General features: G+C 44.8%; 2 protein-coding genes across 2 annotated transcripts; one reads left to right on the top strand and one right to left on the bottom strand.

Moving 5' to 3' along the window:
* Positions 1–11,457: 11,457 nt before the first annotated feature.
* irx3a (iroquois homeobox 3a) lies at positions 11,458–14,852 on the top strand. The gene is made up of 4 exons (XM_071531164.1): positions 11,458–11,864; positions 12,553–13,612; positions 14,189–14,255; positions 14,617–14,852. The coding sequence occupies exons 1-4, from the start codon at positions 11,646–11,648 to the stop codon at positions 14,669–14,671; spliced, it is 1,401 nt and encodes a 466-aa protein (XP_071387265.1). The 5' UTR covers positions 11,458–11,645; the 3' UTR covers positions 14,672–14,852.
* Positions 14,853–65,169: 50,317 nt separating this feature from the next.
* On the bottom strand, positions 65,170–191,117 carry fto (FTO alpha-ketoglutarate dependent dioxygenase). The gene is made up of 10 exons (XM_071531162.1): positions 191,040–191,117; positions 168,286–168,363; positions 165,310–166,348; positions 162,070–162,195; positions 157,633–157,712; positions 157,171–157,314; positions 150,421–150,540; positions 132,052–132,176; positions 67,635–67,775; positions 65,170–66,846 (listed from the first exon to the last, which is right to left on the bottom strand). Exons 1-10 carry the CDS (start codon positions 191,115–191,117, stop codon positions 66,840–66,842), a joined length of 1,938 nt encoding a protein of 645 aa, XP_071387263.1. The 3' UTR covers positions 65,170–66,839.
* Between the last annotated feature and the right edge of the window lie 52,489 nt (positions 191,118–243,606).

Genomic DNA, 243,606 nt, shown 5'->3' with positions numbered 1-243,606 from the left:
ATATTTCAATATACTTCATTACTGAGACCAGACTATAAAATATTCACTTAGGGAAAGTAGTAAGTATCAGGAATGCACAACATCAGTGGGAACATTGAAAGCAAGCTGAATAAGAATTGGGTGACATGGGGAGGGGAGAGTTAATGATTGTGCTTTTATCTCCAAGAGGGGACTTTTAATCCACACTCTTCTCCTACATGGAGTCTAATAGGATTATTGATATCATTATCTTTTTTTCTTTGAATGTTTTCAAGAAATAAACTAGGCTTCATCAACCAGGGTCACACTACACTGCATATATTACAAACAATGTCTCATCCCTTATGGCAAAAATACACAATTATCTACAAAATTATATCTTGGGAAATATTTTCCTGGCAGCACGCACCACGCTGTCCAATAAGCTTGTGGCATGTAAATCGAAGTGCAAAGGCACATGTGTGCTGTCGACATGACACAAAGTTGATTTTTGTTTCTGCTCTGGTGGTTCCTAACAATTTATTCCTGCGACTCAGCCACCATTTAGCATTAACCCAGCTGGGGCTACAAAACGGAGCACAATCGATGGCAGATCAATGCAGAAGGCGAATCAATCACAGGGTTTTCTTCTCCAAATATTTAATTAAACATGGTGGCAAATAACTTCAGGATTTATTGTTTGATGCTAAGAGCATTAGTGATTTTCCTCTTCCGCCTTGCCACACGGGGCCTGACTGCTTTGCCGGTCAGGAGGCTTAAAGGGACCTGGGGAATAGCATGCAGACACTTTTCCGATATATAATCATGTGTATATATACATGAATATACACTCTCTTGCCTCTGTTCCTAATCCACTGCTGCTCTGGGGCGCTCATTTCATTAGGCATGGGAAGGCAAGGCTGACAGGCTGGAGGGCCTCTTTAATATATGCTCTGATGGCTACCGTTTAACGTTTCAATCCCACCAAATGATGCCGATGAGCGATGTGCATATTGTTTAAGTCTGCTAATGCGCCTGCCTGGGAAGAAGTGGAGGGGGTGGGTGGGGTTGTGATGTGTGCTGAACTCAATGTCCTTTTAGCCTCCAAGCCAAGGATTAAAACAAGAAGACAGGGAGAACTTGAACGCAACTCTCTTTATGATTTACGCCAGCTTAACTGTGAGGGAGCATCGTTTGAAGAGCGGACTGCTCTTTTCCGCCTTATAAAATCTGCGGCCCATATGTATTGATTGGTATATAATCTGCCAGCGCCAGAAGGGGTGGAATCATTCTGGGTCTGGGGAGAGAGTGTCGGGCCAGTGGTGCTCATTGGGAAAATCTGACAGATACACAAAGATTAGCAGACACACACACACACACACACACAGAGCTATGGAGGGGTCTGGAGGGCCCTCAGAGGGCTGATAAGAGTGGGCGTGGGCGATGATGAGGCCCACTCATGGATGCATTGTTCTCCTAAAAGGGGCGGATCTCCCCTGCGTTGGTGGTTATGAAGCAGGAATTGAGGAGCTGGGAGAGGGTAATCATTATTGGTTGTGACGGCGGTGACCTGACAGCTGGGTCCAGTCTTGCTCCAGTGCTTGTTGTACAACAGACAGGCTCAGACGCACACGCACACACACACACACACACACATATGTGCACACGAGCAATCATACACAAACACATGGGCGCACACACATACACACACACAATACCCGAACAAAACCATGCACACGTGCATACACATCTGCGCACACAGAAAAAAAAACACACATTTGCACATCCATCTACACACACACACACAGACAGAAAGAAAGAAAGAGTCAACGTTTGCTCTTTTTCACATGTCAACTGCAGCATTCTGAATCTACAAACAATTACTGTTGGATGCAAATAAAAAGAAAGCAGCGCAGCCCAAACCGGCAGGTTAGAAAAGCTGAGTTGGCCAATCTGCTGGAGTGTCACTGAGGCTTTGTTTCCATGTTTTTGATTAAACAGAGATAGCTTTGCCAACTTAGCTTTGTTTATACTGGTAACACGTATGTACTGTGCGTGGCCTGAGTGGTAATTTGTCACCATCATTCTCATACTCAAAAATCTGTTTCACCCTCAATATGCCTATTAGTTGTTGCTCTGAGTATAATGGACTAATAATGACATAATTTGTTTCAAGTGCATGTACGCACACACACACATACATACACACACACACACAGGAATATCCTCACAGGTATTCATGGTGTCACTCGCTGCTTGGCACCATCTTCATTAATAAGTACAATGTTTAGGCGAGTAAATCCTTATCAAAGCTGCCCTGCTGAGGTTTAAGTGTTTGCTTGTTAAGTCTCCTCTGACCTCAGTCCATTGGCATGCTGAGCCACTCAATAGGGCTGATTACAAAAGCAAGGCCCACACCCACCCACCACCATAACACAGACTAGCATCACAGGATCTGGTCTCATCGCTCCCGATGCCACTCATGAAAAATAGAGTGCTAGATAGAGCAATACAAGGTGACAGAGATGCCAGTGAGAAGGCGCAAGGTATTTTCTCATGATGCTATGGTTAATGCATGCTCAGAGATCACACAATACTATGTTTCCAGGAAGTGCTTTCCCATTTTTGCCACCTGTCCCAACAGCTTTCTCTTAAACGTGTAGAAATGTTAATTATAAAACCAAGACATTTAAGTTAGCAGTTTTCATTAGGGTAAAAACCACAACACAAGTGCATATATAGAGAGTTCACTTCACTCAAAGATGGCAGCTTATGGCCCCACTGACAAACGTTTCCAACTTGAAGATGCTGAAAGGTGTACATTTATTCTGAAAGTTTTACAATGTTTGAGGATGGTAATTGCATGTTTCAATCTCTGTGTCGGTGAACAAGTCATAAAATAATGATGATTTCACTTTAGGGAGAGAAAAAAAGAATAGGGAGAGAATATTAGGTAAAATCAAAAGCAAAGTTGTTATTAGTAGAAAAGAAAATAGCATGATCGATTTTAATTTAATTAAACCATCAAAGTATTGCAAAATGTAGTTATACTAGCTGAACTACTGTATTTCCTAATACAGGGTAGCATTAGGCAAATACAAGAATATAGTGTACAGTAGATTAAGTCAAGTCAAGTTTATTTGTAAAGCCCTTAATCACAGTTACAGTCTCAAAGGACTTCACCACTCCCACATTATGAAGCAATAAATGAAAAAGTTAAATGAAAACGACACCCCCCCAACCTTAGACCATCAATGAGAACAAGGAAAAACTCCCACGAAAACCTCATTAGGAAAAAAAAAACCGAAACCTTGGGAAGGGCCTCAGGGATCCCCCTACCAGGCCGGTTAGGCGTACAACGGGTGCCGAGAGTAGGCAAACAAAGATTAAATGTTGATAACAAAATGAAACATAAACAAAATACACAGAATAAACACAATAATCTGTCATGGGGCATCAACACCAACCTGGTCACCATCGTCATTGTTGTCATCAAGGTCATCATAGGAACGAGGGACGTCAGTGCCATGGACAGCAACATTAGTGCAGTGCATTTGGAATGGAGAATATCTGTTGCCTAGACTGATGTGTACACATGTCTGAATGTTTTTATGTAGTTACAAGTCATTTGACCACATGGATAAATTTTAAGAATGAAAAATTAATGTGTGGAACCACATGGAAAACAACCTCGGGTGAACTCATACTGTATGCTACAAATGAATGGCCAAAAACACTTCCTGGAACTGCGGTGATGTAATATGGGGCGGGTGCTCCGAACTCTTATCTTATATCAAGGCTTGCTTACGGCTGACCAGCCATCCGTGTCGGTGATGGCATCGCTCCAATGTAAGCATGGCTGCTACTTGCTACATTCAACCTTTCCAGAAGTGCAATGCAACCAAACAGTCGCGCCTACATCTGCAACTATCCACGTTTGATTATGCACGGTGACTACCGCATTATGGAAACAGCCACTTTTGTATCGGCCTATTGTCCAAATTCTGAATCCTTCCTTGGCTGCATCCCCCTGCCACCCACTATCTAACCCCACCGCCCCCCGCAGAGTCCGGGACACCAGGCAGATGAGGAGGCTCCCGTCTACCATGTTGGTACAGCTGCCTCTCCTCCGGCCTCAAACCAGCAGCAGCAACAGCTGGAAAGAGTGAGGCTTTGTCTGGCTCAGAAGGCCGAAAGCACTGGGAAACTGATATTTGTCTGGCCGCGGTGCCGAGCTGTGGGGCCACGAAAGGGCACCACTGGCCGCCACTGGACTAAGACGTTATAGAGAAACAGAGCATGGGTTGTGATCTGTATGTAGGCCTTTTGATCGATGACAGTGTGGTAAACAGGCATTCACAAGCAGGAGGTTGCAGCAGCATGTGAGCGGAAGGCTGACGGTTTGACTCAGTGGACTGGTGCTGCATCTGGGTGAGCAAAGTGACTGAGTAATGCTCTATCATCAAGATGTCTATAAGCAAGGCAGTACCCCTCACTTCTCCAGTGGAGCTTCCCAGTAGAACAATGTGGTTGCACTGGGCAACTCCTAGGTAATGTGTAAAACAAAAAAAAAGTATGCAAAGAGTATGCATGTTCTTTAAAATTGTCCCAAGAATATAAAGAAAAAAATAGATTTATATTCAAACTATAGGTCTGAGGATAGGAGATGCTAGAGGCATCTCATTAGGTTAATTTCTTTATCTGGACACGTCACTTCATTCATCCATGTCATCAGCCCACCAGGACTCTGGGACTCATGGCATATTTCCACAGGATGTCCACTGGTGAGTGATCCCTTTCAAATGTTTGCCTCCAGGAAAATAAATGCGGCCTGCAAATCACTTCAAATTCAGTCAATTCGAAATGTAAAGTGAAACTGGTATTAATCGATTAACAATATAACATTCATTCTCCATTATTTTGAGACAGAATACAGAGGGAAAAAAATTAAGTTAAAAAGCAGTTTTCACTTTCTAGATTTCAACGGAAAATCTGAATTGTCTGAATTGTAAATGACTTGACTCCAACCCTGCTACAGCAACATACAGTAAGTGTGGGATGTTCATATGTTTGTATGGGCGTGGGAGTGACCATAGGCAATATTTAGGGAATATATACCAAATATCATGGCACAAGTTGAAGTTGCATTATCTTTGAATATAAGGCAGCTGCAACCTCAATAGTTAATATCACATGTTACTGTTGTCTTTTTTTTTTTTTTTCAAATGTAAAGTTAGCTATTCCTTGGACACCATCACCACCATCATCATCACCATCAGCATCATCATCATCATCATCATCATCATCATCATCATCATCATACACAGCATATAGGAAATATAGGGATATAGGCATATAGGGGACTCTCTTTAGCCACTCCCATTCTTTTGTGTGTGTCTCTCTCTCTCTCTCTCTCTCTCTCTCTCTCTCTCTCTCTCCTGCTGTCACCTCTCACAGAGCCTGGCAGCATCAAGCCAGCTTGCATTTTAATTTGGCCCCGAAGTTACTTATTTCATTATCGATCATCCGTAATGCTGAATCAATGTTCATCTTGTTACGTGGGCCATACCCGTGTAATACAGTGATAGTGGGGCCCAGAGTTACTCATTCCCTTTACAAAGTGACTTTACCGTAAAATCAATGCCTTGTGTTACTGATACAGGGGAAACTGCTGCGGATGGAGGGAGAGTGAGTGGGCAGGGAGGAGGGAAAAAAAACAACTCACCTTCAATGCAGCGTTGTTAAAGGGACTCACAAAGGCCTGCAAACATGTTACTGTAGAGTATTTTTAGCCCGGTATCTTCACCAACATCACTATGAAAAGTCATGCATATTCATATTCCAGCATGTGTGTTGAATTTGATGGTTTGGTTTATGGATCATTTTGTGGATGTGTGGAATTTAAGGATATATAGCTACAGTCTTGTTATGAAACTGTGTAGCTTGGCCTGTCACTGGGAAAAAGCAGCCTGTAAAATGATGACATTCTGCATGTTTTACACAGGCCTGGATAATTTTATACTGACCCCTTGACCCCGCCTATGGGCATGATGCGAAAAGGAATAATTCAGCACAAGTTTAAATTCCCATTGTAGGATAGGTTCCATGGAATGGCTGAAGACATGTTTGTTGCCTAAATAATGGCAGTATTAAATGACCCTGGGCTACTAATAAAACATGTGAATCCCTCAGGGCAGTATGCATAATATTTAGGTCTATACCAAAGCACTAAGAGTAAGACTGCCCTAAGAAGGGCATTAGACACTACGATGCTGTGACCTTCCCAATCAATTTCAGCCTGTGGCTAAAATAGAATGTAGTCCCAAATTCATTCTTTATGGGCTTTGTTTTTTTTTTATTTCAAACTCTGCTTCTTCTCTCCTCGTCTGACCTTACAAAAACAACTGTAGTAATCCTGTAATAGCATCACAGTAAAACTATAAACTAGGCCTATATATATAATATCCTGTGGGACTATTAAAGGAATATTTTAGTAGGAGATTAAAAAACATAATAGAGTGGGATAAGGTCAGTAAAAACTCACTATTGAATACCACAGACATACTTTTAGTCCCTGTAGGATTATTATAGCAATATTATTTTTCGTCAGGGTGATGGGGCAGGTGGGAGAAACTCATTAGAGCATATTATATATTGCCAGGCTATAGCAGACACACATAGACATTGGAGCTAGATGGATACAGTATTTTGGAGAAGGTGCAGTCCAGGAGATGTAATATCCATGTTCTGGCTTTGCCTTTGTAGTTGATACAAGAAATCATAGACATTCCAGGTAGGCCTATAAGATATTTTATTTAATATGACATGGCAGATTATCCACAATCTACAACCTACTGATCGGCTAAACAAGCTCTGTTCAAGGCCTGCAGGGACTGGACTTCAAATCTCCCACTCAACCTATGCGCAGTCTGAATGGTCGAGTATTTAGATTTTGAGTAGTAGCCTACAGCCTGTAGCTAACGAGTTAATGTAAAACACTTGTAAGGTAATGCGTTAATTCACGCTTTGATCTGCTGTCATAACACAGTTTAATAAGTTGCAGTCCATTGACTATTAATTTGTTTCCAAATGATGTGAGCAGGAGGAACGGCTCCAAAATGCTTTACTTTGGCAGTAATGCAAATCGAAGTTAGGCCTATCTATTTAATATGCATGATTGGTTAGTGTAATGTAATTAAAATCATACTATTTAAATTATCCCAACAGTAAAAAAATTAAACTTTAAATCTATTTTCAAAGTACACTTGCTTCTGCTGCTAAGAACAATTAATTTTAGAAACTATTTCATTTATTGGATTAAGCCCCACTGTTCTTTAAACACCGCGAGATTTATTGGCCCTTTATTTCACCCTAATGGGACATGAGTTTGAAAGAGCATATTTGGAGATCAAATACGTTGCACAGTTAGTTTGTAGGTTACTCGCCGAGTTAAGTTTGAACCCACGGAGGAATGTTTCTGATTAATAAAACCACATATATTTCCAACAGCTATAACAACAATATCTGTGTAATAAGGTAGGCTCATAATAAGAGACATTTTATGAATTGCACGGGGAATTGTTCCTCTGTGTTTCATCATTTTGTTTCCTCATTCTGATGTATTCTAGCCTATAAAATCATTCAACTGACCAATAACTTTTCTTGATCAAAAATATAGGTTATATAGTAAAAGTAAGTAATAGTTATAAATGAGGTCAGGCCGCCCCGTATATAATCTTTACAACAGTTTCTGTTCATAAAACCTAAGATGCGAAAGTCCGGGTAGGCTAAACAATCTGCAAGCTGCTGGGTTTTTACTAAGGTCTCCCTTCAAGAAATAGCCTAACAATATGAAAGCTTGTTTGTCAAGCCAGTCCAGGAATCTCTCTCTCTCTCTCTCTCTCTCTCTCTCCCTCTCTCTCTCTCTCTCGCTCTCTCTCTCTCTCTCTCTCTCTCTCTCACACACACACACACACACACACTCTGCAAACCACAAACATCCAAGGGTCATTAATTGCGTTTTCTTTTCAAATCCTCATTCGTCACCGTAATTAACCGATGTTGATCAGAGAGGGCTCCTTTAAAAGTGATTCCATGTGTGATAAGAAATGTGTTCGGTTGTTTTCTGTCGCCTGGGCGTTATGGAAAAGATCCAAATGTGTAATTTGAAGTGCCTCTGTTTGAAGCCTTTGATCTCGCCTGTTTTGCAGAGCCTCGGTTCATCATTTGCGACGTGTCGCTGGTGCCCTGTGTATTGCATAAGGAACTACTGTTGAGCGATAGGCCGTGTATGTTTGCTTATGAGAATGTGAAATTGTGTCATCTGCATAATTACCGTCAAAGAGCTCTCTACAAAACAGCCCACAAGTCACTCGTGTATGATTGCCCTCTTTTTACAGCACCTACACATTAAATTGGCTCCAGCGCGCTTCCAGCACTCTTTCACAGGAATTAAAAAGTAATTTAATCTATAAAGATGTATTATTAGTAGTAGTATTAGTCCTAGTATCAATGCTATTTGTATAAAAATAATAATGGGGATAATAACAACAATAATAATATTAATAATAATAGGCCTAATAATACTACTAATAATAATAATAATATTAGCATAATAACAATAATAATAATAATAATAATAATAATAATAATAGCCGAATAATGACAGCATTATTAACTGTGCTTTTATGCTACAGTGCCCTTAGGGTGTGCTGTGTTGGATTCATATTTCCGTGTGTGTGTGTGTGTGTGTGTGTGTGTGTGTGTGTGTGTGTACGAGCGGCTTGCCTATGCGGAAGTCAAGCAGAGGGCAGTTTACGGAGACTCTATAGGAGAGAGAGCAGAGGTGTCTTAATGCTTTTATGGCTGTGCCAGTTTTTCCCGGGTCGCTGTGAAAGTGTTAAGTTAGTGCGTGGTGTGTTTGATTGAGGCAATAAATCAGAGGCAATCCACGGGATGGGAGGTGGGGGGGGGGCAGGTCTGAAGTGGTCCCGGGGAGGAGACACGTGTCAATCCGGACTCGGAGCGCTGCTGAGCGGACACGACCAGGCAGACACCTCGCTGGACTCCCAGATTTATATTCACACTTCCAACTTGAGCGTTTATTACGGCCCAGCCACGTCGTCTCTCTCTCTCTCTCTCTCTCTCTCTCTCTCTTCTCTGTTTCTGCAGCGTGGGTCTGTTTGGTTTAGCGTTTGGAAAGGGTGATTGTGATTTTTTTTTTTTTACTCAACAGGGTTCAATACTTTAACTTCTCTTTTTTTGTCAGTAGCCCCAACACTTATTATGCTGCTCTGTATCCAAATGTCAAATTCCATCCACTTATCTCCCAACCACCCCCACTTGACTGTCTGGACCCCCTGTTCAGTTTGCAGGTCGGTGTGTGTGTGTGTGTGTGTGTGTGTTGGAGTCAGAGAGAGCGAGCGAGCGAGCGAGCGAGAGAGAGAGAGAGAGAGAGAGAGAGAGAGAGAGAGAGAGAGCGTACGTGTGTGTGCGTGCGTGCGTGCGTTTGTGTGTGTATGTGTGTGTGTGTGTATGTGTGTGTGTTAAGTGTGAGCGTGCTATTGACTGCTATGTAGTGATTACCATTCCGGTCGGATGGCATCAGCAAGCCGCTGTAATTAATAACCCCATAATCCGGGTTGGGGTGGATGTCGGTGGAGAACACACACAGATTCAGGACAGAGTTTTACAGAAACAAGGCGTATCCTTATGGGTCGGTCTATATGAGAAATTATAGCTGCTATTATCCCTCCCAGACAATGATAACTATCAGCTCCAAAAGAAGATTAAAGGTTTATACAAGTTCATAGTTCTTGGAAACCCGGATCGCATCATCAAAACTAAACTGAGATTGATGAGATTTCATCTCGTTGTCAATATTGCGTTAAGACTTATACCATATTCAAATAAAGTGCGTGAAATAAATAATTCAACCCCTGCAGTTGTTTTGCAAACGATTAACAAAACAGATGATGGTACAAAGTCGGGTTGTAATGCGATTATGGATGTCCCGTACACATTTTTATATATTGATTCATGGAATTTCAATTCTGACTCCCTTGCTTTGTTTTTAAGCCGTATTATTTACAAGAAACATCAGGTTAAATCAAAATTCATCAGATGGATTTCTTAAAGGTGCCCCAGTCTGACCGGATGATAGTTTATCATGTTTTTCTGGAATAAAAGCCTTTATTTTAAAAAATAGAAAATCAGTTGTTGACACTTCTATTTTATGCTTTATAGCGGACAATTTGTTTATTTCGCAAAGAGGCATTATTATTATTATTATTATTATCATTAGACTATTATTATTATTATTGTTATATGTTGTGTGTTGTTGATGATAATGTTGACATTGATGTTTTTTTTTACTCTTGCTACGTATTGGAATCTTAATTTTACCCTCAGAGTGTTGTTCCCCAGAATAAACATATTTCCAGCCCAATCCACTCTAATGTTTATTACTTATCGCTGTCATTGTTAGTACTTTACACTTTGAATTCATTAACAGTGAGGGCGCTTATCATCAGCTCCCTCTTTGATGTCAAGTGGCTACATGCGACCCGTTTGATGTCTCCAATTAAAGAATGAATTGACTCCGATTCGCCTGCCACCAAGACCCATAACACCTCAAAACCGGTGTAAGAAAAGACAGCTTGCACCCAGTGAAGTAGTGGTAAAAACAAACAAACTATAACCTGCAGTCGGGGATCATTAGAAGGCAACATAACCACCAATAGAAACAAAAAAATAATTTACATTTTCAGAAAAACATAGGCTACATTTTTGCTTTTGATGTAGGCTACATCAGTTAAAATCTTTGCGGTGAATTTATGTTATTAAGATTTATGCCAACTTCCAAACTCTGCTCCGTAAATAAAAAGGAGGGTAAACTGACTTTAATTCGGTTTTCCCTCAGTTTCTACCCCCCAATTTATTTTATTTACTTTTTTTAACCGATGTCCCGTTTAATACGGGGCCATGTAGGCGAGACTCCAAGTTTTGTTCAACAAAGACAACTTTCCTCAGTATTTGTGTATTTAAAAAAAACTGCAGACGCAAAGTTAATCAGTCAACGACACTGAAATATTTACTGTTTGTGCAAATGACCACAAATTGTGAATTAGCGTTAAAAATGGGGGGTAGGGCTGAGGCGAACAAATAACAAATGAAATGATTGGCGAGCCATAAAATGAGATTTGAAACCCCATTCAAATAAGAGCTCGCAACGTCAGTGCACTTATCCAAGAGAGGGAGAGAGACACAGAGAGAGAGAGAGAGAGAGAGAGAGAGAGAGAGAGAGAGAGAGAGAGAGAGAGAGAGAGAGAGAGAGAGAGAGAGCGCTGTGGTGTGTGTGGTGTGTGTGAGAGGGGTGAGATTTGAGAAATAGGAGGGGCTTCTAAACGACTAGAAATGTCAATCTGAGCAAGGGAGTCCCAATAATCTAAGGCAATCTGTAAGGACCTGACCTTAGTCCATCCAGATCAATAGGGAAGTGAGGGTGGAAAGAAGAAGAAGAAGAAGAAATAAGGGGCGCAACCGGATCGTTTACACTGGCTGTTCCCGAGGAAATATAGACTTCCCTTGCTTGCACCTTTTGTTGCGCACACTGTAAAAGTGGATATCGAGGCGATTCCCTTGCTTTGTGTGACTGCAGCAGACTTTTTTTCCCTTTTCCTACAACCATGTCTTTCCCTCAGCTGGGATATCAGTACATCCGACCGATATACCCGCCGGAGCGCCAGGGGATCGCCGCCAATGCCCGGGCCGGGACAGAGCTGAGTCCGTCCGGCGCACTCTCCAATGTGCTCTCCACTATGTATGGATCTCCTTTCGCCGCAGCAGCACAGGGCTATGGAGCATTTCTGCCCTACTCAAACGATATATCAATTTTCAATCAATTGGTGAGTGCCTTTGCTGTCTCTTATAACTCATATGTTGAAGTTAAAAAAAAAAGAAAAGAAAAGAAAGAAGCGATATGGCTGTATAGGTGGGACACGGAACTCCATTTCTGTCTAAACTTCGAGAGCGCACTGGTGAACTTTGTCGTTCATTCTTTTGTGGAAAATTAGTTAAAAGTGGACAAAAAGTAACAGAAGAACAAAATGTAGCCTAGTTTAGGCTTATTGTTAGCCCTCTAAAAATGTATACATTGAAAACACGGCGGTTAATAAAGTAATAAAGTGATGCAATGTGCTGTAGGAGGTTTAGACGCACAGTCAGGTGGGTTAAGTGTACAAAAAAAAAGAGAAAACAACCTGTTTTGCAATCCTGTGATCTACATTGTAATTGTTTCGATTGAAGAAAAATGTAAAGATTTCCATTTTTCACTCGGTGGTGATGCTCACAGGACAAAAATATCGATTTACCTTATAATAATAATAACTTTCTTATTTTATTATTGTGTTTACGTCAGGCTATAATAATAATCTCATTGTTGTATGGTTGCACTATACTGCATATCACATTTCATATTGTGGGGATACTATTATATTTATTATTCAGTCGAATTCCCCTTGCAAAAGTATCCTCCACCATGAATATTTCACCATGTCTAACATATCCCTCTCTCTCCATTCTTTGTCCTTTCAGGGTGCTCAGTATGAGCTGAAAGACAGTCCCGGTGTCCAGCACCCGGGGTTCGCCCACCATCACCCTGCTTTTTACCCATATGGCCAGTATCAGTTCGGTGACCCGTCCAGACCCAAAAACGCCACCAGGGAGAGTACCAGCACCCTGAAGGCCTGGCTCAGCGAGCACCGCAAGAACCCCTACCCCACCAAGGGCGAGAAGATCATGCTGGCCATCATCACCAAAATGACCCTCACCCAAGTGTCCACCTGGTTCGCCAACGCCAGGAGGAGGCTAAAGAAGGAGAACAAGATGACCTGGACCCCCCGGAGCCGCACCGACGAGGAGGGAAATGTTTACACCAGCGATCACGAGGGGGACGAGGGGGACAAGAGGGAGGACGAGGAGGAGATCGACTTGGAGAACATCGACACGGAGAATATCGAGAACAAGGACGACTTGGACGACCAGGACGACCTGCATTCAGACATGAAACTAGACGGGAGGAGTGACTCTGAGATTTCTGACGGCTATGAGGATTTACAAGGGCCCGACCAGAGGTTTCTAAAGGCGGTGGGGAAAGAGGGCAAAGACATGGAGAGAGGAGGCGAGCACTTCCACAGCCACCACCACCACCACCACCATCACAGCCACCACCATCACTCCTCTTTAGAAATTAAAGCGTCCCAGGCCAACGGGGAGCAGCTGAAGCTGAACCCCGTGTCCGCTGGCTCTCCGCCCTCAGAAAACAACCCTGCCCCGGCCCAAAAGCCAAAGATCTGGTCTTTGGCAGAGACAGCCACGGCTCCTGACAATCCGCGCAAATCTCCACAAATGAACGGCGGCAACTCCGCAGGGCCGGCCGCCCAGACCATCATCACCCCGCACAGACTCATCTCTTCTTGTCCCGTTGGGAAAATCCAGAACTGGACGAACCGAGCCTTTTCGGCCCATCAGCTGGCTTTACTGAACTCCAACCATTACCTGGGACTGGCAAACCAGGCCACTGCCACCGGCCTGGCCCTCTACAGCAGCAGGCAAACGGAGGACAAGAGTCATAGTTCAGAGACACCAGTCACAGGTACATGTCCCCGACACTGAGACGCGCATGTATAAATAACAAACAAAAAAAAGGAAAGAAAGAAACTATAGTCCATTGCCCACCATTCATTTTGATAATTTCAGATTTTCTTTGCCCTTTTTGCCTGTTCATGGACGTATACTTTTTGAGGCCACACAGATGAACATATAGTGCGTTTCAGTGTTATAGGTGTGTGTATGTGTGTGTGAGTGTGTGTGTGCGTGTGCGTGTGCGTGTGAGTGTGAGTGTGTGAAAAATGCTTTGAAATGAGCCGGGTCCGACAGAGGTTTTTGGAAATAAGTGCTGACCAGAGTGCGTTTAAAAAAAAAATGTTGTTGGACTGGGTGAAAACTGTTCTTGAATTTTGTGATAGCCTACTCTCCCCCCTTTCATTTGGTATTGTTACACCTTTTGATATTGAAGGCCCATGTGCTTGTATTTGCCTACTGGCTTACACTGAGCTCTCAAACCAACCTATTTTCAACACCAAAACTCACTGAAATCCACGATGTGTTCTCATAATTAGGCAGTTAAATTAATGTCCTTTTTTATTGTTTTTCGTTGCCACTATTTCAGAGAGATCTAGTGCCTTGGAAGCAGAGAAAAAGTTGTTAAAAACAGCTTTCCACCCAGTTCAAAGACGGTAAGAGGCTGTCATTTTATGCCATTTGGGAATTTTCTTTTTGATGCCATATCACATTTTATTTTTGAAACGCGATATTTATCCAAATTAGCATTTATTTCTGCGTTTAAGACGTGATTTTTTGGGATCCCTGTGTGCGTTTGTGTTATTTCGTCAAGGCCTATGCTATTTACATGTTTAGTCATGCAAATGAGCTCAGTCAGTCAAATTCACCACAGGCTCGTTTTATGAAAGGCAATCGTCACTTTTATATCACTTTGTGTTTTAGCTCTTCATGAGGCTATTATTAGTTGTTTTTTTTGTTTTGTTTTTTTAGATTATACTACATTTTTCTTATTTCTTTATCATCCGTGTGTTTCAGGCCTCAGAACCAACTAGAAGCAGGGGTGGCTCCTTCGGCTCTCTCCTCTTCATAGCCCCCTCCCTCCCCCCTTTTTTCTTATTATTTCATTTGAATATGTTGTATGGAATGTAAAATAAGAATAATACATCTCTGTATACTTACATTGTAAGCATGTCCTGTGTAAAACTGCTAATGTAATAATGTATGAACCTGTAGTCTGTGAGGTTTTTTTCTTTTCTTTTTTGTAAGTTCTGTGAGGATTTGATGTTCAAATGTTTTGTATATAAAGTTAAGAAAATGTACATACTTGTGAACCAAATTGTACAAGAAAGTCTATATTTTGGCTAATAAATGAACTGCTGCAACTTTAAGAAATTGGTGATTTTTGGCCGAGGTATTTTGAGAACTGCTTTACTCATGGAGAATAATGATGGTGCTTGTTATTGTGCACTGCAGCTTGAATTGCATTGCTTTGGTTTTTGTCTGTGTGTTAGTGGACGGCCTAAGGCACAGACTTCATTCTACGTGGCAGCGATAAGTAAATATTCGAGAGGGATTTAGCGTACTTTTATAGTGGAGGGACTTAGGGCTAATTAGCCAGTATAGCGGCGTACATTTGGATATTAATGTTGTGGGATTATCATAACAGAGGCGTAGCAGTCGCATTAAAATGAATAATTCTTTCATTAATTTTCCTCTGAAATTGTACGGTACCTATATAAAGAGAATTTAGGTAATGAATTACTGTCGGAGGATCGCTGGTGCTCGGTCAGAGTGGTTGAGTGTATCTGAAGGATGGATTTTGGGTGTGCAGTGCAGCCCCCTGATCTCACCATGGGCTATTTGCAATGCTTTTGGTCTTCACATGTATCATACATTTTGCTCAGGTAACGCTGCCATTTGCTTTAATTGTAATACATCGCTGCCGCATTTCGAAATAGCCCAATACCATTTATTTTGTTTGTCTGTGATGTGATCATTTGCATGTGCAGGAGCTCTTATCAGAGGAAGTTTATGTAAACTTAGTGTTGGAGCTCCCTCTACAGTCACTTCGAGTCGGCCATGTTCTGGTGCCAACACACACAGATTATTCTAATGCAGTTTGGGTTTTTTGGCCCATTCCTAATGTATCCATCATTTGTAATATAAAATTCGATCACAACATTTTGCCTCATAAATCTGTCATAATATCATGCGTATTCAAACATTTTTTCAACATAAATTAAGGCTTTATCTGGTAATTTCATGGCGTACACACGCGGCACACACTTCAAAGTGAATCAGTAAATGTGGTTTTTTTTAGGTGTAAAAAATGTTTTGCTTATCAAATACAAGCATTAAAATTCTTAATTAGTCTACACTTTCAGAAACATTTAATGGTGAATTCGCGTTTTCAACTGAGATCACATGGGAAAAACCTGGAATAAACCTAAACAAAATATTTACAAAAACGACACAAAAAAACAAAATTGATTGGAACAATCAATCCTCTTGTCTTTTGGTCTGTAGCTGAAGTATTTGAAATATCTATTATAGCTAGACTTGAAGATCACATTGCAGGACTTCTAAATCTCCCTTGAAAACGCCTTCAGTCATTTTACTTCTATGTTTGAAATTAGATGAGACAAAATAAAACCTCCCTAAATTTAAAAATAAAAAAAAAAAACAGCAAAGGAAAAATGCAGTCAAAAATCCTATCAAATTTCATCGACATCACAAAACATCTCCACGCTTTGAAAGAGCCATAGAAGACATGGATTTGTTAGTAATGCAAATTAAATTTTTTCGTCTCATTTGAAATGTGACAAAAATCCATTTGAGGAGACAAACTTTGATTGTCTAACTAAAAAAAACAAAAAAAATAATAATAAAATAAATAAAAATAAAAATCATTCAATAGGCCTTCATTTTCGTTTATATGTAATATTTTTAAATCATTAATTATTAATTTCGTGTTTTTATTTTAATTTTTTTTTTTTATCTTTTTTTTCAAGGCCTTGGATTTATGTGATTGCCTCTTTCATTTTCAAGAAACACAATCTGTCACTCATCCCACGAGTAGACTGTTGGTCAACGAGGATAATATCTTTTAATGTCTCAGATTCAGGGCCGCAAAGCAGATGAAAAGCGTTGTTTCTCTCAAGCCGTATTCTCTCTAGGTTTAGGATCTGCTTTAAAGAGAGCCAGCCCAGCCGAGGGAAACACTGCGGAGCCTTTTGGAGCTCCTCTCACCATGTTGCCTTCCTGTCTAATCAATTATCCTCCTTGAGAGCCTTCTATCTAACTGCGCAATGCATATTCATAAGTGGCAGCGGCCAGTCGTGACACTGATTGATGTCATCGTTTTTTTTTTCAGGTTTGTGCCCACTTCCTTTTGGCGGAGGAAGTAGTATTTTTGAATGACCAACATTCCGCTACACTAACACCGATGACCCATAATTATACAGTACAAAAGAAAACGAGCGGTCCATATCAAAATGTTACAAAATGTTACAAAGCAAGCCAAGGAACAGAAACAAATATACAAAAACTGGCTCCGGAATCAAAACAGAAAAAGATCCTCCATATGTCTCATTTTTAATATGTAATGCTTTTTGAAAGCTTACAATCAATGATGTAATGGTAAATAAAAAGGTGGGTAAACTCTGAGCTCCAGTCAGTGATCATTTGAAAGGGCAAACAACCACCAATATAAATAAAAGTCAATTATATTTCCAGAAAAGCATTAATTTATGCTTTCCCCCCTTAAAAGACTATCCAACCTCATAATACCTACATCAGTTTGATACTTTCTATGGAGCATATTATGAGTACATGTTATAAAGTTTTATGCCAGGCTGAAAAGGTGACAAACTCTATTCCACAAATTTATAAAAAAAAAAAAGTGGGTACACTGAGTTTAGGTGGTTTTACCCTCCATTGCATCCCTGCTTACAATTTAAACCTAATTTTGCTACAGCCAGGATGGCATAGCTGCATGTGCGCACGCCCAACCTTATCATAAATATTGATGCTTATTTCCTCACTGTTCACAGGATGTTTGTTCCTGAGGGGCCCAGAACAACCCCCTCTTGATCATGAGGATTCAATTGAAATGCTACTGAAGGGATAGTGATCGCGTCTAGAGCTCAGGGCCTCTCCTCTGATCAGTGCATGAAATTAGGGATTAAAATGCCTCGGCAGAAACAAAGTAATCACGCCTGCTTATGTCGCCATACGTGTCCAACCTGCTCCCGGTTGCAAAGAGCAAATGGAATGCATTAGCTAACATTTCGCTCTGAGCTACACAGGGACCATTTCCAGCGGGGCATGGTGTGTCACTCATTTCCTCGCACGTTAAGTGGATGTTCTCCTGGCTAATGAGCAATAATCAACATTGACTCCTCTTCTTATTTCTGAGGTCCAGGCTGTGTTAAACGCTGAGAGTCTGCGGGGCATACTGTAGTGCTGTAGTACTCAAGTGCCTAAATAACACAGGGACAAATGCTCGACAATAGACTGCAAGAAAATAAAATAAGATAAAACAGGGAGCTAAGAGTATTAGGCGCATGCTTTCTAGAGGCTTAGCAGAAAAAAGGCTACAAAATAAGCAAGATCTGACATCATGGATTTATCAGATTCAGATATACCACATTAAAGCAATATATTCTCAGTAATAGTGCTCAGACTCTCTTGTAATTATTCACAAATTAATGGGTAGTTCTGCAGCCTTAAGGGTGTGGGAAACACACATCCCTTTGACACAGTGCAAATAAATGGCATTTCAGTCTCCTGCTAATCACATTGCTTATGTTGTCATGAGCGCCGCTGACTGCCGTTCACTTCCCCCGTCAATACGCTGCAACAGAAGAGCATAGCAAAAAGAGGAAGGCACTGTTAAATAGCCATTCGGAAGGGGGAAACATCAGAGAAAGATGGAATCATTAAAAGGAAATCTAATCTGTCTTTCGAGGCGCTCATTGATCCGGGAGGAGGTGGACGGCGGTGCCAGGCGGCTGGAAGGGTCTGGCCAATGGAGCCATCAGAGGCCCGTGTGAATGGGGAGAAACCGTGGAGTAAATAAACACTAGAGCGGCCCATTGGAGGGGGCCAGAGGTGCCCAGTGAAAGAGGAGGCCGCTCCAAATAAAGAGGGTCAGCCTTGTGTTTTCACCTCATCCACCCCTTCTGTCATTGTAGCCCCACCACCACCACCACCTCCACCGCTGCCACCTCCACCTCCCCGCCCCCGGCCCGCACCGCTCCGACACACCCCCTCCTGCCACCGAGACAGACAAATGTCACCTCCTTTGTGGACCTAGTCAGGCTTTGAAGCGGCCCACTGTCTTTGTGCGGCGGGCTAATCCTTTTATGAGCCACTGTCGACCGTGCCCCCACCCAGCGCTCGCCTGGGCCAGGAGAGGGGCTGCCCTTTTTTTGCGAGCGCTCGGCCTGCGTGTTCGCTGACCGCAGGAGGAGCGGGGATCTGCTCTCAGGAACACATGTCCCACACACTACATACCTCCATACACAGGCTTACAGGCCACAGCACTCCACTGCTACTTGTTACAGCGGTTACACTCCGGAGCTGAAAAGAGAGAAAGGGGGGCAGGGGGGCGGTGTGGGCTCCATTTTACCCCTGCCAAAGATATGCGACTTCTGTGTCTCCTGCATGTTTTATGGCGCATTCATTATTGAGAATGTAAGTGAAAGTGCAGCAACATGTTAAAGAATAGCCAGGGAGCGGGGAGAGTGAGAGAGGGGTTGTTGTGTTTCCCTGGGCTGAGCAAAGGACAAAAGGCCCAGAAGGAGTGACATTCTCTGGGGCCGAAGCGGGAGAGAGGGAGGGCACTGATTTCATGCCTATTGTTGATGGAGGTTAGAGAGAGGAATTCTTTCACTGAATCCGAAAGGCAACAAGTGGGGAAGGGGGCGACAGGCGGACAGAGGGAGAGGCGTTGGGGCTTTTGCCGTTCACCCAGCTGAAAGATTGTGCTTTTCTCAGCCCCCTTCAGATTCATCCCTCAGACAGGCCCGAGTTACAGGGCAATTATGGAAATGCAGCTTTGAAGCCGAGCACAGCTCTCTTTCAGTTCTTCCTCAGGACAAAGCAGAGGCAATAAGGGCTTTTTATGCGCCCTCCCCTATAAAACATGGTTCGGCCCCATTATATGTGTATGTTCCTCACTTTTCTTCTTTTCCTCGCACAATATAGTAAATATTCATTTAAAATGAGTGTAAAAGAAAATTACAGGAACTTTACGTTTTTTAACTAGTTTCTGGGGCAGAGCCGCATTCCCTCGTTCCTTTGCCGTGTCAGTCAGTGCCTATAAAGCGTTTGGCTGAGGAGATGAGCAGAGGGTGGGTTTGTAAAATGGCTGGCCTCATAGCTGCTTCGAACAGCTGCACGATTTTACCAGCCTGACGTCCCCTCTCCGCACCCTCTCCGCTCCCACGTCACTAACAGAGGCCCAGCAAACCATCCGCCCTGCGCTTTCTCAGCTTTGTACATTAGTCAGCGGTGTAGCACAGAATTTCACCGCCGCGTGTGAACTAATAAGACACATTTTCTCCTGCTTTTGAGAGGATCGCAGGAGAGTGATGTCTCTACATCACCCGACACAGCAGAGGCCTTGTACAACAGTGCCTTTACACTCCGAGCACATCTGACAAATGCCAATACTCCGGCTTTCACTCATCGCTGTTAATGAGAGGACATATTTTGGACGTTTCCAATATTTGTACAGACTTCATACATTATGAAGGCCCTTTTATTCACAGCGCCCGGCAGAGAGGACAAGGGTGGGGTTGGGCGGGGGTGTATTCGTGACTCTTCAGGATTGGCTGGCTGGTGAAGGGGACTTAATAAATTCTTCCTCCTTGGAACACTGTCAAACAAGTCCTTTCTTACATCTCCCATGAATACATTACCGGCGTGCTTGATTGATTAGAGACCCTCGCGAGAGGGTGAACCGATGAACCGACTCCCCCGGTGTGATTAATAGACTTTATTAAGAGAGTCCTCTCCTTTTTAATAATGGTAATGTAAAGGAGGGCGGAGTGGGGGTGTGGGGTGTGTGTGTGCAGGAAGTCTAACGATGATCACTGGTGCTCTCCCTCTCTTTGATCCACATCCCCTTTAGTTTGAGTTCATTTTCACAACCTCCAACTGGCTATATCCATCACCTCCCTATCAGCGCAGCACACCGGAGATAAGAGGTTTCTTTTATTTTTTTTTTATATACGGCCTTTGAATAAAATGTGAGCTATTTTTGCTTTTGTGCCCGCATACTGCCAATATGAAACTCTTTAAAAAGTCTATTGTCTTCAACTCACTGAGGTCTCTCCTGGGTAATTTGGGAGGCAGGATTGATTTGGAGTCCTACTCAGAGTTTACAGCTAAATGAAAATGACTCAATACCCATGAAACATTTTTAATAGGCCATATATCAGAAACTAAGTGATGATTATATGGCTCTGCACCTGTTGTCTTGCATTGTGATGCAGCACAGAGTGAGTGTGTCTGTCTATCTCTGTGCTCGCTTATACGTCTGTGAGCATGTGTGCGTCCACATGCGTATCGGCATGTAAATGTGAATGTTAAAAAACTCCTCCACCTCTTTCCTAGCACTTCTCTGTCTTACATAAACTTTGTACAGTCAAAGGGTACTTTGCCCCGTGACCTCCTTACTCTTGGTTGCTTGTAATGTTATTGATCTAGGAATTTAACCTTACACAACTGCTGTACTCATTGTAAGTTGCCACGGATAAGGCTTTCGAAAATGTGAAATATACAAAAAATGTACATATGCATTCCTGTGTGCACGTGTGTCTACCGGTCAGTGGTATGTGTGTGCATGTGTGTTTGGGTACATGAGGCCGAGCTTCCATGCGGCAGGTATGTGTGTCCAAAAAGCTCACTGGCTAATCATTGTTCTTAAGAACTGGCACGGTGTTAGGTATAGAGGTAAACTGTGTACCAGGAAATTGTTTAGCCACCCAGCGCTGAGCCCGCTTATCAGCACGACACAGAAACAACAGAGACTTTACCAGCGCTGGACACGGCAGCTCCAACTTATCACCGTGCTGTATTTTGCAATACACCACCGCAAGTGATTTATTCAAACACGGATACCACAGATAGGGCTATTCACGTCCCACCGCATTACCGCGTGACCCAGACAGGTTCTGTTTGCTTTGCCAGAGCAACCCAGACATACACACATACACACTCACTCACACACACACAACCGTAGATGACATCACCAGACAAGCCAAGTGTTGCTCGCCGCTGCTGTAAACCTGAGAGGGAGGTCGATAACGGCAGGTGAGAGGCCTTCGCTGTGTAATGATGATGCCTACCAGCGTCTAAGTTGTAAACCCGGCTATTGATTCTCTTCAATTCAGCCAAGAGACTCCACACTTTGCCATGCCTGAAAGTCTGCAGTAATGTGTCTGCATAAAATCCAATATCCCCTGCCATTAATGAATACTGACAAGCAGTCCAACCTTTGTATTTTTACTTTTATTTAATCAGGTTAGTCCCGCTGAGAACACGGATCTCGTTTCCAGGGGAGACCTGGCCAAGACAGCGGCAGCACATTTAGTTACAGTAATTTACAGTGGATTTAGTAAAAATAAACACATTTCATAATAAGTAATAGATAGTGTAAGAAAAAGGGAAAGAAAGCAAAGGTGAGTTAGAGACAGAGAGCAAGAGAAAGAAAGATAGAGAGAGAGAAACAGAGGCACAGTCCTAAAACAGTCAATATATGTTTATACAAAGTGTTTACCAGGGGTTTTATTAGGGGTATAAATAATGGATTTGCCAGTCTATCATGCAGGATGTGGCTGGGTGTCATGCTCCCTAGTAGTCCACAGGGAGTTTAAAAGTATGTATGCTAAAGCCAGAGGAAGAGAGGAGGCAGAGAAAGTACTCCATTCTTCCCAACTTTTCTTTGTGCTTAGATAAACTTGTTGTCAGGCACATTGTCAGCCACTCCAGCGTGACACCTCACAGCCAGATAATGGCATTGCCATGCAAATGAGCAAGGGTGAGAGCTATGCAACCAACATTGTGCGTGTGCGTGTGCATGGGTGTGTGTGTGCGTGCGTGCATGTGTGTGCATTCATGCATGCATCTGTTTTGTTAGTGTTTATTGGAGAATGAAAGGGTGGGCGACAGAGTGATTCAACAGTGGCATAAGGACAGATTGGTGCCTTGTGTATAATGAGCAAACTCAAAGCATGCTGAAGGAGGATTGTTGAGCCAAATTCTATTCTCAGTAAACTTTCTCTCCTCTACTCCTAGGAAATTTCCGTCATCCAGTCACGACAAGCTGTCATAAGTCATCACTGTGCACATTTGGAGATGATAGTTCAGATTCAGAACCAGCATCAACTTTGCAAAGTACATGAATTTGTTCTGGTGACATTGCCAGATTTTAGAGTACATACTGTCACACATGGTACAAGGAAAACAGGACCTCACATACAGTATAAAGGGACAGTGCAAGACATACTATGGACAGTAGACAATATGTTGATCTGGACGGGATTAAAATTACCCTCTGAGGTACTGTAACTCAAAATAGAGTAGTAATTTCAGCCAACATTTTTACTGGGGGTAGCAATCACCAGACCTCCCATGGTAATCCTAATGCCATCTAGACAGGCCTTTTCACTCTAGATAATATACAGTCACACCTTCTGCTTGTCTCTTGTCAAGGACGGGACAGGAAGTAGGAAGTGGGTTCTTGTGGGATGTAGGGCATAGAAGTGCATGGGCGAGCCGAACGCTCAGCGTGAATGCTCCCTGCCACCTCCAGCTGAGTAGGCTTTCTGGGTTTTGTCTCTCGGAGGCGACTGGGCACAATGAAGTGGCGCTCTCACAAACAGAGAGGGGTGGGCACTGTGTCACTGTCTCCCTGCGCGGAGGGGGCAGTACAAGCCGCCCCTTTCTGTTGTCATGCTAAGACAGCAGCGCTCACTGGAACTGTACCCCTATTCACACACTCCCACGTAACACTCACACACACTGGGACAAACATGGCAGCCGCATTCAGTTTCCTCCTACTAATGTCCATGCTTCCTCTCAAAGACAAAAAAGCTTGTGCATTTCTTAAAGAAATTAGCTTTGCTCCCTGAGATCTGTGAATACGCTCGGTTAGCTGATGACTTGAGGGCAAGCAGTTTGGACCCCGAGCTCCCGTGGGACCCTCATCACCGAGTAGCTCAGCCTTCATCTGTGAAAGACCATGAGAACAGGCATGTCTAATGTCATTTTACAGGTAGATAGAGCGGGAGATTGGGGAGTAATTGCAAGTAATAACAGATAGCTCTCTTTGAATCCCACAGGACTTCTCTCCTCCTCTCTACGCCCCCAAATTCCCAGAAGGCTCCTCGGCATATTTGCCGCATGCTAACGAAATATACAGCGGATGAACTGTGACCTTTGCTCTCCTTCGCTGAAGGTCACCGGTCCACTTTACATACACAGATGAGGTCCTCCTTTCCGGAAATGATAAGACAAACAGCAGAGAAGAGGTAAGGTCAGCAAGTTAAACCAACAGCTGGAATGACAGTTAATTGGCCGGAGGGCGGTGTAACTGTCATCCATTTCCCCCGGGCTGACTTGGGAAGACTCCCCCCCCCCCCCCTCTCTCCAGAGACCTCCACTCCGTACAAGCCCTCTCACTTATCAGCTGTCTCCCACAGGTTCAACCAGTGGACATTGGCGCAGGGGGGAAAACAAAATGATTATATTGCCTCCGATTTGATTATTACTTCATCATTATTGTTTATATTGTGGTAATACACAATAAAGCCTGTGACAAGTGAGGAGACGAAATGTCAGAGTGAATTACAGGCATATGCAAAAGCTGGCTGCAAATCAGCTGGCAGAGCTAAAAGGTCTTTCTTGCTAATTGCTCATATCCTACCAGCAGTGAGAGGCGTCCAACCGCTGTGCAATAGGCAGGCTGACTGAGAGCAGACAGATAAGACTGCGTGTATGGATCATCCAACCCATGCTCTAATGACTTGTTTAGTTCTGTGTGTGTCAGAGGCAGTGACACATAGAGGATGGCATGGAAGCGCTCGGGCCTTCTGTGCATCTGTGTGTGTGTGTGTGAAGGTGGGGGCAGAGAAAGGAAAAGAGCTTGTGTGTGTGTGTGTAGATGTGAGTGGGTGTGTGCAAGGTGGAGGGGGGGCACGCGCATGTATAAGGAGGAGTGATGGTTTTTGCAGAATCTGTCTGCCTGATTTCGCAGGGCCGGGGTTCGGGGTGTGAAAGGCGAGAGAGAGGGTGTGTGCGTGTGTGAGATAATGGGCCTTTCTCCACGCCACTCAACGTTCCGCTGGCACACAGCTGGCACACAGCTGGCCGTCCAACCAGGCCCTCGCAGCCCCTCTCTCCCCCTCCGCACCCTCCTCCACCACCACCACCACCACCACCTCCGCTACCACCAAGCCGCCTAGAGAATGCCAGACACGCAGGGTAAGAGAATACAGGGGAAGAGGGTTAAGACAGAAAAAACATTAGCGTTAATGGGGAGGAGGGTGGGGGCAGGAGGAAGGAGGAAGTTATGGTGGGGCCCAGCGCTCCCAAGACCCATCTGGGGCTTGGCAGGAGGGGATCCGTCAGTGACAGACAGGTGTTCCTCAGCAGCCACACTAATCCCCCTCCAGCCCCTCTGCTCTGCTCTGGGGCCTGTAGGGACCCTCCCCATGCTCCCTCACTGCTCCCCCTACTGTAGCAGATACCCCTTCTGCCCCCTCGCAGAGTCACAGTCACTTTAACTGCCAGGTATAATAAGTAAGTATACTAAATAAGTATAGTAAATGTTTTCCTGGTGGCATGCATACAGAGACATATTGGCATATCTATATTACTTAAAGTACATTAACCTATCTCACTCACCTCTCTAGGTGAGATATGCATTTAGTTCAATTTAAATACATTTAGATTACTTATTAATATTTTTTTCTTTATTTTATTTTATTTTATTGTGTTTTATTTTATTTTATTTTATTGCCATTGAGATCAAGGGTCTCTTTTACAAAGGAGACCTGGCAGCAACATTTTTCATATAGGACATTTTATTCTGCCCTGACACTGTCATCCTCTTTTTCAACAAGAAAACCCTGGAGATCAGGCCTTAAACTGAATAAACTGAGCAAACGTAATCTTACCTTGGGACCCAGACTAAAAGACAACAAAAAAATACTAGTGGTCTACTCCTATCATGTGAGGACACGCCAGAATCTGCGCTGTGACCGAATATGGGTTCTGACCCATAGTTTAAGAAACACTGCTGGAGACGACAGCTGACAGACCAGGCCAGGCTCAGGAACAGAGTGACAGCTCCAACACAGCAGGTGATCGCAGCTTGAATTGGGGCCAGTAGGCCTATCCTGTATCTGCTATTGTCAAAGTAATAATCCACAACATTTTCACATTAATGTATGTTTTGCCACTCTCTATTGCCAGTTGATAAAACAAAATAGTGATTCAAGTTACTCAGTCGCTAAAAGCTTTTACATTTTCTGTTCTAGGTCGTTCCTGGAAAAATCCTGTGGCATGCAGGGAGAGGGAGTGATGTGTTTCATGTTTCCGGCAGCAGCAACAGCAGTTTGTTTAGAATAAATAGAGGAGGAACTGGGTAGTTGGCATGAGCAGCTTTAGCCACCATGGCTGAACAGACAACAAAGGACCGGTATCTACAGAAACTCACCAACATCAACTTCATCTGTTTGATGTACAGTGCAGAAACACCATAGCAATGAGCGCTTAGCACCAAAGATGTCCTAAAAAAACAAAAACAAAAACGGGGGTCTTCAGGATTACAACTTTAAGCGTCTAGATTTACAGCAGCAGATGTTTTTTGTTTTTTTGGGGGTTTTTTTAGTTATGACTGCAAGATCACTGGAAGATCAAATCCCAAAACTGGGTGGCAAAATCTGGATGGGAAAGTGAATGAGTAACACCTCCCTTCACTCAACAACAACTGGGTACAAGTGTATGAATGCAAAGCAGGGAATTGGTGAAAAAGAGCATGCGTGCTCAGCAAAGCTTGCCTGTATAAAGGTTCAAAATGTAGGGAGGGAGAAGGAGCAAACTGTGAGAATAGAGAGAGAAAGAGAAGCTCTAACTGTAATAATGCCTTAGACATGGGTGGATTTTTCCAAGGCCTTCAGTATCGTTATCGTTATATCCCAAAATTACAGTGCCTGACATCAGGATGTTCCAGGACATGTTCTGTGGAGGACAGAGCCAGGTTGTCTAACTTCACTGTTTCCATTTCACAGATGTGTGAAAGCCTCATGAAATCTGCAGCAGGTTTCAAGCACCCAGGGTGGGAAATTAACACCAGCCATCAGCCAAATGGCAGTAAATTTTGGCTGAGGCTGGCGACTTTGTCTACTCTACCAGCCACACTGGCAGGTAACCAGCCATCACTTGGAGGTGTTGCTCAGTTCTAACGATCATGTTGGCTGGTAAAATAGTGATTGGCGGATTTGGGGATTTACCATGTACTGTGACCTGAATCTCCTTGACTGTCTGCTTTTTCTGTGTCTTTTAAATACTGAAGTTAAAATTGTTTATATTTTGGAAAAAAAAGATTACCTGAATTTTATCATTCAATGTCCCGTAAATAGCCATGATCCAGTCAGTAAAAGTCAACCAATGACTTAAGTTACCTACTATCCTTTAAAAAGTACCATTATTTGTTTTCATTTTTTGTTTTCATTTAGTAAGAGTAGGTGTCCCTTTTTTTCAAACGGTGGATATGTCATTTGGGAACAAATCTCTTCACTTACGCAGGTGGAGACATCTGAGAGGGCACAGGCCGGAGTGTGTGGAAAAAAGAAACTGGAGAAGATTCCCAGGTGTCCCCCTCTCATCACTCAACTGGTCTTTCATGGCACAAACAAGAAGTCAACACAGCAGTTTGTCCGTCTGCTGTAGGTTACAGCTATCGCAAGGCCAAACGGACACCAGAGAAATGCAAAACAGTAAATATCTGGTTGAATCTGATATTGAGAAACAGCAGGTTTATGTAAGGTGAAAATCAAATCAAATCAAAGTATAAAGTCTTTTTTTTTTACAAAGCATCTTGTTTGCATCTTTCACAAAGTGCTTCACAAGATAACTAGGACATAAACAAATTCAAGACAAGAAGAACACAAATAAATCATGAGGCCAGTGTGTGCATACATGTCCATGTGCATGCGTGTGTGTGTGTGTGTGTGTGTGTGTGTGTGTGTGTGTGTGTGCATGCGCACCAATGCTTCAGGCTGTCTCACTAATAACACACTGGCCGTTGAGCTCTCATGGATATTAGTGCCTGTTTTGATCATTAGCTGACAGACAATTGAGGAATCCAAGGTCAGAGGTCAGAGAAAGAGTTTTTGCATGGATGTACATCCACGTGTGTTAGCAACAGTATGCAAAAGATTTGGAAATTCACAGCTCTGCATTTGCATACAAATGACCCACATGCCGTTTTTTTTAATCATTGGGCAAAGTAGACAAACCACATGATCGTGAGTTTGTGGGTTGGGAGTGATGTAGATAAGGAGTGTACTCTGTTGAGGACAGCAAAGCACATCCAGATGACTGGGACACAACGCTGTTACACAATATTACCCTGAGAGACGCGAGCAGCACAGTTTACAGAGGGCTATAATCTAAAATGAGATGACTCCATGCAGAGCTACAAATTAAATAAAGCAGCAATCTGGATTCCATTATCATTTTTCCCAATGCCTACATTTTTGCAGCATTTAAATGACAAAATAAATATGAACGTTGCAGTATCAAACAAGGCTCTAACCAGTATTTGTTTTGTGGGAACGCTTGGTGAAATGAAAAGCTAGCACGGTAAACACAGCTTTTTCTGCCTTAAATTTGTGAGTGGCACCAAATGTTTCTGGGTGTAGTAATTGCTGGCAGATTTGTAGGAGATGTGTGTTTTAATTAGCCCCGACAGGCTGCTGATGGCATTACACAAGTTGTTCCCGTCAAACAGGCCCCGGAGATGGAAAACCACCAGGGATCAACCAGCGGACAAGCAGCAGCGACTCGGAAACCCCGACTTACTGCTAATAGCCAAGACCTATAGGTGAGTGACCACACACCCAAAAACAGTTCTTCATGAGCTGGTATGCTTCTGCCTCAAACTTCTTTCGTCTGGAGAGAGCGAGCTCAGAGGGGGACTCTTACGAATAACAATAAAAGGTTATAATCTAAAAGTAACACTTCTGTATTTCTTTTTTTTTAAGTTGCCACAAGTTCAAGCTTGAGCTAAAACAAACGCTTGAATTGTTTTTTTCCCCAACTTTTTAACTTTATACATCATAAGTGTCTTGGATCTCTCTTGTCTGAAACGATAGCACTTTGTCATCTCCACATGCCTTTGAAGATTTGGGTCATAATAGACCTCTGTTATCTGAACGCCAAGAGCTGCCTGCCTTACACAGACACACACACACACACATTCAACATTAGAGTTATCAGTCTCTAAGATCCACAGGCAGTTTTAGGCCTTGAATCCTCCCACTGACTCCCCTTGCACCTCATCTACCCCGTGCTAACACAAACCTCCTCTTATGTGGCTTCCCCTTTCCCCAGCGCGGGATCCACATCACTGAGACGGCACCCACCATGGAGGGCCTTTTTCCACATCTCCAGCCAGGTTCGGCCAAAGATTTATTAGACGCTTCAACCAAAATGTAATTTTCACCATGTTGGTTTTTGAGAGTGAGGGGGAATTGGGGAGAGGTTTTGGTGCTTTGAGAGTCATGTCTACTCAGCTGGGATGGTGGGACAGTTCGCTCCAACACCAATACCCCAAACCCACAGAGACAGCTAAGTGATTTATTGGCCTCTTTTATTGAGAGGGCGAGAGAGAGAATGAGAGAGAAACATAAGTAAGAATAACAGTGTAATTGAGCCTGTCTGCAGTGTTGCGCAGCACAAAAGTAACACAGGTGGGGGCTTTTAAATGGGTTTAGGTTTTATGGCGAATTAGGAAAGAGCTTCTTTTTTTTACTAACTGTGTTTCCTGTAGCTTATCAAAACATGTTCTTTAATTTCTGTCATAGAGTTATTCACTTGGTCGTTATGCCTCCATTAAACCTCTTTTAAACCATTTACTATAAATCATAAAAGAATGTTGTTTCATAATGGATTCCTCTGCAACTTTGTGCTACTGGCATACCTGAGGTACATATTGGAAAAGGTCAGCACAACGCTGTTGTTCTATCATGATGTTGTAACTCACACAACACTGGAGGGGATTTTGACTTTAAGATTAATCCAAGTTTCAAAATGTTACCCAGGGACAAACTTTGTAGCCTAATCTTGGCACGTTCCCACACCAGATAATGGTTTCCATGAACAGGGCCGTGGTGTAAGAGACATACTCTGAACTTGACTGTAGAAAAGAACAGGCTACACCATTGTAGGGTGAGTAAATGTACCTTATAAAACCCAGGAAATTACATGTAATAGAAGTGATGTACCATTCTGTGGTCGCGCTCAGGAGACACACAGACTTCAAGGAGACAGCTCAGAGAGATCACAGCCAGTGAATCATAACATTTCAAAGAAAGGCAGAATAGACAGAGGCAGAAAGAAAGACAGACCGAGAAAGAGACAGTGAGAAAGAGAGAGAATGACAGAGAGACAAAGGCAAATTAGACAGAGAGAGAGAGAGGGGAGAGAGACAGCGAGAGGGCCAAGATAAAAATCACACTTTGAATCCCATTCTCTTAGCCAACACAGATGTCTATATTGACTAAATGATGAGAGATGACAGTTTCACAACATCACGTTAGTTTCCCAGTTCTAAACCGGGCCTCTGACTGCTCCGACCCATTCTCTGGCTATGACTCAGGCCGCCCTCTGCCCCAGGGGAACCTTCCAGACCCGTCACTTCACGTCTCTGTGAAAATCAAGCCCGAAGGACAGGCCTGGCAAACACATGGGGATGTGTGACACTCGGTGGCCGAGTTAAGCGTGTCACACCACTTTGAGAAGTTACGTCCCTCCCTCATGACTGACCAGGCTAAATATACACTCTTAAGCACTTACACACCGTTTCCTCCCTTGGCTAGCATCAACTTTATGTTCCTGGATCTTGAAGTAATAGTAAGCACTGTGTAGCTAAGCTCAGTTTAGCTTGGCGTAGTTTAGCATAGCCTTGTGTAGGAAAGTAAGGTTTTGTACTAGGCACCAATGTCATGCCCATTCAAAGTGAATGGGTACACTCCCACTCAGATATTTGGTATCCACCATCTCACAACTATGAAACAGACACTTTTGTTGCTTCTCATTAGGAGCATTTAGTCATTATTATAATTGTTTCACAGATTATACCCAAACAACCTTTTGTATCCTTATATTTTTGTTTCTTTCCACAAGATAATTGTATTTAACATGTTTAAAATGATAGTTGTATTTATGTTCCTTGGCAAGTGGACATTCAATTCAGCCTTGGTAGCAGGTATAATACCGCTTCCAAGTTAAGAGGGCCAGAGGTCCTGACACTATATTTTTTGGTGCCCCTTGAAATGACAGCTTTTTCATTTTTGTGATTATTATGTAATTAGATAACAAAATACATTATGAACATTTATACTCAGAAGTTACTGACACTGGGAGAAAGAATGGGACGTGCAAGGTTTTGTCTACAGTTTGCCATTTTCAATATGTAAGCAAATCCACGAAGGGCGAAGGGCAGGTGAATGGCAAGCCAACATTGTCCAATACATGTGTTACTGTTCCATTGTGCTGTCATTACAAGTAAAGGTAGATGTAAAAGCATTATCATATATTTTCATTCATTTGAGAGCATCCGAGCCGGATCCAAAGAGGAATGAAGTAGAATAGCAATGCCTTGAGATCACCGTGCTGCTGTCAACACCACTTCAACAAAATTCAGTAGTGTAATTGTGACTGAGTGGGAGCATTTAGGTTACTATAAGTGTGCTCTACATCCCTAAAAAGTTACTGGAAAGATTCAAAGACCTGCTCCTGTGCAATATACCTCAAAGAAAGGGTAAAGGAACTTGAAAGCCGACACACACACACACACACACACACACACACACAAATGCACACGCAAACACAATTACACTCACACACACAAGCACACAGACTGCTCTCCTTGCTCCTATTTGTGCAAACTCAATCAAATGATTTTTCGAATAGCAATAAAGCAGTCTTTATTTTGCTTGGCTGGGCGTCCACCCCCCCACCCCCCACCCCCCCACCCTGGCCCTCCAACCCCACCACAGCAGGATCAGCTTTCCCCCCAGAATCCCACTGAAGCGCTGCCATGTCGGCTGGAGACAATCAGCTGAAACGCTCCTTAGATATTCCTGCTCCTTTTCAAAAGCCCCAAATTCAATTTATGGACACATTTATTACCATGTCTGTCAGTGACTAAAAGGGAGTTTCATAATCAGGAGCACACATCTGATCTGGTCACAGCAGGCCGCCTCGCTTGGCCAATATGCGCTCTATTACACGGTCAGGGCCAGCCGATCCACAGAGGAAAAGGAAAACATGAGCAAACAAAAGACTAGTAGTTAGACATGGGATGGGGGCCCTTAGATGTAGCATTTAAAAAAAAAGAACTGATCTGATTTAGGAGCGGGGCCGTAGGGAGAAAATCTGTTAACTCAGGACCAGAGCAGGGGCCTTGACCACGTGATGAGGGATCACGTAGCGTTGTCCCGAAACTACATAGTAATCCCCATGCACACTTCCCCTTTCTGATGTTATCAAAAACATAAATGGGATGTTTTTGTTGTCTAATGATGTTTCTGCCCGTCTCTAAGTAGCAGAGGGCTTGAAAGCTTAAAGGGCTTCTTTGAAAGATTGAACAAGTTTTTATCGTGTTGCGGTCACGTCTCTTACACCAATAGTTTCCATTGTTTTGTCATATTTTTTCAAAGTCGCCAAAAACTACATGAAATCCACTTTTAAACTCCAATAAAGTAGACAGAGAGCGGCCTGTTAGGGCCAGCTATAATAACACCGAGGCCTGAACGATTTACTATCCCTACTCTGCTTGTGAAACATAGATTCTAATGAGAGCTGTGCAGGCAGCGCGTCACTCAACTCTGGAACATGGGGGCATGGACTGGACCAAGACCCAGTGATTGAGGGCTTTGGTCTGCGGTGTGTGTGTGTGTGTGTGTGTGTGTGTGTGTGTGTGTGTGTGTACATGTGTGTGCTTTTGGATGTAGTAGTATGTTCCTGAGCGTACGTGGTTGCACACACATACTCACACACACAGACACACACACACCGCAGACCACAGACTCCAATCAGTGGTTCTTGGTCCAGTGGTTGGACAGAGTGTCAGTGATGTCTGAGAGCCACTGTTCACACACTCGTGTCCAGGCAGGCCGAATACCCCAGGAGAGATGCACACCTCGGTCCCCGGCCATAAATCAATACTCTCTTACAAAGGCTCACCTAAACTCTTGCCAGTGCCCGCTGCAGTAAAAACAAGAAAAAAAGTGGGCTGAGAAAGCTCCCCCTAGAGGCCAAACTAGAGGGTGATTCAGTTTAGGAAACGAAGCGTGTCCTTCATTAACCGAAAGATCACATTTTACCGCGGGAGCGACACATTTAGTAGCGCAGAGGGCTCTGTGAAATCTCAACGAGAAAGATTCTCTGTTTGCCTTCCAGGGTAATTAGGGAGGCTATCACCTGACACAGGTAATGTTCTGGACCGGAGCCAGAACCAAATTTCATCATGGTCAGCCCGACTGCAGCAGCCTTGGAAAATATGCGCAGAAACTGAAAACCGCATTTCCAAAATTGCCTGCTTGTCCACTGTGTTGGTTTTGGATGAGGTCTCTGGGCTGGAGCTTAGGGGTTCCTGGAGCCCGTGCCAGGATCCTTAAAAACTAGTAACTGATATCTCCTTTTCCCCCCACACGGCCTGAAATGTTCTGTTATTAAAATGGGAGCAAATCCCACCGGAATGTTTTACACGTTTACTAGGTGTACGTCAAGGTGAGAGACAACACTAGTGAATTATGGGTCGGATTTGGACCTGGGGAATTGGGGCTAGGGGCAGGCTGTAGTGAAAGAGAGAGAGAGAGAGAGAGACGGAGAGAGAGGGACAGGGAGAGAGAGGAAAGGAGAGGAGGGGAGAGATATTATGAGTGGGTGACAGTTCTGACTGCCAGGATATAAATCTACCCTCCCACCCCCACCCCCAGCATGTTGCGCAGAAACCACAGTGCCCCCTACAGTTAAAACCCACACATGTCAAACTTTATTGGCCTTAATAGTAAATGCCAGAATGATAAATAAAACAGTATCAAGAGTCCTGCTGTGAGGAGTTTAGTATGAAAGATCAATGAGTGGCTGTCTATGGGGAGCAGGCTAAAAGCATCCGTGCCATCTGCGGAAGCAGTGGGTTGACATGGCACACTAATCTCTTCTGGTTTGTGTGTTTGGGGTCCAGGACATCCAACGGGCTCAGTGACAGCTGTGCGTAGAAGCAAATCTGAGCCATGCTCGCGAACAGAGCAACTGCAAACTGATGACAAACGCTTTGTTTGGGGAAAAGATTTTTTTCTTCTCTTGCCTGTTTTTGGTGGGATCACAAGTCTGGATGTACTAATGGGAGAAAAGAGCACCAATTAGGGATGCAGACCGCGCTGGCCCCAGTCATTTCCAAACCACTTTAAATGTGTAATAAATGATCAAATGAGACAACTCCTTTTTAAGCTCACAGTCGGATTTTCTTTTCCTCAAAAGCACATTGGCTCTAATAACAGAGCGGGCCTTTGATTCAACTTGCGGAAGCAGGCAAGCGGGCTGCGGACAGAAAACTTTCTGCTGCTTTTCTAGTGGTTAATCAGAGAGTGAGTGGCATGTGGGTGGATCCCCCTCCCTGTGCTGAGGCTGCTAAGGAGGGTGGTGGCAGCGGCTGGTAGACAGGTCACACTGCCCGGAGCACCGAAACAGCTCACTTTCAGGGGTAGTCTCCCAAACTGGTGTCATGACATGATTCAAGTTCGCTTTGCCTGTGGCTGTGAGAACTAAAGTGGAGGTCACCAAGTAGATGGTATGTAAAGCCTCTCATCCATCACTGTAGCGGGTTTGTATGCGTGTGGCTATGGCCAACTCCCAGAATCCACCGCAGCCACCGAGGGCCTCCCACAGAAAAGTGTGGAGAGGAGAGGGGATAAGAAAACATGTGTCCTACCTCAAGGCTTGAGCCAAATCTCTGTGTATTAGGATCAAAAACACTGTCTACTCCTTTCCCTATGTCTTTACATAATTTGGTAACATGATCACAGCAAGGCATGGAAAGTAGACCACTTTGATTATCCCATAGCATTATAACTGAAGTAAAAAAAAAAATCCTTCATGTGTCTGTACTATGTTGTGCTCTGATAACGGCTCACCCAGCAGGACCTGCTCCCACCTCTCCCATTCCCTCATGGATCCACCATCGGTTCCACTCCTGACTTTCAAATGCTATGACCGATGCACCACAGCAACAGAGGGCCTCCTGCAGAAAGGTCTGGAGAGCAGGAGGGATAAGAGGTAAAAAGGGATAAGAAGGTATAAGCGGAAAGACTGGAAGAGAAGAGAGAGGCCAACATTGCCAGCAGTCCAGGCCAGAAAGCGTGAGATGCATGCAGGGTCCAACAAGGGCTCAAGCTCGGTCCCTTTGCTGTGCAACTCACAAAGTACCCAGCTAGAAGAAAATCCCTTCTATCCCTCTCCTTAGCTCTTATTTCATCTCTTTTCCTAGAACTCGGCTCTTACACGCTGGTCCTGTGGTCACAGAAAGATTGTAAGGGCACTAAGGTCCTGACCTTTGCTTGTCATTTTTAGTGATCTAGGAATTTAAGCTGAACTTAAAGCTGCACTGTGCAACTTTGCATGCTGGTGGCTCCAAATGACAGAGAGGTAACTGTTTGAACTTCAATACCCAGAAATCATATAACATAATGTTAGTAAACTGCACACAGCACATTCATATTTACCAACCTGGCTGGTCTGTGATTACTTAAATACCAAAGGACACCAAAGAGACAAGAGAGACAAAATATCTAATGCTGGTGAGTCCAGCTTTCTCTGGACAGCATGCTCGCTCAATGCTGTTTAGAGGACAGTTTCAGATGTATTTTTTGAATCAATGCGTTCGTTCACTCAGCATCTTCAATACTTTCTATACAAAACAAGACAGGATATCTATATATAAGAAATTTACCCTTTCCCTACATGAAACCCCAACATGATTTTAGGTGCAGGTGTGTCATTTTTGGCGGTCCTGCACATCTCACTGAGTAGAGCATGGCACTAACACTGCAAGGGTAAAGGCCACTATTCCCACTAGGGCAGGCAATGCTAAAAATGTATGCGTTCATGGGGTACTGTAAGGCGCTTTAGATAAAAGCATCCACCAAATGGCATAGGTTATGTTTTTTGCCTTAAGCACTTCCCTTCTAAAGTGTCTTTGCATGGTCCTGGTGAGACGGGCTGGGCCATCCTTCAGGAACAGCCCCCTCATCCCTGCAACCCACCCCCACTCCTCAGTCCCCATGGCATCCATCCTGAGGACAAGCACATGGTTCTACTTTCCCCCCATCTAGATCAGCCAATTCATGTACGGGTTTCCAAATAGAAGACGTCACCGCCACAGATCACTTTACAGGGATCACAGGGACATCTGTTAGGAAAATGGAATAACAAAACTGAACCAGGTTTTTACATGTTTGCTGGAATTCAATTAAAATGTGATTAGTTGGAGTATTAGGGGGACGGCGGGGTCCACCCTTGCGTGTTGGGGTGTCACTATCCCCCGGCCTGGTCAGGTTACCATGGGGATTACCCCTAACAGGATGACCTCTGACCTCTAGACAGGTGCCTGTGGGAAGGATGGGTGAGCGTACATGTCATCATACCAAGCGGGATTCATGGGCCCCATGGCTGACAGGGGTCTCCCCATGCCATTCCAGAGGGCATTCCCACTTTCTAGACACACATGCAGGCATGCACATTCTCCAAGTCATGAGTAATGGATCGCCTGTAATGGGATCACAGTCATTTGAAAATAATGGTAATCTCTTACTGGTTCTTTGAAAATAATGGCAGATGCTGGCTATAGATGACAACACTATTCAAAATCAAATCTGTAAACTAGAATGAATCATCGGTTTAACAGCATATTAAAACAGCAGGTAGTTTAAGATAAGCATCTGATTGGTCAAATAATTCCCATAAAGCTTGGCTAGCCAAACTTTATTGCTATGCCATTTTTTGTGGTAATCAGTTAAGGAACTTTGTTGTTTTACACAAAATTAAAATTACCGTTTTTTTGTTATTTATTTTATTGATTTCAATTTTACAGATGTAATCACTAATCTGTAACAGATTACATTTTGAAAACAACCATTCCAGCCCTGCGCATACTGTACATACACTTATCAGAAAAAATGCCACCTCTGGTACATGACAATATGTTCTATGCCCTATATACTAATTTTATTAGCCATAACATGTAGGAACCCTGGCCTGTACACGTTTACAAGAAAATATTCCCTTCAAATTGATAGGGAATAAATAGTCCAACAGATTTTACACCTATCGTTAAGATCAAGATAGAATTGTGATTATATCGTCATACTATGTCAAGTCAAGTCAGATTTTATTTATATTCAACATGAATCTCAATGTGCTCTACACAATGAGGCTAAAATGAAAAACAGATTAGATACACAGCACCGTTGAGACAGTTATACACAACAGTATGAAAGAAATATGTATTGTGATCATAATGTTCTGCATCACCAGAATGAAAGCAGCCCAGCCTGAGCCTGCTTGCTCATCACCACAAACCCATCATAATTTCCCGATCCAGAGAGACGGAGAGCAGAAACAGGAGCGTTGGAAAAAAAAAAGAAAAACATAAAAACAAAAACCCCAGCTGCTTCCATTCTGCACTGTTTACCAAGGTTTTCCAAGCCAGACTAAATAGGCCTGTGTTTGTCATCACCACGCGCTACACAGCCACTCCAACCCCAAGACCTCTACTTAGCCAGCAAGTGGAATAAACAGCTTTCCTCTGAGGGCCTGCGAGGGGAACCGGTGGTGGATTCGTGAGGGGATGGGAGAGGTGAACGGAGGTCTTACTGGATGAGCTGTTATCGCAGTCCAACACAGCACACACACAGGAACACTCCTGAACCCTTCTGGCTATTTCTTTTTTTTATTCCAGTCACAACATTAGGGGATAATCAAAGCGGTCCACTTTCCATGCCTGGCTGTGATCACATTACCAAATTATGTAAAGACATAGGGAAAGGAGTAGACAGTGTTTTTGATCCTAATACACAGAGATTTGGCTCAAGCCTTGGGGAAGGACACACGTGGAAGCATCAGCACCACTAGTTCTTAGCCGGGGCCATTCGCTGTGGAAAGCTGCTTCTCTGGAACACATTGGTGACAGAGGGAGTTGCAGAAATGTAGAAAAACAAAGTCAATCTGTACTTTCCAGCAGTTTGGAAATGCTTCTGAAGGACGGTAAATACACCAAGGCAAATACAGTGGAGTGAAATTCCCTCATTTAGGGATCATGACCTGTTCTCACAAGTGCATTATCTCTGGAAGAAAGCCTCTGTGCTGCAGAATCAATTAAAAACGACTAGACAGAATGGAAGGATTAAAAAACAACTGCAAGTGCACAGCTGATAAGAGTGTTTGGAATCCTCATTTATCAGATAAAATGATTATCCTAGAAAATAGTTGATGTAGCCATTAAAAAGAATGGAGCCAGATTATGGGTGTCTTTTAAAGTTTAAATGCCAAACCGAATCGATCACTGCCTATTTGAAGACCATGTATTTCTTATGCTAAATGGAAACATACTGAGGGGTGTTTTTACGCCTGATGAAATTCACTTTTTGTTGTTAACATTGTTTTGGTTTTTTCACATGCATCTGCCGCTAAAAACTGCAGCATTTACTTATCAAGAACAAATGTAGACCAGATGATTTAAATGAGTGAAAAAACAAACAAACAAACAACTGTGAAGCAACCGTCTACACTCCTCTCCAAGGAGGTGCACTATCCACATAATAAGAGGCAGATTATGTTCTATTCTTTATCAACACAAACAGACACACAAAGGCTCACACAAAAAATCTATATGCTTTGTACTGTACACAGTTTGATATCCCTGCCATCATGTCCCTTTGAATCCATTAATCACACACTGACAAGGCAGCTAATGTAACTCCACTCCGAAAGAGGCATCACAGATAAAGTCTCATCAATCAGACTTTTTCAGTGTGGCAGCAGATCACAGCTGAAAAGCATCACACTTACAAAGTCTTGACGCATGAGCAGGTTCTGTGAGATCAACGCGTCACATGATGTTTTCATTTGGTAGACAATCATATCATCAATGTTCAGTGATACAGTAAAATTGCATCGGATCATTCTCCACAGCCACTCAGACATTACAGTGACCCTCAGCTTGGATTAGAGCTAGAGAGAGGCTGACTAACAGGAAGGTGTATTCCAGCCGTGATCTGCCAATCAGAAGAAGTGGGCTGGTATCACATCTATGGTGCTCACCATCACTGCCGTAACACCCTAGAGCAAGGTGCTGAACCCCTAACTGCTCCCCGGACGCTGCGTTCTGTGAACCTGCGTCCTGACTTTTCACTAGATTAAATATGTCATAGGCTTTGTATCAGAAAAGGATCCACAGGAAGAAAAACTCTGATTATGGTGTATCAATTGGCCAATAAAATAATACAATTCTGTGGAAATTATAATTTTACAACCACCAAGTCTCTTCCCCTCCCCTCTCTTGTGTATAAACAACCAAGGGAGAAAAGCTAGCTAGCTAGCAAGCAAAGCTAGCTAGCAAAGTTGACTACAACTAGTATAGTGTGATTCTAATCTGGAGGTATATATATAGTATACATTTTGCCTAGTAGGCAAAATGTATACTACTAGTTTACAAAATGTAAACTAGTCTACTAGACTAGTTTGGTAGATAGTAGACTACGAAGAGTCTTTTCAAGCATATAAAACCGATATTAATACTATTTGAATTTAAATACTATTTAATACTATTTGAATTTAAACTCACCTATTGGGCATTTGGCTCAGCCCAGGTTGTAATTTAGTGTACCCACTTTCCCTCAACATGCTTTGTCTAATTCTACTTCAGTTAGTGATTTCCTACATTTCCCAAAATGCCTTTCGACAACCCACAGAGAACGTGCCTGGACTTGTTGCATCAAGCTGTGGGTTGTAGGTGGATTGAGCAATAGTGATAGAGATAGTAAGAGCAAAAAAAAAAAAAACAACCGTCAAAAAAAAAACAGTTGCGCCCCTTACTCATAATGTAACATATCTTGAGGCTGCATTGCATTTCTGTTAGCATTGCATTACTATGGAGGTTATGCTGTTGGTGGCAAAATTGTTTTTGCTGCCTCTTCTACGATGGTTTTACTTCTTGCATGATTGTTGAATGTCGGGGCAAAATGGTGACTCTAGAAAGAAGCCCTTTCTTTTTGATTCTGAGGGACTGACACCAAAATCTGACATACTGTTGATGAAAAATGTTCTGCTATTAAACTTCATTGTAGCTTTGTTGCAAACATGACATCACGTTGTCTACGTTTAGCCAGTTGTCCACAGGAATAAGAACAATACACCACCAAACAACAAAATGGGCCCAGGAATCCGAGGTACGTTGCCAATAGCTGTGTAAATAACTGTGTTAAAGTGTTTTGGGATGCATTTTTCTTTTTAACATTTATGAGTCATCTTAAGACATTGCTTATAAAAAAATGTCAGAATCATTGATGTTTTTGACATATTGATTGATCAACTTCAGCAAGCAACATTTTTCCCTACTGGATATATAGCATTTTGAAATGAGACCCTTCATATATCTAGGCCTATATATTTTTTATATTGGTGGTTGTTGGCATTGTGATCATCTGGTGTTCATCCTAGTTTACACACCTTTTGATTTACCACTGCATCACTGGCCGACAGGGAGCTGCTGTGGGCCAGAGAGGTGAGGAGCTGCTTTGTTCTGAGGCGAGGCTGACAGTCTCTTTATCTCCTCCTGTCAGACAGAATACTGTTTGATCTGCAGCTCCTCCATGTCTTCTATCTCTGGTCAAACTGACCTCAGCCCACTAGCAGCTAGACTGCCTTAACAGCCCCACCACTCCTAGTATTGCTCAAAGTGTGATAGTGTTCATACATCCATGTGGTTTGCTTGGCTTAGAGTCAGTGTTTAATTTGTGCTGGATCCTGCCAGAACGGGATCCAGCACCTCGCAGTTTTGGACTACCTGCATTCCGGTACTTATTTGTGTGGACCCGGCACCTGGTGGCATGGAAGTTTGTTTTTTTTGGGGGTTTTTTTTGTCTGCCATGTAATAATCCCAGTAGCTGACTCTTCTTTCCCCTCCATTGTAAAAACCGAATTGGCTCATGACAAGGTGATTACCCTATTAGAAAGTAGCAGCAAGCCATAGTAATCATGTCACATGAGTGAGCTGCAGAGTGTGTTATGGTAAACTTCAAACATCGTCATGGCTAAAAGACGGTTGAGTTTGCTGTCCATATATCTGCTGTGTGGACTATTTTTGTAAAATTAGACAAGGTAAGAATGTTTTTTTGTTTTTGTAAACGTGTTACAGTTCTCTGCTGGGACAATAACATCTAAATTCATATTTGCATAGATGAAAACAGAAATTATTTGGAGTGCGGACCTGTAAGTCCCACAGTTAAATATGTTGGCAATTGCGCATGTTATGTTGAGTGTCCAGAAATAATTGGTAATATAATTGGTTGACGTGAAGGGCTGTAAGCCACATCAATGTGGGCATTTCAAAACCAGCGCGGTCCAGCTGAGTTTCGCATTTAGGCCGACTTCTAGCTGCATGGCATAACAATGACACGTTTTATTTCTGTTATTTCATATTTGCTGACATTGTTTCCTACGTTTAGAATAGATATCCTATGAAAGTATTTGTGTTGAATATTAATGCGTAACTACTCGAGCCAGAATTTGTCTGGTAAATGGTTGAAGCCGTTGCAGTTTCCTTGATGTGTTTATGTATGATTAGGATATCTCACAGCCCAGTATGTGGGCATTTTTATGTTGTGCACAGCGCAGTTATGCAGTTATGACAGGTTTGTAAAAACCCATCGGTTTGGACAAAATGAGCATTATGTAGCCTATACAATAATCAAATATTGTTATAGGTCCCCAGTAGTCGGAGCTCTAAGGTCATATAGTCGGTCATTTAGTAATGTTTAGGCTGTTAGGTCTACAGTAAGCTATATGGCTGTACTGAGCACCACCGTGCCTCCAATGCGCTTGTTGTCTTGATATGTTCTGGAACCTTTTCCCTCCAGACCGACTCGCGGGAACACCGACCCCTTGGTGTTCCGGGACCTCATCATTTACAAATTAAACACTGCTTAGAGTATATGTTTTGGTCCACCATGCATGTGCGCGTGCATACACATGCACACACACACACACATTTTGTCTTGCTTTGCTTGCATGTGCTATATATGTTCACATGGACAAAGAAATGCATCACATCTGATTCTGGTTAACGCCGCTATGTTGCCCCTGCAACATTTGCTTTAAAACGTCCAAAATCCAATATTTCAGGCCCGGGTGGAGAGGCCAGAATACTACATTGGTACATTGAGGGGGGAACTTTGTGCCACTATTGATGCTAAAATAGACAGAATTTCCCTAACTTTCCACAACAAGCTTGCCAACTTTCATGAAGAGACTCTAACTAATATTAATTTGCTTAAGGCATCTACGGAGTCACCTGGCAAAAGTCTCAAGGAATTGGGTGACGCAGCTTCTTGAATGTTTAACAAGGTTCAGCAAGGATAAGCCACTATTTTCCCTTTATTTTATTCATAGATATTCAAGGGAAATTGCACTGGATCAACCTTAGGTTCATGTAATTGTAAAATGACCTCTTACAGGATGCATGCTTGTATCTCTTCTCTGTAAGTCTGACTTACAACTTAGCTGAGGTCAGCAACAGGCTGTTGCTTCACATGGATTACTCGCATAACAGTAGAATGACCTCTATCAGGATGTATGCTTGCATCCTCATGTAGGCTTGTCTGGTGCCACTACTTGAGGTCTGCAGCAAGCATGTTGCATGTTGCTTTGCATTGATCTTTCTATTAGTGATCAGCTGGTAACTTACTAAGAATCGGCTGCACCAGTTATGTTTGGCATATGGTTCTGTGGTTTGGGGGATTTGCATGGCGCCCCTGCTATACCTTCAGCATGCTTGCTGGGTAAGCAGGAAGCTGCTAGAGCAGGGCCATAATCGCCGAACATAACTGTATTAACATTTGTTTTTATAAGTGGTTTTATCTTGTGACTAAAGTGTTCCTGACTGAATTGTCTAACTGTTGTCTTTTCTGTGTCTTCAGCTGTTTAACGATGGAAATGTTTTAGTTTACAGTGGTCTCTCTGTATTTTTTGTGTCCTGTACTATGTGCTCAATACACTCAAATAAACTCAATAAGAATCTACAAGAAAATAAATGCATCACATCTATGCAAGCACAAACTGCACACCGTTTCAACCATGAACTCATGAAATGACATGTATATGTGCATGTACTGCACATGCATGCACACATACACTCAGACACTGCGCTTGAAGTTTGGCCTTGGCCCCAGCTATACAACTAGCTAGTGCTGTAGAAGTTAATATATTTCACTGCCTCTTTCTCTCTCCATCTCATTCTCCTTCTCTTTTACAGGATGGGTGTCTTTCAGCAGCTCACATCACAGAGTACTACAAATGGCAATTAAAGCGGATGTGCTACACTGGCTCTGTATGGAGAGAGAGAGAGAGGGAGAGAGAGAGGGAGCGAGAGAGAGAGAGGACATGAGATAGGGAGAGAGAAAGAAAGAGAGGAAGTATGCGAGGGAGAATGTAAAGCACCACCTCTCCTTCAAAACCACGACTGATATTGTGTCTATTGATCTTTATTACAATAGCAGCAAGCTGTAAAATGTTTGATGGTTTTGTACAGATCTTAGTCCCCCTCATTCATAATTACCGCTACACATGTAGAACCAAGGGCAACTTCAGAAGGGGCGCGGTTTGAAAAGCTGCTGCCAGACTGAAGGGATGATGGGAAGTCTCGGCGGGGCCTCGCGGTAGCGCCGAGCCCTAAGGCTATCATTCCTTCTGCCGAACACCTGCAGCAACTTAAGTTTTACAAAGATCAAATTATGGAGCTGATTTTAAATAAGAAATGACACCATCCACAAAGTAACTCTGCTTTATTATGATTGCCGACTTTGGCGCTGATGGTTTTTGAGAAAAGTCAGCGGCGCTCATTTTGCAGAACAAAATTCACCACCCGGTATTCCGTGTAAAGTGACCTCAAATCCCTCAAGTCTGAGTCGATATTAGCATGAAACTGCATTACAAATGCAACTCTAAGTCTGTGTGTGTGTGTGTGTGCACATGTGCGCACGCTCCCTCCAATTCACTGTGCAACACTGCACTCAAAACTGCAACAAGAAGAAGTTACAGAGTTGAATGCTGTAACTTCTCTGACTCCCAGTGTCCTGGGCCTGGAGAGACACAGTGCCACTCTAGCCTAACACAAACAAGCAACCCAGAGTCTTCACAACTTATCATCCCACGCTCTGTTTTCTGGGACAAGCATATGCAGCAGTACACCAGGACCCGCAGGCTGGCCCCGGCTCTCCCTCTCCCCTCTCTGCTCAAAGTTTAATGGCTTCTCTGAGTGGGAGCCAAGGGGAGATATAGAAGAGAGAGAGAGGAGACAACAGACCCAGGACACAAGCAAATATGTTTGGATCTGTTCCTCCACTCCAGTGACTGTTCACATCGGCGAGAGACAGAAAGGCTAAATAATAGGACAGTGGCAGTTTGAATTGAGAGAGGTAGATAGAGAAAGTGTATGTGTGTGCGGGGGGGGGGTAAGAAGTAGGGGGACCCAGCAAGCATTTTACGGACAGCCATGTGCAAGAGGTGGCCAAACAAAGTAGTAAAATAGTAAAACAAAGATACTTACGATGCAGGCAGCAGCTATGGACAGCAGCTCAACTTTTATTTTGGCTCTACATTTACATGGGTTTTCAGTGTTAGTGCAGGCCATCAGGTAAACATGTATTCAAAATGTTTGCTGGGGATGTAGGAGAGTGATGGGGAGGAACGTAAAATAGAAGAGATGGGAAAAGAGAAAGCAAAAGGGAAAGAGGAAACACCGTATGCGTATAAGGCAGAGAGAGCTGAAGTGAGAGATGGCAGGAGGCTGATAGATAAAGACGAAGGATGAACAATAGCCACGATGCGAGGGAGGCAGAGGGAGACAGAGAGACAGAGACAACAGACAGAAAAAGGAGAGGACAGAGAGATACAGACAGAGAACAGTGTCCCGGCGAGATGATTGCTGCTTCCAGCCGTCATGAACAGGAAGAACAGTCTTTAGCCTGGCACACCCTGAATAATGCATCAACCCCTCTGTAGCAGGGCAGATATATGGGCGAGGGGAGCACTGATTTGTGCCCCCTGGCATTGTTGGAGATATGAATAATGGATGGGTTAAACGCTGGAGTTAAGAGTAAATTAGGATGGGGGCTGTTCGATTGCTGGATTTATGTACTGATTTTGTTTGGACTCTACAAGGGGGAAAAGGAGAGAGTATACACAGTGAGTGAGGGGCAGTGTAACATTAAGATGTACATTCTAGTTAGTACTGATCTCACAGTAGCCCTTGTACATCCACCGCAGCCCGGTGTCATCCTGGGCCTGATCCGGAGTGAGCTGAACTGCAGTATCCCAGAAGCTGGAGCCTCTCCTGTCACCCCGCTGCCTGCCATTGATTAACATTTAACAACCAGGGAATACTTTGTCAATGAAAAGAAAAGCAAACTTTGAGCTCTTGAAAGCGATGGCAGAGAGAAAGAGAGAGAGAGCGAGAGGGAGGGAGGGAGGGAGGGGGTTAAAGAAGAAGAGAAAAAAAAGCATGATACACACAGTACACAGGAAGCATTTTCACATAGCACGTCATGTATAAGTCATGAAGTCCTGACAGAGCAGCGCACACATTCCCCATTCCCTTTGGCTGTCTCCGGCTGGCAGTCCGCACAAGCCAGGATGAACAAGTTGTTCCGGTCTTTCTCTCTTTCTCTCTCCCTCTCTCTCCCCGGGTTTCCAGCGCTTCTCCCCCAGCCTGGAGGGTACCATGGTGGGATCGGGGGCCGGATGGGAGGCAGGCGGCCTGGGCCGGGGCCAGGGCCGGGGTTGGGGTTGGGGTTGAGGTGAGCCGCCCCGCTGTTCCTGCTGGTGTAGCTGGCTGCCTGCTCGGTGCCCGCTGCTGCAGAGCTGTGCATTACAGTAGGCCCTGTGTTTAGACAGTCTGACAGATCTCAACCTGAACACCCCGAGAACCCGGGGAATCAGCACTCCACGCATACATCACCCCCAGCCAACATCCACATCCTCTCTCTCCCTCTCCTTTTCTCTGTCTAGCTCTCTAACTCCTTCCCTCTCTGTGTCTCTCTCTTCTCCTTTCTCTCTGTCGACTCGCCTGTTTTTGCGAAGCTATCTCGCTTTGTGTCTCTCCTTCCCTCCCCGCTCGGAATCTCTCGCCCGACTTTTCCCTCTGTTTCACTCTCTCTCCTCCCTCTTTTCTCCCTCAGTCCCCCTTCAACTCTGCTCTCTCTTATTCTCTCATGTTTCTCTCTCTGTCTCTCCCTCCCTCTCCTTTTGAGATTCAATAAGAGCCCTGGAGGCAGGAGAGAGAAAACGGGGGGTGTAAAAACATCTATGGCTTTATTTACAAAGGGCCCAGGTATTGCCTGGCGTTAAATCCGGGGGAAATGATTTATTTTCTGCCCATGTGTGGCACCAATCCCCGAGGCGTAACTCAGCAGTGGACCGGCCTCGCGCTTGCAATTTACGGTGGCTGCAGAGGCTCATAAAGGAAGAATGGATTAATCTGGAACACGGCATAAACAATATGACTCTGACAGCCCTATTAAAACTTGTGCTACTCAGCATCAATTCTCTTTCACTCTCTCTCTGTCTCTCTGTCTCCACAGCCACAGCCTGTTGGTGGCTCCGACTGGGAGCTCTGGAAAACTGACCGGAGCGTACGTCCCTGTTATTGTGCTTCCCAGAGTATCGTATTCAGGACGGGGGGGCGTTGCACATCTACATATAGCAGCCGGACCTTTTAACTGTTTAACCTTTGGATATCATCGGGGGTATCGGATGTACCGGGTCCAGAGTGGAGACTCCCACAGTGCTCGTTAGGGCCGGGCCGAGAAGGCTTCCTGTCCCAGCGCCGGTGGCCTCTTCATTTTCCATGAGCTGGGCTTCTTTTGGGAATGTGCTGCGCTCACTTCTGTTGGCATGGGCCTCCATCTTTGGTTGGATGCACAAATTTGTAGGGAAAACATGTTGTGGATGTGATACATGATATGGATAAGTAGTCAATGCACATGTGCACATGGACGAGCACACACACATGCATACACATACACAAACGGTCTTCAGCTGCTCCCTGACCCCCTTGGGAAGAGGTCACTCAGCATCTTCAGTCACCCCCAGTAACCCCTCACACACACGCACGCACATACACACACACACACACACACACATACACACACGCAAAACCACACACACTTCCTGTCATTTCTTTAGCTCCATCTCTGTCAGAGACAGGTGTACGCTAAGCTACTCAAGAAAAACCCACACAGAAACAGCATCCATCTAACCACAGAAGCTTTTAACACATTTAAAAACAGCATTTCCAAGATAGCACAGCACAACCTGTGTCTTAAAGAGAGAGAGGGAGAGATGAGGGGGAAAAAAAAGAAAAAAGTCCATGAACAAGAGACAGAGTTACTAATTTATGTTCAGCAATGGATGAAAGCTCCAGAAGCATCAGGCAGGGAGAGAACAGCCCCGAAAATTGAAATCAATAAGTTCATTAGACTGCAGAGCCTGTTCCTGCTGCACCCCTCCACTTCCCCTGCAGACAAACACAACAACACAAGAAAAAAACAGCGGCGAAACAAGGCTTGACCTATGTCCACTAGCCAAGCATTCCATTTATTTAGCCCTTATCGCAGGCCTGATCTGAAGAGGCAGCTACACGCTGATAACGCCCCAGGATAATAGCAAGACCAGGCAGGGTCTGACCAAAGAAAGACAGCCGAAAGAAAAGAGAAAGCGAAAGAAAGAATAATGCATTTGGGATCCTTCTGACATTCGCTCTCTTTTTTCTTTGTGTACACACAGACAATGCTGATATACGAGGGACTCTAAGGAAACTTTTACAAGAGTTGTTTTTTTTCTCCCGCCTCTCTTGTTTGGGCCTGTAATTTAGTGGATCCCCATCAATAAGTGAGCGAATAGCTTTGTGGATGCTTCGCCTGACAGCTAACAAGGCCCAGGCCCTATCTGCAACAAACAGACAGAATACCAAACGCCGTTGTCTGCGTGCGCGCATTGAACAAACCGTGAATACAGCTCATCATTCATGCAGCATACAGTATTGTCAAGGCTTCCAGTGAGCGTACTGTACAGAGGCGAGCGTGTGCGGTACAGGCCTGCTGACGAGAAGTTTCTCGCCGTCTGAGTGACCTGAATGGTGTTTTTTCTTGTTCGGCAGTAATCTCCAGAGCCCTGCAGGGTAGTAAAGATCAGTGCGGCTGATGTCTTCCTCCACCTGAAACAGGGCCCATTATAGCTGCAGTCCATATCAGCAGGGCCCCCACAGCCTGTGTCACACCACTTCCTATTGCTGATTTATGGCCACACGGCTCATGGGTGTTAGCACAGCGCATATGCACACAGTGACACATACACACTCATGCACACGCAAAATCCACGAGGCACAAATTGTCCATGACCTGAGCTGAACTTCCCGCAACAGAGGTAGCCAAACCTGTCTTCAAGGGCACCTTTATCACGCTCACAATCCCCTTTTCACCTGCAGATTAGTGCAGAAGGCTAAATGGCCTGGCCAGACCAAGACCATATCTCCATTCACACAAATGAAATACAAATGGACTTATTATATCTCTGCAAAAAAAAAAAAAAGCTTTCCTTCAATCCCTCTTATCCTAATACCAATGGGTACAACTCTGTAAGACATTTCTCTCATCTCTCTCTTTTTTTTTTTTTGCTTTTCCAGTCAAAGAAAGGGACTGTCCGCCCTCCATCCGGAAGCTCAGGGGGTCACCGTTCCCAGGGGGTTTCTGGGAACGCAAACACACTGCCGTGGTTGGCAAGCCACTGCTCGCTAAAGAGTTCAACAGAAGCCAAAACATTTGTTACGGACTCATTTCATTTCCTGGTCGAGATGTCCCAACACTGCAAAGCAAATGTGAGAACACGCGTTTACATAGCAAAGCTCAAAGGAAACCGAGCGTCAAGCTTTTCCCTCAACAGAAACAAGAGCAGCTTTGGCGCTTTGGGCCGGCTAATGATGCTGGAATGCGAAGGAAAGCACAGCATACGGTGGCAGGGAGTGCTGCTGGTTAGACTGACTGCCCTGTAAACAAAGGTTCACAGGTTCAACCCCCTCAGCAAGACAATGTATCCATCAACAGCCGTGCGTCCTGTGGAAGTGACAGAAGCAAGACACTCACACTCACTCTGGATACAAACATCAAATAAGTGAAGTGAAAAAAAAATGTAAAGCATATCTCACCTAATATGCCCCAATACACACTCAATCAACTAATAGCCTTGCATTTCCCTAGATGGCATAAAGATATTTCCTACTCGAGGACTTTCGCCTGAGTGTACAGCTGAGCTTTATTCAACATTATACTGACTACATAGGAGTGTGTCCAGAGGCGTTTCACAGCTTATCCATATTTAAGGCCTGGAACATACTGGCAGGGCTTAGCCCCGGGCACACAAACAACCCAGCCATATATATACAGGAGACAGGCCAGTCGGAGAGGCCGCTGTTGACCATTTATTTATGAAGTCAAAGCTCTGTGGCAGCAAGCTAGCCACTCTGAAACAACTTAAAGCGCTTATATCCAAACTGAATATTTCATCTCCCTATCGCCTGCCCCTTTTGAGTCCTTTTCAAGGGAAAGGGAGAGAGAGAGAGAGAAAGAAAGAGAGAGGACACTGCAGGTGATGCAAGACCCCTCTCTCACCCAGTCAAAGTAAACAGGTGGGGCTGGGAAAGCAAGAGGAGGAGGAAGGGAAGGGAGGGAGGGAGAGAGGGTGCTGCTCACAGGCCTCTTCAAGGTCAGGGGAAGGAGAAGCTTAGTATTCTCTCTCTCTCTCTCTCTCTCTCTTTTGCTCTCGCTTGCTCATTCTTTTCCCTTCCCTCTTTCTCTCTCTCCCTCGTTTGCCGGCACAACAGTCTCGGAGCCTGAACCTTTCATGTGCCGAGTGAAAAAAAAAAATGCTTGGGGGGAAAAAAAAGGGCCTCAGAAAACAAAACGTTGTTGGGCACAGATTTGACAACATCCAGGGAATCTTTCCGCCTTTTGAAAGGACTCTGTCTGTTATGAAGCCGGGATATAGAGAGGAGAGCCCCGGTTCACTGAGAATGTAAATGCACACTAGGCAGGCAGGAGAGAGCAGACTCCTTCTCTCTCTCTCTCCCTCTCTCTCACTCTCATTCCTCCTCCTCCTCCTCCTTCACCTCGCTCTCTTTCATTTTGATCTGTCTATCCATGGCCTGTGTGTGAGAGGAGAGGAGGCTGGCAGGTGGCTGTGTGCAAAGGTATTGAGGCCTATGAAATATTTACCAAAGCAATAATGACTCCCTGGACAGAGTGAGTGGAGGAAGACGGCAAGGAGGAGGGAGGAAGAGAAAAAAAAAAAAAGAGAGAGAAGAGAGAAATAGGAGAGTGAAGAGGGCTTGTCGTCTTTTTTTTGTCAGAAGCGAGGATGAACAAAGACGATTGAAGCGGATCCCAGACTTTCAAACTTTGCTTGTTCTCTGAATAAAGAATGCTGATGGCACATGATCATTCTTAAAAATATCAAAGTCCAGTTGGCAATGGTGATGAATTCAAAATACACTGCAACTGTGACATTTGTTGTATTTCTGTGACCTTTTACAAAAAAACAAAAGTAGTCACACGCTGGGTTTGGGGGATTCCAGTGCAAAAGAACCAGCAACAGTATGCTCCAAAACATTCATTTGTTCAGCAGCCTTCATCAGATTCCTAAAGTGAAAGGTTATTTTGATTTGGATGCTAAGCGCTCATTGCTGTGGTGTTTCTGCGCTGTACTTCCCAGATATCACCTGTCAATCAAACAGTGTGTCCAGTATTGTGACGTCTTCTTCCTTGGATTTTCTGTTGATGGAGTCTGAGTTTGAGTAGGTGGCGCTCTTTTCTCTGTCTGTTCAGCCATGGTGGCTATCATTGCTCATGCTAACTACCCAGTTCCTCTAATATTTATTCCAAACAAACAAAGCTGCTGCCAGAAACATGAAATGCATCTCTTCCTGTGCACCAGAGGATTTTTCCCACGAAACACCTACCCAACAGCGCTTGTTTAGATGTTTTCATGAACTATGTATAAGCTGAATCACTTTTATTTGTTATATCAACTGGCAATAGAGAGCAGCAAATCAGACAAATGCACAACGAATTAAATAAAAGGTGTTTTGGAGCATAGTGTTCTTGCACAGGGTTCTTTCATAAAAGAGACTTGAGAAATTAAAACAGGCCGAAACATAGGTGCCTACATGTGAACACACAGCACATACACTCATGTACACACACATGGAATTACACACGCAAACACAGATACACACTCTTAAGTCTTGTAATATTAGCCTCCCCAGGGCTGTTGGAGAGCGATACTTCTTGGACGGGTGCCCCTGTGGCGACTCTTTAATGCACGGCCCTGCTCTTGTTTACCTCTGCGCAGACAGGACTCGGCAACACACTGCGGGCCGGTTTGATCCGGACAGCCAGCAGCGCCCGCTTCAGAAGAGACAGGGGAAGGAAGCTCCACTACGGCGCTGCTGTTTTCTCAGCGCCTTCATACCGCTACCAGGATGCTGGGGTGGCTCAGAACAACAGTGAGCCCTCCAAATGAAGACTCGGGGTTTAGGATGGAAGGAAGGGCTGCTTCAGTGCGGCACTGGTAGGGGGTCCGTTTGGATGTGTCTACAATGGGAGTGAACCCGTGGGTAGGGAGCAAGGGTTGGGACAAACAAACATGAACCTTCGCTCCGTTCGACTCGGTATGAGACCGCTGCAGAGGGGGAAGAAGTACTGAAATACTTTAAGTAGAAGCGCTGTTACTTTAGTTGAGTTTTATTCAAGTTGGAGTGAGAGTACTTATAGAAAACTACCCAAGTAGAAGTAAAAGAGAAGTTTGCTAAAAACCATTCAAGTTATTGGTTAGTAACATGTTAAAACCTAACCCTAGCAGTATTACTACTACACTCTCTCCACTGAGCTACATGGGACCAATGGGTAACACTAAAAAAGTAGTACTTCAAAAGTCTACTCTACTACAGTAACTAAATTAGTTACCTTCCACCACACTGACTTTGCAGGCAACTCCACTGCATGTAAGCATGGAAGATTTATGTCAGAGAGCGAGTATGTGTCCAAAACATGGCACTCCCTTTGTACTCCCCGAAGCGAGAGGCTACACTTCCTGATCAGCAAGCCTGACACACTGGACAGCTGACCTTTGACCTCTCATCTCACCTGAGTCGCAGAGCGGCCCCGCGGCCCGCTCTCTGGCTCCTGCAGGGTCAGCGGGGTCACAGTTGACACAGCAGTACTGTGTTATGCTGAGCTCTGAGAGCCTCCACACATCAGCACCACCCCTTCCCTCAGGAAGTCAATGTCAAACCAAATGGACTATACGGCTGAGTGTGTGTGTGTGTGTGTGTGTGTGTGTGTGTGTGTGTGTGAGTGAGTGTGTGTGCAGGCATGTGCATATATATATATATAAAACAGTGTCATCTTTCAAATCTCTGCTTAAGACTTGTTTTTTATAGACTGGCTTGTATGTAATGACATACTGTATCTTCATTTGTCTTTTATTCATTCTGTTTATTTTAATCTTTTTTTAATTTTTCCCTTGATTTTATTATTATTATTATTATTATTATTAACATTATTATTATTATTAGGATGTGTGCATTTGTGTGTGTAGTCATGTGTATGCATGTGTATGTGTGTTCATGTGTGCATGTAGCCATGTGTGTGTATGTATCTGTGTGTATGTCTCGCCCTCACATGAGGAATTTCCTCCCCTCTGGATATCGATTTTTCCTCCCCCCCATGCATCTACATTAATACAAACATTAATTTCTCCCTATGTAGATATTGCAAAACTAAGAGGAACGGGAGGAGGGGAGCGGAGAGAAAAGATTGAGCGGCTTTTAGAATAAATGCGGCGTGGGGGCCGTTCCAAACGAGCCCATCTATATGATCCATAATTGATCAGGATGACAGAGTGCGGTGCGGCAGCGCTCGTGGGCCGCATCTGACAAACGACCAGACACGACCTTAAGAGCTGACCTACACACAACGAGGAAAGGGAAAAAAAAAACACAGACACACAGAATGAACATACCAGCAAGCCTAGGAGAAAAATCTATGCGGCTGAAGTGAAACCGCCTTTCGTCTGATGAGCGATGTTAAACAACAACTGGACCGGCAGGCAATTACCGTGATTGGAGTGCTGTGCCTTGTGAGAGCCATATAGAGAGAGAGAAAGAGAGACAGAGTAGAGAGATAGAGTAACCCCTCCCTCCCCTCCCATCCTCCCCCATTGGCCACAGGGGCCCACTGCTCATTAGCATGCATGCTTTTACAGGCCTGGCCAAACTCGTCAATGCTCTCCACTTTATTTATTAGTAAATAGAGACAGATGGCGATGAGGAGGTGGTATCGACTACCCATAGCCTTTTAAACAGGAATCAATGGCAGGGGTGGAGCACTGAGACAGGGGCATTAACTCTGTAATATGGCCTTATGAAATGACTGGTCACAATCAGTGTTGTGGCTTCTGAGGCTCTTTTCTAAGCGAGCTAGGCCCATATACAGTATGACTACATGGCTTTTTGTTTTGTCAGGACAGGGGGGAAATGAACGGCGACTTGGCCGGTGACTTACAGAGCTGTACTGCTGTCAACGGATTTATAAGCGGAGGCAATACGGCATCGATCCCATTGATTAGCCGCACAGGCGTGTTGGCGGTTTTATTTTAGTGGCAGAAAAGCGTTAGCAGGTAGCGGGGCTTACGGACCCTGCTGGAGTGGTAGCTTGGATCTCGGATCGAAGCGGGCATGTGTTGTGGTTGTATGTGACAAGATGGTCCTGTAGCTGATTGTGATTAATGTGTGTGTGTGTGTGTTTGGGGGGGTGACTGATTTTTGGAAGGAGGTGGTGGTGTGTGTGGGAGGGGATAGGGGGAGGAATGGAACAAGAAAGAGACTGAAAGAAGGAAAGCGAAGGGGATAGATAGATAGATACATAGATAGATAGAGCTGCAAAAGCAGAAAGACAGAGGTGTGGAGCAGACATGGATCATGGCTCGTCTCCGGCATGCGGCGGAGTCTCGCTGTAGCACCGCTGTCAGAGGTCATCTCCATCATCTATATTAATAAGTCTTTATCGTCTCCGAGCACTGTCTGCCTGCACGCCCAGCCGCAATCCAACACAGAACAACTCATCCCCCCAATAACCCTGCAGCCCCCTGCACAGGGACCAGCTGAGCTGCGGTGAGCCGGCGCCTTAAACCACCCACTGCCGAGGCAATTAAGAGTTTAACCTGGATGCAGCCCGGGGAATCCAGAGAGAGACTCTCCACTCGACTCCAGTCAAATAGAGCAAGGCTCTGCAGAAAGAGAGGGAGGGAGAGCGGGAGGGAGGGAGGGAAGGAGGGAGAGCGGGAGGGAGGGAGGGAGAGGTATGCTGGGAGTTAGAGGAAGAGAGAGAGATCAGGAGAAGAGAGGAGAGGAGAGAGGCAGGAATGAAAAAGGAGAGAGAGACAAACTAGAGAGGGAAGTGAGAAAGGGATGGGGCAAGAAATAGAATAGAAAAGTGGATGAAACCGAGGGGGAGAGGAAGATGGAGAGAAAGGTGAGAGAAGAGAAGAGAAAAGAAAAGAAGAGGAGGGAAAGTGACAGGAATAAACAAAAATGGATGACAGAGATGGAAAGGGAGAGGAGGGTGACGGATGGAGAGAGAGAGGGATGCTGGAAGAGGAGTGGGGGGGCAAGAAAGGGGTGAGGAACGGAGATGCACAGTGAATGGGAAGGGAAAGATCGAGGGGGAAAGAGAGACAAAGAAAGAGAGAGAAAGAGGAAATACCATACAACTGTACGATACAGAGAGAGATAGACTGAGATATCACAGGAGGCTGACAGAGACTGACAAAGGAGAAAAAGTCACAAAAAAAAACCATGAAGCAGGTAGGTTGATGGAGGCGGAGAGAGGAAGCACAGTGTACACAGCCTTCTCCTCCATGAGAAGAAGGTCACAGGCTCTCTCTGAGGACTCCCTTAAATAAGTCCCCTATCCTGCACTTTCCTGGGCAAACAACCTCCTCTGCTCTTTATTAACTAAATATGAGGGGTCTTTGACCGGGGGACAAAAATTCAATATTTCCCCCCCCCACCAAATATTTAAACCAAGCAAATAAACAGACAAATAAATAGATCTCCTCTGCCAGGGGAGAGGGGGCCAGTCGGTCCCCTGGATGTAATTTGACGGCCCACTTACTTGGAGGGCCAGAGCCCAGTGCTACTCAGACACTCATTTGAAGAGCTGTCAATCAAGGGGCAACGGCTTTGGTGCTGGGAATATGTGTGTGTGTGTGTATGTGTGTGTGTATGTGTGGTCGGCCAGCAATTCATCCTCAAGGTTGGAGCAGATAAGGTGATCGTCTCTCCTGATGAATACATCACACCTCCCTCCTCTCCTCTCCTCCATTCCTCCCTCCCTTCATCCATCCCTCTGTCCATCCCTTCCCCTCTTCCACGCTGTCTATCAAGCCATCTTAACGCCGGCCTAATAGCCAGAGTTTCATCTCGTCTGTCTCCAGGAGATGCATTAAACATGACGGCGGTGTGGGAGTAGAGAGATGCGGCTGCTTGTCTCTGCTAATTCTACGCAGCTGATTAAGTTTTAAGCCGCCGTGCGAAGGCCCGCGTGCATCTCGCTCGGGGAGAAGGAGCACTGGTTTCAGGTCCTCTTCTTTTTCTTCATTTTTCTCTTGTTGCACGCCACCACTTCTTTTATTCCTCTTGATCTTATGCTTTGTCTCTTTTTTTGTTCTCCACAGTGAAGTCTGGGAGAGGACGAAGGATCAGTCTCCTGTTTGTTCGTTTGTCCATTCCTCACATATCAATATCAATATCAATATCAATATCAATATCAATATCAATATCAATATCAATATATCAATATCTCAGACACTGCTGGAAAATGATACTTCTCACAATGCGCTCCAGCATTTTCAAAATGACACTGATTGTCCCAAGTGGGGGGGGGGGGCGCTTCAGTTAAAGGTCAAAGCAAAGCAAGGTGGCATGTTTGTCTCTGATTGTCCCGAGGGGGTAATGCAGCACTTGAGGGGAACGACATGTTTACTGTTGTCTTGTTCTACTTCCTCTCATCTTTCTTATTATTCTCTTGTGCTATCATTCAAAAAGGAGTGACGCTAAACTTCTTCCTCTTTATTCCTCTTCATTCTCTTGTTCTTCCTCTCACCCTTCTTCTCCCTCCCTTATCTCTTATTCTATTCTTCTAAAAGTACATTAGTAGTGCTCACTACTAATGTTATGTGGTCCTTTTCTTCTTTTGCTTACTATCCTCTTGTTCTATCATAGTAAAAGTAGTGATGCTCACCTTCATCCTCCTCCACTTGTTCTACCCTTCTAAAAAGCAGTGTTGCTGGCCTAAGCTTTTTCCCTCTCCTGCTGGGTATGGGGGTGAGAGGCCGGCGATATCAAAAAGGCCTTTCATCCATATTAGATGAGATGCAGATGACTCAATTATGCCTGGCCTGACATCAAGACCACTTGGCGGAGAAGCTGCTAACGCTAGAAAACGATCTGTTTAATCCCACTGATATGAATGGCAGGGCACTAACTGGGCTTGCAACGCTAAGGAAGTGAGACAGGTATGAGCAGAAATGCTTCAGTGCTACTCAGGGGAAACAGGGAAACAGAGTGTATGGAGTGGAAACGAGTGATGGGGGAGATGAGGCATCGTAGCTAAACTGAGAGGAAAAGGAGATGGACAGAGGAGGTGAGTGGAGTTAAAGATGCTACATGCAGCATTTTGTGTGTGTTTCTCAAAAGACCACATATCCTGACCCCCTTCCATAGTGTCTAGATAAAGGCTGGAAATCTTTTCAGCAATGGTCTCGCTTGTTTACAGTGTTAATTCATCATAATGAGTAAAATTAATGTGGTAATGATTTATTTATGTTAAAATGATACATGTAGCACCTTTAAGGCAGTTGTTTTAGACTGGGCTGTGTTGGAGCTTTGGGGTAGAGAACTGGACCTGAGGTGTACAAAAGAGATAGCCGAAGAGTGGATGAGAGAAATGGGTCAGCTACTGGAGAGAGAGAGAGAGAGAGAGAGAGAGAGAGAGGGAGAGGGAGAGAGAGAGAGGTCCTGTAGGACAGACAGAAGATATAGGGGCTGGCCACCAGAGCCAGGGCCACAGCGACGACCCACAAACATGCTCTACATTCGATCAGGCTACTGTTTGATCTGCAACCCCTCCCTCCCTCAAGACCCCCCCTCACCCACCCCTCAACACACACACACACACACACACACACACACACACACTACCCCTCCCCTCCCCTCCCCTCCACAGCTCATCAGAGCCATTCAACTGCAGGGATTCCGGCAACATCAACATCAGCAACAAGACTTCACCATCACTTCTCATCACTTTCTTTTTGGAAAACCGTCTCTATTCCACCAATACTAATACTAAGTGAAACGGAGGCCAGTCAATCTGTCAGTGGTGATCCGGCCCCTCACAGACAGGAGGGATAGTTTGTAGGATGAGATGCTTCATCTGTTAGAAACCAGCCTTAGCAGCTCCTCTGACCCTGGGTTTGGTCTGCCTGCCTGATACATGGGTAGCGTGCAGGGATGTGGAGGGTAAACCCACCCAAACTCTGTTTACCCAGCTTTTTATTTGCAGAAGGGAGTTTACCCACCTTTTTAGGTAGACATAAATCATTATGATCTGAATTCATAGTGTACATCATAGTAGCATCAAACTGCCTTAAGTTATATGAGGATAAGGGGAAAGAGACACCTTTTTATTAACCACTACATCATTGGTAGTGTGAGTGTGTGCCTGTTATTTCTTTAATTTCCGGTGCAAAGTGCAGATAGTGCACACAGTAAGTTCTTCGTACTGTTGCTGGAGCATAATACCACTTGTGTGTATAATATGTTTGTGGTTGTGTATGCATGCATTGCATATGTACATGCAAGCATGTCCATACGTGCGTGTGTGTGTTCATACTTGCCCACATGGGTGCATGGCAAGCACCTGGAGTCAGCCCTGCTCCTGGCCGACAAAAACAGCAGATGAATGTTGTGTTCATCCAATGTGCAGAAGTCCTGTCTCTGCCTCCCTGTGGCTTGGACAGACCGGGAGCCGCTGTCACACACTATCACCCACACATCAGTCAGCACAGGCCTAACCAGAGGAGAGGAGAGGAGAGGAGAGGAGAGGAGAGGAGAGGAGAGGAGAGGAGAGGAGAGAGTTGGGAATAAGAAAAGAGGGAAGAGAAGAGGATAGGAAAGGAGAGGAAGGAAAATAAAGGTTGTTTTCCTCACTTTTACATTTGAAGCATTTGGTTGATGTTCTGATCCAGACATGATCACAAGAGTGCAAGGGTCAGAGTGTCATGACAATAAATCTAACAAACTAATCCTGTGACCATATGGAGTGATTAAGACAGAGAAGTGCCACAAAATCAAATAAGAGAAAGACTAACAGTTGAGGATATATCATCATAAATCTAATAAAATGGAAGACTTATTATTTATTTGTCTCTCTGTCTTGGTTATAAAAACCAAGACAGAGAGACAAAGTCTGTCTTTATTATATATAATTTATCTGTTACCATTACACAATTGTCACTTCTTACCACATAAGAAACTATGCCCAAACTGAATGTCCATACGCACAAGTCAAATAGGGGAAAAATGTTTTTGCATAAAGACGTTTTGTAAAAGAAAACCACTATCTTTCAGGTTTCTTGTGACCTCAACGTTTTGATGATCTTTAGTGTAACTAACAGTTACAGATCAGTTAGCGTATGTGTTGCCTCATCTTTACTATGAGGTGAAACTGCACTCTTTGCATTTCAGGTTTTCAGCGATCTTTTTTCGTGACCTTTGGTGCAATTAACAGTTGCAAAACATTAGGGCTGGTGTTGCTTTGCATGTAGTCAATCAAGCCAATGTTTTGTCAGTGCTGAGTGGTGTTTGTCTGAGTCGGTGACAAATGAGCACGGCCCATCCCACTGCTGACAGCCGCCCCAGAGCTGCGATGCTATCTTCAGCCTGCTTCTTCAATTACTACTGCCTTACTGGCCCCAGGCCACCTGCACTGGCTGGAACCTGGAACATACACACACACACACACACACACACACACAAATCCATTCATGCACAAAAACACACACACTTACATTTTTACACTCGTATTCATGCACGTACACATTAAACACACATAGTATATACGTACACAGAAAGCAAAGGCAGACCCAAATACACATACATTGCTCTCCAAACAAAAATCTTCATCTATCTTCATCTATATAACACACTATACATTGTGGTCGGGGTCAGCATCTCTTCAGATTTCCTTAATTCTAAATATAAAACAAAATTGCCATTCATATGACAATGATAGCAATAATTCTCTATAATATGGCAATCATTCTTGGCAATTTCCTTACAGATTGGAAATAAAAAATATTTTTTACTTTGGAAGGGAATCTATATCCTGATTTAACTGAACTCAAACACAATCAAACCCAACCTTGCCACACTTGCCCCATACACACTCCCTCTCTCATAGCCACACAGCGACACATTTGACTGGGATATGACCCCAAACTGATACCTTTCCCCACCACACACCTGGTTATTTTATCTCTCCCTGTGCCTATTGTTGGCCTAATTGAGGGTGGGTTGGCTGACTGGCTGGCGGCTGACCCCGGCCAGGACAATGCATACCTGTGGCTCTCACCAGCGCTATGTAATTGTCTCTTCAAGTGGGGCCCTTTTCCACTCGCCCCCCGAGGGGAGAGCGCTCCACACTCATCCATCACTCAGTCACTCAGCCACTATAGGAAGTAGTTAACATGGGCGACCTCTGGGATGGCGGACCAGGCTGGGGTGGGGGAGGGGTTTGGGGGACACAGAGAACAATAGTCCCCTCTTCATCATTGGTGCTGACATCAATCAATCAATCAACCAACCAATCAATCAATCAATCAGCTGTAGAAGCCGTTTGCTCTGCTAATCCAGCCAGTTCATTTGAGGATCAGAGAAAGAGAGAGAAGGGGTGATTATGAAGCTCCTTTTTTGTTTTACATATAGCAATGTGAAGTCTGCTGAAGAGCTAGCCGAACAGCCTTGAGATGTTGCTGTCATTCATTCTCTAACTCTCCTTTGGCCTCCTGGCCTTTTATTTTAACTGTCTTCTCTTTTTCCCCCTCAACATGTTCTATTCTCTGTTTTATTCATTGTTATTGTCTGTAAAGCATCTTTGAGTATCTAGAAAAGCGCTCAACAAATATAATGTATTATTATTATTATTATTATTTGCCTTTACTCGCATCTTGAGTCTGAACGCGATCCATTCAAAACCTACGAGGAAATCTTGGCCACATACTGTGCGTCAAGAAGCAACTGGTCAAAAAACTGATGTAATGGCTTCCTCCTTGTGTATATAATGTACAAAGTTTTGTTGTTAAAATCCACTTTAAATGTCGCAGAAACGAAAACTCCATGTCCAAGTCCACAAACTATTCTCTGCTTCCATGTGGCATCCAACATTGCCTCTAGATACCAAGACCAAATTTCAAACTAAGAATGATACACAGACTAAACGAACCCAACAAACCCAAGAAATAGCCTTGTATGATGCAGCATTGTGGCATTGTATATTATGATTTGAATGTTTGGTCCGCATATTACTTTTATTTTGAAATTTGCAGTGCTGGTGACAACATGGACGCAGAGAACAGAGCTTGGACTTGGACCTGGGGTTTTTCATTTAAAAGTGGATTAAACTTTTGAGTGTTTATTTTTTCAGATATATATCCTCCAAGAATTTGAATGGGTCGTGTTCAAACTCAAGATGCAAGTAAATACAATTGAATTGCAGTGGCATCTTGCGGTCGTTCAGGCTAGCGAAGAACAAGATGTTAATTTGATGTGCTTCTACCTATGCAGATTTGAAAGGTTTTGGAGAGCAGCATCATGCTAATCAGACCTGGGATAACTATTTCCAAATATTTCTTTACATTTGTTTTAACTTCCTTGGAGAACCCAGTGAGGTTGGCCACATGGGACGACAGTCAGTTTTGGATACTATTCTGTAACAACAACTGGAATTTTCCACTGTCCAGATGCAGTAAAACCCAATGATCTGGCACTTCAAGCAGCTTAAAACCAATATTAAGAATTATTTGTAAGTACTATTTGGCCCTGGACTGGTGTGGATACAATTGGACTAATTTGTGTGCCAGTGAGGCTAACTTCAGTAAATAAGGGGTCTTTGTTCAGATACCAGACGTTCCATCCCATTTATCTGGAGGCAGAGATATTGAGGAGAGGGTCGCCCAGAGCACAGTAACTCACATCCACCTGACAAATGAGTGGGAATTCACTGCTCAATTACAGACTGGAAGAGTTAGGAGACACATAAGTGGTTGCATGGGCTGGCTGCTAAGGTTGGGGTCAGCTCATTTAAGAAATATTACAAGAAGGTATTTTTTGCTATAATTACTGACTCAATAACACCTTGTTCCTGACCACATCACTAAAGTGTAAATCTTAACTTTAACAAGAGTGCCCTTAGTGTATTGTTGTCATTGCACGTATAATAATATAAATAATGGTAAAAACACTTCCTGGATGCGCAGTGGAGGTGGGACCTCTGTGCTTAATGCTTATTTAAAAAATATTTGTAATGGCTATTTAACCAATCAGATTGCATGGATGGAATAACCAATTGCACAGTAGATCACAGGGTCCTGCCCCTATTGTGGAATCACAAAGTACTAATAAAATAACAATACTGTAGTTACCGGGTAACACAACAAGAAGTCCAGGAATTAAGGGGTAACAATTTTGTAATTATGAGAGATTTATAAAGTTGGTGTAACTGTTTTTGTAATTACTGAATACTTACTTACGTAATAATTACAGGGTACAATAACGTAATTAGGGGGGACTAAATACATGCTATCAGTGCTTAAAGGTTCATGCACTGGAAAAAGGCCATTGTAAAGTGCTGCCCATGTTTCTATTAACTACATGGGTTGATGCACAGGTTGTTCTGGAAAAAATAAATTCTACACCTGAAAAGCTGAATTGAAGATGAATAACTTTTCTTTTTATTTTCCTAAAGCATCCCCTCAGCAGGTAGTAGTAATAGGTAATAGTAATAGTAGTAGGGAGTAGTAAGATTAGAGTGAGCTAACTTGTGGCTTAAAACAGTGAAAGTGCAATAGGCATTAGCAATTAGATAGTTTTCAGTTTTCCGCATAAAAAATACGGTATCTTAATACAAATTCCAAATATTCAGTTATGTGTTTTTTAATCATGTGTAGTTTATAAACCATGTACGAAGTGAGACATCTCTGTCATCAAAGTCTACTGGGGCCTGAGCTTCATCTGATGAGTCATAATGCAGTTGGACAGAATGCAGCAGAGTTCATAGAATTTAGAATGTCAGAGTCATAAAGGCAGATTGACCTGAACACACATGCAAACTCACAGTTTCATCTCTGATCGGTGTTCACATGCACATTGAGACAGAAAACTCACATTGCATTTATTTGAAGAAACAATATCTACCTTTTAGAAAGGAAAACATGGAGAGTGATTTCCATCTTGGTAAGCCACATGTATTTAGAATTGTATTATTTAATAGGAAAAGATTAGTACAGAGGATTTTGCTGAACAGACAAACAAGAGACAGACAGTCCGGATAGTCCTGTTGTTTGTGTTGAAGGATTTTCATTTGTGTCCAGTTCTTCCTCAGTTTGATTTACATTCACAGTTAGATTTGTTGTTGAAACAAAACTATGATGAAAGGCATAAGATGAAGCTACGATGAAGTATGTTGACCTTGAATGAAGCTACATCATATTTGATTATTAAGATGTTGCCATTGCATTTGTTTCAGCATCCATGCAAATGGTCGCTCGACTCAATGCCCTTAATGACGATCGCCATGAAAACCTCAACTGCATGTTTGCGAAAGTCCAGAATAAGGAGCAGTACCTTTATGCTGAAGCCTCTAGTTTCTCTCGAGTGACTGCTGAGCTCGACTGTGACCTTTCACCTCAGTCTGCTGTTGGTCTCGGCTCCAAACCTGCTTGTGGATTTGACAGCCTCAATATATGGGAACCAATAGTCAGCACAGCTTCATCAGCATACAGACGTCTCTTGGATATGGACAAAGGAGACCTTCCTCCCACAGAGAAAGAGTCTCCTCTCATGACTGAAGACACAGTGTTAGGTGCTGGAGCATCCATCCACCCAGCTCTGCATGTTGAGGCTCAGTCCAACCTGCTCCGCCTTGTTGAGGCTCCATCCCATGAGGCTCCAGTGACTGATGACTTCAAACTCATTGAGAGATTGAGGCTGCTTCAGCACTCTCCCTTTGGTTTTGATGATGACTACCACCTGGAGGCAGTTGGAAAGAGATACCTCTATGCTCCCCCAGGTGACACATCTGGATTTGTGGCTGACTGCTGCTCACACTGTGGATCCACTCTAGGCTGCCTGGATGAGTGGGAGCCACTGGTCAAATCCCATTTTGGCTTGGAGAAGAAGGGATTTGGTGAGGAGCTCTTCTACGCTTCATCACATCTCTCTAGATTTGCAGTTGACTGCTCCCCACAGCATGGGCCGACTCTGGACCAGCTTGACAAATGGGAACCTGTTGTCAGCAGCACTGATTCTCACCTGATGCAGTTTCTCTCAGTCCTCCTGGAGGAGGTGGAACTTAGTGAAAAGCACATTGCTGTTTCCTCAACAGTGAGTTCTACATTTACGGCTGCCTGCGCTGCACACCATGCTCCTACTCAAGATCATCTTGATGAATGGGAGCCAATCATCAAAGCTGATTCTAAACTGATGCTGTTCCTCCAGGACTTGGAGAAGGAGGAAGAACAATGTCCTTTTATCATCAAGACGGAAATGGTCAACTCTTGTACACAGACTGAGGCCACTGCTGAAAGCTCTGTCACCGTCCTCCATCAACCTGAATGTTGTGAGGGAACAAAAGTCACTGTCCTCTCTGCTGGACCTGACAATAGCTCCACCTCAGAGGAGGCTCTCCCCGTCTCTCTTGCTGAATACAGCCTGATTGAAGGATCAACCAACCTGCTTCAGGAGTCCCAGGCTCCAGCTATCCAGGTTGAGGTCAAAGCTCCACCAAGCCTTGTGGTTGAAACTGTAAAGGACACCAAGGATCTGTCCTGTCTGACCCTGGAAAAGATACTTCCACCCGTCCAACTGGTCAAACCTACAGGACCTCAGAGTTCCAGTGCCAAAGAAAGTCTGTCGACAAAACCAAAGAAGAAGCGTGGCTTCTTTTCTTGGCTATCCCGCATATTCCGGCGGAAGAACAAGAAATCTGGTGACAACATGGCTGCAACAGCAGAGACGCCGCTCCAACAGACCTGCCAAACAGAAGCAGATGAGCCAAAGCCCTGCTTGACTGTCCTCTCACCTGCAGTCCACTTCTGAACTCCTGAACAACTGAATCATTTTATTTGAATACATTTATTTGCACACTACTGTTATAGTGTCTTTGTGCATTTTTTCAAAACACACCTTTATTCCTGCAGTTATGGGTAACCTGTAGCAGTGGGTGTAATGGAATTAGTAAATACATGTTTGTCATTAACATTTTCTATACTTCTATTACTAACAATATAATCAATATTTATTCTAAAAGTGGCTGTTTTTTCCACTGAGAGTCCATTTTGCTTTTAATATACCACTTGTTTTCTGTAAAAACCATAACTACCTTATAAATCTCTCATAATTACAAAATTGTTACCCCTTAATTCCCGGACCCTGTAACTACAGCATTGTTATTTTATTAGTACTCCATAATTACAAACTAGTTACACCGTAATTAGCGGGCTGTAAAATAAAGCGTTACTGAAGAAAATATTGTACACTCCACGGGTGTTATGCAGCAGAAATGAAAGAAATAACGGACACAAACACACACACAGCACAGAGGGACACAGGTCGTTGGATAAAACATTTTTTTTTATTTACTGCCATTCCTATTGCTTCAGACAGACAAGCTGTGGCGCAGGGAGCACAGAGTGGTTCAAACAATTCAACGCTACTGCCGATCTACAAACAAATCTCTCTGACAACAACATCCAAAAGAGACACAGCAAAAGAAGAAGCAAGAAGAACAACGTTTGGCAACCATTAACATCTTGAAAAAACTTCAGAAGTAAAAAAAGGAGTGCATTCTGCATTTTTAATAGTAAACAGCATCTCTACTTCATCATGAACTAGATAGAGAAAGAAATCAAACGAGGAGGGCTGCTACGCTGCTTTGACGTCGGCCCCCTTTTCCACCCTTTATTTTGCTTTTTTGAAAGTGGATTTTGTCAGAAGCGGCGGATCTTTCTCTCGCTCTCTCGGATGGCCTGCAGCGTTACAGGGGAACGTGGTGCTCTACACGCTTTAAGAGTAATTAAAAGCGATTGAACAGCTGTAATTATGAGAAACGGCGGTTGTGTTCCGGGTCATTCTATCAGTGCTGCCTTTCATCAGAGCAGAGGCAGAGAGGCCCCGCTGCTAGTCTCTGTTTCTCCATATGCACATCTTACAGCACAAACAACTCCCAGCCTGGCTACAGGCTCACACACTCTATCACACTCATGCACACACGCCTTCACGTACACATGCGGGTGGGAGCACGTGCACGCACACAGATACACGCACACACAAACACCCAATACACCCAATCTATCACATGTATATACACACGGCTAAATGTACACATACAAACACACACACATACACACCTTCATGTAGTCATACGCAAGTGTATGAAAGCACGAGCATACACGCTGGCACTTTATGCGCGCACACAAAAACACACACACACACACACACACACACACTCACTCAAATATTGCACAAGCACGCCATCATACTGTAAACACAAAACAACACATTCTTCATGTTCTACATTGGGTGACATTCATAACTTTCATATCACTATCTTTCTTTGGTCTCTTCAGGCTTATTTCACTGTTGAACACAAAAAAGGGGATTACACTATACAGTTAAAGTGAAGAATGCAATAGAAAGTGAGCAAAGTGAGCAAAGTTTTTTTTAACCATTCTATACTGTAGGATAACACTGTATGACGAGTAGAAAGCATACATGTATGTACTGTACTGTGACTACTGAGGAATGAGTCAATCCATTGACAAAAGCATGTCTGGGTTACATGAGATTAAGTAACAGAGTACACTGAAATAATAAATAGCTACACGATGAATGCTAACACTGAAATGCAGGCTCCACTTATGTTTCGTTAGACCATTGTGAGACTAATAGCTTGGTGCTAAGCTTGCTTTGTTAGCGTGTTACTGAAGCACTACTCTGGTTCTATGGTGGTGGTCTGGTTGGGTAGCCAGTATCCTTCCAGCCAAAACCAAGCTGGGGTAGGTGAGATGCCAGGGGTCAGGGGTCAGTGGGGGTGGGGTGGGGGGGTATTGGAGGGTGGGGTTGGGGGGGCTGTGGACGCCCCAATCAAAAGGAAATCAATCTTGGTGTGATCACAACTGAGCTTCTGTCTTCTGTGGTCCGTTCCCTTAGCTGATGTGGGGAGCCATTCAGAAAAGCTGGTGGGTTTCTTTCTCTCTCTCTCCTCTCTCTCTCTCTCACTTCTCTCCGCCCTTCACATCCTGAAATGGAAACAAAACGGCCAAGTCAAGGTCAAAAATGATAATATCTTTGAAAACCCATGATCCCAAAAGTTATTTTTTCATCTCTATTTAATGTTAGGGCTGGGCCTCCTGTGAGGTTAAAGCTACAGTGTAATATTAAGCTTTATATTGGTAAAAGCTGATTCCAGTTTTGCAGCTTGGCCAGACAGTAACGTTCCTCCATTCACAGCCTTGATATGTGACAACAAGTGGTTGAGATGCCTCTGTGCAGGCAGGGGTCCAGGAGGGGCCCAGGCTACACAATGTAATGATGATTGGCTACAATGAAGAGAGCCAGAGTTGGTTGTAATATGACAGGGCGAGCTTAATAAAGAGTAATGCACTGGCCAGTCCGAACGCCAACTCCACTGGATCATTACAGCGTATGTATGAGTCTGTGATAGGACTTGCCCGGGGTTTTGGGAGAGTGTGAGTTTGTGTGTCTGTATGTGCATACAGTTTGGGCATATGCAAATGAGTGCTGGTTATTTGTGTCTCTTTGCTTGAATTTATGTGGGAATAAATAAATCATTCACCTGTATGTACGTACTGTATGTGTGTGTATGTAACCAAATAAAACGGTTTGTTTTCAAAAACACCCTTAAAGCATGGGTCATCAATAAATATATTAATTAATGAATAAATCAAGATCAACTCATCAGTCATAATGAAACTTTGTATTTATGTATATGTACATAAGTAAATTTATAGCTTTCCATGTATCAACTTTAAGCGTAAGGAGATCTTTCCCCACATCTCGGGCCCACCTCCAGAGGAGTGACTCCACCCTGTTGATGATGTCAGCCAGGTCAAAGGGCAGCGGCATGTTGGGGTCATCCACGCCCCAGAAGGGCCGGTCCACTGGGGCCTCCTCAGGGGGTAATGTCTGGGCCAGACTGGAGTGGCACCTGAGGCGACAGGACACAGGAAACAAACGCACCCATCAGCTCCTCCCTCTCATCGAAACCAACTGGTAGACACTCATCAGCAGTAGGACAAGCGGTTAAAGGGAAGGTTTCAGGGTTTTTAGGATCCTGTTCTATCGATCACCAATGAAGCTCTTAGGACTTTCACAAAGCTTTCATACAAGAGCTTTTGCTTTTGAGAAGTTGTCAATGGGGTATGAAACTAATACTTTCAAGTCCTGTCACTTAACCTTACTATAGCTGCAGCGGTGGAAGGCTTCGAAAAATCCAAAACCTTCCTTTGAAGGTCTACACACAATAACCAGTGCTGGTTGACAACTGAGGGATTGTAGGTGGTGATAAACATAGATCTTTCTATCTGGTCTTTGTGTATTGACTGATGGGGAATTTGAAGAGGTCAGTCACAGAAATGTCAAGTACTTGTTTGGTCAGTGTACTGAGTGTGTGTGTGTGTGTGTGTGTGTGTGTGTGTGTGTGTCTATTTGTCCCTAAACACACAGGGTGGGTATTATGTGTTTGACCAGGAGGCAGTCGGCTTGTGTGTTTCCTCTCCCTTTTATGACTCCTAATAATACTGGGCCCAATTAGACCCTGCAGGGTGTAAGAGTGTGACTGTAAATGTTTGAGTGTGTCTGTGTGACGTGTGTGCATATGCATGTGATGTGGTTTGCGGAAAGGAGGCAAAGGATAATGGAGGGAGAGAGAGAGAGAGAGAGAGAGAGAGAGAGAGAGATAATAGTGATGAGTCAGGAAAGTGTTTCTAAAACCATAAATGGGCATGACAGTATCTGGCTGATGAGAAAGCACCATATCACATATTATGATTAATGCCCCTTTCATCTTACACCCACACACGCACACACCCACACACCCACACACCCACACACACACTTGCGCAGCCAGATGCTTTCACTAGGACATCACTCTATTGTTGCAGTCATGGGGAGAGCGGTGAGAAAAACAGCCTTTTGATGCCGTTGCATTATGTTTATATGATTAATAATCTGGAGTTACTCTGTGCTGTCTACAGTGTTTGGAACCAAACTGAATTCCCCCGCGGCCGTCACGGACGTGCGCCACGTCTTTTGTCGGAGCAGTGTAAATATTTGCTGAGGTGACTCGGCGGTACTCGGCGCTGTCATTGTAAATCTGCTCCCTGCCTCTGACAGACGAGGCTGACCTCTGACCTGGAAGTGCAGGAGGGAGGGGTGGAGGACGGTATTTTCCTGTGTGTGTGTGTGTGTGTGTGTGTGTCTGTGTGTGTGTGTGTTTTCAGACGTGCATGAGTATGGGCACATGGTGGCCCCCTTAATTTCCCTCTATAGCCACAAGGCCACTGACACTCCCCACTCAGTCATTATTTAAAAGAGGCTGGTGTCTGTCCTGTCATATCCCTCTCCATCGACTCTACCCCATCCCCACCCTCAAAACCTCAACCCCCACCTCAGGAACACCCCCTCTCCCCTTCTCCCCTTCCTCCCCTCCACACACACACACACACTTCTCTGTGGCCCCTGACTGCAGGAGGGGATGGAGAGAACAGGGAGAGACGAAGAGAAGGATGGGGGGGTTGGTTATGGATGGGATGAGGGGATGTTAAAGTGGTCAGGGGACGGCCAGGGGCTGCCACAATTTGCGGTTATATATTTTCGCCGGGGCCACTTAATGTTCAAGTGGCTCTCGGACTAAGTGCTGCATTTTGGTGCGGTTAGCCCTTTAAAGAGCTGCCGCATTACGGTGGTGAGGAGCGGCATTAACATCCACTGTTCCAATATATCTTCTGCGCTCCGGATCAGGGCCTGATAATAGCATCTGTTAACATGCACTAAGTACCATTATGTAGCACATCACTTCATAAATAATACGATTAGGCGACCTTGGGGCTTTGCGACGAGCCGTGTGTTTAAATGTTCTCATCATTTATTTAGGGTGCGAATTAAAGGAAGCGCCACTTCAGAGGAGGAGGAGGAGGAGGAGGAGGAGGACATGGCTGGCATACATATCTACTGAGTGGGCGAGATAGAGGGAGAGAGAGCGAGAGAGAGAGCTGCAAACTGACCCAGACAACACGCACACAGACACACACACACACACTCACAGACACAGACACACATAGTTAGGTTCTGCTGACATCAGCTTGAGGACACCATAGGCCATGGGAACCCAGGCCTTTGATTTGGTCTGATTAAGTATTCATGCAGCGGGGCTATGAGAGAAAACACTAGCCTCTTTTCTGTTGCCCTGACTTAGAACGAGAGGCTACACACCGTAAATATCTGACCAGCCGCATTCAACGGAGCTGCTCCATTTATCTGACAAGGGATCTTGCAACATTAGCTTGCAAATAGAAGGCTCCTGGTTTACCAGAGATACACAAGATATCAAGACTGGAGTCCTATCAAAGATAATATAGTGTAGGTGATTCAGCACACACTTTTACACCATCTACCACTGTTCACAGAGTGCTGTCCCTTGACTACTAAAATGGAACCAAACAAAAAGTCAATATCAAGCGAGGTGCCTTAAGCTCTCCAGGGCTCTTGCTAGAAATTCAGTGTAAGCCGCAGTGGCGTACAAACAAGGCTCACCAAACCACTTTCCCATGGCAGAACAGCCCACCTTAAAGATAAGGTCAAAGACAAAGAGGTGTGAGGGGGGTGTGGAGAGGGAGAGAGTGTGTTTGTGAGTCCAGGCTGTTCCAATGGATTAACCCCAGACAGATATGGGCCTAACTATCCCATCTGGCGCTCGGTCAAGAGAGATTGGCAATACAATCACTCATTTCAATTTGCCCTGAAACCCTATAGCCTGGCAGGCCCCCGCTCAAATGGTATGCTAATGTGAAAGGTATCTGGGATTCTATCGCCTCTATTCCACAGAGGCCTTTCCCTCCATGCAGCACAGTGCACTTGAACTGCGGCTGGGGTGGGAGCTCCACGGCCCTCGCTGCAATAAGGGCCGGAGCCCCCTTTGCGCTCAAACTAACCACTTTAGCTAAAGTGAGTGTTAATTATGGACAGGCAAAGCAGTCAATAAAAGGTTAATGTAAAAGTCAAAGGATAAATTCCTTTAAGCATTGCATCATTCCACCATCTCCGCGACCAACACGCTGCTCGCAGGTCTCCTAATCAATACGTTTTACTGTAATGCGCTCCCCATCGATTTCCTCCCCCCTCTTCCACACCCAGGCTCCATTGCTTGGTCAAAGAAAGGAAAGGGAGAGGGAGAGAGGGGTAGGGGAGAGAAAAGAAAACGAGTAAATAAAATGATTAACCTCGGTTTCACTTTGTTGTTTCACTCTCCGTCTCCCTCTGAAAGGCTTGTTAGAAGAGTGCAGGGTGGTGCAATATCATCACGGCCATCACCACCGCAACCATCACTATCATCAGTATCAGCATCATCAGTCCACTCAATCTCTGGCCGCTGTGTAATTGTGTAGCAGTACACTCACGCTGGGCCATACATTAAAAGGCCCTCTGCTCTTAACAGGATGGAAATCCGCCTAATAGACAACATCAGTGCTTCCGACTCATGCAATTACACTGATAAATGCACAATTGTGTCAAGCCAAGTGAAAAAGGACCCAGAGAACGTAGATAGGAGACAACACTTATTGCATTATTGCTCCAGGAGGTCATCTGTAACCACATGGGACAAGACAGCCTGGGCTGGCTGATTCAGGACGTCGTCTATGGATATGGGTGGAGTCGCACTGCACTGATGGAAAGCTTTTTGGAAGGGATACAACAGTGGCTCGGGTGTCTGTTCTGAACTTGTTTGTGGCTCAGCTGCTTTATGAGAGGGTCCAGCAAATCAGCTTCCGGTAGCTGCAACAATGTGGAAAATGTCTTTTCAATCATCTGTGTGAATTATGACCAAAGTGCCTTACAGTACCATAAGAACATACATTTTAAACATGGGCAGGTCACTGGGAATTGAACCCTTTCAACCTGCAACGTATGTGCCATGCTCTACTTATTAGCAATACCAGACCAAAACAAGCCCTCGTAAAAGTGCGGTGACGCGGAACATCAATCAATCATCCGTGTGAATTCTGAGCTCTATTGTATATGCCTGTACTGATCAAGGGAAGCAAAATGCCTCTGATCACCTGCTTCCTCATACTCTGTCTGTGTTACACCCAACTCTCCAGCAGTCCTGTGCAGGTGTGAGTTTTTATGGTCTTGGCAACCCGAGCGCCCCGATAACTGAGAATGCAATCAAACAAGTCATGAAAAAACAGGCATGTGTCTCATAAATCAGGCTGCCCCTGAAGGGAAGGCACGCAATCACGTCCCAAGGAGAGAGAGAGAGAGAGAGAGAGAGAGAGAGAGACATCTGTCTTCTTATATGTGTTTATACAGTGTTATGTAATAGGTAAGTGTGAGAGACAAAGACAGAGAGACCACATCTATCTATGTACGCATCTTTCTACTGTTGTGCAAGATGGGGATCTTAGGGAAGTCATGTAGAGGGCAGTACAACAGTGAGACTAGAGAGATTCGGAGCAAGGCCAAACCTACAAGGTGTGTGGGGCTTTGGATCCATACCTACACCACCCAGATCACTCCCTCTGAACTCTCACGGCTGTCCTCATTACTGCCTGTGAGCAGTGGCTCAAACCCCGATCCCCATTATCCCAATCACTGCCACATACAGCGCCTCCACCCCTCAGCATTAAATGTAAACTGGTGCAGAAAGTGAGCCAGCCAGCCAGCCAGCCAGCCAGCCAGCCAGCCAGCCAGCGAGAAAGCGTGGGCAGGGCCGCGTCTTAACCGTTTCCTCAGGATCAATCGACTGCTATTGTGTCTGCAGACAGCTGCTGACTGTACACTTTGTGAATGTGTGAGGTGGGCGATTGTGGCGAGCGAGAGAAGGAGAGAGGAGGGGGGGGCGACATCAAATGCGTGACATATGTTCCTTTCATTTTGATTCCCTCTAAAGAGCCCAGGCTAATAAAACTAACATCTGATGCACTCTTTTTCCCTTTAATTAATGGTTGTGGAAAACACGCAAAAATGCATTAGCAAGGGGAGGGTGGGTGCTAGTGGGTGCTTTCCTCCCTCCCCCCCACGTGCCACCACAGCTCGGCTGCTGCTGCTGGGAACAATGATTCTGCCAGGGAGCGAGGGGTACCTTTGGGTGGGGCAGCTCCCTGCCATGGCCACCCCCTCAGACTCTGTGAGGTCTCCCTCTCGCCAGCTGCAGTCTGGACTGCTCATTAAACCACATGAAACAAATAAGGCTCATTATTGGCGCCTCCAGGAGCCAGTTGGGAACGCAGGGAGTGCACGTTGGGTCAGCGCAGTTAGATTTAGAGCGAGTCTGGGGCAGAGACAGAGCGGGCTCATCGTCCTCGCGCAGCCCCTGCCTGCTTCACACCCTGGGTGTTTGATGTGGGCTGGCTGGCTGCCGCGTCTAGAGTGGGGCGAACCAGATGTAACAGAAAAACACACATGCAGCCAGGTAGCCTCCAAATAGCCTTCATAATTGGAGGCAATAAAACACTATTGCAGTCTGGAAGTGCAAAGGAGGCAAGCCCCCTGAACTGCAGCTACCGCTCTCAAAAACCAGGTGGACGTCCATTAGGTGCTTAACAGCGTAACAAATTACCCAACACCCTGGCCCGCTCGCTTTCCTCCTCAGGCTATGGGATGGAATGTGGCCTAATGTCAACACAGGCGCAAAATTTACGAGCAGACAACTTTTGTTCAAATGCAATCAGGTTCTAATAAAAAAGAGGCAGGAAGAGGACAAACAGATAGGCCCTCCTGGCCGTTTGCTCTTCCGACAAGGGGCGGAGAGACGGATCATCCCCTAAGGCTCTGGATCAGTTTGTGTGTAATGTGTGTGTGTGTGTGTGTGAGAGAGAGAGAGAGAGATAGAGAGAGAGAGAGAGAGAGAGAGAGAGAGAGAGAGAGAGAGAGAGAGAGGGAGAGAGTTTGTATGTCTTTGTGTGTGTGTGTGCTCCAGGCTGATTGGGGAGGGATGAGGGCGGCTGAGGCTGCTGGCCTACTAGCCACCTGTGCCAGGCTACAGGCTAGCTCACTGAAGCAGCTGGCTCGAAGGAAAAGTAAAAACAAACGTTTACTCTGGGCCCTGCCAGTGACACCCTGAGGACAACGCTAAGCAGGGACCAACGCCCAGCTCAACACAACAACCCTCTCCGTCATCATCCAAAACGAGCCACATGTGGCCAAATACCAGAGTGAAACATTTTGATATATGCAGGCAAAACTAATTAGACTCGGTCTTAAAGAGACATCAGAGTTTTTCCTGATGACGCTGTTTATTTATACAGCCCGGGAGAGAAAATGGAGCAATAAGAGGACTTGATGGCGAGGGTACAGAGGTTACGAGCCTGCGAGTGTTTGCGCTTTTTCACAGCCCAGCTTTTGGAGGCTGTAAATCCTCCGTTAGGGAATCAGGAAGAGGGTTACTGCGGGGCTGGGAACACTAACTCTTAGTCGTCCGGAGCAATGGCATGCTGTTGCTGTGAAAACTTGTTGTTCTGTGAGGGTTCCTGTAAAACGATCATTTTACCCCCCACCCCCCCCACCCCCTCCCTCCCTCCCTCCTGGCCCACTGTTACTGCCTTGTGGGCATCATCTGAATGGTGCAATAATGCTGGTGATGGATGAGGCTTGCCTCAACAGCTATACAGCCGAGCAACTGGCTGACACCTGACCCCAGTCACATGATAAGGTCGATCCAACATGGGCACAATTCCCACCTGTCTTCAGGTGACAATGGCAGGGTCAAGCTGGCCCGGCTAATTATAGTCTATTGTACCTCCGATTGCCTGGTTACAAGTCATCCCTCTAGCTCCAGGGGATGCGGTGTTAAATTCTGAAACCTTTATGTGAAGCTAAACTGTGAGACAGAAGCTTTAAACTGTTGCACAACAGATATTGGGTTTCATAAAGGTGTATATTAAACTGTTTTACAAGAGAAAAAAGGGAGAGGAGAGACTGAATTTGCTGTTCCCTTAAATGAGCAATGAAAACAAACATGAAACTCTTTAGACGCGGGAAACAAAGCAGTGCTCTACTATCATTTGAATATGAGATTTTGTAAAAATTGCATACAAAAAAGTCACCTCCACGGTTTTTAAGGATGACATCACATGATGAGCTCAGCAAGCCAGCGCCTTTGAAAGTCAACACACCTCTCAGACAAGGAGCCATAAATCTTAAACACCATAAATCGGACAGGCCTAGGCGTAAAATGTGGCTATCAAACTCGACTACTAAACATATACACACCTTGTTGTAGGATCCTGGCATTCAAACAAAGATTTAGTTTACTTTTACCTGATCAGGTATAAGCCATGGAAATTTTATCATTTTAATAAACTGGATGAATAGAGAACAAGAGTTGTGTTTTAGAAATGTGTGAATCAAAGTTTTAAAAAAGCCCTCAGTGTGCAATAGCTGGACAAAAGATGTAGGACAAACGTTTAGCACTGACCCTGCTGTTTGAATACTTTCAATTACAAGATAGACCCATTAATATTTCAACAATATGTTTAACTTCAATTCCAAAATACTATATTTTGGGGTAGAAAATACCTTAAGTTTATCATTCAGTATTTCTTTTTTTTTTTTTTTTCTTATTCATTTTTATTTGCATTTGCATTGTTTTTTTTTATCTTTTTGTTCATATGCTTTATTACCTTTCTTCTCCAACCTACACCTCTATTATACCTCTACCTCTATTGTAGCTGAGGGATCAATAAAGTTAATCTGATCTGATCTGATCTCTCAATAATACATCCAGTGTTATCATTTTGTCAAGCAAGTTATCCTGCTATCCTAAATTACCAGCTTTTGTTTTTTTTAATCCTATCAATCATTTTATAAGAGCAGCCATCATTTTTTTTTTCCTAAAGCAGAATGTCTGTCTAACCATGGAATGAAATCCTTCACCTATTTAAGCAAAAACACATTAACATTTATTTAAGCACTTACAGCCTCGCCACTGGCAATGGAAAACATGACCAGCAACACTGACATTAATCATAAGCCCATCATTTAAGATTTTTAATTGACTACAGTAGAAGCAGGCCTTGGGGAAAAACACTCAGTTGAAACCACACAGTTCTCTGGAGACTATGTCATATGAGTCAGAACAATAATGATGGGTAATCTACTGTAACTGCATTGAATGACAGATTTGTGAGGGAGGACGCAAATGATAAAACAGAAAAATAGACTATCATATTGAGTCATCTCTGATTTTTTCTCAATTAACCTCTGAATGAAGCAGTATACTAAGGAGTGGCACAAAGTAGGAGAAGATGTTCATGTTCCCTCAGGGTATCTGCCATACGGCAAACGACCAAAACCACTATTACTCGTTCTATCAACAGTACCCGATGAACTCATTCTGAAAATGCCTGGGTGGTTTTAACTTACAAGTAGCATTTTCCCAGAGGCATTACTGTTTTTTTTTTTGGCAAACAAACAGACACAAGAAAAAGTCCCACACTCAGTGACGCTTTCCCCAAGTCTGAGAAAGACCTGTGTGAGTATGTGATTGTGTGTGTGTGTGTGTGTGTGTGTGGGTGTGGGTGTGTGCATTCATGCATGCATATGTGTGTGCTGCATGTGTGTGCGTGTGTGCTTGTGCGTCCATGCCAGAGGAGTGCTATCCGCCAGGTGTTTGAACTTCTGCATCACCTGGTGCTCCTGCTGCGTGAACACGAGTTTTGTTTCACCCTATTAAGTAAATAGTGTAATTAAAGGGCCTCGGCATTTAAAACGCTGTGAACAGCCAGCAATTTGTTTGGAAGAGCAGCCAGGCCAGGCCCTGAGGCACAGCACCAAAACAGGATGCAAAGAGTGCACACAGCGAGCCAGGGAACGCAGTAGAATGGAGTGTGTGTGTGTGTGTGTGTGTGTGTGCGTGCGCGCTACTCTATGTGTGCACGCCCGTACACATGTGTGTGCGTGTGTGTGCTTAGGTGTGTGTGTCAAGTCATTGTAAATCACTTCAAAGTTGGGTAAGAGTGCCAAAGAAAAAACAAGGTGTTTGTGGTCTAACAGGTACTTAACACTGTTCTATTTGTAGTGACAATATCACTGCTCCACGCCATAACCTTATCCAAGAAAGAGAGTATTGTGTTTCACAGGATCCAACCCTTTGTCTACAGTGACAGAGGCATTGTTCACATTGATACTGTTGTTTAGTCTGCCAGTAAGTAAAATAAAGGGCGGTATGAATTGTATATTTGAACATCAATGTAAAAGGTGTGAAGAAGCACAGGCTTAACTGGTTTGCCATACAGGACAATGCTTAGACAAAAGCCACAAGACAAACAGAATAAGGACAGAGGGATTACAACCGATGCAGTAATGGGAAGCAACTCTCTCATTAGTTTCCTCTGTGGATGATTCCTCCACTCCACCTCCAGCCACTGCTCCATGCTCCCTATCCCAGAGAGGACGCTCCTTACTAAATTCTCCGCCGTTAGCGCTGATCCGGGGTCAGCTGTGGGGAGTAGGAGAGGGATCACCTCATCCTGAGCCCTACGGAAGCCCAGATGGCTGTGTGGAAACTCTGATCCCGAACCAGCTTACAACTTCAGTCGCTGTGGCCGCATCCCCCAAGTCCGTAGTTTAACCCCCCCCCCCCACACACACACACACACACACACACCCCACCCCCTGACGTTAGCCAAGGTCACGGACGCACACTTGAGAGGCAAGAAGAGTCAGCGGTCAAGTGCTGCCAGAGTACAGGGAATTAGATCTGGGCTGAGTGGCCCTCATCCGGCTAAGCCTGGTAAGTAGCAAGACTAACAGGCTGAGGCATGGTGGTTTGGCCATGCAGGCACACACACACACACACACACACATACGCACACACACACATACACATGCTTGTAGACTTGTACACACACATATATACATGTATATAAAGGAGTGTGTATAAAGACATGCACATAAAGAAGTAGACAGACACACACAGACACAGACACAGACACAGACACACACACATACACACACACACACACACACGAAAGGAAGGACTCCGAGGGCTACAGATGGTGTGCCCTGGGCCCGGTGGCTGGGGCTCTGAGTGAGCTAGTTTTGGCTCCAGTGTGGAAGCTGCCTCGGCACTCAGGGCTGAGGGGTTGGGGGCGGAAGACAAAGAGCAGCGGAAGCAGAGGATGAGGGGAAGAGAGGAGGAAGAGGAGGAGGAACAGGAGGAGGAGAAGAAGAAGAAGAAGAAGAAGAAGGAGGAGGAGGCGGGGTCCCTTCCCTGCATGGGGGCTCCTAACATTTTTAGTACAACATCAACATGTCACCGTCCATTCACCCCCTTGCCCACCTCCTATCCCCCACCTTCCCCCGCAACAACACACATATTAGCGCGAGCACACACACACACACGCGCCACAAACGCACAAACGCATAACACAGCCTGGGAGCCAGCGGCCACTTCAGCCTTAATTCCGCCTGACTTCCGCTGTCCGCCTGGCAGGAGACAGGGAGGCAGAGGACAACAAGCTGTGAATACGGGAAGAGACAGAAAATCATTGAGAACCTTGCCTTTATGAATCTTTGATGAGAGAGAGTGGGGGTTGGCGGGGGCTTTGCCTCTGGTTAAATCAGAGCATAGCGTGTGTGGTGTGTGTATGACTGCCAACAGAGGTTGAGATAAACAGGGCCTGGACCGGGCCCAGACAACTGCAAACCCCGGAGTCGGGAACATTTGTCCCTGCAATTAGTCCCTGTCCTCTCCGCTCATGTCGCAGGTAAGTGGTATTGGGAGCTAGCAAGGCAGCTATAGCTATGAGTGCCTGGGCGCCCGGCGAGGGGTTGAAGGTTGAAATGTATCCCGTAATTCTCTGTGTGCATGCGGAAGGTGTCCTCTTTATTTAACTATGCGCCTGACACATAGTTTACCCCAGAACCGATCAATCTATCTATCTATGCAGGACAAGAGTCACAGTCAGAAAGAATGAACTGATGAATCAACTACCTGATCTCATGACAAATAAAAAATTAATACAAAAAAAAAAGTAATACAGAAAAATTTCCAGCCACTTTGACACTTGATTTCTCAACTACTATTACTAATTCCCAATATTAATCTCCCACATCAGAGAATTCCACCGGTCCCAAAAATGAGTTTACTTTCAAAAGCATTCGCTGTTGTGATGCTGCTTGGTCACTGCTCCTGGCATGGAATTAAAGTGGATGGAAAGGGGGCTTCTTGACACACTATGGTAATCTCCTGCGGTACACTTAAGATGGCTGCTGCCGAATGTTTGAGATGTTGTGGAAATTAGCAGCGTTCCATTTTCTGGACAGCGCATGACACTCAGAAAGTTGTAATGTTCAACAGCTGAAACATTGGCTGTAAAATGACGCCTTTGCCATTGCACTGTAAACAGAGCTCATTTTCCTCATAGCATGATCAAACATTCTATGGCAGCCAGCTTGTGTACCAGCCAAATGACCATTCAAGAATATTGATTTCTACAGGGATGGCCATTCTATCCATTCAAGCGCTGCGGCTCCTAGGCTAGCCATCAGCCTGGAAGCCATTTTGTTTCTTATGGCTGCTGCTGCTGGTAATAGCCTCCATTTTTCATCTGGGAAAGGACCAGTTTTACATACAGTAACAGCTCTGGCTCTCGGCCATGATAAACGACATGCAGCTATGTGCAAGCCGAAAAACAAACAATATGGCGACCTGGTATTATGCTGTCCTACTCTGCGGTTTTATAATTAACAGTGATAAAGTATGTTACGACGCCTTGTAAGGACATACCGGCTAGCAATTAAAGCGTGGGAAGTTGTATTACATCCACACCCTTGTGTTTTTCCCTCTTTTTCTGTTGTCTTTGTTTTACCTTCACACCTGCTCTGACTTCGGAGACATAAAAACCCTCGCGATGACTCAACTGGGGTTGTTTTAATTAAAAATACAGGACGTGTTACAACAATCCTCTCTTGCATCTCTGGAACTGATTTTTAATAGATAGCGAGCAGGTGCCAATTTTCCTCTTAACATTGCCTGGGTTATGTTACGAAACAAGCAGAGCAGCATAGTAGCTTTATCTTATCTGCCACCTGTGACAGCTCAGAACTCAAGAGTCATCCAGGAAGCTCTGCTCATGTTAATGTGTCACCGATGAGGCTTTTTGAACGCTCGCTTCATCCGTCTGTCAGCGAGTGCAGAGGCACTGCCAACTGACTTCCGATCACATAAGGGCTCAGCGAGGATATGAACTGTCTTAAGCTGATCAAGAGTTGCCTTGGCTTCCATCTATATCTGTCAGGTTCAAACTTTACACTTCCCTACACACGTTGATCACATGCAGCAACCTACAGGGACAATCTCAGACTGCTGGCTGGATTAATCTACTTTAGGCTTGAATTAACACAGATGTGCTCGCTTGCTGGGTTCCTGCGATGAAGGCGGCGGATTGATTGACGCCTCCAGTGCCTTTTCTCACAGCTTGTAGACCTGTCATATGGTAAAAATGTTCAAGACTAGCAGAGTTGTGACTTATGCCTTCCTATAGCCTCGGGAGAAGACAATGGAGCACTGTGCCAAGGTTGGGTTGGGTTGGGTGAGCCTGAGTCTAACAGTGCCCCCTGATGGTTCATACCTGCCTTATGCCAGGGAGGGAGCGTGGGTAGTGGGGTGAGGAAAGGCAATGCCAAGGAAACGACGTCACCTGACATCATATGGAGCCTGTCGGGCCTTTGTCAACTCGATCCAAGCCTCCTTGCACACACACACACATGCACACAAGCTGGTTGCAGGCAGAGAGAGGTGAAAAGAGCACTATTTACTAGAGCAGCTAACCTGTGGTCTTATCTGCTGGACAAATCAATAGCACTGTCTGAGAGCAGAGCAGACTGTGCTGGGGGGGAGCTGCAGGGGTTACCCCTGGCCCTGCCCCACGGGCCCCTCCTGGGGGGTACCGGCCTGTCTCCTCTCCCCCCATCTCTTCTGCCTCAGCGCTCCCTTCCTGCCCCTACACACACACACACATATAGTCTGATAAAGGCGTCCCCTAATGTCTCCGGAACCATCTACTCTATGTAGAGCAACACAGAACCCACACTATCTAAAATGTTCGACTACAGGTGCAGACGCATGAAAGGCACATGAGAACATATACCGAGACACATGCATGTAGGCACACACACACACAGACACATATGGACACACACACATACACACACACACACGCACAATCACGTCCCCTGATACCTTATAGTACATCCAGCACAATGAGTGGATGAGCTACAAATGGCTTCTCCATGTAGTGGTCCCCCACACTGGGGGCCTCGGGTACCGAGACCTGGTGCAGAGCAGCACTCACCCGCCCCCCGCCCCGACTCCACCAACCCTCACCTGACCTGGGAGCGCTGAAAGACAAGACAGGCCCTGGACACCAGTAGCAGCGAAAGCAGCACTCCTCCAACTCCCAGGAATTCAATTTTTTAAAAAGCAGATGCCCTTCCCCTTGTCTCTCTCCTCTCCTCGCTGCTGCCTACTTACCTTCAATCACAGTTAACATCACAGGACAAGAGGTAGAGGGGCGGGAGGAGGGGAAACACAAGCCTCCTGCACAATGCACTTGTCTGGCAGCTGCTTGCTCTGACATTTGAGGCCATGGGGACCTTGTTGAAAGAGCAGATGCTCACAGACGTACAGGCACAGGAACATGGCGACTACACAAGTGGCTGAACCAGAAAACACACACACACATACATACACACACACACACACACATTTACATGCACATGCACACACAGAGAAGGAAACTCAGGTACCACGCAAACAATGGAATGGGTGGTAAATGATCAGAAATACACACACAATCAAATGCACACACACAAAACAGGACAGACACACACACAGGAATATGGAAATTACACATGCAATGGAATGAAGACATGCACACACACACACACACACATACACTCACACACAGAATCAAATACACACTTACACTTACACACACATACACCTAGCATGACCCCTGGGCTTCCACTACGTATCTCTAAGGACAGGTAAAGAACAGGCTGTCCCAACCTCCTCACACATTAAAATAGAAACACGCAAACCAACAAACTCTAGCTGACCTATATACTGAGTGCACCTTGTAGGCGCTACCAAGGGATACCTTGTCTTTATGCCCAAGACCTCATCCAACTTGCAACCCCTAGAGAGACAACATGTTCCTGGCATACTGGCAACAATCACTGATGAAATGATTTGAATTAGCAGGGCAGGAGGGAACTCAAGGGTTAGGGTCGCGTGAGAGCCAAAAACACAGGGAAGATGGAGATGGAGAAAGAAAAAGAAAGAGAGAGAACAAGGGGTGTTGGGAAGACGAGATGGGAAGCAAACAGATGGAAACAAAAGAGAGAGAAAAAACGAGACAGAGAAAACGGAGCGAGAGAGAGGTGCCGAGCAGGCGGCATCGTGGTGCATCTCCGGGAGAGAGGAATTGGTTTCCGCAGAGGACCGCGGGCAGCGTTATGGAAATGGGTGGCTGGCAGCTTCCTTGGCTGACTGTAAACAGGATCTTGGTAAGGCATATAGCCTCTGGTGTGGCCCACAGAGCCTGGCATCGTCGCAGTGTTACGTCGCGCTGCAACACTCCTACGTTCCCTCCCTCTATCTGTCTTGTTCCCTTGCTCCAACCTGCCCAAACTCCACTCGTTAGTAATTTATGAAGAGGGTAGGGGGGGGGAGCGGAAGCGGTACGCGTATATCCTGACACCAAATACATGACATGTTCCACATGTCTTCCCACGAAACTACAAAGAGCCCTTTTGTCTCTACAAAGTAAAAGAAACATTAAAAAGTAGTTGGGGCGTTCAGGATGCTTGCATCACTTTGTGAACTGCTGTGAACCAGGTAGATAATGGTGTCCCTGGTTGTGAGACGAATCCAGAATTAGAATAGCTCTCAGTGCTATTAGTCAGCTAAAGTCCTAATTAAATTGTTCAAGTCATGAAGATGAAATCTTCTGGCAGCATTGACTTCCGGTTGTGCCAAGGTACAGAAAGGATGCATTGCCAGAGGAGGTTGGAGAGAAGCTGGCCAAAAGACTAGCCAGGAGCCAAGTGACCTTGGCCACAACAAGGAGCAGGATCAATGCACTCAGAAACCTTGTTCCAATATCAATACGGCCCCAGGACTCTGCAAATTACTTTAGTAGTGTTCAAGCAGGAGATCCAACAAAGTTCCTTTGCAGCTGTTCTCTTCCTAATTTCCCCGTCTCTTAGCTCATTCCCTTTGGATCTATCCCTTTATGAAAATCACTCTCCAAGTGTCATGTGCGTGCGCGCGCGCGCGTGTGTGTGTGTGTGTGTGTGTGTTGTATACAGGCATGTATGCGTCTACTTGCCTGCTCTATTGCCTCTCCACATAAGTTGGCGCAGGCTTCTCTCTTTCGTCTTCCAAACAGCTGTAGCTGGCACAATTAGGCCTGCATTATCTTTGCCACGCTGCGAAACAAAGTGCGGTGGCGTAATGCGAGGCCTTACACAAAAGTAAACAACTTCATCTTGTGTCTGAAATATGTGTCACTGCGATTGTGCTAAGCTGCCCATCGACACAGCCGTGTCGGGTTGAAGGAGCGTCTCCTAATTAACGAGAGAAAGGGAGAGAGAGAGAGCAACTATCTCCTCCACAGCTCTCCTTCAAACAAACACTTCCTACGGGACCCCATTGTTTGGACTGAGGCATCATGGGTAGCCTTATTTACAGATTTTAATTGCTCTGGTGATCTGTGGGTAAAACACCCCTGTCGTAATCACCCCACAATAGAATTGTTACTCTTTCTGACAATTGTAATAAAATGCTCTACAGCATCCGGGGGAAAATAAGGGAGAAGGAAACAGCGAGGGACAGAAAGAAAGAGATAGAGAGAGAAAAAGAGAGGAGAGGAGATAAAAAAAACAGTAGGGAAAGTAGAGAAAAAAATAAATAAGGAGGCAATATTTTGGATGCAAATCGTCAGAGTGTTGCTCCCATTTTCTTGGCGAGAGGAACTAATCCGAGCGGGCGGGAAGCAGGGATGAGGATGGGGACTGTTGTCCCCGGAAACGACTGCTCTCCCACCTCAAAGTGACAACCGTGAGGAGCTCACCGTTCCTGGACCTCCGGAGCGGAACCGCCGAGGAGACATGCGCTGCGACCATCACACAACATGCACACACACACACACATACACACACACACACACACACACACACACACAAACACAGACTGGGAGTACGGAGGTAGGTCACCTACAGGCAGAGATTAGCGTCACCAAGGCTGAGGTATGAACATGGCACTGTCAACTCCAGACTGCAGCTGTCAGCGGCACAACTAGCACTCATGTACACTCACACTGCTTTAATACAGATGATAAGACACAATTTATAGTGCATGTAAATTTGAATCCAGAGCATTCGCTATTTATAAATGAAAGAGACAATGCATAGTGCACGAGTGAAGAGTTTCAATCCAAAATTAGACAGCCACCTTCGACAAATGTGGCACCATTTATATTTTAGAGCTGAATGATAAAATTCTGGTATTTTTTCTACTATCCCTAAAACAGATATATAGCACTTTGGAACCAAACTTTTCAAATACAACAATAATCGACAATAGGCAGATTCTGGCCTCTCACTGCATTCTATTCTCTTCTTTCTTAGAGGAGTAGCAGCTCCTCTATTCGGGGAAAAAGCCTGTCATACTTAAGTGTGTCAAACGCTATCCCATTATTATGCCCGCTGATAAAGGTAATACAAACACCCTGTGCATCAAAGGTCCATGAAAAATTAAACAGCCAATCAGCTGGCAATTATTCTCTTTAATCTCCTGGAGGCAGCCAATGGGGCTGTGCCTCCGGTGATGGTGGCCTGGAAGGGATTCATGCCTTCGGTTCTGCACATTCCACAATCCAAACACTTACTTTGCATTATGCTCAGCTCAGGCTAAAATAAAGTACAGGCAAACTTTCTAAACTGCTTTATTTTTTTATTTGGGAAAATACAGCATCTCGAGTATTGATACATTAAAGCCAGATAAGTCCATTGGTCTTTGTCTCTCCTGGGCTATTGATCGTTTAATGGCATTCCAACTGGACATGGAGACACCGTGTTCATGTTCCAAGGGAGCTGATCAATTGCTCATTTAAAGCAACAGGATGCGGTGGCATGGTGTTTAGAGGAGGTAATGAATGTTTTATTATGACCAGAGGTTAAGACTTTGAATACGTGCAGTTGATCTCCACTTGTCAACACCGACTGTTCAATGCTATTACGAAATGATTCCAAGGTATTGAATAGTTCGTTATGGATTACAACTATTAGTTACACATCAGCAACTAAGACAGTGACAATATGGAATAGGAATTTGATGATCTTAGGATGGTGGATGGTGGCCTGGTGCTTGAGAGACAATCCTGGAAGGTCACAGGCTATGTATTTGCAAAAGCCAATGTGTCCATCCTTGCAGAACTGTCCTTGAGCAAGAAATAAATTCCTCATTAAGATGCAGATTCCATTATTAATACGCCAATTAAGGTGCTCTAAAAAAAAGACACTGGAGGTTCAGTGGCCATGTTACTTGGCCCAGCGTCCTTGCGGCCGTGGCTCGACCCACCAGTTTGATTCCTGTCACTCCTGTCCACGCCAGCCTCGCAAACACCAACTCCCTCCCCGCTCCGATCGATGGGCGCGTGGAGCCGCTCAATGCCAATGATTCTCCCCTGTTCTTAATTAGAGAAACACATCAGATACAAATGACATCTCAAATCAATCGACAAGTACTGAACGAGGGGACTGGGGTCACGCACAGAGACAACTTTCAGTCTCTTTCTTTTTATTGCCTTTTTCCCGACATGAAGAAAAAACAAATCCTCACTGCAATATATTTTCAGAGTGCGACCAAAATAGCTTTGAGGCCTCATACGCAACATGCGTTAATCAGTCCCATGTTGAGCTCCTCTCTGGATCGCAAATTAGTCAGAAACTTGGGTGATATAATTACCAAACAGAAGGCCTAAACGCGCTGATGAAAAATAGATGGAGAGAGCTTCTATCCAGTGCTTCTCCATCTCTTCTATCCTCTACATCCTTTCTTCTTCTCCTTTTTCCTATCCATCTCATTTCTTGTCTGTGCAGGTAGGTGGATGGATGGATGGTGGCATGTAGGCAGAAACAGGCTGACAGGCTCCTTAGCCGCATGGCTGAGTGTATAACTAGCGGCATTAGTGAACGCCTACACCCAAGGAGCCCATCAAAGACAAAGGTAATTAGTATGTTGTCTAGGGAAACACACACACGCGTGCGCAAACCTGTGCGCCACACACCGGTACACACGTGTTCATTTTATTGGCACATATGTGCTCATTGACGTGGCCGATATGTAAGCATGTATGTGCACATGCTCACGAACAGACACGCATGCAAAGGCACACGTAAGTACACACTCACACACACAGACACACACACACACACACCAGTAGGGGAGTCAATAGTGCTGATTTTCCTTGTCAGCTCCTAGGCAGGCACTGGTTTAAAGAGACATCAATCTGTGATGTCAGCACTTACCTAATGAACCCTCTCAGATCGATGGAGGCACTGGTCCGCTACACAGCCTGCCTCCACTGCCTGGTCTGCTTTTATGTATACTCTGACTCTATTGGGATCTATGCTGGGGCGGGCCACGACATGTGTCCAAGTGTGTGTGTGTCCCTGTGTGTGTGTGTGTGTGTGTGTGTGTGTGACCTAGATAAAAGTGTGTTGATGTACCCATTTATACTGCATGCGTGTCTGTGCCTTTAAACAGCTAGATGTGAGTGTACATGTGCCCTGATATACCTGACCAAATGTTGGGGTGTGTGTGTCTGTGTGTGTGTGTGTGTGTGCGTGCGTGCTTGTGTGTGTTTGTGTGGATATGTGCGTGTGTGTACAGCTGTGTAAACCTAAATAACAGTATGATTATGTGCACATGCAGTGTGTGTGTGTTTGTGTATAACTAAATGTAGGCCAAAATGTGAGTGTGTTCACTTGCCCCATTATAAGTGTTTGTGTGTGTGTGTGTGTGTGTGTGTGTGTGTGTGTGTATACAGCTAAATGTAGGCTAAATGTGGTTGCGGATGCAGGCCCAAGTGTTTGTATATGTGTGCACGTCCATGTTTGTATATGTCTGTGTAGGCCTAAATATGAATGGGTTTATGTGTATGTGCAGAATGTATACAGTAAGCGTAGCTTTGTGTGTGTGTGTGTGTGCGTGTGTGCATGGTTACAGTGAAATGAAGGCCTAAATGCCAGTATGAATATGTGACTAGGTACACATGTCCATGTCTTTGTGTGTGTGTATACAGTATATATTGTACAGTATGTACGTGTACATACACAACCAATTCTACTGTACTTGCATGCCTTTATGCATACACCTACAGTATGCCTGTATAACAAAAGCATCACCTGGCCATCTCTGTACCTGCAGCCCCATACAGATGTCCCCTGTTGCCTCCCACAATGCATCAGCTTGTAGGCTGACTAGCGGTGGCTATGGTTATGGAGGTGGCAGCGGCGCAAGATGCTGCACAATTAGATTAGTTCCATACCCTTTGATCGTCCGCCCCCCCCCGTCCCATCTCACATGTGACACTTCAAATGCAGGAGGCTCCTGCGGCATCTAATTGACCAGAATAAACATATTATATTGCGATAAGTGTCGCGATTGTAACAAATTGTACGGCATGACTGACACAAATCATGGCATTAGCTTTGCCTCTCTTATCGGCGGCCTCCTCCTGCCTTTTCAATAAACAATCTAGGAGACAGAGAGAGAGAGAGAGAGAGAGAGAGAGGCAGAGAGAGGGAGGGAGGGAAGGAAGGAGAGAGGGAGGGATTGATGGAGGGCAAGTCGAGTGGGAGCACTGCAGCCGTGATCTAACGTTTACCCACTTAACCATTCAAAAAGTCATCTTCCTCCATCAGCGCCTCACTCGGCGCTGCATGAGAAACATTATCTTTCCACAGGAGCTATCATTCACAGATGGCTTCCCCCTTCTCAGCGGCCTGCCACCGTGCATTTCCACCACTGGTGTGTATGTGTGTGTGTGTGTGTGTGTGTGTATTTTTGCGTGTGTATAAATACGTCTGTTTGCATGGGTGTGTGCATTGGTGTGGGGAGTTTGGAAGGAGAGAAGAAAGGGATGAAAAGGAAGGAGGGAGGACTGGCGGGAGGAATATGCATTTTTATGCGTGTGTGTGTATTCATATTTGTGTGTGTGTATGGGTGTAGGGGTTTGGAGGGAGGGAAGGAAGGCATGAAGAGAACGGCGGGAGGGATGGAGGTGGGGGGAGGAGGATGTGGGGGCGGCTGACGTGTTAATCAGTGAATCAGCGTCCATCCACTAATGTCTGCCAGTGTAAATAAGGCCCTCATCTCCTGCCGTCACATACGCTGGCTTTCCAGCCCATTAGGCCCGAGCTGGCTGGCTGAGGCGGCCCACCACTCGCTGGAGACTCATTTACGTGTCTATAGGCATCTGTGGCTGGTGATAGGGAGCCCACGTGAAATTAATGGGACTATGGGTGCTGCCAGCCAGCCAGCTCTCTTGCATACACACACACACACGCACACACATACACACACACGTACGCACGCTTGGGCACATGAGCTCGCACACACCCACGACCCCACACACAGACACAGACAGATGTACGTGTACACATAAACACATACACACACACACACACACACATGTGCGCAGACACACACACACATGCAGTGGTTTTTATGCACGTGGGGTAAACTAACCTTTGCAGTAAAGATTTAGCAGCTTTATTAGTTTAGGAAATGGCTGTAATTAAGGATAATTCATAATGGCTGCTTCTCCCCTCTCTGCGGTATTAAAAAGGGGCCGGCCTAATTTAGCCTGCTTGCGTTTGTGCACTAAGGCAGTAAAATGGGTGTGTGTGGGGGGGGGGGGGGGGGGTACACAGAAACAGAGAGAGAGAGAAAGAGAGACAGGCTTCTGCAAGGCTCAGATACACCGACTGGTCGACAGGCCAGCTGATGAGTTATTACCCAATGGTCATTACACATCCTTATAAAATGCAAAATGTCATACTTAGTCAATTTCCAATACTCACACGCCTAGGGAACATACTCATGCACATAAATGAATCTGGACATGCACACAAAAAAGGCAGTTTGCCAGTGAATAGAATTGCATTTCAATATGAATATCTCCAAAAGGAGAACCTTTCAATAATTAAGATGGACATTAGATCCTTTACTAACAGAAAAAACATGAAAATCGCCAAAACTGGAGTTATGAGGTTTTTAACACAACAGCAGTGTTAGAAAACAGATCTTGTATAATCAAAGATGTTATGACACTCCAATCAATCTCTAAACCATGGCAGCACACAGCACTCCCGTCCAAAACAATGAGACACGATAATCTCCCAGTGACAGGTGGCCAGCCAGCCAGGGCGGAGGATCCAGGGGCTGGGCCTGTTCCCTCACCACCAGAACGAGGTACTGTGTCTGGATTGAGCCCACCTTCGTCTCCCCCCACCTCGCTCTCTCCTCCACGATCCCCGTAGACCCCCCACTGGAGGCGAAGCACGGAAACCAGAGGATTGGATCGATAAGTCCACAGATGCTGCCAGCTCCTCTCACTCATTACCACTGATGAATAATAGAGGATGGCCCCCATACCTCCTCCACGTCCTTGTCCTCTCTGAATGTACACATGCATGCATACACACACACATGAAAACACACAGGAGGCTGTCGGGGCCATAAGAAACCTCTGAACATGTATTGTGCCAGAGTAGGTAGAGACAAAAGACAGAAAAGAAAAGACACCAAGTTTTAAACTATATCTCAGATATCAAGGTGCAGCTGAGGTCTAGAGAGTGTCCAGTTCAGTGACTGTTTGCAAATGATGTCATCCTTCTGGCTTCATCGGACAGTAATCTCCGATGTGCACTGGAGCGGTTTGCAGCTGAGTGTGATGCAGTCGGGATGAGGATCAGCACCTCTAAGTCTGAGGCCATGTTTCTGTCATGGAAAAATGTGGCTTGCCCATTCATCAGGTGAGGGGGGAGCAGCTGCCTCAAGTGGAGGACTTCAGGTATCACAACGTCTTATTCATGAGTGAGGGTAAGAAGGATCGTGAGATTGACCACCGGCTAGGTGCATTGGCTGCAGTAATGCAGGCGTTGTGTCAGACCATGGTGGTGAACAGAGAGCTGAGCTGCAAGGCAAAGCTTTCAATTTACCAGTCAGTCTTCATTCTGACTCTCATCTATGGTCACAAGCTTTGGGTAATGACCAAAAGAATGAGATTGCGGATAAAAGCGGTCATGGTGAGATTCCTCCACAGGGTGGCTGGCCTCACTCTCCATGACAGGGTGAGGAGCTCAGTGATTCGAGAGGACCTCAGTATCGAGCCGCTGCTCCTCCACATTGAGAGGAGCCAGTTGAGATGGCTCAAGCACCAGGTTCGACCTTAAACTCAGGACATGCTGGAGGGATTGCATCTCCCAGGGCGCTTGGGGATCCCCCAGCAAGAGCCGGAGGACGCTGCAGGGGAAAGGGCCATCTGAGATGCTCTGCTCACTCTGTTGCCACCACAACCCTGACCTGGATAAGGGGCTAGAAAATATATGGATGGATGGATGGATGGATGGATGGATGGATGGATGGATTGATCTCAAGAATCCAGAGGAATATAGGTTCACATTTTAATATATTTGGCCCATTATCGCTAACTACCAGAGTCTAGCCTAGGCAGCTAGTAGCTTACTAACTTCCCTGCTAAATTCAAGCAGTTGTGGTTGTTGTTCCCGAGATTGCTAGCTAATTTGACAACTGTTAGATCTATCTGAAGTCCTCACTTATGAAGTTGGAGCAATACTAGTTTTATATACTGTATATGCCAATCTTCCGGGTAGAATTTCCAACCCAAGTTCAAAATGGCCACCATGTGAATAAGGTCAATCTAATTTCAAAATCTATTTTGTATTTTTGTCAGCCTGTCATGGTGTTAGCTATGTCTTCTTTTACATGTTTGGATGTTTATTTGCAGGGTTAACAGGCATAAAGACAAAGTGGTAGCACTTTCTCATAGGGGGTTGGCTGTACCCTGCAAGGGCCCCGATGATTTGTGAGTATTTGTGGCAAAATTGCAGATGAAATCATATACACTAATCACTGCATTTAAAGGTTATAGTTTCAACCTTGTGAGTCAGCAAAGCAGGCCTAACAACATCTCCTATACATTTGTACCAATAGCCACGTTAACTGTCAGCAGCACTGAGACGCTGCCCTGTTAGTCTGCAAGTTCCAAAAAAAACCCAACAGCTTAATGCTAAACCCAATCAATTACAGAATGGCAACATGTCCGAAATGTGATTTCCACACCGTCCGCCGCATCTTTCACACCATCATCGATTACCTTCGCTTGTAACGTTTTCTGTTAATTCTGTTCACCCACACAAAATCTATATGTGTGCATTTCAAAGCAGGCATCTGAGCTGTGTGGAGGTTGCCTCAGCTCTGCAGGCCAGACAATCACTGTCAATCTACCTAATGACCAAGTGTCTGCTGATGCATGCTAGTGGAGGGGGGAGAGTCCCCGGGTGCAACATGAAGCAGAATGGAGAGCATCCCCAGCCTCTCAAAGTGTTGAAAGGGCATGTAAACCCCCCTGCCAGAGCTTTCCCAATGCTTCTCACTTTCCTCTGTAACTTTAGTTAGATCAAAGAGAATGGGGCCCTTAAGTAGAAGTAGTACAGATCAACTAGGGTTGAGGGAAGTCACATAAGGATGCAGAGGGAAAGTTGGAATGATAGAGTATTCTGTCAGAGTACGATTCCTCGGCTAACGAAAGTGTGTTTTAACAATGTATGGCACAAGAAAATCCTCCCTGTAGGTTCGGGTTCTGTGAGGAAAGAGCAAAGGATGAGCGAAGAGCAGAAAGTTGCAAGACACAAGGGCCTGATGTTCCTGCTGTATAACCCTGCCCCTTCTTTACTCCTGCGAGCGCTATCACAGGCGGCGGCTCTGTCCGGTACATCAGCCTCAGGATGTAGGAGATTGAATCAGACCTGCCGGTCCGCCGGGCGTTTCAGCACCAAAATAAATGACAAGGCGAGTGCTGGGGGAGAGAGAGAGAGGGCAGCCCAAAGGTGTGACCCCACTGATGAGATGAGAGGCAGTCCAGACCTGCCAGACACACTATTAGAATCTGAGAGAGAGATGGGAGATCGAGAGAGAGAGAGAGAGAGAGAGACAGTGGGGGCCCGGTGTCACTTTATCAAATTCCTCCCTGGCACACGGTAACAGAGGTCAGGGGAAGAAAAGCATGGGGGCAGAGTGTAAAGCTGAGTGAAAACACAGCGTCGCTCTAATACCTTTCATAAAGAGAAAAGCCTCCTCATCCGCCAGCCATGATTAAATATAACCTGAGTGCCGAAAAAGTAGCCCCCACTACTCCACCCTGCCCTAAGTTTGTGTGTGTGTGTCTGTGTGTGTGTGTACTCATGGGGTGAGGAGGGTAAAAGCAATTTGTGGAGAACTTGTTGGGTGAGTAAAGTGGTGTGTGAGAGCGGGTGTGTGTGTAGCAGGGGTGTGAGGTGGGGGGGTCTGAAACTGGCTGTGCACACTATACCTTGGCCTGTAGCTCACTGACACCAGCCGATGCAATAGTTAATGTGCTAGACTGCTGCCCAGCTGAAATTAATGCTGTCATCAGCAGCTGAACAAGGAGAGTTAAAGGCTGGGAGCAAAGTGGCCTTGTGGCATGGCAGAGCCGGTTGATTTAATCTCAGAAACCTGTTTTGGGGTGCTACACAGGGCATGGATGGCAGTGTGGTGACCTGGTGGTTACAGAGACTGTCCCACCACTCGACAATGACAGGTTCATCCCCGCCAAAGCCAGTGTCCATCCCTGACACAGTGAAAACAGTAAAACCCTACCTGCTCCTGGCTGCCCCCTGCACGCTGACCCCTCTAATGAAATGCACACATTAATGTTTGTGAAAAATGTTGTGAAAAATAAATAAATTCCTCATTACACTCATGTGTAATATGCCAAAGGAAGAGCTCTAAAATTCCAAAAAAGGAAGAGAGCACCAATGACACTCGGGTTGTGAGGAGCTGATGTATACAGTAACCTTATTATATATATATGCCTATCTGGTCCACAGAGAAGGAGAGAAAGTGGACCATCAGTGTCACTCAGAGCCCCAGTGTGGAGGCTTGTTTTCCTGATCTAATAGAGGGTAATGACACAGAGAGCGGGGCTAGGCTCCCTCTACCACTGAGCGGGCCTCGGGGGGCTACTCCACCCCTGACAGCGGCAGTGGTCGTGGCAGTGCAATAAGAATAAACACATGCAGGCGGGGAGTCTATTTGGCTGAGAGTGATGGCTAGCTTGTTGCTTATCCCAGCCCAATAAATCTCCATACAGGGCAGAGAGATGAGCGCCGCTTATCTCATCAGCCTCGCGACTGATGCCTCCGACCGAGCGCCGCCGCTCAGACCCCTGATTTATCATGACCAGGGGAGGGGAGAAGTTCTTCACCGGAATAAAACTAAAATAGAGAGAGAGGGGGAGAGGGATATAGAGGGAGACAGGGAGAAAGGGAGGGAGGGAGAAAATGAAATAAAAGGGGGAGAAAAAGACATATTGAAAAGCAGAGGGCAAAGGCAGATAATGCAGAAATATAGAGAGCAAACAGAAAGGTTTTCAAAGGAAAACATGGAGGCTTTGGCGTGAGGCGACGCAATAAACTAAAAATAAAAACTGCCAAACCTGGGGAGGGGGAGTGCGGGGAGGGGGGTGGGGGGTGGGGGTTGGGGTAAATGTCACCCTCTCCATGTCAGGGGGTGGTGGTGAGGGGAATTGCACTTGACGGTTGGATTCTGTGGGATTCAGCAGTTTTTCCACGGCAGGGAAAGAGAGAGAGGGACACCAGGCTGATGTGTTTGAAAGGAACCAAATGCACACTGTCTTTTAGCAAAACACGGGCTATGTAGCCCTTTTCCAGTCTGATACTAGTAGAATAAAATTTCACTGACACACATAACATACTATATAAACTGTTTCTGGCTACTAGTTTACTGCCCCTTGTATGTCTAGCACTGTCCCTTTTGCACTTTATGTGAGGTTTCATTGTCCTCGCATCAACTGTATCAGCATGTACTGTGACACAAACTGCAGACGTCTTCAAATCGGTCAACAGCCATTCTAATGCACATTTTATTTTAGCCATCATAATAAATATTTCATTAGCATCACAAAGATGCTCAATCTCTAATTTCATTTAGTTTACAGTACATTTGTTTACAGTTTTATTTAGAGTTATTACGTCATTTATTTAAAGTTTTTAGTTTCATTTTTACTCTTTGTTGTCCAACCAATACCTCTATTCTTTGCAGCTGTAAGGAATTAACTTTACTTCTAGGATCAATAAAGTTCCAATCTTATCTAAGGTGTTAGAATGTCTCGGAGGCAATATCACCCAGACAAATTCCCTTACATATATAGTACTTAGTTAATACAGTAATATTCTGACTCTAAATATTGCCCTCCACTCAGTACCATTGCTCTGGTGTGTCAGGGTGAAAGAGCCAGACCAGTGCTTACCGAGGATGAACCAACCATATGCAAGGCATGATGGGAAACAGCCAACAGCGGGATGTAATTATTACATCTAATAACATCTGAGCGGGGTGCTGGTTGCGCAGCAATCCAGATATAATGCCGTCTTATTGCGCGGTGTGTTTACACTGGGTTTGAGATCCACAAACCAGCACACCAACATGCAACGAGGAAATATAAGATTGGACTATTCATATAATGTAGCTCAAAAAACAAGTCTTCATGTTGCCGGTAGTTGGATTTTTGAAAGTATAAAAAAGAATCTAAAAGAAAAAAAAAAAGTTATGATTATATACATAGATACATTAAGCCTACTGTATACACTGTATAGAGAAAAGTTAATGCTCATTGGGGTGTGAGAACTCGCCTCCACATGCTTGGGCTCCACCACCACCAAACTTCAGCATTAGAGATGGGAGTATAACCAGCGCTGTGACCCCCTCCACCTCAGCCCTCCATCGTGATGAATAGCTAGGCCCGGTAACACAGGCAGATTACCCCCATAAGAGGTTTTTAGAAGGGTGAGAGGCGAGGGACAGGGGATGAAGTGGGGGGGTGGGGGGGTGGGGGGTTGACTGATAAATGACAGATTTATCTACTGCTTTCTCCCGAGAGTCACTGAGGAAGGGGGGGGGACAATAAAGGGGACCAGAGAGGGAGATGACTGGGAGAATTATGTCAGTGTGATTGTCAATCATGGGTGGCGGGCAGACGGCGAGAGTCAAAGGCGACAAGCTAGAGTGGCGGCCTGTGTACTGCTCTCTCACTCTCTTTCTACCTCTCTCTCTCACTCCCTCTCTCTCTCCCCATCGCACGGCCATCTGAGTTAGCGCGGTGAGAGGAGAGGGTGAAGGAGGGTGTGGGAGGGGAGGAGGAGAAGGGGGAGTGACGGGAAACAGACGGGTATAATATTCTCATCACTCTTCGCTCGGCACTCGTTGGTGAGGAGCGTGGCCCAGGGCGCTCGGCGGCCCAGCCAGCCGCCTCGCAGACCCAGCAAATATTCCTAAACCTCAATTTTTCATATTTCCCTGTATGCATAAGGAGATGAAAAATCATCCGATCATTTGTATTGTCTGACTGAGGTTATACACAAATATTAGTTTATCTACCGCACCTAAGATTGCCTCCCTAAGCAAGACGGATTGGTCTTTGGGAGGGGGCAATATTCCCCGGGAACATATTCAGTCCATCTTTTATGTGCTGCAATTCACCGAGCAGCAGGTATGAGCTCCATCTCCAGACAGGCTCGATAAAGCTAAACACCCAATAGAGACACCGCTTATTATCCACAATACGCTTTAATTGCCAGACAATTTGCAGCCGGGTAAAATTTATAGTTTTCAAAACCGATCTCATGCAAAGAGGCTTGACATCTAATCTTCATATTCATTCTCCGCGCATTTATTGAACACTTACGTAAAATGAATATTAAAGCAAAACAAGCAAAGGAATCAATTTGAGTTGAGAGGGGGGAAAAAGAAACAAATAACTCTCCAAATAACGGTCTGCATTGATTTCCGTTACCTCTTCTGTGCGCTACTGAGTGTCTGGTCCTCTCATCCAAGAGAGTGAGAAAGGGAGAAAGTGAGAAAAAGGGAAGGAGGAGGGGGCGAGAAGGAGAGTTCTGGGTCAGAAATCACTGGGTGATTATTCACCACCCAGCCATGTGTAAAACTCATTAGACAATGCATAATGCCTTTAATCAAATCAATGGCAGAAGCAACTCCAAACTGATAGCTCCCATCAAAACTTACATAAAGCATGGCAAATTTCTCATTTACTTATAAAAATAAGTGAAGACGGAGGAATTATCTCCAAAATGGGCCTAATTGCTCTGTGGCTTCGAATCAATATCATGGTGGGAAAATAAATAAATAACTAAAAAAGTAAAGTGTGAGAACAATGTGGAGAAACACAGAGAGAGAGAGAGGGAGAGAGAGAGAGAGAGAGAGAGAGAGAAACTAAAAAGAGCGCCTCCTTAAATCAATATGCTCTAAATAGTAAGAAATAACATTTGGGGGAACGGTGAAAGAAGTGCAATGTAAAAACAAGAGGTAATACATACAAAAGCGTTGACTTTACAATGTGCACAGTGCAGCAGAATATTATAACGACCCACCTCGAGAGGCGGGAAAAATAAAAGTAAACCGTAAGAACTGACGCTGTATCGTAACACAGTACACCGAAGACCAGCGAGGAGTAACACTCTTCCCTCTTCTCACCTCCTCCTCTTCCTTCTCCTCTCCGGTGAGCATTGAGGTGCTGACAGACTGGGAAGCGGTTGGGCAGGGGTGCTGTGGGTAATTAGGCGGGTGGAGGTACAGATGTTGAGCTGTGGAGGACCCTTACCGGGACACTGGGAAGCACTGGAGCACAAATAACCCCGCATCTGCCTCCCTCTCCCGGCTCTAAGTACCCTTCTTTGTTAGGGTATGGGTCTTCATTTTTTACTGTTGACAGGCAACGTTATTTGAGTTATTTTGTGGCATCTGGTTAGGCTGGGTGGGAGAGAAAGGGAGTGAGAAAAAAAAACTGCAAACACACACACACACACACACACACACACACACACACACACACACACACGACGCACTTTAATTAATTGTGGGGAGATTACATGGTCTTCCAACCGTGTAGTTTGTCATCAGAGCCCATTACACACTTCTATTAGATGTTTCTCCACAGTGTCAAGTGTAATTTGAAGGGGAGTCTTGGTGGAGGATCTCTAAGTAAAGTGAAAGCCCTAATCGGGGAGACTTGGGTTCATCTCAACAGAGGCAAAAATAACAAACACCGCCACACCGCGATTAGCAGGAAGTAATGTGTAAACAAATGAGTCCTATTGGAGCGGCGCCCATTTCATGGTGTGTCACTCACTCATGTCGGTGACACAGGGCCGCGGCTGTCCCCAGGCTGGGCGCTGGTCTGTCTCTGTTGCCCCGATGCCATTGCTCTTCATTTGAGAGGGAGAAGCTTTATTTTCATTGCCAAGCAATGAAGTGTCTTTGTATGACTGCGGAGCACACCACAATCAATCTTATACCAGCGGAGTTAACAGGACAGAAACCAATGCAGCCGCTACTCGGCACAGAACATTACCAGTGTATGGCCTCATTATTCATCAGAGGCTCCATTAGACACCACTCACTACATTGCCACACTGGATATGAGACAGACAGCCAGCGCAGTCAACGCCGTGTCGCATACAATACTGCCCCCGCTGAAACAACACAGTAGTGGAACCATGTCACAGGATACTGTATATTGCAGCTGCAACATTGAAAATCTCCTAATTCATACGCTTGTTTGTTTCTGACTGTTTTCGTGAATTGAAGGTTTACACCGTCCTGAGTAAGTTTCATGATTCTGGGGCCTATAAAACCCATTCAACAACGCATATTTTCAAAAACCCCAGGTAGTTAATTTTTAAGTAAGATTGATTTTCTCAGTTTTTATTAGATGGCAACAATATAATGTGGTTCCTGATTTACACTACTAAAAGTCTCCACAATACTGTCACTGTTCTGCAGGAACATTCTCATGGCATGGGAGAAATGTGTATGACAGACTGTGTACCTTCCTGTGCCACCACCACAGTTGGTAAAGTAGCTAATGACACAGCAGTTAATGGGCGACATTAGGGAAGAAGGAATAATAGACTATAATCCATACATAGCCTCATAACCCCAGCTCTAATTGGCCACACATACTGTATAAACTGGGAGGGCCCAGAGGAAAGCGCTTGACTTTGGTCACGATGTCCCGTACAAAATTTTACAACATCAGACAGCAGTTAAAAGTGGTGGGGAGAGAGAGCGGGAGAGCTGGCTGCTGAGCGGAGCCAGGGTGGCAGCACACAGCACATGAGCCAACACGGTGTCCCTTATAAGCTGTCTGCCTCTTCCTCCTACTCACTGTCACCACCGCAACCATCACCGTCCCCTGCCGTCACTGCCAACGGGCCCTGGGACAGCTGCTCACCAGATCACCCCTAACACACACACACACACAGACACACACACGCACACATAGCCCAGCCAACCACCAGGCACTGGGACCCGTGGTAATTGGGCCTTTCTCGCTCCACCAGCCAGCAACTAGCAATGGCACATTCCTGTCTTGCCACAATGGTAATTAAAAAAAACGGCATCATAAAAGACAGCGCAAACAAACATCCCAGAGGGCCCCGGCTGCAACATTCAGATGGTTGCAAACCAGGCGATAAACGCCACGCCGGGAACAGAGGACCAGACCGTGGCCGGGAAAACAGGAAGCACTCCCGCACACAGGAAGTGACACGGGGCCTCTCATCTCGATCCTCCAGCTCATTAACGTGTGGGGAGAGTCAAAAGAAAAGCTAATGAGAACAGCCAAGACATAGGCTGTTTACAAGTGTCTGCCTTCAATTTTGGAGGCAACTGGAATGAAATTGAGGACAAACAATCAATGCCTCATTATAATCTCACATCGTGTGCGCAGGCTTGTTTTTCTACCCCTGTCAGTTTATTGTGAGAGACTAATTTTGGCTTGTGTTTGTTATGCTACCGCTATTACAGACTGATGTGTCCTCATTCTTAATTTCTGTCCCAGTTACTTTTTTTGCTTTCTTGTTTATCTTTTAGTCAAATGTTTCCCTTCGTACTTTTAGTCTACTTTGCCTCTTCCGCTGGATCCGTCTGAGTCCCCCAACAGTGGAAAGAGTTAAGTGGATGACATACCTCTCTCATGCTTTATCTGTAACATTATCTTTTTATTCTCATTTTCTTCCCAAGGCGGGGGAGTACTGATGTCTGCTAACTCAACTCCTGCTCTCAGTCAAACCTGCAATTACTGCCGTGTCTATCTCTACCTTAAACATTGCTTAACAAGAAAAATATGCCAATATGCCGCAAACGCTTTCATTTGGGCTCTGAAATTAAACAAGCTGCTTGGAGCCATGTTGTAAATTACCCTGAGGAATGTGCAACTGGGCGCACACACAAAGAGCAAATCACACAGACCTTCTCAATGGCTTAGCACTTATAATTTGTAACATTTTAGAGATATTTATTATTGTTCAACCTGTTCTTTTGTCCCGGTGGCCTTCTCTGGCCCCGGGGCTGAGCTCTTATCTGATCACTAAGTCATGTCAGAGATTTGTCACAAAGCCATAACATACACTTTGCTTTGACTCTTGCTTTGCCAGAGGAGCAGAGGTGCCTCCCTGGCAAGTGAAGACATGGCCACATATGGCCGTTGATGTGTAGAGAAGCTCACCTGTGTTGTGTCTCTGTGTTGTTCCTGTCTGCAGTGACACTGTACGTTGACACCGCTGACAGTGCTCAGGTCACAGATGTGTGCCTGTGTGTGTGTGTGTGTGTGAACACGTCGGTGTGTGTTTCAGTGTGTGCACATGAATGTGTGCACATGACCACTAGCACCTAAGGGCAGGACTGGGCCCTAAACAGGCCTTAATGCCTGGCTCAGTGTCCCGCCCGAGGCTGCTGTCAGCGCATGACGGATCAGACACACCTGACGGCTCTATCTCTAACAAGCATCTCTGAATCCTAATCAGAGCACTTATTGAATCGTGATTAATTCCCTCCAACACTGCTGACAGACAAGTTGCTTCATCTGTCGCTGTTCACTTGCCTGGCTGGGCCCCGAGCAAAAACAGACAGGCAGAGATGGAGCGAGAGACAGACAGGGAGAGAGAGAAAGAAGGTGTAGTGCAGTTTAGCTGCTGGTAAAACAAACAGTATTGTGAGCAGTGTGCTGTAAAGGAGAAAGAACAAAGAGTGTGAGTGATCCATTGGCAAACCTTTCATTTAACAAAGGGAGTACTGTGAGAATGGCGGAAGAGAGAGAAAGACGAAGCCAGAGAGAGAGGCTGAGAGAAAGAAAGATAGAGAGGTAAAGAAGAGTGACAAGAACAGAGCAGGAGGCAAAATAAAGAAAATGGCAGGCGAAGCACAAAGGGATTAACGGGGAGACATGACGAGACAGGGAGATGTTCGTTATGCGGTGAGCGGGGGAGACAAAGACGATCGGCTTCTGACACCTTTACACTTTAATTGCCAAAATAAGAAATTAGTGCAGGCTCTTTGTGCTTCCTCTGGAGAGAGAGGGGCGGCAGACAATGAGCAAATCACAGGCAAAGACACACGTGTCAGCAGGAAGACACGCGACAGGATGTCAAAGTGGAAGCCTCTATCTCAGAGGGCCTTGTGTACCATATGCACAGAGGAAATGTGAGCGTATGTATGTGTAGCGAGACAGAGAGCACTCGAGCAGCGTGCACTCCTTCAAACCCTATCTCCTTGCAAGCTGTCAGAAGCCATAAAAACAAGCCCACGATCCCTCCATAAGGTTTTGTATCAACAGTGTTTGAAACTGCAGTTCAAACATAAGTGATGCGCCAAACAGACCGTGGCATTATAAAAGGCGGAGGGAGAGGGAAGCACTAAGGAATAAAAAAAAAAGAGAGATGAAGAAGAATCTCTACCCCAGGCATGGGTTATCAACCCTCTCCACTTAATCTGCATGGATTTCAAATAGCACTTCACACTGCCTTAAATATCTGGATCAACTCTCTCGGGTAGTTAGCATATTAGCGGGCGTACCGGGTTAGCGCTCGCTAATCGTTTCCAGGTAGTGACGCGTGCGTTGTGCTCAGACGATTACCAGGGAGAGAGATTGGGAGTATCCGGTGCTTTGGTGGTCGGTCTCTAAGGCTGAAATGGAGTAAAGCCGAATCAATGCTAGCTGCTTTCCCCCTGTCATCGCTGATATCATAAGAAAGTGCTAATTAACTTACTGCAACCTCTGGAACAGCTCTGACCAGAGGGCTAATGTAGCCTAATCGCGTGTGGGGCCCTGCGCTCACCTCCCCAGGACTTTCTCCCCTCCCAGTCGGAGTTAATCGATTGTAAACTGCAGCTGGGGTCACGGCAGCCCACAACTTCCCCTGCTGACCCCTCCACACCCCCGGGCAGGACCTTAATGGAGCTGTGCTCCCCAGAAATCAATACTCAAACTGGGCATGGATCACTATATGAGCCCCCTCCTGATGGGATCTGACAATGGGGCCGAGCATGGAAGGCCTAAATAAAAGAAGCAGTCGCTACACTTCATAGGTTAGTACTTCAGGTTTTCTTTTTTTTTTAAATCCACTTCCCTCATTATGGACTTGTGTAAAGCTATTCCAGACAAACTCCCTCCTTTAAATGGCATGTCTTCTGCTCTGATTCGATTTGCTCTTTTTTTTCAATCCAGGAACTTCCTCCAACTCATGTCTCGACATGGCGAGTGCTGGAGAACACATGTTAGCTACGGGCCAATCTAGTCTACGGAGACGCCCAAGCCCGAGCGCTGAGGGGGGAACGACCTAAAAAGGCAAGAACGACAATAACCAATCAGGCGACCGCATTAATTCCTCCTCACCTTGGGAGGACCTGTTCGAGTGGCTGTGTCCCATTAAGATTAATTCCCGCCTAATACTAATTGGTCCTTAGGCTGGGAGGGCCTCGGGGGACCGGCTCCCTTTGGTCCACTCTCGCTTGGGCTCGCCACCATTGGAGGGGTGCTGATGAGCTGGCGTTTTTATCAGCCGCAACATTCCGCCAGAGTTCCCCTGGGGCTCTGCACAAGCTATAATTAAGTCTCACACAATCCATAATTGCCGTGTTTACAATTACTGTAGAAGAGGAACACAGAGGCAAAGGAAGAAGAAGAAGAAGAAGAAGATAGGAGAGGGGCTGCGAGAGAAACAGAATGAAAGAGAAACAGAAAGAGAAAAAGGAAGAAAGAGAGAAAAGAACTGGTCTAGCCATACATTAAAAGGTGCAAAATTCATATTAAAACCCCTTTTTCTGCCACCCCATCTCCCTTCACTTTGCCTTAATAAGCTCTCAGGGCTCTTTGGCAGGGGTAAAGCCCATCACTTATTTATTTTTCCCAGATAGCCCTATTAATTTTCCCCCGGCCTGGAGTGCTCCGGCAGACAGAGATGTGGACTGGATCCGCCGTCCCCCGGGTGCTCCTCGAGGAAGAGCCGTAAATGACCCAAATAAAGGGTACTTTTGAAGGCTGCGGAGAGGCGCCGGCACCATTAAAACTAAATGAAGTGTTTATTAGCCGTGCCGACAGCGCTCTAAACTCTGCCAGATCAAGGGCCGTTACAGTTAATGTGTCTCTCCGATGCATTCGCTGTTTGTTTAGCCCTGCCAGTGGGCCTGAAAGAACCAAAGGACGGATTTTTTTCACGCTTTCTCTCTTTATTTCTCTCTCCCACTCGCCCCTTTCCTCATGCCTGGTTTTCTGTCTTCTTCTTTCTCTATCTCTCACTTTGCTTCTTTCTAGCTATGTGTACCCCCACTCCCACCCCCCCCTTCCCCACCTCCTTTCCTGTCTTTCCAGGGGGAGAAAGCCCATATACTGTGGTTTCCTGCTGGATCTGGAAGCCACAGAGCGAGGTTAATGTAAGGGAGGTGTGACAGCAGGGAAAGCACAGCCATAGAAGGTAGAATATAAAAAAAACAGTCAGATGTCGTGTGTCTCCTGTCTTTTGGCCTGGCTGCGGAGAGAGGAGGGGGCCCCTGTACACTCTGTGTACCGACACTGTCTGTGGCTGGGCAGGAGACTCTCTGATGGGGGACCAAAAAGCTGCTTTTAAGGCTCTGATTGCTCGGCATTCTGAAATTCCCCTTAAAAGTTTCCCTTCCCTCTAATTACATTCTTCGTTTCATTTCGGCTTTTAGACAAACTGCCAGCGAAGCTTTTGGAGAAGGCAAAAAAGAGAGAAGCTGGGCTCAATTTGACTTTATTTTTTTTTTATAAGGTTTGAGTTCTTAATGAAAAAAATGTGCCAAAATTGGATAAAATGGGGAATAAACTGTCCATTTATCTTCTTTATATTTTCCCTCTAATAGGCGAGTTATTACGCTCATGACATAAAACAGACATTTACATTTACAGAGCCACATTTTATGGCAAATATTGTACCTGAGACTACTCTATGGCAGTTTTGATGATGCCTAAAAATTACTTGGTGAGTGTTATTTTCTCATTAACTCATACTTAAAATTTTAACGTGATATTTATTCCAAGTTTTCTTCTACTTCCCTCCCCAGTAATACCATACGTGAGTGAGAATAATGACACTCATTTAGAGCCGAATTAAAAGGAGTTCACACAATGAAAGCCGTGAAAACTTTCATATGCCACCTCAAAACACATAGTTGTTTTTTTTTCCACACAGATCTCTAATTATTTTTCATAACCTCAAGCAGTGTACAGTAATATCACAGCTTCCTGTTCTAACTTGCCTGTCTATGGCTGACACCGTTTAAAGCAATCCCTCCACCCCTTCCTGCCCCCACTTCTCCTTAACACTCCACTTCTCTTAAAAATGAGTTGAGTTGCAGACTCAACTGCGGCCACAAATGAAGTTTTCCTCCAAATTGCAGGGTTTCGTATGAAGATTGATGTTGGACACAGTACACTTCTGAAGTCGGAGGCTGCAATTACAATCCAGTGTGATTATCCTTGCCCATTAATAGCAGCAGATAGCATGTCACAATCAGGGCTGTGCATAATTAATCACTGGTTACTCTCTTTCCCCCCTCCTCTCCCCCCTCTTCCTCTGGGCTATTTTCAATGTAAAACAGGGTTACGGACAATTCCCAGCAGTGTAACTAAATGCACCGCCCAAAGCTTACAAGACGACGTGAGAAGTCCTCCTATTGACGACACATCACTGAGCGGTAATGAACATAGTGATTGCTCTAACCAATTCCCAACCCCTTACTTTATCATTCCTATACACTGTCACAAACAAACACCTCCACATAAGATCTGGTAACATTAGCAAAATATATCTACATTCACCACATCCACTTAAACCCGTTTCCAAACACACGCTATCTCTGTTCTCTTCCTTTGTTGACGTTTGTGTGCCCGTTAATCAGAACGCCCTGGTTTTGTAATCTAGTGTTACTTTTTTCCCTTTCCTTTTTGATATCACAATAAAGCCCTTCAGGCAAGGCAAGAGATAGGGAAGAAATTCACACAAATTCGGCTCCCTTTTATATTTTTTTATATCTTCACCTGTCCTGTTGGAACACACTGTTTGTAGATCACTATCAAAGCCTTCCTCTCTCTTTGTTTGACCTTCCTCCCCAGAAGAAAACCTCAGGCTGATTCCCTTCACAACAAAACAACACTGTAAAACCTAAAGCCTGCTGACTTTCAAACTTTCCCTCAGCATACACAAGACTTTCTGCTCACCAGTCCTCTGGAGTACCGGGCCTTCCATCAATGCCAAACCCAAGCTGTGGAGCTGAGGCTCAGTCACTGTGATTTATATAAGTTATTATAGCCCATTACAGAACAAAAACAGGACACAAACCCACTTCACAACAGAAGCCGGGCCAAACAATGGGACCACAGAGGAGAGCGCTGGCGTACAGGCGGATGAAGTCCGGCACATCCCGCGCCGCCGCTCGCCACACATTGTCTTTAATCTAATTCTACACATGGTTTCGTTTCAATCCGAATCAAAAGCTCTCATGTTAACAAACCATAACAGATCTCCCCTAATCCGCCTGGCAACAAAAGATGGATGCAAGCGACACTCCGCCTCTCCGTCCCTGAAATCACAGCTCATTTGCATACAAAACACTTGCTGGAGGTAAGGGCATATATTAAAGCCATTATTTTGTGTTGTTCTCATAAAAAAAAAAAAAAAGTTTGCATAATTGTGTTTAGCATTATGCGGGATGGAGGCTCAGCTTTCCAAGAGCAACTTAGCAAATCCTTCATCTGTTGCTGCTGGCCATCCAAACTCCTGCATTCTCCTGATAATGCAGGAGCATACGAATAGGGACATGTCTCCCTCGCAACAACCAAAATGGAGACACCACTGCTTCAAAGGCTTGCAGGCTGCAATGTAACTATTCATGACCTTCTGAAGTGTGTCCTCCATAAAACTGCTGTAACAGCTACAGCGATGTCTTGCAACGGCTGTGCCTCACGTGACACACTTTCTGCAGAATTGGAGCACACAGATAGGATTGACAAAAAATACAATGTGACGTATTACTGTGGAAACCTCTGTTGAAAGAGAAATTGCTCAATGGATACACAAATAACCACCAAATATGCCACACATTAATCAGCAGTCAGCTGTCAAGATGGTCATTGAAACATGTCCACTGATTTGTGAAAAGGTACATTGTTTGCTTTGATGATACTGTACATGGATGACATCATCAGGATGACAGGTCTCTACACAGCTCACATAAACATCAATAAGCACAGACAGGTGTCAACTTCGTTCTCATGCAAAAACATGGTAGTCAATCCTGTGATTGATAGATGGGAAAGGGCATGCGCCCAATCAGATTGATCCCTTCTAAGAAAAACGGGAGGGGTGGGGGGAATCAAAGACTTAACATAACTTTCATAATCACAGTGTGATAGCAGGCCTCAGGAACGTGTGCCGTTTCCAAACACACAGCCAAGGGAATTAGTCAGCGCTAATGTGGCCTCTTTGCTAGATCAAACAGTGGAGAGGTTAGTCACTAACAACAGGACTGGGTAATAAGCATCCAACGGCATGTCGGTGCAGGAGGTCTGATTTGCACAATCTTCATACTCCGACGCAAACCGTAATGATGGGAACCTGACTTGTACATCTGTTCATGACAGCCACCTCAGGCAAAATATGCAAGGGCTAAATCAAAACATAATTCATTAGATGTTTTTTTTTTTTTTTTTTTTCCTTTACCTTTCCCCCCCAATCCTTCTTCTTTCAGGTGAGTTCGTGTTGATCTCTATCTCTGGGAGACGCAGTAACTCACCCAGCCTGACTTGCCGGGGCCCTGTTCTGCCCTGGTTGCCTCCAGGGGTTTTACCGCACACCTGTGTGTGTCAGAGAGGACTTGAACTGTCCTGAGCTGCAGTTGTCAACGGCGTCCCTGCCTCCTGGTGGCTGGGAGTGGCAGTACTAAGCATGAACGCGTGAAAAAACATAAGCCTTAGCTCTATTCAAGTGCCTACATGAAGGCCTTGGTGGATGCTTTTATCATGTTGCACATTAGCCCGGCCCCATTCGTACATGTGAGTGCATTCCCTCAAAGGTGTGCTCATATCATACGTGTGCAGCCCTGTCATCTGCACATAAGCACACACACACACACATTAGCATGTTGTCATGGGTGTGTGAGCGGCGGCTGGGTGTAAATTGCACACAGTCTAGCGTAATGAGGACTGATGGCTTATGCCTGCTGTATATTCCAGGAGGGTGTCTTCTGACAGCTTTGGGAGCCGATAAAGTAATAACTAATAATGTGCAGATAGTGGCGCCACTGTGTGACAACTGTGCTAACGCTGGGAGAGTGTGAGGTTGTGTGTGTTTTAGTGTTAGTGTGTGTGTGTGTGTGTGTGTGTGTGTGTGAGTGAGAGAAAGAGAGAGAGAGAGAGAGAGAGAGAGAGGGAGAGAGAGAGAGAGTGAGAGAGAGAGGGGTGGGGGGGCTGAGCAAGAAGGAGGGGGCATGTGCTAAGGGGGCTTCCTTTCAAGTTTCAAACACAACCTGCGGTGATGGTTTCAAACCTAATTCACTACCTCCAATAAACACACAGGCAGAAAGAGAATATATAAACTGTTTAACAATCACTCACTTTGAAAAAAGGAGAAGAGAACAGAGGGGGAAAGAGAAGGTATCCATCCGGCATTTCTTTTTTATAATCCGTCAAAACTATAAACAGAAATTGAAATAAGGAGAGCGAAGATAGGTGTGTAAGAGAAGCACCAGGGACAGAGGAGAGTGCTCTCTCCCCCTCTCTTTCTGCAGAAGCGAGTGATCCTGCTCAGGTTCTTACAACATGGAGACTCCTCCATAAATCATAGTCCCCCACTGCTGGAAGACTGAAGAGTGTCTAGCGGTGACAGAAGACTCTGTACACACTGCTCTCTCTCTCTCTCTCTCTCTCTCTCTCTCTCCCTCCCTCCCTCTCCTTCACCACCACAGCGTTGCAGGAGTCAAAGCCACCGTCTAGCTGACAGGGACTTGTGACTCAGGAGTGCAGAACAGACAATCTCCACAGAACAGAGACAGAAGATCTCTGTGTACATTGGAGGAAGAGTTGTAGAGAGCTACAGGGTTGGCAGAAGTTAGAGCAGGAACTAGGGCCATAGCTGCCATAGGACTCGGGGGCGGTGCTCAGATCATACCCTGACACAAAGAAGTCATCACAATCAGAGCCACTTTAATTGCCAAGTACCATGACCACACACTCTTTTGGCTTGTTGACATTGGGTACATACTGACACAAATAAAAGTTTACAGGATGTCATCTACAGTGCAAAGGGACAGCCCAAGACAACCTCATCATAGCAAAGACAGAAAGGAAATATTATGACCTGAAATGTGTTCTTGTGGTATAAAAAAATCCAAGTCCAAGTTAAAAAGCCTTTAATATGAGAGGGAGAGGACATTAAAAAAAAAAAACCTTCGGCCTATGCCTTCATCAGAGTGTAGGACACAGAATGTTTATGGTAAGAGGACACACTGGTGGTCATAATATTCCCTCTTTGTCTTTCCAGTACAATTCCTGGTAGTCTGGGGATACCTGAGGCACACCTAGGGTCTTCCCCCATTGACATCCTTGGCATAATTGGCAATGGACTACACATATCACTCTACACATATTCTACCTTCATTCCTTATGCCAGTCCACCCAGCCAATGCTCTGTTGCAGACACCGTTAGTGAGTTACACTCACCGCCACTGGCTGGAGATGAAAATCTCTCCACCCGTATGAGATGAAACTAAGCATTCCAGAGACATGCATGCAACCCACGCGAGCTGTCAGCCCAAATCTTGGCCCTGGTGTTAATCTATTTATTTACAGATCTGTGCGGAACGGTGCAGCTGCACAATCAAGGTTGATCAAGTTTGGTTGTAAAAGAGGAGAGTCATGACAGGAGGTGGAGGGAAAGACAGAGTGGGAGAAAAAGAAAAAGGGAAAAAGAGAGAATGAAGGAGAGTGCGGTTGTGTTTCAAGAGGTAAACCACAGGTTGGGTCTGGTGTAGCAGGACTGATCCGTCTTTTCCCTCTGTGTGATTGGGTCTCTCATTAGGAGCCAGGCCCTGAAACCGGAGCCCGGCCTAATGCCTTGCCGTGTTTAGAGAAGCACAGAAACCATTTGGCTATAATAGCAACCTTTTCAAAAACAAACCCCCAAAATGAAAGGCGGCCAGACTTGCAAAAGCCGGCAGCCGATTATTTTGAAAAGGAGGAGGGGGAGACATGACCATGAAAAATCGTAAACTGCAATTGAAAATAAACCCAGGCGTGCTGTGTGCACCACCCACTCCCCTCCAACTGCCATCTTCCCCATTTTCCTCTCCTCCTCCTCCCTTCTTTCCACGGTTGTTCTTCTGTGAGTTCTCTGTTTCGCTCACCTTCGCCCCTACCATGAGATGTGTCAAAGGGTTCAACTCACACAAACCAGGCCTTCATTCCACACTGATGCTGTCACATGATAAGCTGCTCTCTCTGTCACTTATCAGTAATTTACTGCTACTCCTTTTTCCCCTTCTTTTTCTCTCTCTCGCACACAAAATTAACTTGTTTCCCCTGAAGCCGTTCCACCTCCGTGGAAGACAAGCACACATCCCCAACTCTCATTTGACACAAAGTTTACTGACATCAGCAAGCGTTACCTGGGAATTTTCCACACGTATGAACACAGTGAGGACAAAGACTCAAAAACACTGATGTCTTCTTGCTCCAACTTGCACCAATCACCTTAACGAGCATGTATCCGTGTAGCCTGTGTGTTTTCATGTTAATCACACAAGGATGCCGACAGCGGACAGGCCTGTTCCCGTGACCGACGCGATAGCTAAGTCAAGGGGTGACTGGGTTTGGGGTCAGGGGTGCTGGGTGCGGACCCTTCCTAGGTTCAGAGCTCCCTGCTTGGGGGGACAGGCCGTCAGAGAGCAGGCCACCCTGTTCAGAGCAGCAGGGGCCTCAGGGGGCCCACCGGTGACAGCTCCCATGTCATGGCCAGCCCTGTGGAACACAGGTAACGTCCCCCGGGGGCCTGCTGGGAGAGAAGAACGTACCAGGACACCTGCGTCTGAAGCTGTAATTTGTCTTCTCTCATGTTCAAGGTGTTTTATGAGAGCAAAAGGACAAGGTGAAACAGCGAACAAAACAAGCAAGCCCACGCACCATTCCGGAAATCCTCCCTCTCTGTCTTTGCTGCTCGGCTGCTCAGAGCTTATTTTCAGACCAAGTTTGGGTACAAATAGACTAACGTGAGGAATGCTGATCATCGATGTGAGTGAGGACTTACATAATATGAACGATTTCACTCTACAATATTTCGGGGTGGTAAAATTAGCTACTGCACTGGCCTGAGTAACATACTGATCCATTAACTAGTAGGCAACATAAGTACACAAGTAAAAGTCAAAAAGTTTACTGGAAGTACTTTTCTGTTGTCATCTAAGTAAGTGGGTGTGTGCATGTCTGTGTGTGTGTGTGTGTGTGTGTGTGTGTGTGTATGGCTGGGGGTGACTGGTGATCCCTGCCTCTCTCTGTATATCTCATGCTGGGGTATTAGTGAGGGTCCCTCCCAGAGGCAGTGACTACACAGGCTCTTCTGAGGAGGCGCTCATCAACGCCCGTGCTTTCAAAGGCAGCTTTAGCCAGTGCCATTCAAAGCAATCAGCCCAGTCAGGGTCTGCCCATCCAGCCCAAATCCCTTCATGGCTATCAGAAGAACTCTGAGCCGGGCCTGCTGGGGGCGAGGCAGGAATGGGGGGTGGGACTCACTCATAAGGGATTGTGAAAAGGCTGTGACACACGCTTATCCATGCCCCAATAACCCCCAACAAAATATATATACTGTTTATGAAATAAATAATAAAAAAGATAGGAGTTAAGAGATACCCTGCCGCAGAAGCAAAGGGGCCCATCTTGAGTAGTGCGCACATATATGTACACGGGCACATACGGAAACACGCACACTCATGCACACATGCACACTTTAACAGTCAAGCTGCTACCCGCCATGGTGGATGACTCAACTCCCTACATTATTCAGATGCCGTAAGACATTGCTTTGGTGTTGGGGAGGTTTGGGCGCTGCAGCTGTGACAGGATTTCTGAAGTTCAAACTCAACTACAACTCCAGGCTAGTGACAATTCTTAGGTCACCGACAGCAAACCTGGCATGCATGTATGCTGGACAAATCTATAAACAAAGGCATTTGACTTAATCAGATGCTACTTATGTGGAGTTATTTATACTTTAAGAGGTTTTGGGGGAACACGCCACAGTAGGTCTTGAGTCCCTAGACTCTGTCTGATGCGTTTCTAATTGTTTTTAATACGAGACAGTCCTCTCTGCAACTGTAATCTGGCCAAGAGTGCATCAATCAAACTGAAGATGCATGCACCAAGAGGTAATGAAAAGCAAACAGAATTATAGTAATAAAAACACCCATTACAGTTTTTATTCCCAGAGAGTTTTGTTTCAAGCTATTGTCTTAGATGAAAAAAAAAAAAATTAAGTGAACTTCTAAATAAGGTTAAGTCCCAGCTGTGATCTTTTATACAGTATTTGATGTGTGTGAAAGGAAGGAAACTGCAAGTCTCTGAATTTCACCGGGACTGGTTTCAGTTAAGGTGGGGGGGTGGGGGGAGTTCTACAGGGAGTAACTCTGGGCAGAATTTACCCACGGGAAACAACAAAAGATGCTTCGGAAATATGTCAGAATGCCCTCATATCTCTGCGGTAAGGGCAGAGAGGGCACAGAGTGCTGGGAGGGGTCAGCCAATTTCAGAGAGCGCCTCATTTTCTATCTGCATCTCAATCCAGCGGTTGTCTTTGGGCAGCTGCTGTGAAAATACATAACAAAAGCTTTTCTCGAGAAACATTGAGCCAATCAAAGCAGGCATCAGGAGCTAGATGCAGTAAATATGAGACAGTTATTTGAAGTTTGAGGTTTTTCTCCTGGCCAAACAAGCTCATTTACTTTCCAAACTTCAAGGTTTATGACAATTTCCCATTAAAAGGAGGGAAAAAAGTTGCAAAAAACAATTGTTTGGGTTTTGGCTCCCCGATCATGATACAATTCAGATATGAAACACAGACAAGCAAAGCCATAAACAGATATAGCTAAGCTGCAACTAAACAAAGACGTACGCTGCGGGGTTTGACTGAAATGGGTTTTTAAAGGACGATACCCATACTGATGTTTGTACTGAGGCTACCGATATTTTGTGCTAATATTCAATCTTTAACTTTCTAATCCTAACCCTCTGGGGTAGATTACTACCTTTAAATGAAGAATTAATTTATTAAAAAAAACCATCATTGAACAGTGAAATTAATTAATAAAATATGCAAAGAAAAAATAACATTACATTGTAGGTATTACAGAGCTACATTACATAGCTGTGGTCAGAGAAATACCTCCATCACATTAGCAGTGGACCACATGACTTTCAAATATCCAATTTTTAGTAAAAGGCCAATATCGGCCCGATATATCAGCAAACTGATATATTGGTCTGACCCTACGGTGGGGCAGAACCAAGCCTTTAATAGAAAGGGTATAGTGATTTAACAAGGCAACCTTTGTGTACTCCTTTAAACTAGCCATGACCTGGTAGTCTAGAGGCTAGATCATTGTGAAGAGGTTCCTAGGGTAAAAAGAAGGAGTGTGAGGGAGAAGCAGAAGGGCTGGTGGGATAGATGCTGGTGGTGATGATGGGGGGCTTGGGTGGGCTAGACCCTGGTCGCTCGCCCCAATTAGCTGCAGCTTTCCAGGGTTGATCCACCAGTCTGGAGCCGGGGCCCAGGCCTCATCCTGCATCTGGCAGCTCACAACTCTCAGCCTAATTACCCCAGCAACCGTGCTCCTCCTCTGAGCCTTGCTAATCTGTGGAGGCCATGGCTCCACCGTCAGCCCCACTCCGATGGGGAAGGGGAGGGGAGGAGAAGGAGAGGCAGTACTGTACCACGTACACCCTTGTTGCTATGAATCATAATGCATAAACACAGCAAGAGAACAGAGGACATCTTGACCTGAAACAGGATGAGGGACAAGGAAAAGGGCACAGACAGGAAGGAGGTTATTGGCCCAAACTTTGAAAACAACTATATGCAGAGGAGTCTTTGGACTATGTAAACTAAGGAGGGCTGAAGATTCACCTACTGAGAGTTGTGAGCACTGGTGCTTTCAAGCCCAGGACAGTGGGGGTATTAGGAAGGTAAAGGGCCTATTGAGTGCCGAGCTATTTTGCCCTGGCACTTAATCAAAGGGATTAAGGCTTGGGAAGCCAAGCCCACAGGTTATCCTCCAGGAAGCATACCAAGTAGTTATCAAAAACACCCAAGTTCAAAGCAGCTCAATTTTCCTATATTAGAAGTGTTTTGGCCAGAGCCCTCGGGCTTGTTTCTAGGTAAAAGAACTGTGTTCGAAATGTTTGTACTTGCAAGCTTGGGAGGCAAGAGAGGCGGGGGGGAGGGGAGCCTGTGCTTAAGTGGAGACCTGAGTCCATCAGGCTCGACGCAGTGTGATCAATCACTCCCAGCCCCTGCCTCAGTCCCCGGGAAACCCGATCCGACTGTGTCCGACTTTCACACTAGTCTCTCTCCCAGACAGAGCAGGGTGGGGCAGGGTGTCAGAGCAGGTAGTTACTCACAATGCACTTAAACACCTTGGGACGGTTGTCAAAGGAGATATTATGATCCGTTAGATCAGCCTGCTTACTGTTGCACGGTTTTAAGAACATTCGATTAGCCATTGTATCTGGAGCAGGAGATAGCAACATTAAAAAAAGCCCTCTCTCTGTTCTACTGACTGCTGCTGTACTGTAGCAACCTGGGGAGAGACTGCCAATCCTATCAGGCCCATAGCGAGCAGACAGGGAGCAGGAAGACTACCCTATAGCAGCATACAGGATTGTGGCCAAGCTGTTTACACACGTGTGCTATGCATAAGGGATCAGTGTGACGCGTTGTGTGAGATTTTCTTTGGCATTTCTAATTCGGCAAGCAGTGGGTCTGCGGTTTGAACCTCATGTAAGGAGTTTGAAAGTGAAAGCATGTGACAAATCACACGACTCCTCAAAAGTTGCAGTGGTCTTTGTAAGGTATTACTTACACCTTATACTTAGGTGCCAGATGGGTAGGGTTTGTCATATCAAACCACAGGAAAATATTTGAAAGTTAATTGAGAAATAATTTCTGTGCTTGACAAATTTCCTGAGACTATGTGAATTGTCTTGATAGACCATGAAAATGTACCCATCTTACAGTACCAGATAAATAATTTCCAACAATTTAACTGAGGTCTGATGCACATATCTTGATTTGTCACCATGAAAACCATGACTGCAGCACTCAGGTGAGACTAAAGCTCAGCATCAGTGGGAAGAGTCATAACAAAAGCTGAAAATTACATCCTTAGGGGCAAATACCTGTGAGTGTGCACCATGTAGCTTTCTCCCAAACCTCAGACGAGGCTACAAGTGTGACAGCTTAGCTTCATGAAAAAGAAGTTTTAGCCAATCCAGGACGATGTCAAAGGGTTATGCCTTGTTATGGTGAAATCAGCCTGGTCCCATATTAAACATGTTCATTACTGAAGCCCCTAACCTGCCAGGATCGGGGTATGGCTTCAATAGACAAACCCCATCTGTCTGACGTTAGGGCCATTGGAAACAGATGGGCCTTTAATTGTATTTTTGTCCAAATTGCAAAATAGCTACTTGGGAAAGAAGCTAAAATAACATACAAACAACAGCAACTATGATAACAACTGCGCCTGGAATGAAATGAGTACAGTAAGAGATCAAAAACATAAGGCTTACAAATTCAGCCGTGCTCTTTGAAAGGGGATCCCCCCTAACATTACTGGCCCAGTATTGATTTACTCTGCAATTTCGTGTTTCTCTCCCCACGCCAGCTCCACAATCTCTGTCGAGCAGGAGGTCCGGCAAATAGCACTCATCAGATTTTTCCAAAACATAAAAGATTGATACCTTGATTCTTTACAGACAAAAAGATAATGGAGGAAGGGTTGGAATTGGTATTTGGAGAACGGAGCCCTGAAAGCAAAATTAGATACCCAGGCCCAAGAGTTAGTTTAATAAACCATAATGGGAAAATGTTGCAGAGAGGGTACTCTTGTGATGGAAAATCTGTAGCTTATAAAAAGGCCCACTCTTACCTATTAGTCCCCTATGAATATAATCCTTTGGTTGTGCTGGATTGCAATTGCAAATGCACAAGCCCAAACTTAGAAAATCTGGTTGAAATACCGAACAATGATGACAAGAAAAATGGGTAAGTAGCTGACAATATCATGAAAACTTTCGCTATTATACTTGTTGAATAATTTGCTACCAGCTATAGACACTAAAACTCAACACAAAAGACAAGATTTCCCTTTTTGCTAACCACTGTCAGCAGTGCATTGCACCAGAATCGTCTCCCTTTCCCAAACCCTGCAATTTTCAGCCATGGACGAAAGGAAAAGAACAGATAAACAGGCTTTTTTATATTTCAGTCCAAATCACATCAAGGTATAAACAGTGAGCCCAGAGCACATCTCCTATTCTTTTTCAAAGTAAGTCCTGCTGTTCCATTTCAAATACCTCGGGGTTATGGGTCATAATGCTGCTTTCCAGCTTCTGAACGCGTTTATTCAGGCATCCTACTGTAAATAGGGGGAGATTCAACATCAAATATCTCTATTCCCCATGCTGGCCCTTTCGTCTGTTCTGAGTGGATGTGTGCTTTTGGATAACAAAGTAACGGCTTCTCCTCTCTTCTCTTACCAGACTCTGAATACCAAGTGGCAAAATAATTGAGGCGAGTGTTGGGTTCAATTCTCTTTGAGTTTAATCAATTCAGGGAGTGGAATTTCAAAATTCAAATGCTGAAAAAGACTAATGTGAAAAAGTTGTCAGCCTATTAAGAAATAATTGAGCAGAAATGCTCAATGCTCAATTGTCAAACTGCACATGATGTTTTCATTTGTAGTTGAAACTGCAATCACAGTGAATTAAGCATCACTCTGAATAAGACAAGGTAAGAAATCCACCAAGGTGGCCAAATAATCAGAACCTAAAAGTAACATAAAGCCAATACTTGTACAGAAATTATATTAGAGTTAGCTTATGTGATGGCTCCTAGTCCATTAAAGGGGTAATAAATGTGTTATAAAGCCATTACAAGCCCCTAAGGCCATCAGGGGCTGTGCTGCAGAACTGTTTACGAGATTGTTTATTACAGACTAGGCCTTATCATCGTCGACCACACAGAGGTGGCTAACACTGTAAATAGCAGATTCACCAGTGCTAGGCTAAGCTAATAGAAGCATTTGAGCAGCAAAGAGAGGAGAAGAGGAGTAGAGGAGAGGAGAGGACTGGAGAGGAGAGGGCAGGGTGACTAGCAGGTGGCTTCATATTGTATCTATCCACCACATATGTCCAGTGCACCGCTGAGCTGACAGGTAGGGACACAATGTGTTGACCTGAGGACCTGCAAGCGGATAAATATAGAGCAGTGGAAGAGCATAGGTGTCTTAACTGACATATCTAATGACGCTCATCCCCTGCAGTCCTTTTCCTTAGTCCAGGAGAGGCTTGCGAGAACACAACTGCTATGTGCTGGCAAAACCACAACTCTCCCGGCTCATTCTTTAAAGTAAACATCAATAGCAGCACAATTGTGTCTTTCATTGTATCTTTCATCCGCTTCGACCAACACCCCTCCATCCTTTCCTACCAGGCGCACATACAATATAAACATAAACAGCCCCATGCCTCATTTGGATTTGCAGCGAACGGGAGAGATTCGTATTAAGCCTTTGCAGCTGTGTGTGTTCCATTTGCATATGAGAAAACAGTTTCAAAAGGCTTGTCTATAATGCATAAGAGCCTTTTAGGCTGTGTTTACTGCTACACTCTATTCCTCCCACTGACAATCCATGCACGGGTTTGCATCATTTTGTGAGACATGCCAGTTTTGAATTATTCAGTCACTCATCTCTGCCACGGCACCTCATCTAACAAACACACGTGCACGTGCCCACACACACACACACACACATAAAGAGATAGTGTGGTCTACAAGAATACTACAACAGCAGCTCAGCCAGTCCCTTTGGAGAGGTGGGAATCCTATTACCTAGCCGTCAGAACCTGTCGGATGCCGCTTCCCTACGCCAAGCCCCCTTTGTTAGCGGGGAATACGATGTGAACCGCCGGTCCATTTAGAGGTTGCGTACCCTGTGTACTTTAATGGGCCCCGGGCCTTGAGCGTCATGAGTAGAAGAAAACACAGTTCAATTTCCCTTAGCGAGTGCATAAAACAAGCACCTCCACTGTACCGGCCGCATGCATAATTCACTGCCGGTGATGTGTGTCTTAAACGCCACTGAAATATACATGGCGGCATATGCTAATTTGGCAAAGAGGGCTCTCACATGCTGTACTTGCTGAACAGACAGCAAGAGAATAGCATGCCATGCCGACAGCTCCTTCTGGACACAAACAGTATGTAGTATGTAATTGTTTGTGTGTGTGTGTGTGCGTGTGTGTGTGTGTGTGTGTGTGTGTGTGTGGTGGGAGGCGGGTGTTGGCTGAGATGTAAGAGTGTTAGCTAAACATGTTAGGTCTTGGATGTGTTGGGAAATTGATAGTAGCCATGACAGTCCTTGGACATGTTGACAAGTTTCTGCAGTTTGGTTACGTTCCACAGTTTGGCTAAGACAATGCTTTTTGTGTCCTTAAATGTCCACATTGAACTTGTTTAGTATTTGAATCCTGCGTAAGGATTTGTGTGTATGTGTGTGTGTGTGTGTGTGTGTGTGTGTGTGTGTGTTCGCGCGCACGCATGTATTTTTGTGAGGCGGCGTTGATGAGGTAGGAGGAGGAGAGGACAGACTGGTGGTGTCAGAGTTTATAAATGAGGGAGGAAATGTCTTTATCCCAGGTTTGGAACCCCCCACCCCATCCCCAATCCCTCCTTATCTGTGCGTGTGTGTGTTTGTGTGTGTGTGTGTGTGTGTGGTTTGGACCAGGCACTGGCTCAGTCCGATTCCCAGCAGTGTGTCTTTAACAGGGCCTTCCCGCCGGGCTGCCAGCCTGTTCCCCCCCGACGGGACTACAACCCAGCTGACGCCCCCTCAGCCCTGCCAACACACCCCACGCCTTCGACCTGCAATCTGCTCCCCTCATCCTGATGGAGGGATGGTGGGGGGGAATTAAAAACAGATAGAAGAGAGTAAAGAGGGAAAAAGGAAAGGAAAGGAAAGGAATGGAAAGCGGGGTATCCTACCCTCTAACACAAGGCACTTTAGAACAGTGGAAAGACTCTGCTAAAGAGAACAACCTTCCCATACAGACTGAGAGCGTATGTGCAGCTGCCAAAGCTGTGGTGTCACTGGTGTTCGCTGGTGTTGAACAGTGTGTTAACAGGATGTGTAACGCGGTGCGCTGGTCCTGCAGGAGGCTTGGCTGCGCTGCAGCCGGGGCTGGGTGGCAGCGCTGTACAGTGCGGCGGTTAGCATGGAGCAGTTATGTAGCCGCTCTGCCGGGCCAGTCTAATTACAGGAGAACAGCGTGCACCAGTCTGGGCCTCCAAATGGCACCATATGTTTTCCCAGACTAACCGGCTGAATAAATGCCATTTACCCATTCAGGATGCACTGTGCCCCGTGTCTGGGAATCAGTCACTAACACTCATATAAAACCATTCACACCCCCCCAACCCACCCACCCAATCCCACCTCCACCATATAAAACTCAGCTGTCGGTGATTTACTCGGCTCACCCCACCGTGCATCCACACACATCCGTTCCTGTTCGGTTTAACCATTTACAAGACCTATTGTAGGTTTGTGTGTATCTCTCTCTCTCACATGCACATGCACACACACACACACTGACAGGGGGCAGGTGGGGGTTGATGGTGCTGTAAGTGGTTTAGCTAACTGTGGTGTTTTGGTTAATCAGAAACAAAGTTTGCAGAATGCCAGTGACGGTGTCGGGGTGTCGTCGGGTCCATCCATCTCTTCTGTTGTGACATGTGGCGATGACATGCAGTGACCAGGGTCAGTAAACATGACAAAGGTCACCACTGACAAACTGGTCATGCAGCCACTGACCCACAAGGAAAAAGAAAGAAGAGAGATGACGAAAAAAAAGAAGAAAAACATTTTTGGGGTTTTTGTAACAGTGCAAATACTATGCAAATGTGAAACTGTTAATCATCGGACACTAAAACTCGCCATTGAAACCCATACCATTTTTTTTTTTTCATTTTGGCTTTGATTTGAAACATATGTCCCCACCAATAGTCACTGGCAAAATTGTAATCAGGACGTGACTGATAACAAAAAAAACAATTCTTTTTTGGAAGCAAAAGGCTCACTACGCTTGTATCATGACCTCTTTTTTTTTAAGAAAAGCTCCCGTATCTTCACTAGATAGACCTATCACATGACATCAGTTTGTTAATGAGAGCAGCCTAGGCAGAGGCGCTCACAGATGCCTATCGAGGACAGGAAACAAAAAGAGAATGTAAGTAAATATGGATTCTAATTAGTATGACAAGGTTGAAAACACAGATAACACACCGCAGCAGCCAGAAGGCCTACTCCCTCGCACGTACACACGCACGGGGACACTTGCACACACACAGGACACACACACACAGGACACACACACACACACACACAGGACACATGCACATAATGACTGCCTGCACACAAGCACACACACACACACACACAGGACACATGCACATAATGACTGCCTGCACGCAAGCACACACACACACACACACACACACACACACACACACACACACACAGACACACATTAACACACAGGGAACAAATCAAATGTTTTAATCAGCTTGCTACAGCACATAATGAGGATCCACTAAGCCTCAGCTATCAGCTGCCATCGGCCACTTACTAGTGCCTTCAAAGAGCTGATTTCTCCCTTCGTCTACAACCAGCTAAATGCAGCAGCTATCGGGGAGTGAATGCAGTCTGTGCGTGTGCAATAAAAAGTGTAAGTGATGTTCCAGCAAGTGATGTATACGCAGTAAAGCAAGGCAGCAATTATGTGTAAGTGGACTAGACAATGCAGCCTATGGGGAAAATGTGTGCAGGTTATAGCTGAATACATCCCATTTGTCACAAGTGTGATTTATAGCAAGGGAATACCAGAGAACAGTTGTCTGGGGTCTTGGTCGCAGAAGATCACATGCCGGCGCATGATATGCCACGCTATAGCCCATAAATCTGACAATATATGCAATGACCTTACATAACTGGCATAGCCCGGCTCACTTCCACACAAACAGATACAGTATCAGATTCACCTCTCACCTTGAATGCAAACACCTTCCGATGCGGCACGGTGTGCACCTGGCCTAGCCACACCTGCCGCTTAGCACATGGCAATCACATGAATCAGTCAAGCCGGTTACAGCCAGACTAGTTTTCGCAGAGCTGCAGGTATGTCAGGCTTCTTACTCAACAGTCCAGGTGTGTGTGTGTTTGTGTGTGTGTGTGTGTGTGTGTGTGTGTATCGTACGTGGGGAGCTGCACAGAATGTGTACAGGTGGGCCTCCTGGTGCAGCTTTGGCCTCCTGGCGCAGCTCTGACCTATGCGAGGACGACTCACAGCTCCAGGCCTCCAGCTGGAGGAGCCATGACCTCAGAACCGAGCAAACTGAGAGACTCGTCCTCCTGTCCTTGTCCCCTTCCTGCCTGCCTGCCTGCCTGCCTGCCTGCTGCAGTGTGTCCTGACTGGTGGACGTGCAGAGCTGGGTCAAATGGTATTTAGAAATAATTTTTAAGAGTTTAGTTTAAACCTGTACCAGATGGGTGGAGTTTGCCACATGGGACGATTCATTGAGGGGCGGAGAGTTTAGACCATTTCAAGAATATTTTGAAAGTCAATTTAGTACTTTCAGTCAGTGTAGTATTTACTGTTGTGTTTTCACGTCAAGACAAAGGAGGAGGAATGCCTATTCTTCAAGAGATTTCAAAGGTGAAAAAATGCTGTTTTTGATATTGCCTCAATGTGACTGTCAAATGAGAGTTCTGGATCAAAGATAGACAAGAGATTTTTGACACACTGCTTTGGGGTAACTGTGCAGTAGCTGCAATTAAGACAGAGATAGATCAGTTCGTTGCAGCTCAGGGCCTAAAGTGAACATTTCAGCTTTACTCATCAGCAGGAGTGGAACTTAAGGATTTTAGCATTAGCCCACTGGGCAAGTAGAGTGAAATGTCTACTAGCCTGGACAAATTATTACTAGCCCAGTGTAGATAATGCAATCTTCAAGTTTAATGAGGCCAATCATTCCTATAGGCAACTGACTGAGAAGAACTGAAGTTTCTATGACAGCTTAACTAAATGTTGGTGTGGATTCATGCGTGGGATTGAGAAACTGCTGCCAAATCTCACTCGCCATCTGGGCTAGTGCTTCCTTTTCTGGACTCGCCCGCTCCAAAAATCACTTGCCTCAAGTTGTTTATCAGTTTTGTTTGAACATTTAGAAAAATAAAATTGTTTGACATCCATCTTGTGATTTCTAGAATACAAGATTCCTGTTTATTTAGCTGCACAGAATAGGCATATTAGCTTTAATCTGTTAACCAACTTGCCGAACCATTCTTTGCACCTTTTGATTACTGAAAATGGAATAAAATATGAATTCTGAGGTGGAGGAACAGTGCACCAGTAATACAGCAAGCATGCAGAAGAATTTGGGATTTTAGGGATTACAATGGCAGCATCTGTATGCTTTGTCATTCAAGGAAACACCGTAGCTCTAGCAGACCGTTGTCCAAGCAGAGCGGGGCTCAAACAGACAGACCAAAGCTGTCCCATCTGTGCCAGAGGTTGTAATGCATGTCAGAGCTAAAGCAAACTAACCCAAGCCTCTGTCGCAACCCACGGTGCAGTCTACTGTAAAATAAATGACGTTGTTAGCTGCAGTCTCGCAGGTGAAATGTGCTGCTGCTACAATTATTCTAATGCCAGCATGCCAGGATGCCAGCGCTACCAAATGCTGCTGTCAACCCAGGGGTTTAATTAGCTTGGCACGTGTGCCACTTATAATCACCTGCCATTACCGGTTCTGGCTGCATCTGCTTACGCGTCTGTCAGTGGCGGGCAGGTTGTGTATGTGTGCATAGGTGGGTGGGTGGGTCGGTTGGTGAGTGTGTGTGTGTGTGTGTATATTTTGGCAAATAGAAGCCAGCCCTCAACCAACCTGGAACCCAGACACAAAGGGCCTATATAGACACTTGCACATATGAATGTGAATGTACACACACACACACACACACACACACACACACACACACACACACACACACACACACACACACACACACACACACACACACACACACACACACACACACACATGCACACTCACACACAGTCATGACAGAAAATGTATTCCTCATTTCACATGCTGCAATCAACTTTCTGTCATCATTATGTAAGGAATACATTTGTGATTTCCCAGAATAATGACTTATTGTTTATGTGTTCCCCAGGTGCTTTTTTATTGCATTTGAAGAGTTCTATTCCAAAATGATTTACACATATACATATACGTATACATATATGTTTGGGAAAAAAATAATTATTTGAAGTGAAGTTCATTATTCAATATTATAATATAATATAATGTTTGTTTACTTTATAGCACATTTTCAGCCAAAAGTAGCCACTGACTGAGGCCGGATTGATTTTCTATTGGTACAGACTTGTCAGCAGTCCCCCTGTACAGAGGCATTGTCAAAACAGAGGAGAGCGGGGCTTCGTAGTGTCAAACTGCATTGTGAATAGGGCTACACCTGAGGCTGAATACATCACATTGTGATTTCATGAGAACTGGAGGAGGAGGGAGAGGAAAAAACTTCCAGGAGGAGGAAACAGGGGGGCTAGCGAATCTCGGCCCAAAACAGGAGAAATGGAAGTTAAAAGTGAATCGGTTCGCTCCCTCTGGCGTAGCAGTGGCTACCTCTAGGCTGGAGATGGAGGAGGAGGAGGAGGGGGAGGAAGAGGAGGAGGAAGAAAAGGAGGAGGAGGAGGAGAGGAGCCCCCTGGCTCTCTCAGTCATGTGACCGCTGAGCTCAATATCTGAAGGATGGACCTCAGGCTGTGTATTTAGCTATCGGGGCCATGAGCTCCCCTGTGTGAGTGTGTGTGTGTGTGTGTGTGCATTGCCGTCCATACATGCATGTGTGTGTGTGTCTGTTTGCAGCGCAATGTGAGTGTCTCCATCCTCAACCCTGCACATCTAAAATGTGCACACACGCATGCATTCCCACCGACAAAACAGCGACTCAGCTCTCCTGCCTCACCTACATCTGCCTGCAACACAATGGCTCTAACTATTCCCATTCTTTCCCGAAAGTTCCCATTTAGCACTAAACCAAGGCTTCGATATTGTGCCGCCTCAAAAACATCTGTCGGGGACTTGTGTGGCTACACTAATTACAAATATCTGCAGTAATCCAGCGCCGATAAGAGAGTCATTACTCTGCCAGACATTTATCACTGTGGGATTGATGACCCATTTCAGAGGCAGCCTTTGTACGGGGAAGTGAAAGCGCTGATATCCCTTTTATCCTACATCGCTGCTGAAGCCATCCATTCGTCAGGAGGCAGGCTAGTTAGAATTGTAATTAACAGCTAAGGACTTTGGCCCTAATAGAATTTTTGCAGGAAACTGCAGATTGAGTCGGTGGGGATGGGGAGAGTTTTACGCTGTTTTTCTTTGCTTGCTAATTGCCACTCGGAGTGGCTGTCTGTCGAGAAGAGTTGCTCCGCGCTCTGTCAAGAAAGTGCCACAGCAGCACTCCTGCTTTTCCACAATCAGAACTTTTGTACATTTGTAAATATGTAAGCACAGCAACCGAGAGATGCGCATGCACGGGCGCGCCGCTCGAACGCAATAATCTGTCACACACACACGCAAACGCGCACACACAAACACGCAAACTCATAGGTCGAACATAAAATATGCAGCCCCGACACCCACACACCCACACTGCCTGCTCGAATACATAAGTTGTGGGTTTTCTCTGACTCTCTCTCTTTCTCACACACACACACACACACACACACACACACACACATAGAGTGGAGCGGCAGATGATCACAGTAGGTGAGGACTAAAGGTCTGGCCACCTGCCGGCCACGTCCCATTCTCTGTAGCAGTAATGAACAGAGACAGCTTGGGGACCGCCCTGCGAGCTTGTCCCCCCCTCCCAGCCTCTCCGCTGCAGGGCAGAGCTGGGGGGCCCTGGGGTGACAGGGACGCCAGAGATGTTCCACACACTGACAGGCAGGTCTTACCTGGCCAACCCCCTGTACACATAGGCCCAAACACACACACACACACACACACACACACATACATACACGTTTAAGTGTGTACATAAAGTACGCAAACACAAACACGTACGCATGAGTACATACTGTATGTACTCACCTTAACTGTTCACATGTGTACATGTACCTACCCATGAGCATATACAGGAGCGTACGGGCGTGCGCGCACACACACACACACACATACACCCACAGACACACATACACACACAGGCACACGCGCTGACCCGGTGTAATTCCTCCAGCACACGGCTGGTGACAGGAGCAGCTGCGGCCGCTACGGCAGACAGATGAAATTTTCATAACTATCTCCTCCAACTTCCATCCTCACCTTCAGGATAATTTATGACCTGCCTGCCAGCCTTGAAGAGACAATATGCTTGCTATGAAATGAAGTGTTCCAGCGGTGTAGGTTATAATTAACGGAGGAGGGGAGAAAGATGGGGGGGGGGCAGCCCAGGTGGGGTGGTAGTGGTTGGCGGGGTGGAGGAAAGAGGAGAGGAATGGAGCATGTGGTGTGCATGTGGGTCTAATGTGTGTGTGTGTGTGTGTGTGTGTGTGTGTGCGCCTCATACGTCACTTCAGTTTATCCGGGGATATCGCCAGTTAATTGCACAGAGGCCCGACCCCGGCTCAGCTCAGCCCCCCCATAAAAAAAAATGCTTAACCTCTCCGCTGAAAAGGCTTTTACAGAAAAGTGTCTGTAAAAGACGACACACACAACCCACTGCATGACTTTATGAGCATCTAATGTGGAGTTCACCTGCCTGCAGCCCCCACAGACAGCCTGACACAAAGACTACATGGAACTCAGTCACAGTCACAGTGCTCATGACCTCACTGTTAAAGGCTTTCATTCGCCCTCATACAGGCAGTGCTAATACAACGCTCTTTTCCTCATGTACAATATTTCAGCGCAGCAATCCTAAACGGGTACAGTTAAAAATTCATGTGTTACAACCCAAGAACAAACAGGATTATAAAAGCGTAGAGTAGAGACATGGTCTAATGACAGTGTTTCTGGTGAGCACACCCTCCGCCGACCCATAATTCCATGTTCTTGTTGTTTGTTTCACACCCTTGCCACACATCCTTATCCCATCATGCTCTATCAGCTCTCTGGGATTTTGGGTTTGACCAGAAAGAATGTCCTGGTTTTTCTGACTACCAGTAAAACAGGCCCAAACCCATACCCTCCCCCCCCTCGCCTTACCACTTTGCCTTTTCCAAACACAAAATGTTGTTTCCATATTAAAAAAAACAGCAGCATTTAATAGGCGACTGTCTCTGCAACAAGTGTGCTTAAATGTCTGTGGGACTTTTAATGACATTTTTTAACTCTCTCTCTCTACGCCACATTGCATCGCCAAAGCTATTACTGTGAAAAGTGTAATTATGAAATTACTGTTTCCATTAAAACCTGCAAGCAATTTAACACAGTTGTGACTCAGTCAAGGACAAACGGGGAAATTTAACAAAGAGCGAGTGTGATACTGATTTTTGCCAGTTGCGAAGCTTACATTTCGACACCTCACCGCAAAACGAGAGAAAGCATGTATCTCAATGTCTAATTACTGACTAGTTTCAAAGCCGGGCAAGATAGATGGAGCTGCATGTATACACGTGTGGAATACAACTTGTGTGTGTGTGTGCGTGCGTGTGTGCCTACGTCAGTGTGAGCGTGTGCGCGCTATCTGTGAAGATGAATAAATAGCATCAGTCAGCTTGTTCAAAGCACATTCCTGCAAGAATAAGACATACTCTCATGTACTTTCCAGCCTGGAAGCCAACTAGGATGAGAGGACGATCGCTACGGCAACAGCAGCTGTGGGGTTCTGCTGAGGTCAGGTCATGTCATGCATAACTGACTGATTGCTAAACAGGGGCGGGTGCATGAGGGAGAAATTCATAATTTACAATCAAACGCACACACACACCTCACAAGCACCCAGGCCACAGGCGATCTCGCTGCACGCACGCAGCCCGTCTGAGGGACCACACAGACATGTTTTAGATAAAGACAGACAAATTAGACGACAGCTTCTTAGGCTAACCACGGCGTTCACGCTAATTACAGGCTGGCCGGCGATGAAAGAGACAGATGATATGTCCTTATTTGTTTTCTCCTCCAGCGCCCTGAACCGAGGAACACAGCAGTGCCAGTGATGTTAAGAGAAGGTGGCAGAGCAGAGAGAGAGAGACACAGAGAGAACAGAGGGAGAGAGAGAGAGAGAGAGAGAGAGAGAGAGAGAGCATGGTTGCAGGATGAAGAGTCCCCACCCACCAGACACAGGTGTTTGCCCACCAGCGCGGTGAACAAAGCCCCGAGGTAAAAGAGAATCAAAGGTGCAGCCAACAAAACTTTTGGCTGGAAGCTCGCGCCAAGGAAAACAGACTGAGCTAGCCATGTCTGTTCTGCTAGCGAAACAGGCGGCTGCTGTTGTGGGGGGTGATGTAGAGGCAAATATGGGGCCATGTCTGAGAGATCTGATTAACCTGTCCCCTCAGGTTGCAACTTACATCACACAGGCCTGGTTGACAACACGCCCGGCCCGGCCCGGCCCGCCCGCCAACCCACACGCTGCTTTACGACGCCAGCCCAAACACCACCGCCACTCCTCGCTAATTAAACCCATTCATTAACGGTGCTAAAGCTTGATGTCACATTCTCATAACTTCATCACCACAACCTCCGCCATCAGCTCTGATCAGCCGCTGAGATGCCGCACGAGGATTGACAGAAAAAGACACGGAACCACACGCTGACGCCTACATCACAACATGTCAGAAACCCCTCCCATCCACTTCTGTGCTGACTGGCGAACAGATGACGGCTTGGCTGGAGGTCTATGGGAACTCTGCAAACGTCTGAGTGTGTAAAGAGAGTAAGTTGTCTGTAGTAAGTTGACCCTCCCCACAGTATGGCGTCTCCATCTCTAAGGCCTAGTAGCTTTTCATCAGGCCCGTCATTGGCCACATTGGACAAGTCTGCAGTTTGTCCGTCTTCATTGTGGACACGACACTGACAATCTTTCAAATTCCCATCTGGGACAGGGGACCTCCATTGTCTCTTAACTCCCTGCCCCACCCCGGTGAGGGAAGGGGGGTGGGGCCTGTCAGGGACAGCACAAAGGAAATGTCACCACTCCGGGGAAGACGTGACAGCCAAAGAGGGTCTCTCTCCTCCTTTTTCTCCCTCTCTGTGCCTCTCCACAGGGGTGCAACTGGTAGCTGACAACACCGGCGGGGTCACCCCCGGCCGGGCACAACTTCAGCCCCAGCACTCCGGCCCCTGGTGGCCCCCGGTGACCCCTGGGTTTGATGACAGACTGGGGCCTTTGTGTGGGAGCGCTCTGCCCAGGTGAGGGCAGGGGAGGATGACAATGGCAGGAAACAAAGAGGCGATGGAGGCTGGGAGATGGCCCTGAGGGGTCAGAGGTCAAGCTGGACAGCTGAGTGATGAGTGCAGCTGTGGACTTGTGGACCTCCTTCTCTGTCCCCTAACTCTGCTAGTCATGTCAGCTGATGTTGCCTTTGTGCTGGGATAAAGACCTCACTAACTCTCAACAAGTTGGAGAATAGTAATACACATAGGCAGCAGATGTACTGCGCCACAGATTCTCAGTGTATAGCTATTATAGTGACACCCTAACCTGTGAGGTTAGGGTGTCAGGAATTCCCTGTCCATTCAGAAGGTGAATTGAAATTCCAATTAGACGATAAAGTGGACTTCCACCTTTAATAGATTGCAATAAAAAAATTAAAATTAAAATGGTACAAAGTTAACTATTTTAAATGACATGTTTTACTTAATATGAAACATAATACTCAACACCTAACTACATGTACAGGGAAATACAAGACTCCCAGAAACTGCCTCCTGGACACATACTGCTCGGACCGCTTCTTATTGACACAATGATTGGTGATTTGTTGCATTAATTTAAACATCCATCAAAATGATATTCAAGTCATACTGCATAGATTATAGGGAAAAAAGGCCTTGTATAATTAGGAAGTATAATGTTGTGAGGTCATCTGGCTTTCCATGATGATGACAGTGTATGGTAAAAGGAATTGTTTTTGCTTTTTATACAGTACGCTCTGCCTCCTCTGCCAGGAACTCATTGCAAAATGATTTAAAACTGAACGAGCTGGCCTCTCTTGGTGAGTTTAAAATGATTATGAAGGATTTTGAGGCAGACTCAATAAAAATCTATTGAGACTTGGCCCTTGATTCTACTTGACTTGGCCTAATGCCTTTTGAGTGCTTGCATAGTTAACTGACTGCATTTACTCGATATGTTATTTTTAATTGCAATTTTTGGTTATTTACATTGTTGTAGGTGCAGTATATGTTGTATGCTGTCTCTCTGCAATATTTGTCATGATGCTGCTTTCTTGGCCGGATAGTAGATATTTAATCTCAAACCTCAGAGTTTGTTTAAAAATTTTTAAAGAAAAAAATAACACCCAAGTCCCTCCAAACTACAGCTACTTCTTGATTTACACATCCTGAGCTGTCCAACTGTTTCCCATGCCAAAGGTCAATGGCTGCCTACTCTCCTACCGGCCCACACTGAGAGAAGGGAGGACAGGGGTTGCCAAGTCAGACACAAACCCTGCTTTGGGTCATAAACACCTCCGCCTGCCCCCCTCGTCTCACCTCCTCCTCTTCTCTGCTCCATAGAGGTGAGCTGGGTTTGCACTCTGTTAATCTTTCACTACAGGCCCGCTCGCTTTTACACAGGCCCGCTGGAGAACAGAGGAGGGGAATGAAAGAGGGGTAGTAAAGGAGGAGAGCGGATGAAAGAGGAGGAAGAAAAAGCCATAGAGAGGGCCAGATGGGCACCTTCACAGTCCATTTATCAAACCCAATGTGGCCCTCCCCTCCCCTCCCCGCTGCTCTCATGTCCTAAACCCCCATGTAATTCTGTAATGATTTTCATTATCATATAATGACCTTACAAAGCCTACAGCAGTTTGCATGGTCAGTACAAAACTCACAGCTGTTCCCTTCAGTGTTTGCTCGCCGGCTGTGACAAAGCAGGCTTTTTTTTTTTTATTGGTCAGAGCAGTGACCTCTAGGCACTGGAAGGTCAGCCTGAGGTCACCTCGCCCAGGAGGGTCCAAGGTGGCTGTGGGCGTAGAGTCAAAAACCTGACATTAGCGTCACACTATGGAACATTGTTGGGTTTTATGTGGATGTTTGCCATTTGACTCCAACCTAACAATGAAACCTCCTTTTATGGCATCTGCGTAGGTGCGAAACTAGATCCATGCATTTTCATATCTTAACACTTCTGTTACCAACAGATACGTCATTTTCTATCCCAATAGTCCTGCTGCCAGGAGGCTGTCCCTTCTGGGCGGCTGAGGATACATTTCTAGGCTGCTCTTCAATCTGCACTTCTTGCGTGGCATATTCAACTGCCGCGCTACGGTACAGTCACCCACCCACATAATAATTCCTATTTCCGAGGGTACTCACGGGGCATTTACCAAAGGGACACGGAGGGCAGCATCTATCAAAGAATTCACCATGTGCATCGGGAAAACCCAGTTACCAGAAAAGCTCATAAGAATAAAAAAGCTCTCATAACTTCATTGGCCCTGAGTGAATGAATGGACTGCCTCTGCTGGCGGAGAAAGCCGAGGCATCAGTCACTCTGAGTACCCATAAGTCACTTGTGAAGACCCAGTGGTCACCGGGTCCAATTTCTCTTTCTTTCCTCTTGCTGGTGCTAAAAATGCCCTGGAGGGAGAGAGTGGCAGCTAGCAGGCCCAGGTTCCACAGCACAGAGTGCTGCTTTAACTGGTGTTTAAGAAACGAAAGCCAGAGAGAAACTTAATCAATCAGTGCTGGTTGTTTATGTTTATGTGCCCCTAGCAAGAGTCATCAATCATTCTTTTTTTTTTCTTTTTTTTCCATCCTTTTGCTAGTATTATGTGGTGAATGGCAACCATGGAAACAAAAGGCAGTATGATGATAAAAGCCTGCCTGTTGCATATTGCGCGGAAACCTAATTAGGACGCTCAATATAAAAAAAGCAGCAAAATGAATCAGCAAATTAATTTCAAAAGTCCCATTCCGGTGAGTGCTTTTATGGAAACAAATGAAGGTTTGAATGCATCAGACCGAAGTGAACTAAATCCCCTCTCTCTCTGCCTCTGCTTCCATAATGCACACTCCATCTTCAATTCAAAACAATAACTTTGCTTCTTAGCAGAATCCACAAACAAACACAAACTCTTTCTTCCTCCACAAAGAACTGGCGCGTCAGTTCTTTGCCCTCATCTGCTCCGTATCTCTAATCAGCATCAGCGCGTCTCACTTAACATTGCACATGGCCATGTGTTTAGTTTCGTGTAAATGCTATCTGTTGACAGCCACTTGACAGATGACCCCTGGCTTTTTGTAACAGGGGAGGGGGGGGACAGGCATTTCATGTGTGTAAAGGAGAGAAGAGATATAGAGAGCAGTCGGAGTTCAAACGCATTACAGCCCTGTGTGTGGGACACTTGCCCCCCTCCCAAACTAATCTAATCACTCCCTTCACTGCTGATAGAGTAAACTTCTGTCCGCCCTGCCGACAAGGACTGAGCATTTCCTGTCCTGGTCTGTGATACAGGTCCTCAAGGCTAGGGCTGGATATGGTTAGTAGGTGGCAACGTTGCATTGTGGGTGGTGGGGGAACGGGTGGGGGGGGCTGGCTCGGGGTGGGTGTGGCGGGATGGTTTCTAGCTTTCAGCACCTGCAGCTGGAATGCACTAGCGGAGCAGGCCCTACATCAGAGTTGTGAGGCTGCAGGCGTCAACGGGGCACGGCGAGGTGTGTGGAAACAGTCTGTTTACAAGGCTCATCTGGACGGGGCGCAGCTGAGGGTCAACTGGAGGGGACACTTCAAAACAGAGGGGCTGCATGGAAGGATGAGGGCTGTCACACTGGGGGAAGTTGGCGTAATACGTTTCAAAAGAAAAGAAATGTTACTCGCAGGAATCTGCAGTCTGTGGATTCTGCCCTGGGCGCTTAGGCTTTCTTCAAGGTCTGGGTCTTGTCTGGCCCAAAGTGGTGTGTGTGTGTGCGAGTGTGTGCATGTGTCTGACACTGAGGTCAAATCCGTTGATAGAGACACCAGGCAGTGAAACATATGTGGATGCAGATCTAGTGTATGCACGCCTGCCTGTGTGTTTGTGTGTGTCCTCGCTGGTGCTGAGGGGGAGAGAGTGGCTGAGAGAAGGAACAGCTAAAATAACATTGTCTTGTGTGTGAGGCCTTTCTTTATCTGAATGAATGGCCAGTGTTCTAATCCCTGCTCTCCCCACTCTTATCTGGGAGGAAGGAAGTGACCGGGCTTATCCAAGACACACGTGTCGTTGTGATAGCTGTGATAGCTGCCAGGCCCAAGGACCACAAACAAACTCAAACACACACTGCCTATCTGTGGAATTCACATCAACTGTGTAGTAGGAATGAAAGTAGGGCTAAAGTGATATTCCAATTATTAATCATCCATAGTCTTGATGCTTTGAACAACATAATTTTACTGCAATTTTGGCCTCTTATATCAACATTTTGACTATTCTACACTACAGTGGGCATTCTAAATAAAGCATTCCCAAATTGCCAATACACAGATATTTTATGGCTTTCAATTGTATAAACTAATGTCACAATGTACAGCTATACACAATTTATTGTATAGCCCGAAATGAAATTTATGGATGAATGTTTTCAAACATAAATCTAGTGCACCATGCTGTAATCTCCTAAACTCTCCTTACCATTTCAAGAATTGAATTCCTTATCTTACAAAATGTTTGCTTTCATGAAACTAATTTTTACAAGTGATTGGTGATTAAGTGAGGAGCTAACTTCAAACCTTTGCTTAAAAAACAGTAGCATTTTACATACTCAGGTATAAAATTACTCAGTTAAAAAATACAGTGAACCTCGAGTAATAGTTTATTTCCAAAATGCACTTGGAGTGAAACTTTTCATTTGTCTGGTTTGTACTGGTGTCTTGAGTATGAGACAATGTCAGTGCTTGGCAGAGTGTCTGTCAGTGATTTATTTTCTGCTGTTGAATGTGGGGAACGAATGTTGCTGGTACATTGTCTTACCTGTCTCTCCATGTCTGTCTTTGTTGCTGTCTGTCTGTCAGGGCAGCGAGCAGAGTCTCTGCCATCTCCCTCCTGCCCTCCTCCTCCCGGCCCTCCTCCTCCACCGTGGACAGGATCAGCATGGTCTGAAAACAGAAGCAAACAAAAGCGGTAAGCAAGTGTGTCAAGTACAACAACCACTGATGGAGTGGTACAGGTGGGTAAACCACAGAATGGCCAGAAATGGCGATATTCGATGCTTTTTTCTCTTTAAAGACCCTTCTTCATATAACTCCCATCAGTTTGATGCTACTTAGTAAGATGTGTAATATGAATTTACACTTTAAAGATCAATGTCAGCCGAAAAAGGCGGCTAAACTGAGTTTAGGCGAGTTTACCCTCCACTACATCCTTGAGAGCAACACATCAAAACTATCTGGTTCTATCGACTGTTCCACTAAATTGTAAAACACATGGGAGGACGACCTAAAGCAATTCCCCCATCCCTTAGCTCCTAACCTCAGTTTAAAAATCAAGCTGCTCTGAGCCAAGACTCCATTATAACATCCCTGGGATGGCGACATACAGTAAGTCTAGTATAAAGTCAGTTTCACATCAGAGGATGGGCAAATTACACCCAATATTAGAGTGTGAGTCAATTAATCACGTCCTGCACAGCACAGTGTAATGTGTGAGTATCCCCCTGTTGAACATGAATTACAGGCCGGCTTAGAGTGTGACGTGGCGCATCAGCGCTAATCTGAGACATCCTGGCAAACCTTCGCCTCCAAGTCCTCGGCAGCCTCTAAGCCGGTTGAGAGGGAGTCAAATGAAAAGGGATCTGGCAGCCCAAATTAAATGCAGCGCTGTCAGCCACGCTCAAATCCCTCTTTCCCCTCACCGTCTCTCTCTTTCTCTCTACCCTTCACAGACTCTCTCTCTCTCTGAATATCCTTAAATGTCTCCCCCCCCTTCCTCCCAGCCTCTGAGAAGTGATGGATCTGTAACTCTGACTGACTCTGACGCCTTGTTAAGAGCAGTCTCTTCCCGTCACATCCACCAGTCAAACGCGTTCATTTCTTCCCATTAACAGGCACTCGCCTCCTCAGTCATCCAGCCCCTCTTTTTCAAAAAACCCACAATGTAAGGGAACCCTCGTTTCTTCTCCTCTCCCTCTCTTTTTTTTAATCCCTCTCTGACAATCCACCTGTCTGTCTTAATTCGTGTGAAGACGGGTTTGATTGTCTGTGTGTGTGTGTTTCCAAAGGAGAGGAGTGTGATTTTCAGATAGAGTATTATGCTTACTTCCTCCACACCACACAGGACAGGTGTCAAAACATGTGGCGGCGTGTGACTGATTACACCTGACTCGGAGGAGACACCGAAGATTGCGGTGACCAGGAGGAAGCAGGGCCGGCTGTACGCCCTATGGAAACTGTACCTTCCGTTTTGGATCAAACCCCGTTCCCCCGGGATGATTGACGGGATAAGAAACTGCGAGAAAGTGCATTCAGAGTGTATCACCATCTCAGCCGGTAGACATCATATTGCCGCACTGGCCGCGCTGCGTTGTGTCAGCGACTCAAGTGCGGCGACGGAGAACGAGTGATCCAGAGTTGATCCAAAACCTGCTCTGATGCGGTTTCTGAGCTTGCTTCAGCTCTTCCTGAAGCTGAGCCGGGAAGTAGGGACTGAGTTGCAAGGCAGGCAAGACATTGCACCCTTATAGGCAAAACCTGACCTCCAAAAATACAAAAAAATTATTCATTTTGTTATTCGAAAAGAGCAAATTAAAACAAATACTTGGATTGGTGAGCACTGTGAAAAAAGGGCATTGATCCCATGACCATAAACGCAACAGGTAAGAATAATAAATTCACAGTTCGCTGGACTGCCTGAGCTTCAAAGGAATAATGATAACCCTTGAATTATGGAAACATTTAATATAGTGAAATACAAATCAAAGGCAGAAATGTTATCAATAAATAATTTGCAATAAAATCAAGAGTTCATATCCCTTGAGGAAGCATTTCCTTCACAGGGGTTTTGGCATCAAGTTTTTCTGTCCCAACACAGATGATGACAGAGGCCAACAATATAGTACCTAACGCCTGCCAACACACTGAACTCTGCTCACCTCTGCCGTTAAACCTTGGCAAACACATCGGCGACAGCCTCTGTTTTAAGGGAGTGTGTGTACATGTGTGTGTTAGCAAGCATCTCTTTATGTTTGTCCCTCTGCTAGTTCTTGCGGGTATGTGTGTCTCTGATAATGTGTGTGTGTGTTACCGAGCCTCCTGCCTGTGTGTGTGTGTGTGTTTGTGTGTGTGTGGTTGTGTGTGTGTGTGTGTGTGATGTTGTGTTTAGAAGACCCGGTGCTGAGTGAGGCCTTCAGGTTTAGCCCCAGGCTGATCCCCGGGCCATTTAGACGCCCCGCTGCTTGTTTACTGGCCAAGCCCAGCCTCAGTCAGCCTCGGCCAGACCAGAGCCCTTTATCTCTGGGCCTGTGTTAGCACTAACCGGCCCCCTCTCTCCTTCTATTTACCCCTGGATGACAGTAGCTGTCCTCAGCCACCGCCCCGCCCTGCCTGATGCTGACCAGAGATGTCCCCCTGACCCGGGCCACATCACGAGGTGAGCGAGAGGACAAGGAGGGCCTGGGTCGCAACCTCAGCCCCAGACCCAAAACCTACCCCTGTGTATTTATACTGCGGGTAGGCATAAACATTTCCGGGCCCCGTTCAGAGGCAGGGTAGGTAAACAAATACGCAGCCGGGCTGAGGTGATGTGCCGGCTGGTGGAGGGCTGGAGTGATGATAGCATTCCAAGTGAAGGCTGGCTGGGGGGCAGCCTGGGGCGGCTCACTAACACCTACAACCAGGACTGTATCTTAACACCAACAAGCATCTGTCTATTCCATCCCGTACAACATGCCACTCATTCGACACAGTGTAACCAAACAGGGCGATTAGGTTTGTTACAGCACACGGCGCGATGCGGTGTACATCCGTTAAAAATTAGGTCACCGCATAGCTTCCAGTATAATGAGAGGCAAGCGCTAAAAGTGAGAGGAAGGTTAAAAAAAGATGCATGCAGCACAGGAAGGTCGACACTCCATAAAACAGTGCTACCAGCTGACCGCCAGGGTGTCTCCGAAGCTGTTAACACCCCATGAAATGCCATAGCTGACATCAGACCAAGACTTTCAGGGGACCCAAAGCACTCTTAAGCCCATTGGCACCTTGCTAGGAAACTTTTATGTCTACAGCCTACAATAGCCACCCAAAATTCACCAGAAACATTCACGGCTTTACCAGCCAAGGATGATTTCTAGAACAGGACAGAGCCTCTTAATGATGGCTGGTTACCTACCCAAGAGGTCGGTAGAGTCGATAAACTCACCAGCCACAGCCAAACATTCCCCAGGTTTTGGCTGGTTGCTGGTGTTAATTTCCCACCATGCAGCCACCCCTCCCATGCCCACCTCTGTCTGTCTAACTGGCAGCCTCCACGCCCGTCTCCCTGGCAGTAGCATGTGTAACAGGCCCAACGACACGGCGGCAGACTCCCCTGTATCTGCCTGTGCCAACCAGCCTGTGTGCCCATATGGAGGCAGGCAGGGCCCTGCCTAGTAATCCATCCTCCTGTTTATGACTGCTGGGCCACCGCTGGGGCCCCTCACTTATAATAATGACGGCACGCAGGCGCTCCAAACCTCCACGACATCCATTTTACATTTAACATTTACATTCTAGACATTTAACTGACACTCGAATCCAGAGTGACTTACAGTGAGCGAGCAGGTAGGGGTTCAGTCTCGCTAAAGGACACGCGGTGGTTGATGAACACGTTGTGGCTGTTGTGGGGATTGATCCCACTGTCTTTCTATTACAGGACAGACTCTATCCTCATGGCCACCATCTCACATAAACGATGGCCTTAAGGGGTCAATTTAATAACCCACATATATTGTTCTTATGGGACAGTCAAGGCAAACTGCCCCATAGACAATGAACGTCTGACTAATTTTGTGGGCCCACATGATGTTTGAGTTTTTATACCCTAATGAGCTTCACTCTACAGTCGTGCTATTGCTTCTGAACCAGACTATGTACCTTTTATTCCCAGAAAATCCCCATGGGCGCTCTCTTAGTAACCTTTATCATCTTTCCAAATTCATTCTCTATGTAGCAGCTCCAGACTCTATATCTGGTGAGATCAAAAAAGTCTTAGTTCTCTGGCTTCGTTCAAAAATGCCCTGAATCCATTTTTGGAAAAATGTTGCTACCTGAAATTCATCAGTCAATATTTTTAAAAAGTCAGATGGTTCCATCCTCAAAAATGTAAACTACTTTGTAACCAAAGGTGTTAAGATCAGGCAAATTCCCCACAGGGATAATTTACGTTTCATCTTATGGATGGGTGATGTCTCATATGATTTAGGACTTTATTAGTAATGTGTGCTTTATTTTCATGCCAGCAATATTTTTTTTAAAGAAAAGGTATGCTTTCTTTTCAAATGGTGGATTACTCATTTTGGAATGAAACTCTTCAAATAGTGGACTGTTTTAGATCAGCGTTTCTCAATCCTGGTCCTCATGACCAGAGCACTGCTGGTTTTCATTCTAGTCATCTAAATTGGGACTATTTCACACTTGGGATGCCATGTGAACACAATTACCTATCTAGGATAGAAAACCAGCAGCACTCTGGGTCCTGAGGACCAGGATTGAAGACCACTGTTTTAAACCATTGAAATAACATAAAATGAGTTGTTGAAATTGAATGGTGTCAGACTTTAATGACACCCCCTGCTGTCAATCCTGCTCTCTCTTCATTCCTCCCTGACTTCCTCTTGCCCGTCTCCGTGGCTAGCACGTTAGCACGCTAGCTCAAGCTATAAGTTCCAGCCCTATTCTCCAAATCTCCTGACACTCCGCTGACTCCTGCTGCGGTTTAAGCTCAACTGCCCTGACATCTTATTTCATAGGCCCGAGGAGTGGGAGTTTGGCAGACAGCAGCCCCTTAGCTCTCTCCGTCTCCTCCCTGCTAATACAAGAAACCAATATCACTTCGACCGCTGGTGGAAAAAGGCATCAGGCACCTTGCTCGGGGTAATGGATAGCTTCTGCTCGCCGATATGAACAACTGGGGAGCTGTGATCCTGCCAGGACCAGTTCCAGTTTGGACGAGGGGTCTGCATGTGTTTGCTGCGTGCCACCGCGAGTTACTTTTCTCCTGGGGGGGTGGGGGGGATTCTCCACCACTGGAAAAATGATATTAGCCCAGGAAGAAATAAGCTCCAGCCACGTTCACTTTCCTGTGACATCACACTTGAAGTCATAAAAAGTGTGCTGTTTTTTTTTCCTACCGTCTGCCTGCTATCACATGATTAAAGAAGGTTCAAAATTGAGACGTATCTGAAATTTGATTTGCTCAGTTTCCATTAAGGTTGATGGAGATCAAGGGTGCGTGTGTGTATATGGGTGTATGTGTATGTAGGGAAAGGGTGAAGGGTGTCAATATGGCCTCAGCACCGGTCAAGATTGTCTTCAACTCTTTGAAGCTCCATGACCTGATATGATGAACACAGATGAGAGGGACAACACGCAATAGAGTGTTTGTTTGTGTGTGTGTGTGTGTGTGTGTGTGTGTGTGTGTGTGTTCGTGTGTGTGTGTGAGTGTCTTTCGGGTTATTTGTGAAACATTGAGTTCTTCTAATTGAAACTGAAGGAGCATTTACTCCGAGGTACCCTTCAAAAAAGGTCTGTCAAACACTCAAAAAAAAAGTGCTTCATTTATGATAATGAAGAAATTAGGATAAAATTATTCAGACATATTTCACAGATTCCAGTATTTACCCATTAGCACTCCCCATTAGTTATGAATCAGTGCCATAACTGAGCCATAAAATCAATTCTATTCACCTCCCATCTTGAGGTTTCTTTGGCAAAACATTTTTCATATTGAGGAATCCTACACTTTAGCTTTTCAAGACACTTTAGTTCTTAGAAGCAAAGCAGAGCCCTAATCTTTATTGTGTGTGTGTGTGTGTGTGTGTGTGTGTGTGTGTGTGCGCGTGCGCGCGCGCGTGTGTGTGTCAGGCTGTTCTTGCGATCTCCGTGGTGATAGATGGCATGGCCTTTCTGCCAGATTGACCCTTGCAAGGTCGCGGACGCCATCAATTACGTCAGCCCCTGAAGTGGGCTTCCCTGCACACAGCGGATTATATGGAGTGTAAAACATTAGAAAAATGTGTCTGAAACATCAGAGCAACATGTTTGAAGTGACAAAGGGTGTGTGTGGGGGGAGAGAATAGAGACACTCCCAGAACGGGAAGATCCCCTGACAAGTGATTTTGTTTGAAGGCATTGTGACACGCTGGAGTGGGCCGGGACGCTTTCTATGGCCCCGACTGCAGTCCATCTTCTGGGCAGAATGCTGCGGCGGTGGCAGGACATATGCTTTCCATGGGGTCAAATGAAGCAGAACCTACAGGGCTTTTGTGGTGCTCCCTTTTGGTGGGAAGAGAAAAGGCAAATCTGTTTTCAGGTCGCAGTCCAAAGGGCCCACAAGTATCACATACAAACCCCCCCACTCCCCTTTACCCCCCTCCCCTCTCTCGCAAAGGCTCTTGTCCCTGTCTCACGATCAGGAGTGTGGATCCAGTTGGCGGTTTAATGGCTAAACCACATAGTTCATAGTCTGAATGAGCTCTGCAGATGTTTACAGCAGGCCTCCATTACAGGGGGCTAGCTGGGACAAGGGAGACACACACACACACACACACACACCCACACACAGAGACACACACACACTCACACACACTTCTTCCTGGCCTGGTAGAAATGCATCATCGTCCATCACAACAAAGCTTTGAGAGGCGCTTGGGCTAATTTAGGACAAAGAAGAGGGAGCAGGACAGAGATGTTTGCGATGAGCGCGACACTTGCTCACAAGTACCTTCTGCTCTGTTCAAACCTCCTTTCTCTCCTTCAATACGTGAAAGCTGTGTCTAGATTCTAGCTAGATAGCAGATTGTGATCAGCACCTCACTCTCCTGCCAGTAAAAAGCTTTTTGCTGACTGGGGCCAAAGCCAGCCATTCTAAGCCCCGAGAGTTACAGTGTTACACAAACTGCACCATACCTCATGTCTTCAAAAATGCTAAACCAATAAAAAGGGTTTCCATCCATCTAGGCACGCTCACACAGAGGAATCTTGTTTTAGAGGGGGAATGTGCCTGCAGGGGTTGAAACGCGCCACTAACAAAGTTTTGATTGACTACAAGAAGTCTGAAGTGTAGCGATTCTTCACTTTTTGCATCTGGCTCGAAACCACGAGTTCCTGCAGGGAAAGTAGACGGGCCTTCATACAATATGTCTTGTCTGACATACAGTGTGCAGGGCCTATAGAAGTATAGTGAACAGTGAATGACAGGGAAGAACTAGGCCTGCAGTATACAGTGCGGTAGATAAAGATCTCCACAATTGCGGGCTCACTACCATAAACAATATACTGCAGAACAACTAATCCAAAACAAAACAGCTCAAGTCTTTAAACAGTACAGGCCGGGACTGTCGCGCTGCGAATGCCATTCAGTTTTTCTTGATTAGTTTTGTATGTTCTAGAAAAACTTTGGCTCTATGGATAAAGTTGCTGAAGCGGGGCTAAAAGGAAAAATATCAATGATGAGCCAACATCATAAACATCTATTTTGTATTTTTGTTTGCATGTGATGTTTATGATTATGTTACAACTTTTACATATTTAGCTGTGTTGTCAACAGACAGTCCACACCATCACCAGACTTCACAGTGGTGAGAACTAATAACTTTCTAATGTGAACAGGCAGATTCACTTTTGACTAATTTGCACTTTTTCAAAAGCATGTGTTTGTGTGTTTTTATATTTAATAAGTTCAACACACAAATACTCTTAAAAACCTGGGAAGAAGTGTTCCACTGTGCAGGGTGATATATACTAATTAATAAAAAGGAACTAAGTAAATTAATGCTTAGGCTTATCAAGTCTAGAATCTATGTATCGAATCGCAGAGTGTAGATAATTGTGATGAATCAAGATTTGCTTTTAAATCAAATCGTGACACCAAGAAACGAAAACAAATCTTGAGATTCACAAAGATTCCCACTACTAGTTTTAATGCTACCTGTAACTGAACTTAAGACAAATCTAAAAACATAAATAAAAAAAACCCCACATAAACAAATCAAAGCTGGCAAAACCAGCCTATTTTCCACTTTTCTGAAACTGTAAAGGAGCACTATAAGAAAGTGGACATTTATTTTAATACTTTTAAGGTGTTAAATGTGGACAATTTATTTTAAGACTTCCAGACTTTTTAAGAATCTGTGGATACCCTGTTATTACTGGCTACTTCTATCATTAATGTAAAACAGGGATGTTAGGGTTATTAAAGCGCCTCAGAACATACCTGAATTTCTTGCAAATAACACTCTATTCTTCCCAGCATCCCCAGTGAGTAGCACATCCCCCCTTCCTTGTGCTGTGAGTGTCTGCAAGGGTGTGTGTGCGTGTGTGTGTGTGAGAGAGGCTGCTCCCCACCCAGGGAGGCTGATGAGAGCGGCTAAAGGGTGTTTATGAGACTGTTAGCCAGGAGAGGATGCCGCCCTGCAGCTCTCGCCCAAATAAAAGAGCCATTTATTACATCCAACATGACCCTCTCATTACACACAAATAGGAATTAATGAGCGCTATATCGGGCGCTCCCAGCGGAGCGAGGCGGGGCCCGCTAAAGGACTAGCGTTAATTACACTGTCCTACATCTCACCCATTTAACACCGCCCACTGGATCGCTCTATCTGCAAGGGAAGGGTATGAGGAGGGGGAGCATCTCACTACCTGGAACGATAGCCCCTCTGAGCTTCATCACTGTGGTACAGCCCCAAAGTAAAGGCCGCTCCAATCTTCCTATCTGCTCCTCACTCTGACCTTTCCTCTGACATCGAGTGGGACATGTCTAATTGCTGTAATATTGGCTACTAAAGTGGTCTAAAAACATCACTTGAAACATCACAGTGTTTCAAGTTTCTATTTTTTTTGTATTTCCCCCCTACGTTTTGACTGCCTTGAGACATTACAGGGGGAGAGAATGTGCTTTACCAGCAAACACACACATCAGGTTTGATCTCCGTTGGGTTATTCTCTTCATACATGCCTTGTTTTGAAAGGTGCGCAGACAGAGAAACAAAGCTTGGAACTTCCCAGCATGCTCCTAGGACTTGTACTTCCTCCCGACTGTACTCGCATCCCCCTGTCTGCAGCATCACTTTTTTCATTTTCCTCCTCGTTCACTTTCACTCCCTCGCTCTCTGATGCCAGCTTAAATCCTACTATTATCTCTCTCTTCCCTTCACCCCATGGCGAGCGCCTCACCACCCCCCCCCCCACCCCCCCAAAAAAAACCTCCACAATTATCGCAGACATCTTTTCCCATAATTCTCCTTTTTCTTTGCGATTCTTCAAGCGAATCAGACAATTTTACAGTGTCTTCCCGTCAGGATCACCCCATTCTCTCCACTCATTGTTCTCGACGAAGGCTTTACGCACTTAAGCAGCCGAACACGATGGCTGCTCCGATGACTTTGGAGAATTAGAGGAGGTGGGGTGTGTGGCAGCTGCGAGGAAGGTATTGAGTGCCATTTTCTGTACTAGCTGCAACCTTTCAACTAAAAAGCTGATTATGCATCTGATCTTCACCTTAACTTTATCCTTAACCACACTGGAGACCGGATGCCTGACACTCCCTCACCCTAAACAGAGATGAAAACTGTCATTTGGGATCACAGATTGTTGAAAATCTAGAGATTTTTGACTTTGCAGCTTGGCCAGAAACCAAAGCCTGTATTAGGTGGGGGAGTTTTTGTTTTATTATTTCATTTTATTTATTTATTCTTTTACCTCGAGATTTCAGACTTGACTTATCTGGAATATTTAAGTTCTGAATATTTTAATGTTTTGTTTTTTTAGTTGTTTTTTTTTACAGTGGTAATGTGAGCTAAAGTGAAGTGCTAAAATACAATGATCCAAAAAAAAAGAAGAACAACAAAATAATGTGAGGCCCTTTCTTCCATTTTTTTCCTAATATTTCCCTAGCTTTTTTTTGTGGGAGTTTATCCTTGTTCTCATTGACTTGATTATACTTATTTTGGGCAAAAAAAAGTACATACAGTATGTGCACATTTTAAAATGTCCACAGACATGCTTATCTGTTCCCACAAGATCATCAACCATAGGAAAAATATTGTACAAATGATGGACAAGTTCTGCTCATACATTCCATATTCAATGGACACTAGAAGATTAACACTGCACAAATAGAACTGAACAGTTCACAAATTAAACAAGTGGGAAAAAAGTGAGTTTCTATGCTATTAGTAACCAAACAGCATGTTTTTTTGTGTTAGTGATAATTTATTTTCCTTCACGACATGCATGGCTTGGACAGTAAACAATTACACCTGAATCAAAGTACTGGAATAATTACATGTCAAGTGCTGGTTAGTGGTAATATCACTAGTCAGCTAGAGGAGTGCTGGGCTTTGCTATGAGAAGCTAAAAAATCTCTCTTTCATCTTTTTTCACTTTCTCCCCCCATAAAGGCACTTTTCAGCACACTTGCATGCATGCACGCACGCACACACACACACACACACACACACACACTCCTCCCTTCCATCTCTCTCCCTCTGTTGGTATGACACAGGAAGAAGCTAGGCCCCGCAGCCAGCCCCGCCGTCCGCACTGAATGCGATTAGGCTGAGCAGTGATTAATCTGGGATGCCCCATAATTCCTCTTTACCACTTTAATGGATGTTATCTCCCCTCCTCTGAAGGCTTATCTTGCTGATCGGGGCCAAGGATGAAGAGAGGAAGAAGAGGAGAAGGAGGAGGCGGCTAGGGTGGGGGGGTGGGGGAATCAAACCAAATAAATACAGAGGTAAGTAAATAAGTAAGTGAGTAAATAAATGCAGGGATTGAGGGAGCTGCTAAGCGGATAAGACAGATCAGTCTCTGTAAAGTGCTCATTTGTTTTCTAAGAAAACGAGACGAGCCGCCTTCAAAGCCTGCCGATACAGTGGAAACACTGTCAACATCACAATTCACAGACAAACAAAATGAATTATCCAAACTGCTGTCAATAACAAAAAAATCCCTCCCTCCCCCATTCTAAAGATGAGGTGTATTAGCTGACAGCTCCGGGTACAAAGAGAATGCAAGTGAGGCTTTTGGATGAGCTCATTTTTGTCATAAACGGCGGTGACGTAAAACAATGGCATTGTTTCATTCGAGGTCTCCGTGTTGGGACATGAACCGCAGCAACAACACAGTACAAATGATGGCAAAGTTCCGCTCATACATTCCATATTCAGTCATCCGCAGCGCTAAGCGAGTTGGCTCAGGTCTAAGTGTATTGTGGGAATCGAAAACGCCACAGCACTCCCCGCCAAACCTCTCAGCAAAATGAGCTATATCCTGTTAGCGAGAAATAATTACACACATACGAGGAATCGCCTTAATCGTTTTAAATGAGGAACCGTTTCACAGGGAATCGTTTTGACACAGAAAAGATGAGTAACCGGTGTCAGTTATTGTTCAGTAATACTCAGGAATCAAGACACACAGTAGAACACATGTAACACACAGTAGAGTAACGACAACCAGATCAATTACCGTTAGCTGCCACATGCGTGTGTATGTCTGAAGTCACTGTACCAAGCCAAGTCCCACTTTTTTATTGCGTGTTTACTGAATTATTGCTTCATCCCCAAGAGGAATGAAAGTTGTTTTTCTCTGTTTTCAGCAATTGAAGGTGACAAAGAATGACCTGGTAACTACAGTTTTAGGTTGAGAGACACCAGAGTTTTTTGTTTCAATATATAATTTTTGCTCTACTGTGTCACATTTAAGAAAAAAAACTACCTGCAGTATTAATGCAGAATTGATGCAAAATAAATGCATGAAACGGGGCTTCTACAATGGCTACCAGCGTAAAAATTAGAAATTACTAGTGAGCAACATTTTCGACTGCATAGAAAAACAGGTGCAACACAAACTGAAAACAGCAACGTCACGAGGACCTTCATCAGACATCTATCAATATTTTCAATAAAGCTTCGGCACATGGGGACTTACTGTGGCTACCCACGTACACAAGCCCATACATGCGTGTGTGTTTTTGTAAATATACATCCATGCGTGGGATGCCAGCCGAGGATCGGAAGGGTTAAACCCGTCCCGGCTCTCTTTTCCCGTGCCGGCTTGCAGCGATGTTGCGGTGAGATTCTGTCACAGACAAACCTCTGTGGGATTCCATTCACTACTACTGTATGTCTTTAGGTACAAAGCTGCGGGCTGCATTGGCTCCAGGTAACATAAACGCTCCCTTCAAGCCACCGCGTATCTGCCCATGAAAATTCTCTAAAGGGGTTTAAGCATTTACCCAGAACACTATCAGGCGCTGCTGAAAATTCAGCTTACCCTGTTGAATAGGGACTTCAAAGAGAATTGCAAATACCTTTGCACCGCGACTTACGCTACATTTTCTCCCCTCTCTCCCTCTCTCTCCTTCTCTTCCTGCTTCTTTTCATTTTATATTTCCAAACACAAGCTGCCGCATGATGTAAAATGTATTATCAGCCATATATTTCCTCTTTAAATGAATAATAACAATAATCTTTGAGTAATTTCTTTTTTATACGGCTCCATTTAAATAGGGCAAAGCAAGCAAGCTAATATAGAGCCGCGGGTAAACAAGGCTGTGCAATAATGAACGTGTGGATTAGGCCTCTAGTCTATGTTGTGCGATAAGGAAAAACAGCTGCTACTATCCAGGTAACAGCACGCATTGACTGTCAATGAAGGATAAACTACTGTGAAGCTGCACATTCACTTCCTTCATACACACTGTGGACACACTGTACACCCAGACAGACTGAGAGAAACACACACACACATATCCAGACACACAGACGCATGCAGACCTACACACACACATGCAGACACAAACACATGCAAACAAGCACACACAAGCATGGACACACATACACTTATATATGCAAACGTGCACACACATACCCACAGCACACACACAGAAACATGTGCAGACACACACACATATGAAGACAAACACACTCACTGACACACAAATATATAGGCACACATATATTCATAAGAACCACACAGAATGGTAATATATTACTTGTATAAGTCGAGAAGCCCAGTATACAGCTTAAAAAGCAGCACAAAATGAAGCAGAAGCACAGTGTGATTTAATGTAAGAGATAATAAATGGCTTCATAATAAGCAATAAAAATGCTCTTTAAACAGTTTACTATTTAGTTCACACTTATAATTAATCTGGGTTCCATGTGTGCATATAAAGCGGGTATAAAACTCTGCCCTGCTATGCGAGTAAAACAGAGAGTGAAAGAGAGAAACGACTGCCGGTAAACATCTGCAACACGATTCAGCTTTCTAAATATCCTGCTTTTTCCCTGAGCCGGACCAGCGTGGCAAGCTCTCCAAATAATACATTAAAAAAAATTGCCCCCTGAAATTATTTACGGCGAAACGCACAACAGAAAACCATAACATTTATAATGTTTTACAAAGCCATCAAATAAGTGGAGAGGGGATTAATTGCCCCGGCCCGACCTTAAAATAATTATATGAGCGGTGCAACTCTAAACTCCAATGAAATTGATACACTTTGATAATTAGATTCTTGGCACTGACCCGCTGAAGTCAATAAAGGTTATTAAGGCCAATTGCTGTCTAAACGCATTACGGGCAGGGTAAACTGTCCGTCGGAGGCCCCTGCTACTCCAGCGCCAATATGATAATCCATTCTCCGTCCTGGGGGTTTCTCCCCTCGCGCCTGTGTCTGCACTCTGCCATACAAAACCAGATTGGATTCGCTTAACCTTTCCAGGACTTTGATCAAATGAGCTCACACAGCAATAACATTTACATTGACCCCCCCCCCCCCCCCCTCCCTCTCCTCCTCCTCCTCTTTCTTTCCACCCCCCTGCCTCCTCTCTTTCTCTGTCTCTACACATACACACACACACCCCCCACCACCACCCCTATGCTAGGTCAATAACCTAATCAGCTATCGATGGCGACCGGGCCGGGCTGTGTGTGATTGCACTGCAACCCTCCTCAGCGGCCCAGATTGTTCCCGAAGACCGCTATTAAAGAGAGGCGAGAAGATGAAATGGTCACCAGGCGGATCCCTGCACATGCGCACGCACACACACACACACACAGACACACACCAAAAAGAAAGCCAGCCTCCACCATAACCGCCGCAGCTCCATCTATGCCACACGATGAGACAAGAGACAGTGTGTGCTGTGTAAGTATGTGTGTGTATGTGTGTGTGACCAAACCGTTGGAAAACAGGGAGTGACAGGCTGGGTGCACGGAGTAGAGGAAGACATGGCCCCCGATACCCCTTCCTGTTTTGTACATCTTGAAGTATACAAATGTATTCAACTGAGTGGATCCCATTTATTATGAAAGTAGATTAATTTCCTTGATATGCGTTGAAAAGATTTCCATCTACAAGGCTCGTTCCCCTGTCAAATGAGGGGAGAGAGTGTGAGAGAAAGACAGAGATATGGGGAGATAGCAGGAGCGAGAGAGGGAGAGAATGAGAGAAAGAAATAACAGAGAGAGAGAGAGAGGGAGAGAGAGAGAGAGTGAGGGAGACAGAGTGCACTGAAATCTCTTTGCATCCGCGGTGGCTTTTGAAGTTGTGAGATGAGCAGCCACAGAAGTCAGGAAAGTGACAAATTAGGGAAAAAGCTGTAGTGTGCAAGCAGAGCTGCTAAATCAATTAAAGTCACGCCGAGTGCATACATTAACATCAGCGACACACACACACACACACACACACACATAGACACACAGGACGGGGGAAAAAAAGGGAGATGGGCTCATGGGCTCGTCGCTGTCGCTTCTCCCCCGCAGTGAAGAGAGGAAAGATAAAAAAAAAAAAAAATGCCACATCGGTATTTAAAATATTCTGCATAAAGCCAAGACTCTCTGTCTATTGTCAGTCAGGTGGAAGCTATTCATTGTTGCTGGTTTAAGGAAATGTCACTATTGTATGATAGCCATGATAGCAGAGTCCTGGGGGACTGGAGGCTGCAAGGCAGGCCCACTCAAAACGGGCTTCAGCACCCTAGACCACAGGGGAGTGGAAAGCCTTTAGAACCCTCCAGAAGCACCCTATACCTTACCTAGGCCAAACACACACACACACTACACCATACACATTCACTGTACACACACACGCACACACACACACTCACACTTGCACGCTCTTTATTCAGCAGCCCATCTCTTTGTTTCTATCAAGGAAGCACAGGAATTCATGGGGTACCAGTTTGGAGAGAAAAAGGAGCCAGAGAAGCAGTGGACTTGTTGTTTTTTTGTGTGCGTGTGTGTGTGTGTTTTTTTTTTTTTTTTTATCAGAATGTCATTCAAATGGAAGGATGAACATTTGCATGACAACAGGCTGAGGAGCAGGGGGGGGAGCCCCAGGGAGAGACAGTATCCATAAACAGCAGCTAGTCTCCCCATATTGCAATATTCTTTACACAAACTAACACTAATAAACACACACATAGGCCAGCGCATCCCACAACACTGCGTGCTAAATATGACAATAAAGAGAGGCAGGGTGGCTGTTTGTATTGCTATTTTAGCAGGATAAAACAATAGGCTGTTTTATTGCTACAGTGCGTTGTGGGTGTATAGTACAACACTGTTGTTTTTTTAAACCCTATTTGAAGATGCATATTTTTGCTATTTTAAAATACCCATGATGATGTCAAATTTGAAAAAAAAAACATGCCATCTTAAAATATACTCTGTGGAAAAAAGAATCCAAATAAATAGATGGTGTTACAAATAGCATATGCACACAGTAGGTCATTGTTATTTGATTAGATTATAGTATACTGTAAATTGCCAGCTTCATAATTTAAAATATATACAATGCAGGAATGTAGAGGTAAAACACATAATTCAAATAAATCCGGAGCAATTGAGAGAAATGTAATTTAATCTAACTGCAGAAAAGCCCAAGCTATCAAAACCACCAAAAGGAAATCTATAAGTCACATCTATAAAAACCAAAAGTGCTTTTCATCAGCATATCGGGGGTCGATGTGTGTATGTTAATATTGCTTGCGAGAGCAATATTGTTGTCTTGCATCACAATAGTGAATCATTACATTTATGCATTCACCTGCGTTTTATTTTTCTGTGGGTCAAATGTGCTTTCTGCAGTGGAAATGCTTGTTTTTGTGATTTGACACTGATGTGATTAATTGTATTTATACCCAAATAAATTAAACAATTAAATTCATGTCCATATAAATGCATACAAAAGTAATCTGAGATAGAAAAAATTAAATTATATTACAGAAAACTAATATTTGAAGAGTTTATTTAAATTTAAAATTATTGTCAAGTTGATTTTTTTTATTTTTTTATAAAATGTCACTGGTGATTCTTTTGCTATGTTGTGTGAAGTGTGATGCTATGTTCCTATTGCATGACTTCAATCCAGATGTGGACACATCGAAACACACACACACACACACAGACACACACACAGACACACACACAAGCAATGGATGGGGTCTGCTTGCCCATGAGAGAGAGAGAGAGAGAGAGAGAGAGAGAGAGAGAGAGAGAGAGAGAAAGAGAGAGAAAGAGAGAGAGAGACCTCACATTTCACTCATGCCCTTTTCTAAATACAGGTCCAAATCACACACTTCATCTGGGCCCGGAGGTGGAGCTCTAGATGAGTTTAGCCCCTGTCTACTACCCCCCTCACACACACACACACGCCCCCTGCCAGGCTGTTCGACTGAGAGAGAGCGAGCGAGAGAGCGAGAGAGAGAGACTACGACTGTGGCTGGTGCTCAGCAGCGTCGGCAGCAGCAGCAGCAGCAGCAGCACTGTTCTCCTCCAGCCCCTGTCTTTATCCCCGCCTGAGCATTAGATGTGATTACTGCTCAGCGCTCGACACTGCCAGAGACAGAGAGCTCCCAGAGACAGAGGGAGAGGGAGAGAGACATAGAGACACAGAGAGAGAGAGAGAGAGAGAGAGAGAGAGAGAGAGAGAGAGAAGGCGAAGGAGAGAGGAGCACAGCTCTTCTGCTCGTCCCCTCTGCTGCTGCTACAGTGATACAAGAGTGCCCCCTGCTGCTTCTGGTGTCTGGGTGTTAAACACACACACACACACACACACACACACACACACGCACACACGCATACATGCACACACACTCTTTCAAATCGAACTATGAGAGAAGCACCATAGACACCACTGGTGACAGAGAGACAGAGAGAGAGAGAGAGAGAGAGAGAGAGAAAGAGAGTCTGTATGTGTTTGTGTGTGTATACATACAGTATTTCTAGCATAGAGTGAGTGTATATGTGTGTGTGTAAGTGTGCCATATCTACAGTAGAGAGAGAGAGAGAGAGAGAGTGTGTGTGTGTGTGTGTCTGCTGTACATATTTACGGTACAGAGCTGTGACTAAGGTGACTTCAATGTGTGTTCACGCCCCTTTTGGTTTGTGAGTCTGACATTACTAAGTGATTTTCCCTTGCAGTGGTGTCTAACTAATAGCTGTTTGCCCACGTTCCTCTCCAATAAAACCTCTGTGAGGCTGTGATGAAACATATGACACATCCTTAATAATGCACAGTGGTGAGCAGTTAGACAATCCGTCATGTAATTTCATGCACACCTGCGGATCATTTATGTAGTTTGTGTAATAAGCACAGACAGAGGTGTGTCTACGCTTATCATTAAGCTGCTGATATTGCTGGGAAATAGTAAAAATGATGCAATTATTACTATTCAGGTCCAAGAATATGATCTGGAAGATATATTATTGTTCCTTTTATGCCCCTACTGATACATTACTAAACCTACGTGTACAGCCTATCTTAAATGTTAAATGGAGGAATCAGGGTCATTGTTATTATCCATAAGTATGGTTTTCTTTATTACCATATGAAACAGGTCTTGTATATAAATAACTGTTTTCACCTTATATTTTTAAGAATTTGTTTCTTTTTCCTGGGAAAATTCCTGGGAAAAAATGCTCCTGCTAAAGAACTGGGCTGAAAATTACGGGGCCTGTTGAAAATATATTTTTATATATTTTATATATTATATTTATATATTACTAGAGTTGATGAATTGATAAATCATTAGGATGAGTATTTATATATGCCTTTTGGTGGACTGCAGTGTCAGTGCCATACTGGACCCATTAGACTACACAGCCTGAGGAAACGGTTTCACTGTGGTCTTACCATGGTCTCCATGAGCCTCCAGTCCTTCTCCAGCTGCTCCATGGGCCTGGTCCACCAGCTGCAGAAGCGGGTGTAGCGCTGGCCCTGAAACCAGTACTGCCGCAGCCACTCAAACTCCACCTGCACACACACACACACACACACACACAGAGGGACACACTCGTGGTTAAATAGCAAGAATATAGAAACCCAATTAATTCAGTTAAATCTAATGTAAGATAGTGAAAAAATCTATTCTATGAAATTTTGCTAACGCTCCTCAGTGAAAGCATAAAACATAAAAGCAAAATAACTGTCTAAAAATGATGATTTCATGTGCATTAGGCTGTGAAAGGAAAAATTCTGTAATGTTCATAAAAAAAAACATGTACATATGGAACTTCAGGAAATTATGTATGTGCAGGAATCAATATCTTGACTAAATATTTTTTGCCTTCCAAAATGGACTATTTCAACTTTGCAAAATAATCAAAGCTTAAAAATTATAATTCAGTACTAGAATGTAGTCTGCAGTACAGCCTGTAAAAGCATTATCATTTTGTCAAGCAAGGACATAAGTTACACCATTCTGTCAAAAGCCATAATCATAATATGTTTAAAATGTGTGCTATGAGTCATTTTGTAAGAGAAGGCATTATTCTTTTCAAATGGTGGATATCTCCTTTTGGAACAAAACTCTTGATGTGTTTTAACACTACAATATTTAATAGTCAGTTTTTGTTTGTAATGCAAATTGTTATGAATTCTATAATAATTCACTATATCTGGTCACAAGGCCTTTCTCCAGGGCCTGGAGCTCTGCACGTAGTCATGTTGTTCCCCATAAAAGTAACATTTCCCAAAAGTGATCGTTTAAAAAAAAATGGGCTAAATCTGTCTGATTTGTGCATTTTTGCCTAGTCAGAGAGGTTAATGTGGGATGTGATTTTGGCCAAAATGAAGACTATCCAGGAAAGCAGTGAAAGAATATATTCCCTTGGAAAATTACTCATTGCACTCATTGCTGCCCATTTTGTAAGTAGATTTATTATTTTTTCTTTGTCTGAGATCTCCGTAAAGTACAATATTCTGTGTTAATAAGCAGGAGTTTTTATTGAGTTATATGAAACAGTAATCCTAGCAAAAGATGGTCATCTCTCTGAGACTAGGTATACACACAAACGCATAATCTTAACACACATTGACGCAGAGATAGACAGACACATGCACACACACACACACACACACACACCTTCCAGTCAGCACACCTGAAAACTCCGCCCTCTCCCTCCTCTCCTCGTTCTCCTCCCTCCTTCCCCTCTTCTCCCGCTCCCTCGCTCCGTCTGGGGATGACAGTCTCGGCTGCCGAGCCGCTCGCCTCTCCTCCACTGGGAGTGTTTTTGTTTCCTGCTCTTTTGAAGTGCTGATTTAATCCTCGCAAGGATGCTTCGTGTAGCCAGGTGTAGCCTATCTATTTCTAAGTGTGTGTTTTTGTGTGCGCCCGCATGCGCATCCGCGTGTGTTTGTGCCCTTGTGTGTGTGTCTGTCTACGTAGGTGTGTGAGTGTCTTTGTCAGTGTCTGTGCATACAATTGCCAGTGCGAGTGTGTATGTCAGAGATTGCCCCAAATGCCGCCGACGTAAATGAAAGGCGCTGTGAGTTGCCCTCCCCCAAAACATCCTACAAAGCATCATCCACCCAAAACAATGCATGCCCCATTTCGTTTTGACATAGACAACTGTACAACACAAAGTGTAGTTGCATACAAAGGAGTCGCATATCAAATGGGACTGAGAGAGCTATTGTTCCTTTTCTAAAACCTACTCTGTTTATTGTTCTTCTAACGGAGCATTAGACGATGTACTGTATAGCTCCTTGTTAGAGATGTGAACTCACAGCGGTTTGAGCAGTCGACTTCTACGCAAAAACTTAAAGTGAGATGTCTGCTAGGCCCCCGACTGCACCTGGGTCAGATACTGTAGCATTTGCAAATAATTCACGGAGGTGTTTTTTATTTTTATTTGTTTTAACTTGCAGGGAGTACCAGGGGTTTATCGCATCATGACAACTCAAAGAGCGTCAGGTAAGTTGTTCATCATGCAAAAGTATGCTAAACTGACTCTCAAATACTGTCCTGTGATTAACTCAAATTCTAGCAGTCATTGTTTTGTATTATGAGGCAAGACACCACCCATTCAGCACTCTAAGCAAGTGAAAACAAAGGGCAAGAATTATTTGCACAAACGATTTGAGCAGGTCTGCCTTGGGTAGCAGCCGTGCACAGAATCATCCTGCCATTTGCTTCCAAAAGGCTCTGATCACAGCAGGGATGACATGCAAGGATTGGGGCATGTAAGGGAGAATACACAGTCAGTGGCACTGCTCAGCAGCCTCACAGTCACTCCATACAACCCACCCTTCAAAGAAATGTCAGCCTTTATGGTCCCTTCAACACTCTCCGAATCCACTCCCCTTCGATCACTACAGCTCAAACACACAACAAAGCCGCTGAGCGCCGATATCGGCCGTCCTTTTCTCTCTGTCCGTCCCTCCTTCCGTCTCTCTGATTGTCCGCCTGTCCTTTAGTGAGAAGAAGCCAACCTGTGTCTCCGCTTTGAGCCGACATGGCTGCCCGGCCCCCACCGCGCCGGCCAGCGGCAGCCACAAAGCAGGCCATCTAAGGCGACTGAGGAGCGCCGGCTCTGTGGCATTTGGAGTCTGGCCGCCCAGCTGTGAGTTACCAAGAGGGGAACTCTAACTAAATGCCACCTATCCAGGCAGACGGATCGAAAGTGTGTGCGAAAGAGAGAGAGGTTGTTAGGGCTAGTTTTTCTCTGAGACGGCGCGGGGGAGCGAGAGGCGAGCTAGTGGCTCCCCCGCGGCAGTGGCTGTCATCTCTCCAGGTGACGGACACACTAACTACACATTAGCCCCACATTAGTCGACCGGCCGCTCACCATGGCGACCCGGGAGTCAAAGCCAAGTAGCCCCCTTTTTTCCCATTTAATGAGGCGCGATTTTTTCACACCTCCACGGTATTCCCTGAGCAGGTCCAATCAATTTCCGGGCCGGGGCCCCGAGGTGGGAGCTGATGAGAGTGGGATCGATCCCAGCCTGCCGTCCTCTGTTTACCTTTCCTGGCCTCCTCACACATCAACCAGGAGAGCCGGTCCCCCCCAGCCCACACTCATCACACACTCATCACACACTTGCCAGAGTGGTCCTGCACAAGCTAGGGCACACACACACACACACACACACACACACACACACACACTGCCCTTAACATTTTCATTCCTATCTATAATACTCCATATAATGACAGTTTTCAAATCAACACTTTTCGTCCTTGGGGCCCAAATGTAACAATATGGGCTCCTGCTGTCTTAGTCAAGTCTCCACTGGAGCAGAGATCCTTGATATCAATGTGACTAACATAGTTAAATAATAGTTAAATTAATAAATTAAATCTTTAAAAAAATGACATGAAAACTGTTGCCAAATCATGATTTTGCACAGCTCAGAAGAGCATAGACGCATTTTCTTTCTGAATACAGTTTTATCAGTAAGTGATCTTTATTTGCGCAGCATTTCTCCAAACAAACTTAACAAAGTGCTTTACAGGCATTAAGACAACAATAAATAAATCCCAATAAGACATGCGATAACAGTGTCAGACTTGAATTAAAAACAGGGTTAAAAAGGAACAGGTAAATACGACGGGAATAAAATAAGCAAACACCAGATACATACTGTACAGACCTGCCAGCAGAAACGTGTTTTGAGAAGCGATTTAAAAGATTACACTGATATTGCCAGCGTAAGCCCCTCAGGTGAGGCGCTCCAAAGCCAAGCGAAGAGCTGGGAGCCTGGGGAGAAGTTTTGGCCTGGAAAACAGGACGCTGGAAGGTCACGCATACCTGCCTCCACATCGAGTTTACTTTCTGCCAGAACATGTGGGAAAAGCTTGTCCCTCCATTCAATATTTACTGTGGGGGGACTGGCATCATTAGAGGGGGTCCCCCAGGGCACTCTGTCACACACCCACCTGGGAAGTGACATGGTGGCTTTAAATGAGACAAGACGTTTGCGTCTGGGATTAGCATTTCAAAGCCAAACAGGCACACGGGGGCCGTGTGGCGATGCTACGTTAGACCCCTCCCTCCCCTGCTCACCCCCCCACCCCCCACCCTCCAAGACAGCAGGTGAGATTAAAAAGAGACAGTGAGAGAGACCAAGCTTAACAAACAGGTGGGAACTTCAGTTTTTCTTCATTTCTGTCTCTACCCACCCCCCCTCCCTGAACACTCGTACTCAGATGGCAGACGCTCTGCTTCATCATCGTCAGACCCGCCCACCTCCTCTGACAACTGTCAACCTCCACCCCCCAACCCCAACCCCTCCCAACCACCACCACCCTCCCACCCCCTCCCTGTTCAACCGCATTGCACAACAACCGAGCGATGTCAGCCGGCGCTAGCCCTCTCTGTTTAGCACTTTTTAAGGAAAGGCCCATAAGGCGCTGCTCGGGTCAGGCTGCCTGCGCGTCTCCGGCTTGTTCGCTCCTCGGTCGTCCATGTCAAACACGACCCGCGCAATATGCACCCGCTAAGCGCCAAAGTGGGCCGCCATCATAAATAACTCCGCCAACAATACATCATTTAAGTGGGTGTTCTGCTCTCGTGGGCAACTCCAAACAAATGGCCACATCGATCATCGCGAGCGCCAGGTAGGGTAGGCTGGAGCCCCCGAGAGCAACCCCCCCCTCCTTTACTTAAACACACACACATACACACAAACCTGCTCTTTTATAAATAGCGTCCTGTTTTCCTAAATAAACGTGTTTTGCCCTCCTGGTGGGGGCCTATGCTGGGTAATCCTGTGGCGCTATGCGGCAAGCTAGCAGGTGTTGCTAGCTCAACTAGCGCAGCGCCCCTCCTGACACAGACAGCCCTATTGTTTGGCAGCGCTGAATAATTAATACTGCCTACAACCTTTAAACAACCTTACGCCAGGCTCATCTGTCATGGCGTCCCGCCGAGGGGCTTGGGTGCTGGCGTCGGCTTGGAAGTGCGCTCGGAGCCCAGGGGTGCAAAGGGGGGAGAGGTGAAGTGCTATATTAACTGTTGGCCTCCGGCAGGCTAACGCGGGCCGCCGCTAGCGGCGTGGACGGCCCCACACGGCCCCTTTTTTTTGACCTCGCTCTATCCCTCAATACCCCAACCAGCATCACTCATTGTTGTGTGTGAAAAGGGAGGGGGAAAGTCATGCCCCCCCCCCATGACTCCATCCTTAGATAACATATGGAGAGGCTATTAGCTTACGATCCATCACAGGCCAGGACAAATGAGAACAACCTGGATTTCTATATAGGAGGCATTTCCCTGAGTAGAAATAACCAGGTAAGTAGACGGTGGATTGCTGACAGGCTCCCAGTCTGCCTTTTAGAGAGCTTTAACCTGTAATCAGTAAACTCTCAGCATGGTCAGCAGCTCCCACGATGCACATGAAACGCAAAGGGCACATCAAACCAAGATCAAATAGTTCCTATGCAGGCTCCTATACGTTTCTGCATGACTCTATGACATACTGTATAGCACAATTTCCATGACCAAAATTATATATTTTTTGTTAATTAGCTGATTTTAAAAATCATGAGTCTTGCATCACTTGGAGTGAATGTAATCTTAAATTATGTAATATAATGTCAATGTAACATCAAAATTGTTATCTGGGCTATCATTCCATCAGAGATTAGGAGATCAACTAGAGCATATGCATATGTATGTATAAATATATGAATGCAGAAAAACATACATTTAAAGCAAAATAATCAAATTTCATGACACTTCCAAAATTTTTGAGATTCATCATATTCCTGAACTTTCCTCAGCCTAGAAATGTCATATTCCATAACTTTTTTTATATCTTGAGAATAGAAACCCTTTAGGAGCAGATAATTCAATAAGCAATTTTTTAACCTCTTAAGAGTACCACATGGGTGGGGTTTACAGCATCAGGACAATTCAGACAGTGTCAGGTAAGTTGACAATTCAAGAGAAGTATATTAAAATAATTTTGCCACATATTGTGTTGTCCCATGTGGCCAAGCTTATTCACCTGGTACTCCCAGCAGGCCAAAACAAACCTTTGAGTATTTGCAAATGCTACATGTTTCAGGTCTGGCACATATCACAAAATAGTCACCAGGGTGATGACAGGTTTCTTCAAGTTAAACTTAAGCCTTTTAAAGGCTGTTTTAATGCCAGTTCAAATAAAATTTAAGACCAATTTCATCTCAACACTCCAGCCTAAAGAGTAAAAACAACATTAAAGTAACCTGTGCAGCTTGGGAGATTTCTCACTTGAAAAGTACTAATGCACCAAGAAAAGGTTACATTTTTGACGTCTGAACACATATTTCAGACTCAAATGGCAAATTTTAACCAAATTTAAGACCTTTTAAGGCTTTGAATTCAGATAATTTAAAACATTTCAAGATTGGTCACAGAGTAAATAAAATCATTATATTATGGATATGAATTAATACGACCACATCTGTACATTCAGGAACACATACACACACAAAGAAACAAGAACCATGGCAAAAACACACACCCAAACATACAAGCATGCCAAATACACACGCACACATGCACACACGCACACACACACACAAGAGCAGAGCAAACACATACAATATGTGTACACACATACAAACACACCCCTACACACACCTGTATGTACACACACACACCACCAAACCCCCACCTCGTTGTGCACCTCCTCACAGTGCTGCAGCGTGTCGGGCAGCAGGGCCAGCAGGCTGTGGGAGCCGGTCTCTGGGTCGGTGTGCAGGTTGGACAGGGCCTCTCGGCAGCGGGACTGGATGTAGTCCAGGGTCCCACTGGAGCACTGTTGGGAATGGGACAGACCAGGTCACGTAGTTTTACACACATAACCGCTGGATTATGAGGTTTTTACCCGACAGTGACATTATATTCTTCAAAGAGATATATGTTGGCTTTTTGAATTTTAGTTATTTTTGTTCACCAGACACATTGTAGAAAACGTTTCTACTTCTTTTATGCTTTCTTCCATTCCCGTAAAAATGGTTTGTTAACATTGGTAGCATTCCACACTGAAACCAAGGGACACAGTTAGCATACTACAGCATTTTCTCTACAAATTCTAAACATTGTGGTATCCGTCTGAGGCCTGGTGGCTGCTCACCTCCGCCACTCTGTGTGTTGAGCTGAAGCGGGCGGTGTCTCCAGCTAGGACACAGTGCTGGTGGGTGCTGTTCAGGTCATCTGGTAGAGACGGGGAACAGAAAGCTGTCAGAATGCTAACAATAGCACCATCAATCATCCACCATCCACAGAACAGAGCAGAGCAGAGCAGAGCAGAGCAGCAAACTACAGAAAACAATAGAAAAGAACAGATCATCCACCAGACATAACATTATTTTAACAGAACAGTGTTGAATAGAATAGAACTGAACAGAGCAGCAGAACAGAATAGAACAGAACATAAGAGAAAAGAATAGAACAGAATACAATAGAATAGAACAGAATAAAATAAAATAGAATAGAATAGAATAGAATAGAACAGAATAGAATAGAACAGAACAGCATACTACAGAGCAGAATAGAAAAGAACAGATCATCCACCAGACATAACAATATTTTAACAGAACGGTGTAGCATAAAATAGAACTGAACAGAGCAGCAGAATAGAATAGAACAGAACAGAACAGCATAGAACATAACAACACAGAACAGAACAGCACAGAATAGAATAGAATAGAATAGAATAGAATAGAATAGAATAGAATAGAATAGAATAGAATAGATCATCCAGCAGCATAGATGTCAGCTGGATATGGCATTTGCCATACCTTAGCCTGAAAGAGTCCAAATTTGATCTTGTAAACTGTCTTTATAACAGAAAACAGAACAGACTAAAACAGAAGAGAACAGAGCAGAATACAATAGAAAAGCAGTTGAAAAGGTGTGCCTGACTCAACATGACAACTAAATCATCTCAGACAGATTGCACTCCGTCCAGCACCGAATCAAATGGAATGAGCAGCATTGTACTATAATTTTAATTACCAAACAAAACCAGATCGCGCTCAATCTGTCAAGATGGAAGCGCCATACCAACAAACATTTGTCCAATATCACAGGAGCTTCACGAAGAGGCCTTACTGCTGTTTCCTGTGTATCCCTCCATGTGTTTCTTTGTGTGTATAGATGTTTCTCAGCTCTGCCGTTATTTGCCTCACACCAATAATTAATTTAGCCATGACAGAGCTGTCATTCACAGCACATGTGCATATTTACACCCGCCTTGAGCAAGAGTACACCGGCTAATGCCTGTGATTTGAAAGTCAAACAGCCAAATGCTCTGGGAGGAAGATATTATTGTTTGGTGGAAGGGAAAAAAAAGATTGTGACAAACAAAACAACTTGCCGGTGTTTTCTTCCCCCTGATGAGATTGTGAGGGATTAGGTCTCTGGGCAGAATTACTCTGCGTCTTTAAAACTGTTTATATCCAATAACAAATTATCTCCATCAATCTGCTCTTTTCTTGGCGCGTCTGACGCCTCAGTGGGATCAGGAGGGAGGAGAGGCAAACTCGATAACTGTAATAAATATTTATCTTTCTTTCAACCCCTACGCCTGCTGCCACTTGTCCTTTTTTCCAGGAAGCAGGCTTTTAAATATATTGGGTCAACTCTTTTCTCCAGTCCCCCTGTGCATTGGGAGCTGGAAATCTGATTATTGAACAGGCCCGGTGTCAAGACTTGCATTGTTCTTTTTTAACCGCTGAAATTCCATTTGGGTGGAAATAACAGTGATTCAATTTGCCTCCAGCGGCTCAGACATTAGCAGTTCAAAAGGGCCAGCCGGTGACAAATGGCGCTGAAAAGACATTATGGTGTCTGTGGTTATACACCATTGTATTTTTCTTTAAATACCACAAAGTACTTAAAGTACTTATCATATGGTGTATATCACTCAAAACACTGGAACGCTTAATTTTAACACTTGGTTTGGTGGTGGCAGCTCTGTGTGTGTGTAAGTGTGAGTGTGTGTGTATGTGGGGGGGGTTGTAAATGGAAGACTGCACTCATTACAAAAGAGGGAGTGTGGTGAGTAAGTGTTTGTGTCTGCTTCTCTTTATTCTTTGCAAGTGATGGCGTGTGTGTGTGTGTGTGTGTGTGTGTGTGTGTGTGTGCCTAGTGCATGTGTGTTTTGCAAATTTATAGGTGCGTGCGTATGTTCGCGCATTGTGCCAGGTGTTTAATTCAGGTAGGCCAACAAAGCGACAGACGGGGCGAGGAGTGTGTGAGCCACTATCGTTGTGGAGCAGTTGGCCTCTCAAGGGCGTACTCACCAAGCGGAGCATAAATCCCCATTGATCCGCGACAGTCAAGTCCCATTAGAATGGCCTGCACAACAGCCCATCACTCTATTATCGCGGCTGGCCCGAAACTGACTGTTCTATTGTAAATCTCATCCAGCTAAAGGGGGTCGGCTTCAAGCCCTGTCGAGTCGAATACTAGGTGCAGACATCGCTGCGCTCAGATGAAAACACAGCAGCTTCCAAAAGTCAACTATTCAGAAATTCATTAAAATCACTCTTATTTATTTATTTATTTTGCTTATTTTGGGGGGTTTTTTTGGCGTTTATTATACAGTTAAAAGTAGAGAGAGACAAGAAATTTTGGGGGAGAGAGGGTGATGACTTGCGACAAAATTTTTGACAAATTGTCATAGGTTTTGAATGGGGATCATTGGCCCTAGGGTCACAAAACACACAAAATGAAAATCACCAAAATCATCAAACTGAAATAACAAGGTTACATCGAGGGCTTGGAGCCAGAGGGACATAAGCAGGTTTTGTCAAACTTTATACGCTTTATATGCTAATCAAATGTTGTAAATATATTTTGACAATGACAATGTCATCACAGAAATATACAGATAAAGAGATACTTGCACTACTAAATAAATCTCACCAATAGCTTTTACTTAGAATTCCCACCCAAAATGCCAGTTACACCCTTCTGGCTCCAAGTCCTGACATCTGTTGGAAATCTGAATGGTACATTTACATTTTGGGCATTTAGCTGACACTCTTATGCAGAGTGACTTACAATGAGGTTGGGGTTCAGTGTCTTGATCAAGGACACTAACAGGACACGTGATTGTACAGTAGATGGATATGGTCACTGATCACTAGTCATCTTGCTGCCTGTGTTAATTCAATCTATATATATAGATATTGATTTCTACACAAATATCAGGTACAGATATGCTGTTGGAATTAAGGCTTTGGTTTGGTATACAGTTGCTAACTGGAATATGATGATGATTAAAACAAATAACAAAGAAAGATAACTAAAAGATCTTTAACAAAAATTAACAAAAAGTTTAGATATTTTCTATATAAGTATAAGTAAAGCATGAAAATCATCATGAAACTGATTAGACTGGATATTGACTGGATATTGACTGGATATTGACTAGATATTTAGATAATGATTTCTACATAAATGCTTTCATTCAGTTTACATCTTCTATTTAGTCTATACCTAAGGAAACATGGTTTAAGGCAAAACAGATTTTTAGGTATTGATTTCTAGATAAATGGTAGGAAAATGTGTTCAACATTAATTCAAACTTTTCTTTTGCTGTTCTGTAGCTAAAAAAAATAAATAATTAAACATATATACGTTCATAGAAAAAAACATGATTTATCAGGCTGAGGCACGGGAGATTGATTCCAAGACTCGTATACTTATGTGAAACCAGTATGCCATTGTCATCAACTCCCATAAAACTATAAATCCCCCATCCAGCCAATCAGGGGTCCCACCCTTTTGTACATTTGAACACACCCGCCTGCTGTGATGTGGATATACTGCATGTCCTGACGGCCAGTACAGTGCAGCAACATCTGAGAAGGCCTGGAAGGGCCTGCGGAGCCGAGGAGAGAAGGGCGGAGGCGTCTGCTGCAGCCATCAGCATTAAGCTTTGATTTACGCCCCTGTGGCTCGCTGTCTGTCCTCTCCACTGAGACATGGACGGCGCTGGGTCACAAGACTTCATAAAATAACATTTGGCTTTCCTAACCTCTCTAATGCACACAATTTCATGGAACCTTAAGACTCCGCAGGCCAAGTTGCCCCGACCACCCCGTCCCTCCCGCCGGAGAGAGAGTTGGAAAGGGAAACAGAGAGAGAGAGAGAGGCTGAAGTGCATCCTGCTTGTATGGGTCATTTGGGACAGACTACAACAAACAGTAAAACATAGGGTCATAAAAGCATTCCTCCGAAGTCGGACATGGCGGTGTGTGTGGGTGAGTTTGCGTGTAAATGTGTGTGTTCATATATGTGTGTGTGTGTGTGTGTGTGTGTGTGTGTGTGAGCATCAGTGTTTACATGTGCACGTTGGTGTATGGCCGGGTGTGTTTATGTGTGCATATGTGGGTGTGTGTGTGTGTAGAGGAACAACATCGGGTCATAAAGTGTTCCTTCCTCCAAAGTCAGACATGGTGGTTGACAGTGTGAGTATGTCATGTGGTGTCTGAGAATGTGTGTGTGTGTGTGTGTGTGTGTGTGTGTGTGTGTGTGTGTGTGTGTGTAGGCTTTGTACCTCTCATGTAATAGCAGTCTCCAGACTGCAGTGGCAGGGTCAGGCCGGGAGTGTGAATGTCCCAGGCTACCTTCAGCCCGATCCTCCAGCATGCCTTCTCAGCACTGCCTCCCTCACTGCTCCCACCTGTCAGTCACACACAGCCCACATCACTTCACATCACATCACTGCAGCATTTGCATTCTACATTAATATTCACATTTCAGGCACTGAGTTGACACTTTTACCCAGCGTGACTTGCACTGAGTGCAAAAGTTAAATAAACTTAAAGTAATAATCTGTGACATTTTTGCATGAATAAAGGTCAGTTTTGCTGCTCTCTATCATTGATTGATATAGCACAATAGTGTATAGTATTCAACCAATACCCAGTTCATGAAAGCTTGTACATTTGTGATTCTAAACACTGGGGTTGAATAAATCTTTCCTGGGAAAAATCCAATGGCGTACAGGAAGTGATGCCTTTTACGTTTCCCCTGAATAAATGTTCAGGGGGAAAAAGTGCAGCTCTCGTTCAGGTACATAAAAATGTCTTTTATTGGATTTTTGTTTCCTCTCCCCTCCTTGTTTGGAATATATAGAAGAACTTAGTAGTTAGCATGAGCAGCAACAGCCACCGTGACTGAACAGACAAAGAAAAGAGCGCCACCTACAGAAACTCAAAATTCATCCACAGAAAATTAAGGAAAAACAGGCCTGGACAAGTGATTGACAAGTGATCTCTAGGGATGTAATGTAATGATCATTTATCACCAAAAAGTGAAACCAAAATTAAAAAAATTAAAAAATAAAAAATGAAAAAACTACGGACCTAATGGATTACCACTTTCAATTTGTAGATCATCAACATTACAACCCAAGCAGTCCAACGGTCAAATCCATACCACCCAGACAGATGTAACATATATTCCTTGTCCTTAGAATGTAAGAATCACTTAACAGCAGATTTAGCAAAGGAGATGTTTCGCGATGATCGTATTGGCTGTTACCAAAGGATTTTCATGCTATAATAATGCTGCGCAAGAGGAAATAGTTGGATAAAAGCCCTTGATGATGTTTAGTGAGAGTGTGTAAGAGTGTTTTATTGGACAAAGGGTATCCTATGATATTCCTGTTTCCGAACCCATTGACTCACTCTAACCACCTACCCCCTTCTCCTCTCTCCTTCCATCCTTACATGGCACACTAAGAAAACAAGATCTGGCTTGGCTGGCCGACACCCTTCAGCAAAATCAATACTAAACTCTTCCTGGGCCTCTCTGCCCCACAGCTGCCTTTTCCTTTGCTCAGCACGGATAAATAGTAACTTAATTTCCAGCCATTGTGCTCTGAGAGCAAGCTAATGACACCACTCCCCAAGGCCTCCAGAATACTGGAAGATCATCCTCCAGGCCGGAAAACACTCAGTCGCGGCAGATTCCTCCGGATCGGGGCAGCTGGGAAAAAGTAAAACCCAGAATACTGTTCAGGCTTGGGAAAAAGAAGCAAGGCGAGGATTCTCAAATAGAAAAAAGGATGTTAGGATGTAAAATGTTAAAGGAAGCAGGTGTCGTGCAAAACATCAACAGTATCTGTACATCTAAGAGGTGTTATGCGTTCCGTTCAAATTCTGTTATGATCGGAACAGCCTCTTTCTGCCCCGGGACAATGTAAAAAACATGGACCTCTCATAAAAGTGCCACATTCCTTAAGGTAACAATTCCATTAGCTCGGTTCTGGGAGTCCTCAGAGCCATCGGGCCAAAGTGAAGGCTGCGTTTTGGGAGTAGGTAATGTGCCGTGGGGATAGCTCTGATCAGGCTTTCCCCTCTGAAGTCTGGAGCTGTGGGGTTGCTCAGGACTAGAAAAGACACAGCTGTAGAGTCGGCCGAGGTGTTGTGCCATGGCGTTTGAAGCCCATGCTCACTGGGTCAGGGTTGAAATGGCCGAGAACAAATCATCGAAGCAGACCTCTGGAGCAGGTGGTTCTGGTTAAGAAGCCCCGCCGAAGAAAGCTCGGCCGCAAAGGCTGCTGGGATGTTTGCACATGATATTGCAGAATTACAGTTTCAATATACAGATGCAGACAGTGTAGAAGTCCCACTTTTCACTTCATGCTTGCTAAACTACAGCTGCATCTTGGCTCCAACCCCAAGAGGAAATCATGTTTTGCTCTCTTTCCAGCCGTTCCAGCCACAAGGAACGGTCTGGTAAGTAGCTGGTTGAGGGACATTAGACTTTTATTTTAAAATGTGCTAATGTGGTTTTACTGTTTAACATTCTAGAAATAATTGTCTACAGTATTAACGCAGGACTAATGCAACATAATGCACATAATGGCTGCCACTGTAAAATTGATAGTGAATAATATTTTTAAACTATACCTCTTCATTTTCAAACATGAAGAGGTAATGTTTTTTTGGTTCTGGTCCTTTGTTTGGCACTGAAAACATGACATACCGGTCATGAGGACCCTTCACAGGCATCTGCCAACATATTAAATGAAAAAGTGTTTTTGACACAATGGTATTCTCACTGCCTGTTTAGCGATGTTCTATAGAAAGCAAAGATCTCACTGAGATGCTCTATCAACTCAATCAGCAAATGTCTACTATCAGCTCTTCAAAGTAAGTCAGCGTCCCATAATGAGGAGACAACGCATTATCCCATACAGTACAGTCTAGGAACACTTATCAAAGCGTGGCTCATTATTCCATATCAGATAATTGCACATCGATCATTTCTGGGGGAAATGATTTAGATGAGATGGGGTGTGTGTGATAAGGCCTGTTTGTCAGACTGTGCCATTGAGCGTGTGTTAAGAGCTCAGATCCCAGTGTCTGTGATCTCCCCTCGCACTGTCGGCGATAAGGCTGTCAGCAGCAAGCCAGTGATGACATTTGATAATGCCCTGACACTATCGCATCGATGGATCTGATGGCTGCCTCACCAGAGGCCATGTCTACAGCTGCTGCAGCACTGCTGTAGGGCCATAATACACAAGGTTAGCTGCATCTGATCCACTGTAAAGCGGCTGAGATAACTCGAGAGAATATTACAGCGAAAGAGGAAAATGAATAATTAATTGCAAAAAATAGACGGAGGCATACAATTACTATGATGTACTTTGGATTAGATTTAGATTAGTGGTAAATCAAGAGATTCAAGAGTGTTAAATCTATGCTATTGAGCCTTGTCGAATTAACAAAGTAAGGACGGTGCAAGTGAGGTGTAAGTGACCAATTCTGACTTTGACCCTTACCTTTGTCGTCGTGGCAGCTATAGCTGTACACAGCCACTGGGGAATGGCTGATCAGGTTCTCATCGTGGTGCCACCCCACAGCCATTTTGCCCATGCCATAGTAGGGCTCTTCTTTGAGTTGGCTCATAGCTGCTGGGTCCATGTAGTTGAGTAGGGTGACGTTGAACTGCACCGGACCAGTGCACATCTGGGGAGGACTGGGCTGGGAACAGCCCTGCCTGCCCGCCTGCTCCTCCTCATCTTCAATGTGGTAATCTGACAGGCTGTGCTTCAGTTCAGCCACAGGTTTCTCCTGGGCCCCCAGTCCCACAGGTTCAGTCTCTGTGCTGCTGCTGGTCTTGGCCGCCCAGGCGGGGCATTTTCCTTCACTGGGTTTCGACCCCGCCGCGGCACCCAGTTCGCTTTGTTTGACCTGGGAGGACTCTCCCTCCTCACTGCTGTGTTTGGACTCCGTCTCCCACTCCCCTTCTGGTTTTGACCCAGAGCAGGCTTCGTCACTGTGCTTGGATTCGATGTCCCACTCCTCGCTGTGCTTGGACTCTGTGTCCCCCTCCTCACTTTGCCTGGACTCTGAGTCCCCTCCTTCACTATGCTTGGAGTCTTCACTGTGTTTAGACTCTGTGTCTCCTTCTTCGCCATGTTTGGCCTCGACCTCCCCCACCTTTACGCACTGTGCCAGCTTGTCCCCTTCCTTCCGCTGAGACACGTCGGAGCAGAAGAAGGTGTTGAGCTCCCACAAAGCCTTGCAGGCAGCCCTCAGGTCGGGGTCACAACAGTTTTGACCTTTGACCTCGCTGTCCTCGCTGTGCCAGGGGATGGAGAACAGCCGGGTGTCCAGGTAGCGGTAGGTGTGGCCCGGCTGGCCCAGGAGCGCCCGCGAGACGGCGGTGAAAACATCTCGGTCGCGGACGCGAACCAAGTCCCTCAGGAGGCAGCCCTTGCTCCTCAGGGTGAGCAAAGCTGCCTGCACCCGGCCATGGAGCTCAGTAGGCAGGGAGCAGGAACGCCTCAACACCAGGCCAGAATAACTGGAGTCCCACTGGGGAACACAAGACACTCCTATCATAATAACATAATGACTGGAAAATTATATATACTGTATATACATGTATATATGTATGTACTGTATATACAGTATGTATATATACATATATATATATATATATATATATATATATATACAGCTCTGGAAAAAATTAAGAGACCACTGCAAAATTATCAGTTTCTCTGTTTTACTATTTATAGGTATGTGTTTGAGTAAAATGAACATTTTTGTTTTATTCTATAAACTACTGACAACATTTCTCCCAAATTCCAAATAAAAATATTGTCATACAGAGCATTTATTTGCAGAAAATGACAACTGGTGTGTTTTCAGACCTCGAATAATGCAAAGAAAACAAGTTCATATTCATTTTTAAACAACACAATACTAATGTTTTAACTTAGGAAGAGTTCAGAAATCAATATTTGGTGGAATAACCCTGATTTTCAATCACAGCTTTCATGTGTCTTGGCATGCTCTCTACCAGTCTTTCACATTGCTGTTGAGTGACTTTATGCCACTCCTGGCGCAAAAATTCAAGCAGCTCGGCTTTTTTTGATGGCTTGTGACCATCCATCTTCCTCTTGATCAGATTCCAAAGGTTTTCAATGGGGTTCAGGTCTGGAGATTGGGCTGGCCATGACAGGGTCTTGATCTGATGGTCCTCCATCCACACCTTGATTGACCTGGCTGTGTGGCATGGAGCATTGTCCTGCTGGAAAAAACAATCCTCAGAGTTGGGGAACATTGTCAGAGCAGAAGGAAGCAGGTTTTCCTCCAGGACAACCTTGTACGTGGCTTGAGTCATGCGTCTTTCACAAAGACAAGTCTGCCCGATTCCAGCCTTACTGAAGCACCCCCAGATCATCACCGATCCTCCAACAAATTTCACAGTGGGTGCGAGACACTGTGGCTTGTAGGCTTGTCCAGATCTCCGTCTAACCATTAGACGACCAGGTGTTGGGCAAAGCTGACAATTGGACTCATCAGAGAAGATGACCTTACTCCAGTCCTTTACGGTCCAATCGTTATGGTCTTTTGCAAACCTCAGCCTGGCTCTTCTTTGCTTCTGAACTCTTCCTAAGTTAAAACATTAGTATTGTGTTGTTTAAAAATGAATATGAACTTGTTTGTTGACCAGTCATTTTCTGCAAATAAATGCTCTAAATGACAATATTTTTATTTGGAATTTGGGAGAAATAGTCAGTAGTTTATAGAATAAAACAAAAATGTTAATTTTACTCATTTTACTCAAACTCATACCTATAAATCTCTTAATTTTTTCCAGAGCTGTATATATACATACATATATATATATATATATATATATATATATATATGTGTATATGTGTGTGTGTGTACTGTATATACAGTATGTGTGTGTGTGTGTGTGTGTGTGTGTGTGTGTGTGTGTGCGCACGTGTATATATATATATTTAAAATAATACATTATTGCAAATATATGATTATGAAAAAAGACAAACAAGTTGGGGTAGGGATTTTATCAGATTAAGCAAAATGTTCTGCTTATGACAAACTGTAATCATCATTGACAACACTTTTTTGTTCAGACCTTTGTAATTATCTGGGCAGGTCACTAAGAAGATTAGAAAAATAAAAAAAATGTTGAAAGAAGACTGAATAGAAGAACAAGAAGAAAAAAAAAAAACCTAAACCGCATGAATTTATCTAAATGTATTTAATGTATCTAAATGTACATTAATTTATCTGATGAATTTCAATTAAAATAATATAGATCAAAAGACTAAAAACTACAATTCTAACCAAATTTGACAAATTTAGCAAAATATATAGTAAACCTTGTTGTACAAGAGCTACAGTATAGCAGTAGGCTACAATAAGCAGAAGGCCTTGGTGTGCAGTACAGGTCTAGACATCATCCACATTATCTGGAGGTTTGACTGACTCACCAGCTGCTGAAAGCCCCGGTCTGAAGGTCCCAGAAAGGGGATCTTCTGGTCTCCCAACTCCTGCAGTAGCCTCCGTCTCTGGGGAACACAACACAGTTATATAGCCTGCTAACTAGCAGCAGGAACGCACTACATGTTGCTATTGTGCATGTTCTTACATGCTCACTGTAGTGTCTCTGGTAAGTTATCAATAGCCTCCACTTTGTCCCTTTTCTGTTCAAATACTTTCTCTATATATACACTTACATATGAATCATCAACCCATCAATAGCGGACCAGCGGAGTATGTATGAATATGCACAATAGCAACCTGTACTGGATTGCAGGGACAGACAAGTCAAAGTCAAATCAAATTTTACAATCAGAATCATTGAGGTATTCAGGACTCTGACAAATGAATGCATTTATAACGGGTTGAGATATCACTGGACCTGGTGACCATAGTCGCTTTCATTGACGTCTCACATTTTTATGATTTTTTGGAGGCTGTTGTGGGGTTCCTCACAACCTTATAAAAGATGCCCTGTGCCATACAGAGCCGCTCCAATAAAAACCTCAACCTGGTGGAGGGATCAAAGTGCCTTTCATTGGGCCGCATTCCATTCCAACCTGTAAATCCAATGGCAACCGGCGTAAAAACTGTGATACCCAAATAAATTTCACAAGTGCTGCCCCGCCCTGCCTCTATGCGTTTGTGCAAGTGTGTGTGTGTGTATATGGGTGCGTGTTATCTGCTATCTGTGTGTGTGTGTGTGTGTGTGGGTATACAACCCCCCCTCACCCCCTTCCCCACAGGTGCACACAGAAAGCCACTGCATGGTGTCTCGGCAGCGGGAAAAGGAGACACGTCACCGACACGCTACTGCCTTTTTTTAGACCTTTAAAATGTGCGGACACCGGTGCGAATGGCCCGTGCATCAACCGCCATGCGGCTGCGATAGTTTAAGGAGAGCAGGCCCTGTATATATTTCCCAGACATTTACTACACGCGTCTCACATTTCTGCTGCCCTAATAATGCCAAAGACCTCATGCGGCACGCTAAGGGGAATGGGGGAACCGGCTGCCAAAATATGTCCTGACTTTTAGAGCAAAATAAAATGTCCTGTTAATAACATTAAAGTGCAGGTATAAAATGATGGGCGTCCTGACTCGAAAGGGGGGCTGGATCAAAAAGAGGACAAGCGGAGAAAGTGTGGGCATTAAAGACGGGGGAGGGGGATGAAAACAGATCCCAATAACGGAGAAGGGAGAAATGGGGAAGGCATCAGATCTGAGCAGTTTGGTGAATTTGCCTTCGGGGATGCATCTTTACCTTAGGCTAAACAACACAACACCTGCTGAAAGTTTTCTTAAAGGATGCGCATGAGTGTACAGGCCTTCCAAGTTATTCTGGAACAAACAAAAACAGACCCGCAGACAGTTGGAATCTACAAAACAAAACAACATGCACTATTCATGGCCAGACTCCATTCAAAGGCTGTTGGAAGAAACTGACAACCTGACACACATTCATTGGTGTCAAACTCAAGCTCATGGCAGAAGCTCAAGATATCAAGGCGAGGCTCTGGGGTAGTCTGTGTGTGTGTCTGCATGCATGCTGTGTGTGTGTGTGTGTGTGTCTATGTATACTGGCATGCATGTAGATGTGTGCATGCGTGCACATAAGTAAGACCACTCCAATGTGCTTTTTATTCACAATACGCAAACCAATACCGTGCATTTAAGTGCAAGAGTGTGCATGTGTGCAAAGCAAAGCTCGTCGGTAGACCACTGCCAACTCGACCTTAGCAAGCAGGCTCCCATAGATACACACACACATATATGCCCGTACACAAACACGCCCAGCTGGGTTAGCGAGCGCGATGCCTCAACCCCGATCGCACACAACCAGGGCTGTCACACACATGTCAAATACATCAAGCCACTCAGAAATTCCACAGAAAAAAGAAAAGGAAGACAAGCCGTTATCCCAGCCCTCTGAAGCAGATGGACTCTCGCTGTATCAGAGAAACACTGTGTCTGTCTTTCTGTCTCTGTCTGCGCCTGATTCTAAGAGGAGGAAAAACCACGAGGCGCAAAAGGTCTGCGCTTCCACTCAGACCCAAGAAACGGGATTACCAATCCCATAATAACACGGACGCTTCACGGTAGCCGCGCCGACCGTCTGCGCTGAGTGATATATCTGATGTTTTCTTTTTTTAATCTCTCTCTTCCTTGATGGGATTATTCCCTCAGCCGGACTGTTTATCACAGAAAAACATATTAGGTAGAATAGAACTCAATTGGTTTGCTTTGATCTTGGCCTATACGAGATATCAAACTGTGTACAATATATTTATTTATTTCATTTATTTTCCATCTGTGACACTTTGGCGGACACTTTCTTCAAAGCGTTCTGTGGAGAGTAGATTAATGTCCAGCGCTTAGCATCAATGGCTCAAAATAGCCAGATAACTCTGGCAGGTCCACACCAGAATCCCTGCTGCAGGGATAAAAACAGACCAGTTGCACTCCGAGTCCTGTCTCCCCCACAGGCTCCATGAGAACCTGCAGTGGGACGACTGTTGAAGAAGGAAATGTAGATCCCAGTGGGCTGGTTTTGGTTTGGCTAATACATTGTAAATTGCAGATAAAAGCTTATACAAGGTAGAGTAAGCACTGAATATGACATGCTATGAAGAAATGTCTGCTCTCTTATTAGCACTTATTGCTTTGTCACTGCACACTTTTTGGTCAGCCATAGTTTATCAAGATAAAAAATAAAAATAATAAAAATGTATTCCTTCCTCTTTGGTACTTAACCTATTATTCATGTGACACAATCTGTGATCTGAGCTATATATTTGACATATTATGAGGCCAGAGGTGAAGGGCACATCTTCTTCTACAATGCAGAGTAAGACCTCCAAACAAAAGAGGGCAGCACCTCCATCACTGCAGGGGCTTCAGAGAGAGCGGCAGAAAGAAAGACTTGCGATGATGTGATGAGAGATAGCTGCGTAATAGAGCTCCTTGTTTAGACAGCAAACTATTGGTACTTGTGTGACACCCGTTTCAGAACTGGTCTCCTTCTGCAAAACTGATGGTGAATCAACAGTTTTGACAAGTCGCCTGTAAAACATCGGCCTCAAACAGGCAGACTAGCCCGGGACATCAAAGGCGCTTCCGCCCCGGTCCATTTGGCACCGGATCGCAGAATGTGGGGAGCTGGTGTGAAGCGACCCGGGGCAGAGAGGAAGGCAGGGAGTGCCCACCCTCAGAACATTTGTGTGCGCATGTGTGTACCATAGAGGGAAACAAAGTCTGCCGGAGCCTTGCAGTTTCCCCAAGGTGCTTCAATTCAGTTTTGAACTAAATAAAAGGAAAATAAAAATCAGCTAGACTCAGTGAACAATTTATGAAAAAGCTTTAATCAAATGTTCAAGGCGTTTTGGCGAACTTCGGCCTTTTCCAGGGTGAAGAAACATGTGTGTAGGATATTAATGGAGAATTAATGTGTGTGTTTGTGTAGCATGTGTAGATTCAGATTTATTTCTAAAGCGATTTTAACAAACAAGGTTATCACAAAGTGCTTTACAGAAAACAAATGACACAAATGTAGATAAAAGAGCGTGTGTGTGTGGATATGACGTGTGTGTGTATATGTGTGTGCAACAGTAGTACAAAAGCGATGGACCTCACACCTGAGTAAACAGGCACGCTGCCTCCCCAGGCCTCCGCAGTATGTACCATATAGATCTGTATAGGTCTAGGTCTACCTCATCCACAGGGCATGTCTCTGACTGACTCGAACTATGGTGAGATAACACAGCACCTAGGTGCCATTGCACACAAACACACACACACACACACACACACACACACACACACACACACAGACAGAGAGCTGACGTTCTCCACTGCTGCAGGGTTCTACCACTGCTACCATTTTATTAGAATACGCTTCTAAAAATATATTCATCCTACCTAGAAAAACTGAGAAAAAGCACATCCAATATGAGTTCCAATATAGGGAATGGCCATTTTCAACTATTTTCACAGATCAGGCTCCTTCATTTCATGCTTGTGCTCTTACAGTCAATTTTGCAATGTGCTCTTTGAAATGTCACCTTAAAAAAATTAACCATTTCCTTCTGACATTTTGTTTGTTGCCATTTGTGGCATTAATTCAGTCTAAGAATACCAGCCGGACGTCAGCAGTTTGGAGGCTGGGTGTGATGGCTAACTGGACGGGCCGGTGAATGGCTAACTGAGTGGAATGCGTGGGAGTTGACCTGAGAGCCAGGGCATCGGTAATGTGTAACCCCACGTCCACACACAGCTGCCCAGGACCTGCCCATGCATATTAATTGGACTGTGAGAGCTAGAGGCTGGACGGTTTATCCCGCTCAGCTGTACTACCGCTTGTAGAATCAGTTGTCAGTAGACCTCCATCACACCGGGGTCACACAGTATTTTGCAAATAACCTCTAGCTTTTGTGGGGTGGAGTTTACCTCATCAGGACATTTCACATGTGACGTAAGTTGCCAGTCACAGAAACATCTACTTTCAGCTACTTTCCTGTGAATATCTAAACTTTGTGGTATTCATTGTCTTGTGCTATGTAGTAAACCCCACCCATCTGGCATTCCAAGCAGATAAAAACAAACTAAGAATTATGTAGTTGTGCAAATAATATTTGACCTAGGTCTACATCGGCAATTCAGGTTTAATTCAAGTTAGTCCAACCCAAGCTAGTGCAAATTCTGGACAAAATGGATCAGATGTTGAGGTCACTTGTTGTTTTTTGTTTATTTTGGCTCTGTCTCTTACTTTTTTATTTTTCTATTTTGGCTCTGTCTCTTACCCTTACTTACTTTTTACTCCTACTATACTTATAAGACTAGTGAGTAAAAGATAAGATCCTCTCACATGCAAACATATAGCCTACTACAAAGTTGGGATCACTTTCAATTCAGCCAATTCAGGAAGTGGATTTTCTTTAAAACAGAAAAACTGAGAAAAAAAAAAAGCTGTTTCTTAAAAGGGTTCATATATCCTGAAAAAACTGAGGATGAATGCTATAACATTGACCACTGTATATATTTTTTTAAAATGAGTGAATTCAACATATTTTATATACATTTGGATAGATAGAAACACAGAAACTAACACACACACACACACCCTGTGTTCAGTGGGGGTCCACAGGTAAGGGATGAAAAATGGCAGACAGGCTCGCTCTGGCCCGCTAATTGTTGTTGGAGGCTGAAGGCTACGTTGTTCATTTCACTTAGCGACAGGTCGGCGGGGGACGCGATCATTAATATTAGAACATTTCCATCCATCTACCTGAACAAGGGGCCAGTCATTTAAAGGGCTGGCGCTGGGCAGACCTTTCACACCCTGTTTATAACACTGATCTAAGCACATTACCAGAGCTGTGGGGGACCACAGCGAGTCATTAATTAGATTCACACATACACACAGTCACACACACATTCGCACACGATGTGACCACCTTTATTGGCACCCAGTCACATCTGAGAAATGTCACACGTGCCAGGTAAGTTACACTAACACACACTCGATGTGCCATTTTAACTGAACATCAAAAGTCCTAGGCTATCCTCTCTTTGTCAGCCGTGTGTGTGCTAGTCTTTCACACACACTTACTTAAAGCTATTCCCTTTAACAGAGAGAGAGAAAGAGAGAGGTGAGAGATGAAGAAAAATAATTGTATCATCTGTTTTTTGAACTCTCTCTCTCTCTAACTCCACCTGACAGTGTTACAGAAAGAGACCCAGGTTTCGAGATCAATCATGCAAAAGTATTTACAAATGCACAAAGCCAGACACAGAGTAGGTTGGCACATGGCCGCTCCGTTTAAGTGCTTTTCAATGTGTCCGCGGTGTCGACATCTATTTCACACATATCCGCACCTCAAAGGGGAAAAAAAGATGTTTCTGTGACCTTTAGCAAGTGTCAAATCTGGAGAGAAGAAGAGAAGAGGGAGAGGAGAAAGAGAGGAGAGGAGAGCGATTTAAGAGGTCTGTCAATGTGTGCCTTACATAACCTTTTTATTTATCCTGGGAAGATTGACTGAGCACGCTTGCCCTTTATCAGCAACGCCCTAGCTGCTTCACACAATTTGGGACACACATGGGAGCCGCCCAGTACAACCGCAGTCTTCTTCTGCTGCCCACTGAAAAGCTCCACTGTTATCTCTTGCTCATGGGCACCTCGAGAAGTAGTTGTTGAGGGAGGGGAAAGTGTTTCTCATTCACTTTCCTCATCTTTTCATCCGGTCCAGGATTCTAACTGGCAGCCTTTCCGTCACAAGCCTGCTTCTCTAAACTCTTGGCTACCGCCACCCATAAGCAAGAGCCGTTTGCCATTTTGCCTTTAATTGTTAGTTTGTGGCCGGGCCATAATGTTTCCATTAAGATTATGTCGATCGAGAAAAGCTTTTTAGTTTTCACCTTCAAATTACAACATGCTTTCATGAGGTCAGCTGTTTTCCATGTGGAATGGGCGGTTTTAACGCGGACACAGTCCCTTGGTATTCAGGCGGGGTCCAGTTCAGCGAGGGGAAAGTGAGGGATGGAGCGAGTGAGTGAGCGAGGGAGAGGGATGGAGGGGAGAGAAAGGAGAGTGTTGATTGAAAGACTGTGATTAGCAGTTTTCAGCGGGGTGCCGGGGCCACTGAGTTGTTCTAACAGCGTTGTCGCGTCTCGAGGTGCAGTCAAGGAGAAGTCAGTGCTTTAGAAAGCTCCCTCGATTTCTCCATTTCTCCCGCCCGCCCTCCCTCCCTCACTCTCTCTCACCACCCAGCCACACTTTCCTGCCCCTCCAAAAAATCAATATGGCTGTGCAAAGTGCAGCTCGGCCCAGGGGGAGGGCTGGCTAGCTAGAGGGGCTGGATGCGGGGAGGACAAGAGGCGTCCTCCAGGCCTGTCCCACGGGCGGTGTCAAGGACAGACCTGAGGACCGGGGGGCCGAGGGCGCCGGATCGCCCCTCCCTCTGTGCCTCTGCCTCCCGCTGCTGCCTGATCTGGAGCTGGGCTCGGGTGCCGGACTGGGGTGCTGGGCTCGGCTGGCTCAGCGGGGCGGAGGAGATCGATAAGCAGGTGGAGCGTTAAAAATCCCCAGCTCCGGAGGCTGGCGTCACGCTCCTCAGGGCCCAGTGGACCAACACATCGCTCAGGGAAGAGCAGCTGGATGGATGGATGGATGGATGGATGGATGGATGGATGGATGGATGAGTGGGTGTATGGTGGTCGCACCTGGTCATTTTGTTCCCAAAGTGAAGGATTTGAGATCTGTGACAATAAACAATTCAATAACACTTAGCCAGACACAGTGTCTGAGGGGCGCAGAGCCAGACTGCTCACACACTGCCATTGTCTTAACATGACACAGATCAGTAGCAGTCAGGCAGGGAGGCTAGACCTTCACACTGAGGTACCTCACTTTAAGAAAGTACCTGTATTACTGCAGCAAGGATATACCATCATTGGTAAGTATTGATCAACAAAGTTAGAGGAAATAGCATCAAAAATAGCCTAACTGTTGCGGTGTAAAAAAAAACCCTGTAGCAAGAATAAACGCTGTTTGTCACATGCTGTACTCCTCATTTCCATACAGTAGGCTTGACGAAGAAGCCTGCAGATGACGTGGATGAAGTGCGCAAGGAGGATTTCAGCCCCGCCGTGTGTCTGCATGTGTGAGTGACTGATCACAGTAGAAGTGGCTTGTGTCTCTAATCCAGTACCACTGTTAGACAGTGCAAAGACCCGGCTCTGTGTACCACGGCACGGGCTGATCAAACCCATCATGTGACAAGCAACCTCTTCAAATGACGACGATTTCCCGGCTCTGTGTCCTTTAGGCTCCATATTAGATCGTCTTCCGACGCTACCGTGTCTGGTCCTTCATCTGGGATAAAGATGATTTGCAATCCAACCCGAGGGGTTGGGAGTCAAGGGTAAATGAGGGGCTAAGACAAGGGTAGGACGCGGGATTGGCTGACAGCTGTGACAATTATCATGTGGTATATTATAGTCCTATGCCAAACATAAGCTACAGTATGTTGCCTGACAAAAAAGTCCAAGGTTATTTTGCCATCAGTTACAATTCAGCAGAGTTCAGCTGCATGCCACATCCATACATAACACATCAATACAGCCATTTTGGAAAAGAAATACCTGAAGATCATCATTCAACATCTAAAATAAAGAGGATCCTGTCTCCAACATTGTTACCATTTTGCCAGTCAGTTGTCTACAATCCATGAAAATGTAATATATAAATTGTTAGTTCATTTTTTGCTATCAAAGTAAGAGTTAGTGTCACTCTTTTTTTCCAATGGACAGCTTGGAAACTTCTTGAATTTGAATCTGTCCTTCCCTATTTATTGAACCTATTTTTGAATATGGTATTATCAGCAAGGCACAGTAGGGGCATTAGTTTGAATGCTTACAATCACCTAAACCATTAGAAAAACATATGGTACAAAACAGATGTGGACTAAACATCTAGGACAGGTCTAATTTTATCTCATGTAGTCTCTGACCCAGATAATCTGGCATTATGATCTGACCTCTGATTAATATTGAATTAAGGACCGGATATCATTTGTGGCTGTTTACATGACCGCCGGGCTGTCTTCCTGGAATCCCAAAGCAGATAAGTTTTCTATAATGGCATTAGCCAAATCCTAAAGTATAGCAGAAGGCACTTGTCTTGCTTGAGAAACTACCTCATTTCTTTATTTATTTTTCCTTCACTCATTCTGAACAAAGGCAAATATTCTACCAGGAATTGAATAGCTTAATCCTCTTTACACTCTTCCCAGTAGCTTGAATGGTGACAGATTAACATCCTGGAGGTTTACAAACCCAGCCATTTGAAAATGTAATTGCTGGTGGCACACTGCATGCATGTGTTTAAGTGGAGGGTTAATATTAAAGCTCGGAAAAAAAACAAAACAAAGTCGGGACGGATGCGGCCCAGGCTGGGCCAGACCCAAGTCACTTAGCCCAGGCTGGAGAGAGGATTCTGTCACGTACATACCAGGGAGTCGCAAGCTGTCCCAGCCCCACGCTAGGCGCCATAGTTACTGTTCACTTCTGCTAATTATTACAGCCAATCAGAGGGGTTAACGGGGCGGAGCCTGGCCAGACCATGTTCTGGGGCATTTAACAGCTGGCAGGAACGGAGGTGAATGCATTACACACTGGCCTCATCCAATAAAAATAAAACACCCTGACATCTGAGGTGTACTTAGCACAGAGGGGAGGGAGGGGAAGAGGGTGGTGGTGGTGGTGGTGGTGGGGAAGAGGGTGGTGGTGGTGGGGCGGGGGAGCATCAGATAACATGATGTCCAAGTGCCACCTAGTGACAACTCTCCAGCTTCTCTGGTCCTGCAGGCTCCAGAGGACAGGGGGGCGGGGGGGGGGGGGGGGGCTGGCTCTGAGAGAAGCCCAGGACAGAAGGCCCCAAGCCTGGGAGGAGCTGGCCCTGTCTGGAACTCAGTTTAATTACAATCAACCAAAAAGAGAGATTCAATACCATCACCATGTTCGTCGTCAACCCTTTCCAAAGATCACAACTAAACCATTCAAGTCCAATTTCTACATGCAGCATAACAATGATAATAAAAAATGATGCGGTTTTAAATTATTCTACATCTCTTTTCAAAACTCAATCAATAATGTCAACTTCCCCTGAGTGACCCCACTGTTTGGGGGAGCCGGCAGCCTCAGCGAGCTCGCAGGCCTGCGACGCTGGGCTGGTGAGGCTGGTGGCCCTGGGTTCCTAGGTCCCCTCCCCTCATTAGCCCAGGTATAAATCTCACTCTACACGTGCCCAGAGGTGAGAGAGATGAGAGTGGAGGTGAGCTTGAAATAATGCTTATGTCACGGTGGGTCAGCCCTCCATTATGGCCGTTTCAAAAACTATTAATCTTGCTTGTAGTCAGTGGCCTAGAAATAATTACTTCATCTAACCCATGTAATACAGCATGACCAGCAGTCGAGCCTGGTCAATTTGAGGCTGGGGTGGCAGGGTTGGTTGGGGGGGGGTGTAAGAGGGGGGGTTGGGGGGTTGTGGAGAGAAAGAGAGAGAAAAGGGAGAGCCACAAATTACATGGCCCTGTCTCTTGCTTCTGGGTGACTGATGTCCTGCTCACTCCGGCTATGGCCTTTACACTCCCAACACTGATTTAGATAGATACACACACATGCATGCTCAGAGAGGCAGAGGCATGTGCAAGAGCACCTATGCACACAAACGCATGCTTACACACACACACACACACACACACACACACACACACACACACACACACACACACACACACACACACACACACACACACACACACACACACACACACACACACACGTTTTCGAAACCCTTAAAATAATGAGACAAGACTGAACTAATAATAATAATAACTAGTAGTAATAATTTGCTTTTGCCTCCATCCACTACTGAAATAACCTTTAACACTAAACCTAAACCATCTTGATCAACAAGCCTTCACATCTTCCACCTAAACCAAACACCCTGGTCATGGGCGTCAATTGGGTATGGCAAGGTGTGGCACTCGCTTTACCTAAGTGAGTCCAAATTTGATCTTGTGGCTTTTATCATCATAATAGAGACCAAAGTTCAAGCCAAAATTGCCAGGAATTTATTCGGAAGCCATATAAAAAAAAAAATAGTCATATCAGGGAAGCATTTGGGACCAATAAGCTGTGTGCGTCTGGTGCATTTAATAATTTAATACATTTACCAAATAAAATCTTGTCAGTCATCAGTCAGACATTTGGTGTTTTGCTTGCATTGTCCACCTGTCTCCCTCACTGCTGCTCAACACTGCCCCCTGGAGCTGCACCGCAACTGCAGGAGCCATCGCCAGCCTGCATGCTGGAGGAATAATCCACCCCGCAAACATCATGGCACACACAAACACAATAAAAAACAGCTATTGGAAAAACACACACAGCGGGTATTCAGAGGAAGCTGGAGTACAGTCGGCCTCTATGAACGTCACAGGAAGTATGTATGGAGTGACATAAATAAATGCAGCCCTCCAGTGGCTGTCACAGCTGGCATTGCAGGTGCAAATTTAATTAGTCAAGGTGAAGTCTCCCTTGTTGTCTAGGGGAGGGGTGGGGGGTGGGGGGTGGGGGGGGTCCTCGCCATGCGCGACTGTAAACACGCGCTATATCCTAATCAGGTGTCACCGCCGCGTTTGATCAGCCCGCGAAAACTTGTCACGAATCCCCGGCAGAGAGTGGGCCGAGGGGGAGAACAAAGGGAAAGAGCTGTCATAAGAGAACAGGGTGGTGGTGATGGCGGTGGGGGGGGGGGGGGATGAAGAGAGTTGTGCCCATTAGCGGTCTCCGTCTCCTATCTCTCTCCCACTCTCCTTCTCTTCTCGCCTCCTCTCTCTTGTCTTTCTCTGACTATGTGGCTATACCCATACACCGTACACAGGAGTCGTCCCGTTGGCAGTCGGCTCTCGGCCTGTGATACTTCCACGCTCGGGAAATCTCACCGCAGCCTTCACACCCGCACTTCACAACCGCCGACATCACTCGGCGTACCGCGCGGCCCGCCGAAACCCCAAAGTAGTACGCTAGTTTTTATTGTTTACTCCCCAGAAAACCACACGCGTACACCGATACAAGCGCCGCTCCTTTTGTTTTCTTCAAGCGCGTCGCTAAATAGTTGGGTCCTCCTGTTGGAAAGCCTGCGGAATGGGAGACAGACAGGGCGCTCTCCTCCCTCCTTCCCGCCCGGCGCCTCCAGGCTGCGTGGAGGCAGCGCAGGAACACACGCGCCATTAGATACTGTTTACCTTTCAGTTCAGTTGATATTGAATACATTAGCCGATTGAACCTCCTAAGAAACACAGTCGAGTGACAAGGCCCAATCGTCTTTGCGACTACCATGGTAACCGAGATTACAGCCTAACAAAGAGCAGACGGGGGGGAAAAAAAATATTTAAAACCCGAATAGCGATACATAAATTAATTAAAGGACAAAAAAAACAAGTGGAGAATTAAAGTTGGAACATCTGTCAGCGACTTAGCTTCCCAACGTAATACCAGTGTTAGAACATTTATACCCTTGAAGTTAATGATCCCCTCTTTAATTGACAGTCAAGGAAAACTGGCTGCGGCAGCATCCTGCCGAGACGCCGATAAGGGCACCCCCTCCCCCCCTCCCAAAAATAAAATAAAAAAAAATAAAAAAAACAGTTTAAAGAACCTTGGCACTAATCCCTATTGTCATCCCAGCGCAGCAGAAGGACTTACAAACACAGATAACTCCGCTGAAGCTGTCTATTTCTCAGGAGTTATGGGGACAGCCGAGCCGCTGTGCGCCTTGAATCAGTCACTCAGATTAGCCCAATCCCCCTGTGCTGTCAGTCAGCCGAGACAGTAGCCTGTCACCGCATTTACATGAGTCCATCTCATGTGTGACAATGCCCCCTATATATGACAATGGCTGCAAGGAAGGGGTCCACTCGCTCACAGATAGTGGATGTACAGTATGGCAGATGGGCTGTTGTTGGATTAAGCTCATGGTGCGCGGCGTGCTCACATCTTCGCTGACACTCCGACAACAAGTTTAAGGAGACTTAACCATTACTGTTTCTCCGTAGTGTAAAGAGTGTGGGAGATGTATGTCAGATGAAACGCATACATACAAACACAGACAAACACATACACCAGGATAAACTTCAAAAAACTTAGAACTATAGGACTGTTGTGTGAAAGCCATAAGCTTACCTACTGCATGTCTTCCCTAAAGTTGGCTTCAAGCATGACTTTAATCCCCCTACTTCACTTAACATGATAAAGCACAAAGAATAAAACAAAAACAACATAAAACAGTTTGCTCAGACTCCATCTTGAATAAACATAGCGATGGAGAATTAGAGGCCAACACGGAAAACTCCTACTATAAAATGAGGAAAACTCTGTCCTTCTGTCTGTCTGTCTGCATCCGTTTTGCTCCTCAATGGGTTGGCCAATCAATCTGAAACTGCACATGGGCATTGAGCATTGGCATAGGCAGGGACTGACGAAGCTGATTTTTCCATTTTCCCAAATTTACGCTCTTTATGCGCATTTTTGGCAAGTCTGCGCGGAGTTGTGGGGTATGGACTAGTATCTCTGAAAACCCAAACCCAAAAACACTAAATCACAAACTTTGGTACATCAAATTAATTGGGGATTCATTCCCACCAAGCATGAGTTTGTACTTTTAATGAGTGAGGACTATTTCAAGGCACCTGAGAGCTCAACGTGACTGTTTTTTATGCTTGCGTGACTCACTTCACTTCAAGCAGTCCTGCAACAAATGACAGTGGATGCCCTCTACATAACAGGGCCAGGGCACACATGACACAGGGGCTGACAACTGAACCCTCAAACTCCCTAACCCCTAGCCCTGCCATCACACACACACACACACACACACACACACAAACAGCCCCCAAAACAGCCCTGACATGACCGCTCGCCAGCCCTCCCTCACCCCTCCTCGCCCTTTTTCTCTCTCCATCTCACTGGAGACAACACTCAATTCAGGAGCGTTTTAGCCAGGCAAGTGGATGTGACCCGCTGCCCCCTAGTCAGGCTCATCTGAATAAACAGAGCTGAAGGAACAGGCAGAGGAAGGGAAATCTGCCTATATTATGATGGGAGGAGAGAAGAGGGGATTCAGCCGGGGGGCTCCTTTCTTTATGCACGTTTGATCATGTGGTTGACAGCGCCGGTGGATGGAATTACGGACTGTTGAACAAAAGGTTGTGGTGTGTGTGTGTGTGTGTGTGTGTGTGTGTGTCTAAGTGTGTGTCTAAGTGTGTGTGTGGGTGTGTGGGTTAGTCTGGACGGCTGGGTTTCCGTGCCCTGACAGTGTTGGGCTTGTGACAAGCCTCTGCCGCACCACACCACCGCATACAACGCGTAACCCGCCCACCCGCCTTCGAAGTCCGTCACTCAGAACGGCCGAGGGAAGCGCCGTGAGAAGGGGCCAGACGTGGAGGAAAGAGGGAGGGAGGGAGGAGAGAGGAGAGGAGGATGAGGAGGAAGAGGAGGGAGGGCCGGTCAGGGGTTAAGCGTAGAGAAGACAGCGATGAAAGGCAACTGTCATGCACCAGTGCTCGCCCAGGAGCACCTGTCTCGAGAAGAACATGCAAAGTGTGCCGGCCGCGTCCTGACAACACCCCCACTTTTTCTACCCACACACACACACACACACACACACACACAAGCCCTCAAAAAACACAGTGCCAATGCTCCACCGTAGGAAAGGCATCGCCTGTCTGACAGCATGCCAGTCAAGCTGTCATTGGCTCTCTCGCATATGCAAGGAAAAGTTAGGCTGATGAAGGAAAAATACACCGGGGCTCAGAGGAAGAATCACTGAGACATGAACAGGCTACCTGAGGCGAACAGACACTACTCAAAGAGTTGATGCAGAGTAAATGCTGGGGTGAGTGATACATAAATAATAGCTATATGAAAGTAAATCCAGGATAATTGGGCTACGTACTTCAGATTGAAAGTTGGTCTAGTTACAAATGCCATTTGGTGGATGCTGAGTGCAGGCATTTTTTAAGATTGTTTATTTTTGGTATTTTTGCCTTAGATAGCTTACAATGAAGTGAGACAGGTAAGAATGGGAGAGGTTCCAGGTTGGATTTGAATCCAGGACATCACAACTGAGCCACCAGGAAGCCCCAGCACGGCCATTTTTAGCACAGGGCACAAACCTATAACCTTGGCAATGCTAGTGCGATGCTGAGCTACACAGGAGATGGAAACCCTAAGCTAACAACGTTACTGTCATGCTCTACCTACAGAGCAATACAGCACAGTGTTACAACATAACATTATTTTTTTTACAGGCAGAAACTATCTGGTATTTTGTGAATGGTGGTTAGCAGGTGAGGCCTACCTCCAGCTGGCTACGCTAACACCAACGCTAAAAGTTGGCTCTAGCTAAGTGGGGCACTTCCCATGTTTAGCCGCCCCTGGGCAATACGCTACATGGCAGGTATTTTCACACACTTCCATTACACACGTTTATGGAAAAGAACTTATGATGTACAAATTAACAGTTACCATTTACAGAGTCTTGTGAACGCGGCCTCCCGCGGCTTTTGTGAATGAAGGGTTTTGGACTTTCCATTGAAACCAGATGTTGGGCAACACCGTAGCAGTAGGCACTTTCACTTTATTGGAAAGGTGAGTCATTACAAAGGAAAATAAATTCACAAATAAACAGTATCAAGATTCCTCTTCCCCATTTAAACGGTGCAGGTGGCTTTGCACAGTGAAATTCATTTTATTGGAGCTAGCTAAAATTAGCTACAGCTAAGGAGGCTATGATGTATTCTTGGCTACCATCTATTATTATGGACATTTCCGCTCGGTAGGCCAATACTCAATGACTCAGGTCTGACTCAGTATTACTTCTATGATTCTATTTCCTTCCCGTATCCATAGTGCTACTGCCATCAAACAAGCGTATTAAACATTTCAATACCTTTTTTTTATGTTATCTTCTCCAGCATTCACATGGCGGCACGGACTCATGAGTGTATACACACACGAGGCAGCATGTGTGCACATACAACCATACACACACACACACAAAATCATACCTCACACATACACACACTCACCTATACACAAGTAAGTGCATGTGCACATGCACACACACACACACACACACACACACACACACACACACACACACACACACACACACATACCCACAGACACACATACACAAACCCACATATGTACAGACACACACCAGACAAACAGAAATGGAAAATAACGACTCTCCCGGATCGTAGCCTCGAGTGGCTAATGAACCCCCTGGAGGCTGTAGCCTCTGTGTCTGAGGTGAGAGGGTCATTCCCATGTTTATTCAGCACCAGCCCAATGAGCCACCACCACCTATTGATTGAATTGATTATTCTATGTCTCTCTTGTGACGGGGCGCATGCATGACAGATGAACCCTGCTTGGGCAGGTCACACTCAATGTAATCTCATTGGATCTGACGGCTGATCTGGTCGGCCAGTTTGCATGATCCACATCGCGGCCTTGTTTGCAATACGCTGACATCAGTAGCTAATGCCTCAACACTAATATGAGGTGCTTGGTAGGGGCTGTCAGACACACAAGCTGTCAAGGGCTGTTTGGACAATGCTAGCAACTGCTTCCATAGGAGAATACAAAACTGAGTATTTTAGAATACTACCATCCACTCACACAGCAGGGAATAAAAAATGTGGTTAAACTATGAATTCACCATAAGGTTGACAACCAGAACATTATACTGTGGCAGTAAACAAACAAAAAAAAATGTTTTCAGAGTAGTCACATTTTATGTGCTATTTTCATGAAAAAAAATTCAAGTCACTCACATCAGTATGAAACTACTTAACTCCCTAACTTAACCTAACATAATGTAGGTATACTTTGAAGGTGGGTAACATGGTGTGTGAACTAAGTTTAGGTGACTTTACCAGGTAAGAAAGCTGATGTTGATGCTTGATCATTTATGAAGTAAATAAAAATAATAATAATAGAATAACTCCATAAATAATATAATAATACTCCTGGCTAAAAGCTTTATCATTAAATGTAGAGGCATAGAAGAAATGTGTTTGGAGAGATTCAGAAACTATGTAAAACACTACAGCAGGATGGAAGAATGTATGACCCAAGTAAGCCTAGAACGATTCATTATTCATGAAAGGTGGGATAGTTTGAGAATTGGGGAAGGATGGATATAAGCTATTTTCTTAACTACATTTGACTGGGAGTTGAGCTGGTGACTTAAGAGGACATTATTCTATGTATGTATGTAGATTGTTGGATAAGTGTGAATGGTGATGTATTCTTTGCATTGCCATGCAATATGTGTATGTATATGTGCATATAGATATATATATATATATGTATACGTATATGAGATTATGTGTGATTGTGCATGTGCAGATGTATGTGTATATATGTATCTACAGATCATGTCAAAATGTACCTCATCTCAAAATCTGTAAAAAGAATTGCTGTAAAAACAGATCAATGTAAAAACAAAGTGCTATCTGTCCTCCAAAGCGGGGGGGGTGGTGGAGGGGTTAAATAAAATAGAAAAAAGAAATAATAATAATAATAAATAAATAAATTAAATATTCTACCAAAGTGAAATACCACTTTAAGCACCAAGCCTTTGGTCTATTGCCATGTTAAGACTTTATCACCTATGGCAGTTTCATTTTCTGTTAAAAACATTCACCAAAAATGAAGACCCTTTTTAGACTATGGCTGGCCATGCATGGATGGCCGATGACTATCTCGGTTATGACTCACTATGGCATTCAATCCCACCATCGGGCCAAACTGTAATGCCTACCATAAGGCTATCTCTGGTTTTCCATTCGAATGTTTAGTAAGATCACAGGTCCTCTTAAACACATATGTGAGCCCTTGGCAGGCCATCTTAACCATGTGCCCTGAGACAATGCAGGCTGGGCCGTAAAAGTTGATATCCTTCCAGATGCAAACCAAATGTAGACATCATGCACCTTTAAAATGTCATACATTTAACGTAGACTGCTATAAAAAAAGAGCATAGGAACTGAGGGAGAGATATACACGGATTCTCACATTTATCATGAGAGGCTGACACATAGAGTACCATTCTATGGTCGTTGACAGGAAGTCATCTACTAACAAAAGAGAACCATCTCATGCATAAGTAACTTAGCGGGTCATTTTATCTTCACAAAATGGTTCCTGAATGTTTAACTGTCACAAGTCATAGGACATGTTATGAATGAATTTAAGAATTACTTCACAACATGCATTGTAATGGATGTGTATCACAGACGCAGTGGAGCAAAAAATACGGCAACCAAACCACATCCTTCCATCACTGACACCTATAAGACCAGGCCTAAGATCTGCCCTTGATCACACTTAATGCAACAAATGCATAGCCATCAAATTGAATTAATTTATTTCTCTTACCCCATAAAACTCAAAGTAGGTCCACACAACATTCTTACTCCACCAAAGAAAAAGAAAAAAACACTAAATCTCTTTCCCCCGCATCATTGCAGCCACACTTCATCTTTATGCAGGTGTACATGTGTTGGATCTATTCTACTTAAGTGTTGATAATGTATGCAAAAAGGTTTTAGCCTATTTTTGCCAGCTCTTCTGTTTCTGTGATCGAAGTATTTCATCAGTGAATCAAAGTTACAATGAAAATAGATAATAATAATCATCATGTTATAATCATTAACCACATCTGATCAGCTTCATCTCAATACTGTTGAGCTACCCTATGACATCCTTGCATACAATTCTGCAGGCACATAAATGCATCACGGACTAAGTGTGATGGCTGCATTAGGTTAAAGAGCAGCTTGACTAACCAAGCTGATCTGTAAACAACTCAGTCCAGATATATGAGCCAAAGATCAAATAGCAAAGACAAGGTAAAGACATGTAGAGGAAAAGCTCAGCAGCAGACTAATCAGCCCCCTCCAACACTCGCATAGGCGATCAATGAAAGACCCGGGGCCTTGGGCCTGCACTATATTACACACCAAAACTTCATATTCATTCATTGATTTTACTTTTCAGAATAGTATATCACTGAACTCCAATGGGAGCGAAAAACAGAGGCCGGGGCTGAGGTCAACCCTCGCGTGGACGGATGTTTGCACAATATTGATGGCGCACGCAGAAAGAAATGACTAAATATCCGGATCAATAGCTAGTTTCCCTAGCCACGACAGGCCGTTCCAGATGGAAATATATAAATACATCTTTATGGCTACAGGAGTGGCCCTAACGAAGAGGGCTAAATGCCCCCCTTAAGGTAAACTCTTTGATTAGCCAAGGCCAGAGGTGACTAGAGGGGTCTGCTGATGCTAGGATGCCACGCGTCCAATGGCCTGAGGATGCTAATGCACACAGGGGCCCAGTAAAGGGGCCAAGGATATGACAGGTCACAAGCCCTGGGCAGAGTGCTCTGTGCTACCTGACCCTCCTATTCATTTGTAATGATAATGGGCCTAGGCTACATCACTCTCAATCATGTTCGAATAATGCATAGCATGCATAATTTATAAAATCTCTTTTTTTTCTTCCATTTTCACATAAAGCTAAGCCACTATTCCAGCTGATGTGGTCAGAACTGGAATTGGGAGGTCTGCTAGTTAGAAAACAAAATTTGCGTGTGGTCCTCTTCAGTCTTCAGCCACGTGGAGCGTAAATGGATTCTGTAGCTCAACAGACATTACGGAGAGTAGAGATAAAGATGTAGAGCACTCTGTAATCAGACCAGGCCATCGGCAGCCCAGAGCTCTGGCTCCCGCATGGTGGAAATGCTGCTGCTGCTGCTGATGGCACAGGAGCTGCCTGCTCTTATTTACAGCACAGCTCAATTACTGAGGACAACAACCAACCTCACGGCTTCCCCTGCTCCACAGCGGCCAACGGGGCCATAAAGAGGGAGGAACCAGATCATTGCCTGCTCCTTAATTAAATGAAAGCTGTTGGGTTCATTTGCCTCCTTCTTCTACCCCCCACCCTCTCACCCACGCCTCTTAGTTACAGCAAAACAAAGGGGTAACACATTGAGCTGGCCAGCCCACCGCTGAAGACCTCCCGGACACCATCCCTTCTTGGCCCTAAATCACGGCTGAATAAACGGCCCAGTGGGTCCCTGCTGGACCCTCCAGCGCCCCCCCAGCGGCAAGGCCAGAGCAGGGCAGGAGGTGGATCGACACCTCACCAGCGATAAGTAATTCTGTAGAGGATTAGCGGCATGATGGTCTGATCAATACTGGGTGCTCAGGCCATTAGGAATGCAGCGAGGAAATGGCCCCCTCCGGTAATAAAGCAGGGCGTCTGGGTTCTCCTTCATTTGCCGGCTCCATTAGTGTAATGGTATCATTATCTGCCACAGCCGTATTTTTCTGAGCCCTGGTTTTTCCACGGCTCGACCGGCGGGGGTCTGATGAAGCCGTGAGAGCCCCCATGCCGAGCGTTCCCCTTTCTCCCGTTCTACCTGGAGCCCGGGTGTAAATCTAGCTCTGTTGGAGCTTGTGTGCTGCCCTGCCTTAGGTATCCCGACCCATGTTTTATGTCAGTGCCTAACACTATTTCTCCATTATTGGCTCATTAATAGAGCAAGCAGCATGTAGCGTGGGTTAAGAGGGAGAAAAAGATGGCCGGCGGAGCGCAAAGCTGCTGAATGTGCTGAATCCGACACCCCCTCTTGCTAAAACACCGGGCCTGACATGACAGGACGTCGGCATTAGTCGCCATAAATCGTTACCTTTACACTAATTCACCAGCTAACATTTTGTGGGGGAGAATTGATTAACCATGTCTGGATGTGTGGCCACATAATCAGCTTTTACCTCGCTAGTTGTTAATTTAACAGAATTGCCAAGGGAAACACAAACCATTTTAATGAGTGTTCAGAAATTAAATACCCTAAACAGCTTGCACTAGCTGCCACAACCAGAGCAAACCAATGAGGCTGATCTGAGCGATGGGCTGGGCTGAGCTCAGGACCTCACAACATCTGGTGACCCTGTGTGATCATTACTTAGCCTGCAGCTCGCATGCACTTCCTGTTTCGACACAACACTTTATACTTGTCATCGCTGGCCAAGCGGCGAGTTCGCATCAAAGACAGTATTAGAACATAGGGTTAAGGGACGGGGTCAGTGTTGTTTTCACACTTTCCAAGGCATGAGTGGAAATTTGTCCTGTGATGACGATTATGATTAAACACAATGAGAAGTTTTCAATTCGAGTCGAGTGCTGCTACGGGATCACCGGAAACCCATGAAAATGTGGCTATTTCTGAACCCAGTGCAATGTACAAAAATACATAATGTTTCATGCAGTGTGAAAACATGTCTTTTCCAGTTGAAACAACAAATGAAAAGACAGTCTGGAAAAAAAATGTCTAATGGATCTGTTCCCTAAGTCACGTGAAAAGAGCGCTGCTATGTAAACATTTCAAGATGAAATAAATGTGGATGAGTGTGGCTGGGATGTGATTAACTTCGCCTTGGCAATTAGGCCTAGGTCCTACACCATTTCACTAAAAAGAAAAAAATATATACTAGACTATGGCATGCCACCTGTCAGTCTGCTATATTGACTAGGAGATTGTGTATTCGGTTGGCTCTTAGCGGTTGGTGCTTGCATTCCCTAACTCAAAACGACAGCACACTCATCACAGCACATCTCTCACATTGTGCAGAATTGCAAACACACTCACTTACTGCATAAGACCAACCATCATATCCCAGTTATTAGTTATCAGGATAACTGTGTCATTATACAACCACTGGATCATTGTAACAACTGACCAGAATGAATATAGCTCCATCAATTTGGCTGTTCTGTGGTTATACAGTCATTTTGCCATTATAATTCCTCTTGTTCATCCTTTTATTTGTCTAAAAAGAGGGGAAGCTAAGCCATTAGGTCTGTGCAGTGCTGCTTGGCTGCCGGAGGGCCAGCTGGAATGAGTTCTCTCTCTGAGCCGCTCATCTGGCCGCCATGGCTGCTTTCATAAACAGGAGGAACCACGTCCTACATAGTTTCAGTGCTGTCTAACATGATCCAAACACATGTGCCACGGCAGACGGCGTCCAAGTCAGGAGATAAGAGGAGAGACAGGGAGAGAGACAGACAGGGAGACAAACAGACAGACAGTCACACGGAGAGAGAGAGAGATGACTGACTCCAGGCCAAGTGCAGCCGAGGATGCCTTGGGCACAGCAGAGTCCCTTCCTTCCTTTCCCTTTGTATCTCCATAAACCACAAACAGCCAGCGTCACAGTTATACAGCATGCGAAAGCCTGACTAAGCCCAGGTTAGCACGGAACAGAACACAATTCAGCAACATGCACACTACCTGGTTCCTCACAGGTTATCTCTGCACACCAAAGGGCCACGTTGTGAGAAAATCAGGCAGTAGAGGATTTCACATTTATACCAGTGTACCTCAGTTGGTATTAAAGCTAGTAACAACTTAAAGCCACTTATATTTTAGAGTTGTAATCCCAGCATTAGGCTATTGGTACTTCTTTCTACTGTAAATCGTAGTCCCAATCATCTTCCATATGCACAGCAGAGCCTTAAGCAGCTGTGGACTGCTGGCTGACAGCCACATCTGAGTTTCTCTTCACTGGCACTATAACTTCACTATAAAGTTGCACTGAACTATCCTGTTTACACTATACAATTTAACAGCTAGTTCATCCTCCACGGCAGAATGGGGTCCCAATTTAAGATTTGACACTGTTTTGTCTTCAATAAATTATAATTAACCTGATGACATTTGCCATCTGCTCATAAATAGCCTATATCCTCCAGACTATAATCCATAACTTACTGCTATTTGATATGGGATGTCAGACGCAATTCTGTAGGCTACATCGTATCAGCAGTTTATTTACGCAGCAAAATAGCGTTTTAATACAACTGTTATCCTTCCTTGTGGTAGAATGGGGGAAAAAATGGAAAACACAATAAAGGAAACAGGCAAGGTGAGGTATGCGTTGACATTCGCGGCTTTGCAGCCTTCAAAACGCAGCCAGCACCATCACATTAGGAGCATAAGATATTCAATGAGCGACAGGGCTTAGAAATTGCCAGACCTAACGGAGAAAAACGCTATCAATACCTTTCTTCTCTTCTCCCCCTCACTGTCACCCGATCTTTTCATGTTCCTGGAGTTGTGTTTACACTGCCTCGCTTTCATTAGGGGCTACGTTGGTTATTGTAGTATACGAATAATATATATCGCATGCTACGCTTCTATTAGAAAAGGCAAATGTGTAAGCAGCGTGCCAGATGGACTCCTTAAGACCCCGGCCGTGAATATTTTCAGGGTAAAATATTTTCTCCGCTCAGATTCGCCCAGGAGGCGCTACAAGGGGAGCAATGAAAACTACAAATCCCAGAGAGCGCGCGTGCTGGAGGCGGAAAACGCTTCGGCGCGCTCAAGTTGTTGCGCAGCGCAGGTGCTGCGCAGGTACAGATAAACAAAGTGGAGTTAAGCCGTGCAACATTGTTTAAAATCAGTAGTTTAGCCAGCATTACAGTGTTATTGGAGCTTTTTTTCCCTCTTTACTTTCAGTACAGTCCTGTACGGTACAGTCAAAATGCTGTGACATAAAAACAGAAAATGTAAAACAGAAATTGTAATTGTTTTATTATTGGAATAACGGCAGCAATGATAGCACTGCTATCATTGCATATCAACTACTTCTAATACTATTGATGCTGTTACTAGGACAATTACTCCCACCACCCGTTATTATTATTAATAATACTACTAATAATAATAATGATAGCAACAACAATAATAATTATCAATAATATAATACCTAATAATGTTTGAATACTTCGATTTTTTAAATCTTTAAATGAAATGTTTTTTATTTTTTTTAAATAGCCATGTCTTCAACATGGATATTCCATATGTTTCCCCTCTTTTGTAAATCAAAAGCAGTGCCACTTTCATCTTAGACTATGTGTAAAAATAGCAATCATGCTTTGAACGTGCTCCAGTGCGAGTCCCGCCAGCTCTCTTTCAACTCTTGCATGCATCTCAAATCCAGGTGCTTTACTGCCGGTGTGGGCTTCAACCATGGCAGCCCCTTTTTCAACTCCCCACCAGTTGTGAACGTGCACCGTAAACACACAGAGCCTATGTGGCTGCCTCTATGTATCACACACAGTTAAAGTGCCCTCTCGGCCTCTCCCTCGGGTTCATCCAGATCGCTCATAACATGTTTTGAATGGTGCTGAAATGTACTCTGTCCGTTGTTCCTATAAAAGCACATGTGAAGGACTTGAGAGAGTTTTACGGACGGAGCGCTGGTGCTGGGAAGGGTGGGGTACTGGGGGCGGATTGCAGGGGTCTGAAACACCTGCTACATATTACCATTACAGACTTTGATCAGTGTCTTCATTAGTTTCCTTTGTAATCTCTTTTCTTTTATGGTAGAGCTGACCCAAGTGAGCCGGGTACAGTGATTTAACACACATGTTTCTTTCACCTGTCTTGTAAAAAGCTCAAAAGCTCTCCCACTTTCAAAGATGCCGGTGTCTCTGGCATCCCTTAGCAATAAACAGAGCAGTTCTTTTGATTCCTATTTATAACCTACATTTCCTCTCCTCTTCCCCGTTCTTTCAAGGGGAGAATATGTTTGAAAAATATCCTTGGAAACATTTTGCGAAAACTAGATCCATGTGCATATATTTGAACATGAACATATGGGAGCTTATATGAACTTTTTAGAGCTATTAGGAGAGAAATTGTTATGATGTTGTAAATAATTTCTTTTTTTTTTGTCTGACGATGTCAAAATCTGCCTTCATCCGACCCCCATCATCACAATCCATCATTACACTGTGTTCCTTTTATGTGTCAAACTATCATTCGCATATTCCCACTGTCAATCATGTTTATGGAGAACATTTCAAAGAGCAGAAAGTTCTCTGCATCACTTCCTTTGGCTGCTGGATGGTCAGATCTGAGGCTTTGTGAGTTATAATGTAGAGGGTTTTTACAGGGAGACAAGACAGTTTTCTCCAACAATTTATGTGTCGACAGCAGGTTGTTGTTTTTAATCACTGGAATAGCGTCAAGGCCCTCACAACCCCCATGGCAGAAGAATCAATAAATTATTCACACAGTATACACCATTAAAGGCTTGTGGAACCTTTTCAGCCAGTGAAGACATTTCAGCCAGTGAAGACATTGTTATGATCAGGGTTGGGTAGGTCACTTTAAAAATGTATTTCATTACATTTAGTAGTTACCTCATCAAAACTGTAATCAGTAACGTAATCAAATGAATTACCCAAACTTAGAATGTATTCTTATTACTTTCAGTTACATTCAGATTACTAAGTCCATATTTGCGGTATAGAGGTACCAATATAGTTTGCATACAAACACAAATTGTCTTCTGTGCAGCTTCTGCGTTTCTTGCTTTCACTTTAAAAGTATTCCCAGAAATATCTGTAATCAGAATGAATTATTTATTTAGTTAACTTTACAGAATACCGTTCCTTTTTTGTATTTACAATATATAATGCCATTTAGTATTTCGTTACTACCTAACCCAGTTCTGAAGTTATAAATGATTTATTCTTTAATCTGGTGATGTCAAAATCTTTCTTCATCCACCCCACCCCCACCACCCCATCCATCATTACATTATGCTCCTTTCATGCGTCAAACTATTCACATAGTCCCACTGTCAATCACCTGTATGGAGAACATTTCAAAGAACAGAAACTTCTCTCCGTCAATTTCTCTTGTGGCTCCTTGATGGTCAGGTCTGGGTCTCTGTGAGCGATCATAATGTTCAGGTTCTTTACGGGGAGACAAGCCAATTACCTTCTCCAACAATGCCTGTCATTTGTCCTACAGCAAATCAGGCTCTCCGGCAGCCACCTCTCCTCTCATGTCCGACCTGTGGGGTTCGGTGCAAGGCGAGGTCGCCCCTGTACACTTTCTGATGTGGTTTAATGTCGGATAGAGGAGAAAAAAAAAATCGCTTTGAACTTCTGTAGCTCATCATATGGTCCTTTCTTTTGCTCTGGCCAATGTGCTTTGCGCTCACGACGGGGGTATGTTTTCTGTTATTGCGCATTGCATCAGCTCCGGATGACCCTTTGACAAGGCTTCTTTTTGTGATATAATGAGCGTATGAAAAAGCTGGGGAGGAATAAAAGGTGAGGAGAGCACAGTGCCAGAATGCAGTAAAGCGCAGTAAAGGAAGACAGAGACCATTGTGTGGTGTCTGTATTAAAACCAGAGCCCTCAGCCCTGCAGTCATCATCTCTCCCCCCACGCTTCAAACTATCACATGGCCTGAAAAATCTGAAATACAAGAGACAGGCTTCTTTGTGAATAATGATATGTTTCCTGTTCGGGAGTTTCTATTGGGCCACCTAGATTTTATTATTGCGTTATCAAATTAAGTTGCGGTTTCTAGTGGAAAAACTGAAAACAATATAGTTTGTCCTGCACCATACTCAGCTGAAGGTACTGTTAAGAATTGCAAACAGCATTTTTCACTCACCGCAACTTCAGCCAGGAACTATCCCCAGCATATTGCGGTGCCTCCATAAAGAAGAGCGCTTTTTTTGATTTTTATTTATATTGAATGAGCATATGGAGCAAGTATGTGCCTCCTCTGCTTGCTAACCTTCAATGCTAAGCCTTAGGAAACTGTTATTTGTCAGTGCTATAAAGCAGATTGCTGCCCAGTGGTTTCAATTAAGATCAAAGAGCGCTTCACAGGCAGTAATAGTTATATCAAAACCTGAAATGTATTATTTAGGTTATGCGCTGGAGTCCTCCAAACGATTATGTCCCCTTTCAAAAGAGGTTTTCTTTTCTTGCTGACTTTTTACATTCCATCTACTCCGCTGCCTTTGCTCCGTTTCTTTGAAGCACCCCCACATCACCCCGGTGCAGTCTCTTTGTACCACCGGGGTACCTGCATGGCTCACACCCGGTGGCCTATTAGTTCGCTTACAGCTGTACAGGAGAACACAGGGCATAAAAAGTGGCACTACACTTATGATGGGGAAGATTAAAAGTTCTGTGGAGCTAAGTGGGGAGAGTGTGGCAGTAATACTCCCAGATTTAGGGTTTCCATTCCCACTGGGGCCACCTGTAATGCTGCACTCATGGTACTGTAACCTGCTTTGGATAAAAGTGTCGGTTATGATACTTTATGTTATTTTTAGGGGCAACTGAGAGGAATGTGCAGAGTTGAGAATGGGCCCTGCACTTGTTGCAGGGTAATTGCCTGTATGAATACATCACTATTATTTATATCATAATATATTGGGATTATGGGATGACAATACAAACCCTTTAGGCCACAGTACTGTACAGCTCCTTTACATTGTAGCTTAAGAGACAATGCAGATATCAATATTTTTAAAATCGTGCTATAGTCACCACAGTTCTGCAAATGCTCAGATAAAGGTCAGTTGAGTTTCATGTAAATGTGAAGTAGCACTGTGCTTGAATGATATGTTTTCAACCGGTAGAGATGACACCAGGTATTGCCCTCATACACATAATGGTGCTTTGACCAGTTGAAGCAGGCCACCTAGCTGCAGCCTTCTTTACACAGTTCCTCAGTCGTATCCCTCTGGCTGCATGTTGACTAAGCAGGATCGCTAACAGAGAGGCCTAGACTGGCTCAGCACAAATTAGCTCCGACTTCAATTTGCTACTCGAACCAACAGGGACAGAAGTGCCAGGACTGAGTAGCTCCTGCCGTCTTACTTATTTTATGAATATTGACAAGGAAAGGCATGAGTGCACGTCAGAATATTAGTGTAACCTCCTTTCTTCAATTCCCCATAAATAAGAGTGAGGCTTAAAGTCGCGCTGGGAGCTCTGTGGGGACAGGGGCTTTTCTTTTTGAATGCTTCGGTGGCCCTTCGCCGGAATATCGTTAAAACCCTCGCAACCCCGTGGCTGAGGCTTAAACTGCACAGAGGGCCCTATAAAATGATTCAAAAAGTACATACACCATTCAATACATGTTGATTAAGCCTCAATAAATGATCACATAGCACCGCAGGAAAGAGCCCTTTGGTTAGCGAACAGAGAGAGCGTGCAGCCTTAGTCTAAGATGTGGTACACCTCCTCGCCCGGGATCGCTTCCAGACACCGAAAGGAGGAAGCGCTTTGCTATTGCTGTGATTTGAATACCATGATCACTGAGCAGTTTTATAAGAAACCCATTAAAAGAGAGGTTTTGACATACAAAAGAGCCCCTGTTTAAATCTCACGCACAATGTCAGGCTGAAAGACATTATAAAACTCCATATACGGAAGCATACATCCTCAGTGTGTGTCCTTGCCTCGCGCACCATCAAGAGGGAAAATCTTTTCGGGGGATGACTGCGCCCTATCACTCAGCACCACACTGCAGATTAATCGCACATTTGTTCGGCATGATACAATCACCCCAGACTGGACTTAACTTTTAACAAAGACGTCTGCGTGAAATATGCTGATCTGGCAAAAACTACTCCAGGATCTAAGAAAATAGGTCGTTTTCAAAAGGAGCAGCTGAGGTGGACACAATGGCCCAGTGTGACCCCCTCGCTCCACCTGTTCCTGACAGTGTTTATAAAGTGCCAACTCGTCTCATTAGCACTCCTATTACCCCAGAGTTATAGCAGCCCCGCAGATCAAAGGGACCCTGAGGGAACAATGGCTGAAATGGCATTAATATGATATGTAAGAGTTCAACAAATATTGGGAGGGATCTCTTTGATGGGGACTGTTTTACATTAGAGGTTTTTTTATTAGGGCTTTTCTGGTCTTTAATGCGCATGTTTTCCCCCTGAGTCAGTGTTACCAGGTTTAGGCCTTGTTGTTGTCAGTCACTGAATTCAGCAGAAGATGCACATACGGTGCACATGCATTAGTACTTGGTAGTGCAGACTCAGGACATATTTGGTAGTGCTTTGGGATAACATTGAGAGCAGTCCAGTTAACTGAATTGAATTGAACTAGTGTGCAGCTTATGTACTGAATACATCGGCTTTTGTGCACTGCTGGGTCTCTCTCTATGTGCAAATCAAAATCCCCTTGGGGCTAATAAAGATCTATTCTATTCTATTCTATTCCTTTCTATCCTGTTCTGTATTTCCACTGCCATCGATGCTACGCAACACATTCAGTGAATTAATGCGTCCATTTGTGACCAATAAATCTCAAAAGTGTACATTGATGACTGTGAAACTAGGTCAAGTTTGGCAAGTGACCAAGAATTTGTCGGCCCCAGCCCAAACTGTACCCAAACTCAGCCAGTCCAAACTGAAACGTGTTTATTTATCCACACACATTTTTCCTCCATCCCAAATTAGTTGACGTTGGTGGAGCGTGCCGATGGTGACAGGTATGTTTAACACTGACTGAAAAGTATACTTCACACCCAGCTTCCTGTATACAGAGCTTCCTACATTCTCATCGACGCCGCCTTCACTTCCAATTACTGTATGTCCAGCTGAAAGGCAGGTTGGTTTATTGTAGAACATAGCACTCGCCCCAGCCCACGGTAAAAGGTTAAATTGGGATTTTGTAGATAGTTAAATGGTGACCAAAATTCTGTGTTTTTCTATGTTTGTTTTCAGTACCCTCCTCTGTTCTGACTTCTGTTCTGGACATTCTGGCTCACTGTTTCCTGATGGAGGCACTACTCAAAAGCCAAAGACAGAGTGAGGTACAAAAGAGTGCAAATTTGGAAAAAAAATAGCCTACACGGCTGAAAGATACAGTAGATAAGCTATTTTCCTTCAGCAGTAAGAATGAACAGGCCTCAGCTACATAGTCTTCTTTACCATCAGCAGTTGCACTTTTGTCAGTCATTTTTCAAGACCACTTGCTATTTTTCCAGCTACGACAAAAATCCTGACCGAGATGATACCCGCCACCGCTGTAGGTTAGTGATGGGGGAAGAATCAGATTAGCTATAATGTAGTCATAATTCTCTGAACATTATTGCAAAATCTTTTAGACGCAACGCCACATGTGTTTGCATGTCTGTTTGGTTTGGCCAAAAACTGACAGCAGCTTCTGGTTATCCAGAGCCCATTAGACGCTTTGATCCCAAATAGGCCTTGTTTCCATTTGCTGAAAGTTGTGTTCCGTATTTGTGCTGCGGTAGATGGATTGGACCTCAGTGATGTGCTTCTATGTCTATAATATGATGGCTTGTTAGCTCATTTTGAGACACGCAGCATGACCGAGATGTGTCATCAGCATTGTCATCCTCCTCCTCCTCCTCTCTCATCATCATCATCATCATCATCATCAATACCTGAATTCTTTACTGAAGTATGATAAGCCATTGAGTTGATTAGTTGCATTGGGAACAATAGTCTCTTAGGGAGTTTCTGCTGTTCATAGGAAGATAAATTACAATTTACAGTGCCAGTCAATTGATCATTACTCAGAGAGCGTATAACTACACACTATTTGTGTAATTACTTATGTTTTGGTGATGTCACCGTGTCAGACCAGCATCTGACCTTTGAAAATCTGTACAACATACATCAGAAAAAAATACCACACACCTAGAGGTAATACTTTCCATATACCCCTGTTTTTCTGACACCAAAGCAGCCTGCAGTCATTGTTTGAAGCCATCGAGCGGTTTTGCAAATTATGTTGTTTTGCGGCGTACGGCTGAGCCAGATTAATAAAGAATGTGTAACTGCCTTACTGTGCTGAGGACAAGCGGCCTGACAATGCTGCTGTCTTAAAACCGCCACGGCTTTTTTACACATGTAGATCATACATGTCAAGGAGCCAAGTCCCCATTTCAACATTGTGTCAAAGGCGGCTCTTGGACCGCATCCCGAGCTCTTCGCTTGTTTGTCTTTTGTAAAAAAGGACAACTACCCAGGCAGTGCCAAAGCACCCCAGGCTCTTTGATATGTGAAAGCCTAACAGTGGGACAGCTCCCTGCTCAGCTGGTACGCAGATGTGTGTGTGTGTGTGTGCGTGTGTGTGTGTGTGCGTGTGTGTGTAGGGGGAGCCCGCTGTCTGAACCGAACACAGATTAGTGACTCTTTTTTTTTTTATTCCTAATAAATAAACCCCAGTGCATGCTGGGGTATGTGTGAGGGGAAAATAACATGCCACTAGCCAATCAGAAGCAGGTGGTGGGGCTTGGTGGCTACAGAGACTGTAGCTCTTATCATAAAATAACTGCACTTTTAACTTTAATTGTGGTTCTGGATAGATGTCGGGTTTTGGGTTAGAAGTGTTTTATTACTTCGGACCCGAATCAAAGCAACAAAAATATAATTATGTAAAAAGCAGGCAACAATTTTGTTGTAATGGATGTTGACCAAGTTTCATGCTGAAGTCATTGATGAGACTACCACCACAAAAAAGGTTTAGGGAAACACAGTGTGCCTCATTTTGTATGGCAAGGGTGTCCATATGTCAGTGTCATGTATCATTGTGGAGTATAATTTGAGCAAACTGAATCTCTTTTGTGATTTCTTAGCATGAACATTCATGTCTAAAGTCGGCAGTCCCTCAACACAAAGGGGCTTGTGTACAAAATACAAAAACAAAAACAAATAGTTTAATATATTCTTTAAAGATAGACAGGAGTAGTGGTCAAAATATCATTTCAGTCAAATTTATATGATATTTCAGATTGTTCCGGACACAAGCAGCTTTAAATTCAGCTGGAATGGAGGCCAATGGTTATGATGCACAGATGTATTTTCCAGACACACTGCGTATTTGCAGGTTAGGGTTAGGTTTCATCAAAAGGATTATTACAACCACCAGCCACCATTCCAACCAGTTTGATTTGGGAAGAGGAATGCTAACAAGAGATATTATCAAAGTATAATGAATGACTTTTCTGTCACTTTTTTCATTCCTGTGTCCCGTGTGCGTGTGTGTGTGTGTGTGTGTGTGCATGTGTGTGTGTGTGAGAGAGAGAGAGCGTTTGAGTGTGTGTGTTCCTGTATGCGGTCTGTCAGTCATCAGTGAGTGCACACAATAACAGCTGTATGGCGGAGGTAAAAGTCACTATTAGAGGGGTCAAAGGTGGACAGAAGAGTGGAGCTGCATACAGGCCCACAGAAACACACACACACACACAGCAATGTAAACACACAAATACACACAGGCACTCTACTGTACACTTCCTTTATACTCCACAAGTATAAGATGGCAGCTGTATCCTCCTACTCCATCCTAACCCATAGTATAGTGAATGGTGAAATAGGTCATAGGTAGAACTCAGTGTGGTGCTCCAGGCTGCGGTATGGGCTGCTGGCGTCCAATGAGCTTTTCTCTGAACGTAGTGGGGGAGATTATGATGAAAGGAACAGAGAATGAGATGACACACCCTGTCTCCATAATTCGCCGCTTCATCATGAACAGAGGCATTAAGCGTCCGCCCGTTTTTTTTCTCAGGAGAATTGTACATGTCACACTGCACAATGCCTCTATATGAGTCAGTCACCTCAGGTGTTTCGCGCGCACATCAATGGAGGCTTGGCATGTAGTCAAATTACTTCATCCACCGTAGCTGAGATCACAGAGACAAAGTGGGATTGTTAATGCCAATCAGTGATACTTTACTCTATCGTCTACCGCTAAAAAGGCGGGGTGGGTTGCCTTGCTGTGGAGCTGCAACCCCCTTAAGACAATTTCATTTGTGTGCCTTCAGTGGAGGGTTTTAGTGTTCCACGGTTTCAGTGCTGCGTCAGGGCTTTCCCACCCTGTCAAGAGTAAAATTCTGGTGAAACAGGACTCTATGGCTACATTTTGTCTCAATGTAACACTTTTACATTCTTTAACTAGAGTATAAACTCTAATGTGATGCTAGTGAGGTACAGTCTGGCCTCCAGCTCGCAGATACACATCCAAACCACATCTTTTTGGATCTGCGGCAAACCCAATCTAAATATCTATTTTGTACTTTTTGTGAGCTGTCATGATGTAATCCATCCCAGTTTTCACATATTTGGCTGTCTCAACTGTCAACAGACTTCACAATGGTAAGAATGAACTTTGCAATGCTACCAGGCACCATGAAAGACTGGTAGCATCTATCATGAGTCAGCAAAATCGTATATATTTTTTTACATTATGCAGCTGGAACCATGCGGCTGGACGTACACAAAGTTAAAAGTGGATACCTCGATCAAGGCCCTTGCATAAACAAACTTTAATGCATTTCAGATCCACTCGGATGATAAAAATGTCGACCCTGTTATGACCCATCTCACATCTGACCCCAGTTTCACACGCTGTAAATCAACAGTCAATAAAAAAAGCACAAGAAAAGCAGCAGTCCAAATGCTGAACCACAAACGCATAAGAGAGCCATTTTGGGGCCTTTCCCATAACCCTTAGCTCTTGGTAATTAGTCAGCAATTGGAGATAAAGCATGTGATTGGGAGTGAAAACAACGTGGGGATTGCAGACTGTGGTTTGGAATGGCAAATTCCTCAGGGAGACACAAGTCTGTCACAGAAGGAAACGCTTGATTTAAAGGCGTTGATTCAGTAAATTACGTGCTATGAGAGACAGCACAGGAGTTTTTAATTGCAAGCATGAAATTACAGAGTGAAAAATTGTGGCGTGTATGTATTTAGCTAGAGACAGACTCACAGTTGTAGTTTTGGTCCTGATAATTGTCAGCGCCATCAAGGCATCTACGTGTTTATCATGGTTTGTATTATCTAAGTATGTACTGGTTGCACACAGGCAGCCTCTTAATATTGCTTAGTCCATTTTGCAAAAAATGAAACAATGTTCATTTGAGCTAAGAGAACAGATACTACTACTAAAAGAAGAGCTCAATACAAATAGGCTGTTATAATGTTGTTAGATTCAATTTTCACTCCAAACCATGAATGGATAGGTATGCCAAAGGTCAGATATCTGGCAACTGTTAGTTAGTGGTTAAGTCATTTGTACTGTATGTTGGGTTTGTATAGTATAGCTGACTCACCGACCTTTAATTGGTGACATTTTGCCACACAAAATGTCCCTCAAATACCTACAAGTTGTGATATCCGGTCCACCAAAATGTCTACATAGTGTTTTTTGGTTGTTATTGTGGTTGTGCTAATCTTTCAGTGGCACCAAACAGATTTGTGTCTCTATTTTGGGCTTGGCAATGGTTTCCCCTCGGCTATGTTGATCACTTTGTGGACAGATGTGCGTGTGTGTGTGTGTGTGTGTGTGTGCGTGTGTTTGTGTAAAACTTGCATGTAGCATATGTGTGTTTGTGTGTAACTTGTATGCAGCATGTGTGTGTGTGTGTGAGTGTGTATGTGTATGTGCAATCGTGTTTACACATGGGTGTAAATGACTTGGTCTTGATTGTATGTGTCTGTGTGTGTGTGTGACAAGTGCGTTGTGGGGGAGAACTACGTAATGTCAACAAACAACAACAACAACAACAACAACAGTTACGCTGGCTGCCGCTGGGCCTCAGCTATGTTGTAATTAGAACTGGATGAAAATGCGGGACCAACAGTGCCTTTAACCATAACCAAACATTTCTCTGAGGCGGAGGATTACAGGCAGAAATTGAATGTGGTCTGCATTCCCCTCTGCGTGCCACATGTCACCGCTCCTCTGGCCACCGATCCCGGCCTTCTCTTCTGCCACCGGCCATTTGGGTCTGCACCCCAGATGTGTGATATGGTCACCCTCAACCACTCAAGTGACTCACCCTGTGTGTCTGTGTGTGTGTGTGTGTGTGTGTGTGTGTGTGTGTGTGTTTGTGAGCAAGTACATGCATGCATGTGTGCGCGCTGGAATCCTATTATCCTCCAGTCTATGCTGCCTCCCACTGGTTGGGTATGATACTGCCGTAGTGTGCGGGCTTTAAAAACTTAAATTTAAACTCTTATTAAAAAACACTTTCGTTTGAACGCCTCTCTCGAATTCTCTTTAACAAACAAAGCAAACTCTATCCTCCATTGAGAAACAATCAAAACCAGAGTCAAATAATAAGGCAACTGATTCTTAGTGTTTGTTTTAAACTGCTTGGAGTAATAGATTGGTGGGGTTTATTGCATCAACACAATTCAGATGTCATCAGGTAAATTGTCAGTCAAAGATAAGTATACTAAATTGACTTTCACATACTTTCCTGTGATTGCCTAATCTTTCTGGACCTCATTGTATTGGCCTGCATATTGAAGCCTCACCCACCTGGAACTCCAAGAAGTTTAAAAAAAATGCTAAAAAGTAGTTTCAAATCCTATTTGACCCCATGTCTGTATTATCCAGTGACAAAGAATGAATAATTTTTCACTCTGCAGCTCGGGCTCAAACAAGACCACCGCATGAGTGAATGAGTTTCAGGCTCTGAGCTCTACCACCACGTCCTGGCATGAGGAGCACATCTGAGAAAACTTGTAAACAGTCAACCATAATCATATGTACCCTAAACGGAGACACGATTAATCTAATCCCTCCTTGTCAGAAAATGCCAGAAAATGTCTCTGTCCTGGAAAGCAATCAAGATGGGCTTGCCTCTGTGGATATACGTTGCGAAAAGATAGAGGCAAAAGGGTTTCATCCAATTTGCTGAGTTGATCAGGTTACAATGAAGGCATGCTCTGTTTAACCCCATGGAAGCTGCAGCCCGGGGATTATTGTGACCTGTTAATTGTTGTCCCTTCTCTATTTCCCTCGCCGGCACATCTCGGGTTGACCCCTGTGTATCCTCTTGATGATAGATATCAAATTTAACAGTTTAATTGGCTGCAATAAAATGACACAAAGCCTGCTTTGTTTTCCAAACACCCCGTCCAAATAAGGGAGTCCACTGCCAGCATCCTGGGCCCTGGGACTGGATCTCCGCAGGGAAGAGAGGTTGCAAGTTCAACTGTGAGCCCGACCTTCCACATTCCTGCTCCCCATGTTCGCTCACCACAGCCTCCTCGGGGGGTCGGTCAGGTGGGAGCGGGTCCCTCGCCCCTCCAGCGGCAGAGAGAGAGGGGAGGGGAGAGGGGGCTTGAATGCGGACAGAATGGTTTGCTCAGCAGCCTGTTGCTTGGGTTTGTTTGGAGCTGCGGTCCTCGCTGGAATATGTAACCAAATTCCTTCCCCTGTCCCACAATCGGAGTGTGCTGCCAGATTCCCTGGCAATGAGGCCCTGAATTAGGGCCAGTCCTCCTGCTCATCCCACAAAGCCTTTCATGTTCCCAAACCGCAGCCTGAGCGAGGCGCCTCGGTTTCAACAGCAGCAGACCAGCATATGTTTGCCTAATTCCTGAGACATGATGACAGTGGTCTCCCAGCCACGAAAAGACGGCTTCAGGTTTTTTTCCCTCATCCTACACTTTAATTATTATTTTCTGTTGTTGATGACTTCCAATAGTTACACACCACATGTTTTCTCATTACATGTGTTTTTATATGAGCAACCCCCACCCCGCATCCCCCAAAACTTTCCTCCTCCACCTCAGTCACCCTTCCCTTCCCACAATGCTTTGCTAGCATATGACCCTGAGAATGGAAAAAAAACCCCAAAGAGCAGCGGGGGAGGTTTTTCATTGCCCAGCGGGAGAGGGAATTATGGTTGGTTATTACCCACAACTGCTAGGTGCAGGAGGGGATCACAGAGCTGAGAGGTGGACACAGTCTTCCTGCCACAGGTCACAGCAGATTCTGCAGAGCCAGGCCTGATCTCGTAAAGAGAGGGCGTCAGAGAACAACGCCCAGCACTGCACCATGATGCCCTCTTGAACTTGTGTTCACACTTACTGACGCCCCATGACTGTGTATGATCAGAACCTTTGTTTTTGGTGTCTGGGGAGGTTTCACTGATTTAAAGAGGTATTTTTAGGGAAATTCGGAGCACCTAAATCACGCATTGGAATTTGGAATTTGGTTCTTTGCGTATCCCTTGGACATTCATGTACTGTATGTTTGGAAGTGGCACCCTTTGAGCAGGTAGGGGTTCAGTGTATTGCTAAAAAACACTTATGCACTTAAAAAACACTTTGCAACCTTCTAGTGTTGGAACCAACCACCAGGTCACCCTGGCGCCCAGTGAGAACATTATAGTCATAAAAACACGAACAACACCCAGCGACACACCATGATGCCTTCTTGACCTTCCCTTCACACTCACTGGCGCCTCACTGTACAGTGTTAGAGCTTTTGTCTTTGGTGTCTGTGGAGGTTTTATTAATGGCATGATGATCATAAAAAATCCATGAGAAGTCTTCTCTCACAAGCAATATTCTTTATGCCCGCACAATCTACAGTACAATCTCCAAACTCTGGCCTAGTACGCGCAGTCTATTTGCTGGTTAGGTGCAACATACAGCCACTAATCCGCTACAGAGCCAGAGCAGAGTTCCATACAGCCAAGAGAAATAAGCACCAGAATAGTACTGAAAATAATCAGAATTTAGTGGTGTATAATGGTTTGCTTTGAAGGGGAAGGTATTCATATTTTCTGCTCTTTATTCCACTTATCAGTAGCCCTGCTCTCTCTCCCCTCGGGCCAGTCTTTTGGGAGCTAAGACTCCTTGGCTCGCATCAACCGCCTGTGGCTGTCATTGCATGTGTTTAGTTTCACCACGAGTTTCCTATGGCTTACTGCGCCCCTGCTATCCTCTGAGATGGCGTGTGACACACACTTATCCCAGGCAAATCTGTGCGTCCTTCCCTGCCAAGTCAAACAGCCCTCTGTATATTGCTGACGTCTAACCCAATATCTTTGGACTTTTAAAGGCGTGTGTTTTTTTTCTGCTTTTTCATGTACAAATCTGACCATAGTTTCAAATACTCAATCATTAAATTCTCAGCGCTGCTTGCTGAAACATTCAGAGTTTATTTTATTCCTGCGTGTACAGACAGCCGCAATACATTTTTAGCAGCCGTGGCAGGAGCCGTGTGTATTTTAACGCGCTGGCCATATGTGGCACACTGACCTCTTCCATAAACAGAACTGTCTGCAGTGCACCATGGGTCTGTTTCACCAGTTTGGGAAAGGAAGAGAAGGGGGTGGAGGAGGGGAGCTTTGGGAGGGGTGCTGCTGGGGTAGTTTGCATGGAAGTCATGCTGGAGCGGTTTCCCTTTGAGGAGAGATGGGCAGCACTTGAAACCCCGCGTTTGACTGGGGTCCAGCTCATTCTTGTATTAGTTGAGCCAAAGACTTCATCCTTCTGTTCACCAGAAGGTTGACAGAATTAACTTGAAAAGGCTTTCCTGTCCTTAAACTGTCAGGCAAGATCCAAGTCCAAATATAATGGACTATTTCAATTCCAATCCTCCATCCTTTGTCCTTTATAGTAAGGTCTTGGATGGAGAACAGTGGCTAGGTAGAACAATTAGCTTTCCATGCATAATAGCTCTTTCCCTCCAAAATAGATGATTGGTCTCTGTGTTATGGGGTCTTTGATTGATGTGGGTGGCCAGAATTGAATGCTAGTCACTCTGAGAGGGCCCTTGGGCCTTGGGGCCCTATCAGTGGAATGGCCCCTCTGTGGCGCTCTACCTGTGGGTATCAGGTGTTGTGAGAGCTTGGGTTGGGGGAGGCGGGGTGGGGTGGGGGGTAATTACACATGCATGTGAAGGAAAGGCCTCTGAGGGTAATGAGGTTTGCAGGACGCCGCCATCTCAGCGGGTGGTCCCTCCCTCCGCACCCGACACCGATCCCCCTGCGTCTCTGTCTGCGGCTGCTCACGCGAGTCGCCCCGCTCCGCTGCCCCGCTCCCCTCCTCTCCCCACGCCTGGACAATCGGATGGGCTGAAGCGGGGGCCTGGAAGTGGCGCCCGCCCCGGTTACTCCAGCCAAGCGGGCTCCCAGGGCCGCTTCCAGGCATTTCATCACATTACATCAGATCAAAAGCAATAAGCTAATTACAAACGACTGTGGGCATGCAAGCAGTAAATACAGAATCAACATAATTGATTTAATCCTCTCAATGCTAAGTGAAAAACTTGTCAATGCCGGGGCCAAAATTACAGCCCTGTTTTCCGGGGCAACAGCGACAATTGGATGAATTAAAAGATCACATGAAGTTCACTCAACCAAAGTAAACTCCAGTGACGACAGCGCAGTTCATACAGAGATGCTCAGCTAAATGGAGAGGGAGAAACATGTAATCCTAGGCCTCGGCGTTGCGCCTAGGACACATTTAGACTCACTTGTTTATTTGTTCATCTGTTTTCTTTTTGCTGTGAAAAGGTTTTTGTGCGCACGGGTTTCTTCCATCATTCATTGCAGCTGTGGAGAGGGGAGAAAGAATGTTTTATGCATGCCTCAATATGCATCTTAAAAGCAAAAGCATTAGGAAAGATACTGGAAATGCAAAGGGTCTCGTCAACGTTTACTTATTCATGATGTTCTGAGAAAAGCAACATATTTTAGAGCAAATCCATGTTATCATTGGAGAAGCTCTCCCACAGAAGTCATTTTCCACCTGAGGACATGCGCTTTAATGACAGTTTGAGGTGGTGCCGCTGGAACAGAGATACAGACTGCATGTTCACAACACATGCAATATCAAAGCAGAGGGGAGGCGGGGACTTTTCCATATGAAAGTTGTGCTGTATGATAAGGCTATGATTCCTCTCTATCTTATGCTGCTCTTAATCATCGTAGCCATCAGGGTGTAGCGAGACATACATGATTGAATTTTTTGGGGAATATTTCCCACCTTACCAGCCATGCCTTCCTCTGTCTACACTCCTTTCTATTTGTCTACTTTCCTGCAGTCTGTCACTTAGTTCTCCTGTCAGACTGTCCTGGTATCTTATATCCATTCACATGTGTGCAGGCACTCACAGGCACACACATATGGACATACACACACAGACACACACACACACATACACACCCGCATGCACACACAAGCTGTGGCCCCATTTCTTGGAGATTGTGATGTACATTTTCTCTCGTTTTTTACCGCTTGTTTGTATTATTATTATAAGTAGTAGTAGTAGTAGTAGTAGTAGTAGTAGTAGTATTTTACTGTATATACATTATTTTTTATTTCATTTTTTTCTAAATCAGTTTAATCTGTCCTTGTCTTCTAGGAAACACTTTGTGACAAACCTGTTCATTAAAAGCAAGCTTTATAAATATACAAATGTTCTCTGCAAAATTATTTATCTATGACATACTATTTGGGTTGATAAAATAAGGTAACCTCCGCAACAATACAATAGGAAAATTAAAATTGCAAATATAATAGCCACATAGAATAGCCACCTTTTGTATTGATTATTGCCTTAGGTGACGCCCCTTGACAGAGAAAACATCAGAAGAGAGCATCATGATATTTGTGATGATCGCAGTGGTTGTGTGTACATGCGGTAGAGCACTGTGTGTGTGTGTGTATGTATTCTGAGAGCGATGTGTGTCAAGTTGGCTTGCCCCCTTCCTTGTCTTTTGGCTCTTGCTCTGTGGTGGCAGCCCTCTCTCTGACCTCTCATATGTCACACAGTGCTCCCATCCAGCATTGTTTTCCTGGAAGATGTAGACCGTGGCCTGATCATGAACTACGCGCCCCCAGCCTCAACAAGACACTGAGAGTTTGTAGTACAAGTAAGCCATCTAATGGACAACAATGGAAACGATTTTGGGTGAAGCTTATCTAAAAGGTATCAAATGCGGATATGTCTCCCAAGTTGTTGACACACAGTTTAAACCACTATAAACCTAAATCACATTAAAATAACTGGTCAGTGTGTAACACTGGCTCTTCCTATTGACTTTTACGACAGACTGTAAAGAATGGCATCAATCAATCAATCTCAATCAGTCTATCTATCTATCTATCTATCTATCTATCTATCTATCTATCTTCAAAAGGGCCCTCCATTCACATCCAATGAGTGCTCTTCAATATGACATCAGTTTACAGTCTTTATAAAGATTAGTGTTGTGGAGTGGAGTGAGCGCAGCATATAATTGTCCATACAGCAACCAGTGTCCTCTGCACCGCTGTCTGGGGCTCGTTATTTTCTTATTTATCCTGCATAAATAACCTCAAATTATCCATAAAAAACAGAATGCCATAGAATTCTTCCCACTTCATCTGGCTCTGATTAATGTTTTTACGGCATGGAATTAAATGTGCTGGAGACACGACCCGTGCATGTATGGGCCCCAGAGGAGGAGAGCTGTGACTCCTTAAGAGGAAAAAAAATCTTTCTCTCTCTCTCTCTCTCTTTTTTTTTTTTAAGGAACACGTCGTTCCTAACAGCTTCCATGTGGCCTCAGTCAGTATGGATCTGTGGAGTGAGGTGGCAACAGATAATAACACAAATTAAACGCATGGCAGTTAAAGCAAATATACCAGCTGCGCTGTTTGAAATCTGCAGTCGTCACTCAGCCAGTGTGTAGGCGTGTGATCGCTGGAATGGGACAGAGGGGAGCGTGATAAACCTACAGTCTCACTTATGGAAATGTTCATGTGAGCTCTTGACGGACGAGCGGCGCTTGTGTTGCCGCAGCCTGAGAGAGACTTCCCTATCTGTGTCTACCAAGACCACAGTAGCAGGTGTCTAATGTGACCATTTTGGTTATTCAACACATGAGTCCATTATGGCCGCTGAGCCGTGAGAAGAATGGGGGGGGTGGGGGCGCTCCTTAAAATGGAATCTTTAATTTCACAGGCCTCTTGATATCGCCGCCGCATTTGCGATTGTGTAACAGAAAAGAGGAATCAAGGCTTTTGAAAGCACATTAAGCAGAAAGCAATTAACCAACACACAGTAGTTAATTTTTGTATTAATACTTCAACAGCTGGTGCAGATTGCTTCCTCATTTTTATCTCCGCTCCAGCTGTTCTTCCACTGACAAGAACATTAAAGAGGATTTGTCCGTAATAAAGTGGCTCCTTATATAGATACCTCGCTGAGAAACGGAACCCGCAGGGAAGGTGGATTTACATATAGAAAAACTCAGGGAAACGGACATCTTTTCAATACCCCGCTGGTCCTCCTTTCAGCACGCACCTCCGATGGGAGCTGTTTCAAAGCCCCTTTTTCTTGTCTACCGAGTGTTGGTGTCGGTGTACATTTCAAAGTCCTTTATTGACATCCTCTACAGATGTGCTGCTTGGAGGGACATTTGTTACGTTGTGAATTGGGGACTAAAGGCTAGGCCCAGGAACATTTGATTAATGCTCATACATATGGTTTGCTAGAATGAACGGCTTGTGTGTGAGTATCTTTGTTCTATTCTAAAAAGCCAGAAGGCAGGGGGATAAGAAAAGAAAAATAAAACCAAATTAAATGACTTTTTTTTTTTTTTACATTTCTCTGGGCAACAGCTTTCCATATTTGAAGGATAATGTGGCTTCTATTTCTGTCTCTGTAAACCAAATGTATTTTGTTTTTGGATCAGCCGGGGCGAGAAGGGCCTGCCCACGGGGTCTTAGCTGACTGTCAAAACAAACATACCAGGAACAAGTTGAGAGAGGCTGCCACCAGTGCCACATCCGTCCTGTCTTAAACCAGCGTAAACCACAAGACATGTACTTATGCACCCAGGCAGTTGCCACACCATGCCACATGCCTGCTTGATTAAGTGAGTGCTGGGTACGGCTGAGTGACAAGCCTCGGGCTGGGGAAGAACTCTCTCCTCTCCTCTCCTCTCCTCTCCTTCTCTCCTCTCCTCTCCTCTGACTTCTCTCCTTTCCTATCTCCTCTCCTCTCCTTTCCTTTCCACTTCTCTCCTCTCATTCTCTCCTCTCCTCCTCTCCTCTCCTCTCCTCTCTCGGATGTCAGGCCACCATACACCAGAGTGAAGAGGTAAAGCAGGGCAGGTTGCTAGCAGGTGGTCTGATGTATTTCCTCGAGAGGCGGGACCTTACACTCTCTGATCCAGTCATAGGTCGAGACTCGCTCTTTTAGCCAATCAGAAAAGGCTGATTTGGTGGCGGCAATTCTCTTGAAGCAGAACGTGCGTCACGACGTGAACAGAATGAGGTATAATAGCGATATTGTGAGGATTTATGTGGTGTTCTGTAATTGAACATAATTGAGAATGTGCTTGACACTTGATAAGGATTTATAGTGCCAGTTAGCCTAAGAAACATTTTGCTATTGGCTGGTTTACTCAACAATAGTGAGATGGCTGTTTGTGGTTATTTGTGTGTGAAGTTTCACAGCTCTAATTACAATATCACATGGGGCATCTGTATTTAAAATCACTGCATCATTTAATCCCTTCACAGAAAATGATTTACACAGGAAAAAATAATGTTTTTTGCCCTCTCTACACATGCCATATTTGTTTTGTTGCTTGGATACTTCATGTTAATAAGAAAGATGCGAGGGAAATAAAAGTGCAGTGTTGCCATTTTTTTTCTTGCAGTGCAAAATTAGTGGCAAACATTATGAGAGTGCAAACCATTAAAGTAAGAAATAAGTCTTAATTTATAGCTCTGGTCTGTTTGTCATTTGGCTTGGCTACTGCTTTGTTGCATAAGCCTGTGTGGAATAATTATGGACACAGCAAAATGGGATTTATAATGGGGCTTGAGGATGAGGAGGGTGGTGGAGGAGGAGGAGGAGGACTGTGGCCCTCTCAGCAGCGCTTCCGCGGCTCTCGGCTCCAGATGTGCGGACGGCGGCCGCAGCCTTGTGTGGTTCCACTTTAAACACAGTGGGAGAGGGACATGGCCTGTGAAGTCACTGCACCAGGTCCAGCCTCACAGAAGTGTGTGTGTGTGTGTTTGTGTGATAGCATACCGCCTTCGCGATCAAACGCTTCAACATGCATGTCATGCGTGCACGGGTGTGTGTGTGTGTGTGTTTGAGAGTACGTGTTGGCCGGACCTTTCTCCTTGTGGCTTATAGTTTTACAGAACCAGCCAGGGAGAGAGGGGCTGTCTGTACAACATATGCTGAGGGACGCAAGGATTTACTGTTGACAGGTTACCTGATTTCACCCCACGACTTCAGACACACACTCAAAACACATTCTCTCTCTCGTTCACTCACTCACTTATGCACAAACGCAAACACACACCCATTTTCCCCATGTTTCCCCACGTCTTACCTGTATATTTCAATGTCGTTGCTTAGCGTGTCTCGCCTCGGGTTCTTCGGCTCAGCTGGTCGTTCTGGTAAAACACCTCCACTTCCAGGGGCCTCAACGGGGCTCGGGGGAACCAGGTGTGACTTCCTCTGGCCCTTTCTTCTCCTCTCCTGGAGGATGGAGGCGGAAGTGGCGGCCGGCTGGGATGGAAGGCATTAAGGCCCCGGCTACAGCCTGAAACTCGACCGATTTGCCCAGCTGCTTGACATGAGAGCGTGCGGCGAGACGCAGGAAACTGGAAGGTATATCAAAAGCATAGCAGCACATTTCTTAGCCTGTTTCCTCTGTCAAAAAATGAGCCACATATTCCAAAACACCAAAATAGCCTTGTCGGGAACATGAAAACGTTTGTTTGTGTCAGTGTTGGGGTATTATGTCAGTGAGGGCAAAAGAAAAAAAATGGCTAAAGATGGCCCTCTTCCATTTTTGTCACCTTCTTGTCTTTTCTCGTTTTTTTCATCTGGTACTTTTTCTTGGTTGTTCTGTTTTGTAAATCATTTTATTGGGTCCCAAGTGCCAGCCAGTGTTCTCACATGCTAGCTCTGCTGTTTATAATAATAGAAATTCATGCAGTGTGTTGTCTGCCTCTGGGAAATGTCTTTTGACGCTGGTTACAAGGCCTGCCACCACACACGCCCAAGCATGTTGGCTATTGACAGTCCCACGGCTGTATACTTCTGTGTTTTGGCTCCGACGACCACGCCGGATAAATAAAACAAAACAACTTAAGCCCGATGTCAATGTGGGTGAGAGCGCTGTCGCCACTGTTGCAGCCACCCACGCGGAGGGCCTCCTGCGGACGCCGTGGCCCTCCGCCTGCGATTCTGGGCCACGCTCCTGCTTTTTCCATAACTCCCAAGTGTTGTATTAAAGCTTTACGGCCCTACATTCACATCTACGTGAGTGCCGGGCCCGACATGCTAAAACATTCTGCCCTCTTTGTACTCTGTCAGCGGCTCAGACGTCGGTACCTTCCCGCGGCTGGTTCTCTTCACCGAGCTTCGCCCCCCGACTTCCCTGTGATCGTCTGCGATATAGTAATCGAGCACGGAGCCTTTGATGGCCCGAAAAACAACAGCTGAAATGATGATTATGTAGCGAGCGCGGACACGAAAGGGCCGGCGAGGGAAAAAAAAAAAGACAGCAAGAAAGTTCACATTGTGTTCTAAAAAGCTTTCCTTTGATTTCCCCGTTTCAAAGTCTGGTATCATACAAATATGCTAGGCAGAGATTATGCCACCCCTCCCGCCCCCCCCCCCCGCTTTATACATGCTGCTCTCATCATTGAGAATGGAGTATATCCATAATAACTTGCACATGTCCCCCCTTTTGTCTTTGCGGTTTTTCATTCGGCTATAAATTGAAGGTAGACACTTTTTTTCTTCGCCTCTTTGGGTGACGTGTAAGACAGGTTTAAATGGATGTAATTTCACTTTGAAGCAACTGTGTGACTCATTAAATGGTGCCCGCTTGCGTGTACACCGCCGGCGGTTTTTGGAACGGCACGAGGGCCCACCGAGTCACCATGCTTCAGGTCCTCGACTCGGGGAAGAAAAAAAAAAAAAAAAAAAAAAAACAGACATCTGGCGCCCATTCCGGTGAGAAGGCGAGTGCCAACACGAACACATTAGGCGATGGACCAAATGCTCTCAGCCCCCATCTTAACACGGAGCGCATGACAACCAAAATCGAAACCTTTCGGCGAGCTTCAGCGTTTGCACTTCATTCCGCGTGCCGTCGGCCCCGAAGAGTTCCCATTCCCCGACGCCGGCGCTCTCTGTAGTGAAAGCGATCCTTATTGAATTATGAAGGAAGTATTGCACAACCGTGTAGCCCGGCCACTCTCAAATCCGCTGTGGTCGGCATAAAGGGGATGGTTAATTTTTACATTAGAGAGACTAGGGATGATTTGGTGAGTGGCATGTTGTCACTACTCCCCCAACTGACCCCTAAACCCTCTGGTTCCCATTGGTACACCCCGCCCCGCCGCACCCCACCCCTTCCTGCACGGCTTTGTGTGCAAACCCACATCCTCCAGAAACTGAAACAACACTTGTTTTTGACGAAACAGATAAATCTCCTCAAATAATCCCCTCATATTCCCAGAGGCACGGTCCGTGGTTATTTGTTTGCGATTCCCCTTACCTTGCAAAAGTTATTATTCAATATTTACATTTGCAGGAGTCTCCCGGGAAACAACATTCTTAGTGTATTAATTACAATCTTTCCCACAGAGAAGTGCATTCAGTCCTTCCAAGAACTGTTTGTGGTCTAAAATATTGCCATGTATGGAAACATTGTTTATATAAAATATTATTATACTCTCATAAAAGCTGGCTCCACACATTCCTGCCTTTTGGTCCTTTCCATTTATTTATGATTTGAAAAGACTAATTAAAATACTGGATTCAATGACTTTAACTTCACAGAGTGAGGGACTCTGTAAGGGACATTTAAACGGTGCCTTATATAAATATTTTTGCTATATTTATCCAGGTTTGTAATCAACGATGTAATGAAGACACTGTCAAAGTTTGATTTTGATTAAAAGTTGAATTCTCTGTAATCTGTCCATTTTTACAGGCAGCTTCATGCTCAAGTTAATGTATCACAACTGTATTCTGCTCTTGATTGGCACTCCTCCCTAAACAATTGCATAAATCCTTCCTATCAGCCAGGTTTGCAGTATTTGAACTGACACACCCTCTGGAATGCCTCCACTCAGCACGTTTACATCATTTGAATCGGGGGAGCTGGTACTGTTTGCCAATTCGGGCCTGGAAATGTGTCTGTGCTGCATTTCAGAACTTATCCTTCAAATCCATTGAAAAAATACCCTTTGAAGTCTAGCATGTTGAGTTGTAAAACATCAAGAAGCACATTACTCTTAACCTGAGACATTTAACAGTTGAAAACAAGGCCATGAAAAGTGAATGTTTTTGGGAACTTTCAATAACATCTATTCCATACAACACCACCATTCTGAATATCATCTCATTTTACACTAAATATCAAGCGTTTTATTCCAAAACACTATATATCAATAATTACTGGAAGTCCATCATTCAATAATTCTATAATATAAATGATCCTGTCTGCAAAAGCGTTATCATTTTGTCATCCAAATGACTTAAGTGACCTAATACCCTTTAAAAAGAACCACATTGTGTTCTCATTTTTGGCTATCGGGCCTGTATCAGAGCAGCCGTCATTTCATTCAAATGGTGGATATCTAATTACTAATTTTAGCAACTTGCATGCAATTCTGGGTTCAGAAACCTCTGGAGCAGTGGTCCAGGTCTGACCTTGGGCAACTGCTAACCCTGTGGCTTTGCGGGGATTTAACAGTTGTCATGAAAACATTAAGCGGAGACCGCTGCATCTGGCAGTCACACAGTGATGCCGGTACATCACGTTAAGTGCCAAGGATCGGTGACTCATTTCTGATAAACATCTGCATCATAAAATAGCGGCCTTGCTCGCCCCCTCAGTAATGGTACAGTGAATATCAGTTATGCGAGCAAGCCATTTTTTTCACTGAATTATAGCGATTATCCAAAGCATACAGCTGCCTCTGATACAGAATATTGGGTGCAGATTGAGCGAGCTCCGTCATGGTTTCCATGTTTTACATGTGCTGATTAGTAAATTACCAGTGTAATTACCGAATTTCACAATTACACAATTGCATAAATGTTATTGGCATTCCCCATATTGGTAATGCACATTTTTGGATTTTATTATATAGTTTGTCTCTTTTGAGCATTTTAGCAACAAAAAAAATCTCTCTTCAGATCTTCCAACAAGCCACTAACTCATGAATCAAAATGTATGGCAATTAAGTGTCAGACTTTGGTCACTGTACTGTATAAGCACATTATTCTTAGCATTTGTTTCATTTTACTTGAAGTAGAATGAGTGGGGTTTCCCACACAAGGAAACAAGGGCTGCCAGAAAGTTTACACACTCACAGAAACAAAATTGAAAGTAACTTTAGTATACTTCCTATTTTTTTCTATAATTGAGAACTTACCTGACACTACCACTCAAGATGGTAAAAACAAATGCTCTGAAATATTTTAAACTTGCCACTTTTTAACCCAGATCTATTAAGCATAGGGCTGATGAACTGTATAATCACAGCACTGAGGCAGAAACTTGCTTCAACATATTTTTCATTGATAATATAACTACATACGTCCTTCAGAATGTTCTTAGGGGTTGGTTTCATTAAGGGAATAGCAAAGTACAAGTAAATCCCCATTTCACTTGATGTAAAAGGACAAAGATGAATTTCCCAGTGGAAATGAATGGGGCTTAGAGCATTAAAGGGACCCCTGGTGATTTTGTCCAAATCAATCCTAGCTAAAAAGGTTTACTTAGATTGAGTGTGTCTGCAGAAGTCAATAAGATCACTTAAACACTGCTTGCTAAATGAGGGTTGAGTTGCAGGAGGCCTGAACTTAATCTCAAGTTGTCTGTCCACATCCCCATGTCTCTTCCATAAGTGGTAGATGCATTTTGGAAAAACTCTGCAAGCCAAGTGATAATCAATAGCTGTCCTTCTTATGTTTAATCAGATGGTTATATTTTTAAATTGTTTGTTTGTTTGTTGCTCAGATACACAACTTTATCTAGAATATTTATTTGTCCCAGAGGTTTTTCTACTTTGGTTTGACTCAGCGTTTTGCGTCGTTAGCAGTCCCTGTGGAATTCTCTAATGACAGTCCCAATTTGGAGCCCTAATTCAGTGCTGGACAGACAACACTCTCCTCTTCAGCTCGCTGGTATGAAAAGCGGCCTCTGTTGCCAGCCAAAACCGTTGTTTTACAAGTGGAAACCCCAACGACAATTATGCCTTACTGGTTTTGGTTTGGCCTGTTGAGATCGCAGCAGCGTTCTCCTCGCGCTCCTTCTCTCTTGCTGCGGCTTTCCGCAGTTAAGGCAAACCAACAAACAAACAAACAAACAAACCGAAACTTGAACAAACCAGAGAGGATATGAAGGCCAAGGACACGGCGACAGGGGTGAGAGTTTCCAGGTCCGTCACTCCGGAGAGTCGCAGGGACGCGATAATGCACATAAATGGAGGATTAGTGGTCGACCTTGGAAACATGTGTTGAAGGCAAAGGAACTGGAGCGGTGAGGGAAGTTTGGCACGTGCAGCAGCTGTGTGGTTGTAGGCACTACAGGGCTCTTTGATCTTCTGTACTCAGGTGTGACAGGGCTTTGGCAGACGGCGAGCCCGGTGCAGGCGGAGGCTGAGGCCGGACGGGCCCATATGCTCTCAGTGAGAGCGTGAGAAAGGGCACCTGCCATAGAGCGAAGAACAACTCAACAAAGTACTGAAACATTTCCCAAAGACTTCTGAGGCGAGGTATTACCACACAGACCTGGGTCAAAGAGGAGCTGAAGATAATTTTTAGCATTTGTTTTGAACCTGCGCAGAGCTCCAGATGGATGGGACTGATCGTACTGGAGAGCACTTCGAGTGCCAGGAGGTTTTTTGAAAATGAATTTAGCATACTTTCCCATGATTGACAACTCATCTGACACTACCTGAAGTGGTTCACCCATCGGATTCTCCAAGTTGGTTACAGATAACACAAGAATTATTTACAAATGCTTTAATGGAGGTTTGTGAGCATCACTGTGTACGTCTTCTATAAATTGTTTCCACGATGGAGGATGATTACTCCACCATTAATGGTTCCCGGGCTGGTTGCAGCTTATATAGCAACTGTCATTGTGTTGACCCTTTCATCAGCAGTGATCAGCTAAGCTTCAAAGGAGCCTAATAGACTGTGGTCGAAAAAACACGGTGCCATCATCAACTCAGCAAATTCACAGATCGTCTGGTAACCCGTCTTAAGGTCTTTCAATAAATCAGTCCAAGCCGGGATTTATGAAAATGAGCGAGTGAACCCAGAGGTCACCGGCGGTTTAATTTGAAACTTGGCAGTAAATCTGGGCCATTTCTGTAATTGTTGTTCAGTGTGCCTTTACAGTTGTAGAATAATACCACAAGAGTACTAGCTTGCATATCTGGATACATAAAAGGAAACAAAATATCATTTTTATGTGCTGTCTGCTGGACACACCTATCTTTAATAAAATTGTACATTTGATTTTACCCTATAAACCGTGTCTGCAAAATAGGAAATTAGCCTGTTACCCCGGTGCTTAATGAGTTGCATATTTTTTAGGAATCCAAGTGAACCATTATTGCCATTTTGTCATGATTTGGCGGGCTGCGTTTCGGTCCTGTGTTTTATTATTTCTTATGGGCTAATTAAGACATTAGCCATTATAGAAATTCCTCCACACTCTGTGAGGAGTCAAACCCTGGTCTTTTGACTTGTTCCAACTCCCCCACTGCCTGGGCAGGGCTCGGGTCTGAGGTTTTCTCCCTCTGCAGCTGAGATTGCTGGAGGAGAGACAGGAGTGAGCGGCCTCTGTGACCTTTCTGACCCCCTTCAGTTTCCATCCCACATGACGACCTGAGGACTCAGACAGCGCTAGCGGCCCCCGACACCATCCTGACCTTGATAAGATGTTGAGTTCTTTCAATGAATCCTGAGCAGCAAGGCTTCCTCCCTCTGTTACAGCTTCCACTGCGCCCCTGACTGGAGTTTGTTAACTCTGTCATTTGCTGGGAGACTTTACAAAGGTCACTGTCTGTGTATTTTTCATTAACATCCCAGCGCCGCTCACTCCTCGGCTGGATAATGAGAACCATCGCCTCGGCAGATCTGGAGAAACATTTTTGGTGTCAGCAAATGTCGCAGCTTGATGGCATATAAATGTAATTTATCAGCATGTTTATGTTGCCGATTTAGTAGGACATTTTTATGCCTCACTAGAGCAGGGATGCTGTGTCAGTGCATAATGACAATGTCACTTCCAATAACAGACAGATTTGGTATTTGTGGCGTCATCTCATAAAGCAGCTCTGCACAGTTTGTGAACTGTGACAACTTTATGATTGTATTTTACTTTCTTTAACATAACTTTCTGATATGAACATAATACCCGCATCGCATGGCAGAGTAATGAGAACAGACCCCAAGACTAGAATGCATCATTCTTTAACTATGTATGTAGGGTGCATGTACTGTATGTATGTACTGTATGCATGTATTACAATGTTTTGGGTGTATCTTTAGAGTGCCTTCTTTACAAAATTGAGCATGAAAAGTCTCTTACATCCTGATCACAACAGTATCTTGCCATACATGGAATGTGTCAGACTGAAATTGACTTAAGGAACTTCTCTCAGCTAGCGAAGGTAAGTCAGCAAATGTTTTTTGAGCGGCCCCACAATTTAATGTGAAACCTATAGTGCAAAAACCCCACCTTTGCCCCATGACCCCACTCAGTTACTGCACATGCACATACAGTGGTGCACATGAGGATGTTGAAGACACTCCAGCTTCTAACGATACAAGGGATTGAACTGCTCTAGCTCTCACATCATGTCTGTGAGGGAAGAGGGACACTTTTATGGCAACACTAAAACAAGTTGGCTGAACTTCTATGTTTGATCCTCCCAGGGAGTAGGAAAAAAAAGGGTAAAGCTTTAATCGTTTCAATGCCTTTGTTTTTTATATGGACTTAACAGCCCCATCACCAAGTAATTGTCAGACTAATTTTGTCTTTTAACCCAAGTCCCCTGCAGATTTGGAGATTTCCAAAGCCTTGTCTTCATTGTGTTTTGCAGGTGTGTCCCCAGTGTTGAGGGCCAAACAGCCTTGTCAATGACAATTACACAGACTGACAGCTAGAAAAAGCAAGGAGGATCCTTTAATAACTTGTAAACACTTTGCGAAATAGCAAGGAATAGTATGATCCAGGGTTAGGCCAACAATGCTGTTATTGGCTATTGCTGATCAAAGGGTTTGTGCTATTGCATAATGGCCATGCTTGCAGTCCAGCCATTGGCAAGCCACCATGGAGGAGCATGATAAGAGCTCATTTGAATTCACTGCTCTTGCAACAGAGGTTTTGCATGCCAGCTTATTCATGAGGTGTGCATTCCCCATTGCTGCTGTCATTGCTGCTGAGGTGGATTTCATACAGATGATTGCCACTATATCAGAACCAGACCAGCCCAACAATTATCACTTGCCCCTTGCTCCAACTGAAAAGCACCACAGGGTCTATGAAACAAAAGGAACGGAGGCTGCATCTGTCCAGAAACAAAACTTCGTTTTTATGCAAAGAACAGTGAAAACATTAACCTAGAAAGATCATGAAGTGGGCAGGATGAGGCCGCATAATCATAAATCTTTTCCAGGGTTTGAGTCAAATCAACGAGCCTTTTTTCATTTGCTTGTTGTTGCCAGATTTGATTGATAGGTCAGCCATTTCTCATGGATCATTTCACTTCCAGGGAATATGTGCACAATCACGCTGCCTCACTGAAATGAGAAAAAGAAAAAGAAACATGATTTCTTTTTGTTTTCAATCTTGTAAACCACAACATTTGTATGTTGTCCAGTAATGACAATGTCAGACAGAATGTGCCCCAGAGGGTTTCCTGGGCCTGAGTTCTGAAGGCCACAGGCAGACAGATGTCTAGGGGAAAAGGCAGTGAGGAAGCCTCATCATGGCTTTCTCCAACCACCACCCCTGCCCCTCATAGCCAAGACTTCTCCAGTGACCGGGACAGCATAACCTCAAGTGGATGACATATTTCTGATGGCAGACACTCACAGAGAAACAATGTTTTCATACAAGGGTGTAACTACTATTTTTATGACCAACAATTCCACAGTGACTACAATCCATCAATCTCTAGATCCGAATCTTTGCTTTTCAGATCAGTCTGATGAGTAGTGATGTTATAGCGCATAACCATGTGTCTGCTCTTTGACTTGATGTTGAGCAGTAATGGTTCTGTTCGTTCTTAGATTGTCATTTGAGTGTTGGCTTTGTTGCCACCATAACTTCAGCATAGACACATATGGGCCATCAGAGTACAGCTAAATTACTGGTCATGCTAACAGTCTTTAGGCCTATTAGCATTACAAAGGTATTACACTTGGCAGCAGTGTAAGAATCTACATCTAGATCTGTAGATCTACTTAAGTTGCTAAGTGACTGTAAGATTAAGTATTAAGTCCTCGTTGAACTGTGTAGGTCTAAATTGGTAGTGATATCATGTAAGATCACTATTAAGACACTTTACGTGATATTATGTCTTTGTAAAAAGACATCATCACTTACAACTACTACTCATCACATAAAACAAACCAGCTTTATTGAAAATTACAATTTTTTTTTATAACCTGCTACCCTAATCATGCATATTGGCTAACTAACTTCAACGCAACTCAAAACCAACAATAACTATACAAGTTGACTCCTATATAATCAGTTGATATGATGCACATCTGCACATGCAGTATCAGACAGTGTCAGCAAAAAACAACAAACTGCATCTGTAAATGACTACAAATTTAAGACAACCACTCTCCACATCCTCACCAATGTACAAACTTACTTTAGGTCTACCTCATCAAAAGCAGCATTATGAAATAAACTAGCTGCCATTCCACTTCAGCTTAATGCACTACCACCACAATTCAATCAAATGACAGTGGAGGCAAATGGGGAACAAAAAACTTCTCTGTGTGTATCGATGGCAATTCCACTCTTGTCTCCAAGTTGCAACAAGCATCACCTCTTCTGTTCAATTTTGAACAACTAGCCAGCTATCAAGTTCAATTGTAACTCACCAAAGAGTGTGGAGTCAGCAGTGTACTGCAACAGCCAGAGGATAAAGCAATAAAGAAGGTAGAGAAGGGAGCGGGCCGACAGCAGGTTCCTGTTTGCATTAATGATCGTTGACACTACAACTCTATATAAAAGAGTCTGTACCCTGAACTGATGGATGTGAGGGCTTGTACACAGTACGTCCATATATTCCCTTCATGACAGCCAGGGCACAGTTGTATCTATTAGGGTAGCATCCTCATATTTCATTAATGGAGACTGTTGCTTTGTCAGTTCAGTCTATTACAGTAAATCGGCGGAGTGATCTGGGAATAATTGTAGATGACCACTGCTCTCTCGGCCTGCATGACCAGCCATTACCATGCAAGATAGATGGAAAATGTGGCGCAACAAATGAGCAGGACCAAGTCTAAGTCTGAGGCTCAGAGATAATTTAAAGACTTCAAAGATGATGACCACTTACTCAATTTAAAGAGTTATTTGTTAGATGTAACTTTTTTCTCACGAGGTGATGCACGCTCATGCCGACCGTTTTACATCCACAAAACCCTGCCTCCACTGAGTGATAAGTGATTTTCAGGCTTGCTGCAATCTACAATCACTGACTGATGTCTTGGAAAATAACACAAATTATGTATAGCATTGTAAGATTTTCACCGACTGCTCAGTTAGGAGTCTTTGGGAGAATTCTTTTAGCTGGTTTTGAGGATCAAAACTGTAACTCTCCCAAATTATGCTGTAGTTGAATACAAAGTGTCTGCTTCAGTTTCTATCACCCCAGGTGAGACAAAAAACAAGTTTGACCTCAGAATCACAGCTAAACACTGAGTGAACAAAGAAATACCCGCTCTCGCTCTGGAATAGACAAACCAAGTGAATCCATGTGAAAGTTATGATGATTGATTCAATCGATTGATTATACCATAATCATGAAGGTGAGATGTCAATGAATTGGAGGAGATGGATTAAAGAATGATTTTTCTGCTCGAGGATGAGTGACACACGGATTGTGCAAAAGAAGGCACGTCCACCCTTTGAAAAAAGTGACATTTACTCTGACAAAATGATTGCTGGCATCAAAGTAAAACTCACTACTCTTGAACCCAAGAACATTCTTACACATTTTTTTCCCCCCAAAACGGATGTACAGTGTTCTGTACACTTCACATGCCCGATACAATGAGAACTGTCAAAGTTTCCTCTGTTTTTCCTTTGAGAATAAGAAGCATATCGAGCTAGTCTGGCCCACTGCGGATTATACCTGTGTCAAAATGCTCAACATCTTCAGTCCTTCACAAGTGCAAGTTCTGCATTACAGTGAAATTTCAAAGTGTTACACCCACAGCTGTGATAGTACACTCAACTGCCTGTGTAAGCGATGAATCTTTACAAAGAGGCCTTCAGCGTCCCAGGAGATGTCCTCATCTACACTGAGAGAGGTAACACAGAGGACAAACCCTACTAGAGACTGGAACTATTTCTTCTAATGTATATTTATAGCACTTTACTTGCATTTTATAAGTTTAAAACCTATCTGAGAATGCTAAATATCTTTGTTCTCCTTCTAAGCAAAATGCAAACACATAATTATGTCGCTTTTTGTGCCTATTGATGCTGCTGAATCTATACAATGTTTTCCTTATGAATATATAACAGACTGTATCAAAGACAAGATTGTTCCTACAAGGAAACTTTGTGACTGCTCTCTATTCTGCAATTTGTCAGTGTGATATTTATATTAGCTTTCATATCTGCAGTGGCGCTATAATGGCCTGTTGTCCGATAAACAGGAAAAAAGCAGAGAGAAACCTCCAATATGAATTAATCTCGCTTTTTTTTTTTTTGGTTTATCTCTGTCAGCAATTGGAAGAGGTCCACAGGTGGGTTCACAGCAAGGTTAGCTACCCATGCATGACTTCCCTTATTGCACTTGAAGCTGTGGGTGATATATCCATTAATTCTTTAAATCCTAAGCATTCCCCGTGATCCAGGTTTAACCAGGCATCAGTGGTGCTGCCACTCTGTCTGTCTGCCTCTGTTTGAAGATAAAATCAAATTGAATTCATTGGAAGTGCATTTTGGGTCATAATACATTTTACACAGACACTGATAAAGAAAAGCAAGCAAAGAGGTTAAAGGAATAACAAGCATTAAAATATAAAAGAGCACAATGAGGCCAGTATGGACTCTGTTTACCTCTGACGGCTGATCAGTGGCGCTCCTTCTCCTGGGTTTGATCTGTTCTCCGGCTCCACGCTAGTCAATCATCTAGAACAATAAACCAACGCGCTGCAGGCGTGACGGCGCGGGGAGCGGAGAGGAGCATGGTGGCTACTCGTCGGACTAATTAACCATACACACAGGGCCCGGCGCCACAACCCAAGACAATTCCAATCTGAGGGGCTGTAATTGAAGTGACAAGTTAATTACAGGCTGATATTATCGTGCGTTCCTTGTAACACCCCTCTCTAACCCCCCGTCCTCCCCCTTCTCTCTTTCCTCCTGTCTAAGTCTCATTCCCGCTCTCTCGAACCTGCTCTCCCTCCCATCCTCAGATGTGTTAATTAACAATGGTCGCCCAACAGGTTTTGGGCCTGCGCACGCGCCCTCCTCTACCCCTCACCTTTTCACCTGTGCAGGATGTATAATTAAACGGAGATAAGTCCACTTTGTCTCATTTTCATTTACAACATTTATGAGCTGCACTTTGTAGACGCGAAACTCCCACCAGCCACGGCGGCAGCACCGCCACCACAAGCCCCTCGGCTCACCCCTCTCCGCCCGATCCCACCCAGCACCTCTCTGCACCTCTGTAATTAGCGTTAGCATCTTCTTTAAACAAGCTACATAAAGTTTAGTGGCAGGATTAAATCAGATCATTACCATAATATGGCTGTGCGATTTGCCCCTATCTCTCTGCTTTTCCGCCACATCAAAGCCCGGCGGAGCGCTGGTGTAATTGGGCCATGCCGCCTTGTCAAGATGATTCAGCCTGATGGCTGCTCCTCTCCCTGAAAAACCTCCTGGGCATGATAATTAATGGAGAAGAAAGTCAAGTCAACGTGAAGAGAAGAAGAAGGAGGGGAGAAAGGGAATATAAAAAAAACTTTGGACAGCTCCACATGAATATTTCACACCTTTGACTTATTCAAAATTAACATTATCAATTTGATGTATAATGGATATTAACTTTGTCAACGCTGTTTCCTTTTCATCCAGATATGTGTTTCATGATGTTCCTCAAACTGATTTTCATACTGTGACCTTATGAGTGGCTCTAATGATGTAAGTGAAGTGAAATCAAAGTTTGTTTGGCTCATTGTATCCCTCTCAGATCAATGTTGTCATTCCTGATGAGGTGTCTGCATGAGGACAGCTGCCATTCAATGAGTTCACATACAGATGATTTTGAAGCTGATTTCCCTTTGGAATTAAGGTAACAAACAGTGCCTTGTGTATCTATTATAATCTCCTTTTCTAATTGTCTCAGGAGACCGACGCCAATCGCATTACAACAACCTCAGCGTCTTACACAAAATCAGTTTTCTTTGATAATTTACATCATTATGTCACCTTGTAGGAGGAATGCAAATTATAGGCCTGCTGTGCCTTTGTTGATACTGTTTGCCAACGCACTTTGGAAATGAATAAGGCAAGGCTTCAAACACAGACAGGTGCCGGGCGTCTAGTAACTCTCACTATGAATATCCGGAGTAGAAAGTCAGCCTGGGTCACTGTTGATTTGTTGCAAATTAGCACCATATGTTTTATCTCTGCGTTTACATATGAATGACTCCCAACGACGGAGAACACAGAGAGGGAGGCTGGAGGTGGGCGAGGGGATGAATATCGATGATTCCTCTGTATGCCGGGGCCGGGGAGAGAGAGGGGGACAGAGCGCTGCCTGCCATTCAGACGTCCGTCATCTGTTCAGCCGGTGAGGGAGGAGAGACAATGCCGGTGACAGTTGGTGACAGAGAGACAGCTGGTTGTCCCACTAGCCCCTGCATGTGATCCGCTGTGAGGTGACACCTCACCCAAAAAAAAGCAAAAAAAAAAAAAAACATCCTTGACTAATCAAAACAGCAGGCCAGACGCCCTGCCTGCGCCAACAGGAGACCAATGCCACGAGGACGCCCGGCTGGCACGTCAGACAATACCTTCTCTGTCATGCCCCCCCCCCCTTCCTCCTTCCTCCGCCTCCATCTGCCCCTCCTCTAGCCTTCGCCCACCAGTGTAGGGGCACCGGGGGTTGTCAGCTAAACCAAGTAACCTTTCCGCTCTTTCATTTCTTCCAGCCCAAATTTGAATATGAAAAGGGGCTCTCTCTTCCCAGTCAAAGACCATCACTTTAATGACATTTGGCAGTCATTTGATTTATTAGGTTTTAGAGGGAGGGGAGAAGAAATCCACTAAATATTTCATATGCCATGCTAATCCTTGTAATATTGCCAGCTGAAGCCATGTACCTGCGCCGCTAAGAAGTGAGGCACATGGATTTCTCGCAGTCAGATGGCTGGAAATGCCTGTGAGTCTACTGAATAATAAAATAGACGCATTGAAATATTTAGACTTTGATTCCCATTAAAAGAATCTTTAAAACATGAGATTTACGTTTCGGGAGGAAAAGAATAGCGATAGTAGAGACAGCAATCACAACACACTTGCACAGGGAAGCTTCACCCAGTCTGAACAACAGTGCCTCCCTCTGTACTCCCTCTCAAAAAGTGGATTCGGGGAGAAACAGACGGTATTGGTTCAAACAAAGAGCATGCTACTGCGGCAGAACAAATGGCTCACAAGCAGCAGTTTGCGTGATTGCATGTGTTGCGTTCCTGCCGTTGATGTAGGGTGAAAAGCACAAGTGACGAGCGATAGGGCCTACGCATTTATAAAACATTCTGTGACAAAAGTGGCTTCAGAACTGGGAATAAAAGGAAATGAGGTGTCAGCAGTTTCATCCCGCTCTCGACACTTCTCTCATCTCAGCCCTGTTTGACATTTCAACAGCTGCTCTGAGCAGTAAGTGTCGCACTGAGGATACCGATGCTCTCTTTGTTCGTAGCGCACTTTGTCCATTTAACTACGTTCCAGATCGACCGAGGGAAGAGACAAGAACAAAGAGTGACAGAGACATAAACGGAAGCATGTGGTTGTCTATCTGCGTCCCCAGACCTCGGGGCCTACAATTGGCTGACAGTACACAGGCCTGATGTGCAGGCGCGTAGGCGAGCGTGCCACATGGTGCCTGCTCGCCTCCCGTCTCAGGACATTTCTGGTTAAATTTGTCCCTCCCCACAAGTCCTTGGCAGCCACGGTTCCCCCTTTCATATCCAGGATTGACCCCGCTGTGACATCACCCCCTCTGGGCACTGTGGCATCGCTGAGAGATATGATGAAAGCATCCAATGGCAGGCCACCATGACTACACACAAAACAGACACCACTTTGAACTCTCTGTCTCCTTTTGTTTTCGCTGCAGTTATAGACCAGGGGTGGTCAGAGGCCAGCGCAGCTCATCGTAATGTGCGGCTCACATGTGGCCAGAGCCTGAGTAATGCTGCCTCTTTGGTCGGACCATGTCAAGAGACGCACCACAAATATCCACAGACTGGAATAACAACAACTGTACAACAGTAAACGCTACAGATCTAACATTTCATTTTTAACCAACCAAAACCAGCATGTTTCTCTATTCTGTTCCACATAACTGCACTGCTGTAGGCTATGTGCAGTATGTAATACCCAAAGGCTTTGGAGCTGGTAAGATGAGACTTCACTCTGCTGACTCTCTGGAGAAGACGTTGTGATCTTTCCAGTTCCCATCAGATTCTTTACTTTGGGAACGTCCCATGTGTCATGGTGGCATGTGTCACATCATAATATTGTTTGTACGTGCGATCACATATATCTATACCCACATGCATTGCCTTTATATTGTCATTATCAAGAAACGACGGCACGCCTTAGATGTGACTTGTTAGATGCTTGTAAAATGTATACATGCGGTATACACCGGGTTGTCTCTGGAGAGCAGCTTTGCTAGCAGGGAGTTAGCTGATAGCTTCTGTCGGCCTATCGCAGAGCAGGACCAAGGCCCCCAGGAAGCTTAATAGAGGAGCTGAGAGAACCCAGCGGAAATGCTGCTGCAAGTTCACAGACATCCGCAATGAGGGGGATCGTGGGTAATGAGGCAGATGTTGATGAGGATACAATGTACTCCTGTTTGTGTGCGTATATCTGCGTGTACTTGTGTCTGTATGCACTTGTGTGTGTGTGTGTTTGTGTGGTATGTGTGTGTGTGTGTGTGTGTGTGAGTGTGCGCGTGCTGGCGCTGCTAGTTATACGCGCTGATCACAGCTACTGGGAGTGTAATTGGACATAACAGGCGTCAGTCGAGCGGGGTGGGCGGGAAGAGGCAGTGGCTCCTTGAAGGCCCAGCTAGCTAATTTGCACACAGTGATATTCCCGCGTTGACAAGTGGAGGCAAATAAATGAGCTGGGGGAAGGCAGCCAGGCAATGTGCCACTGCGCACCCGCTGCTTGATTTGCCACCAGGGCTTCAGCACCCAGGTAGCACAATTACTGCCCAGCCTCTCTCCCTAAATTGTGAAGCGGAAGAGAAGTGACACCCATAAGGCGTGCATCACTGTAATCGAATCTAAATGAAGGCTGTGCATAACCAGAGCTCCCACCTGAGACAGTGGGAGAGATGTGACCGCGCCAGCCTGTCAACACCGTGTCAACACACCCGTTCACAGCCCTGTCCGCATGCATAATCGCACCAATCATTACAGTGTCAATGATGATCATGTAAATACGAAGAGTGGAGGCAGGAAAGAGGAGGAAGAGGAGGGTAGCAGGGAATGATGGGTAAAGCCTCAACTTGGAGAGTGGAAAAAGTGATTGTGAGAAAGAATACGACGATGGGGAGGATGATCATTTACAGTTTAATCTTGATCAGTTACATTATGGTTACGTTACATCAGATGGATGTAAGATCACTCACATCGCACATCGCACACGTGTCAGACTGGAGACTTCACATGATATTTTAGATTCAAACTTTTAGCAAGCATGTTCATGTTTCTTTTATAATACCATGTAACATGTCGGCCTCAGGTGTATAGTTAGCAGATGACAGAAAGACATCTGTGGGCACTCCCACTCATCCACTTTGCAAATAATGTTCTGTGGTATGGTTCAGGATCAGCAACATAACAGATTCAAAATAACAGCTTGAACAAAAGAATGATATTTCTCTTAGAATAATAAGGTTAAGGCTAATCTGGCTTTGACGATATTCAATAAATGAATCTATAGACTATTGCCATTGAAATAATGTAGGCTACTCAGATATTTGCAGTGTGACAGGCTAACTTTGAATTATAACTGCATTTTTTAAACACCACTGAATTTTATGTTAAAATCTGCAATAATGGGCTACGTGCATAAAAAATTGTCTGCCTGGTTTGACATGGTTAGTCTGCGACATCTGTACCACAGTTCATTGCACATGGTTATATCTGCTAGCTGGTTAGCTAGGTGGCTTGTTAGCTCAAACATGCTACTCAAAAATTGAAAACGCCTGTCACAAAGCCAATTACTGCAGTGGAAATCTATCCAAAAAACCATCAAATTTGTGACTTCAATATTCTCGGCGTTGGCAAGCTATGTGAGAGCTAGATATTAAGCTAGCTTGCCTGCTGCAGTGCACTGTGGTACAGTGTGGAGGGTATGACAGAATCAGGCAGTAGAGATCTTTTTACATATTTTATTTATTTTATTTTTTAAAGTAATATATAGCATTTAGTGGACACTTTTATCAAAAGCACCTTACAGTAACACGTGGCATGGGTGGCGCCATTTGCAAAAGTTATGCAACTCAAACTACCCAATTTTTATTAGGTCAGTGTGATTCTGTATTATTTTCATTTTTTGCATGGTTGGGCATGGTTCATGTGTGATTTAAATAAATCATGGAGTTGATAACACATTGATCAGTTCTGCTGGTGGGGACAGCAGAATAACCTAGTGTGTGTGTGTGTGTGTGCACGTTGTGTGTGCGCAGTTCTGCAATCATCTTGATTATTCTTATTCATGCAGTCTTACAAATATCTGCCGCGATGCGTTTTTGATACATGTTAACAAATTATTTTAAGTGGTTAACACTTTGCAACCACTGCAGAGGAAACACTTCAGCACTGTGTTCTAATGTTTTGTTTGCATGAGTGTTATCTGGTGTTAGTGCCTGGCTTCTTCAGGAGGCTTTAAATGCCACTTGTGTTTTTTATTCCCATTTGAATGGTTTTTAACATAATGCCCAGGGACTGCAGTTGAAAACTGGCTGGCTAGCTAATACTGGAACATTTAACAGAAGTGTTGATTAACGTCCACTGTCTCTGTAAAAATAAACTCAATAAAGTACAGAGACAATGGCTTATGTGAGGCTTTTCTTGGACAGAATAACTCTGTGTATGTGTGTGTGCGCCTGCGTGTGTGTGTGTGCCTGTGTGTGTATGTGTGCCTGTGTGTGTGCATATGAACTCGCTCACCACAGCAGGAGTTTAAATCATTGCTGATGTCAGAAGGGACACGCTCCATGCCACCCAGCATCATTATCAGCACTTCCTGGTGCCAAAGGGGAGGCATTAAATCCTCTCCACCACCCCGGCGATTGAGACTGCCACTGTCATTAACCTGAGGTGACGTCGGTGCAGGCCGCTCAGCCTGTTAGCCGCGATCCCCACTGACATCTACACACTGCTAACCTGCCAGCAACAGAGATGTATGTCTGTATAATGCTCAGGTCTGAAACCAGCCTGTTTCTGTCACTGCCACCTCTCTGGCAAAACTTCGCTCTCTGCCTGAGTGAAAACCGGTATAAGCCAGACCCTATAGGAGTTACTGTGAGGTGCGGTTGATCGTCTCGGCGAGGAAGGGGAAGTTGCAGGTAGCGTGTTAGAGTTAGTAATGGCATTTTTCACACACGGGACACGTGACATGGATTCGGACGGACGCGGATCAGGAGAGTCACACGGCTCGACTCCGCTCAACTCCTGGACTCCTGGTCCTGCTGAATGGCTTCAAAATCATTGGACAGGAATGTTGTCAAGGTGCTGTGCCTCTGATTGCTTGTAATGATGGTGATCCAGGAACTGAAGCGTACTCCCTTACTGCCTTACTCCGCTGTTGCACCCGCTGCACGTCACTCTGAATAAGAGGGTCAGCTGAATGCCTAGAATGCGAAATGTCAAATGCAAATGGAATACACAGTTTCATTTCAAACTGAGAGATCTATCAATTCGCAAATGTGACATCTACCCATATAAAATAATTGCTTGCATTAAAGTTAAACTCAATATGGATTATTATTATTGTTGAAAATTTTAGTTATCTATACTAACCATTAATGGTCCAATGAATCGGTAGGCATGCATGGACTGTTGATATTATCACTTTTGTGACGGTCCCTCCCTAATGTCTATGGTTATATGTTTTATATGTCTATGTTTTTTTTTTTCTTATTTTGTAAGGATACATCTCTGTCAAGGGTCACTACTGATGAGCCTGAATTTTAGCTATACTTCATATCATTTATTCATCTATACTTGTACAGGATGTCCGAATGTCTCACTGTACTATAATATTTATGTTTTGTTATTTTTGTTTTGTTTGTAGATATTGAAACATTTAAATAAACTTTTTTAAAAAAGAATAAAATTTCAGGATCTTTGCTTATAAAACATTAACATTTTTGATTCCAGTTTTACATACAGAATTTTTTACAAATTTTACATCTAATTTTTGATACCAGTTGAATTTTCGAAATATTGAGCAGTAAACATCAGACACTGTTTTTCTTTTACCCATAAAAAAAACATGTATGGTGTTTTGGAATGAAACCCTGCATATAGCATTTTCAGAAGTGTCAGTCGTCACTCTATATTGGCCTTGACGTCACCTCTGTAGCCCAGCAGCAAGATGCTAAATTTGGTTTCCCGTGTGTTCGTTCCATAATCCCATCATTCCTGTGTTTTAGTCATCCTGCCGGCCTGTACACTCTCCTCACTGAGCGATTTCCTTCCCTGTCATGAATGCCAGCGAAAAAAAAAAAAAAAAAAAAAAAAAACGATCGACAGCATGCTCTGGTCAAAGTGAGGATGGCGACACCCTGTTTAACGACGGCGTGTACTTTGTGCTGTAAGCGTAACACGTGATTTACAGTACAGTGGATTTATTTTAAGGGATTCGACTGCCTTCTTGGGTATGATGAAGTGGCAGTGCGGGGATATAGGAAGTCGGCCAGTCTCTGGAGGCTTTGACCAGACATGTTTTTCTCTTTCTTTAGCCCACAATTAGAAGCGATAGTCTCCCACTCCTACGATGGCTCCCTCTCCTCAGCAGAGATATATTTATCTGAGGATAATTGGCCATTAAATCCTCACTTGACAACTGTGAAAATGCCACCCCAAGAGTAATCTGGCTGCCAGAAAATGACAACGGTTGGCAGAGCTGTCGACTGCTGGGAGCCACATCAGGAGTGGATGGATCTATTCCACACACACACACACACACTCACACATGTGCACACATACACACCGCATTGAACAGAGTTGGCTGTCCTAATCACATTTCGTCCTGTTCGCAGGCTTGTGATTTTTTTGGAAGGAAACCCCTCATTACGATCCTTATTAAAAGACAGGTCTCAACGCTAGGATAGAACAGCATCCCTTTAAACCCTTCTGTCACTAAAGAGAAATGCAGTTTTTAGCTTTATTTATTTTCATTAACTTTACAAGCTCCGCACTTTGATCACTTTATCAGGGTGCTCTATATTCAATTACGGATGTCGGAGTTCTTTGAGCGCCGTTATGTAAAATTGGATTCTTCTTAGCCTCGCGTCTGTCTGACTTGAGCTGATCCTTATCGAAAGGTTCAAAGTATCTGAGCTTACCAGCTTTCTCGAAGGCTGTCGAGAGCCCGGCCAAGGCGAATCAAAAGACAAGCGTTTCGCCATAAATTTCTGTCCTTTTCGTCCATCCAAGTGCCTTGGCTGTCGCTCAAACTGCTAACACGAATCAGACCGAGCAGATAACTGTAATTACTCTCAAAAGATGGAGAGCGGACCAGATCTTTGATACTGTTTCAAACATTAGCCATTGTTTGCCCCCTGGGTGAAAATGTTCCTGTATCTTGAGTTTTTGTTCTTTTTCTCCTATCCCTTTTCTCTTCTCCTTATCCATACCAGACTTTTTTTTTTTTAACATTTGAGACATTAACATTTTAGGTTTTGTTTTTTTATTATCTTTGAGTCATGTTTGAACAAAGGAAGGATCTTGAGGGAAAGGTGGTAACAAAACTGGAGCACGATCAAGGAGTCGTGATTTGTTCTTTGCGAGGTGGTGGTTGGGGTTTGTTGTTATTGACATCTTGGATCGGCACACGGCGTTTGTGTGTTTTATGGGCTGGCGAGAAACTGCTGACCATGACATAGTGTTTACCATCGGAATGCGAACGCTCATCTCTCACGGAGGAGGTCCGGGGGTGTCTCTTCCCTCATCCCGGCGCTCTTTATCTGGTAAACACGTGTTGGAAATAGGAGGCCGATCGACAGAGTTGTTTGGAGGGCTGTGTCATATTGGTATGAATTTAAATCTGGCTTAAAAAAGTATGTTTCGTCTGTGTCCGCCGTGATGAATGATTCACCAGATGGGAATGCACCTCCATGCTCCTTTCCATTTTAGACACTTACAGTTACAGCACCTGTATGCGGAGATGTCGCAGGCTTTCAGACAGAGAATGGGGAAACCATGCTATGAGTGTTGCCTGTCTGTTCAAATACCACTTGTGTTGCAGATCCAGGGGTTACTCCAATCACAACATCCTGCCAGTGCGTGTTTCGGGAAACCAGGAAGCTGAGAGCTTTCTCTAATATTACTCAGATGGTACGGGACAACGGCTGAAGATGAAAAAGTAATAATACTAATAATATGGCGAGGCGGGGAGAGAGAGAGAGAGAGAGAAAAAAGAGGTGGATTCCAGTCTAAAAGCTCCAGAAAGCTCCAGACTCTGTTGTTTATTAATTCAAAACAGTGTTTCATTTTCACAATCCGTGTTATCAAAAATTCCGACATTGTCTTGAGTGCAATCTCATGTCGGAGCGATAATGGGACGGAAAGTACAGGAGAGGTGAAAAGAAGGTAGCATAAACTATTCACCGGAGAGCAAGAGATAGGAGGAGAGAGAGCGAGAGAGGGAACAGTGTTTGTGTATTTCCATACCTCTACCCACCGGTGACAACACCCAAAACAGACCCACTCTACATTTTAACAGTTTGTCGAAGGAGCTTTTGTTTGTTCCATTGTTTTTTCTCTCTTTTTTTTTTTTTTACACCCCTCCTTTCACGTCAGTCCTTTCCTCTGGAGGCCGCCTCCCCTGCTCACAAACAACAGCGCTCTCCCAGTCGGCTCTGTTTGATGACCTACATTACATTCCCTTTGCATGGAGGTACAGCGGGCTTACATGTTGTGTGTGCATAAACTGTGGTGTAAATGACTCGAACAAAAGGGGGGGGGGGGAGCAGCCGCGCGGGGACGCAAATGAAAGCGCGGCAGCCATCGTGGGGGACGCGTTGCATCACGAGGGCGCCGTGTCGTCTAAACACCGCCGCCGAGGGTTTATGTCGTTGATGTCGGGTTGCGTGGGGTACGGTGTGTGTGTGTGTGCGTGTGTGTTGAACATGTTTTGTGTGTATGTGTGTGCGAATATACACATCACGATTCCGTCCCTCACACATGAAACACAGCTTTGCGCTCCTCGGGGACGCTCCTGGCAGCCACTTCCTTCCCTCCGCTATGACAAGACAGCGATTCCGTATGTATAAACAACACAGCGCCTCGTCTCCCGTTGGAGTCTGTGTTCGATCCGCCGTGGGTCCGCAGGCCCGATTCACAGCATATCGACCCAAATGAGTTTCATCTGGCTGGAGGGACGCGCTTTGATCCTGAAGCGAGACCCAACGCTGCGCAGGCCTCCGGCACGCCACATCACACTAAAATCATGTACTCACTTCTGTGTACGGTTTACTCGACAGGCCGGCGCGCCTCTTCCACCAAAAACCACATTATGCTCAGCTCGACTCCGTGAACGTCCGTCCAACAACAGCCCCTTTGATTGTTCCCTTTCCAACACGGGGCAATTTTGCCATCTGAAAGCCACGTCTTCTCCGTGTCTCCGCTCCACGCCGACCCGGACTACACCCGTGGCGCTGTGTAACTTGTGTAACGTGTCATGTGAACGTCTGTTCATTCGGAAGTAAAAGCTCGCTTCTGAAAGAGCCGTCACACACATTAAGCCCCTTCCCCCCCCCCCCCCCCCCACCCTCCAAAAACTAAAAGTTTGGTGTTATCCCTGAGAGCGGCACTAAAGCAGAAAGCCAGTTAAGCCCCATTAGGAGCCTGTGCGCTGTGACGATCTCATTGGAAGTGCTGGATGAAAATTGCCCGGATTAATGTGTTAATCCACCTCTTTAAAATGCTAATGTCCATTTTATGCCCATTAAATCTCAGTGTGCGTTTTCTTTGATGCGTGCAATTTCTATCAATTAAACACAGAGGAGTGAAACAGGCAGGAGGGAGATTAGTTCCCTTGCTTCAAGCATGAATTTCTCCTTTTGGTTTCATATTTATCTTGAATGGGGCGAGGGGGAGGCTGTTTGGAATGGGTCTGTGAAATACAGAAGGAGCAATGCGGTGATATGAAGAATTCTTGGAGCCCTGCATGCCTTTCACACAGCGTATAACAAGCCCTCAAACATCCACCAGCAAGGATCAATGTGGAAACATAACGCAGAATAAGTTTCTCATTTCAATACTGTATATATCTATGAATAGGTAAGAAATAACAAAACCTAGAAAAAAAAACTGCATTTACTCTCACCTTAGCTCTTATTTCTCTTTTACTGCTACTTCTCTCTTATCACATCTTGCACATTTTTTTATATGTACTGGTTGTTTGTAATGTTGTCTTGGCAATCCACTGCTGATTCAGCTGTTGCACCCCTAATAATTTGCTCTGTATATGTAATTTGGTCTGTGTGTGTGGGTGTGTACTTGGATGTTTTATTTTGCTGTATTTTTGATATTGTTTTTAATATTAGCTGCTGCAAGTTTGATTTTAAATGTCACTTAGATAATAAATGAATTTCCCTGGCACTGGCACTTCATAATCATTAATGGGGTTTTTTACAAGCGCTCTGTTCATCTCACTGTGATAAACAGCACTATGCAATTTTGAAGCAAGTGTGTCTCACTCAGGTACAGACAGAGCTATTATTAAGTAGAGGCTAAATAAATACACACCAATGTTATTGCGTAAAACTCTCTCTATTCCTCAGTGGCTTTCATTTGCATTTACATTTCAGGCATTTAGTTTACGCTGTGGTTATCCAGTGCGACTTACAATGAGTGCAACAGTAGAGTAAACTTCCATTCCTGGATCACCACCGTGACAAGCAACCAAGCAAACTGTAAAGGAGTGCAAGGGTCAGAGCCACAGCGCCCTGGCAACATTCCTCTGACCGCGATTATGCAAGAGAGAAGTGCTAGGAAAGAAATCAAAATAAGAGCTGAGAAGAGAGATAGAAGGGATTTTTTTTTTTTTTGGAGAGGGGAGAGGATATGATTCAGTGGGGCGAAGATGACATGAGGTATTTCTCGACGAGATGGGTTTAAGATGGGGAGTGACTGTGCTGTTCTGACTTGGAGAGGAAAGGTCATTCCACCGTTGGGGAGCGAGGAGAGAGGGGAGTTGAGATGCTGCGTTGGGGAGGGAGAGCTAAGCGGCCGGTTGGGGTGAAACAAAGAGCCGCAGCGCTGGACTCTGGCCTGGAGGTATGAGGGTGTGGATCCATTAGCAGTACGAGGTAACGTACGTGGAACCTTTGCCATGGGTGTATCCTGTCTGTTCAAATCACTCCGATGGCAAACTGATGAAGTTCACCGTAGTTCACATACTGTAGTTCACCGGGTTCCTGCCTCGCATTTACATGTACACATCAGAGAGGAAATGATGTGATTCAGAGCTATCTTCCTATCACCGGAGAATCCATTTCCAGATTACTTTTGTGTGGAGCTCCAGAAAGTCATGGGTATTGATTATGGACCACAGTCACAAATTACCGAGCCGTTTCATGTGTCTGTGAGAGCCTGCAGATAGAATAAGCAGTTTGGATAGAAGTGAACCGTGTGGTGAATCCTGTGGAATTTCTCGTCCCGCAAATGGAGGGATGACTCTCCGATGCCCTCGCTGTTGTGCAAAGCCTTTTAAGACCAGGAGTGACATAGCTTGTCCAATCACAGAGGCCTCTGTGGCTGGCCATAAACTGCTTCCAGATTTGTCACACACAGACACACTCTCACACACACACACAAGACTCATTGTTCAGAGTTAAAATGCTTCCAGTAAACTCGCATTTATCATGCGCGCACTATTTTCGAGGTAGAACGCAGGGAATGATTTATGGAGGCATTTCGGCTTCTTCCTCGCTCGCCCTCCATCATAAGCAAAATATGCTGCCGTAAAAGTAAAATACACCCCGTGTTACATGGTGAAAATGTACTAACTCATCTTTTATTTACTCAGGCGTTCTGTGACAACTTGCTGTGTGCCAGTGGAAAAGGCCAATGGCTTTTTGGGAGGTCCAGGGGGCGACGGTTATATATGGATCCCAAACAGATTGACTTGCGGAGGTAATAGCCCATATAAGCCATTGAGATGATTGAAGCTAAAGCCAAAGCCTTAATTGCTCCTGCTTACTAGGACTCCAAAGTCACCGGCCACTCAGAAGTGCTGACATCTCTTGAGTGGCTTGTTTGGGTGGGGGTGTTTGTGTGTGTGTGTGTGTGTGTGTGTGTGTGTGTGTGTGTGTGTGTGCATGTGTGTGTGTGTGTGCAGGTGGGTGGTTGCTCATTTTCACTTAAACACCCCCACCCACCATCTTCTCCTCCACCACTCATCCCGATTCTCTAACATGCGTATTAAAACAACCGGTCCTCCCCACTGGCAAAACATCCCCTCCTCCACCGTAAGCATATGTGGACTATTCAGTGGGATGGGTAATTTATTAAAATCGACCTAATTTTCCGTGATATATTAAATCTCTGCCTCAGTAATCGCAAGCCCCATTTCATTGAGCGAATTAGGCGCCCACTGCTCAGTGCGATCAGAGGCCTGGAAAATGAGGCCCGGGCCGGTATTAGCGAGTGTTCACAGCCTGCTAATGGTCAGGAGATGGAATAGATTACCGCGACATTCATTACAGTTCAGCGACAACGTGGAGCGCCCAAATATGCGCGCATGGTCAGCGCCATCCGCACAGCGGCCTGCTAACGCATACATGAGGCTTCTAAAGATGGCTGCTTTGTGGTGTAGAGGCCCCGCTGTGCAGGGCGGTTAGAGAGAGAGAGGGTATAATGCCTTTTTGTTGCTGTTTTGTCATCAAAAACCAGGGCTGGGGTTAACACAATTCAGTCAAATCTTTTTTTTCATAATTCAAACATTAAAAAGCCTTCACATTTTAGGTATTTAAATAGCTGATGCTCTTCCCGAGATTGACTTACAACAAGTGAAAGCTAATAAGCACACTAATAGACACCTTACATTTTTCCTGATATATAATGTACTGTATATGCTAAATCTAGTATACGTTCTTTCCTATGCTAAGTTGCAGACAGGCACTCTGTCTCTGTCCTAAGGCATATGCTAAAGATACAGTGATAGCTGAGGAGTGAGTTTCTCATTCACTTTCCCTCCTCACAATTTTCTAGTAAGTCCCAGGATTTGAACTGACAAACTTTCAGTCACTGGACCCGCTTCTTTAACCTTTAAGCTACCATGGTCTCCTCTTGGGGGGGTGTTATCAGCTTGACCAATATATGAGAATTATCACAAACATCCACCTTGCTGCAGCGTCCTTGAGCAAGACACGGAATCCATAACAGCTCCAGGGCTGTGGTTCTGTAGCTGACCCTGACCTTTGACCTCCCTGTGGAGGGGGGCAAGAGAAAAGAGAACTTCCTTATGGTGATCAATGCAGTATCACATTAATGAGCGGCAATTTCTTTTTACATTTTTATGTGATGGAATTGAAATGCAGTTGAAGCCACCCTTGCCAAAAGCAGTTTATTGCAAAATGAGATAGCTACCATTTGAAAAGAAATAACACCTACTCTGACAAAATGGTGGGTGGCATGAGCATAAAGCACATTATTTTTGCTATTGATGTGATGAGTCACCTATGAGTCACCTTACACAACAGCTGTGCTTGAGAATAGAAACATCGAATTGCATTTGAGAAATCAACTTGTGAATATTTGGTAGCAGAATTTTACAAAAATGGGTGTATATAGCATTTTGGAATGAAACACCATAGAGACTATGTTGACATTGTTATCTTAAAGCATATCAAGCCTGAAGGTGAAAAGCTTGAATACCTTGCACAAGGGTACTATGGAAAACAACAGCCACTAAATCAGCAACAATTTCAAGATGGCAACAGCAACAATGCACAGACAACTGTAAGTCAATTGTAAGATACAGCTGGATGGAAAGATGACTAAGAACATCACTCTTTGACATTAGCATCTCCTCCTGCCTTGAACTCTAATAGAGGATGACAGTAATCTAATCCAGGGCCCTGATCAGCAGCACAAACACTGGAATCCAGTTAGCAGGGAGCTCTCTCAAACACACCATGGCGCCAAACTACGAGGGCCCCGACCTCAGCTCCAGTTTGCATAAATGAACGAAATGTACAAAAACGTAGAATAAGATGTGCTTTCTCGGTCATGTTGAATGTAATTTATTCTAAAAACTGTTCACAGCCGAGCAGAAAGTGGATAACTACAAGTATAGCTCTCCTCGCATCTCGCCAAACCTCAGAGACCATTTTGCGTGGAAACAGACAAAGCCTGGTCATTGTCATGTTGTTCTGCTTGTTTTGGGGTTGAAGCAAAATTAGTTGCAACTGAGTTTGAGGTCCGGGGACGGCACGCTCCCACGATGTTTGGGCCGCCATTTGTCATTATACAATTTGTCGGCACTGTTTTCCAACAAACAGGAAGTCCCTTAAAACCAGCGGAGGACGTGGCGAGGACGTGTCTCCTCAGAGAGGCTCATGGAAGAGGACTGATGGGATTGGACAGATCCAAGCTGATGTGGTTATATCTGATGGCTGGGACTTTTCCCTCCCTGCTCCTCTGAGGAAGGAGCCAGCACACTTGGACGGCCTGCCAGCCACTATAGCGCGTGAGAGATCTATCCCACAAACAACATTGTCATTCTTGTACTCCTTTTGCCTCTGGTTTTTCTCCTGAAACACAAGCATCCACGCAGTCCAATAAGTGAAGAAGCATTTCGGTCTGCGCTCCAAGATTTCCATTACTTCCCCTCGCTCTCTTCCAGTGGTTCCAGCTGGTGTTGTTGGACTGACTATTGCAGCACAATCCTCGGGGAAGGCATTGTTATGGAACTTGGGCCTACTGCACTAGAATCTATTCTAACTCCATCCAACAGCCTCCCTGTCTTAACACCACAGCTGTCAGCAATGTCACTACATGATGAGCCGTGACACCACCGAATCTAGCAACGCTTTGTCACCCTGATACACTTAAGCATTGGTTACAGAGCTCCGGCTCGGCAAAGACATGCTGTCAAGTGAGGAGAGACCATTATCTGCAATAGACACAAAAGTACAGGGGATCCCTGCAGACACAGAGATGATTAAGGGCTAAGTGTCATTCTTCCTGTCTTGGTGTACTTTTTTTTTTTTTAAAGAGCTCTATCTCTTACTGTCCCTTTTACCCTACGCCTCAGACTTATAGCCTTCCCCCTCACGCCTGCTCTGAAGGGACACAGACGCTGACACCCGTGTTTGGGCATTATACCGAGGTCCCGGCCTCGGTCAAACACCACCTCTCCCCTCAACAACCGAAGAAGGACAAAATAAGAGAATAAGTCAATGTGACAATTTAAATATGTGTGATAGGCTGTCAGTGATGAGCACAAGGACAGCCAAGTGTGAGTGGGATTTGCGATGATGGGAAAGTATTTGAGGAATGCACGCGCAAGAATCTGAGTCTTGGCTTTCGGGGGTGGCCAGAGTAATGTAGCTAAGCCTGGCGGACATGGAGCTGTCTATTGGTGTCTGATTTCCCAATGACCACGCTCAAACCGCTCACATGGTCCTGTGTAGCTCAGTGGGAAGAGCATGCTACTAAAGCTGACAGAATTAGATGTGTGATTCCCCCTTGCTCAGAACTTATGCACTCAAGTACCGTAAGGCATTTTGAATAAAGGCATCTACCAAATGGCATATACTGTATGTCTGTGGAAGAAACAGGTTTTTAAACATGTAGGCTATTTATCTAGGGGAGGTTTCCTTAGCATCCATGCCCTTTTTCAATAATGGCCTATGTTGCTGTGTTAATGTCCCAGACTTTACAGCCAGTCTGTGGATTTGAATCGGGACCCTTCCCGTCACAAACCTGCTTCTCTAACCTCCAGGCCTGCTCAGCCCGTCTCACAGCCTGAAGAGAGGCATTAGTATTCACAGAGACAGACAGACTATCAGGCTCCAGTTTTATCACTCAGCGTTTGTAAGAATCAGATCTGAGACGCAGCAATATCAATAAAAGATCTCATTTCCAGCCTCACTCGAACAACTGCGCCTCTTTCAACCTACACTGTGGGTATCAATTGTGCACTGAATAATGAAAAGCAATTATGTAGCTAAACAAAGCCTCGGCGGTAATGGGCCTTTGTTTTATTTTTGTCCTCGAAATGAAAAGAGATTGTGCGTGTGGTTTTCTTTTTCTAGATCCTGCGGGTCATGCTCAGGACACACTCCTCCTAACACCAGCCCGTCTGTAGCATTATTGCAACGATGGTTCCCGTCCAGATGAATTAGACGGCAAAGGCAGTATGAATGCGAGGAGACCGGCAGACAATCTGGCTGAAACCTGGAGGAAACAGAAGCCGGCTGCTCAGATTGTGTCCAGATTAATTATTCAAGCCCCAGATTCTCTATCCAATGACCCCGGTAAAGAAGCACAAATTATTTAGCGAGCTGCCACATCGGCGTTTGGTGTGAGGGCATGAAGCATGGGGCTCTCACTGAGGTATCATAGGAGGCATGTGAACCTCTGCTCGGGCTGCTTGCTGCATGACACATGGCCTCATGGGTATTGATGGGCTGTATCAGGGTACAGGGGTACGGTTTCTCTCAGTGGTCACCGATCCAGCCTGTCCACATCAGCCGGGTTAGATAAGGAGGGTAAAATGTAAGCCCTTGTTAGCAACGGTGAATATTTGAGACACAACAACAAATGAAGAACGTCCTTTCAAAATGAGATACCCCCCATTTGAAAAAAGTGACACCTACTGATAGCACAGAGTTAAAACAATTTATAGCACTTTTTTACAGGATAGATAGTAACCCATGTTTACACTTTTACAGACTGGATCCTCTCCATTTTAGAGATATTGAATGATAAACTTCAGGTCAAAAAAAAGATGAGCCCCACTCTGCAAAGCGTGACCCTGTAGCCTCTTCCACTGGGTTCAGGTGGTCATGTGACTTTAACATGCCGCTGGCTCGTTCCTTTTAAGAGGTGTCCTGGGCGTTTTCCACTGGGTCTCGACGAGGTTAACGACTCTCTCAAAACACCGCACCGCTAATCTACTGCGCCGCGTTAAAACTGCTCATAAGGACACCGAGTTCAACTCCAGCTTTTTGTTATTTGACTGGACTTCAACTTACCAGTGCAGCATCCGCACACAAGTGCCATGTCTGCACAAGCCTGTGTACTTCAGCAACACTTTTAAGCCACATGCACACTCATTATTTATTTCATGCATCTCATAGAACTTGCTCATGGTAGACTGAACTGAAATGGTCACTCACAACACCTCCCTCTACAGCTGCAGCCACACAGTAGGGCACGCTGCTCAAACACACACCTATACAGCACTGAATATACAGTATATATGTATGTTGAGTGATATCCTGCAGTGTCTGTGTGGACTGGGTGTCCTTCTACTGTGTGCATCAGTATGTACCGTGTTACTATATAAGTTGTCAATGTATCTCTGCACCAGTGTCACCAAGACAAAGTCCTGAACTTGGTGACATAGAGTGGAATGAGACAGCCACGTCTGACAGCATGATTGTCACCCTGTTATTTTTGTTGCTCTTAAAAAAAGCTATATACTTTCCACAGCCACTCAAAATGTGTTATAATTTCAGAGTGTGCCAAATAGAGAGAGAGAGAGAGAGAGAGAGACAGAGGTGTTGGGTGAAGAGAGAGGGGACAGTGTGTGTGTTTGCACGCGTATGCACGTGTGTGTGTGTGTGTGTTTGTGTGTTGTGTGTGATAGAGAGAGTTAGCCTTGATCTTGTTAGTGGTGATTGGGGTCTCTGTGAGACCTCACACTGGGCTGTGGGTGTAATTGCCCCTGGCAGGCGCGGCCCGTAGCCATGTGGAGACTTGGGGAAGAGGAGAGGGGAGGAGAGCACCGGGCCTTTGTTTGTGGCAGCCGCCACATGTCTGCCTGTGTGGCACTGCCGAGCTCCCGGGCGTGGAGGCTTGGCTTCGGAGGGAGATGATTGTTATAGCACTGGTGTTGGCTTTAAAAATGCCTTTTAATGGGAATGCATTTCACAGGCAAGAGCAGTGAGGTTTGAGAAGGCAACATCACAGCGGCGGGGCACAGAAGTTCAGGCCGGGGCGACTGTCAGCGAAGCGGTTCAACAGTGGAAACAGCCTGCCATCTGCTGCCGGACACAAGTATAGCAGGGACGCTTGTCGAAAATAGCCTCAGACTTGT

This window comes from Centroberyx affinis, unplaced genomic scaffold (genome assembly GCF_046629955.1).
Source record: "Centroberyx affinis isolate AG114_WGS23_722 - 3 ecotype Tasmania unplaced genomic scaffold, CSIRO-AGI_Caff_v1 ptg002047l_1, whole genome shotgun sequence".
In the NCBI taxonomy this organism is placed as follows: Eukaryota; Metazoa; Chordata; class Actinopteri; order Beryciformes; family Berycidae; genus Centroberyx; species Centroberyx affinis.
Note: the sequence above shows the minus strand (reverse complement) of the source record. Positions and strands in the feature narration are given on the sequence as shown.

What these genes read in the sequence shown, in the direction of transcription:
- fto (XM_071531162.1), bottom strand. Translation starts at nt 191,117, where the DNA reads ATGAAAGCGAGGCAGTGTAAACACAACTCCAGGAACATGAAAAGATCG. An exon ending in TAGCTGCCACGACGACAAAG is followed by an intron (nt 162,196 to 165,309) that starts GTAAGGGTCAAA and finishes TGTGACTGACAG; the next exon opens with GTGGGAGCAGTGAGGGAGGC. An exon ending in AGACAGACATGGAGAGACAG is followed by an intron (nt 67,776 to 132,051) that starts GTAAGACAATGT and finishes CTGTCGCCTCAG; the next exon opens with GTGCCACTCCAGTCTGGCCC.
- irx3a (XM_071531164.1), top strand. Translation starts at nt 11,646, where the DNA reads ATGTCTTTCCCTCAGCTGGGATATCAGTACATCCGACCGATATACCCG. An exon ending in TATCAATTTTCAATCAATTG is followed by an intron (nt 11,865 to 12,552) that starts GTGAGTGCCTTT and finishes TTGTCCTTTCAG; the next exon opens with GGTGCTCAGTATGAGCTGAA. An exon ending in TTCAGAGACACCAGTCACAG is followed by an intron (nt 13,613 to 14,188) that starts GTACATGTCCCC and finishes CCACTATTTCAG; the next exon opens with AGAGATCTAGTGCCTTGGAA.